We start from the raw sequence: 288,358 nt of genomic DNA on the forward strand, positions 1-288,358 counted from the left end.
GATCCTTTGGTGGAACTTTTGGGTTTGGAGTTGTAGGCCAACAATGGTTCTAGGAACCAATTTTCAGCCATCTGGAAGAGGAGCAAACACTCTTAACTGCTTAGCCATCTCTCCAGTCCCTACTATACACTCTTAGGAAAGTTCTGATTTTTATTTATGCATGCCACTTAAAAATCAGAGCCATCCATTTGAGGTTAAACTAACAGCTTACTGGGATTTTTGTTTTGCATTTTGTAATGATAAATAATTTTGAACATGTTTACTTGTTTTCCTGGGCATTGGAATATTCCTGTTTTTGGAAGCATTTATTCAGTACTTAACATTCAATTTGACTGTTTTTTTTATATTACTGAATTGTAGAAGTTTTATTTTATATCATTTCCTTTTTCCCTTTTCTCTGTTAAAAATAGATTATTTTCCCACACAATAGATCCTGATTATAGTTCTCCTCCCTCTATTCCTTTCAGTTCCTCCTCATGTTCTCTTCCCTATAGATACAGTTGATGTGGGATTCTACTCTGTATGCTGTGAATACCATTGTTTAATAAAGAAACTGTCTTAGGCCTGTGATAGGAGAGAGTAGAACTAGGCAGAGACAACTAAACTGAATGCTGGAATAAAGGAGGCAAAGTCAGAGGAGAAGCCGTGTAGCCTTACCAGAGACAGACAACTGAGCTTTACCATGTAAGGAAAGTATTATCCCAGTAGGAGATTTTAAATAAAATTAGTATATTAATATGTCTTGTAGATAATTTGTGTTTTCTTGCATTCTATGGTTTGTTTTTTTCAATGAAAATAGTAGTTTTAATGTCAAAAGATTTTAATTTTAATAACATCTGATTTACTTATCTTATTTTATGTTGGCTATGTTTTCTACTGTTATATTTTTAGAAATCAAAACCAAAATCAGTGTCATGAAACATAATCTCTTATGGTTTTCAAATAATTGTATGGTTCAGCTTTCATGGTTCTGGTCTTTTCTCTGTTTTGAAGTAATTCAAGTATATTGTTAAAGACAAGGTACTGAAATATTGTTTTGGGTGTTTATGTCTACTTTTCTCATAACTATTGAAAAGCTAGGAATTTCTTAAGGACTAATATATATATATTTCATTATTGGCATAAAACTTAAAAAGTCATCAATCTTGATACAAGTTGATCACCTCTATAAATAAAAAAGTATTTAGACACTGGGATATGGTGATGTACATCTTTAATCCAAGCACTTGGAGGAAGAGGCAGGTGAATTTCTGTGAGTTCAAGGCCAGTCTGGTCTACAGAGAGAGTTCCAAGACAGGCTCCAAAGCAACATGGAGAAACCCTGTCTTGAAAAACTATATGAAAAAAAAAGCACACAGTGGATACATATTTGACAAATTGCAAGACTAGATGTTATATAAGAATATGAGACTTCTGTGGGACAATGGTCTTATACCCTGTAACAATTTGTCACTTGTATTAGTTTAATAAAATTCTGACTGGCCAATGAGTTGTGACTATATTGTTGAGAGTCCTCATAGTAAGCTTATCACTTGAAAATAGATGGCATATATGTTTTGTCAAAGTACAAAAGATACAAATATCATTTTGGGCAAGATCAGGAGAACAAAATAAAAGTTCAACTGACAGAGCTCTCACTTTAGACATTAGCTAACTAGGTAACTAACAAATTAAACAAATAGTGTAGAGACCTCTATATGCCTAAGTAGTAGATTCTGTTACCAAAAAGACACTAAAAATCAAGGTGACTGAGTAGTATATATCCTAAAGCCAGCCAGATGACTCGCACTATGCATATGTATCTAACCCACTGTATATGCTTACAAATGGACAGACAGATACACATGGACATCTTTCTTTGCATTAATTACTATATCTTAATTATTTAGTGTTCTAAAATTCCACATACCTGAAAGTCTTTAGATCTGTGGATCAACCAGTCAGTGTGTAGTTTTGGTTTTGTCATCTTTGGCTTTTAATGTTTATTTTTCTGGTGACTCATACTAATCCTTCAAGACAATCTCACATAATGCTTACTCTTCCTTGTAAACAAAAGTAGACTCCTTAAATTGAACCAAGAGAGTCCCGGTTTTAATTTATACAAACAACACTCCAATGACTGATTGTATTCTCTATGTTTTTTTTCTCTGAGGTAAGCATCTGGAAAGGCAGGAGAGCTCAATGCCTGATCATTCATGTTTATTAAATGAGTGCATGATGATGAACATCATGAGTCTATGACTGAAGGTTAAGGAAAACTTTCAAAATGTTTTTCTAATAAAGTAACAGAAAGTCTACAGTGTTTTCTTTAAAATTAGCCAAGAATGAATAAATTTGCTAGGAATAATTTACTATATTTTTCATTTCAGAAGAAAAAAGGAGGAAGCCTTGATTACACAAGTAAAAGCTTAAGTTCCCAGAATTGATTGCACTGGATTCAATCTTGCTATTCAGGGATGAAATAATAAATTTCCTTGCACAAAGAGAAAATGGTATTCTTATCTAATGCTCCTAGTTCATGGCATGCAATAGCAAGGATGTGTTTATAACTATTCATTATTCAGAAGAGCACTATACAAGGTAAAATAAGTGAGTCCAGGCTTTGGAGGTAGCTATCTCCCGACATAAGGAAATACTCTAAGAAATAGTATGAGGGTCTATTTGTGCCATATAGTGCTACCAATAAAATTCTGTCATTCACAGGAAGTTACTGTGTAATACATTCCCTAAAGCTGGTCAAGTGACTCTTACTCTTAATATGCATACTTTACCTACTAATCTGCATATAAGTTGTTATGACTGTTCTTGGTTGTCAACTTGACTACATGTGGAATTAAGTAACACCTCACAACACCATAAGGATTTTTTTCATAATTAAATCACTTAAAGTGGAAAGACCCACTTTTAGCCCAGATCTTCTGAGATGGGAAGATGCAACAGTGATCAGGGCCACACCTTCTGCTGGCATAGGAAGAAGCTTACTCTATTTGACTGTTTGTTCTCTATCTTACTGCCATGTCTATTCTTTCACTTGTATTAAAATCTAATTCTTTGAGATTCCAGCTTATATTTAACACCACTTTATACATGCAGTAAAGATGCTTCTTATCTTGGAGGTTGACAGCTGAACACTGAGTCACATCTGTAAGGACTGGGTGGAAAATTGGTTTTGCCTGTTTCCCCACAGAAAACCACAGACAACTGACAGCTTTGGTGGCTGTATCTAATATATATTTAGTATATACAACATCATGTACATATCCAGTACAACATGATCAATAATCACTGTTGTCTTGAAGTTTATATTATACTTGCAAATGACTTATTGTTTTCACACCTACCTGTTGAAAAAATAGGCAAATATCATCAACTTAGTGGGAAATCCTCATGATATTACCAAAAAAGAAGAGGGAATTTATTGTAGAAGACAATACTAAATGAGGAAGAAAGTAAAATTCATGGAGAATTTGCAGATTTCACCAGTATGATCAAATCTGTTTATTCTAGCATCTACTCTTTGAGAATGTTTCTACAATGTACAAACCCATTTATCACATCCAAATAAGAATTTTTATGACTTTGTCCAACACATGTCATATATGAATTCACTTTCTGGGGGAAATATTATATAAATACCAAGGTCTGTTTTCATTTTTGCATGAATATTTCCCTAGGGAAGATTTAAACAAATTTCTACTGCCCTCACATCCACTACTAATGGTAGAACAAAGTATGATACCATTGAATTCCAACTTTACAAATCAATATGTTTATTGGACTTAATTATCAAACATGAGTAAAGGGTTACTAACAGAAGAATATGTGGCTCCAAAGCAACTTTATACACAGAAATATAACTCCGGTATAGATGACTACTTCTTCATAGCTATTTCGAGTTTCCAATTCAGTTAATCTTCCATATTCTATAAACTGTAGCATGTGCAAATGAGACAGACTTATGCATTACTTTCTAGGATGTGAAGAAGGGAACAACTTGAATTTGAGGGGACAATCTATTGGCCATACTATCCTACCATTATATGGGGGAAATTTCAATAGTCAAGTTCAAACTTAAGGATTTCTTGCAAGTGTGTACACCTGCTTTGATAAAAAATAATGACTATTATGCTTGAAGGATAGTATTCTACAACACCATCCTTTAGTGATGCTTTTCTTTGGAGGTGTGTGGGGCTTGTGTGTGTGTTTGTGTGTGTGTGTGTATGTGTGTGTGTGTGTGTGTGTGTGTGTGCAGCTTCTGGAATAGTTTCAACATAATGAGATAGGACATGGATTCATTTCCTAGCATGCACTTTGATGTATTGGAAATGATTGTAACTCCAATTGGAATTACTAGAGATCCAATACCCTCTTCCAATTTCTGAGGGCATCAAGATACACATACAAGTGAACATGTATTCTTGGATGCAAACACATATTCACATAAAAATTGTCCTATTATATATTCTTTAGTGACATTTTTAATGCTTCAGAATTCATGGGTAATATTTTTAAAAGATATCTATTAACCTTAAATTATAGTTTAAAACCAAACTGTGTCATACAAGATGAATAATGTCTTCAGTCAATCATTTAAAGGGAAATAAAAGTAAATGCTGCATTCAATATTCTATGAAAAAGTCATATTCTTTCTGGGATTAATGAAATCAACTTGAATAGTTTCCTAAAGGAAAAGCTTTGATGGTAGTATGCCCCCATGCATCAAATCAGAATACAAAAGAAGAGACTTCCAAATCTTTGCAATATTTTTAAACATAGGACTTATATGTAACTATTCTTTTAGGAAAAAGTGATTATGTTTATTCATAAAAACAGATTTTACCTTAAACCAACCTGTTTTAAAATTTCTCTCTGAAGTGTATGAGAAAAAATATTTTAAAAATTGTTCCATATGATCATTTCCATCTACACATTTTTGCCTAAATTATACCAAGGTCAAATGATACAGAATACTTGGCCTAATTATCTAAGTTTTGTGTCACAGATTTTTTGCTAGTGTTCAAACTATTATCCAGAAGGAAATACTTTCCTTCTGCTGGTGCAAGTAGTAAATATTTCAACAGAGTGAGGAGCCCAGACTTCTGAGGATTCCAATCATTAGAAAAGCTTCACCAAGAAACTGGACTTTTCAAGTCTTGGAATAATTAAATCTCTGTTCAGAAAACATTTGAGAATGTTTTACATAAGCAAATATTTGGAATTTTTAAAAACTTTTTCTATATGATGATGATGATGATGAAGTATTATACTGCTGTTTCTCAGATCACTGGATAGCTCACTTTTACCTCAGGATATTCTTTAGGAAAGAGTTAAATGTATCTCAGTCTGTTAACTTAAATGGTCTTTTTGGAATGTCATTACGAAAAGGCAAATTTAGAGTGCTTGAGAACTAAATCATGCCACATCATTTAGCTGAAGGATTTCTGGTGTAGATTGGACATAACTGATTTTAGCAAGCTAAATTTGATGCATTCTGTATATGACTGTCACTTCCCATTAGAACACAAAAATGTCATATACTTTTAAGGGTATAGTTAGCCCCTAGAAGGCAAGGCTATCTCTTATGCTTAAAGAAACACTTATAAACCTAAGTATCCCTTCATTATTTCTGCTCATTTTTTTCAAGTTGATAGGTTTCAAGGACTTCTAAACAGAATTTGCTTCACCCTGGTTTCAGAGTGAAAGTTATAACAAATTTATTTAATTTAAGTATTGGCATCCTTTAACTTATACAGAGGACATGATAACTACATGCAAAATAATATGTTTAGGGCACTTGATATTGTATATCTCATCCGTTTATAGCAGGAAAGAGGGAATTATAAAAGACAAAACATGTTTCTGTGTCCAAATGATCTATCTGTGAATAAAAATATGTAAGCCAGATATTAAAGTCACTTCCTTTTGTATTGTTACCTCTCTAGAATCCAGTTACCTAACTATATCACATCTCATTTTGCATAATTTTCATTCCTTTTTTGTGAGAGAATGTGTGAAGGTAGTTAGTTAATATAAGATGATGGAGATTACTATGTAGAAACAGACCCTAGCAGAAAACTAGGTACTGCTCCCATCATCTGAGGATAGGCTATATCACTGCCTAGCTTTCACCTGGGTATCGGAATAAGCTCTATTTGTGACTACTTTTTCTGAATTGAGTTTCCAATGTAGTCCCTAACATTAATTATCAAAGAATAAAAACTTGATTATGAATTTTGTTCTTTTTTGTTTTGTTTTGTTTTTCTTCTTTTTTTTAATTTTTTATATTTAAAAATTTCCATCTCCTTCCCTCCTCCTACCCCCTCCCTCCCCTCCTCCTCCCCCTTATTTCCCCTCCTTCTCCCCCTTCCCTCCCCTCCCCTCCACCCATACCTTCCCTCCCTCCCTCTCAAGGCCAAGGAGCCATCAGGGTTCCCCACTCTATGCTAAGACCAAGGTCCTCCCAACTCCCCCCAGGTCCAGGAAGGTGATCGACGAAGCTGAGAAGGCTCCCACAGAGCCCGTCCATGCAGAAGAATCAGAGCCCATTGGAGAGCTAAACACAATGTGTTAATAGAGTATTTAGTGGTTGGAAGGATGGCTCAGTAGTCAAGAGTACTTCCTGCTCTTCCAGAGGATTTGAGTTCAGTTCCCAACACATACATCTGGCTCTTGTACCAGATGTATGTATTCTGCTGGCTTCTTTGGGCACCTGTGTCAACATGAGTATGTTCACACGGACACACATAATTAGAAAAATAAGGTAAATATTGAAAATACAGTATTTGATGAAAATAAAATATTTAAGATAAAGCATAAAATAATAATATAAAATTAAAATGAAGCCGGGGTGTGGTGGCGCATGCCTTTAATCCCAGCACTCAGGAGGCAGAGACAGGCAGATCTCTGTGCGTTCGAGCCCAGCCTGGTCTACAAGAGCTAGTTCCAGGACAGGCTCCAAAGCTACAGAGAAACCCTTTCTCGAAAAAACTAAAAAAAAAAAAAAAAAATTAAAATGAAGTCTAACACTGACATCTGCTTCTTCTTTTATGGTTTATCATCATGATGATGTCTAAGTAAAACAGTTACTTCTCTGACCATCCAAGGTATTTATCTTCACAAAGTTAAGATATAGTTTGAACGCATATTTTCTCAAGGAGTTATCACATGAGATAAAATGGTCAACAAGACATGTTTCAATAAGGAATAAAAGGCAAAAGTAAATGTAAAACAATTCTAAATAGAAAATTTTAGTCAGATGTAAGTACTGCATGCTTTGTGATTAGAATCAGGTCACTAATAGAAGATAAATTAATTAAAATAATGTATACTTACTAAGTAATCACGGTAGTAACTAGCCTGTATGGGTTCTGTCTAAGAGCTTTGCATGAGCTTTGCACATAGTGGATAATGAAATTCCTATATCCATATCAATAACAATCACAAATTTTATATCTTCCTAGCAATTTAATGAATAGGACAACTTAATTGACAATTAGAAGCATTCCAACTTGATAAAAACAAAAGAAAAACGAAAATGAGGAATTGATTAGCATTAGAAAGTAAATGTTATCAAGTGGTAGTAGTGCATGCCTGTAATACCAGCACTTGGGAGGCAGAGTTGGGTGGATCTCTGGGATTTTAAGGCCAGCCCGGTCTACAGAGAGAGTTCAAGGATAGCCAAAGATGCACACAGAGAAACCTTGTCTCAAAAGGCCAAACAAAAACAAAGTAAATAATTTTATTGCTTAACTTCAGAGGAAATCAAAACGTCACAAGTAACAAAGTATTAAATGTGGTAATAAAAAAATGTTTTTAAAGTTCCTAGATTGAGATCAATGAATGTTGACTGAGATTTTCTGTCCTGCCCAGTTCCAGCAGTTAAGTCTCAAAGAGTCTCACAGGGGTCTACATTAGTTATAAAATGATTGGCTCATTAGCTCAGGCTTGTTATTAACTCATAATTTATATTAGCCCATAATTCTTGTCTGTGTTAGCCACATGGCTCGGTACCTTTTTTAGTGAGGCAGTCAAATCATGCTTCCTCTGAGGCTGGGTCACAATTGCAGAAAGAACTTTCCTCTTCCCAACATTCTCCTGTTCTCATCACACACCTCTACATCCTACTTGGTTTTCCCGCCTATACTTCTTCCCTGGCTACTGGCCAATAAGTGTTTTATTAAAATATAATTGACAGGGTACAGACCCTTTTCCAACAGCAAATGAAGAGTGTTTAGTTTCAAATTCTGTTCAGTTTCAAGTGGGCTAGAATGCAATTACAAACATGTCTTTACTAGTTTCTACACAAAATTATGATTCTGTCTCTTTTACTGAGCTTGGCACCCATTGGAAAAGTTTAGAATATAGTAGAGTATATGACTTATATTGACACTACTTAAATATGCTTAAGGAAACATTACTATTTACACTAAAGTATAATTTTTTAACTTGAATATGATATAGATGTTTACAGAATATTACTCCATTTTGATAAAAATTTCATGATGAAACCATAAATACAGTAAAATCTAAAATTTCAGATCAATTCTTGGTTCTTAGTAACAGTATCACCAAGTATCTTCATTCTTATCTCTCTTTTTCTCCTTCCTTCCATTGCAGTTTTTCCTCTCCAAGCTCTCAGTGGTGTATTTTCAACACTTCCTGTGTATTTGGGATGATGGGCAACATTGGTCAGATAATTTGATTCTATATAATTCTCATTTCAAGGCCTCTAAAGTTTACTCTTCACAAAATATCTGACATCTTGTTTCTCAGGAAAAAAGTAGAAATGTGATTCTGAGCAAAAGGAAAAGCAGCTGGGTATACCTTTCATTATTTACTAGATTTCATCTTTATGAATATTTGCCAGCATACATGTATGTGTTCCTCATTTGTTGTTTCTGATGTTGGGGGAGGCCAAAGGAGAGTATCAGACACCAGTAACTGAGGTACAGATAATTGGGTGAGCTCCTATGTCAATGGGGGCAACCAAATTTGGTCCCCTGGAAAAACAACAAATGTTCTTAACTGCTGTGTTATCTCTTCAGGACCCATTACTTTATTTTTATTCAGCATTTATTAGTGCACATTAATTATACAAATAAATATAGTTCAGTTTCCATTTCTATAAGTAATATATACTGGTCAAATCTAACCTCTCATCCTACACAACATCTTATAATTGCTATTTTACTTACAAATAAAGGGTAATTTACTAGTTTCTTGATTATCTATATAAATTATAGCTCCTTAACTAGAATGTAATTGTTTTCTAATTTTTAAAGTTTAATTCCATGTAGGGAATCACTATTAAAGATAAAGAAAATGAGAAAAAGTTAAAATAAGTTCTTTATATCAGTTACTAATAAAATATGCATGTAATTTTATACCAGAAATTTAAATATTAAAGAAAAGTCAATCGTAAAGGAAAATAAAAATATGGACAAGGGAAAAATTAATTTTGTTGCTTTGTTTTTCACTACCTTGGCCAACATGATTATTTTACTTCACTTAAAAATAAAATGAATTAATATTTTATGTAATGTCTTAAAATTGTTCTCTGTTCATTGAGTGCCATTTAACTTGCTATTTCAAGTCCCTCAGAAGTACTATAAGTCTGTTACATACCTCTAAGTAGCAATGAGCAGGATAGTGATTATGTAACTTGTCTCCAGGATAAAAAAATCACCATCAAAATGCCAAAACTCAGAGAATTCAAGTCATTTGCTTATGGAAATGTTTGCTTAGAATATATATATATGTGTGTGTGTGTGTGTGTGTGTGTGTGTGTGTGTGTACGTATTTATATACATATAAATATATGTATACATATTTATATATCTACATTACATCAAAATAATTGATTCAGTTGGGAAAAAATATTCACATTTTACAAATGTGAAATGACTGAGTTTGCTATATTTTCATTTTCAACTGATTGGTATGGTGATAGATCAGAAAGTTGAATTTCAGTGGCAGTAAGGAGTTATTGTCCAAAATGACTGTCAGTAATCTGAGAGGTTCCTATCTCTTTTGGGAGTCTACTTAAATAAAGCACAGCCCTTGACTATGTAGCAGAAACTAATTTCATAATCATTCAAATTTAACAAAGTTAATTACTTTAGGTATAAATAGATATGGTATGCTCTTTATGTATCATGAGTCTTGGAATTGGAAAAATGAAATCTATGGCATGAAAACAGGGTTCTCAATAGGCAGAGATGCCCTTAAGTTGTGAAAATAGCAATATGTGTATATATTTTCACTAGCAAGATTTGTTTTACAGTTTTAGATTCTTAAATTGAACATTATGGTACAGAGAAACTCTATAATAAAGTTTAAAATTATTTTAAAATAAAATTTATTTAATTTTCCCCATATCCTAACTAAAACAAAAGTGATCTTATAATTCTGAAAATGGCTAAAAGACACTTAAGGAAATGTTCAACATCCTTAGTCATCAGAGAAATGCAAATCAAAACAACTCTTAGATTCCATCTTACACCTATAAGAATGGCCAAGATCAAAAACACTGATGACAACTTATGGTGGAGAGGTTGTGAGGTAAAAAGAACACTTGGGCATTGCTGGTGGGAATGCAAGCTGGTACAACCACTTTGGATGTCACTGTGGCAATTTCTCATAAAATTAGGCAACAATGTTCCTCAAGACCCAGTAATATGACTTTTGGGTATATATCCAAAGGATGCTCAATTGTGCCACAAGGACATGTGCTCAACTATGTTCATAGCAGCATTGTTTGTTATAGCCAGAACGTGGAAACAACCTAAATGCCCCTTGACCAAAGAATGGATAAGGAAAATGTGGTACATTTACAGAATGGAGCACCACACAGCAGAAAAAAAAAGACATCTTGAATATATCAGGAAAATGGATGGGGCTAGAAAACATCACTTTGATAGAGGTAACACAGACACAGAAAGACAAGTATCACACGTACTCACTTATAGGTGGTTTTTAAACATAAAGCAAAGAAAAACCAGCCCATAAATCACAATCCCAGGGAACTTAGACAACAATGAATACACTAAAAGAGATATACATTGGTATAATCTATATGGGAAGTAAAAAAAAGACCAGATATCCTGAGTAAATTGGGAGCATGGGGACCTTGGAGGAGAGTTGAAGGTGAGGGGAGAGACAGGGAGGGCAACAAAGAAAAATGTAAAGATAAGTAAAAATCAATAAAAATAGGATAGCATTTGTTCACTGTTATAAGTATAAATGTTTAGAAGACAGTTCAATAGAATGTAATTTCAGGAAAATAAAAGTACAATCATGGATTTATTTGGTTTTCTGCACCAGGCATTGAATATGCAGTGATGGTGTGGGAAGTCCTTCCACATATGTGTTGCTTTAATAAATTATAAAGAAGCTGCTTTGGGCCAATAAGCTTAAGACAATATAACCAGGCTGGGATATATATATATATATATATATATATATATATAATATATATATATATATATATATATATATAGAGAGAGAGAGAGAGAGAGAGAGAGAGAGTAGGTAGAGTCAGGGAGAAGCATTGTAGCCCTACCTCAGACAGACACAATGGAACCTTGCTCGTAAGACACAGCCAGGTTATACACCAATTAAGAGAAATGGGTAATCAAAGATATAAGAACTAGCTAGCGATATGCTTAAATGATTGGCCAAGCAGTCATTTAAATAATATAGTTTCTGAGTGAACATTCTTGGTTTTAGAAGCTGGTAATGAATGAGCAGTGTCCCACAACAGACTGATATGCCAACATGTGCTTGCTAAATCCACATAAAACCTGAGAGAGCTTTGAAAGGAATTCTAGTTACTAAAAAATAAAGTTTAACCACATTTCTTGACAGGGCTCTGCTTGCTGGCAGGATGCTGCAGCTCCTTTAAGAAAAAACAATACCCATATGGTTTTGAAACAGCAACTTCCTGCCCCATGCTGCTAGGACAAACTCTGACTCTTTCAGGAGGTGTGGCTATGGAACATTTAAATGAGATTTGTGTGCAGAGTGCTACAACTTGCTTAATGGCAACACAGACCTGCTGTGACCCGACCGTGGTGTGGGAGAATTGTCTGTATTCTGTCAATCATGTGTTAAATAAACTCTGATTGGCCAGGAAGTATAGGCATGTCAACCAGACAGGAAGAAGAGGTGGGGCAATGAGAACAGGAGAATGCTAGGAAGGAGGAATCCCATTCCTCCCATTCCTGCCCAGACCTGCCGGGCTGGAAAAGGTACTGAGTCAAGTGGCTAACATAGATAAGAATAGTGGGTTAATATAAGCTACAAAAGCTAATAAGTAGCCTGAGCTAATGGGCTAATCTGTTTTATAACTTATGGAGATCTCTGTGTGATTTTCTTTGGGGCTTGCTGTCTGTGGGGTATCAGGTGGGACAGAAACCCCAACAAGCAGGCCCCTCATGTTACACGACCCTGGATCTGGGGTGGGGAGAATGGTTATCAGAGTTAGTGAATGGACCTCAACCATGATGGACTGGGAAGAGACAAAAGTCAAAGCAGCCTTAGTTCTAGTAATGCTTCTTAACATCTTAAGGAGTGCTCCTGGACAGAAAAGGATTTCAGATACATGATAAGACAGATTAAGACATAAAAGACCTGTAAAGGAGAGAGAAGAAAAAGAGTAAAGAGACAGTAAATATAAAAGAGTACAGTCAGTCATATATTAAAGGAGTAAAAATAGTAAAATAAATATTAAACTTGTAGAAAAAGTAAAAGAATAAGAAAAATAAGTCACATAAAGATGGAGTATGTATAGAGAGTCAGAATTATGTATATTATTTTGTTTTCTTAATTTTTATTACTGTGAATGAGTCAAATACAGAGACAATTTGTTATATGGGCTACTTAGCTTAACAAACTTATATACTTTAAAGGTATCTTGTTTTCAAAATTTGGGTCTAAGGATATGTTGCTTTGGAAAAGAGGTTCTTCTTTTGCTTCCACAGAGGATGAGAACCTGTGAAATCCTTGCAGACTAATATGGTTTGATGGACCAATATCCTCCAAAAGGTTGTCATGAATACCCTCAAAAATTACTTTGCCCAACAAAAAGCAAAAATCAGTTTGGAGAGAATTACAACCAAATTCCCAAACATTTTTTATAAATGCTTGTTTACATTTAAAGGGAGATGGGCAATAGAGATTTGCATTGGTATGAATCTTGCTTTATTGATACAAAGTTAAGATCAATTTTGTTATGTGTATGTATCTGCTCTTGATTTAAGTATTGAGTTTGTGCAGCTCATTTAAAATGTAATGTATAATTAAGAAATAAAGGTTAAGCCGGGCGATGGTGGCACACGCCTTTAATCCCAGCACTCAGGAGGCAGAGGCAGGCGGATCTCTGTGAGTTCGAGACCAGCCTGGTCTACAAGAGCTAGTTCCAGGACAGGCTCCAAAGCCACAGAGAAACCCTGTCTCGAAAAACCAAAAAAAAAAAAAGAAAAAAAAGAAATAAAGGTTAATAGAGAGTCATCTATAATAGTCAAGTTTGTAGTCATGTTAGTTAGGTTTTCTAGATGTAGAGAGATATATTCCAAATGGATAGATATTCTTCAAATCTTTCAGAGACCTTCAGAATATAGCATTTAAAATAATTTAAGAGCTTAAGATTTTTCATGACATGCAACACGTCTACTCATGGCTGCACCAATCTACTTTAAGAGGATGATGGGCATCCAAGGCAACATGGTCCTTCAGGGTTCATGCTTTATGAAAGTCTCCTAGACATTCTGTAGGAAACAGAAGAAAGTGACTGACAAATTACCAATATAGGTGGCACTGTCTTTGAAATGTCCTGCTACATGGAAAAGTCTGCCAGATACTATGGGCCTGTAGGCTAAAGATTGGATGCCCCCATGTTACAGAAGAACTTTGGATGACTATCCAGGCAAGGAGATGTGTTTTTCAATTCTTAAGTTTTAGAAATTGCTTACAATGCACTTCCTGTTTACATAGGTAATATTATATCCTTCTGGAGTCTTTTATGATTTTGAAGAATAGATAGTTATATTTATAGTTGTTGTTAGCTATAATAAAAGATAAAAAAGATATAAATGTTGTAATTGTAATTCTTGCTTGATACTTGTTTTGTTATATGTAATTTTACTATGTTAAAATTAAAACCTTCCTTTTTATTTAAAGAGAAATGGGGAAATGGTGTGGGACCTCCTTCTGTATATGTTTTGTTTTTATTGGTTAATAAAGATGATGCTTTCAGCCAATAACTTAACAGAATATAGTCAATCTGTTATATATATATATATATATATATATATATATATATATATATATATATATAGAGAGAGAGAGAGAGAGAGAGAGAGAGAGAGAGAGAGAATTGTCAGGGAGAAGCCATGTAGCCCCACCACAGACATATAGACTGGAACCTTGATGGTAAACTATGGCCATGTGGTGATACACAGATTAATGGAAATAGGTTATCCAAAGATATTAGAGCCAGCTAGTAATATGCTTGAGTGGCCAAGTACTCATTTAAAAATATAGTTACTGCCTTGTCAGTTTGGTTGCTCACCTTCCTGGACCTGGGGGGAGTTGGGAGGACCTTGGACTCAACATAGTGTAGAGAACCCTGATGGCTGTGTGGCCTCGAGAGGGAGGGAGTGGGGGTGTGGGTGGAGGGGAGGGGAGGGAAGGGGGAGGAGGAGGGGAGGAGATGGCAATTTTTAATAAAAAATAAATAAACTGGAAACAAAAAAAATATAGTTACTGAATGATTATTTTGGAGCTGAGCAGCTGGGAATGAACTAACAGCTTTCTTCCAACACAAGTCTCAAATTCAAACAGAGGGCAATTGTATGTCCACTATAAAAATTGTGTCACTCTTGCAACAGAACCAATATCTTGCTGGCAAATTTCTATTGTAGTTTATATGCTTCAAATATGAATAAGACTACTAATGCATTTTCTCCTTCAGAGCCTTCTTAGTCCTTTCTGGAATTATGAAATCTTTATAGAAGAGAGGAAGCTTGCTTCTCATTTCTGGCTTGATATTTTTTTTTTAATTTTGTAACCAATGTTTATGACATCATCATCACTAGAGCATTATTATCTAAATATTTTGGGAAACTAAGAGGAATAGCAATATCTCATATTATTTGGGGGCTTTCTAGTCTCTCCTGACTATAACTCATAAGAATTCTATATCTGTATTCTATGTGTGTATAATATATATTCTATATCTGGCACTCAATTTATGTTTAATAACTTATGGCTTCCAGTCATAAAATATCATAACTCTTGCTTTTTTAACTTGTATTTTTGATTTTTTTGCAAAATTAGTGGGATTTCACATGGATATTTCATGTCAGATTTGTTTGTTTAACCTCCTATCCAAGGAATGGCCCTATCCACCCTAACAACTCCTATTTAAGACTTTATACCCTCATTATTCTCTCTTCTACTTTTATAACAGCAATGTTCTACTGTTCCTCCTCCACTAAGATGTCCCTCCACTATATCTTATGTTAAGATCATAATATAAAACATAATATAGCTTTAGATCTCTTTCAGTCTTTAAAAATATAAACCCTTTAAAAGTTCAAAGCTTCTTTAAAATGTAAGTCTCTTAACTGTGGATTCCTTCAAAATAAAAATAATTTAAGTATTTTGTTACTCTTTTGTAGAACAGAATATTTGTTTATCTATATGATCATGCATTGCATTTTTTATGTTGCAGAATAGTTTTGTAACTATGTAAAGATGTTACATTTGTTTATGTACTTGTATAACTATGTTAAGATGTGTTGCTGTTTTTTCTTGCCTGCCAAAGAAATCTGATTGGTCTAATAAACAACTAAATGGCCAATAGCTAGACCAACAAGGGATAGGCAGTGCTGGGGGCAGAGAGAAAAAGAGAACTAGCCAGCTAGCATCCAGTTAGATAGGAGCCAGCCTGCCAGAAACAGAGGAAGCAGAAAAGCAGGATGGATAGAGCATAGATGAGGTAAACTAGCTTTGTGGCAACACATAGAGTGATAGAAATGGATCAATTTAAATTAAAGTTTTAAAAAAAGCTAGCCAAGAAGCAAGCCTAAGCCAAAGTCAAGCATTCACAATTAATAATAATTCTCTGTGTCATGATTTATAGGCTTGTGGTCCAAGAAATCCTGTTACAGTATTCCAAATTGAAAAACCATACACAGAGAGAGAGAGAAAGACACACACACACACACACACACACACACACACACACACACACACCACATCACACCACTCTGAAGCAAAAACAATATCCAGAAGTGTAACTCCAGGTATTCCCCAATGTCTGCCATCTTGAAATCATTCATGATCTTCCACAGCACACATAGAGATTGCTTTATAGATTCAGGCTAGCCACTATATTTAGTGCTCATTCCATGGTCCTGGCATCTCTAATATACTGGGAACTCTACTGCAACTGAATTTTCACCTGTATCAGTAGTCTCCTGGCCTCCCTTCAGAGGCACCAACTCTGTCGCATAGTACCAAGGCTCAGCTTTTCTTCATGACATCTCTAATTCTGGGATCTCCATTGTAACTAAGGCTCTACTTTCATGAATAGACTTTTCTGGCTTCCCAGAATGTGAAGTCTCAGCTATTCTCTGTGACCCCTTTATTCAGATACAAACCTAGGTGTATCTGAAAGGAAAGAATCATATTCAAGAAAACATCTCCATAAGATTGACCTGTAGACATGTCTGTGTGACATTTTATTCATAAATAATTGATATGGAAAGGCCCCACGAACTGTGATTAGAGTCATCCTTGGGAAGGTGGCTCTGAGTAATATAATAAAGAAGGCTGAGCAGTCATGAAGAGAAAAACACTAAAACAGCAGTCCTCCATGGCTTCTTTTTCAGTTTTTATCCCCAGATTTCTGATGTGTTTGAGTTTTCGCCCTGATTCTCCTTAGTGATAGACTATGATAAGAAACTGTAAGTTGATATAAGCCAGATACTTTCCAAGTTGATTTTGTTATGGGGTTTTATCACAGCAATATATACTCTAAATATGACAGCCCTTAACCTCTAATGATGCCAAAACCAGTAAAACATGAGAAGCAGATATTTATTATCAAGTTAATCAGACAGCTTAAGGTACAGAATTGGCCTATTCTGTCCTACAACTATGTGTTCTGAGCCTCAGGAAATGTTTCACAGAGGATTTCTGCTCACTGGTACTGGTACTTTTATTAATTGCTGCTTATTCTTTAAGTCAGCTAACTAGCACCAGTTGTTCTAATTCATTTCTATAACCTTAATCCAAAATATCTTTGCTTCACTTTGAAACCTTGCAGGTTAGGCCTCCATTGTATGTACTTCTCTATACTTTCTTATCATCAAGTGCCTATAAGAGTTCACTAAGGCCTCAATACTCAATACCCATTTCAAGCAGATTCCAAACAATAATCACCCCATCAAACAAAAAACATCATCAGGTTAGTCACAGCAACACCTCTTATTCCTGCTAAGAATTTCTCTTTCATTGTGTTCTCTTGTTTTGATAACACAATGAATAAAGGAAATTGAAGAACAAAAGTTTTATTTCAGCTTACAGGCAACAGTCCTTATAAAGAATAGGTATTTTAAAGTAGGAACTGAAGTGGATACTATGGACCAATGCAATTTACTGTATTGCTCAGCCTGCTTTCTTATACAATCTAAGATCTAAGATGTCCTTCCCAGGAGTGGCACCACCCAGATTGGACTGAGCCCTCCCACATCAATTTTTAAAAAATGGTTCCACAGACATGCTTACAGGCAATTTGATAGGAAAATTTCTCGATTGTGGATCCCTCTTTGTAGGTGACTAGTTTGTGTCAATTAACACAAGCTAATAAGCACAACTGCTAAATAAAATTTTACTGTGCAAATATGCCACATATTCATCAAACAGTCATTAGTGAATGGATATCTAGCCTGATTCTATTTTTTAGATACTATGAATAGGGCAGCAATTAATATAGAATAGTAGACACTTCTACTGACTGATACAGACTCATTTGGTTATATGCCCAGGAGTGGTATAGCTTTGTCATCTAGTAGTTCTCTTTCTAGCTTTTTTGACATTCCACAAGTAGTTTCACATTAGCAGAACATCAGTTTATCCTCTGACAAAATGTGAACAAGGATATCCCACTTTCTCTACACCCACACCAGTATTTGTTGTCATTTGATATTTTTTATACGATACATTCTAACTGATATCAACTTCCAAAGGGTTCAGGGTATATTTTATGGTTGATGCTAAAATTTAGAGTCTCTAGTTTCAAGATTTTCCATTTAGTTGGTACTTTATTGGCAAAATACCTCTACTACAATGAATCTATCCAGTACTCTATGTGAGAGTTCTATCTCATGTTGGAAGATATTTTCTTTCATAAAGGAGGTTTTAAAAATAAATCCTTTCTTCCACTGAAGGGCATCAAGGTTGTTTCCAGGATCTGGCTATTACAAATAATGCTGCTATGAACACAGATGAGCAAATGCTTTTGTAGTATGATTGGGCATCTCTTGGGTATATTCCCAAGAGTGGAATTGCTGTGTCCTGGGGTAGGTTGATCCCGAATTTCCTGAGAAATCGCCACACTGCTTTCCAAAGTGATTGCACAAGTTTGCAATCCCACCAACAATGGATGAGTGTACCCCTTACCCCACAACCTCTTCAGCAAAGGCTATCATTGGTGTTTTTGATTTTACCCAATCTGAAAGGTGTAACATGTTATCTCAAAGTTGTTTTGATTTGCATTTCCCTGATCGCTAAGGAGGTTGAGCATGACCTTAAGTGTCTTTTGGCCATTCGAACTTCTTCTGTTGAGAATTCTCTGTTCAGTTCAGCGCCCCAATTTTTTAAATTGCGTTAATTAACATTTTAAAGTCTAGTCTCTGTGGAATATATACATATTAGAAAACTACTCAGCGATAAAAAAACAATGCCATCTTGAATTTTGCATGCAAATGGATGGAAATAGAAAACACTATTCTGAGTGAGGTAACCCAGACCCAAAAAGATGAACATGGGATGTACTCACTCATAATCGGTTTCTAGCCATAAATAAAGGACATCGAGCCTATAATTTGTGATCCTAGAGAAGATAATAAGAAGCTGAACCCAAAGAAAAACATATAGTTATCCCCCTGGATATTGGAAGTAGACAATATTGGCGGGCAAAAATTGGGAACTTGGGGGCGGGGTGGCATGGGGGCAAGGGGAGATGGGGAGAGAAAAGTGTGAAAGGATGGATGGGGAGAGCTTGGGGTAATGGGATGGTTGGGATATAGGAAGGGTGGATATGGGAGCAGGGAAGCATATATATTAATTAAGGGAGCAATTTTAAGGTTGTCAAGAGACTTGACTCTAGAGTTCCCAGGTATCCAGGGAGATGCCCCCAGCTACTTTCTTGGGCAGATGAGGAGAGGGAGCCAGAAAAGGCCAGACCCTATAGCCATACTGATGAATATCTTGCATATCACCATAGAACCTTCATCTGGTGATGGATGGGCTAGAGACAGAGCCCCACATTGGAGCACCGGACTGAGCTCCCAAGGTCCAAATGAGGAGCAGAAAGAGGCAGAACCTGAGCAAGGAAGTCAGGACCGTGAGGGGTGCACCCACCCACCGAGATGGTGGGGCTGATCTAATCAGAGCTCACCAAGGCCACCTGGACTGGGACTGAAAAAGCACAGGATAAAACAGGACTCCCTGAACATGGTGGACAATGAGGGCTGCTGAGAAGCCAAGGACAATGGCACCGGATTTTTATCCTACTACACATACTGGATTTGGGAGGGGGGCTAGCCTGTTTGGATGCTCACCTTCCTAGACCTGGATGGTGGAGAAAGGAAATTGGACTTCCCACAGGGCAGGGAACACTTACTGCTCTTTCGGCACGAGAGGGACGGCGAGTGGAAGGGGAAGAGGGAAGTAAATGGGAGGCAGGGAGGAGGCAGAAATTTTTAATAATATAAAAATAAATAAAAAAAGAAAAAAATAAATTTTGTAAGAGATAAACACACATAAATTCGCATGCTAGCAATTTTCCATTAGTATTAGGCTTCTCAGGGTCTACAGAAATGAACAAAGCAAAATAGGAGGTAGGATATTCTTGACTAAAACATCACCTTTAACTTTATAGTTTCATTTTCCAGCTTTATTGATTTGGTTATTAATCTACCTTCCATGTCAGTGGTTGCAACCACAGGACTTTAATCCACTATTAAAGAAGCAGCCCTAGTAAATATGCCTACTAAAACATTTTACTTGCTCTCCCTGTCCCTTCCCAGCTTGTACCCAGAATCCTCCCCCCCTCCCCCTGCCTCATCCTCCCGTCTTTGGGGCCACAAAATCCCACAGCTCAGCCTGTTTGGGCTCTGGGGACCTGGAATTGAGTGTACCCAGGCCTGTGGGAAATCCCCTCCTTCAGCTGATTGCCTGGGGCAAGGTAGGCCTTTGTCTGAGAGCTGCTTGGCCTGCAAGGGGACCTGACAGTCTGCCAGAGGATCCATCATTCTTTGGGGTGAGTGAGGAGTGAGTGCCCGAACCGCGGCAGCTGCCCGGAGAGGGACCACAGACACTCCACAACTCCCCCTGCCACCAGCACACTTCCTGCTCTTCCTGCAGGGGTTATTCTCCCCGGATACCGCCTCTCTCTCCCTGTCCCTTCCCAGCTTGCACCCAGAATCCTCCCCCCCTCCCCCTGCCTCATCCTCCTGTCTTTGGGGCCACAAAATCCCACAGCTCAGCCTGTTTGGGCTCTGGGGACCTGGAATTAAGTGCACCCAGGCCGGTGGGAGGTCCCCTCCTTCATTTGACTGCCCGGGGCAGGGTAGGCCTTTGTCTGAGAGCTGCTTGGCCTGCAAGGGGACCTGACAGTCTGCCAGAGGATCCATCATTCTTTGGGGGGTCAGACTCTGGCCTCCAGGCAGGTCTGAGGATTCCTGCGGAGGGGTGCGGGCTCCTTCAGATTGTGCTGCCAGGTTCGCTGTGTGGTATTCCATCCCGCCCTGCCCCCACCTTGGCCCTTTTGTCTGGGCTGCAACCCTGGGCTGCCTGGAATCCCTGATCCTGTGCACTGACATTCCATCTGAACTGGTGAGTGAATGCGGACCCTGGGGCAACCTGCCCTGGAAGAGAGCACAGACCCCCTACCCCCACTTCCCTCTGCAGGCTTGTGTCTGTTTCTCCAGTCCCTGTGTCTCCCAAGCTTTCCCTGGTGTCCTCAGGTGTCCTGCTCCTGTTCTAAGGCCATCCACCCAAAGGGGTCAGACTCTGGCCTCCAGGCAGGTCTGAGGATTCCTGCGGAGGGGTGCGGGCTCCTTCAGATTGTGCTGTCAGGTTCGCTGTGTGGTATTCCACCAGTTCAGTTCCACCTGAACTGGTGTCCAGCTCCTGTTCTAAGGCCATCCACCCAGAGGAATCAGACTCTGGCCTCCAGGCAGGTCTGGGGATTCCTGCAAGGGAGTGCGGGCTTCTTCAGATTGTGACGCAAGGAATAGGTCCTCCTCTGACACAGGGGAGATCCAACTTCAGTCACAGCAAAGATTGGTCTAGGACACCAAACGCCTCCGGGCTCCTTTTGAAGGAAGAGATGGGCAGGCGCCAATGCAGGAGCTCCTCCAACAACATGAAAGGCGACATGACATCACCACAATCCAGACATCCCGAAACAACAAGAATTGAACACCCTACCCCAGAAGATATAGAAGAATCCGACCTTAAACAGTACTTTATGAAAATAATAGAGGACCTTAAACAGGAGATAAAAAACTGCCATAAAGAAATGGAGTTGACAAACAAAAAGGTAGACGAAATAAATAAAGCTCTCAAAGATACCCAAGAAAAACAAGAAAAACAAGAAAAAGCAATCAAACAGGTAAGGGAAACAGTACAAGACCTGATAAATGAAATGGAGGTATTGAAGAAAACACAATCTGAGGGACGACTGGAAATGGAAACTCTGAGTAAACGAACAGAAACTTCAGAGACAAGTATTTCCAACCGAATACAAGAGATGGAAGAAAGAATCTCGGACTCTGAAGATACTATAGAGGAAATAAACTCAGAGATTAAAGAACTAAACAGATCTAAAAAATTCTTAACACAAAACATTCAGGAAATCTGGGACACCATGAAAAGACCAAACCTAAGAATAATTGGGGTAGAAGAAGGAGAAGAATTACAACTCAAAGGCCCAGAAAACATATTCAACAAAATTATAGAAGAAAACTTCCCCAACCTAAAGAAGGAGGTTCCTATGAAGGTATAAGAAGCCTACAGAACACCAAATAGACTGGATCAAAAGAAAGCATCCCCATGCCATATAATAATCAAAACACAAAACATACAGAATAAAGAACAGATATTAAGAGCTGCAAAGGAAAAAGGTCAAATAACATATAAAGGGAAACCTATCAGAATTACACCTGATTTCTCAATGGAAACCATGAAAGCCAGAAGAGCTTGGATAAATGTGCTACAGACACTAAGGGAACATGGATGCAAGCCTAGACTACTATACCCAGCAAAGCTTGCATTCACCATTGATAGAGAAAACAAGATATTCCAGGACAAAAACAGATTTAAACAATACGCAGCCACAAATCCAGCCTTGCAGAAAGTAATAGAAGGAAAATCACAAACCAAGGAGTCCAACAACGCCCACAATAACTCAGTCATCTAGCGACCCTTCACCAGCACAACTAGAAGAAGGGAAACAGACAAACTCTACTACTAAAAATGACTGAAGTTAACAACCACTGGTCATTAATATCACTTAATATCAATGGACACAATTCACCTATAAAACGGCACAGGCTAAGAGACTGGATACGACAACAGAATCCAACATTTTACTGTTTACAAGAAACACACCTCAACCACAAAGACAGACACCTACTCAGAGTAAAGTGTTGGAAAAAGGTTTATCAAGCAAATGGCCCTAAGAAACAAGCGGGTGTGGCCATAATAATTTCCAACAAACTTGACTTCAAACTAAAATCAATCAGAAGAGATGGAAAGGGACACTTTATACTCATAACAGGAAAAATCCATCAGAATGAAGTCTCAATCCTGAATATCTATGCCCCTAATATAAAAACTCCCACTTATGTAAAAGAAACACTTCTAGAACTCAAGGCAGCCATCAAACCACACAAACTAATAATTGGAGACTTCAACACTCCTCTCTCACCAATGGACAGGTAAATCAGACAGAAACCTAACAGAGAATTGAAAGACTTAATGGAGGTAATGAACCAAATGGACTTAGCAGACATCTATAGAACATTCCACCCAAATAGGAAAGAATATACCTTCTTCTCTGCGGCTCATGGAACCTTTTCGAAAATTGACCATATACTTGGTAACAAAGCAAACTTCCACAGTTACAAAAACATATTAGTAACCACCTGTGTCTTATCGGATCACCATGGATTAAAATTAGAATTCAACAACAATGCTACCCCCAGAAAGCCCACAAACTCATGGAAACTCAACAGTCAACTACTGACCCACACCTGGATCAAGGAAGAAATAAAGAAAGAAATTATAGTCTTTCTTGAATTTAATGAAAACAAAGACACAACATACTCAAACCTATGGGACACAATGAAAGCAGTGCTAAGAGGAATGTTCATAGCACTAAGTGCCCACTTAAAGAAAACGGAGAAAGCACTCATTGGTGACTTAACAGCACACCTGAAAGCTCTGGAAAAAAAAGAAGCAGACTCACCTAGGAGAAGTAGAAGACTGGAAATAATCAAACTGAGGGCAGAAATCAACAAAATAGAAACACAGAAAACAATCCAAAGAATCAATGAAACAAGAAGTTGGTTCTTGGAGAAAATCAACAAGATTGACAAACCCCTAGCCAAACTAATCAAACGGCAGAGGGAGAACACGCAAATTATTAAGATCAGAAATGAAAAGGGGGACATAACCACAGACACAGAGGAAATTCAGAGAATCATTAGATCTTACTACAAAAGCCTGTATGCCACAAAATTGGAAAATGTAAAAGAAATGGACACTATTTTAGATAAGTACCATATACCAAAGTTAAACCAGGACCAGGTAAATGCTCTAAATCGTCCTGTTAGTCGCGAAGAATTAGAAACTGTTATCAGAAACCTCCCTACCAAAAAGAGCCCAGGACCAGATGGTTTCAATGCAGAATTCTACCAGAACTTCCAAGAAGACCTAATACCTATACTCCTTAAGGTATTTCATAATATAGAAACACAAGAGTCACTGCCAAAGTCTTTCTATGAAGCTACAGTTACCCTGATACCTAAACCACACAAAGACTCAAATAAGAAAGAGAATTACAGGCCAATCTCACTCATGAACATTGACGCAAAAATTCTCAATAAAATACTGGCAAACCAAATCCAAGAACACATTAGAAAAATTATCCATTACGATTAAGTAGGCTTCATCCCAGAGATGCAGGGCTGGTTCAACATACGAAAATCTATCAATGTAATCCATCACATAAATAAACTGAAGGAAAAAAACCATATGGTCATCTCATTAGATGCTGAAAAAGCATTTGACAAAATTCAGCACCCTTTTATGATAAAAGTTTTGGAGAGATTAGGGATACAAGGGTCATTCCTAAATATAATAAAAGCTATTTACAGCAAGCCGACAGCTAACATCAAATTAAACGGAGAGAAACTCAAGGCTATCCCACTAAATTCAGGAACACGACAAGGCTGTCCATTCTTTCCTTATCTCTTCAATATAGTGCTTGAAGTTCTAGCAATAGCAATAAGACAACATAAGGGAATCAAGGGGATTCAATTTGGAAAGGAAGAAGTTAAACTTTCATTATTTGCAGATGATATGATAGTATACATAAGCGACCCCAAAAACTCCACCAAAGAACTCATACAGCTGATAAACTCCTTCAGTAACGTGGCAGGTTACAAGATGATGGAGGGCTCCCATTGGCTAATAAAGAAACTGCCTGGCCCATTTGATTGGCCAGCCTTTAGGTGGGCGGAGTAGACAGAACAGGAAGAAGGAAGTGAGGTAGATGGCTCAGTCAGATGCCACGCCTCTCCTAAGTTAGACAGACCGCCATGCCTCTCCTCAGGGAGAGACGCAATGAAGCTCCAGCCCAAGATGGATGTAGGCTAGAAACTTCCCGGTAAGGCACCACTTTGTGGTGCTACACAGATTATTAGATATGGGTTAATCAAGATGTGAGTAAGAGGCAGAAAATAATGGGCCAGGCAGTATTTAAAAGAATACAGTTTCCGTGTAATTATTTCTGGGTAAAGCTAGCCGAGTGACCAGGAGCCAAGTGGTGGGATGCAGCCCGCCGCTCCTCACTACAACAAGATCAACTCCAAAAAATCAGTCGCCCTCCTATACACAAAGGATAAGGAAGCAGAGAGGGAAATCAGAGAAGTATCACCTTTCACAATAGCCACAAATAGCATAAGATATCTGGGATTGTCTCTAACCAAGGAAGTGAAGGATTTATTTGACAAGAACTTTAAGTCTTTGAAGAAAGAAATTGAAGAGGATACCAGAAAATGGAAGGATCTCCCCTGCTCGTGGATTGGGACGATCAACATAGTAAAAATGGCAATTCTACCAAAAGCAATCTATAGATTCAATGCAATCCCAATCAAGGTCCCATCAAAATTCTTCACAGAGATTGAGAGGACAATAATCAACTTTATATGGAAAAACAAGAAACCTAGGATAGCCAAAAAAATCTTATACAATAAAGGTACTTCTGGAGGCATTACCATCCCTGACTTCAAACTCTATTACAAAGCTACAGTATTGAAAACAGCTTGGTATTGGCATAAAAACAGAGAAGTTGACCAATGGAATCGTATAGAAGACCCGGATCTTAAACCACAAACCTACGAACACCTGATTTTTGATAAAGAAGCCAAAAGTACACAATGGAAGAAAGAGGACATCTTCAACAAATGGTGCTGGCATAACTGGATGTCAACCTGTAGAAGAATGAAAGTAGATCCATATCTATCACCATGCACAAAACTCAAGTCCAAATGGATTAAAGACCTCAATATTAATCTGAACACATTGAGCTTGATAGAGGAGAAAGTGGGAAGTACTCTACAACAAATGGGCACAGGGAATCGTTTCCTAAGCATAACCCCAGCTGCACAGACATTAGGGGCAACATTGAATAAATGGGACCTCCTGAAGTTGAGCAGCTTCTGTAAAGCAAAGGACATTGTCACTAAGACACAAAGGCAGCCTACTGACTGGGAAAAGATCTTCACCAACCCTGCAACTGACAAAGGTCTGATCTCTAAAATATATAAGGAACTCAAGAGACTAGATGGTAAAATGCCAATTAACCCAATTAAAAAATGGGGCGCTGAACTGAACAGAGAATTCTAAACAGAAGAAGTTCGAATGGCCAAAAGACACTTAAGGGCATGCTCAACCTCCCTAGCTATCAGGGAAATGCAAATCAAAACAACTTTGAGATATCATTTTACACCTGTCAGAATGGCTAAAATCCAAAACACCAATAATAACCTTTGCTGGAGAGGTTGTGGGGTAAGGGGTTCACTCATCCATTGCTGGTGGGAATCCACGCTTGTGCAACCACTTTGGAAAGCAGTGTGGCGGTTTCTCAGGAAATTCGGGATCAAACTACCCCAGGACCCAGCAATTCCACTATTGGGAATCTACCCAAGAGATGCCCAATCATACAACAAAAGCATATGCTCATCTATGTTCACAGCAGCATTATTTGTAATAGCCAGATCCTGGAAACAACCTAGATGCCCTTCAGTGGAAGAATGGATGAAGAAACTGTGGAATATATACATGCTAGAATACTACTCAGCGGTAAAAAACAATGACATCTTGAATTTTGCAGGCAAATGGATGGAAATAGAAAACACTATTCTGAGTGAGGTAACCCAGACCCAAAAAGATGATCATGGGATGTACTCACTCATAATCGGTTTCTAGCCATAATTAAAGGACATCGAGACTATAAATTTGGGATCCTTGAGAAGATAATAAGAAGGTGAACTCCCCAAAAAAGATATAGTAATCCTACTGGATATTGGAAGTAGACACGATCGCCAGGCAAAATTGGGAACTTGAGGGTTGGGCGAGACTGGGCCAAGGGAAGATGGGGAGAGAAAAATGTGAAGGGGAGAACGGGGGGAGCTCGGAGGAATGGGGTGCTTGGGATATAGGAAGGGTGGATATGGGAGCAGGGAAGCATATATCTTTATTTAAGGAGCTACCTGAGGGTTGTCAAGAGACTTGACCCTAGAGGGGTTCCCAGGTTTCCAGGGAGACGCCCCCAGTTAGTTCCTTGGGCAGCTGAGGAGAGGGAGCCTGAAAAGGCCAGTTCCTATAGCCATACTGATGAATTTCTTGCATATCACCATAGAACCTCCACCTGGCGATAGATGAAGAAAATGACAGAGCCCCACATTGGAGCACCGGACTGAGCTCCCAAGGTCCTGATGAGGAGCAGAAGGAGGGAGAACATGAGAAAGAAAGTCAGGACCGTGAGGGAACCTCCAGCTGGCGACAGATGGGGAAGGTGACTGAGCTCCACATTGGAGCACTGGACTGAGCTCCCAAGGTCCTGATGAGGAGCAGAAGGAGCGAGAACATGAGGGAGAAAGTCAGGAACGTGAGGGGTGCGTTCACTCATGGAGACGGTGGGACAGAACTAAAGGGAGATCACCAACTCCAGTTGGAATGGGACTGATGGATCATGCGACCAAATCCGTGTCTCTGAATGTGGCCAACAGAGGGGGCTGACTGAGAAGCAAAGGACATTGGTGCTGGGCTCTGATTCTTCTGCATGGACGGGCTTTGTGGGAGCCTTCTCAGCTTGGTCGATCACCTTCCTGGACCTGGGGGGAGTTGGGAGGACCTTGGACTTAGCATAGAGTGGGGAACCCTGATGGCTCCTTGGCCTTGAGAAGGAGGGTGGGGAGGTATGGGTGGAGGGAAGGGGAGGGAAGGGGGAGAAGGAGGGGAGGGAAGGGGGAGGAGGAGCGGATAGAGGGGGTAGGAGGAGGGAAGGATATGGAAATTTTTAAATAAAAAAAAATAAACCATGAGAAAAAAAAACATTTTACTTGCTGTTTCTCACCTGTCTTTTCTGCAGTACATGCAGTAGAATCCAATGCACAGATTTTTGGCCTCCTCCCTCAGTATTCAAAGGGTTTTTAAAACAAGAGCCAAAAATTATTGTCTGGGCAGATAGTTGGGTTCACTTTGTTTCTGGACCTAGTGCTACACATCTGTCCCCTATTTTGTCTGCAAAGTAATTAAACTCTATATAAACCCCTGATATTCCAGAGGTCTGAAACTTGAACTTTCTTGCCACCTGTCTTCTCTGAGAATTATTGAAAGGCAGATTGTTGTTGGCAGACCTTCTCTGCTCTCCATTCAGGCATTAATCAATTCAATGCTTTCAAAAACTCTCTGCTGAGCAAACATTACAGCCCATTCTGTAGGTTTAGAGGACAGTTTTGATTTCCAAAAACAGGTTCAGATATATTTTGGGAATTGTTTTTAAACACCATTCTGAAAAATCACTCTAAAGGAAAATATGTTCACTTCCCACTCAGTGTCAAGTTATGTTCTGATGTCAGGGTAAGAAGAAACACAATTTGCAATTAGGTTCATCCATGGAGGAAAATATAATGGGAGAGCAATCAAAGGACCTAGACAACCTTGGTCAAGTACATTTATTAAGTTTTTTTTTTCTGATAGATACAGGAGAGCCTGAAAATTTTTTTGTGTGTGATTAAAGTTCAATCAGGGTCCTCAAATTTCACTTCCAGGTTAATAAGAGTGAGCTTACAATCAAATTCCATCTATTAGTTACTGTCTGTCATCTGCTACTCATTGTTAAGTACTCATGAAAAAATTTGTGTCCCTTAGAAATGACATCTCATCACTTTAGCAAGAACCTTAGATGTGCAAAAAGAACACAATGAATTAATACTACTGTCTCAGTTTATGATAATCAGATTTTCTTTTTGTATTGTGATAATTGTTACATGAGTACTTTCAAATTTTCTCTGTTATACTATCAATAATAATCAGTGGAGAATACCTATTTACTGAATTGTCAAAAGCATTTAAGTGAAATCCAATTACCTCTTACAACAATTTTCATGGAATATTAGTAAAATATTTGCTTCTGGTTTCATTTTAATCAAAGTGAGTCACAATATTTGATGCTTAAATGTCTCTAATTTTGAAATAGACTCTAGGTAATATGCTTAGGTGCTTTATATAAATTGTCTTATACTTTATGTATACATTTAAGATAGACATGGTTATTTATATTTAACAAATGAAGCTAGCAAAGTATAGGAGTAATTTTTATAGCTATCATTTGCCAGAGACTGGAGCAGAAACCAGGTTTTACGTCTTCTAAGCCTCATTCATTGTTGTTGTAATAGAAGCCCAAGAATATCTGTACTTATAGAGAATGAGATCAAGTTTGTTAAAATGTATTCATTGTACAATGTCACGACAAGCATTATCTGCATAAACACTTAAGTAATATATCAAGCATTATCTATATAAACACTTAAATAGTACAGCAGTATCACTTTTGTGTATTCAATCTTAAGTGCAACTATAGTAGAAGACTTTACAGTTATCTGATAAGTGAATTTATAGCTTAACTTGGGATGCTGCAGTGCTTTGTTTTTAGTGTTTTATTAAAACACCATGACTATGGGAACTTATAGACAGAATGGTTTATTTGAGTTTATGATTCCAGGGGATAAGTGTCCATTACTACTACAGAGGGGAAGATTCCAGCAGGCAAACACTGCAACTAGAACTTGAAAATAAGAGCTTAATATCTTGAATGGTAAACAGGTGGTGAACCTGGGATACTATAAGACTTTGAAAGTAAGAAACTTTGGTCAGTGATAAACTTTCTTTAAAGTTGATGGGATTGTTTTCTAATATCAAAACCAGGTAAACACACACACAACAAAAGAAGGAAACAAAAACATAAGCAACAACCTAAACAACTGATATGGGATTCCCCTGTGTATGCTGTGAATACCATTGGTTAATAAAGAAACTTCTTTGTACCTATAGCAGGGCAGAACATAGCTAGGTGGGGAAAACTAACCTGAATGCCAGGAGAAAGAAGGCAGAGTCAGGAGATGCCATGTAGCCCTGCCAGAGACAGTTGCTGAACAGAACTTTATCCTGCAAGTTGCAACCACGTGGCAGTACACAGATTAATAGACATGTGTTATTTTAATATGTAAGCGTTAGCCAATAAGAAGTTAGAGCTATTATGTCAAACAGTAATTTAAATTATATAATTTCTGAGTGATTATTTCAGGGCTGAGCAGCTAGGAACAAACAAGTGGCCACTTACAACAGATTGGCACTCTAACATGTGCTAGCTAAATCCACATAAAACATGAGAGAGCTTGGAAAGGACTTCTAGACACCAAACAACAAAATATAACCACATTTTTTTTTAGAATGAGCTCTGCTTGCTGGCAGCATGCTACAGCTCCTTTAAAAGAGGTCTTCTTGATTATGTGGTAGAAAAAAAATTGCACAGTTTCAAAATGGCAGCTTTCTGAGCTGTGCTGCCAGCACTAACTCTGGCTCTATCAGGAGGCCATGTACTTGAATGGGGTTTGTGATCAGCATGATGCAAGTTACCTGGTGGTAGTATGGACCAACTGGTTACAAGAGTTGAGGTGATGAGCATAGCTCTCACCAGGCAGTTTCAAAGGCAGTATACTGACTTCCAGCATGTTGGACTGGGTGGAGCAAGTAGGAAGGGCCATGTTTGCTTTAGCAATGTTGCCACTTAGGATTTTAGGAAGTGCTTAGCATTTTAAGAAGCCTTTCTGATCAGAAAAATAATTACAGATAAAAAATAAAGACATATTCAGATTTTAAAAAAGACCTCTAAATGAGTCGTAGTCTGTTTAAAAAGTGTACATAAGCTCAGGAGAGAGAAAAAAAGAGTAAAGAGACAGTAAAGTAATATAAAATAGTACAGACCATCACAGATTAAAAGAGTATAGAAAATAAAATACATATTAAACTTGTATAAAATGTAATAGAATAAGAAAAATAAGTTACGTAAAGATGGAATATACACAAATAGTCTGGATTATGTATATTATTGTGTTTTATTTGATTTTTTTTTTACTGTAAAGGAGCTAAGTACAGAGAAACATTTCATTGTATGGGCTTCTAAACTAAGCCATCATATATATCTTAAAAGTGTCTTGACTTCAAAATATGGGTCTACAGATATGTTGCTTTGGAAAAGAAGCTCTTCTTTTATTTCCACGGAGGATACAAGCCTGTGGAATCCTTCCAGATTAATGTGGCTTGATGGACCAAGACCCCTGAAAGGTCCCCATGAACACCCATAAAAATTACTTCACCTAACAAAAAGCAGGAATCAATTTCAAGAGAACTATACCCAAATTCCCTAAATGATTATTTATCAATGTTTCTTTACATTTAAAGGGAAATATGCTATAGAGATTTTTATTGGTATGGATCTTGCTCTATTGATACAAATTTTTGGTTAATTTTGTTATATGTATATTTCTGCTCTTGATCAAAGTATTGTGTTTAAAAATGTAAAGTATAATTAAGTAATATAGGTTAATAGAGAGTCATAAATAATAGTCAAATTTCTAGTCATGTTATATTTTCTAGATATATAGAGATATATTTCAGTTAGATATTCTTCAAATCTTTCAGAGACCTTCATAATATGGCATTTAAAATGTTTCAGTGACTTAGGACTTTTTATGACATGACACACATGTGCTTCTGGCAGCACCAATTACTTCAAGAGGAAGAAGGGCATCGAAGATGCTCTTTATGGAGTTTGCATTCCATTTGGGAAAAAAAAAAAAAAAACTCTTCTTGCCTGGACAGCTTTATGCTATGGACATGCAGGACCCACAGATAAATGACTGCTGATCTTGGCTAAAGGTGAGACAATCTTTTGGAGTTCCTGTTTCATGAAAGAGTCTGCTAGACATTATGCAGAACACAGATAAAAGTGACTGAGAAAGTGTCAGTATAGGTGGAGCTGTCTTTGAAATTTTCTGCACCATAAAAAAGTCTGCTAGATACTATGGGCCTGTAGACTGAAGATTTGATGCTCCAACCTTAGAGAAGTACTTTGGGTGACTGTCCAGGCAGCAAGATGTCTCTGTCAGTTCTAGAATTTTAGAAGTTGCTTACAATGCACTTCCTGCTTACTTAGGTAATATTATATCCTTCTGGAGTCTTTGATGGAGGTGAAGGATAGATAGTTATATTTATAGTTTTCCTTAGTTATGATAAAAGATAAAGAAGATATAAATGTTGCAACTGTAATTCTTGCTTGATACCTGTTTTGTTATATGTAGAATATGAATATATTTATAAATATAAAAAATATAATTTATTTTAGAATGAATATAATGTTAATTTTTTGTATTATTTGTATATTATATCCTAATATATAATATTCTAATTTAAGATATAGCAGTGAGTTTCAAAATCAATAATATCTTTGCAAAAGACAATGGGTCTAGTTACTCAAATATCAGGGCTCTTAAGTTTTGTTTGATACTAGGAGTCCCCTCTAATCCTATAATTAAAAGAACATATTTAAAAAAAAAAAGAAGAATCCAAAATAGAGCAAAGGAAGAAATATATGACAGGAAGTTACAAAAAAGACCTTCCAGGATTATCACTTCAACCATGTAGATTTTTTAAAAACTAATCTATACAGTTAAACTCTATTAAAATTCTGTTAAACTCTCAATTACCTGAGGGTTATGAAGACACTTGTAACCTTAAGTTGAACTGAAACTTTCAATACTGCAGGTCAATCATTTGAACAAACTGTATTAAAATGCTATTTGTTTACAAAATATTGCAAAATTTAAAGCATTTGTGGTTTGATTCATTGAGATTAAATTTCCTTCTTGTTTACTAAGGTACTCAGTTCTCATTATTATAATGTCAAGGCAATATAGCAGCAGACACTACTTTTTCATAGTTTTTGTATATATACATAGGTTAGACACACACAATTTTTGCCAACTATACACAAGCTAGTGTCATCTGAGAGATGGGAACCTCAAATAAGTACATGCCTCTATAGGATCAGACTATGAGTAAGTCTATCATAGAGTTGCATAATTAATCATTGATGTAGGAGTGTTCCTGGGCAAATGGTACTCGTATATACAAAAAATCAGGTTGGCCAAGCCACAATGAGCAAGTCAGTAAACAGCATTATTCCATTGTTCCTGCATCTGTGCCTGCCTCCAGGTTCCTGCTTCCATGTTCCTGCTGTGAGTAATATTTCTGGTAGACCTAATGACATTATTGATAATGACCTAGAGATTGTTTATGATATGGTCTCATAAAATTTTCATCTCCATTTTGGTAGTGTCTTAAGACTTTTGTAAAAATAAATTTAGTAAGCATTGGATTAATTAATTTTGTGAAGAAAATTTAGATATTGATTGTAACAAAAAGGGGTCCTGTTTGTTTGGGTTTCTGTCACGCCCGGTACCCCACAACTGTTTAGCCCCAAAGAAAATCACACAAAGATCTCTATAAGTTATAAAGCTGATTGGCCCTTTAGCTCTAGCCTCTCACTGGCTAACTCTCACATCTTGATTAACCCATTTTTCTGATCTATGTTAGCCATGTGGCTCAGTACCTTTTTTCAGTGGTGAGATCATATCCTGCTGCTTTGGTGGTCTGGGCAGGAGTGGGAGGAATCAACTTCCTCCTTCCCAGAGTTCTCCTGTTCTCATTACATCATTTCCACATCCTGTCCGGCTTTCCCACCTATACTTTCTGCCTGGCCAATCAGTGTTTTATTTAAAACATGATTGACAGGTTACAGACAATTCTCTCGCACCAATTGACTGGCACTTAGTCTTTAGCATGGGGGAATACTGGCTAGTTTTAGCCAGATCTCCATTGAAAACTAACAGCAAAGATCAGAGAAGAAGAAAATATAAAAAGAGAGAGATGGAACAGAAAAAAACATTAAAATTGTGGACAAGAAAGATGTGGTCATTGGAAAGATTTACATGAAATCAGAATCAAGTTTTGCAATATAACAATAAAAAGATGAGACGGAATTAGCTAAATCACACTGAACAGGGGCTGCAAGAATAAACTTACCTGAAAGTTTTCTTGGGATGGAAAACAACCAAATTTGTAGATTTCACTTTGCTTGGCCTCCTGAATGCTCAAGTAAATGCAATCATGGTGCAAGGTAAACCAGGCAATTGTTGAAGCAGGAGGCAGAACTTTACTTTGCCCATTAGATGCTGATTTTGCTGACATATAGAATGCAAAAGTTACAAGGTAATAAAGGCCATCAGTCATATTCTGAAGGAAAGCCTTGGAAAACAGGCAATGTTTTATAGCATTAGGATCCTTGTAAGCAGCTTCCAAGAAAGAAATGAATGAAGATGTGTCCGTATAGAAGAATGTAAATAAAGTATCCATACACAAGCTCAGAATTAAGGAAAATAAAGGGTTTTTTATTTGGTGGGGGAGGGACTCTCAGATCACAGTTCTCTGCATGAGTGAGGAACAGGAACCATATCTAGCAGTCAGGTGAGAGAGGAGGATGAGAGACATAGCATGCACATTTTTGGTACCCAAGGCCACACCCAACCTGGGCCAGCATCTCAAAGGCCATTGGCTGAAGGAGATTCCCAAGCACCTCCATCTTTTGACTAAATAAGAAAGTTCTAAACCCAATATAAAATGATATACAGGAAAAACAGATATCAAATATAAAATTTAGAATTAAAACCAGCATAACAATATTAAACAAGAAACATATGCTAAATGTTTCAATGATTATTCTATTCTAAGGATCTAAGTCTTGTATTAGAAATGGCTTAGCTAAGTCATGAAGGAAAAGTAACTATGACTATCTAGTCTTCAACTAGTAGAAGAACTGAAAAAGGCGATAATATTACTTGAGGAGGTAGGAAGTACAATCAAGCAGCTTCCAGAATGTGCAATAAATGACAGAGACAACTGGCTCCCGGGGCCATTACCCAAAGTCTCATTTGCAACATTGGAGCAACCAACTTTGGTTAAGTCCTTGAGTAACTGACAGACCATTTTCAAAGGCAGGAAAAATTTCAAAACTGTCATACCCTTTCGTGGCAAGTTTTGGCAGTCTTTTTCTCTTGTATCCTGCTTGTCCAGTCCAGACATCATGCATTTTGTCAGTGGATGAGGCATGGATGGTTCTTTGTACAAAGGCTAGTTTTGCCAAGAAGAAAACAAGCTCCAAATGGAGTGTCTTTGGTGCTTTACATTCTCTAGGGAATAGATCAGTGTTGCTAGAAACAATCCTGTCTCCCGTCAACAGAGCCCTAAGTTATTTAAATGCTAAAGTCTACAGTTCCCTGAAGTGGTTGAAGATTACCTATACAAGGGGAAATCAATCTCTATGTATTTAAATAACCTACTGACCTATAATACTTAATAGCTGTATAGTTTAAATATTTAGACTTCATATTAGAATATTAAACAATCTTTTAAACAACTGTGCAGCAAATGAAAAAATGACCTCAAAATGTAAACAGTGTATATGTATCTTGAACAGAGGTATAAATGTATAGTGAATATGATAAATATATCCTAAAATTATACCAATATACACAATATCTTAAGTAGAGGTAGAAACATGCATGCATACAATATGACAAAATAACTTTGTATATGTGTATAAATATTGGAAATGGAAATAGGAGCATATTCAATATAACAAATATAATTTGATTTGTATCAATATACAAGAATATATGCCCATGTAAATTGTCTATAAATAATAGTTCAAGTATTTTCTCTATTATTCACTATTATTATGAGTGTGAATAAGCTCACACTAATCTACCTATTATCCCATTCAATTTCACTTTTTTTTTTTTTTTTGGTTTTTCGAGACAGGGTTTCTCTGTGGCTTTGGAGCCTGTCCTGAAACTAGCTCTTGTAGACCAGGCTGGTCTCGAACTCACAGAGATCCGCCTGCCTCTGCCTCCCGAGTGCTGGGATTAAAGGCGTGCGCCACCACCGCCCGGCTTCAATTTCACTTTTTTAAAGTGTCTTCAAGGCATCCCAGTCCCTGTAGGTGTGGGCCTGCTCTCCACATTGGATGGATGTCAGATGTAGAAAAATACTAATAAAGTAGTCCCATAGTAGCTCAGCATTGAGTATAATAAAGGGTTCTTTATTTAACAGAGACTCACAATCACAGTCTTCTGCATGAATGGGGAAGAGGAACTGAATCCAGAAGCCAGGAGAGAGAGAGAGAGAGAGAGAGAGAGAGAGAGAGAGAGAGAGAGAGAGAGAGAGAGAGAGAGAGAGAGAGATAGCAGGCACACAAGTGCACATGTTTTTGTTACACAAGACCTCACCAAACTGGTCCAGCATCTCAAAGGCCATTGGCTGAGGGAGGTTCCCCAGCATGTCCATAAAGCCTATGTTGAACTGAAACTCTAAGAATGTGGTAGTTGACAGTAGTCAGCAACATCTGCTAAAGAAAAATTATAGCCAATCTAAGAGAGATCCATCTTGGTTACAAACAGCTGTAGTGTTCAGGCATGTCTATATAATACCATTGGCACTCAGTGGAGAGTCCCTTTTATTCTTAATGACAGATGTGGAAGTATAGAATTTAGAGTTTTCCCCAATGAGTTTCAAACTTTATTCCACTTCTTTCTTGTATTTTCTCCATTTTTGAAATGAAGCTGGTTTTATATATTATTATAGTTATGAAGAATGAATTTTTAAAATTAATTTTTATAGTAGCATACAAGGAAGAGTTCACTCAGCTCATAGGAGTCTTTGGAGTTGAACTTCAAATAGTAATGATTCTTGAGATCATGGGTATTAATGGATATTGGTTTAATGTGTTTTCTATTATGCAATGGGCATTAGGCTTTTGATTAGCATTGGTTGAATCTTGTAGATTAAAGTATGTTTGGGTGCCATGATGACAAATGTTATTGCTAATTTTGATTGTCAAATTTACTAAACTTAAAAATATATGAGATATTAAAGTACTCTGGTGGGTCTATCTGTATCAGTATTTCCAGAGATGATTAGATTTAGATCATGAGTGCTCTGTTGTAAACAATAGTTTAATTCATTAATAGATTTCAGACATGAAAAGATCATTGTTATATTCCAGAACTGTGCAAGCTCTTTGCTGGAGTTTGTAGTTCACCACAATCTGCCTGTCTTCATGAAACTCTACTTGGCCTTCTCCTGTTATAGTAATCTTCAGTTTGATTCATCCCTATGGCAAAGCAATGATACAAAGAACATTGTGACTTTCACACTCCTGTTCAAATCTATCTTCTGTCTTATAGACCTAAGAGGATGACTCCTTAGAGAATATCTGAGACATATTAGGAGTACCTATCCTATAAGTCATGGGTGAGGAATGTGTTCTGTGGAGCCAGTGCTAATGCCTGGGTTTCTGTGGGAGCTTTACAGTTTTCCTTCTCTTTCTTGTGGAGAAGATATGGGGCTCTATATTGTCATCTTTACATCTCCATTACTTAGTATGATTCTTAATCCTGGCTTACAATGAAAAATGCAAAAATGATTCCCAATGACTGTTCATTAATGAATAAGTAACAGAATGAAAAGTATGGAATAATAGTAAGACATTATATCATACAAGTGATGGCTTCAAGTATGATAAGCAAGCAGTTTTTTATGCCATTAAAGAATACTTGAAAGGAGATAACTCTGTAAAGTGAATTATGATAGTATATTTTAGGTTCCTTCAGGAGGTTTTATGCGTATTGCATTTTCTTGTTGTAAATTATTCTGATAAGAATGTAAAGTTTTACAATAATATGATGTGATCATATTTGAAACTTTTGCTGTAATTGTCTTTCCTTATTGGAATCCTATAAAGTCATTTTCTTGGCCAATATCTTTGATTGTTTTCCCTATAATTTCTTCTAGTAGTTTCATTGGTTCTAGTTTCATGTTAATGCCTTTAATTCATGTTAAGTTTTGTACAAGGTTGGAATCAGTTTTTATGTGTTTTGTTTTTGACATCTTTGTTGAGAATAAACTGTGTATCAATGTATATTTTCTTGTTTCAATGTCCTCTATCTTGCTCTGTTGTCCTTTGGTATCTGCCACTTTATGATTTGTGGGGATGTGTGGACTGTTCCACCTTGACTAAAGGACAGAGAGTTTGAGATTATTTTTACTACTTCAAAGTTGTTGAAAATAGTTGTGGCTACAAACAAGATATCCTGACATAGGGTGTAGTAACTTGGTGTTTTGGACATTAAGATGGCCCATAGAGGTGGATCTGCTCCACCTTGACCAAAGGTCAGAGAATTCGAGTCTATTCCTGCTTCTTCAAGGAGATTGGCAGAAGGTTCCAGGGAGTGACTGCCAGCAAGATACTTTGTCTGTTTCTTACATCATGTTAATGAAGTTTGTTGCCTTCCAGTCCTTTTTTGGAGTGAAGTATATATGCATGTAGAAAATAAACACAGGTGAATTCAGTATTCACTGAATTTCCCACCTGGTGCTGTTCTGGGCTTCTGTCTTTTATTTCTCTCATATCTCTGTTCCTCATGTTCAGACCCTGGGATGTGCGAATTTAGACACTGGACCCAGACAATGACTCAAACAGGACTAGGCTGATACAAATGGGAAGGTGAAATTTTTTAACAGAATAGGATGGGAAGAGTCTTTTGTAAATAGATGCTTACTGAATAATTTCTCACATGTTTAAGATTGTTCTTGAGATGTTGGGTTATGGGAGAATGGGGTAGATAAATGTTGGAGACTGAAGTCTCACCTCAGTACATCAAACAATTTATACTCTGAGGGTTTGGAAGACTCACATGAGTAAAGTGTACAATCATAAGAGCAAGTCACACTTGGCTAGAAAGCCACATGCAGCAAAAGTTATTTCGCTATAGATACATATACAGATACAAATAGCCAGTTGTAATGAATAACCTGAAGTAAACTCATTCCCTTCTGCTACACCTATGTGGTATGAAAGCATAATGCAAGAATAATTTTATAGTTTTGAAGAAATTCAAGTCACAGGAGTATTGTCTTGCTTTCTTAGAGTTTTGTCATAAGCACTCAGAAATCTCATATCATAGGCCATGTTCTGACACTGTGCCAGTATTAATTCAATTACTTTTTTGTATGTGGCTTTATAACATTTTTCAAAAAATACTATGATATGTAATATTTTCTGAGGATTATTTTAGTTACTGAATGCCTTTTGTGATTCTACATGAATTTAAGAAATTTTTCATTACTTGAATGTCAAAAGTATTTTGGCAGCAACTGCACAGTTTGAAAATCACTTTGCATGCTATGACAACTTTAACATTGATTCTCTATGTAAATGAACACTAGAGAAGTTCCATCTTTAAGTCACTTATTCAGTTAACTTTTTCTTTCTTTTTCACCTTTCACTGTAGTGGTTTCTTTCTGAACGAAAAAATAAGACCATGACTTCTAGGTATGTGTTGAGGAGGTTTATTGTAGATATAAGGAAGAGCACAGCCAGAGACATCTGGAAGCATCCAGACTATACCTGGCCTGCAGATAGAATCAGTCCATGAGAGAAGAGTGGGAGATGGGGTAGTGAGTGAGAAAGGAAAGAGAGATAGAGGAGTTAAGAGGCCAGAAGCAAGTCAAAAGACTAACTGCACCAAGAGACCAAGAGGCCATGTGGTCAAAATGACTGATATTATACAGGATTAGAGAAGTTAGCAGAAGGGAACTGATGCTCAGGGCCTGGAGAGTTTCAAGTTTGGGTGCAGGAGTCAGAAGTACTTAGAGGAGCTAGGACTCTGTAGTAGCTACTTGCTGTGCTTAGAGAGCCTGGTGACAAGTGTCTGCCTTAGATTTAATAAACACCTCAGTTAACAATTTGCCATGGGTTTCTTTGAGACATACCACTACCTTCATTATTTTTATTCCTAGATTTTCTTTGAAGGTAGGATGAATGGGATTTCATTTATCAGTTTTTTTTGTATTTCTTGTGTAGAAAAGTTACTGCTTTTCATATGTCAATAACTGTATCCTGCTCCTATGTTTTGTTTTTTAGTTCTATAAGCCCTTGGTGATGTCTTCTAGTTATTTCTTATAATGGAATAACATAAGTAAAAACCATCGTAATCTAACTTCCTCATTTCCTTATTGTATCAAATTTACTTGATTTTATTTTTGCCTAAACACTGATTGAATACTATCACTGTATGATATATGAATGGCAAATATAGTCATTTTCCTGATGTTCTAAATCTTAGAGTTAGACCTTTTAGTTTTATTTAGTTTTTCACATGCAGTATGACATCTACTTTATATAGTATAATACAAACTTTATTATGTTGAAATACAATCCTTCACATAACTATCTAGAATTATGTTTACAGTTTTTTTCTTTTTTTGGTTTTTCGAGACAGGGTTTCTCTGTAGCTTTTTTAGAGCCTGTCCTGGAACTAACTCTTATAGACCAGGCTGGCCTCGAACTCACAGAGATCCGCCTGCCTCTGCCTCCCGAGTGCTGGGATTAAAGGCGTGCGCCACCACTGCCCGGCTGTTTACAGTTTTGCGGCATAGTCTTCATAAGTTTCTTAGATCAGTCTCAAAAGAGTTATGTACCTTAGGCTAGTCTACAATTTATAATCTTCCTGTCTCAACCTCTAAAGTACCGCTAACTTTCATGACTGTTTATGTTGTTTGTTTACATCAGGAGAGATAAAAAGGAAGAACCAGAGAAAGAAAGAAACTTAGAAGGAAGCAAGGAAAGAAGGAAGAAAATAGGAAACTAGACATTGCATGGAGAAGTACAATGTGAGGTATGTAAGAGCAAATAGAAAGACCAAGATTATAGCTCAGTGTTAGAGCTCTGGAGCCACTAAAATAATTATTAGCATTAAAGGGAAAATGAGACAGAGAGAGGAAGAAATAAAATAGGAAATATAATAATATACTGGATATGGATAAACAAGGATAAGTTTTCATTCCTGTCGGTATGATAATAATAGAGGTTATAGAACAAAATATGAACGTAGTAACAAATTTGTAATGACAAACCTTTAGGCAGTTTGTCACAGAGTTTATGTATCATTTGTCTTACTCTGCTTCCCATTTTGCTGTTTAGTAACCAGAAGGTATAGATTTGGGGCAGAGTAAGTAGTTATGAAATTTGATTGCACTTCTGCTTCTCAGGACTGAATGGCAGCAGAATTTAATGTTTTCTAACCTTTGAGTCTTCAACCTCCAATTCTCAAAATTGTAAATCAGCTCCTTCCTCTGCTCTTTCACCTCACAATATTTCTGGAGCTAGCTTTTCTACTTGATAATCAGAGTGAAGTGACGCCTACATACCATGGGGACTCCAAACTGATATTTTTTTTGTGTATTCATGTGTGCATATACATAACATATCATAAACATTGTTTAATTTTTTTGGCAGGTAGCATCTGTATCAACACTTTATTGACAGATTTTCTTTTTTCTACTATGTTACTTTTCTTAGCATTCCTTAAAATTATTTGTGAGTGCCCTCCACCAACTCCTTTTTTTTTTTTTTTTTTTTTTTTTTTTTTTGCCAGTCAGCAGGGTAGGCCTGTGGGTAGGCCTTCTCAAAATCCAACCCATCCAGGGTCTCTTCCAAATGACTAGCCACACCCTGCCCCCAAACTCATCTATCTTCCTGCAACCTTGGTGAAACTCTGAAAAACAGCTTGCTCCAATACTGAGGGGAATTAAGAGGTGGACAACCCAACTTTCTTGAACTGCACAGTGGGACAAAACCCAGGCCCCTCCTCCAACTTCTTAGGCTTTTTTTTAGCCAACCAGAAGGAAATTTCCTGTGGGTAGGGCCTCCCCAAAATCCAACCCCATCCATAGACCCCCTCAAAATGACAAGCCACATCCTGCCCCCAACCCACCTATCTTCTTGCAACCTCCCTGGAACTCTGGAAAACAGCTTGTTTTAATACTGAGGGGACTTAAGTGGTGAGTGAACAGTCACATGGCAAGACACCACACTCTCTAGGATCTCCACAATGGTATAAAACCCCAAGCCTGTCTCCCAACTCCCTTGGCTTTTCTAGACAGCCAGCCAGGAGGTTTCTGTGGATAGGCTTACCCAAAACCTAATTCCATCCACTGAATCTCCCAAGCTACTAGAGATAACTTGCCCAAGATTTGAACACTTGCTATAATACTGAGAGGACCAAGAGCTTGCTCCAATACTAAGGGGACCAAGAGAGAGCACTAAGAGAGTGAAACAGGAGAGAAGACCATGAGAGCAGGTTTATGGAGACCTCAGAGGTTTTTCTGAGACAGACATTGGCAGTACAGAGCAGACCAAGAAAAGCCCCAAACACGTAGACAAACACCTGTGAGGACTGGATAAAGATGCAAAGAGATGGGTAGGCGCCAATGTAAGAATCCTTCCAACAATCTAAAAGAAATATGGTAACACCAGAACCCAGTGGTCACAAAACAGGAAGACTTGATCTTCCTAACCCTGAAGATGAAGAATAATAAAATGACTTTAAATATAACTTTATGAAATTGATGAGATATTTAAAGAGGAAATGAAAATTCTTAAGGAAATTGAAGGAAAAAACAAAAAAAATTGAACAAATTAATAAATCCCTCAAAGAAATCCAAGAACCCCTTCCCCCACACACAAAATCATACAGGTGAAACAAACAGTTCAAGATGGGAAGACTGAAATAGAGGTAATAAAACAATCCAAGAAAATTCTGGATATGAAAAATCTGGGTAGAAAAATAGAAACTACAGAGATAAGTATAAACCAACAGAAACACGACAAGAGATAGAAGAAGTAATCTCAGGTACTGAAGACACTATATAGGAAGTAGACTCATGGGTCAAAGGAAGCATTAAGTCCAACAAATACTTAACATATCCAAATTCTCTGTGTATTTCATATAAATCTGTCTTTACTGTATAATTCTCTCTTTCTGACCACACAAGTTTTTAATCTGCTAAGCAATATGGCTAGGATTTTAAACACTGTTGGCTTTGGTGGCTGCCTCCACCCCATTCCTTAGCTTTTTGAGAGTCTAGCTTTATGGTGGAGGGTACTGGTGGGAATGAGATTGATTGGCACAACATTGTGGACTTGCTAGGTCCATATTACCACCAAAAATATAATACCAGCTGCTCATAAATACCATTTAAGTGTTTGGTGGCAGATTCTCTTAGAAGAGCTGCAAGGTTTTTGTTGCTAAGGCTGTCAGGAAATACACCTTTGATCTCATTCAAGCAAAACAGTTACATGAAACTGTGCTTGACTTTGTTCTTATATGTCTAGAATCCTTTTCTTAAGCTTTCTCAGACTTTATGTGGAAATTCTTGACAAACATTTGGTTGCCATTGGGTAACTGTCAGTGGCCAGCTGTTTCTGTCATTACTCACATTGTTTAGACGTTAACTTGCTTATACTACCTGTTTACTCAGTTGATATTATTTCTTCTTGGGTCTCTGATGAAGTTGAAAAACTAGATAGGTATAGTTTTTCTTGTTTAATTGATACAAGAAGCAAGTTATAATAGAAAGTAAATTATATACAAGACTTTGGACTCAACCAAGATAGAATAGATATGAATATTTTCTCTGAATTAATCAAATGCAAATGGACTAGACATTGTTGATGTACTTATTGCCTGTATTATACGTATCATTATTGTACTCATGGTATATAATTTTCTTAGACTATTTTTTTCTTAGACTATTTATAAGCCTTTTTATTTTAAGCAAAAAGGGGGAAATATAGTAATACTTTATTTTATGTTTTAATAAATAATTTTGCCTGAATATCAGAAGGGCAAAGTTAAACCACTAGAGGTCAGGCAGTGGTGGCACTACCTTTTATCTCGGGATGTGGGATACAGAGGAGGATGATCTCTGTGATTCAAGATTACACTGGGATACACAAGATCAATGCAAGGCAACAAATCAGGTGGTGGTGACTCACACCTTCAATCCCAGTACTAGGGAGTCACATGCCTTAATCCCAGCACTAGAGGGAATAAAAAATGGAAGGAGAAAAAGGCTTAGTCTGTTAAGTCTACTTAGTCTGCATAGTGTGTGGTTGCCAAGTCTTGGAAGAGGCTAAGACTTCACTAGTGGTTTAGCTGCTATCCTTTTCTGATTTTCAAGTTGAACCCCAATATCTGTCTCTGGCATTTAACTTTTTGTATTATGCAGGTCGTAAGAAATTCCCAGGAATATACAAGAATGACCCCAGCAGAAACTCCTAGAAAAAGTGGAGAGAATAACTGAACTGCCTTCTCCTATAATCAGATTAGTGACTACCCTGAAAATTTTCATAGAACCAACATCAAGAAACTGATGGAAGTGAAGTGATCCACAGCCAAGCACTGAGCTATGCTCCTGTAGTTTAGTTGAAAGAGGAAACAAAGATCATATGAGGAAGGCATGGTCAAGATATTACTTTGAAAACCACAGAGACAACTGGCTTAAGCTGGTGGGAGGACTATGGTGTCTGGACTGATAGATAGGGATCTGAGGACTGAACTAAGCTATCTAAATGTGGGTAACAGTTATGGGTTTTACCTGTTGGGGAGGGCTATGAGACCAGGACTTATTTCCTTTGTCCATGAACTAGATTTTGGAGACCATTTGCTATGGCAGGATACCATGTTCAGTCTTGGTACAAGGATTAGGGGCTTGGTCCTGCCTCAACTTGGTATACCAGATATTGTTTACTCATCAAAGGAGGTCCTTCCCATTCTGAAGTGTGGATTGGGGATGTGATGGATAGAGGAGCACAGGAGAAGGGGAGGGAACTGATGCTAGTGTGTAAAATTTAAAATTTTTAAAATAAATTAATAAATAAATGTATAAAAAGAAAAAAGAAAAAGAAAAGTACCTTTTGTTATCTCTGATAATATTTCCTATGAATTCCAGTGTGTCTGGTGTATTAACAGACACCCCAGTCAAATAATTCCTTTTTCGCTAGATTTGTCATCATATAATTTAAGCATTTCTTTAATTTATAGTTTGGCAATTGCTTATTAAAGAATGAATTTTAGTTATTTTTCCAACTTTCTTATCTACATTTAAATCTGTTGTAGCTTTCAATTTAAAGTACATTTTTTGGTGGGAATATACATAGTTCTTTTTTTAGTGAAATTGACAAGTTTTCCTTCTTAAAGCTTATAATGTGTTTATAATGCTATAAAAGTAATTATAGTTATTCATTTATAAATTTTAAGTATTTCTCGATGAATAAGGATCACTGTTTCCACACTAGCAAGCACTCTTCCCTTTCCGCTATATATAATTTCATCACTATATTATGTCAGTGAAATAGAAGCTTTGAGAAACAATAAGCACAAGATAAAAACCAACTCTCATTCAGTAGTGTAATATATGCTACATACATTTTTTTCTATATTTATTCTTCTGAAAAATTTTCCCAAATTAAAAAAAAAGATATTTTCATGAATTCCTTGAGAGTTTTTCTATTTTGATCACATTCACTTTCTCCCAATTCCTCACAGATCCATTCTCACCTTCTTACCTAACCCCTAATTTGTGCCCTCTTTTTTTATCCAATTGAATCCAGTTTGTGCTGATAAAAACCTTTTTGTTATGGGACCATAGCCTGGAATGTACTTTTATTGGGCATGGGTCACATCCTTAGGAAAACTGGCTTTCTCTCTCCCAGCAAGTATTGAAAGCTAATAGTGCCTCAACTAGGGTGGTCCTTCAAGACCTTAACAGTTACATGATCTTCCCAAACAAACAGGTGTTTAAATCTGAGAGCCCTAAGGTATATTTCTCAACCAAAGCATCACACATATCAAAATAATAAATAAAGAAATAAACAGACAGACAGATGCATAGATAGATAGACAGACGATGCATAGATAGACAGACAGGACAGACAGACAGATAGATGGACAGATAGATAAAATGTTGAAAAGAAGAAATTTTGAAAAAATTACTCTGTATAAAAAGAGAAATAAAGAAAATTTAAATATTGTTATCTATTTGTCTCCTCCAAATTTCAGATCTCAACTACATCCCAGAAAATTATCAATTTCTCTACCTATACTTCTGCTAGACTCTCATTATGTTAGACTCACATTGTGCTGTGATATCAAATGTTATTTCTTTCCATATAGTTGCTTTTCTGTTGTTGTTGTTGTGATAAAACACCATAACTAAGGCTATATACAGAAGAAAAAGTTTATTTGAGTAATAGTACAACTCAGCAGGGCACACACCAAATCCTGCTGTTCTCTGCCTTTGCCAATCTAGACTTGCTCCCTGTAGTATATATTTCTCTGTAGCAATGTTTTTTCCTTCAGATAGGCAGCTTTCTTTCACAGATGCTTCAAAACTTTGGTGCCTCAAATAAATTATTGTTGCCACCACAACCTAATCTTTACTTTTACAACTTCATAAATGGCTTTTTGGGAAGTTCTGCCATCTCAGGGCCTTTATGCAGGGATTCCCCTGTCACAAGTTGTGTGGTCTCACAGGCTCTTTGAAACTTCATAGGGAGAATCCACATGCCTTACTCTTGTTTATATCATACCTCAAAATTAAGTTCCATGAAGTGGACACCGACATGTTAGGCTGCCCAGAATATGTGGACCTTGGCCTCATTGAATTACATTAGCAGTAACTGTTTATTCCATTACTTTCTAGGACCAGAAAACACTGCTTTTTATTTTTTGACACTTTGGAATCTTAGTGGCGATAAGGTCTTGTCTTAAAACATCCTTATTTCCAGTACAGAGCAGTCTTCTCCTTAACGGCACTAGTATTGTTAATAATCATAGCCTCTTTGTAGCACATCCCTTGGCTCTAACATAAATATAGTTCATCCTACTTGTTAAATAAACAATAACAATGTCACAGAATCAATGTCATGATGTCTTGAAATTCCTTTTTCAAGCTAATTAGTTTATTACTTTTTAACTTAGTCTCAGCCAAATTCTTATTCAAGGGCAGAACAGAGCCTTTTTTGCCAAAGTACCACAGGAATGGACTCTACAAAGTAAATATTGTCCATCTCAGAAATCTCATGAGCCAGGCCTTTATGATAATCAATCCTTTCATCAGTACTGTATTCCTGAATCCCACTAGAATGATCTGTGATACTTTTCTTATAGGAGTCTGGTTCAAATTTCCAAAGTCTTCCACATTCCTCTGTAATCAATATGTTGTTTCTTTATAGCAACAAATCACTCTGCGGTATTAACTTGTGTATTATCTTTCTGGTTGCTGTGATAAAGCACCATTAGCAAAGTATTAATTATAATCCTCTGACAAGGAATTGTGAAGTGTGACCATGGCTACTTGAATATACAACTTCAAAAAATAACAACAGGAAAATTACATCCTCAAGTGCCACAAAATATCTTGAGCTATGCACTCTTTATTCTAATCTTTTTGAACATGGATGTCCACGAGCAATTTGCTGCAGATAGATTTTGGCATGATGGCACCAAGACAACCTTTGCTAAACAAAGGTGGAGAGACCCTTGCAGTGGATTATGGAAAGTACCAGATCCTGTGTTAATATGGGTTCAAGGTATGTCTGTGTTTTTTCACAGGATGAGAATCAAGCCAGATGGCTTTCAGAACATCTGGTCTGATGTGTCCAGCAGAGAAATGCCAGCTCTGATGACATTGTAGCTGCTGATGACTTCACAGAAAAAATGAAAAAAGTTTCCTAAATCCATAATCCTCACTTCCCTCATACTACCCTATTGCAGGCTGGGGAAACGGGTACCTGAACCAGTGTTTCTGAATTACTACAATCAAGCTGAGCAGGAAAAGAAGGTTGTAGTGATGATGATTCCCAGCCTCTTGATGGAATTTCTGTGCAAACTTCCAGACTTAGTGAGTCCTGTTTGTTTTGGAACACAGGACCAGAAAGACAGACTGAACATTACACTGTTTTATACTTCCACATACAGAACTCAGATTGCCTGTAAGGTATTCTGTTTGCTGTTGAAATGTTGAAAGAACCTGAGAATGAGACATCAGTTTTCACCTCAAGGTACAAAAATTTTACAAGGAGTGAATGAAGCCCTTCTTCAAATATGAGGAGGTGGTTAGACTAAGTATTTTTGTTGTTGTTGTTTTTTTTTTTTTTACTCAGAGACTAGGACAGTTGCTTAAAAGCAGCATTGCTATTGGACTCTCACCCATTACAGAAACATTTTCTTGACTTTTGGTTAGAATGGATTTAAGAGAATTGTGATTAACAAAATGTGTTATGATATTGACTGGTTACATTGTGTAATGTTATTGACCTGTTAATGCTTTAGTGCATTATATGATGTTAATGATTAGAAAAAGAATAGAACTTGTCTAAGGAAAGTTTGACATTTCCAATGAATTCTTGAATTTGACATGTTTGATAAGACAAATTTATATTTTGATACAGCTGAACACTGTTAAGAAATACTCTAGACCAATTCAAAAGGGCAAAAGGGGCATTCCTAACCCTGGTGATCCTCTACCCCTTTAATTAGGAGATACTAGAGCCATAGAAGTATGCACAGCACATTATTATCTGTTGCTTACCATTAGCTAATTGCTGATAAACTCTCTGATAGAATCTTGGCTCAGAGACAGAGCTCAGAGGTACTTTTTTTTTCTTAACTCTATGCTTACATAGATTGGCAGTCAAAAATGGGTTTGAACATTATTACCCCCCAGGCATCTAAGACATGGGCATGTAGGATTGGAATGCATGTACTGAAGATGGGTAAGTATAGGAAATGGGAAAGTGTTCACCTAAGGCAGATGCAATCATCTGTCCTGTTATAGAAGCAGAGGCTTTATTAAAATTAATAAAAAAAGAAGAATTGTGAAGGCCCAAAAATGTGAACCTATTTCTACCTTGACCAAAAGTCAGAGAGTTGGAAATTACCTCTATTCCTTCAAGGTTATTGGGCTTCTACCTCAGACAAAGTTACCACCTAGATTCAGGTCAGAGAGTTCTGCTCTCTCAAAGTTATTATCAACAGGTGTGTGGCTAATATTCAGCCCTTGTATTTTAGGAATAGAGAGGAAGTATGGTTCTATCTCAAACAAAAGTCTAAGGATACAACTAAGGTTCCAGTTCCTTTAAGGAGATAACATTGGATTCCACAGAGTGAGTTGCTTACAGAGTGTTTTGTCAAGAGTATGAGCTTGACTTGCTTTGTTCTAGCAACAGAATGTTTAACTACAGGTGAAGCCTTTGACCTTCAACTGGTATGTTCATTTCTTGTTTAATGCAGATTTTTGTCTTATTCCTACCATTATGAGTCAGGGGTATGTTAAGAAATTGGAAATTATATGCAGGAAATTTCAATATTCAATGGAACTCCCTCCTGATACTATTCTATGTTTTTTCTGTCTTATTAGTTCATGACTTCATATTCTTTACTAATATTTCCAAATCCTCATGCCTGTACCCTAGCGAGTGGTAATTCATTGAGACTGGTCCATGCCAATTTATATAATAAAGAGTTTATTTGGACTTATGATTTCAGAAGGAGAATCCATAATGGGACGATGGGGACTTCATGATAACAGATGCAGTTAACAAAAAGCTAACAGATCACATCTTCAAAATAAGTCCAGCCCTGTCCCCAGTTATATGGTTCCTCTATTGAAACTGTACTTCCTGTTGGTTCCATCATTGCACAAAGAACACCCACTATCTGGGGAGGCAAGTGTTCAAATACTTTAGTATATGGTGGATGTTTCACTTAAACCACCATATTTTCTTATTTCTTTTCAAATATTTTCTATATCAATTATCCTTCTTTGATCTCTATTCTGCCTTTCTCAAAACATCTATATTTTTGCTTTCCATGAAGTCACAGAAATTTCACCAATATAATAATATAATATATATCTTCATAATTTCTATGGCATCAAATTTCAAATGTACCTTTTTCATCTTCAGGATTTTTATACCTCTAATGTTCAAAAATATGTATATGCATAATATTTGTTCTTATGAGTCTATAAAATTTAATTATCATCCACAATTTTTGGATAATTTAGTTTTTTATAAATTGAAGGGCAAACCCCCAAGCAAAGAAAAATACTTGAAGTACCTTACAATCCTGAATCTCTTTAATTTTAATGTTCTTTAGCAAGCTCCATCTTGTTCGTACACAGCCGACAGTGAGTATTGTATTTTTGTCATTAACTAGTATGCTTCTTCACATCTGGTATAGTAATAAATTATACTAATATTATAGAAAATCAAGGGTGAAACAAAGTCATTCAATTGTTTACACAGTGAATCACAGAGGTTAGGGTATTGTTCCATTAGAAGAATGTAAAGTTAAACATTATCAATGATATTGAGATAGATTACAAAGAAAATCATCATTTCACTCTTATTAGAGAATATGTTTATGTATAGAGGCATATATATAATAGAAGTACATAGTGTTAAATTTATACATCATCCTTATGAAAATTAAGTACATGTCATTGTAAAATCTTGTCTGCAGAAAATGAAAATTTAAAGAAAGTTTATGGATAATGAATAATACATAAGGGTTTCTCCACTGCTGCTATAATGAACATAGTAAAAAAAAAAGTACCTTCTAGACATGTAAAAAGAACTTAGTGATGAACCAAACTATACACATGGCTGTACTTGGTAAGCAGAACTCAATGACATAACTGACTCAAGATAACCAGGCACACTACAAGGACCCCATAACGTCCACTGGACATGTCGGCAAAGATCAAGAACAATGATCTGCTCTACAAACCTGGAGATGTCACTTTGATATTCCAAGTGACTAGAGAGTCTCCCAAAGGATTCTGATCCTCAAATCAGAGAGCTGACTTGACCTTCAGACAAGATATGTCACACAGCTGAGCAGCCTTGGGGAGATAGGCTTAGGGACTGTAGTTAGGAAATTTTACTGTATGATGACTCTCAGTTCAATAAAATATACCTTTTGTATGCCAACTATCCATATCTACCTTCTTGCTCATGATACCTTGTTAATGTATTCTCATAGCAATCCTACAGTCCAATTTTGGCAAATAGTCTTAAACTCTGAGAGAGATGAATTAAACAAAAGTTGATAGTTAATTCAAGATACCTTGGTATTTTACACATGTGAATGAAAATTCTTAGTTCCATACTTCCTGCTTGTGAAAAATATTTTAATATAATTTCTGTGTGTAGGATCTTTGAATTCTATACTACCCCCAAAATGAATAGTTGATAATTTCTAGTAAAACTTGAAAAGAAATACATTGTAAATGTTTCAATACATAAATCAAACATTTACTACAGCGCATAATCTTATGCAAAAGTTCTCTTTTCTAGCTAAGATAACTCATTTTAATTGCGCTTAATCCATTTTTATCATCTTCTGCTTAATGACAATTGTTGATCCCATTGCCTCCTGGGGAATCATGGGTAGATATCATCAAAAAGTGTACTTCTTTAAAGCTGTACAATAACCTTTCCAAACTCATACATTCACCCTCTCTCCATCTCTTTCTCTCTTTTATCTCCTCTCTCCCTCCCTTCTTTGTTACTCCCCTCTGTGTGTGTGGTGTTGTGTGCATCTTATGTGAAGTTACACAAGATTGTGCATATGCCTGTGAAGGCCTATATCAATGGTATGTATCTTTCTTTCCTTCTCTTTTTTTTCATAGTAGCAGACTTTTTTAATAAAAAAAGAATGGCAACCTTTAAGAAAGGCTTGCATACTATACTGAAATCATTTAATACATACATATTAGACTTATAAATCATATAGAATGATTCAAACAACATGAATATTGACCATTTCATTTATTAGAATTTCACTTTTTGTATACTGTACTTATACCATCTACATCTCTCTCTCTCTTCAACCCCAAGCCTGTGGTTATGCAAATTCCCTCTCAAATTTGTTTACTTCTTCATTTAATTATCATTGGTATACATACATATCAATATATATTATTCTTAATATATTTAGTGTTGTGTATATGCATATCTGTTTAAGGTTGACGGCATGATATTGGATAATCTATCAAAGAAATCAACTCTGACAAAAGCAGATTTTCCCCTCAGCAACCTTTTGACTTCGTGTAGTGGTGGTGCCCTGTAAGACTTCCCCACTGATGCTGGGATATTATCTTGTTTTAATGTAGGTATTAAGTGGCCACATTGTTGTGATATCAAGAGTTGTATTAATATATTCAATTTTTAAATTTTTATTAAAAATTTCTGCCTCGTCCCCACCTCCCTCCTCTCCTTTCTTTCCTTCTCTTTACCTTATTTTTTGAAATTGTTTCTTACACTGATTCAGGAATTTACCATCTGTTCTGACTAGTAATCTTTGAAGATCCATCTGCCTCTTGCTCAGTGGGATTAAAAATGCACACTACCATATCAGCCCTTTTTATTTGTTGTAACTTGAGTTTTGGAGATTCCAGTCCTCATGCTTGTGCAATAAGTATGCTACCCATTGAGATATTACCCCATCTCTTATACTTTTAACGTATATAGATTAAGTTTTATGGAAAAGTACTTGCATATGTTGATACTGGTTATCAGGTATTGCTCTGAGTCATAGATAAAATAAATAATATCTGAGAATCCTATTGAGGATACAGAGCTCACATGCTAGTTGAAAATTCCAATAAAATATATTTGATGCAATGTCTAGGAGTCAAAACCTTTTAATTTGTCTAAGATAAATAGAAAATCATCTGAACTTCCATCAGTGTTTGTTTCATTTTGTTTTGATTTTATTTTAGGAAGAGATAATTAAATGACAGGAAATTATCTCATATTATGGAAGTTTAAAACTCTAAAACTAACATTTTAATAGACTGAACTCTCCCTGACTCTTCTTTCCTTATCTAGCAGAAAAAAAGAGATACATTCTGTCTGTGTCCCCTCATGGTCATTCTTTCTATGTAAACAGAATTTTCACTTGCATTTTCTGCCTAACCTGGTCCCAAATAATCATACAAAACTATGTTTAATTACAACACTGTTTGGCCAATGATTCAGGCATATTTCTAGCTAACTTCTTACATCATAATTAACCCACTTTAAAAAAAAATTGTACCACCACAAGGCTGTGGCTCACTGGTAAGTGTCTGGTATCTTTCTCCTTCAAACAGCTATATATGACATCGCCCTTACTCTGCCTTCTTTCCTCCTCTGGATCTGTTTGAATTTCATGGCCTGCTATATTCTGCCTTGTCATAGTCGAAAACAGCTTTTTTATTAACCAATAATAATAAAAATTATTCACAACATACAGATGGGAATCCCACATCATCTCCCCTTTTCTGTCTAATTAAAAAGGAAGGTCTTAATACTACCATAGTAAAATTACATATTACAAATAGTATTTAAGCATTATCAATATTATCCATTATCAAGCATTATAAGTATAATGTTTAGTCTATTTACATTTGACAAATTAAGGAAAATACTCTATCATTAATCTTATCTTTGTGATATCTAATTTATTTTTTATTATAACTATGAAGAACTAGAACTTTCTTTCTTAATTCCATCAAAGATTCCAGAAGTATATGATATTATCTAATTAAAAAGAAAGTATATTTTATGTAACTTCCAAAACTTTAGAATTGACAGAGACATCTCACTGTCTGGACAGTCATTAGTCACCCAAAGTTCTTCAGTAACATTGCGAAATTCATCTTCAACCTACAGGCCCATAATGTCCAAAAGACTTTTCCATGAAGCAGGAAATTTGATACTCTTTCACCTATATTGCCAGTTTGTCAGTAACTTTCTTATGTGTCCTGCAAAATGTCTTGCAGACTCTTTCATGAAGCAGTAACCCTGAAGGACTGTCTCACCTTTTTTAGGCAAGTTCAGCAGTTGTTTTTCTATGAGTCCTGCATGTCCAGTTTATACGGCATACCATAAAGCAGTCCTGGCAAGAGCAGTTTATTGCCCAAAGGGCTAGCTTTGTCACTTTGAAGGCAAATTCCATAACGAGTTTCTCCAAAGCACATCAAACTCTCTGACACAGTTGTTACTGCCAGAAGCAGATATTTCTCACTGTCGAGAAAAGTCTAAGCTCTTAAAACCTTTTAAATGTCATATTCTATAGGTCTTTGAAGTGTTGAAGATTATCTGTCTAATGAAATGTCTCTGTATATCAGAAAAACCTAACCCACATCATTAAAAGTTTGATTATTATAGATGAGTATCTATTAATCCATAATTTTAAATTATACATTATAGTTTTAAATGAGCTGTATAAAGCATAATACCTTAAACAAGAGTAAAAATATTCATGTAACAAAATTGACCTTAAATTTATATCAATAAATCAATGTCCAAGCCAATATAGTCATTTTTAGATCATATCCTCCTTATTATTTTTTTAGAAATTGACTGTGACTACTAATCATGTTTAACCAACCCTTTTAAAGTGAAAATAAGCATTTATAAACAATCACTTTGAAAATTTGGGCATTGTTTTCTCCATACAGCTTCCTGCTATTTAATGGGCAAAGTATTTTTAGGGTTCATGGAGACATTTTGGGGGATCTTGTTCCATCAATCCACATTAGCCTAGAAGAAATCCACAGGTTCTGATCTTCTGTGGATATAAAGCAGAACCTTTTTTATCCAAAGTAGCATATCCTTAGACTCAGATTTTGAAGTCAAGAAACCTTTAAAATATATATGTTGGCTTAGCTTTGCAGCTTCCAGTATCAAATGTTTTTCAACAATTAACTCATTAACTGTCAAAAAATAAAAGAAAACACAATTATATACATAATTCAGACTCTCTGTGTATATTCCATCTTTACATGGTTTATTTTTTTACTCTCCTACTTTTTAATGTTTATTGTATTACATTTACTCCCTCAGCCTTTGACTATCTGTAGTCCTTTATCTCTCTCTCTCTACTAAGCCCATGTACATTGATCTAAAACTGAGACCCATTTAGATTTTTTTGTCTGAATCTGTCTTTACTGCGTATTTTGTGTACTTGTAATGTTTTTTTTTTTTCATTAGGATTGCTTTTTAAATTGCTAAGTAGTGTGGCTAGGACTACTGCTGCAGCTTTGCTTTTTTGTTCTACCTCATCCAAAATGGTGGAGGTATGTTTACTGCCTCTGAAAGTCATACTCACCACCACAGCTCTAGGGACACTGTGGGTCTATGTCACCATCATTATCCATTAAGCAACTTGCTGTATGCTGCTCACAATCCACATACCTGCTTCATATTTGAACCTCCTGAAAGATCCAGAGCCATTCCTGCCATAAGCACAAACAGGAAACTATTTCTTAAAGGAGCAGTGTCTCTGCTAGCCACTAGCAAACAGAACATGCTGCAAAAAATGTGGCTACCAAGAAATTCCAATTGAGTCCAATTTCTGTGGGTCTAGAAGCCCCCTTTTAAAGTTTTTTTATGCTTTATGTAGATTATATTGCTGAACCTTGGACACCATTATGTAAATGGAGACTGTGTTTGTGTCTTATGTACACCCTGTCCTAAATAATCACACAAAACTATAATAATTACAACGCTGTTTGGCTAATGGCTCAGGTATATTTTTAGATAGTTCTTACAGTTTAAATTAACCAGTTTCTATTAATCTATGTATCACCATGAGGCTGTGGCTTACTGGTAAGTTTCTGGTGTCTTTCTTCTCAGCAGCTACATGGCATCTCCCTGACTCCACCTTCTTTACTTCTCTATCTCTACTTGAAATTCCTTCCTTGCTATATTCTGCCCTGTCATCATCCAAAGCAGCTTCTTTACTAATCAATGGTAATAAAGCATATAAATAGCATACAGATGGGAATCCCATATCATCTCTTTGTACACACCACTGTTATCTCTTTATGTTCCCCAAATTCCATTTTATAGAAAGATATGTTCATATGAATTGGGGCACTATGGTCATTTCAATCTGTTGGTGTCACTATTAGTTAAATATAAGGTGTTGTGGTCTTCCTATAAAAAGTATATATCCAAAGGATGCTCAATTGTGCCACAAGGACATGTGCTCAACTATGTTCATAGCAGCATTGTTTGTCATAGCCAGAACCTGGAAACAACCCAAATGCTCCTTGACTGAAGAATGTATAAGGAAAATGTGGTACATTTACACAATGAAGTACTACAAAGCAGAAAAAATAACAACATCTTGAATTTTGCAGGAAAATTGATGGAGCTAGAAAACATCATTTTGAATGACGTAACCCAGACACAGAAAGACAATTATCACATGTATTCACTTATAACTGGTTTTTAAACATAAAGCAAAGAAAACCAGCCTACAAATCTTAACCCCAAAGATCTTAGACAACAATGATGACACTAAGAGAAACTTACATAGATCTAATCTACATGGGAAGTAGAAAAAGACAAGATCTCCTAAGTAAATTGGGAGCATGGGGACCTTGGGTGAGGATTGAAGGAGGGGAAGAGGCAGGAAGAGGGTCAGAGAAAAATTTAAAACTCAATAAAAATCAATAGCAAAAGAAGTATGACACTGTAGGAGGGTGTTGGGAGAATAAACTTCACAAACTTTTCATCTTCTTTCTCTGATTCATGCTGGCTGTTGAAGATGTGAGCGCTAAAGCTATTGTTCCTGCCACCATGCTTTATTTTTATTTTCATGCCTCTGCACTACCATGATGTAGTCTCATTCTTCTGGATCTGTGAGACAAAATTAACTCCCTCCTTCTTAAGTTGCATTTGACCATGGTGTTTCTCACAGCATTGCAAAAGTAGTTAATAATGTACACTCTGGAAGTCTTATGCTAGGTTAATATTCTTAAACATACCATGAACAAGAACAGTCACATTATGAGATATATAGAAGTATAATTTCAGAATTCTATTTTTTCAGTGAAAGGATGCAATTAATTCATCCATTGATTCTTTGGTCATTACTGTTTGTCTTCTATGTATTGATTTTGACACTACATTTTCAAGGAAAACTCTCTTCCTCACTACTGGAATATATCCATGCATTGTTGCTTCTAATATTCACACTGTAAATATCATGTTTAATTTGAAAAATGTTTAAATTCCTAAAGAGATATAACCATAAGAATATTTTATAATATTAAATATATAATAGATGAATTAAAGAATGTATTTTAAAAATATAATGGTACACATGAGGTAGATCTTTCATATTACCCCTCCTAGGGAGATGTCTTCAAACAATGTGAATACAATGTCAATATGTATAGTAATAAAATGTGTTATTACATATAATAATAAAATATGATGATATCTTTCAGCTATTATACTATGAGTATCTCCTTTTTCATTTTATCCTCACAAACTCTTATCTATTCAACTTAAAATTAACATTTAAAGTAATTAAAAATTACTGGAAAATAATAACTAGTAAGACAACATAAATACTTTGTTCAGAGTTGAATAGTTATGGTATGGGTTATTGCTGGAGTTTGTTTATACAAAAGAAATGAGAAAGTGTAGTATTGTAAAACATAATCTTAGCCTATTAATTTTACAGGTGTTTGGATCGACGTACAGAAAATCACAAGTAAATCACAATTTAGAACATAAACTTTCAGAAATAGTTCATCTTAGGTATAATGTTGCAACTCTTAGATCATTTCTAGTTTCTATCATTTATTAAAATTAATGTCTTAAAATAGATAAATAAAGCAGAAACTACAAGAGGAAATGAAATGACATTCAGCTGTAGGACTTTAGCTTTCATATGTAAAGATTTTCGAGTAGGACTTCAGCAACACAGGAAATAGCATCAACAACTGACAAATAGGGTGTCATGAAACAAAATCTTTTGTATGCCAAAAACAAAAACAAAGAAACAGAAAGGCTACCTATCAAGCAAGGGAAAATGTGTTTCATACAATGAGAAAAATATTTTTCCAAATATTCATCAAACTGAGAATAAATATTTAAAATATACAAATAACACACAAACTAAATGTTTAGATCATAAACAACACAATAAAATTAGGCTGTGGAGCTATTAATAATTGGTAGCTTTGGGGGGAGTAGGATTAGGATTCAGTTTTTTTTTTATTTAAAAAGTTTCCATCTCCTCCCCTCGTCTTCCCCCTTCCATCCCCTCCCCTCCCCCCATACCCTCCCTCCCTCCCTTTTCAGGCCAAGGAGCCATCGGGGTTCCCTACTCTATGTTAAGACCAAGGTCCTCCCAACTCCCCCCAGGTCCAGGAAGGTGATCAACCAAGCTGACAAGGCTCCCACAGAGACTGTCCATGCAGAAGAGTCAAAGATCAGCGCCTTTGTCCTTGGCTTCTCTTTCAGACTCCACCATCGGCCACATTCAGAGAGTCTGGTTTGGTCTCATGTTCCATCAGTCCCAATCCAACTGGAGTTGGTAAGTTCCCCTTAGTTCTGTCCCACAGTCTCCATGGGTGAACGCACCCCTCATGGTCCTGACTTTCTTTCTCATGTTCTCTCTCCTTCTGCTCCTCATCAGGACCTTGGAAGCTCAGTCCAGTGCTCCAACGTGGGGTTCAGTCATTTTCTTCATCTATCGCCAAGTGGAGGTTCTATGGTGATATGCAAGAAAATCATCAGTATGACTATAGGAAGTGGCCTTTTCAGGCTCCCTCTCTCAGCTGCCCAAGGAACTAACTGGGGGCGTCTCCCTGGAAACCTGGGAACCCCTCTAGGGTCAAGTCTCTTGACAACCCTCAGATGGCTCCTTAAATTAAGATATATGCTTCCCTGCTCCCATATCCACCCTTCCTGTATCCCAAGCATCCCATTCCTCCGACCTCCCCCCATTCTCCCCTTTACTCTTTTCTCTCCCCATCTTCCCTTGGCCGCATCTCACCCCACCCTCAAGTTCCCAATTTTTACCTGGCGATCATGTCTACTTCCAATATCCAGGAGGATTACTATATCTATTTTGGGGGGGTTCACCTTCTTATTATCTTCTCAAGGATCCCAAATTATAGGCTCGATGTCCTTTAATTATGGCTAGAAACCGATTATGAGTGAGTACATCCCATGATCATCTTTTTGGGTCTGAGTTACCTCACTCAGAATAGTGTTTTCTATTTCCATCCATTTGCCTGCAAAATTCAAGATGTCATTGTTTTTTACCGCTGAGTAGTATTCTAATATGTATATATTCCACAGTTTCTTCATTCATTCTTCCACGGAAGGGCATCTAGGTTGTTTCCAGGATCTGGCTATTACAAATAATGCTGCTATGAACAAGGTTGAACAAATGCTTTTGTAGTATGATTGGGCATCTCTTGGGTAGATTCCCAATAGTGGAATTGCTGGGTCCTGGGGTAGACTGATCCCGAATTTCCTGAGAAACCGCCACATTGCTTTCCAAAGTGTTTGCACAAGTGTGCATTCCCACCAGCAATGGATTGGTGTACCCCTTACCCCACAACCTCTCCAGCAAAGGTTTTATTGGTGTTTTGGATTTTAGCCATTCTGACAGGTGTAAGATGATATCTCAAAGTTGTTTTGATTTGCATTTCCCTGATAGCTAGGGAGGTTGAGCATGACCTTAAGTGTCTTTTGGCCATTTGAACTTCTTCTGTTGAGAATTCTCTGTTCAGTTCAGCGCCCCATTTTGTAATTGGGTTAATTAGCATTTTAAAGTCTAGTCTCTTGAGTTCCTTATATATTTTAGAGATCAGACCTTTGTCAGTTGCAGGGTTGGTGAAGATCTTTTCCCAGTCAGTAGGCTGCCTTTGTGTCTTTGTGACAATGTCCTTTGCTTTACAGAAGCTGCTCAGCTTCAGGAGGTCCCATTTATTCAATGTTGCCCTTAATGTTTATGCAGCTGGGGTTATGCGTAGGAAATGGTCTCCTGTGCCCATTTGTTGTAGGGTACTTCCCACTTACTCCTCTATCAAGCTCAGTGTGTTCAGATTAATATTGAGGTCTTTAATCCATTTGGACTTGAGTTTTATGCATGGTGATAGATATGGATCTACTTTCATTCTTCTATAGGTTGACATCCAGTTATGCCAGCACCATTTGTTGAAGATGCACTCTTTCTTCCATTGTGTACTTTTGGCTCCTTTATGAAAAATCAGGTGTTCGTAGGTTTGTGGTTTAAGATCCGGATCTTCTATACGATTCCATTGGTCAACTTCTCTGTTTTTATGCCAATACCAACCTGTTTTCAATATTGTAACTCTGTAATAGAGTTTGAAGTCAGGGATGGTAATGCCTCCAGAAGTACCTTTATTGTATAAGATTTTTTGGCTATCCTGGGTTTCTTGTTTTTCCATATAAAGTTGATTATTGTCCTCTCAATCTCTGTGAAGAATTTTGATGGGACCTTGATGGGGATTGCATTGAATCTATAAATTGCTTTTGGTAGAACTGCCATTTTTACTATGTTTATCCTCCCAATCCACGAGCAGGGGAGATCCTTCCATTTTCTGATATCCTTTTCAATTTCTATCTTCAAAGACTTAATGTTCTTGTCAAATAAATCCTTCACTTCCTTGGATAGAGTTACTCCCAGATATATTATGCTATTTGTGGCTATTGTGAAAGGTGATACTTCTCTGATTTCCCTCTCTGCTTCCTTATCCTTTGTGTATAGGAGGGCAACTGATTTTTTGGAGTTGATCTTGTAGCCTGCCACGTTACTTAAGGAGTTTATCAGTTGTAGGAGTTCTTTGTTGGAGTTTTTGGGGTCGCTTATGTACACTATCATATCATCTGATAATAACAAAAGTTTAACTTCTTCCTTTCCAAATCGAATCCCCTTGATTCACTTATGTTGTCTTATTGCTATTGCTAAAACTTCAAGCACTATATTGAAGAGATGAGAGAGTGGACAGCCTTGTCGTGTTCCTGAATTTAGTGGGATAACCTTGAGTTTCTCTCCGTTTAATTTGATGTTAGCTGTCGGCTTGCTGTAAATAGCTTTTATTATATTTAGGAATGACCTTTGTATCCCCAATCTCTCCAGGACCTTTATCAAAAAAGGGTGCTGACTTTTGTCAAATGCTTTTTCAGCATCTAATGAGATGACCATATGTTTTTTTTTCCTTCAGTTTATTTATATGATGGATTACATTGATAGATTTTCGTATGTTGAACCAGCCCTGCATCTCTGGGATGAAGCCTACTTGATCGTAGGGGATAATTTTTCTAATGTGTTCTTGAATTCGGTTTGCCAGTATTTTATTGAGAATTTTTGCGTCAACGTTCATGAGTGAGATTGGCCTGTAATTCTCTTTCTTGGTTGAGTCTTTGTGTGGTTTTGGTATCAGGGTAACGGTAGCTTCATAGAAGGAATTTGGCAGTGACTCTTGTGTTTCTATATTATGAAATACCTTAAGGAGTATAGGTATTAGGTCTTCTTGGAAGTTCTAGTAGAATTCCGCATTGAAACCATCTGGTCCTGGGCTCTTTTTGATAGGGAGGTTTCTGATAACAGTTTCTAATTCTTCGCGACTAACAGGACTATTTAGAGCATTTATCTGGTCCTGGTTTAACATTGGTATACGTTATTTATCTAAAAAACTGTCCATTTCTTTTACATTTTCCAATTTTGTGGCATACAGGCTTTTGTAGTAAGATCTAATGATTCTCTGAATTTCCTCTGTGTCTGTGGTTATGTCCCCCTTTTCATTTCTAATCTTATTAATTTGTGTGTTCTCTCTCTGCCGTTTGATTAGTTTGGCTAAGGGTTTGTCAATCTTGTTGATTTTCTCCAAGAACCAGCTTTTTGTTTCATTGATTCTTTGGATTGTTTTCTGTGTTTCTATTTTGTTGATTTCTGCCCTCAGTTTGACTATTTCCAGTCTTCTACTTCTCCTAGGTGAGTCTGCTTCTTTTTTTTCCAGAGCTTTCAGGTGTGCTGTTAAGTCTCCAATGAGGGCTTTCTCCGTTTTCTTTAAGTGGGCACTTAGTGCTATGAACTTTCCTCTTAGCACTGCTTTCATTGTGTCCCATAGGTTTGAGTATGTTGTGTCTTTGTTTTCATTAAATTCATGAAAGACTTTAATTTCTTTCTTTATTTCTTCCTTGACCCATGTGTGGTTCAGTAGTTGACTGCTCAGTTTCCATGGAGTTTGTGGGCTTTCTGGAGGTAGCATTGTTTTTGATTTCTAATTTTAATCCATGGTAATCTGATAAGACAGAGGTGGTTACTAATATTTTTGTAACTGTGGAAGTTTGCTTTGTTACCAAGTATATGGTCAATTTTCGAAAAGGTTCCATGAGCTGCAGAGAAGAAGGTATATTCTTTCCTATTTGGGTGGAGTGTTCTATAGATGTCTGTTAAGTCCATTTGGTTCATTACCTCCATTAAGTCTTTCAATTTTCTGTTAGGTTTCTGTCTGATTGACCTGTCCATTGGTGAGAGAGGAGTGTTGAAGTCTCCAACTATTAGTGTGTGTGGTTTGATGGCTGCCTGAGTTCTAGAAGTTTTTCTTTTACATAAGTGGGAGCTTTTATATTAGGGGCATAGATATTCAGGATTGAGACTTCCTTTTGAAGGATTTTTCCTGTTATGAGTATGAAGTGTCCCTTTCCATCTCTTCTGATTGATTTTAGTTTGAAGTCAACTTTGTTGGAAATTAGTATGGCCACACGGGCTTGTTTCTTAGGTCCATTTGCTTGATAAATCTTTTCCCAACCCTTTACTCTGAGTAGGTGTCTGTCTTTGTGGTTGAGATGTATTTCTTGTAAACAGCAGAACGTTGGATCCTGTTTTCGTATCCAATCTCTTAGCCTGTGCCTTTTTATAGGTGAATTGAGTCCATTGATATTAAGTGATATTAATGACCAGTGGTTGTTAACTCCAGTCATTTTTTGTAGTAGAGTTTGTGTGTTTCCCTTCTTCTAGTTGTGCTGGTGAAGGGTCGCTAGATGTCTGAGTTATTGTGGGCATTGTTGGACTCCTTGATTTGTGATTTTCCTTCTATTACTTTCTGCAAGGCTGGATTTGTAGCTACGTATTGTTTAAATCTGTTTTTGTCCTGGAATATCTTGTTTTCTCCATCAATGGTGAATGCAAGCTTTGCTGGGTATAGTAGTCTAGGATTGCATCCATATTCCCTTAGTGTCTGTAGCACATCTATCCAAGCTCTTCTGGCTTTCATGGTTTCCATTGAAAAATCAGGTGTAATTCTGATAGGTTTCCCTTTATATGTTATTTGACCTTTTTCCTTTGCAGCTCTTAATATCTGTTCTTTATTCTGTATGTTTTGTGTTTTGATTATTATATGGCGTGGGGATGCTTTCTTTTGATCCAGTCTATTTGGTGTTCTGTAGGCTTCTTGTACCTTCATAGGAACATCCTTCTTTAGGTTGGGGAAGTTTTCTTCTATAATTTTGTTGAATATGTTTTCTGGGCCTTTGAGTTGTAATTCTTCTCCTTCTTCTACCCCAATTATTCTTAGGTTTGGTCTTTTCATGGTGTCCCAGATTTCCTGAATGTTTTGTGTTAAGAATTTGTTAGATTTGTTTAGTTCTTTAATCTGTGAGTTTATTTCCTCTATAGTATCTTCAGAGTCCGAGATTCTTTCTTCCATCTCTTGTATTCGGTTGGAAATACTTGTCTCTGAAGTTTCTGTTCGTTTACTCAGAGTTTCCATTTCCAGTCGTCCCTCAGATTGTGTTTTCTTCAATACCTCCATTTCATTTTTCAGGTCTTGTACTGTTTCCCTTACCTGTTTGATTGCTTTTTCTTGTTTTTCTTGGATATCTTTGAGAGATTTATTTATTTCGTCTACCTTTTTGTTTGTCAACTCCATTTCTTTATGGAAGTTTTTTACCTCCTGTTTAAGGTCCTCTATTATTTTCATAAAGTACTGTTTAAGGTCGGATTCTTCTATATCTTCTGGGGTAGGGTGTTCAATTTTTGTTGTTTCGGGATGTCTGGATTCTGGTGATGTCATGTTGCCTTTCATGTTGTTGGAGGAGCTCCTGCATTGGCGCCTGCCCATCTCTTCCTTCAAAAGGAGCCGGGAGGCGCTTGGTGTCCTAGACCAATCTTTGCTGTGACTGAAACTGGTTGGATCTCCCCAGTGCCAGAGGAGGACCTATTCCTTGCCTCACAATCTGAAGGAGCCCGCACCCCTCTGCAGGAATCCTCAGACCTGCCTGGAGGCCAGAGTCTGACCCCTTTGGGTGGATGGCCTTAGTACAGGAACAGGACACCTGAAAACACTAGGGAAGGCTTGGGAGAGGCAGGGACTTGAGAAACAAAGACAAGCCTGCAGAGGGAGCTGGGAGGAGTGGGTCTGTGCTCTCTTCCAGGGAAGGTTGTCCCAGGGTCCGCACTCACTCACCAGTCCAGATGGAACTTCAGGGCACAGGATCAGGGATTCCAGGCAGCCCAGGGACGCTGCCTGGACAAAAGGGGAGGATTCAGTTTTTTTAACTGAAATTCATAGATTATAAAGGAGAAAAATAGATGACAAAATTTGAAATTATGAGGAGGTGTAAAATAGATCTGAGATGAAATAGAAGGTGGGGGGAATATCATTAAAATATATTGTATGCATGTATGAAATTCTCAGTTAATAAAAACAGTAAATTTAAAATAATGTGAAGTGAAAAATAAACAGGCTAGGTAACTAGATATCAAATATCTAAAAAAGAAATACAAATGGTTAGTAAATATTTTTCAAAAATATTTAATATACTTAGAAATCAGGATAATATTGCTTAGAATGATTTTAGAATTTCATTTCCCACCAATAGGAGAAAAAGGAAATATTATTACTAATGAAGAAAATACTGACACATCATAAAGGCTGAAGTAAAACTATTTTACTATTGGAACTTTCTGGTTTACCTATAGGGAAATATAAGTTGTCTGTCCAGTGTTTCTTAAACATGGATGAATTTTGTGGCTATCCACAGAGCTTGTTTATTCTGATATAAATGTTCTACCATAGATCAATTACTTCCAAATTTTGGAGCTGAAGACCAGTCATCAATAATTTTCAAAGTTTCTAAGACTCCACTATGCACTTTTCAATAAACAAAATAATGCAACAATGCTTTGTTATATTACTTTCTCATGAATACTCTTATTTGAAAAATGACAACTCAAGAGCCTGAATAAAATGTATCACTATTTTAGTCTATTACAATATTATGCTATTTAAAAAGTCTTATTTATGTTTATGTTCTTCTTTTTGATGAAAATAATATAATTTTACTCTTAGTGTATAAATTATGATTCCTACTGTCATATATGACATTATTTCTCAAGAATTGTGAGAAATTTCACACAATATTTCTTTGAAGATAAGCACATAGAAGAATTTTACTTGCAAGGATAACTACAGAAAGAACTGAAGCCTGAATAAAGAATGTAAAAAACTTGATTTTTTTCACAAGATAACAAAAGTCACTTTTGATCATTTGGGCAGCAAAACACCATTCAACATTACTTTTGTTCTTCATGTGGCAGTACCTCTACTCAATATTGGAGATAATTAATAACAAGTCTTTGCATTATTTTCTAGGAATCAAATTCTACAAAAGACTGATTTTAAAAGCATGTAACAGAAATTTGTACTGGTTCAGACTAAATTGAACAAATTCTCCAATATGTAGATTACTGTTGCAATAATGTTGCCTCTACTGAATTACTTATTACATTTTCCATAGTACCACAAATGTTGTGTGCCTTCTGTCCTATCATAATTTTGCTTCACAGATAAACCCCATAGCTTCTATTACATTTATATCTCACACTGTATTTCACTTTCTGAATTGTTTCATTGAATTTTTATGAACACATAGAAAATATGCATATTCATGTAATTTTATGTGGTTTCCATACACACATATAGCTTGTACAGATCAAATACAACCTCCTTCTATTCAATCACTGCCAAATATATCTATATTAACTTTAATAATCCCTTTTCTACTTCCAGATTGAACTTTGTAAATATTAAATATCTGAGAGAAAACATGAAAGAATTTTCTAACTCTTATATTTTGATTAGTATAGGCATATTATTTTACTTCCTTGAATTTTCATTTCATATATATATATATATATATTCATTCATTCAGTGGAACATGGTTAATAGAATGATGCATGGTAAAACATGCTTTGGGGAACTGTGAGAGAAGCTCCAGAAAGAAAAAGACAGAGGGCCTTTTACTTCAAGTGCACTTTTCTATGTGTTCTTCTTGATTGGGATTTTGTGCCTCCTGTGCAAACATTTGCATTCAATTTATAGGACATGTTTATTCTTGTTGAATGTATAAAAATAGCTACAGAACCCAATTTGTTGAAAGGATATGCTGATTGCTATCCTTGGTGCATCCTTAATCTATACATAGCCTCCTGCCTTGATTTTGTGCTTTTTCAGATATAATCAATAGTATGTGCCAGGCAACTGCATTTAAATTGTCCTGTCCTTAGAAAGTTCTGGGAAAGTATTACTCTGTTAATATTTAGTATGTGCTTACTGGCATTTATTTACACGTTTTTAAGATCACATTTTCTTCAAGACAAAGAGCCATCAAGGTTCCCTTCACTATGTTAAGTCCAAGGTCCTCCCAGCTCCCCCTAAGTCCAGGAAGGTGAGCAACCAAACTGACAAGGCTCACAGTGAGCCCGTCCATGCTGTAGAGTTCATGTTCATTGCCGTTGTCCTTGGTTTCTCAGTCCTCCTCCACCGTCAGCCACATTCAGAGAGTCCGGTTTGGTCCCCTGTTCCATCAGTCCCATTCCAACTGGATTTGGTGGTCTCCCGTTAGATCTGTCCCACCGTCTCAATGGGTAACCGCACACCTCACGGTCCTGGCTTGCTTGCTCATGATCTCCCTCCTTTTGCTCCTCATCGGGACCTCGGGAGCTCAGTCCGGTGCTCCTATGTGGGGCTCTGTCATTTTCTCCATCCAATGCCAGGTGAAGGTTCTATGGTGATATGCAAGATATTCATGAGTATGGCAATAGGATCTGTACATTTCTGGCACCCTCTCCTCAGCTGCCCAAGGACCTAGCTGGGGGCGTCTTCCTGGACACCTGGGAACGTATGGGTGGAAGGGAGGGGAGGGAAGGGGAAGGAGGAGGGAAGGAGATGGAAATCTTTAATAAAAAAATGAGGAAGAAAAAAAAAGAAATAAGCTAAAACTGAGTTTTCACAGTGGAATGTTATTATAAAATAAACAGATGTGGGTGAAAACCCAAAGTGTAAAAAAAAAAAAAAAAGATCACATTTTCTTGAATTCCAACAACCTTAATTGAATCATTGCTTTCTTTGTTACATTCAAGTAAAAAGTACACTGAAACTGAACTAAAGTTTTCCACAGCATTAGACTAATGTCCTGTTCTTGACTCTGAGGGCATCTGCAATGGTGTGATCATGACCCTCCCTCACATAGCACAAGTAAAACTAATATCAATCCTTAAAAATAAAACAAAAAAGAGAAGTTGATGAGTTACAGACTTTATAATTAATGAATTGAGAACATCTCCTTAAAGAAAATACTGATGTTTTGTATAGTGATTTCAATCTTAATGTACAATCAGAAATTTCTTTAGTATGCTCTCTTCTTTTGTGTTACCATTTATATAATAAAGTGGAAAAGTAAGGAGTGAAGTGAAATATACCATATTGAATAATGAAAAATTAAAATTTGGAAGAAAATTGTTCATTCCATTTGAAGCATTAATGGTTTCTTGTAGTTAAAGGAACTATAATTTCTGTTTTCTCAGGCCATCTTAGCCTGTGCTTACCCATAATATTCTTTTTAGTTTGATATTTGTCCTCATTATTTGATCTTTTATCAAAGTACTGGCCTTAGTTAGTACATCAAATTCATTTGACTAGAATAGAAATAGCTTTGTGTTTGTAAGAAGTATATAAAATGGGAGGAAGCAGAGTTACGCCTTGAAAATGCATCTAAATCAAATATATATAAACATTATCCGATACCTTTCCATTATTAAAATGTTTAGGAAATACAGTTAATATCTTACTTCACTGATAAACCAAAGCTTATATAACTAGATTTAATACTTCTACAGTGTCTCAAGACTATGTTGGAGTAACATTCAAAGCTTACTTAATGGAATACTCACTTGCATTACCACCATAATGAAAGCTCAAACACAAAGTTCTTTCTCTGCAAATCCCCCAGAGAACTTTATAAGTGCAGATGCAGGGATTATTAATTATATGGGCATAAGATATATTATGACACACAAAAATTGAGATGTCAGGTTATCAAGTAGAGAGATTATTACAAAGAGAGCGGGCCCATTGTTCTGTCCCACCTGGCTAGCTACACACGCAATAATCACACAAAATTGTATTAATTAAATGACTGTCTGGTCCATTATCTCTAGCCTCTAATTTGCTAACTCTCACATTTTGATTTAGCTCATTTCTAATAATCTGTATATCACCATGAGGTTGTGGCTTACCGGGAAAGATTCAGCATGTCTGACCTGGCAGCTCCAGGCCAGCTCTCTCTGACTCTGCTTCCTTCCTCCCAGAATTCAGTTCTGTATTCTCCACCTACCTAAGTTCTGCCCTATCAGGCCAAACAGTTTCTTTATTAATTAAACAATGAAAGCAACACATAAACAGAAGGACCTCTTACACCATTTCTTCTTTTCTGTTTAAACAAAAAGGAAGGCTTTAACTTTAACATAGTAAAATTACATATAACAAAACAGTTATCAAACAAGAATTACAGTTACAATATTTATATGTATTTTATTTTTTATCATAACAAAGGAAAACTATAACTATCTATCTATTCTCCAACTCCATTGAAGACTTTAGAAGGATATAATATTACCTAAGTAAACAGTAAGTGTATTGTAAGCAAGTTCCAAAATTTTAGAATTGACAGAGATATCTTGATGCCTAGACAGTCACCCAAAGTTCTTCTGTACTGTTGGGGCATCCATCTTCAGCCCACAGGTCCAAAGTATCCAGGAGACTTTTCTGTGAAGCAAGAAAAATTAAAAACAGCTTAGTCACTTTCTTCTGTATCCTGGAGAATGTCTCACAGACTCTTTCATGAATCAGGAACTCTGAAGGATCATCCCACCTTTAGGCAAGTTCAGCAGTCATCTCTCTGTGGGTACTGCATGTCCAGTTTATGCATCAGTCCAGGTAAGAGCAGTTTCTTGCCCAAATGGCTATCAAACTCCATAAGGAGCCTCTTTGATGCCCATCTTCCTCTTGAAGTAGCTGGAGCTGCCAGGAGCAGATGTGTCTCATTGTCATGAAAAACCCTAAGTTATTAAAACATATTAAATGCTATATTCTGTAGTCTTTGAAAGATATAAAGAATTCTTATCTAACTGAAATATATCTCTATATATCTAGAAAATCTAACATGACTACAAGTGTGACTATTAATGATGATTATCTATTAACCTCTATTTTTAATTATACATGCATTTTGAAATGGACTACACAATCACAATACCTTAATCAAGAGCAGAAATATACATATAACAAGAATGACCTTAAATTTATATCAATAAAGCAAAATCCATACCAATATAAATTATGAACAATAAAAGCAACGCATAAACAAAAGGACTTCCTACACCAGAGATAATCATGTGAACTATCTTGCTAAATTGATTTTATTATTACTATAAATACCACAATTTTTCATTTTTATTACATTTTGTTTCATTAAGTATTTAACAAACATGACCATAAAACAAAAAATAATATTTAATAGAAAATTTGTTCCTTAGGGAAACTAAATATGTTCCTTAGTAAAATAGTGTCAAAAGCTAACATATATACTTATCAAAAATTATTGGTCAATATTGGATTGTTTTCATTACTGACCTCATAAGAACCACAAATATAGATATGCTAAAACATAAATATCTATACCATAAGCTAATTATTTTAAGAGAGATAATAATTTAGCACAAGTCAATGAAATAAACAAACACATTAGAATAAGACAAAGCAAACAGACAAACTGGGAGGGGGAAACATAAGAAAAGCATACATATGCTCCCAAAAAAAACCCCTAAAAAGCACAAAATCAAAAACCATAATAGATAAACAAAAGTCAAGTATAGTACAAATATAGTAGAAATTATCAAAACAAAGCACTATGAGACAAAAGTTCTCTGAAAATATCTTTGAGGTTGTTTTGTGTTGGTCATCTAAGGTTGGGCATGTGGCCTCCCTTATGTATGGTTTTTATCCCTGTGAGACTCCATTTGTAGAAAACTGTTTTTTCTTTTGTTAGTGGTTGTCTATTGGAGATAACTTCTATTTTGCGGATGGGGGCCCCTATGCACTTTCTCTCTCAGCACTGGGACCCTAAATAGCTTGGACCTGTACAAGTTATATGTATGTTGCCACTGTCTCTAAGTTAATATGTATGCTGTTCTTATTGTGTCTAGAAGGTACTGTTTCCTTGGTGTCTTTTCTTCTTATTCCATGTCTAGTTATGTGGCAATGTGTCTGCCCTCTTCTTTTCTTGTTTCTTGAGTTTTCCCCTCCCAGATTTCTCCTTCCATTTATTCTTTCTGCTTGCCTGCAGACCCTGCCTATCCTTTCCTGTCAAGCTATTGGCCATTCTGCTCTTTATTATACCAATTAGGTGTTTTACATAGGCACAGTAACACAACTACATAGAGTTAAACAAATGCAACATAAAAGAATGCAACACATCGTTGCATCATGAAAAACCATATTGGAGCACTGAACTGAGCTACCAAGGTCCAAATGAGGAGCAGAATGAGGGAGAACATGAGCAAGGAAGTCAGGACCATGAGGGGTGCGTGTGCCCACCCACTGAGACGGTCGGGCTGATCTAATGGGAGTTAACCAAGGCCAGCTGGACTGGGACTGATGGAACATGTGATCAAACCAGACTCTCTGAAGGTGGCTAACATGGAGGGCTGACTGAGAAGCCAAGGACAATGGCACTGGGTTTTGATTCTACTACATGTACTGGCTTTGTGGGAATCTAGTCTGTTTGGATGCTCACCTTCCTAGACCTGGATGGAGGGGGGAGGACCTTGGACTTCCCACAGGGCAGGGAACCCTGACTGCTCTTTGGACTAGAGAGCGAGGGAGGGAGTGGGGAGTGGGGGGAGGGAGGGGGAGGGAAATGGGAGAAAGGGAGGAAGTAGAAATTATTAATAATAATAAAAATAAATAATGATTTTGATGTAAAAAAAGAAAAAATCATGTTCTAAAGCATATACAAATACAACACATCTTAAAATAATATTCTACAGCAAGGCATGTAAATAGTAATAATAAAATAAATCAAATGAATAAGAAATAAATTGGATTATGATAAAATAACCAAACAAGAAAAGGAGCCCCCCAAAACACAAGAAACTCATAGATGCAGAGATACACATGTATATACATTCAGGAATTCTATTATAACTCAAAACTGGAAGGCATAATATATATGCAAAGACTTATATGGTAGAAAATAATACAAACAAAACAAAGCAAAAATATGCCTATTGAAATACTATGAGACAACAAATCTCTTCCAAAGATGGTGTTGAGTTTGTTTCCTGTTTTCTACTTACTGCTGGACTTGGGGTTTACACTTAAGAGTGGTTTGTTTCCCCAGTGGGACTCCCATGAAGAAAACTAATGCTTCATTTGTAAGCGCCTATCAATTGAAGATAGCTTCAGGGTTATGAATGGGTATGTGTCTCCAGTTCTTTAATCTTCAAGATCCCATCTGGTCCCAACACATGCAGACCCTTTTGGTAACAACTTAATTGGATCAAATCCAATCCTGGTACAGGAAGCTTCATTTGGTGACAAGAAATGTCCAGTTGGGTAGTTGTATCTGTCTCCCTATTATTTAGTGATTTTAATTACATTGTCTTCATATACATATATATCATAGAAAACTTCTACTATATTAGTTTTCCATACTAACCCTCAAATGACCCTTTAGTTGACCTGTCCTTCACCCTATTGCCTTCCTATTCTTTTTTTTTGTTTCCAGTTTATTTATTTTTTTATTAAAAATTGCCATCTCCTTCCCTCCTCCTCCCCCTTCCCTCCCCTCCCCTCCACCCATACCCCCACTCCCTCCCTCTCCAGGCCAAAGAGCCATCAGGGTTCTCTACACTATGTTGAGTCCAAGGTCCTCCCAACTCCCTCCAGGTCCAGGAAGGTGAGCAACCAAACTGACAAGGCTCACACAGAGCCCGTCCATGTCGTAGAGACCAAGCCCATCGCCATTGTCCTTGGCTTCTCGGTCAGCCTCCACCATCAGCCACTTTCAGAGAGTCCGATTTGGTCGCATGTCCCATCAGTCCCATTCCAAGCAGAAGGAGAGAGATCATGAGAAAGAAAGACAGAACCATGAGGGATGCATTCACCCACTGAGACGGCAGGACAGAACTAATGGGAGACCACCAAGTCCAATTGCCTTCCTATTCTAACCTTTACCTTTCTACTTATTATTCCTGTTCAAGCTCTTCCTATTCCATTTATAACTATCTGTTCAATTTTCTTTAATTAGGGAGATCTATTTCCCCACCTCACCAGTCCCTTACTCTATGCCTAACCTCTGTGTTCCTATGAACTAAATCTTGAATATCACTGATTTAACATCAAATAGCCACATTTGTTCAAAAATATATACCATAATTGCCTTCACAGATCTAAGTTAACTCACTCAGAATTATTTTTTTTGGTTGCATCAGAGAATTTTATGATTTTCTTTTTTAATGGCTGAATAACACTTTATTGTATAAATGGACAATATTTTCTTTAGCCATTCTTCTTTTGAAAAACATGTAGGTTGTTTTGTAATTAATGGCTATTATAAAGGAAGAGACAAAGACCATGTCTGGGCAGGTGTCCTTGTCATAGGATAGAGTCCTTTGGATATATGCTTAGAAGTCTTTTAGCTGGGTCATGATGTAGATTGATTCCCAATTTTCTGAGGAATCTCGATATTGATTTCCATAGTGGATGTACAGGTATGCAATAAAAATTGAAATAAATTCATTCTATCAGACCACCATGGATTAAAGTTAAATTTTAGCAAAAATAGAAGCAACAGAAAACCTACAAACTCATGGAAACTGAACAACTCTTTATGAACTGACTACTCTGCCAGGGATTAAATAAAGAAAAAAAATAAATAAAGACTTTCTAGAATTCAATAAAAATGAATGCACAACATACCCAAATTTTTGAGACACAATTAAAGTGGTAGTAAAAAGGAACATTTATAGCAGTAAGTGCCTTGATAAATAACTTGGAGAGATTTTATATTAACAACAATTGTTTACTTTCTTGCTTGTTTTTTATTTTTACTAGTTAAAGTAGTGAATGCACATTCATTTCCTGTCCATGTAGACCTGAATAATAACCCAAAGCTATAGTAATTACTGCACTGTTTGGCCAGTGGCTCAGGTGTATTTCTAGTTATTTCTTACATCTTAAATAAACCTATTACTCTTAATTTATGTCTCACCCTGAGGCTGTGGCATAACACTAAGGTTCTAGTGTCTTTACCTTCAGAGGCTACATAGCATCTGCCTGACTCTGCCTTATTTCAGCCTTTATTTAACTTGGATTTTCTGCCTTGCTATATTCTGCCCTGCCGTGGGTTAAAGCAATTTCTTTATTAATCAATGATAATAAAACATATTAACAGCATACAAAGGGGAATCCCACATCAACCATTTGGTATTGGATAACTATTTTTTTTTCTTCTGTCAGCATTCCTTAATTGCTTATAGTTTCTTCTCTAAGGTTAAGGCTTCATGGGTATTCATGCTTCCACATTAGCATGTATATTAGTGTCATTGTTGTTCAGATCTTGTTTAGACAGCCAGGTTGTTAAAATGTCACAACTATAGTCCCTCATATGTGTCTAGGAGACACAGTCTCACAGAAAACTTCCTATTCATCTGGCCTTTTCAATTTTTTTCTCCTTTTTCTGCAATTATCCATGAGCATTAGGTGAAGGAGTTATGTTGTTGTTATATCAGTGGGGAATGAACTTCACAACTCTGAATTTTGATTGCAATTATTTTTCTGTAATGATCTCCAACTGTTGTGAAGAGAAGCTCATTGATGAGGGGTAAGAAATACTCTTATTGTAGACATAATTACAATATAAATATTTAACCTTTCTTTCATTTCAACATATGTGTTTGTGAAAGTACAAAATGAAATGATCTTCTGGACGCAAGCTTATAGTTCAGTGATAAAAGATAATAGAATTCAAATTTCCAATACCATTATTGAGATAATATTTCCCACATGATATTGTTTCATACAATTAAAATAAATAATAATTTGTATTTTCCTAAACCTACAACTTTAAACATTTCACAGACAACCCACTTCCTTCAGTTTGCATATTGCTATCTTTAGAACAGACTTATTGTAAATAAACTCTTAACTTCTATAATCATTTATTTCACGTGTAGCATTAATTTATTTGTAATGAGTCACATTTCTAGCTGTATTATAAAACACTCAAATTATTATGTCATGTTTCTTAGGAATACTTCTTTGAAAACAACAGTAAACCCATTCAGCATATTAGAACATTGAAAAACTAATAGTCTCAGCTATTTTCTTTTCTTGTTTCTGTGGTGTATATTAGGGATTCATAAATATTCTATTGATTTTTTTAAAATTTAGTGTACCTTAAAGCATTTAGAAGACAATAAAATGATCACACGCACTAAAATATAACTAAAATAGCACGTCAATGACTCTTGACAGATCAGTATCATATGCTGACACATTAACCAGTTTTTAATATAAATACTAAAGTTGTGTTTCTTCTTCTTGTAACTATGTATTGACTATAAAAGTTTGTAACTTGTTTCCTCCATTTTTTCATTGCATTTATGTTTTTGTGTTTGTATGTGTTTGTCTACGTGTTTGTATGTGCTCCTTGGGCACATATACCACATGGTATATAAGTGGAGGTCAGAGTACAGGTTTCAGGAATCTATCTTTCCACCATGTGGGTTCTCAGGCTTTGAATATGGGTCATCTGTCTTGAAGGCAAATGGCTTTTGCCTAAACTACCATAACGCCTCTTACACTTCTTTTTAGAAAAAAATAAAGTAAGAATAAAAGGAAGGAAGATGTAGGGCAAACAAAAGAATACACAATAGTAATTGGAAATAGTCATTTAAACTATAAATGGTGCATATCTTGCTGACATGCACATATATCATCAATATATGAATGCTATAGAATATTTTTTCAAGATATGATAATTTTGTTTTTATTATAACAAATAAAGATATAAAATTCTTAAAGTTCAAATATATCTGAGTTACTAATACTTTAAAATTAAATGTCATGATAAAGAAACCACATATTATTAGATATCTAACACTCAACTATTTATATAGATATAGATAGATATAGATATCTAAAACTCAACTATTTATTTAACATGCCTTGTGCTAGATATTTTTTAGGGATCTGATAGAAGGTAGTCAAGAACCATAAAGCTCATAAAATATGTAATGAAATTAATAAAATTGTAAAAGTAACTGAACTACTTTGGAGGTTGTTTCTCATTAGACAAAAAACTTATGAAGGCTTTTGTCAATAACTTTCAAAGAGAGATAACAAGGAAGTAGGAAAAGCAAAGTCACTATATGGAACAAGCTTGTTATATCTTGGAAATAGTGAAAAAGTCAATGAGACTGCACTGAGGCAATAAAGAGGAGAAAATAATGAGAGTACCCAAGTTTGGTCAGTATTCTTTCTATTTTAAAAGGGGAAGACTATGGAACCATGGCTATTTCCAGGGATAGTCAAAAAAGTAGAATTATTTTTCAACAAGTAGTTAAATACAAAAATATTGGGATATTTTGCAATGTAGCTATAGTAATGAGAACAAAATGATACTGGTTAAAAAGCTGACATGTACATCAGTGAAGCAAAACAGAAGACTCAAACATGAATGCACAGAATTACAGATATCTGATATTTTTACTCTGATTCCAGAAATATATACTTGAACAAAGGAAGCATCTTCAAAAGAGATTTAGTAAAAACTGCGTGTCCACATGTCAAAGAATGAAATTAGATTTACATTTATCCCTCTGAATAGAAATAAACTCCAAATGTATAAAAAACTCAATGTGAAACCTAAAAAATGTTGAAACTGCAAGAATAAAACATATGAAGTATCCTACAAACAGGATTACATTACTTAATTGCTTTGTAATTAAGACAAATAATTGACAAAAAAAGACCTCATAAAGCAAAACAGTTTCTGTACAGCCACAGAAACAATAAGCAGATTGAATGAGAAAGCAGATTGGGGGAGAATTTTTTTCACCTACACATATGACAGAGGATTAATATATCCAGAATATATAAAGAACTCAAAAAGCATTGAACTGAGAAAACAAATGAATCAATTCAAAATCAAGCTATGGATCTGAACAGAGAGCACTTAAAGGAAGAAAAAATGGCTAAGAAATACCTCAAAAAGTTATGAATATTCTTAGAAATTAAGGAAATACAAATTAAAATATATGTGAGATTTTGTCTTAGTCTTTTATTTCTGTGCATAGACACCATGACCAAGGCACCTCTTCTAAAAATAAAAAAAAGCTTTAAATTGGAGCTTGTTTACAGTTTCAGAACCTTGGTCCATCATCATCATTGTGGGGATCATGGTGGCATGTAGGTGCTTGAACAGTACCTAAGAGTTACATCCTGAGTCACAGGCAGAAAAAGATACCGGGATTGGCATGAGATTTTGAAACCTCAAATCCCACCCACATTGACATAATTCCTCCAACAAGGCTATTTTCTAATCTTCCCAATCTTTCAATGAGTTCCATTCCATGGTGACTAAGCATTCAAATATATAATCTGATGGGGGCCATCCTTATACATTTTTCTATGTCTGAATGAGTAAGATCAAGAAAAGGTTTGATAATGAATATTGATAAGGATGTTGGAAAAGAGAATCCCCCATTCAGTGTTGACGGGATTGCAAATTACATTAACTTCTCTGGAAGTTTTTGTGGTCCTTTATCAAAAACCAAAAATAGATATAGCATATAATCCAGATACACCACTCCTTAATATATGACCAAAGTATTTGACATCTTCCTCTATAGATTCTTGCTAAGATATGTCCATTGCCATTCTATTATAGTCAGGAAATGCAAGTAACCTAAATGTATTCTAGCTGATAAATGGAAATTACATAGAGAAAATGAAATTCTCTTTATCTATAATGAAAGTAACTTGAATGTAAATATATGGAACTGAAAAATATACTGAGTGAAATAATCCAGACCTCAAAGGACAAACACTATATACTTTTTGGAAATTTGTGGATTCTATACAAATATTTTAATTTGAACATATAGCCTGAAGTAATAAACAGAAAACAGGAAAATAGGAAGGGATCATAGGAGAAGAGGAATAAGGAACTTTAGAGAGGGTGATAGTAACATGCAGAATATAAGTGATAAGAATTGTTAATTAGAAAAATGGGGGAATTTTAACTGGGGAGAATGGAGACATGGTAAAATAGAGATAAAGGAAAGAATGAGAGATAAATAACAGCAATAATTGAGAAACTTATAGGGAAACATTACTTCATAAGCTTACTTAGAATATGTATATTATGTGTATACACTGATTCATTAGTGGCACTTTTAAGAATAGGGATGAGTAACTGCTGTCAAATTGGGCTTAAGGCTTCTTCGCCATAATCTTAGCCAACTACTAATATCTGGAGAGGTCATGGACCCTAACTAAGTTCATCTGGTTTTGATATTTTGGTTTTTAACTCTGCAAAGTAATAATATTCTTTGTATTTTGTTTACTTATTGCATATGCATGTGTGTGTATTTCCATGATAGTGAATACTTTCTTACATCAAATGAGTTTGAACTCTTTGACTGCTTTCTTATACTTTTAAGGACTTTTATGATTTTATTGTGTTTAGCAGGATAATTCATGATAAATACTTCACTTATTTTAAACTAAGGTGGTTATCAGCCATTACAATATTTTAATTTTAATTCATTTATGAACAGTCATTTTGAAATTTTGTAATGTTAGATAATAAAAAATAGTAGATTTTAATAATTTATAATATATTTTCATAAGTTAAAGGATTATGATCAATTCAGCGGTAGTCATGTTATTGAAACACAATAAAGAAAGTGAACAGTGAAATATTGTAGCCATTTTTTGTCAGAGAAAGACATTCAAGTATCCTTCTCTGTTTTTAATATTTTTCATGAATAAAGAAAGATGTTCAATTAAAAAAATCTCTAAACTCTTTAGCTGCTAACATAATTTTCAGATTTTGGTTTACTTTAATCAATGACAGGTAACAGTATGATGGTTTAACCTTCAAAAAATAGCTCATCCTCTAAAGAAGAAAAAATCTTTTATTGTCTATAACATAATAAAATGTGTGAAAGTACTTAAAAATTTGAATCTGTTACATGCAATGCATCTAGAATGTATCTAGAAAATCCTCTTTCATACATAGGCTCGTAGTCTCCTTTCAAAGTATTTTGATCTGTTTTTTCACCTTCATTTCTCATTTTTATTTGATTCTATCTAAAAGAAAAAAATAGCATGTTTCTAAGAATCTCAATAAAGCCCAAATTATTTTATCAGCCAATTTAAACATCATTGTTTAATACAATTGTATGTCTATTCTCAAATAATTTAATTTTTCTTGTTCATATGAATAAATGGAGGTTCTCAAAATTTGAATGACTTATGTCAAAGATTGTAGAAAAAATTATTCTTGTCTGATACTTTAGTGTATACACCACATAGTTCAAGGTGTTTTCATGAACCAGGAAAACAAATGACTATTTATGATAGGAAGTGGCTTTCCAAAATAAGGAAATTGTAATAGTTCTCTTTTTCTGCATTTGTATGAGTATACTGAGATATATATATATATATATATATATATATATATATATATATATGAGAAAATAGTGCTGAGGTGACATGAGTCTTAATATATAATGATACTAAGTACTGCAAGGTCAGAAAAATGTACAGATGTACTGTGTTTACTTAGGTTTTACTCTTGCTATGATGAGACACCATAACCATGGAAACTCTTATAAAGAGTTAATTGAGAGGGCTTGTTTTATAGTTCAGAGGTTCAGTCTATCATGATGGGCAGCAAGGTAGCATGCAGTCAGGTATGGTACTGAGAAATAACCTAGTGTCCTATATTTTTGTAGGCAACAGGAAGTTGACTGACACACTGGATTTGGTATCCTGAGTATTCAAAATCTCAAAGCCTGCCCCCCATGGTGACACAGTTCATCAACAAGGCCATACCTACTCCAAAAAACCACACCTCCTAATATTGCTACTTTCCTATGAGAATATGGGGATAATGGGATTATGGGGCTATGGGTATCAATTATGTTCAAACTACTGTACACTGAACTTTAAATTCATCAGAAATCATATGAAGTCTCTGGATAAAATGGTGGAAAATAAAAAAGTTGCAAGTGGAAAGAAAAATGTAAAGCCAACCTAATGTCAAATCTCAAATTTAGTTTGAAAATGAAATGAAAATTATGTCCTGGCAATGCTGAAGCAAGCAAGAGCAGCTCGTATATGGCAGTTTTGTTTAACTCGTCCATATTGGGTTTCATTGTCTAAGTTGATGAGGACGACTGACCAGATATCTTCCTCAAGAGGGCAGCAGATCTCATTATGGATAGCTGTGAACCACCATGTGGTTTCTGGCAATTGAACTCAGGACCTTTGGAATTTATTTAACCCTACTGAATATAGAATATAAATAAAGGTTTACTCAATTGTGTTCACTGTGCTGTATATCCTTATAATAGTTTCTAAAAATTCTATATCAACTTGTATATTAGTTGCAATTATATAGGAAAGATACTTGGGGTGTGTTATGACAATAATTGTAAAGAATGACTTTTATGTGGCTGTAAGTTAACACATAACTATGACACAGTTTCCTTGTTGCTTGAAGAAAGAAATTGCTTTGTATCAGATGTAAAAGAACTTAATGAGCTAAATTCAGCAGGCAACATGAGCTCCATTGTTGTGTTGATTCTCTTTATTCTCCAGGTAAAAGAACTTAATGAGCTAAAACTCAGCAGGCAACATGAGCTCCATTGTTGTGCTGATTTTCTCTTTATTCTCCAGGTCTTGTTGGATTTAGATGGAATGCCTCTAGTGGATAGTCCTCCACAACAGTGGGCTTTGTCATCTGAGAAGGCCCAGAACTTAAAAAAGTTTTAATCCTTATCAGATACTACCAATAAACTGTCCAATCTTTTTCCAAAAGAGATCATTTTTGTAATGCTGGAGAGATAATAAATATATCTTCAGTCTAAGGAATGAAAACCTATTCTACAACTTTGGGCATTTGTTTATACAGCCATGACTGCAAAAAGAGTGCAAATTCAAATCCTAACTATCTTTACTGAAAATAAATGTGCAAATTGTTTCACATAGGTGAAGAAAACTTTTCCTAATCAGATCTCTAAAGACTTTTCTTTGTTAAAGAATAGAATGTGACAGATGGGACATGTTTCCAGTCTTCAACAGCTAATAATAACAGATATTATATGTGTTAGTTCATATGGACCTCACAACCCTTTTTAATGAATTGAAAAATATTCATTTGCTTTGTTTCTACAATTCTTCATACTGTACTGAAAAGAATAAGAGTAGAAAAAAAAGACTACTGCATGATATACTTATTATTGTAGTCCAGTGTTTTTTATGGGATTCTGGAGGATTTTTCTGACTTAAAAATGCAAGCTTCTAAGGGAAGGGAGGAACCAACAGTCCTATCCAGCTATAATACTTATAAACCACAACAACTATGCCATGGCATGATAGCCCTAAAGGTGCAGTAGTTGAATATGTACCTTGGTGGCAGCCAGAGATGGATTTCTAATTGGACATAGGACCACTGACTAAGAGGAAAACCATGCCTTGTACTGGAAATCTAGCAAACTATTCAGTGTTATTGAAGTCATGTATCTTTGAGAAGAATCTAAAACTACCACTATACTAAAGCAGCATAATCCCTAACTATACTCTAAATATCTAGCCTTATGCACACAGATAAGTTCAGTCCTCACTCTTCACCTAGGGAAATTCTCTTTGTAGAAGATGTCTGCAATTACAGAAAGCTACAACCAATGAAAATGCAGTCATGAAAGAGTCCCAGTGAATATATCTATAACAGAACTCTCATTCCTAGGGTTTGAACATAAACATGGAAAAGCCAGTGGAAAGATTATATGAACAGGGAGTTTCCCATGAAATTATTTCCCTAAGGAATGTCACAAGCTAAACCCTAACATCTCACCAACAAGACTCCCTAAATATTAGCTGAACCAGGACAATAATAGAAAGGCTGATGTGGATGAGACCAAACCCACGAGACCTCAGCCCTACACAAAGAAATTTAGGCAACTACAGAATATTGAGAGAAGGGTAAATATTATTTCCCAGGAAATAATATATAAACTGGTGTTATCAATACTCAATTTTAAGTCCTAAAAGGATTTTAAGTCCTAAAAAGTTAGAATGTCTTTTATTATAATCTAAAAAATAAAAGAAATATACTTACAAAATGAAGTTTCAGGGTGTCACTTTGAATGATATATTAGCTTTCTGGAGAAAAGAGGGAAATTAACTCAACACTGTGCTCACAACTTTGTCACAAGGCTGGGGTCATGAAGTTCTGTCATTATCAGATCTTTTATATTTTACTATATGGAATTTGATCTTCCCCACTAAAATATTTTTGTTTTCTTTATTATTTTTACAAAGAGATGTTAAAGGAAGTCATTTACTAAGTTGGGTGTCACCCTCAAACTGCAAGAAAAGTGAACCTTCACACCGTAAACATTCAATATTGCAAGCAAATCTAGAGCTGCTAGGAAACTCAAAATTAGAATTGAGTAATCCCTTAGGAGAGTAGTTTCTTAAAGGAATCCACTTTGATTTTCAGTTTCTTCTAGAGAGAGTTTCTTAAATATTTGCTCCCTCCATTGATGACAGTTTGCCAAATTTCCCTACATAATTATTCAGAATTCTTCTTTGAAAATATCTGGCTAATTTAGGGTAGTTTAGCTTTTACATTTTTTGCTTATTATGAATTGACTTAAAATAATAATTTATTTTACAATTGGCATTACAATAAGCAGGCTTATTTCTCTTCCTTCTCTCCTTCATTGTATAAACAGGCCTATAATTTCTGCTTATATATAAAGGATAGGAAAAAGCACTGCTCCATTGGCATGTGAGAAATTAAATCTTCAAAGTGATTCTTTTGCATTTCTTGAAGCCAATTGTTTATTAAAATTATTTTACATTTTAGACATAAACTATGTTATGTCTGATTTGATGAATGTTGTAGAAATCTTACTTTAAAATAACAAATAGAGAATTTTCAAATTTCTTTAACTGATACAGTTGGTGGAGACTACTTGTTCATTTCCAGCAGCTCAAACCTGAAATAATTGCACAGAAACTATGTATTTGCAATACTGTTTGGCCAATATCTTAAATGTATTTCTGGATTACTCTTATATCTTAAATTAACCCATTCCTATTAATCTGTGTATCACCATGTGGCTATGGCTTACCAGGTAAAGTTCCATCTGGCATATGTCTCTGGCAAGGAGAGCTACATGGCTTCTCTGACTCTGCCTTCTTTCTCCCAACATTCAGTTTATTTTTCTTACCTAGTTCTATTCTGATAAGCCACTGGTCAAAACAGCTTTATTCATTAACCAATAAAAGCAACACATATACAGATAAACTTCCCACATCATTCCCCTTTTCTGTTAAATAAAAGGGAAGGTTTTAACTTTAACAAAGTAAAATTACATATAATAGAACAAGTATCAAGCAAAATTACAGTTAAAATATTATCTACTTTATCTTTTGCCATAACTAAGGAAACTATAAACAATTTATTCCTTTGACTCCATGAAAGACTTCAGAAAGATATAAAATTACCTAAGTAAATAGGAAGTACATTGTCAGCAACTTCCAAAACTCTAGAACTGACAGAAACGTATCACTGCTTGAGCAGTCACCGAAGTTCTTCTGTACCTTTGCCGGCATCCATCTTCAGCCCAGTGGCCCATAGTATCTGGCAGAATTCGCATGAAACAGGAAATTTTCAAAGGACAGTTTCACCTATATTGGCAGCTTGTCAGTTTATTTTGTGTCTTGGAGAATGTCTCGCAGACTCTTTCATGAAGCAGAAAACCCAAAGGACTATATTACCTTCTTTAGGCAGCTTCAGCAGTCATTTTTCTGTGGGTCCTGTAAGTGTAGTCAAGCAGTTCAGCAAGAGCAGATTCTTGCCCAAATAAATGGCTACAAACTCCCTAAGGAAACCCTTCAATGTCCATCTTCCTCTTGAAATAATTGGTGCTGCCAGTAAACAGATGTTTCTCATTATCATAAAAAGTCCTAAGTTATTAAAACATTTTATATGCCATATTCTGAAGGTGTCTGAAAGACTTGAAAAATACCTATCTAATGGAAATGTGTCTATCTAGAAACCTAACATGAGTACAAGCTTGAATATTATAGAAAAACTATCTATTAACCTAATTCTTATTTATACATTACATTTTGAAATGAACTGCACACAACAATATCATTAAGAGCAGAAATATACATATAACAAATTGATCTTAAATTTGTATCAACAAAACAAGGTCCATAAAATGCCAAGTATTGATCTCTATATCATATCTCCCTTTAACTGTAAACAAACATTATAAACAATACTTGAGAATTTGGGCATAGTTCTCAACAAAATGCTTCCTGCTTTTGTTGGGTGAAGTAATTTTTGGGGGTGTTCACAATGACTTTCAGGGGATCTTGGTCCATTCAAACCACATAAGTCTTGAAGGAATCCACAGCTTTCTATTCTTTTGTGGAAACAAAAGCAGAAGCTCTTACCAAAGCAACATATTATGTGACCCAAATTTTGAAGTCAAGATACCTTTATGGGGCTGCAATGTAATGTCTCTCTGTATTTAGCTCCTTCATAGTCAAATAATTTAAAGAAAACACAATAATATACACAATCTAGATACTTGTGTATATTCCATCTTTACTTAGTGTTTTTGGCTTATTTTTATCACTTTATTTTTCTATAAGTTCACTCTGTTCTTTAAAGACTTTGTTTTATTTTTTAAATGAATTTTATTCTTTTTATAATTTTCTATCTTCTTCCTCCTCTCTTTTCCAAGCCTACATATATTTCTCTAACACTGGGACCCATTCAGAGGTCTTTTTTTTGTCTGAATTTGTCTTTATTGTGTATTTGTATTTTTTTCTGATCATGAGTGCTTTTTTAAATGCCTAAGCAGGCATTTAAAAGTGTCTATTCAAGTTCAATATGACAAAGGTACCTCCAATGCCTCTGTGAACTATGCTCACAGTCCCATTTTCAGACAAAACAGTGGGTCTATGTTGCCATTAAGCAAGTTTATAGCACTCTGCTCACAAAACCCATTTTAATGCTCCATAGCTGGACATCCCCAAAGAGTCAGAGCTGTTTCTGTTGACAAACCAGGAAGCTTTCCTTTTTAAGGAGCTGTGCAGTTTTTCCTGCTATTGCTGAGACAAGAAGCCTTCTCTTAAAGAATCTTGCCTCTGTTTGCTTCAGAGCCCACCTAAGAAAATTGCTGCTGCTTCCAAAAACATGCTTAACTCTGTTCTTTTATGTCTTGAATTCCTTTTTAAGCTTTGTCAGGTTTTATGTGGATATAGTCAACCATGTTGTGTGCCAATTTGTTGTGGAGGTCACTTGTTAGTTCTCAGCAACTCAGATCTAAAATAATCATACAAAAATTATATTATTTGCAATTCTATTTGACGAATAGCTTAAATGTATTTCTGGCTTACTCATAACTTGAATTAAACCCATTTCTATTAATCTGTGTATTACCATGTGGTTATGGCTTACTGGAAGTTCCATTCAGTGTCTGTCTCTGGCAAGGCTACATTGTTTCTTCATCTCTGCCTTCTTTCTCCCAGCAATCAGTTTAGTTTTCCTGCTTAGCTGTATTCTGCTAAGCCACTAGTCAAAACAGCTTTATTGGTTAACCAATAAAAGCAAAACATATACAGAAGGACTTCCAACAATATGATACATTTCTTGACTTCATAGTAGCATGTTTCTTGCATTAAAATAAGCCTTTCCAGAAGAAAAACTGTCTTCATAGTAAATAAATTACTTGTGTTTAAAATTTGTGTTACTCATAAATGTGGGTTATATATCAATGCTATCAAAGACTAAGTAGAGATAAGGATTTATTGGATTTCAAGTTTTGAACACTTTGGATTGATTATTTGCCATCTCATTTGAAATAAGTTTTGACAACAGATATTGTCAATATTTCATATTATTGTCATATTAGGAAAGAAATTGGAGAAAACTGGATGGAATTATGGTCTCTGTTATTGTTTTTATTGAGTAATAAATTCAATAGTTTGTTGGACTGAAACATATTTTCCTTGTTGTTAGTAAAAATTGCCTGACCTTTTTTTTGTCTCTAAGTATTTGCAGAAACAAAGCTATCAAATTTAAATGAGTCTTGAACTTGGTAATACCTTATTGTCAACTCAAGTTCCAAATGTGCCATGCATTTGTGGAATATTATTGACATCTTATGTGAAACAGTTATCCAATGGCACACACATAGCAGTGATTAATAGATTGGGAGGTCTGTGAGAGAAATACTGCTTTGAGACTACAAAGAATATTCTAAAATAAGGAACTAACACCAAATGATATAATAGAAAGTTTAATGTAATTTAATTTATAGTTCCAAAATGAAATGGTAGAGAATATACTTTTAAAATCTCTTGTCTAATTCACACAGTTTTAACTTTTTATGATTTGTTGATTGATTGTGTGCATACCATAGTTTAATATCCATCCTGTTTTATCTAGTGTAGGATTTGGTTATTTTTCCATAGTAAAGTAAGGCTAATAGTTCTCAATAGCTGTATATTAGGTGTCAGTTGACAATAAGATATGAACAATAGACAAGAATAAAGGAACTAACAAAGGTCTCTGCAGCCATCTACTTTCTGGATACAACTTAGAAAATGCAAACATTAGTGTGCCAGAAACACTCATAACCTAGCTTTTGATGATTTGTTTGCTGCAAATAGAAGGGGGTCTTGGTTCATGAACTTTGGGCACCTTCTCTGTCCAAAGGTCAAAACTTCCTTTGATGTAAAAAGTAAAATTCTTGTCTTGAAGAGAAATCCTGATTACAATGTAAACAAGATTATCAAGATGTAGGTAGAAAAATATGACCGGTCTGAGGACAAAAGGACATGAGAGGATCAGGGTCTTTTTAAAGAGCTATGTGCTATAAACCCCAAATGTCATCACCACTAAATGACAAGCCTACCAATCTTTTGTGTTCTTTTCCTGCAGCACAAGTTTCTAACTTCTTCCACTTTAAACTTGTTCCTCCAGGCAGCTTCCATGATAACAAAGTTCACCTGCTTGCTCCTCAGGGCATGCTTTCTCTTTCTGTCTCTAATTATCTGTCTTCAAAGTTCCCTACTGTGTCTCCTTTAAATTCTTTTAAAGACTTGCCTAAGGACTGTAGTGGGACTCAAAGCCCCTTCATGCCCAACTCATAGCAACATCAAGCCTAAAACTCATGTTTCTTTTCACATTATTGCTTTTTGGAAGTTTAATACTACTTTTATTTAAGCCAAATAAAACAGTGAATGCTAAGGCTTTTTATATATTTATCTCGAAGCATTACTGAAAAAAAATGATTGTAATATCTTGCTATTGTTTGGAGTGTTAGTGATATGGTTAGAGTCACGTGATCAATCCTTGCAAGATTCCATGTTCTTTCCTAGATCTAGCTACCTCTAAACTCTCATTTTATATGTCTCTCTCATCTTCAAAACTTTTATTTATAAATCTTACATTTTAAACATTTTTGGATAATTTACTCTTTTTCTTCTTATTAGCATATGTTGTACCAAAGAATGGATTTTTATGGTATTTTATGCATGTATATTGTATATGTGATGTAGATTGATCATACTGCTCATTCATCATTTTTGTCCCACTAGCTATACATATTGAAGCAAATAACTTATCAACCCAAGTCACTTTCTAATTTACTATGTTCAATTATAAGTTCTCTTCAAGAAAGGTAGTCACAATGTTTCTTGTCAGGGATTCCTACTACATAACTGCCTATATCTCAAGCTGTAATGTTGTAAACATCAACTATTTGCAATGACATTTTAAAGGATAAACAGAAATCATATACCACTTGCATTTCCTTTCTTTACTAAATGGGGAGAATAATGATTAACACAGTGTCATGAATAGGTTTCCCTGAATAGGTACTGAAAGATCCCCCAATACTTGAAGGACCCCCGTGCCCACAAACTATGTTAAACTCTGCTGAAATTTAGCCGCCCCCCCCCTCAGTCGATGCTAAAACTGGTATCTATGGGTTGCAGACTCACTGAATAGGCTAAGGAGAGGGAATACTCCACCCCCAAGGCATTCTATCTAAACTGTCAACTTGCTGCAGGGTGTTTTATCTGTCCTTATGGTTTTTTCGGGGAAATTCGAGAAAAGACATGGGGCCATTCCCAGGGTGAGCTAAGCCCATCCATTTGAGAACCAATGAAACACTTGTTGCCATGCAGCCTCTTATGTAACCCTAAATCCCTATAAATACATGATGTGCCCTCAGCCCGGCATGGGCATGCTCAGTAACTTGCTGTAGCATTCCCAGGCACCTGTGTATCCAATAAACTGCCTCATGCTTTTGCTTCCAGTGTATTGAATTGGTTCTGGTTCTTGGGTGGAGGACTCCTCGATAGACACCTCTCTCCGAGGGTCTTTCAGTACAAAGGTGATTTCATTGACATTTTAAATTGAGAGGCTTGTGTTTAATATTTTTAACATAGTGTCATGAATAGGTTTCCCTGAAATAGGTACAAAGGTGATTTAATCGAAATTTTAAATTGAGAGGTTTGTGGTTGCTACTAACATAAGAATCATTGCATCAGAGTTTGTGTAATATAAATTCAAGTATCTCCATGATTAATTCTTGTTCTTCATTTGGTTTGGAAGTTCAGAAAAAATACTTATATAAGATTCCTGAACCTTTTAACATGAGCATCTCTCTCTGGTAGAACACTGTGTAGTATTCTGTGTCCCTTAATATAGTCCAAAGATTCCTTTGCACTTATGTTTTGGAAAAAGACATCCTATGAAGCTCAACAGCTGGAAGAAAAGCCTGCCCATAGTATATGGCTCTGCTTTCTGTATGGGCTGCTGCCATCAACAAATGCTTTCAAGGGGGAAGAGTTGTTGCCTAGAGACATACCATCTGTTCTGCCCTTCTCTCCAGTGAGTGAGATTTGTTATGAGAACACCACAATGGCTCCTCTCATCTGTTCTTGGATCTTTGCCTGTATCTTATGGAAACAGATTTTTTTCCAGAGATCATGGTTACAAAATGATTGGAGACCATTTAAAACTAGGAAAAACTTTTCCATAATCATTAAATTATAAGTGAAGAATAGGGGTATATAATGATTCTTTTCATTCATTTCTAATGAATCATATTTACATAACATCATTTTGAATGTATTATCTCTAAGAAAAAAATAGGTGGTTGTTAGTCCTTATGTATTTCCCAGTATAAAAACATTAGCTGCAATTTGAATATGAGCGTGTTAGGGAAAATTAGTTCTGCCATATAACATCTTGACTGGATAAAGCCGCTTTCATGTTATAAAAACCATGTTAAACCTGAGTGTACCATTTATATAATCTTTATGAAGTGTTTGTGGGTGGCAAAGGAAGCAGGAGTACCTGCTCTTTCTCAGAAAATAGATTTTAGTCATTTTGTGGTTGATATGTATCCATCAGCAACTTTTTAGAAAAATACTACATTTACAAATCTTAACAATTTACTAGGCATCTTCATGTGTTCTATGTTTAATTCAAACAAGGAAAGGGAGTGACTGGGCACATTTTCTTCTTTTTTTGTACTAAATAAGAGGTTCAATGACTTTACAAAATTCTCAAGACCACCCTATCATTGAGTGGAAAATAAAGCATCAAATCTGTCTTTTTTTAAATCAAGTTACATACATATTGTTTTCACAAAAACAGCATGTGACTTATAGAATTGAGGAGAAGAAAGTCTCACTGTTTTGGACAGGACGCTTCAATGTTCTAAAGTCTTGTTCCTATTGACCTTTGTTAATGGTTTCTCAAGTGATTTGATTCTTAAAATGTGGTCCCTTCAGCAGCAGCAGCATTAGATTATTAGAAATGCAGCATCATAAATTTTTCAGGCTGATGGACAGAGCTCATTGTTTCTAACATCTTAATGGTTATTAAGAAACTATAATTTGAGCAAAGACACTGGATATTAGGACCAGAAGACCCATCTGGGAGCCTGCCTGCAGCAAGGTAGGTCCTCTCTGGAACTCCAAGGCCAGCAAAGACACTGGATATTAGGACCAGAAGACACATCTGGGAGCAAAGACACTGGATATTAGGACCAGAAGACACATCTGGGAGCAAAGACACTGGATAATAGGATGAGAAGACATATCTGGGAGCAAAGACACTGGATAATAGGACAAGAAGACACATCTGGGAGGACCAGAAGACACATCTGGGAGCAAAGACACCGGAAATTAGGACCAGAAGACACATCTAGGAGCAAAGAAACCAGATACTAGTACCAGAAGACTCATCAGGGAGCAAAGACACCAGATCTTAATACCAGAAGACACATCTGGGAGCAAAGACACCAGATCTTAATACCAGAAGAGACAACTGGGAGGCATCCCACAGCTACCAGGAATCCATGAATGAGTGCTGTGGAGTCCCATCTGGATGGCCTTTCCTAGTATATTCAACTGTCCTGACCCTGTACCAAGGCCACCCACCCAGAGGGGTAAGAGGCTGCCCTCCAGGCAGGTCTGAGGAGCCCGGCAAGTGAGTGCGGGCTCCTTCAGATTGTGCTGCAAGAAATAGCTCCTGCTCTGGCACTGAGGAGATCCAACCAGATTTAATCAGAGCAAGGATTGGATCAAGTCACCAAGTCTCTCCTAGCTCCATTTGAAGGAAGAGATGGGCAGGCACCAATGCAAGAACTCCCACAACCCGAAAGGCTACATGACATCACCAGATCCAGGCATCCTGAAACAACAAGAATTGAACACCCTACTCCAGAAGATATAGAAGAAATGGACTTTAAACAGTACTTTATGAAAATAATAGAGGACCTTAAACAGAAGGTAAAAAACCTGCCATAAGAAATGAAGATGAGAAAAAAAAGGTAGACGAAATAAATAAATCTCTCAAAGATACCCAAGTAAAACAAGAAAAAGCAATCAAACAGGTAAGGGAAACAGTACAAGACCTGAAAAATGAAATAGAGGTAATGAAGAAAACACAATCTGAGGGAAGACTGGAAACGGAAATTCTGAGTAAACAAACAGAAACTTCAGAGACAAGTATTTCCAACAGAAAACAAGGGATGGAAGAAAGAATCTCGGACTCTGAAGATACTATAGAAGAAATAATCTCACAGATTAAAGGACAAAACAAATCCAACAAATTCTTAACACAAAACATCCAGGAAATCTGGGACACCATGAAAAGACCAAACCTAAGAATAATTGGGATAGAAGAAGAAGAATTACAACTCAAAGGCCCAGAAAATATATTCAACAAATTATAGAAGAAAAACTTCCCCAACCTAAAGAAGGATGTTCCTATGAAGGTACAAAGAAGCCTACAGAACACCGAATAGACTGGATCAAAAGAAGATTCCCCATGCCATATAATAATCAAAACACAAAACATACAGAATAAAGAACAAGATATTAAGAACTGCAAAGGAAAAAGGTCAAGTAACATATAAAGGGAAACCTATCAGAATTACACCTGACTTCTCAATGGAAACCATGAAAGCCAGAAGGTCTTGGTTAGATGTGCTACAGACACTAAGTGAACATGGATGCAAGCACAGACAACTATACCCAGCAAAGCTTGCATTCACCATGGATAGAGAAAACAAGATATTCCAGGACAAAAACAGATTTAAACAATACATAGCCACAAATCCAGCCTTACAGAAAGCAATAGAAGGAAAATCATATACCAAGGACTCCAAGAATGCCCACAATAACTCAGACATCTAGTGACCCTTCACCAGCACAACTCGAAGAAGGGGAACACATAAACTCTACTACCAAAAAAAAAATGACCGGCGTTAATAACCACTGGTCATTAATATCACTTAATATCAATGGACTCAATTCACCTATAAAAAGGCACAGGCTAAGAGATTAGATACGAAAACAGGATCCAACATTCTGCTGTTTACAAGAAACACACCTCAACAACAAAGACAGACATCTACTCAGAGTAAAGGGTTGGGAAAATTTTTATCTAGCTAATGGTCCTAAGAAACAAGCAGGTATGGCCATACTAATTTCTAACAAAGTTGACATCAAACTAAAATCAATCAGAAGAGATGGAAAGGGACACTTAATACTTATAACAGCAAAAATCCATCAAAATGAAGTCTCAATCCTGAATATATATGCCCCTAATATAAAAGCATCCACTTATGTAAAAGAAAAATTACTAGAACTAAAGGCAGCATTCAAACCACACAGAATAATAGTAGGAGACTTCAACACTCCTCTCTCACCAATGGACAGGTCAATCAGACAGAGAATTAAAAGACTTAATGGAGGTAATTAACCAAATGGACTTAACAGAAATCTATAGAACATTCCACCCAAATAGGAAAGAATATACCTTCTTCTCTGCGGCTCATGGAACCTTTTCAAAAATTGACCATATACTCAGTAACAAAGCAAACTTCCACAGTTACAAAAAAAAATATTAGTAACCACCTGTGTCTTATCAGATCACCATGGATTAAAATTAGAATTCAACAACAATGCTTCCTCCAGAAAGCCTACAAACTCATGGAAACTGAGCAGTCAACTACTGAACCACACCTGGGTCAAGGAAAAAATAAAGAAAGAAATTAAAGTCTTTCTTGAATTTAATGAAAACAAAGACACAACATATTCAAACCTATGGGACACTATGAAAGCAGTGCTAAGAGGAAAGTTCATAGCACTAAGTGCCCACTTAAGGAAAACAGAGAAAACACTCATTGGAGACTTAACAGCTCACCTGAAAGCTCTAGAAAAAAAAAGAAGCAGATTCACCTAGGAGGAGTAGAAGATTGGAAATAATCAAACTGAGGGCAGAAATCAACAAAATAGAAACACAGAAAACAATCCAAAGAATCAATGAAACAAAAAGCTGGTTCTTAGAGAAAATCAACAAAATTGACAAACCCTTGACAAACTAATCAAACGGCAGAGAGAGAACAAGCAAATTAATAAGATCAGAAATGAAAAGGGGGACATAACCACAGACAAAGAAGAAAATCAGAGAATCATTAGATCTTACCACAAAAGCCTGTATGCCACAAAATTGGAAAATGTAAAAGAAATGGACATTTTTTAGATAAGTACCATATACCAAAGTTAAACAAGGACCAGGTGAACAAGCTAAATAGTCCTGTTAGTCGCGAAGAATTAGAAACTGTTATCAAAAACCTCCCTACCAAAAAAAGCCCAGGACCAGATGGTTTCAATGCAGAATTCTACCAGAACATCCAAGAAGACCTAATACCTATACTCCTTAAGGTATTTCATAATATAGAAACACAAGAGTCATTACCGAATTCCTTTTATAAACCTACAGTTACCCTGATACCAAAACCACACAAAGACTCAAATAAGAAAGAGAATTATAGAACAATCTCACTCATGAACATTGATGCAAAAATTCTCAGTAAAATACTGGCAAACCGAATGCAAGAACACATTAGAAAAATTATCCAATACGATCAAGTAGACTTCATCCCAGAGATGCAGGGCTGGTTCAACATAAAAAAAAAATCTATAAATGTAATCCATCATATAAATAAACTGAAGGATAAAAACCATAGTTTCATCTCATTAGATGCTGAAAAAGCATTTGACAAAAATCAACACCCCTTTATGATTAAGGTCTTGGAGAGATTAGGGATACAAGGGGCATTCCTAAATATAATAAAGGCTATCTACAACAAGTTGACAGCTAACATCAAATTAAACGGAGAGAAACTCAAGGCCATCCCACTAAATTCAGGAACACGACAAGGCTGTCCATTCTTTCCTTATCTCTTCAATATAGTGCTTGATATTCTAGCAATAGCAATAAGACAACATAAGGGGATCAAGGGTATGCGAATTGGAAAGGAAGAAGTTAAACTTTTGTTATTTGCAGATGATATGATAGTGTACATAAGCGACCCCAAAAACTCCACCAAAGAACTCCTACAGCTGATAAACTCCTTCAGTAACGTGGCAGGATACAAGATGAACTCTAAAAAATCAGTTGCCCACCTACACACAAAGGATAAGGAAGCAGAGAGGGAAATCAGAGAAGTATCACCTTTCACAATAGCCACAAATAGCATAAAATATCTTGGGGTAACTCTCACCAAGGAAGTGAAGGATTTATTTGACAAGAACTTTAAGTCTTTGAAGAAAGAAATTGAAGAGGATACCAGAAAATGGAAGGATCTCCCTTGCCAGAGGATTGGGAGGATCAACATAGTAAAAATGGCAATTCTACCAAAAGCAATCTATAGATTCAATGCAATCCCCATCAAGGTCCCAACAAAATTCTTCACAGAGATTGAGAGGACAATAATCAACTTTATATGGAAAAACAAGAAACCCAGGATAGCCAAAAAATCTTATACAATAAAGGTACTTCTGGAGGCATTACCATCCCTGACTTCAAACTCTATTACAGAGCTACAGTATTGAAAACATCTTGGTATTGGCATAAAAACAGAGAAGTCGACGAATGGAATCGCATAGAAGACCCGGATCTTAACCCACAAACTTATGAACACCTGATTTTTGATAAAGGAGCCAAAAGTACACCATGGAAGAAAGAGGGCATCTTCAAAAAATGGTGCTGGCATAACTGGATGTCAACCTGTAGAAGAATGAAAGTAGATCCATATCTATCACCATGCACAAAACTCAAGTCCAAATGGATTAAAGACCTCAATATTAATCTGAACACACTGAGCCTGATAGCGGAGAAATTGGGAACTACTCTATAACAAATGGGCACAGGAGTCCATTTCCTACGTATAACCTCAGCAGCACAGACATTAAGGGCAACATTGAATAAATGGGACCTCCTGAAGCTGAGCAGCTTCTGTAAAGCAAAGGACACTGTCACTAAGACACAAAGGCAGTCTACTGACTGGGAAATGATCTTCACTATCCCCGCAACTGACAAAGGTCTGATCTCCAAAATATATAAGGAACTCAAGAGACTAGACTTTAAAATGCTAATTAACCCCATTTAAAAAATGGTGCTCTGACTGAACAGAGAATTCTCAACAGAAGTTCATATGGCCAAAAGACACTTAAGGTCATGCTCAACCTCCTTAGCTATCAGGGAAATGAAAATCAAAACAACTTTGAGATACCATCTTACACCTATCAGATTGTCTAAAATCAAAAACACCAATGACCTTGGGAGCTCAGTCTGGTGCTCCTATGTGGGGCTCTGTCATTTTCTCCATCCAATTCCAGGTGAAGGCCCGGGATTCTTGGGATATAGGAAGGGTGGATATCGGAGCAGGGAAGCATATATCTTAATTAAGGGAGCCATATTAGAGTTGTCAAGAGATTTGACTCTAGAGGCGTTCCCAGTTACCCATGAAGATGCCCCCAGCTACTTCCTTGGGCAGCTGAGGAGAGGGAGCCGGAAAAGGCCAGATCCTATAACCATCCTCATGTATATCTTGCATATCACCATAGAACCTTCACCTGGCGATGGATGGAGATAGAGACAGAGCCCCACATTGGAGAAATGTACTGAGATCCTTAGGTCCTGATGAGGAGTAGAAAGAGAGAGAACACGAGAAAGAAAGTCAGTACCATGAGGGGTGCATTCACCCACTGAGCGGTGGGACAGAAGTAATAGGAGATCACCAAGACCACTTGGAATGGGACTGATGGAACATGCAACCAAACCGGACTGTCTGAATGTGGCTGATGGTGTGGCTGACGGTGGAGGCTGACTGAGAAACCAAGGACAATAGCGATGGGCTTGGACTCTATGGCATGGACGGGCTCTGTGTAAGCCTTGTCAGTTTGGTTGCTCACCTTCCTGGACCTGGGGGGAGTTGGGAGGCACTTGGACTTAACATAGGGTAGGGAACCCTATTGGCTCTTTGGCCTGGAGAGGGAGGGAGTGGGGGTATGTCTGAAAGGGAAGGGAGGGAAGGGGGAAGAGGAGGGGAGGAGATGGAAATTTTCAAAATATTAAATAAAAATATGAAAAAAAAAGAAACTATAAGTGGGATGGTGGTGGCACATGACTTTAATCCCAGCACTTGGGAGGCAGAGGCTGGAGAAACTCTATGAATTTGAGTTTAGCCTGGTCTACGAGATCTAGTTCCAGAACAGGCTCCAAAGCTACAAGAAAGCCTGTCTCAAAAAACGCAAAAGAAAACAAAAGAAACTCTAATTTAAAAGATACAGTCTCATGAATTCTAACCATTCCTTTATATAATCACCCTCAAATATAGACTTTAGTTTAAAATATTTTTTCATACTCTATAATAATTTTCTTATCATTTAGTGTATATGGAATATCTTAGATATGAAATTTGATAAAAATAAAGGAAAATACAGCAAAATTTAATTGGGTGGGAATGATTTTAGTAAAGGTGTTATTGAAGAGATGACACTAGTTTAGGAAGTGGCTGAAGACTAAGTCTTAGTACTCATGACTGAGAAGAAAAAAGCAACACAAGGAAGTAAAGAAATAACTGAATTCTAAATATTCACTTCTTAGTAGTCTCTAAGACCAATTATATCACATCAGTTGTCAGTTATTTTTTCCAAAATGGTGCCCATACATTTGGGAATAACCCGTGTGACCAGCCAAACACTTCAGGTCTGGATGCTTGTATGTCCACTTGAGGTTAAGAGGAAAGTAGCTGAGAGCATGCCTGCTGCTCAGCACTCCTCCCTGTCCAAGCAGCTGGATTGGGTCTGCTAGGCATGCACAGGCATAAAAGCATGGTGGAGTCTGTCACAACACATGGAGACAATTCCAGGATAAGCAGCACACTGCATGGCAGATTTAGCTTTTACTCAGACACAAAGCATTTACGTGCTGCATGGAGCTTCCCAGTGTTGATGTGGTTAGCATGGCTCCCACCTAGCAGTCCCAGAGCTGGTAGTAAATGTACCTCTGCCATATTGAAAGACCAAGAGAGGTGAAGCCAGGATTCAGCGCTACCACAACCACACTGCTTACCATTGTAAAATTCTTCTTGTCAGAAAAGTATATCAGATACACAATAGAACAGATTTGGATATAAAACATCTCTAAACAATATACAATGTGTTAAAAATGTATGTAGGCTTTGGATAGAGAAGAAAAAGAATATAGACAGTTATAAAAAGAAGTGAAGTCTTTAAAGAAACAGTAAAAGTAATATAAAAGAGTACAGAAGACATCAATTAAAGGAATAAAGATAATAAAATAAATATTAAAAAGTAATAGAGTACTAAAAAGTGACATAAGGATGGAAAATACACAGAGAGTCTGAAATATTCATATTATTGTCTTTTCTTTGAATTTTTTGACTGCAGAGAGACACTTGAATCTGGGGGCTGCTAAACAAAGTCAATATGTATATATGTATTTTTATATTGACCTTCCCCCCCAAATAAAGTTCTCCATGGACTCTAAAAATACTTCACCCAACAAACAGCAGAAAGCAGCTTAGAGAAATCAATGCCCAAATTCCCAAAATTATTGTTTATAAATATTTGTTTACATTAAATAGGGATATAATATATAAATGAATATGCTGCATTGATATTGATCTTGTTCTATTGATACAAATTTAAGGTCAATTTTGTTACATTGTATATATGTATTTCTGCTCTTATTTAAGGTATTGTGTTTGTGCAACTAATTTGAAAATGCAATGCATAGTTAAGAAATGTAGATTAATAGGTAGTTATCTGTAACAATCAAACTTTTAATAACATCAGTGAGGGTTTCTAGATGTACAGAGGTATATTTCAGATGGATAGGTTTTCTTCAAACATTTCAATGATGAACAGATTATGACATTAAAAGTGTTTTAAGAACTCACGACCTTTTATGACCATGAGACTCATCTGCTCCTGGCAGCACCTATGTACTTCAAGAGCATGATGGGCGTTGAAGAAGCTCCTTAAGGAGTTTGTAAGCCATTTGAGCAAGAAACTGTTCTTGCCTGGCCTGTTTGATGGTATGGTGTATGAACTTGAAATGCAAGACCTACAGAAAAGTGCCTAATAAACATTCCAAAAGCATGCATGATCCTTCAGTGTTTCTGCTTCACAGAAAAAACTTGCAGACATTCTGAAGGATGCAGAAGAAAGTGACTGAAAAATTGCAAAGACAGGCAAACAGACTTTTAAATTTCCTGCTTCATGGAACAGTCTGCCAGATACTATGGGCCTGTAGCCTGAAAATGGATACCCTAATGTTACAGAAGAACATTGAGTGATTGTCTAGGCAGTGAGATGTCTCTGTCAATTCTAGACATTTTTAAGTTGCTTACAATGTACTTCCTGTTTACTTAGATAATATTATATCCTTCTGGGATCTTTGAAGAGTTGAAGACAGATAGTTATAGTTTTTCTTGGTTATCATAAAGAATAAATTAGATATAAAACTTCAGATTCACAAAGATAGAATAGATGACTAAATACTATAACTATAATTCTTGTTTAATACCTAATTTGTTAAATGTAATTTTACTATGTTAATGTCAAAACCTTCCTTTTTATTTAGACAGAAAAGGGGAGATGGTGTGGGAGTCCCCTCTGTATTCTATGAATATGTTTTATTACCATCGGTTATTAAAGAAGCTGTTTCAGCTAATGGCTATATTAGTAGAGTAAAGCCAGATGTGAAATCTGAACAGAGTTAGAAAGAGAAAGTAGGCAGAGTCAAAGAGACACCATGTAGTTGCTGAAGGAGACAGATGGTGGATCCTTTCCAGTAAGCCTCAGTGTTGTTCCAGTACATGGATTATTAGAAATGGGTTAATTTAAGATGTTAGAGATAGGTAGAAATATGCCTGAGTGATGTAGGAGTGTTTCTATCTATCTGCTGTTTCATTGGTTAATTAATAAGAAACTGCTTGGCCTGATAGGTTAGAACATAGGTGGGTGGAGTAGACAGAACAGGAAGAAGGAAATGAGGCAGATGGCTCAGACAATCACCATGCCTCTCCTCCCTGACATAGATGTGATGGAGCCAGCCGCCAGGTCAGACATGCTGAATCTTTCCCAGTAAGACACCACTTATGGTATTACACAGATTACTAAATATTGGTTAAAGCAAGAGAGAGTTAGCCAAGAGAGTTAGTAAGAGGCTAGAGGTAATGGACTAGGTAGTGTTTAAAAGAATACAGTTTGTGTGTTGTTATTTTGGGGCATAAACTAGCCAGGCTGCCTAGAGCAGGGTGGCGGGGAGTGGCCTGCAGCTCTGCACTAAACCTGAGTCATTGACCAAACACTGTTGTAATGTATACAGTTTTGTGTTATTATTTGGGTCTGGGTGGCTGTGAAATGAATGAGCATTCTCCATCTACAAAAATACTGCTTTTTAAAAGTGATAATTCCATCATTCGGGCTTGCCAAATTAATTAATTCACACTAACAAGACTTCAAACTAAAAGGATAATGAGAAAATTCTAGAGAACATGCCATTTTTGTTAACAATTATATACTGATTTTAGCTGTGTAGAGAAATCAGATGTGACAGGCTGATGGAGGTTATAGTATGTTTGTAAATTAGTTTCTAAGATGTCTACAAAGGTAAAAGTTGAGGGATTTATCTGGGTTTGCAGAAAATAATAGTGGAATATAAAAATTATTTGTTTCTCATGAGCCCAATTTGTACTGAAGCAACCTTCCTTATTATTGTTTTCTAGTCATCTACTGATTTCAGTAGTACTCACCATAAGAGTAATATAATAGCATCTACCAAAAGATTTTTTTTTTCCTCATGGTTTATTTTTTTTTTATATTTAAAAATTTCCATCTCCTTCCCTCCTCCTACTCCCTCCCTCCCCTCCTCCTCCCCCTTCCCTCACCTCTTTCTCCCCCTTCCCTCCCCTCCCCTCCAACCATACCTCCCCTCCCTCCCTCTCAAGGCCAAGGAGCCATCAGGGTTCCCCACTCTATGCTAAGACCAAGGTCCTCCCAACTCCCCCCAGGCCCAGGAAGGCGATCTATCAAGCTGAGAAGGCTCCCACAGAGCCCGTCCATGCAGAAGAATCAGAGCCCAGCGCCATTGTCCTTTGCTTCTCAGTCAGCCCCCGCTGTTGGCCACATTCAGAGAGACGGGCTTGGTCGCATGATCCATCAGTCCCATTCCAACTGGAATTGGTGATCTCCCATTAGTTCTGTCCCACCGTCTCCTTGAGTGAACGCACCCCTCTCGTTCCTGACTTTCTACCTCATGTTCTCGCTCCTTCCGCTCCTCATCAGGACCTTGGGAGCTCAGTCCAGTGCTCCAATGTGGGGCTCAGTCATCTTCCCCATCTGTTGCCAGCTGGAGGTTCCCTCACGGTCCTGACTTTCTTTCTCATGTTCTGTCTCCTTCTGCTCCTCATCAGGACCCTGGGAGCTCAGTCCGGTGCTCCAATGTGGGGCTCTGTCATTTTCTTCATCTATCGTCAGGTGGAGGTTCTATGGTGATATGCAAGAAATTCATCAGTATGTCTATAGGAACTGGCCTTTTCAGGCTCCCTCTCCTCAGCTGCCCAAGGAACTAACTGGGGGCGTCTCCCTGGAAACCTGGGAACCCCTCTAGGGTCAAGTCTCTTGACAACCCTCAGGTAGCTCCTTAAGTTAAGATATATGCTTCCCTGCTCCCATATCCACCCTTCCTATATCCCAAGCACCCCATTCCTCCGAGCTCCCCCCGTTCTCCCCTTCACACTTTTCTCTCCCCATCTTCCCTTGGCCCAGTCTTGCCCAACCCTCAAGTTCCCAATTTTGCCTGGCGATCGTGTCTACTTCCAATATCCAGGAGGATTACTATATCTTTTTTGGGGAGTTCACCTTCTTATTATCTTCTCAAGGATCCCAAATTTATAGGCTCGATGTCCTTTAATTATGGCTAGAAACCGATTATGAGTGAGTACATCCCATATTCATCTTTTGGGTCTGGGTTACCTCACTCAGAATAGTGTTTTCTATTTCCATCCATTTGCCTGCAAAATTCAAGATGTCATTGTTTTTTACCGCTGAGTAGTATTCTAGCATGTATATATTCCACAGTTTCTTCATCCATTCTTCCACTGAAGGGCATCTAGGTTGTTTCCAGGATCTGGCTATTACAAATAATGCTGCTATGAACATAGATGAGCATATGCTTTTGTTGTATGATTGGGCATCTCTTGGGTAGATTCCCAATAGTGGAATTGCTGGGTCCTGGGGTAGGTTGATCCCGAATTTCCTGAGAAGAGGCCACACTGCTTTCCAAAGTGGTTGCACAAGTTTGCATTCCCACCAGCAATGGATGAGTGTACCCCTTACCCCACAACCTCTCTAGCAAAGGTTATTATTGGTGTTTTGGATTTTAGCCAATCTGACAGGTGTAAGATGATATCTCAAAGTTGTTTCGATTTGCATTTCCCTGATAGCTAGGGAGGTTGAGCATGCCCTTAAGTGTCTTTTGGCCATTCGAACTTCTTCTGTTGAGAATTCTCTGTTCAGTTCAGCGCCCCATTTTTTAATTGGGTTAATTGGCATTTTACCGTCTATTCTCTTGAGTTCCTTATATATTTTAGAGATCAGACCTTTGTCAGTTGCAGGGTTGGTGAAGATCTTTTCCCAGTCAGCAGGCTGCCTTTGTGTCTTAGTGACAATGTCCTTTGCTTTACAGAAGCTGCTCAAATTCAGGAGGTCCCATTTATTCAATGTTGCCCTTAAGGTCTGTGCAGCTGGGGTTATGTGTAGGAAACGGTTCCCTGTGCCCATTTGTTGTAGAGTACTTCCCACTTTCTCCTCTATCAAGCTCAATGTGTTCAAATTAATATTGAGGTCTTTAATCCATTTGGACTTGAGTTTTGTGCATGGTGATAGATATGGATCTACTTTCATTCTTCTACAGGTTGACATCCAGTTATGCCAGCACCATTTGTTGAAGATGCCCTCTTTCTTCCATTGTGTACTTTTCACTCCTTTATCAAAAATCAGGTGTTCATAGGTTTGTGGTTTAAGATCCGGATCTTCTATACGATTCCATTGGTCAACTTCTCTGTTTTTATGCCAATACCAAGCTGTTTTCAATACTGTAGCTTTGTAATAGAGTTTGAAGTCAGGGATGGTAATGCTTCCAGAAGAACCTTTATTGTATAAGATTTTTTTGGCTATCCTGGGTTTCTTTTTTTCCATATAAAGTTGATTATTGTCCTCTCAAGATCTGTGAAGAATTTTGTTGGAACCTTGATGGGGATTGCATTGAATCTATAGATTGCTTTTGGTAGAATTGCCATTTTTACTATGTTGATCCTCCCAATCCACGAGCAGGGGAGATCCTTCCATTTTCTGGTATCCTCTTCAATTTCTTTCTTCAAAGACTTAAAGTTCTTGTCAAATAAATCCTTCACTTCCTTGGTTAGAGATACTCCCAGATATCTTATGCTATTTGTGGCTATTGTGAAAGGTGATACTTCTCTGATTTCCCTCTCTGCTTCCTTATCCTTTGTGTATAGGAGGGCGACTGATTTTTTGGAGTTGATCTTGTAACCTGCCACGTTACTGAAGGAGTTTATCAGCTGTAGGAGTTCTTTGGTGGAGTTTTTGGGGTCGCTTATGTATACTATCATATCATCTGCAAATAATGAAAGTTTAACTTCTTCCTTTCCAAATTGAATCCCCTTGATTCCCTTATGTTGTCTTATTGCTATTGCTAGAACTTCAAGCACTATATTGAAGAGATAAGGAGAGAGTGGACAGCCTTGTCGTGTTCCTGAATTTAGTGGGATAGCCTTGAGTTCTCTCCGTTTAATTTGATGTTAGCTGTGGGCTTGCTGTAAATAGCTTTTTTTTATATTTAGGAATGACCCTTGTATCCCTAATCTCTCCAAGACCTTTATCATAAAAGGGTGCTGAATTTTGTCAAATGCTTTTTCAGCATCTAATGAGATGACCATATGGTTTTTTTCCTTCAGTTTATTTATATGATGGATTACATTTATAGATTTTCATATGTTGAACCAGCCCTGCATCTCTGGGATGAAGCCTACTTAATCGTAATGGATAATTTTTCTAATGTGTTCTTGGATTCGGTTTGCCAGTATTTTATTGAGAATTTTTGCATCAATGTTCATGAGTGAGATTGGCCTGTAATTCTCTTTCTTGTTTGAGTCTTTGTGTGGTTTAGGTATTAGGGTAACTGTAGCTTCATAGAAGGAATTTGGCAGTGACTCTTGTGTTTCTATATTATGAAATACCTTAAGGAGTATAGGTATTAGGTCTTCTTGGAAGTTCTGGTAGAACTCCGCATTGAAACCATCTGGTCCTGGGCTCTTTTTGGTAGGGAGGTTTCTGATAACAGTTTCTAATTCTTCGCGACTAACAGGATGATTTAGAGCATTTACCTGGTCCTGGTTTAACTTTGGTATATGGTATTTATCTAAAAAACTGTCCATTTCTTTTACATTTTCCAATTTTGTGGCATACAGGCTTTTGTAGTAAGATCTAATGATTTTCTGAATTTCTTCTGTGTCTGTGGTTATGTCGCCTTTTCATTTCTGATCTTATTAATATGCGTGTTCTCCCTCTGCCGTTTGATTAGTTTGGCTAAGGGTTTGTCAATCTTGTTGATTTTCTCCAAGAACCAGCTTCTTGTTTCATTGATTCTTTGGATTGTTTTCTGTGTTTCTATTTTGTTGATTTCTGCCCTCAGTTTGATTATTTCCAGTCTTCTACTTCTCCTAGGTGAGTCTGCTTCTTTTTTTTCCAGAGCTTTCAGGTGTGCTGTTAAGTCACCAATGAGTGCTTTCTCTGTTTTCTTTAAGTGGGCACTTAGTGCTATGAACTTTCCTCTTAGCACTGCTTTCATTTTGTCCCATAGGTTTGAGTATGTTGTGTCTTTGTTTTCATTAAATTCAAGAAAGACTTTAATTTCTTTCTTTATTTCTTCCTTGACCCAGGTGTGGGTCAGTAGTTAACTGTTGAGTTTCCATGAGTTTGTGGGCTTTCTGGGGGTAGCATTGTTGTTGAATTCTAATTTTAATCCATGGTGATCTGATAAGACACAGGTGGTTACTAATATTTTTTTGTAACTGTGGAAGTTTGCTTTGTTACCAAGTATATGGTCAATTTTCGAAAAGGTTCCATGAGCCGCAGAGAAGAAGGTATATTCTTTCCTATTTGGGTGGAATGTTCTATAGATGTCTGTTAAGTCCATTTGGTTCATTACCTCCATTAAGTCTTTCAATTCTCTGTTAGGTTTCTGTCTGAATGACCTGTCCATTGGTGATAGAGGAGTGTTGAAGTCTCCAACTATTAGTGTGTGTGGTTTGATGGCTGCCTTGAGTTCTAGAAGTGTTTCTTTTACATAAGTGGGAGCTTTTATATTAGGGGCATAGATATTCAGGATTGAGACTTCATTCTGATGGATTTTTCCTGTTATGAGTATAAAGTGTCCCTTTCCGTCTCTTCTGATTGATTTTAGTTTCAAGTCAACTTTGTTGGAAATTAGTATGGCCACACCCGCTTGTTTCTTAGGGCCATTTGCTTGATAAACCTTTTCCCAACCCTTTACTCTGAGTAGGTGTCTGTCTTTGTGGTTGAGGTGTGTTTCTTGTAAACAGCAAAATGTTGGATTCTGTTTTCGTATCCAGTCTCTTAGCCTGTGCCTTTTTATAGGTGAATTGAGTCCATTGATATTAAGTGATATTAATGACCAGTGGTTGTTAACTTCAGTCATTTTTAGTAGTAGAGTTTGTGTGTTTCCCTTCTTCTAGTTGTGCTGGTGGAGGGTCACTAGATGCCTGCGTTATAGTGGGCGTTGTTGGACTCCTTGGTTTGTGATATTCCTTCTATTACTTTCTGCAAGGCTGGATTTGTGGCTGCGTATTGTTTAAATCTGTTTTTGTCCTGGAATATCTTGTTTTCTCCATCAATGGTGAATGCAAGCTTTGCTGGGTATAATAGTCTAGGCTTGCATCCATGTTCCCTTAGTGTCTGTAGCACATCTATCCAAGCTCTTCTGGCTTTCATGGTTTCCATTGAGAAGTTAGGTGTAATTCTGATAGGTTTCCCTTTATATGTTACTTGACCTTTTTCCTTTGCAGCTCTTAATATCTGTTCTTTATTCTGTATGTTTTGTGTTTTGATTATTATATGGCGTGGGGATGCTTTCTTTTGATCCAGTCTATTTGGTGTTCTGTAGGCTTCTTGTACCTTCATAGGAACATCCTTCTTTAGGTTGGGGAAGTTTTCTTCTATAATTTTGTTGAATATGTTTTCTGGGCCTTTGAGTTGTAATTCTTCTCCTTCTTCTACCCCAATTATTCTTAGGTTTGGTCTTTTCATGGTGTCCCAGATTTCCTGAATGTTTTGTGTTAAGAATTTGTTAGATTTGTTTAGTTCTTTAATCTGTGAGTTTATTTCCTCTATAGTATCTTCAGAGTCTGAGATTCTTTCTTCCATCTCTTGTATTCGGTTGGAAATACTTGTCTCTGAAGTTTCTGTTCGTTTACTCAGAGTTTCCATTTCCAGTCGTCCCTCAGATTGTGATTTCTTCACTACCTCCATTTCATTTATCAGGTCTTGTACTGTTTCCCTTACCTTCTTGTTTTTCTTGTTTTTCTTGGGTATCCTTGAGAGATTTATTTCTTCTACCTTTTTGTTTGTCATCTCCATTTCTTTATGGCAGTTTTTTACCTCCTGTTTAAGGTCCTCTATTATTTTCATAAAGTACTGTTTAAGGTCGGTTCCTTCTATATCTTCTGTGGTACGGTGTTCAATTCTTGTTGTTTCGGGATGTCTGGCTTGTGGTGATGTCATGTTGCCTTTCATGTTGTTGGAGGAGCTCCTGCATTGGCGCCTGCCCATCTCTTCCTTCAAAAGGAGCCCGGAGGCATTTGGCGTCCTAGACCAATCTTTGCTGTGACTGAAACTGGTTGGATCTCCCCAGTGCCAGAGGAGGACCTATTCCTTGTGTCACAATCTGAAGAAGCCCTCACTCCCTTGCAGGAATCCTCAGACCTGCCTGGAGGCCAGAGTCTGACTCCTCTGGGTGGATGGCCTTAGAACAGGAGCAGGACACCTGAGAACACTAGGGAAAGCTTGGGAGACACAGGGACACCGAGAAAGCCTGCAGAGGGAAGTGGGGGTAGGGGGTCTGTGCTCTCTTCCAGGGCAGGTTGCCCCAGGGTCCGCATTCACTCACCAGTTCAGATGGAATGTCAGGGCACAGGATCAGGGATTCCAGGCAGCCCAGGGTAGCAGCCCAGACAAAAGGGCCAAGGTGGGGGCAGGGCAGGATGGAATACCATACAGAGAACCTGTCAGCACAATCTGAAGGAGCCTGCACTCCCTTGCAGGAATCCTCAGACCTGCCTGGAGGCCAGAGTCTGACTCTTCTGCGTGTATGGCCTTAGAACAGGAGCAGGACACCTGAGAACACTAGGGAAAGCTTGGGAGACACAGGGACGCCGAGAAATCGACACAAGCCTGCAGAGGGAAGTGGGGGTAGGGGGTCTGTGCTCTCTTCCAGGGCAGGTTGCCCCAGGGTCTGCATTCACTCACCAGTTCAGATGGAATGTCAGGGCACAGGATCAGGGATTCCAGGCAGCCCAGGGTAGCAGCCCAGACAAAAGGGCCAAGGTGGGGGCAGGGTGGGATGGAATACCACACAGGAACCTGGCAGCACAATCTGAAGAAGCCCTCACTCCCTTGCAGGAATCCTCAGACCTGCCTGGAGGCCAGAGTCTGACTCCTCTCCAAAAGTTTTTTTATTATAAAAATATATACCATTATTTGTTTAAATCCAAGAAACAAAATGAGAAACACTGTATTACTGTAAATCTCTGAAAGCCACTTTGCTGTTTACTATAGTTCAACTTTTGGGGAAAGTTTGAGTTTAGCTGCTAGGGGATATTTATGACAGACATAAGGGCTCCATCTGTTACAGATTCTTACTTTTATAATGCTGAAAAGGTGTCATTTAATGAGTAAGTTGTGTCTGATAGTTGTTTGTTCACAAGAAAACTAAATCTTTGTGCTGTTTCCAATTCTAAGTAGATGAATTGAAATATAATTCTGACTCTAACGTCAAGGACTTAGTGACATGGTTTACAGGTTTAAGGGGCTCAGTCCCTCTTATAATATCTCTTATTTAAAACATCAAGAGCAAATGTCAAGGTCTCAGGCCCTTCTCCTCTACTGAGTGACCAATTCTGACATTGAGAATTTCCCTTGGGTAGAATGACTTGTATAGTTCAGGAGAGCTCTGCAGTAACAATTACAACTTTATGTAAAGTAGAAACACAAGACAAGATTTGGAGGCATTCTAATCAACAAAACCTTCTTGAATAGTCAATAGCTATACAGATTCATATATATTAGACTTTGTGTGAATCAGGAAACTCATTGACACTCAATGTCTAGGGGTTTTATTTGAGTTTCATTAATTAATTACAGTTCGTTAAATTATTGGAACATGTCTCAAATTTCTAGCCTCTCCTTTCTATAGATGTCCAGCTGTCTTAAAAGTCCAATATTCTAATCATTTGACTAGTCTTATTTTGATATTATATAGGCATCTACAAAAAATTTGTTTCATCAATAAAAGCAAAAAAGCATCCTGTTAAAGAATTCCAGAGGGTTTGAAGTTCAATTGCAGGAGCTGGGGAGAGAAGCTCAAGCATTTTCTTCCTATAATAGCATTAGGGAAAATGTCTATATTCAAACAATATATGCTTAGAATCATAAACAGACTTCTTTATTGAACAACTTGATATAATTAAAAATACTCAGAATAAAGTTGAGACAATGAGTGACAAGGGCTCTTATTTCATGAAGCTTTACTTTTTTGTTGGAAAGATGTAGAAAATTTGAAAAGTAAACAAAGGTGACACATAAGCTAATTACAGAAGCTAATGATTGCCAAAAAAGAAAATCAATACTATTTGCAAAAAAATGACAAATTGGACTTGAATGTTCACAAATTTTCTGATACTGTTCAAAATATCTTTAAAATATATAATCAATGACTTGTATGCTATGTTTATATAGTATGTAGGTTTTCAGTCAATTGCATAGGATCATTAAAATCATTTGAGGACAACAATCATTATTATACTACTTTATATTTCAGTCTGTATTAAGAAATTGTCTCCCTTCGTATCCTAGTATTATTGTCTTCAACTATTTTTATTTCTGTTCTTGCCTGCAGGGATAGAGAATATCATGCATGACTTCTAATTTGCCATTATAATAAGGACACAGGGAAAGAGTTCAACATTACCTATTTCTATTTGAGGAAACAGCTTAATATTTGGGTATAATCAATTTGATCTTTTGCAGTTGAAAGTACTTTTGAAAGAGATTGGATTAAAAGATAATTATAAATGTATTAAGCAGATTAACACATTAAATTAATTAAATTCTTGTCAACAACATAAAAATAGTGCCCTGTTCAAGAATAAGGTTAATTTGAAAACATGCTGAGTTGTAAATTTCATATTATTAAATTTTCTATACATATTATTCTATGCTGTTATGGAAAGTTCTCTCTGTGTGTTGCTTTTCTTGGTTAGTGAATTAAAAAACTATCATGGCCTGTTGATTGGGCAGAACTTAGGTAGGCTGGGAAGATAGAACTGAATGCTGGGAGGAAGAAGGCAGAGTCAGGGAGATATGGATTTGCAGCCAGAGGTAAATGTGCTGAACTTTGCTGGTAGGCCACGACCTCGTGGTGATATACAGATTACTAGAAATGGGTTAATTAAGGTGTAGGAATTAGCCAATAAGAAGTTATAGCTAATGGGCCAAGAAATGATTTAATTAATACAGTTTCTGTGTGGTTATTTCCATTCTTGGTGGCCCGGACAAACAAGCAGTCTCTTTGCAACACTATGGAGATTTTAAATATAATTAGGTTGAAAGATTTTAAGATAATGGGAAGAGTCATGGTATGCTAAGAATTGTCCTCCCTCTTTTTTTTCCAGTTTATTTATTTTTTATTAAAAATTGCCATCTCCTCCCCTCCTCCTCCCCCTTCCCTCCCCTCCCCTCCACCCACACCCCCACTCCCTCCCTCTCGAGGCCACACAGCCATCAGGGTTCTTGCAAATGGAGGGAAATAGAAAACACCATCCTGAGTGAGAACCTTCACCTGGCATTGGATGGAGAAAATGACAGAGCCCCACATAGGAGCACCGGACTGAGCTTCCAAGGTCCCGATGAGGAGCAAAAGGAGGGAGATCATGAGCAAGGAAGTCAGGACCGTGAGGAGTGCGTTTACCCATTGTCCTCCCTCTTTTGAATTATTATTCTTGTTAAGAACTTCTGGTTTTGATCAAAATTTAGAAACCAGACTGTCATTTTTTTCATTAGTTTTTAGATTTCAGGAACTTAATTTTTTTTCTAATATAATAAATATTTATTTGCAGTACATACAAAGCTACACTTTCAAACAATTACCAGAATTACAGTCAATAAACTGTGAAGTGATTGAAGAGTTCCTACTGGAATGTCATTGCCATAACTGGTACACTATAATCTAGGCACTTGGAGATAGCACATAGGATGAAGTGATTTAGTTAATGTCATGTGCAAATATCCCTCTGTGATTCCATGTTATAAAGAACCTTCTACATAACCAAGTCACGACAAGAAAAAATAGTACAAGTGCAACAATAATAGTTTTATTTACATAGTACACAATTTAGTTGCTTGATTCCTGCTGATACAAAGCTAACTATATGCACCTTAAGAGATCATCCACTAAAAAAAGCAATAGTGCATTCTACTTACTTTTTATGTTAAGAAGAAATTTGTTAACTTTCAGACTTTGAGTTAGGAGGCATTTTTAGTATCATTCTGTATGTAGTATTATTTAAAATAAATAATTTTATTAGAATATTTTGCAAATAGATGAGTATTAAAGTAAAACTTTGGATATATTTAAATTATCATTTATCATTTAGATTCTAAAAAAGTTATTACATTTTAGAAACTGTATAATAAGTAAAAATGGGAATTACTTTACTTACAAGTCATGTTTTCTATTGTATAGTTATCTTTTCTTTTTTTTTTTGGTTATTTCGAGACAGGATTTCTCTGTAGCTTTAGAGACTGTCCTGGAACTAGCTCTTGTAGACCAGGCTGGTCTCGAACTCACAGAGATCTGCCTGTCTCTACCTCCCGAGTGCTGGGATTAAAGGCATGCGCCACCACCGCCCGGCTTAGTTATCTTTTCTTAACATAGAATCATAAAGTTCATATTAATGTAGATTAAAATTCAAAAGCAAAAAAGAAATTATATTTAAGCTTTTCTCCTTTAATATCTTTCTAATTATTACTCCCAGAAAGGATCACATAGCCCTGGCCTGGGAAAAACTGAAGTAAATACTGTTGTTAATGTGTAACATGCTTTAGCCAATGCCTAATCAGAGAAACCTCTCACCAAAATATGATTGATTAAGAAGATATATAGAGAACATAGAGAACAAGTACAAAAGTTAGTGATATGCAAAATATATTTTGTATGGATAAACTTTAAAGGAATTAAAATTATTGACTTTGACCAACAGTGGTTCAAACTAGTTTCTCCTCTTCAAATTTTTTTAAAACAGAATATCATCAGGGTTGCTTTGAAAGTCATAAAGTATGCAATTACTTAAGTTTTAGTTTGTTATAACTCTAAAAGCTGATGAGGTGGGACAGCAGGTGGAGGTGCTTGCTTCATAGCCTGAAAATATGAATTTGATTTCCAAGGAAAGAACTGTTTCCTTAAGCTTCTCTTACAAATTTCAAATAAAAGCCATGGAATACATTTGCACACAAACAGAAAGACACATGCATACACACCCATACTAAGGGACATACATAGACAAAAATAATAAAGGTAATAAATTGTACTTAAAACTTTATAAAATAAACAAGGTAGAATTTTAAACTATCAGAGAATCTTCAAAAGTACTACAAAAGAATCCTCTTTGTACACCTGTGATCCAATTCCTCCAGTGGTATCATCTCATATAAAGATGGTATTCTTATTAAAACTATGAAACTGGTAATGATCTAATATTGACTTTATAAATAAGAAATCTTGTGATATTAGTAAATATTTTGTGTGAGAAAAATTAAGACTGAAAAATATCCTTTTCTGCTTAAAAATTTACCTAACAGTTTTAGCCTTAGCATCTTACTAATATAAATAAATGATGGAATGAATAAAAAATCATGACAATTATTGACTGAGTTTAAGATGTTTCTCATATTTATCAATTTTATTATTTGTGTCAGTGTTTTGTCTGCATGTATATATGTATACTACATATATTTTTGCTATTTGTGCTTGCATAGCTCAAAAGAGGAAACTGGATCTTTTAGAAGAGTACTAAGAATGTGTGTGTGTGTGTGTGTGTGTGTGTGTGTGCATTTGAAGGGTGAGAGGAAGAAATGGGTAGAATGAAGTTCACAGACACACAAACTTCCCAAAACAAACACAGAAGAGAGACAGATACATATAGAGAAAAACAGTGAGTAACAGAGAGAGAGGTTATTAGCCAGATTGGTTCACATGGTTGTAGAGCACCAAAGTTTTCAAGATCTGTAACCAGAGGAGAAAAAAAATTTAGAACAGAAATTTTACAATGAAAACAGCACAAACTAAAAGAGAAATTAAAACATATAATGGTCATTTGAAAGTATGAGAAAAGTAACAAGCTTTTAACTATATTTACCAATAAAAGAGAAGTGCAAATTATTAAATGAAGAATGAAAGTTGTACCTGTATTCCCACCAGTTGTAAAATCTAAATATAATGGATAATTTTCATAATACATATCAGCTATTAAATTAAATCAAGATTAGATGAGCCATTTAATAAGACCTATAACCCCTAGTGAAATAGAAATACTAATTAAAATTCTCACAAACAAACAAGAAAAGCCAAGACCCAGATTGTCAGATTGTGTTGGCAAAGAATTCTACTAGACTTTCAAAGAAGTAATGCCAATACTCCTCAACTTATTCCCCAAAACAGAAACAGAAGGAACATTGCCCAATTAATTTTATGAGGCCATATTTACCTTGATACCAAAACCACATGACTCCTCATCAAGGAGAATTACAGACAAACATCTCTTATGGACATGGATGTAAAATTCTAAATAAAATAATTATAAACAAAATCTAAGGATAATTTAAAAATTCTACCATGACCAAGTAAACTTTATCCTGGAGATGTGGAGATGATTCAAGTATGTGTAAATTGATAAATGTAACCCACCACATAAACAGACAGAAAGGTAAAACTCATATCATCTCATTAGATGAAGAAAAGAATTTTGACAAAATCCAACATTTCTTTCATGATAAACGTCCTGGAGAGATGATGGATATAAAGGACATACCTTGACATAATAAAAGAAGTTTACAATAGGCAAGTATCCAATATCAACTTAAGCTCAAATAATTTCTACCAAAATCAGGAATAAGCATGGTTGTCCACACTCTCCATACCTAGTCAATATGATTCTTAAAGTTTTAACTAGAGCAATATGACAATTATTGAAGATTAAGAAGATACATAGTGAAAAAGAAGAAATCAAAGTATATTTGTTTTTTGATGATATGATAGCATACATAAGTGACTCTAAAATATTCCACCAGGAAACACTTACAACAGATAAACACAAAGTTGGATGCAAAATTAACTAAAAATAACCAGCTTCCCTCCTATATACAAATGGCATGCAGACTGAGAAAGAAATCAAAGAATTAACACCTTTCACAATAGCCTCAAATGATATTAAATATCTTGGAGTGTCTCTAACCAAAAAAGTCAAAGACTTGTATGATAAAAACTTCAAATCAATAAAGAAATACATTGAAGAAAATATCAGAAGATGGAAAGATCTCTCATGCCCAAGGATCTGTAGGATTAATACAGTAGAAAAGCAATCTAGAGATGCAATGCAATTCCCATCAAAATTCCAACAAAATTTTTTCACAGACCTTGAAAGCATGTTTTCTTTTCTTTTTTTTTTCTTTTTTTTTTTTTTTTTTTTTTGGTTTTTCAAGACAGGGTTTCCCTGTAGTTTCTAGAGCCTGTCCCTGGAACTAGCTCTTGTAGACCAGGCTGGCCTCGAACTCAGAGATCCGCCTGCCTCTGCCTCCCGAGTGCTGGGATTAAAGGCGTGCGCCACCACCGCCCGGCCCTGGAGCTAGCTCTTATGGACCAGGCTGTCCTCGAACTCACAAAGATCTGCCTACCTCTGACTCCTAGTGCTGGGATTAAAAGTGTGTGCCACCACCGCCTGGTTGAAAGCATGGTTTTAATATTCTTATGGAAGCACAGAAATCCTAGGAGAGTTAAAACAATCAAGAATAATAAAGTAACTGCAAAAGGTATCACTAGATTTTATGTTATCTGACAATGCTACTGTAATAACAGCAGCATAATATTGGCATAAAAACAGACATGTTCATAGATAGAATTGAAGAGTCAGACATAAATCTTCACACCTTTGGACACCTGAGTTTTTTATAATCAAGCCAACAAAAAGCATCTTCAACAAATTATGATGATTGAATTGGAGGGCTGAAAGTAGAAGATTCCAAATATATCCATATTTATCACTCTGATCAAAAGTCTGTTTCAAATGCATCAAAGACTGCAACATAAATCTAGATATGCTTAATGTAATAGAAGACAAAGTTTGGAATAACATTTTCCTTGGCACATGAGATACTTTCTGAACAGAACCTTAACAACTCAGGCAACATAAACAAAAATTAATGGAGCCTGATGAAACTAAGAAGCTTCTGCATTGCAAAGGACACCATTATTCAGATAAATCAATAGCCTACAGAAAGGAGAAAAGATTTTTTAAATCAACTATGCATTCAATACAGGGTTAATATAAAAAATATATAAAGAACTAAAAAAAAACTAGATATCAAGAAAAAAACTCAATCAAAAATAGTACAAACCTAAAAAGAGAATCCCCAATAGATGAAACTCTAATATTTGAGAAACATTTAAACAAATGCTTAACATTCTTAGCCATTAGAAACATGCAAATCAAAACTACTTTGAGAATTTATCTTATACCCATTAGAATGTTTACAATCACCAAAACAAGTGGTATCTTATGTTAACGAGGATATGGAGAAGGTGAAATTCTCACATATTGTTAGTAGAACTGGAAACTATTACAGCCACTATGCATAAATATGGTAGTTTGTCAGGAAGATGGTTATCCATTTACATCAACATCCCTTTATACCATTCTTGAGCATATACCCAAAAGTCATTTCATCTGACCCCAGAGACTTTTACTTAACCATGTTCATTACTGCTCTATTCATAATAGGCAGCTATTGGAAACAACCTCTATGTTTCTCAACAGAAGAATGTGTACATTTATGCAAAAGAGAGTCATCTCTTCAAAAAATGATACCATGAAATTTACATGTGAATGGATGGAACTAGAAAAAAATTGTCTTGAGTGAAAATGACAAATATGGTATGAATTTGCTTATATATGGGGATTAGCTTTAAGTCAGTAATAATCAGCTACAATCCATCAAACTACAGAGGGCAGGGATAGAGTAAGGTACTAGGGTATCACTATATATCACTAGAAAGGAAAATGAAACAGATAGTTATGGATGAATGGGGTGACCAAAAATTGGAGAATCAAGTTGGGTGGCAGGGGAAAGAAGGGGATGAGGCAGGGAATATGGGGAGAGACAGCTAAAATTAGTGGGCACAACTCAAGGGGTTTTACTGAAATCTAATAGAGTAAATTTTTCCTAAAGTATATAGAGATTTTTAAGTCATCTAAATGAAATTGACAAATGCCAAGGAGACAGAATACCAACTGGCTATCACTTGTCACCAAATGAAGCTTCCATTATAGGGACTGGGTTACATCTAATTGATTTGTTGGCCAAATGGGTTCCAATGAAATCCCAAACTACTCAGTGTTTTGGAAGTTGCTTTCCTAAATTGAAAGCCAGGCCTCATTGCTCAAGACAATATCTGTTGTCAGTGTTTCTGTCTTGCCAGGTTTCTGCAGTCATTAAGTCTCAGAAGTAGACACAGAGGTCTACATTAGTTATAAACTGATTGGCCCATTAGCTCAGGCTTATTAATTTTTATAACTTACATTAGCCCATTATTTTTGTCTATGCTAGCCACGTGGCTTGGTACCTTATTCAGCAAGGCAATCACATCTTGCTTGCTCTGTGACTGGATCAGGACTGCAGACAAAGCTTTCCTCTTATCAGAATTCTCTTGTTCTCTTTTACCTGCCTCTACTTCCTGTCTGGTTGTCCTTCCTATACTTCCTGCCTGGCTACTGGCCAATCAGCATTTACTTAAAATATAATTAATTGAAAGAACACAGACCATTGTCCCACACCACTTCCTCCTCTTTAAAAAAAAAAAAAAACAAGAACTCTGAATCTAATATCCTTCATTTAGCCTTTCTCCTGACCATTATACATAACAACTTATAACCAACATTCTAAACAAAGGAAAATATCTATAGTCCAATTTTGGGGGAATGTGGGCATAGGTTTCCAGGCTACTTACTGCTGGTTGGAAGCGCTGTTAATCTTATGAGGACCTAAAGAAAATTTAGAATTATGATCAAGCCCTGACTGGTGTATCCTGTGAGCCTTGATCATCTCAGGTAGCAGTCTTGAATGTGTTCTGGATGTTGAACTCAGACATCTGGGCCATCTGTTCCTACCAGAGATTTCTCAGGTGGTCTTCCTTGATCAAACCTGAATTTTCTTATCTCAGAATGAATCCACAGCCTTTCGTTTACCGTGGAAAAAAAAAAAAAAAAAAAAAACCCTCTTTTCCAAAGTAACATACCTTTTGACTTCAATTTTGAATTCAAGGTATTTTCAAAGCATTAACTCAGCAGCATTTATAAACAAATATCTTTTAGCAGCTGTTGCTCCTTCCTCAACATTCAAACAATTCAAAGAGAACACAATAGCATACAGTATCCAGACTATGTATTTTCATCTTTATGTTGTTTTATTTTAACCTCTTTTTCTTTTACTTTTAATTTTTGGCTATTTGAGAAAGAATTTCTCTGTGTATACAGAATTTACTCTGTACACCAGGTTGTCCTTGAACTCACAGTGATCTGCCTTGCCTCTGTCTCTCAAGTGCTGGGATTAAAGGTTTGTACTATCACACCTTGGACTCATAGAGATCTGTCTGCCTCTGCCTCTCAAGTGTTGTGATTAAAGGCGTGTGCCACCACACCTTGAATTCACAGAGGTCAGTCTACCTCTGCCATCCAATTGTTGGGATTAAAGGTGTATGCCACCACACTCAACTACTCTCTTTTTTATTTTAAGGACTTTAACCTTTAGCCTACATATATTTTTTAACACACTGTAAACATTTAGAGGTTTACTTCATTTTTGACTTTCTCTTCACTGTATATCTCCATTTCTATGACCACATTAGTCTTTAATTTGCTAAACAATATGGCTAAGGTTAAGGGCTGTGGCTTTGGCAGCTGGATCCAGCCCATTCCTTAGCTTTTTGAGATTCCAGGCTTATGGCAGAGGTACTGGCTGTAGCAGTGTTTATCGCCACAACTCTATGGCATTTCAAGGTCCATGCCAGCAAGCAAACTACAGCTGTCTACTCACAAACCATACTCAAATGCTCTGTAGCTAGAACTCCTGCTTAAAAGAATCAGAGTTTTCTCTGGCAGTACGGCCCAGAAAGCCAGCATTTTAAAACAGCATGGATTTTTTTCCTGCTATGGCTGAAAACCAAAAAGCATGCAATCAGCTTTTCATCAACACTATTTAAGTGTTTCAGTCGCAGGGCCTCTTAAAGGAGCTGCAAGGTTTTACAGCTAAAGCTGAGTCAGGAAGCCTCTCTTAAATGAGATACATTTCCCTCTAGCAAGCAGGGCCCACCTGAGCAAATGCTGCTATCAATAAACTGTGCCTAACTCTATTCTTTTTTGTCTAGAATTCCTTTCCAAGTTCTCTCAGGCTTTTTGTGGATGCAGTTTTCCACATGAGTGCCACTCTGTTGACCGAAGTTTTCTATCTTCCCAACCATTTGTCAGCAAGTATCTACAATACTCATTGACCATAGAGAAGTAGAGGTAGAGCTTATGTAGAGTATTTACCTCTCTGTTCTAGCATTTTTGTCTTGGGAAAGAACTGTACATTCTATCAAAAGTAACATGTTATCACCAAGCCAGCCAAAAATGCTTTGAGCTACAGTGTCCTCTCTGCAAGTGATGCTAATCCAACAGTGGCACAAAGTTTGGGGGATTAACCAACCAACATATTATTTGACCTAACACATACTCCATGATATTGAACCCCCAACTGGCACTGCTTGAGTGACTAAGAACCAGAGACTAGACACATAGTTACCTAGTGTATAACCAAATATTACTGCTATACAAACCAACCAATCAACAATAATTTAAAAAGTATAGCAAATAAATGACTCCTAACAATATTCTGCTTTATTCATAGATCAGTGCTTTGCTCAGAAATCATCAAAGAAGCCTACTGCTGTAGCAAATGGGAAGAAATACAAAGACCGACAGGCAAACAACATGCAAAAAATAAGAGACCGCAGAATGCATAGCCCTAAATTGGATGTCTCCATTAAATCTCTCCCCATTAGGGCACAGAGAACTCCATGTAAGAGGAGGGAGAAGGATTGTAAGAGACAAAGGGCAAAGGGCAAGGGCATTGATGACAACAAGAAAACAAGACTTTCTAAGTCATTATGTTCAAAGCTCATATGAACTCAGAAACTTAAACATTTTGTACAGGGTCTGCATTGGACTGTACCAAGAGGACCTGCATATATATTAGTACTTATACATTGGTTATTTTATAGATTCTTGAGTGTGGAAATTATTGGGTGCCTTCCTTGGGCTCTTTTCCTTATGTTTGTCTTCTGATATTGTTTGGTGCATCTTATTATATTACATTTTATTATATTTTTATTATTATCCCTTATAAGCCTATTTATTTTCTAATGAGAGAGAATTGGGAAGTAACTGTAAGTTGTAGAGGTATGAGAAATTACAATTAGAATATATTTTGTGAGAAAAAAATCTATTTTTGATTACAGGAAAAAAAATAATACACTTTTAACCAATATACCTATTTAACATATATTATAACATACTCTTAAAATATTAAAATATACAAAATAAATATTCAAAATAAATTGTATTCTGACATTTAACCAAATGACAATATAGAAATGGAATTAGAAGAACAAGTCCATCTGCAATATTATAAAAAAGCATAAAATACATGATAACATGATTAAGAAAATTTTCTTGGGGCTAGAGAGATTGTTCAGTGGTTAAGAGCACTGAATGCTTTTCCAGAGGACCAGGGTTTAATTTCCAGCATGCACAAGGCAGCTCACAACTGTCTGTAACTCCATTTTAAGGGGGCCTGACATCTATGATAAAACAGTAATGTACATAAAAAATAAATATTTAAAAGGAGAAAATTTCAAGATTCACATTATGTAACCTATAAAATATTGCAGAAAAAGAACTTAATAATCTTAATAAAAGTACATATCCCAAGCTTATAGATCACAAGTTAATATTGTTAATATGGCAAAAAATTACAAAATTATCGTGATGCATTTATTATAAATCTGTTCAAATACCATTTTATTTTATTGACAGAGTTGATAAAATAATACTAAAATACATATAAAACAGAAATAAAAATAATCTAAACTCAACTATACAAAATGGAAATTAGAAAATTTGTAGGAAAATGCATAGATCTGGAAATTATTCTATTAAATGTGTGAACCAAGTTCAGAAAGGCAAATTGCATGTTCTCTCTCATATCTATATCCTAGTTTTTAATGTAAGGTGTATATGTGCATATAAATAGGAATGTTGTGAGCAAAGACATAAAAGAGTAGAAAGGAGTCCAATTAAGTATAAAATAAAGATGTTGAGCAAAGAATCAGGGTAAGGGTAGGAATGGAGGCAAAATGACACATGAGACTTGAAAACAAAAAAATGGATATTGGATGATGCAAGAGAAACTATGAAATAGGAAAAAATGGATGAGTCAACTAAAATAATTCCTGCAAAATTTCTGTAACAACATGTAGAATATTGTATGATAGATTAAATAAATAATTAAAGATCAAAGATTAATGACTCATTTCTAATTTTCTATACTCCTTACAAATTTGAGTATCAATAGTGTGTCACTAGCATTAAAATAGACAGATACATAAATAGAATAGGAACTCAATAAGTTCAAAATATGTGTTCAATTAATTGTAATATTATGAACAATTGATCTTTTGAAATATTTATGATATAATCTTAACTCTACTGTAGTCTGAAATTGTGATCCTGCCTCCAGAAATCTAAGAATGAGATTGTCTATAAGAATTGTCTACTCCAATCTTATACTCTTCTCTAGGGCTTGGATTAAAGGTGTACAACACTACTACCTGCTGTTATGGCAATCTAGTGTGACGACTGGGACTAAATGTGTGTATCACCACTTCTTTTTCTGTAAGGTTGACCAGTGGGACTGTTTTACTCTCTGATCTTCTGGCAAGCTTTATTTATTAAAATACAAGTAAAATTCCATTACATTTCCCATTTCTGTCTAAAACTAAAAAAGAATATAACTAATATAAAAACTATGTACAATAAGTATAATGACAATATATAGGCAATAAATACATCAACAATGTTAGTCCATTTGCATTTGACAAATTCAGAGAAAATATTCCATATATAACCTATCTTTGTAAGTCCCAAGTCTTGTATATAATTTACTTTCAATCATAACTTGCTTTCTCTATAGGATAAACAAGGGAAACTATAAGTATAGCTATATAGTTTTCAACTCCTTCAGAGACACAAGAAGAAAATATTAACTGAGTAAGATAAAATTGTGAGCAAGTGACTTCCAAAATTTGTGAGAAATGACAGAAATAACTTGCAGCCTGGATTGTCATGCAAAGCTTGTCTTAAACATTGGGGCATCTGTCCTCGACGTTTCTGTGAGGCAGGATATTTTGAAGGGCTGTCCCTCCTTGTCTTGACAATGTTTGGCAGTCACTTTCTTTGTGCCCTGATTGTCTAATTATGACAGCATATTGTCAGCAGTCATGGAAAAGGCATTTTCTTGCCCAGTGATTTACTTTTGCCACAAAGAAATTAAATTCCATGTGAACTTTTTTTTGATGACTGTTATCTTCTCTAAATTAGATTGGTATTACTAGAAGCCAACATGTCTTATTGACATAAAAATTACCTAGGTTATTAAAACATCTTAAGTGCCATATTTTGTTGAAATTTGAAGTTTTTGATGATGACCTGTCTATCTAAAATATATCTTTGATCTTGAAAACATACCTAATGTGACTACAGGTTTGATTGAAATAGGTGACTAATTACTAACCTACATTTCCTTATTATCCTAAACAGTGGTAATAATAACTTTCAAAACAAGAAATTTGAATTACATTGCTATATGAGCTGTATAGGTACAATACCTTGAACAAGATTAGAAATGTATGTACAGTATGTTTTAATAAAATTAATCTCACGTTTGTATCAATATACAAAAATCTCATTGTAAAACATTTAAAACTAGTAGTTTCTTTAAAAGTAGATTCAAATATCAACCTTTTTAATCTTACCATATCTATATCCTCCCACTTTTCTTTTCAGAAGAGATTCAATAATCCTCCTTTTTATCCTATCATATTTACATTAATTTTTTTCAAACCAAGAACCTTGAATCTAATTTCTTTGTTTAGCTTTTTTTCCTGACCATTATAAATAATAACTCATAACCAATACTCCCAAACAATGACAAATATCTGTAATATTTGAATGGCCAAAAACCACCTAGCTCACCTCTTGGGAATGTGAGCATCATATTCTTAAATTTACTTCCTGCTGTCTGGGGGTGACAGTATCTACAGAGGATCCTGAAAAGAAAAAAAAAGGTTAATCGTCAAGTTCTGAGATAAGTAGCTTTATCATTTGTTGTCCAGTCTCTGCATAACAGGAAAGTGAAGGACTTGTCTCAAGTCTTGGTGAAACTAGTCTGTGAAGCTGGATAATCTCAGCTAGCCATCTTGAAATTGTTCTCAGCAGTTTGTAGTCCAAAGACAATCTTTAAGTGCTGCTTTCAACTGAATGACATGTGAAGCTGATGGAATCATTGTTGTAGGGCCCTAGATTTTTAACTTCCTTCTGTATCAACCCAGGTGGCTCTCCTGATATGACACAGAAAGTCTGAATTTTTAAATTTAACAACATACTTGGATTTACAGAAGGGGAACCAAAGTCCATCTCCAAAGCCAGCTTTGACTTTTGAGTCGGGACTACCAGTATATTCAGAAGTAAGGAAATATACATGTTTAGATAGTGAGATTTTATCCTGCAGAAAATGTTGATATCATAAATCAGATTTTTCGGTTCTTTTTAGATATCTTTCTTTTACTTTTTAGACATCTAGATGTCAAAGGTCTCTTGACATCTCAAAGATGTATATTTTCTATTTTCCAGCAAAGAGCAGAAACCTGCCCCAACCCTTGAGATATTTGCCTACAATTTACAGGATTATCACCTCTGAGAATGAACTGTTGTTTCTTTTTATCAAGAAGTTTCTCTTTTTCAAACCAAATCTTTATTAATTTTGATGGTATCTGTAGCTTTTCTTCTCCTGTGGAAACAATAGCTAAACCCCTTCCCCAGTGTAGCACACCTGGTTTCCATTCTGAGTTCAACACCAGCTGATTGAATCCAGAAGTTTTTCTTTTGTCTAGTGTCTCTCTGAAGCTGTTGTTCCTTTCTCATTAACATTAAAAAAATCTCCACGGTTGATAGAACATTATGCAATCTATTTCTGGGGGTATTTCTCCTTCCCTTTCTATTTATTTAACATATTCTCTATAGTTCAATATGATGTATTTATAACTGCTTGACATATAGGATTGTGTGGTATGCCTGTAACATGCCTTATATTATAAGAAGCAAAAAACTAATGCCTCAGAGAAATATGCTGGAAGGCTGTCTATCTTTAGTTTGCAGCTATAACCATGATGGCCATAATTCCCAGTAAATATGTGATTACAAAATCAGACTTTTCTGAGCTCAAAGCAGTTGCCCATTAATAACCTGAATAGATATCAATGGTGTGGTGTACATAATTTAATTTTCCAAATTCTGCAAAATGTAAGACATTCATTTGCCAGATTTTATTCTTTGAGTACCCTTTGGGTTGCTTCCTGCAAGTAGTAGTGTTTGGTTGTACCCAGAACAAGTAGAATATCTCCTTATAATTTATTTGGCATGTTGCCAGGTGGTAGAAAAGTTATTTTTAAATCTTTGCTGTTAAGATGATGTTAGTTTTTATGAATTTCTGAGGCCTTCAATGCATTTTGAATCAAAATTGATCAATTTCTGTATTATCTTGTACTTGGGTAGCTGACACACCCATATGGTATTGAATGGGTGTTTTGTATAAGGGATGATGCCTATTCCTAATTTTATTTTCTATCTAAATAAATAACAAAACCAATTCTGTATTATCTGGCATGAATTTATTGGTTAAAAATATGCAAAACAACTATTTATACATATTGGAAATTGGTATCTATGTTGAGAGGTTCTTTAAAATCCCTTAGTTTCATGAGAATAGCATATAATTCTGACTTTTAGACAGAATCATAAAGGCTTTGTACTATTTTTTCTTAAATTTTTCTGATTTCTCCAGTGTCTTTCCTAATTTATTTGCATCAGTATAGAAAGTAGGGCATATAGTTATTGGTATGTACCAATTAGTGTTCTTTAGAAGTTGAATTATCTCAGTTTTGTGATAGTTGTTAATCTTTCCCCCCAAAATTAGTACAAGCTCTTTGCAAGGGTTCACTTCCTTCCCATAATTTGTTAATTTCATCCTTAGTGAATGGTACTAAAATTTCTCTTGCATCTATTCCTGCTAATTGAGGAAGTCTTACTTTTTCTTTTATAATTAACTCAGAGACCTTTTCCATAAAACCTTTAACTTTTGTACTCAGTTTATGTGGTAAAAAGATCCATTCTTAGATAACATTTTCCCTCTTCATTAAAATTCCTGTATGGGAATGTTTGGAAGGTAATATGACAGGAATGTAGTTAGGATTTGGATTCACATGCTCCACATGTACCTGCTGTAATTTTTCTTCAATCAAAGTCAGTTCCCTCTCAGCTTCAACTGATAACTCTCTGGGACGTTTAATTTATTGTCACCATTTAAGGCTTTCTATAAACTAATCTGGTTAATAGGTTCTAGCCCAATAGTTGGCCATAGGTAGGAAATGTTGCCTAGCTACCTTTGGAAGTGATTAAGAGTCTACAGTCATTTTCTGCTAATTTACACCTTTTGGGGTCTAATTTTTATAAACCTATTTAAAAGCCTGAATAAGTAGTAGAATCTCATCTTTGCATTTTTTTTCAGGAACAATTTATAATCCCCAACAAGGAAAAAACTTTCTTTAATTCTTCAAAAATTCTAAAGTATCTTCATTTGAATCAGTAAAATGCCATCCGTGTAATAGCAAACTTTACATTCAGGAAATTACTTATGTATCATTTCATATACTTACAAAGTATTGACACAGGGTGGGGCTATTTAGCATTTCCTATGTGAGAAATTTCTATTGATGTCTTTAATAAGACTGACAATTATTAAAAGTAAGTCCTGTGAAGGCAAATTTTTCTGTGTCTTTTTGTAATGGAATAGTGAAGAAAAAAATCTTTCAGATTAAATACTGTAAGAGGCCATCCTTTAAGCAATAAGTAATGCAAAGAACCTCCAGGTTATAGAGCACCCATTGGCTGAATAACCTTATTAACAGCTTTTAGATATGTTACCGTTCTCCACTTTTCAGATTTATTTTTAACAACTAATTCAGGAGAATTTCAAGAGCTGGTTGATTCTTCAATATGCTGAACATTTAGTTGCTCATATACCAGCTGATCTAAACCCTGCAGTTTTTCTTTTGTTAAAAGCAATTGCTTAACCTGTATATGTTTCTTGGTTAACCATTTTAAAGGAAGGGCCTTTGGTACCTCTGAGAGTTCACCAAGTATTGCTCTGTGCTTTTGTACAGCCTGAATTGTCAGTGACTGCTTTTATAATACATTCTAGTATTCCTCCTAGAAACATGAGCTATTTTAGGGTCTATTTCTGAGATTTCAGTAATATTAATCTGTGTATTCCATTATTGTAGCACATCATGAATTTTACTCTGTATTAGCCACATATGATATGGCCTCAACCATGTTCTGTTTTTTGGCCTTATACATTTAACCCATTACTTGCATAGTTTTACCTGAGATAGGATTCCAGTGCCTAGGAACTGAACATCTGCCTACTGAAGAGATCAATTCAGATGCCAAGATTCTGGAGTAATAATAGTCACATTTGCACCTATGTGTAATAATCTTTCAATTATAGTGAATATTTATACTCTCAGCTTTGGTCTTTGATCATTTATAGAAATCTGCCAAAATATGTTTTCTATTTTCTAGTGGAATTTTTGATTCATCTTCCATGGTTATTCTATCCAGAGCAGTATAGGCTTTTATAACAAACATTGAGTTTTCTAATTTACCTGTGTGTCCTCCACAGTGACTGGGAACAATTGGACCACATTTGATGTGGGGCCTGCAAGAGATCCCTCCAAAAGTTTCCTGATGGTAATGGTATACCTTTTTGGTATCTTTTAAAATTATATGTATTGGAACAATGTCAGCTTTGCCACATCATCTGCATAATCCAGAAGGTTGGGGCCTTCTATTTGGGTCATTACCAGAAGAAACATTATTTCTATGAATGCCCTGACTACAATACCTTTTTAGATGGCTTTTTCTACAGCAATTAAAACATTCGGCATTTTGAGTATCTCTTCATACTTTTGGAAATCACTTTTCTTACCCAAGCCTCAGTGTTATAGTCCAATGGACTCAACATGGGCCATACATAGGATCCATTTGTCCATTTATGCTGCACTGACTTGCAAGGGTGTAAGTATCATTTTGCATTCTTAATTAGCATTTTTAAAAGTCTGGGATTAAAAGAATACTTGTCTAGCTCTGGATCTGATACCCTTTTTTGTACAGCTTTAATCTTTGCAAAAGTTCACTAAACTGTCCTCTGGAGCCTTGTATAAACTTAGTATATGATTTAATATTTTTTCTTGTTCTTAAATATTATACCAAGCATTCATGGTTGTTTTATGACATAGGGACAAAATGTGTTTATTGTATAATGGACTTGACCAAAAATTTGATCCAGGGAAGCCTCTAAATCTCTGACTCTAGCTTAGTGTTCAAAGGCCTTATCTTCCTCTCTCTGATAACTCTTCCACTGTAGCTATGGACCACGGTCTAATACAGCTGGTGGTATTTGATGCCATTCATGTAGAATGACATTATTTTATTTTATTTTAATTTTATTAAAATTTTCCACCTCTGCCCATTTTCCTCCCCCACTACTTCCCCTCTCCCTTCCTCTCCAGTCAAAAGAGCAGTCAGGGTTCTCTACCCTGTGGGAAGTCCAAGGTCCTCCCCCCTCCATCTAGGTCTAGGAAGGTAAGCATCCAAACAGACTAGGTTCCCACAAAACCAGTACATGGAGTAGAAACAAAACCCAGTGCCATTGTCCTTGGATTCTCAGTCAGCCCTCATTGTCAGCCACATTCAGAGAGTCCAGTTTGACCACATGCTCCATTAGTCCCAGTCCAGCTGGCCTTGGTGAGCTCCCAGTAGATCAACCCCACTGTCTCAGTGGGTGGGCACACGCACCCATCATGGTCCTGACTTCCTTGCTCATGTTCTCCCTCCTTCTGCTCCTCATTTGGACCTTGGGAGCTCAGTCCAGTGCTCCAATGTGGGTCTCTGTCTCTATCTCCATCTATCACCAGATGAAGGTTCTATGGTAATATGCAAGATATTCATCAATGTGGCTATAGGATAGGGCCAGTTCAGTTGCTCTCTCCTCAGCTGCCCAAGGAACAATCTGGGGACATCTCCTTGGACATCTGGGAACCCCTTTAGAGTCAAGTCTCTTGCCAACCACAATTGGCTCCCTTAATTCAGATATTTACTTCCCTGCTCCAATATCTACCCTTCCTCCATCCCAACCATCCCATTCCCCCAAGCTCTCCCAATCCTCTCATTCTTCCTTCTCTCTCCTCATCTCACCTTACCCCATACCACCCCCACTGACAATCTCTTAATTTTTGACTGGCAATCTTGTCTACTTCCAATATCCAGGATGATAACTATATGTTTTTCTCTGAGTTCACCTTCTTATTTAGCTTCTTTAGAATCATGAATTATAGGCTTAATGTTGTTTAATTATGGCTAGAATCCACTTATGAGTGAGTACGTACCATATTCCTCTTTTTGGGTCTGGGTTACCTCACTCAGGACAGTGTTTTCTATTTCCATCCATTTGCATGCAAAATTCAAGATGTCAATGTTTTTTACCACTGAGAAGTACTCTAACATGTATATATTCCACAGTTTCTTCATCCATTCTTCCATTGAAAGGTATCTAGATTGTTTCCATGTTCTGGCTATTACAAATAATGGTGCTATGAACATAGTTGAACAAATGCTTTTGTAGTAGGATATGGCATCTCTTGGGTATATTCCCAAGAGTGGTATTGCTGGATGCTGGGGTAGGTTGATCCTGAATTTCCTGAGAAACCGTCACACTGATTTTCAAAGTGCTTGCACAAGTTTGCATTTCCACCAACAATGAATGAGTGTTCCCCTTATTTCACATCCTCTCCAGCATAGGCTATCATTGGTATTTTTGATTTTGGCATTCTGACAGGTGTAAGATGGTATCTCAAACTTGTTTTGATTTGCATTTCTCTGATTGCTAAGGAGGATGAGCATGACCTTAAGTGTCTTTTGGCCATTTGAAATTCTTCTTTTGAGAATTCTCTGTTCGGTTCAGGGCCCCAATTTTTAATTGGGTTAATTAGCATTTTATTTTATTTTATTTTTTCTCTCATGGTTTATTTTTTTTTATATTTAAAAATTTCCATCACCTTCCCTCCTCCTCCCTCCTCCTTCCCCTTCCCTCCCCTCCTTCTCCCCCTTCCCTCCCCTCCCCTCCACCCATACCTCCCTCCCTCCCTCTCAAGGCCAAGGAGCCATCAGGGCTCCCCACTCTATGCTAAGTCCAAGGTCCTCCCAACTCCCCCCAGGTCCAGGAAGGTGATCGACCAAGCTGAGAAGGCTCCCACAGAGCCCGTCCATGCAGAAGAATCAGAGCCCAGAGCCATTGTCCTTTGCTTCTCAGTCAGCCCCCGCTGTTGGCCACATTCAGAGAGACGGGCTTGGTCGCATGATCCATCAGTCCCATTCCAACTGGAGTTGGTGATCTCCCATTAGTTCTGTCCCACCGTCTCCATGAGTGAACGCACCCCTCTCGTTCCTGACTTTCTCCCTCATGTTCTCGCTCCTTCTGCTCCTCATCAGGACCTTGGGAGCTCAGTCCAGTGCTCCAATGTGGGGCTCAGTCACCTTCCCCATCTGTCGCCAGCTGGAGATTCCCTCACGGTCCTGACTTTCTTTCTCATGTTCTCCCTCCTTCTGCTCCTCATCAGGACCTTGGGAGCTCAGTCCGGTGCTCCAGTGTGGAGCATCTATCGCCAGGTGGAGGTTCTATGGTGATATGCAAGAAATTCATCAGTATGGCTATAGGAACTGGCCTTTTCAGGTTCCCTCTCCTCAGCTGCCCAAGGAACTAACTGGGGGCATCTCCCTGGAAACCTGGGAAACCATCTAGGGTCAAGTCTCTTGACAACCCTCAGGTAGCTCATTAAATTAAGATATATGCTTCCCTGCTCCCATATCCACCCTTCCTATATCCCAAGCACCCCATTCCTCCGAGCTCCCCCTGTTCTCCCCTTCACACTTTTCTCTCCCCATCTTCCCTTGGCCCAGTCTTGCCCAACCCTCAAGTTCCCAATTTTGCCTGGCGATCGTGTCTACTTCTAATATCCAGGAGGATTACTATATCTTTTTTTTGGGAGTTCACCTTCTTATTATCTTCTCAAGGATCCCAAATTTATAGGCTCGATGTCCTTTAATTATGGCTAGAAACCGATTATGAGTGAGTACATACCATGTTCATCTTTTTGGGTCTGGGTTACCTCACTCAGAATAGTGTTTTCTATTTCCATCCATTTGCCTGCAAAATTCAAGATGTCATTGTTTTTTTACCGCTGAGTAGTATTCTAGCATGTATATATTCCACAGTTTCTTCATCCATTCTTCCACTGAAGGGCATCTAGGTTGTTTCCAGGATCTGGCTATTACAAATAATGCTGCTATGAACATAGATGAGCATATGCTTTTGTTGTATGATTGGGCATCTCTTGGGTAGATTCCCAATAGTGGAATTGCTGGGTCCTGGGGTAGGTTGATCCCGAATTTCCTGAGAAACCGCCACACTGCTTTCCAAAGTGGTTGCACAAGTTTGCATTCTCACAAGCAATGGATGAGTGTACCCCTTACCCCACAACCTCTCCAGCAAAGGTTATTATTGGTGTTTTGGATTTTAGCCAATCTGACAGGTGTAAGATGATATCTCAAAGTTGTTTTAAAGTCTAGTTTCTTGAGTTTTTTTTTCTCTATAATTTTTTTATTTATTTATTTTTTATTTAGTAAAAATTTCCGCCTCCTCCCCACCTCCCATTTACCCCCCTCCCTCCTCCACTCTCCCTCCCTCTCCTGCCCAGAGAGCAGTAAGGGTTCCCTGCCCTATGGGAAGTCCATGTTCCTCCCCACTTCATCCAGGTCTAGAAAGGTGAGCACCCCAAAGCCAGTATGTGGAGTAGGGTCCAAATCCCGTGTCATTGTCCTTGGCTTCTCAGCAGCCCTCATTGTCCGCCATGTTCAGAGAGACCGGTTTTATCTCATGCTTTTTCAGTCCCAGTCCAGCTGGGCTTGGAAAGCTCCGAATAGATCAGCCCCACCATCTCAGTGGATGGGAGCACACCTCACAGTCCAGACTTCCTTGCTCATGTTTTCCCTCCTTCTGCTCCTCATTTGGACCTTGGGTGCTCAGTTCGATGTACCAATGTGTGGCTCTGTCTTTATCTCCATCCATCGCCAGATGAAGATTCCCTCACGGTCCTGACTTTCTTTCTCATGTTCTCCCTCCTTCTGCTCCTCATTTGGACCTTGGGAGCTCAGTCCAGTGCTCCAATGTGGGGCTCTGTCTCTAGCTCCATCCATCGCCAGATGAGGGTTCTATGGAGATATGCAAGATAATCATCAGTATGGCTATAGGATCTGGCCTTTTCTGACTCCCTCTCCTCAGCTGCCCATGGAACTAGCTAGGGGCATCTCACCGGATACCTGGGAACCCCTATAGAATCAAGTCTCTTAATAATTCTAAGATGGCTCCCTTAATTAGAATATATGCTTCCCTGCTCCCATATCCACCCTTCCTATATCCCAAGCGTCCCATTCCCTCAAGCTCTCCCTATCCTCCCCTTCACGCTTTGCTCTCCCCATCTCCCCTTGCCCCCAACCCACCTATCCCCAATTTCCCAATTTTTACCTGGCAAAGTTGTCTTCTTCCAATATCCAGGAGGATAACTATATGTTTTTCTTTGGTTTAACCTTCTTATTGTCTTCTCAAGGATCACAAATTATAATCTCGATGTCCTTTATTTATGGCTAAAAACCGATTTATGAGTGAGTACATCACATGTTCATCTTTTTGTGTATGGTTTACCTCACTCAGAATGGTATTTTCTATTTCCATCCATTTGCATGCAAAACTCAAGATGTCATTGTTTTTTACCACTGAGTAGTATACTAATATGTATATATTCCACAGTTTCATAATCCATTCTTCCATTGAAGGGCATCTAGGTTGTTTCTAGGTTCTGGCTATTACAAATAATGCTGCTATGAACATAGTTGAACAAATGTTTTTGTAGTATGATTGGGCATCCCTTGGGTATATTCCCAAGAGGGGAATTGCTGGGCCCTGGGTAGGTTGATCCCGAATTTCCTGGGGAACCGCCACACTGTTTTCCAAAGTGGTTGCACAAGTGTGCATTCCCACCAGCAATAGATGAGTGTACCCCTTACTCCACAACCTCTGAAGCAAAGGCTATCATTGGTGTTTTTGTTTTTTTTCTCATTTTTTTATTAAAGATTTCCATCTCCTCCCCTCCTCCTCCCCCTTCCCTCCCCACCCTTCCACCCATACCCCCACTCCACCCCTCTCAAAGACAAAGAGCCATCAGGGTTCCCTTCACTATGTTAAGTCCAAGGTCCTCCCAGCTCCCCATAAGTCCAGGAAGGTGAGCAACCAAACTGACAAGGCTCACAGTGAGCCCGTCCATGCTGTAGAGTTCACGTTCATTGCCGTTGTCCTTGGATTCTCAGTCCTCCTCCACTGTCAGCCACATTCAGAGAGTCCGGTTTGGTCCCCTGTTCCATCAGTCCCATTCCAACTGGACTTGGTGGTCTCCTGTTAGATCTGTCCCACCGTCTCAATGGGTAAACGCACATGGAGGTGGGGTGGGATGGGGGAGGGGGGATGGGGGAGAAAAGTGTGAAGTGGAGGATGGGAAGAGCTTGGGGGAATAGGATGGTTGGGATATAGGAAGGGTGGATATTGGAACAAGGAATTATATATCTTAGTTAAGGGAGCCATTCTAGGGTTGGCAGATACTTGACTCTAGAGGGGTTCCCAGGTGTCCAGGAAGATGCCCCCAGCTAGGTCCTTGGGCAGCTGAGGAGAGGGTTCCAGAAATATCCAGATCCTATTGCCATACTCATGAATATCTTGCATATCACCATAGAACCTTCACCTGGCATTGGATAAAGAAAATTACAGAGTCCCACATAGGAGCACTGGACTGAACACCCAAGGTCCTGATGAGGAGCAAAAGGAGGGAGATCATGAGCAAGGAAGTCAGGACCGTGAGGGGTGTTTTTGTTTTTATCCAATCTTACAGGTGTAAATTGATATCTCAAAGTTGTTTTGATTTGCATATCCCTGGTAGCTAAGGAGGTTGAGATGACCATAAGTGTCTTTTGGCCATTTGGATTTCTTCTGTTGAGAATTCTCTGTTCAGTTCAGAGTACCATTTTTTTTTAAATGGGTTAATTAGCATTTTAAAATCTAGTCTATTCAGTTCCTTATATATTTTAGAGATCAGACCCTTGTCAGTTACAGGGTTGGTGAAGATCTTTTCCCACTCAGAGGGTTGCCCTTGTGTCTTAGTGACATTGTCCTTTGCTTTACAGAAGCTGCTCAGCTTCAGGAGGTCCCATTTATTCAATGTTGTCCTTAATGTCTGCGCAGCTGGGGTTATGCATAGGAAACGGTTCCCTGTGCCCATTTGTTGTAGAGTACTTCCCACTTTCTCCTCTATCAAGCTCAATGTGTTCAGATTAATATTGAGGTCTTTAATCCATTTGGACTTGAGTTTTGTGCATGGTGATAGATATGGATCTACTTTCATTCTTCTACAGGTTGACATCCAGTTATGCCAGCACCATTTGTTGAAGATGCCCTCTTTCTTCCATTGTGTACTTTTGGCTCCTTTATCAAAAATCAGGTGTTCGTAGGTTTGTGATTTAAGATCCGGGTCTTCTATACGATTCCATTGGTCAACTTCTCTGTTTTTATGCCAATACCAAGCTGTTTTCAATACTGTAGCTTTGTAATAGAGTTTGAAGTCAGGGATGGTAATGCCTCCAGAAGAACCTTTATTGTATAAGATTTTTTTGGCTATACTGGGTTTCTTTTTTTTTTCCATATAAAGTTGATTATTGTCCTCTCAATCTCTGTGAAGAATTTTAATGGGACCTTGATTGGGATTGCATTGAATCTATAGATTGCTTTTGGTAGAATTGCCATTTTTACTATGTTGATCCTCCCAATCCATGAGCAGGGGAGATCCTTCCATTTTCTGGTATCCTCTTCAATTTCTTTCTTCAAAGACTTAAAGTTCTTGTCAAATAAATCCTTCACTTCCTTGGTTAGAGATACTCCCAGATATCTTATGCTATTTGTGGCTATTGTGAAAGGTGATACTTCTCTGATTTCCCTCTCTGCTTCCTTTTCCTTTGTGTATAGGAGGGCGACTGATTTTTTGGAGTTGATCTTGTAACCTGCCATGTTACTGAAGGAGTTTATCAGCTGTAGGAGTTCTTTGGTGGAGTTTTTGGGGTCGCTTATGTATACTATCATATTATTTGCAAATAATGAAAGTTTAACTTCTTCCTTTCCAAATTGAATCCACTTGATTCCCTTATGTTGTCTTATTGCTATTGCTAGAACTTCAAGCACTATATTGAAGAGATAAGGATAGAGTGGACAGCCTTGTCGTGTTCCTGAATTTAGTGGGATAGCCTTGAGTTTCTCTCGGTTTAATTTGATGTTAGCTGTCGGCTTACTGTAAATAGCTTTTATTATATTTAGGAATGACCCTTGTATCCCTAATCTCTCCAAGACCTTTATCATAAATGGGTGCTGAATTTTGTCAAATGCTTTTTCAGCATCTAATGAGATGACCATATGGTTTTTTTCCTTCAGTTTATTTATATGATGGATTACATTGATAGATTTTCGTATGTTGAACCAGCCCTGCATCTCTGGGATGAAGCCTACTTGATCGTAGTGGATAATTTTTCTAATGTGTTCTTGCATTCGGTTTGCCAGTATTTTATTGAGAATTTTTGCATCAATGTTCATGAGTGAGATTGGTCTGCAATTCTCTTTCTTGTTTGAGTCTTTGTGTGGTTTAGGTATCAGGGTAACCGTAGCCTCAAAGAGGTAATTTTGCAATAACTCTTCTGTTTCTATATTATGAAATACCTTAAGGAGTTTAGGTATTAGGTCTTCTTGGGTGTTCTTGTAGAATTCTGCATTGAAACCATCTGGTCCTGGGCTTTTTTTGGTAGGGAGGATTTTTATAACAATTTCTAATTCTTCGCGACTAACAGGACTATTTAGAATGGTCACCTGGTCCTGGTTTAACTTTGGTATATGGTATTTATCTAAAAAACTGTCCATTTCTTTTACATTTTCCAATTTTGTGTCATACAGGCTTTTGTAGTAAGACCTAATGATTCTCTGAATTTTCTCTGGTTCTGTGGTTATGTCCCCCTTTTCATTTCTGATCTTATTAATTTGCTTGTTCTCTCTCTGCCATTTGATTAGTTTGGCTAAGGGTTTGTCAATCTTGTTGATTTCCTCTAAAGACCAGCTTTTGGTTTCATTGATTCTTTGGCTTGTTTTCTGTGTTTCTATTTTGTTGATTTCCCGCTCTCAGTTTGATTATTTCCAGTCTTCTACTCCTCCTAGGTGAATCTGCTTCTTTTATTCTAGAGCTTTCAGGTATGCTGTTAAGTCTCCAACGAGTACTTTCTTTGTTTTCTTTAAGTGGGCACATAGTGCTATGAACTTTCCTCTTAGCACTGCTTTCATTGTGTCCCATAGGTTTGAGTATGTTGTGTCTTTATTTTCATTGAATTCAAGAAAGACTTTAATTTCTTTCTTTATTTCTTCCTTGACCCAGGTCTGGTTCAGTAGTTGACTGTTCAGTTTCCATGGAGTTTGTAGGCTTTCTGGGGGTAGCATTGTTGTTGAATTCTAATTTTAGTCCATGGTGATATGATAAGACACAGGTGGTTACTAATATTGTTTTGTAACTGTGGAAGTTTGCTTTGTTACTGAGTATATGGTCAATTTTCGAAAAGGTTCCATGAGCCAAAGAGAAGAAGGTATAGTCTTTCCTATTTGGGTGGAATATTCTATAGATGTCTGTTAAGTCCATTTGGTTCATTACCTCCATTAAATCTTTCAATTCTCTGTTAGGTTTCTGTCTGATTGACCTGTCCATTGGTGAGAGAGGAGTGTTGAAGTCTCCTACTATTAGTGTGTGTGGTTTGAATGCTGCCTTTAGTTCTAGTAATTTTTCTTTTACATAAGTGGGTGCTTTTATATTATTGGCATAGATATTCAGGATTGAGACTTCATTTTGATGGAGTTTCCCTGTTATGAGTATTAAGTGTCCCTTTCCATCTCTTCTGATTGATTTTAGTTTGATGTCAACTTTGTTAGAAATTAGTATGGCCACACCTGCTTGTTTCTTAGGACCATTAGCTAGATAAAACTTTTTCCAACCCTTTACTCTGAGTAGATGTCTGTCTTTGTGGTTGAGGTGTGTTTCTTGTAAACAGAAGAATGTTGGATCCTGTTTTCGTATCCAATCTCTTAGCCTGTGACTTTTTTTTTTTTTTTTTTTTTTTTGGTTTTTTGAGACAGGGTTTCTCTGTAGCTTTGGAGCCTGTCCTGGAACTAGCTCTTGTAGACCAGGCTGGTCTCGAACTCACAGAGATCCGCCTGCCTCTGCCTCCCGAGTGCTGGGATTAAAGGATTGAGCCACCGCCGCCCGGCAGCGTGTGCCTTTTTATAGGTGAATTGAGTCCGTTGATATTAAGTGATATTAGTGACCAGTGTTTGTTAAGTCTGCTCATATTTTTGTAGTAGAATTTGTGTGTTTCCCTTCTTCTAGTTGTGCTGGTGAAGGGTTGCTAGATGTCTGAGTTATTGTGAGCATTGTTGGACTCCTTGGTTTGTGATTTTCCTTCTATTACTTTCTGCAAGGCTGGATTTATAGCTATGTAATGTTTAAATCTGTTTTTGTCCTGCAATATCTTGTTTTCTCCATAGATGGTGAATGCAAGCTTTGCTGGGAATATTAGGCTAGGCTTTCATCCATGTTCCCTTACTGTCTTTAGCACATCTATCCAAGATCTTCTGGCTTTCATGGTTTCCATTGAGAAGTCAGGTGTAATTCTGATATGTTTCCCTTTATATGTTACTTGACCTTTTTCCTTTGCAACTCTTAATATCTGTTCTTTATTCTGTATGTTTTGTGTTTTGATTATTTTATGGCGTGGGGATGCTTTCTTTTGATCTATTCTTTTTGGTGTTCTGTAGGCTTCTTGTACATTCATAGAAACATCCTTCTTTTGGTTGGGGAAGTTTTCTTCTATAATTTTGTTGAATATGTTTTCTGGGCCTTTGAGTTGTAATTCTTCTCCTTCTTCTACCCCAATTATTCTTAGGTTTGGTCTTTTCATGGTGTCCCAGATTTCCTGGATGTTTTGTGTTATGAATTTGTTTGATTTGTTTTGTTCTTTAATCTGTGAGTTTATTTCCTCTATAGTATCTCCAGAGTCCGAGATTCTTTCTTCCATCTCTTTATTCAGTTGGAAATACTTTTCTCTGAAGTTTCTGTTCGTTTACTCAGAATTTCCATTTCCAGTCTTCCCTCAGATTGTTTACTTCATTACCTCCATTTCATTTTTCAGTTCTTGTACTATTTCCCTTACCTGTTTGATTGCTTTTTCTTGTTTTTCTTGGGTATCTTTGAGAGATTAATTTATTTTGTCTATCTTTTTGTTTGTCATCTCCATTTCTTTATGGCAGGTTTTACCTATTGTTTAAGGTCCTCTATTATTTTCATAAAGTAGTGTTTAAGGTAGGTTTCTTCTGGAGTAGGGCATTCAATTCTTGTTGTTTCAGGATGTCTGGATTCTGGTGATGTCATGTTGCCTTTCATGTTGTTGGAGGAGTTCTTGCATTGGTGCCTGCCCATCTCTTCCTTCAAATGGAGCTGGGAGGCGCTTGGTGTCCTAGACCAATCTTTGCTGTGACTGAATCTGGTTGGATCTCCTCAGTGTTGGAGCAGGAGCTATTCCTTGCCTCACAATCTGAAGGGGCCCGCACTCCCTTGCAGTAATCCTCAGACATGCTTGGAGGCCAGACTCTCACACCTTTGGGTGGATGGCCTTAGTATAGGAGCAGGACACCTGAAAACACTAGAGAAGGCTTGGGAGAGGCAGGGACTTGAGAAACAAAGACAAGCCTTCAGAGGGAGCTGGGGGGAGGGGGTCTGTGCTCTCTTCCAGGGCAGGTTGCCCCAGGGTCACACACACTCACCAGTCCAGATGGAACTTCACTGCACCGGATCATGGATTCCTGGCAGCCCAGGGATGCCACAGGGACCAAAGGTCCAAGTTGGGGGCAGGGCGGGATGGAATATCACACAGCAAACCTCATAGCACAATCTGAAGGAGCCTGACCTCCCTTGGAAGAATCCTCAGACCTGCTTGGTGGCCAGACCCTCACCCCTTTGGGTGGATGACCTTAGTACAGGAGCAGGACACTTGAATACACTAGGGAAGGCTTGTGAGAGGGAGGGACGTGAGAACCAAAGACAAGCCTGCAGCAGGAGCTGGGGAAGGGGTCTGTTCTCTCTTGCAGGGCAGGTTGCCCCAGGGTTGCACACACTCACCTGTCCAGATAGAACTCCACTGCACCGGATCAGGGATTCCAGGCAGGCCAGAGATGCCACTGTCCAGATGGAACTCCACTGCACTGGATCTTGATTCCTGGCAGCCCAGGGATGCCACTGGGACAAAAGGGCCAAGGTGGGGTAAGGGCAGGATGGAATATCCATTTGAGTTCTTTATATATTTTGGAGATCAGATCTTTGTCTGTTGCGGGGTTGGTGAAGATCTTCTCCCAGTCAGTAGGTTGCCTTTTTGTCTTAATGGCAGTGTTCTTTGCTTTACAGAAGTTTCTCAGATTTATCAGGTCACATTTATTCATTGTTACTCTTATTGTCAGTGTTACAGGGGTTCCACATAGGAAGTGGTCTCCTGTGCCCATATGTTGTAGACTACTTCACACTTTCTCTTCTATCAGCTTCAGTGTGTTCAGATTAATATTGAGGTCTTTAATCAATTTGGATTTGAGTTTTGTGCATGGTGATAGAAATGGATCTATTTTCATTCTTCTACAGTTTGACATCCAGTTATGCCAGCACCATTTGTTAAAGATGCTTTCTTTCATTGTATACTTTTAGCTCCTTTGTCAAAAATCAGGTGTTCATAGGTTTTTGGATTAATATCTGGGTCTTTGATTAGATTCCATTTGTCAACATCTCTGTTTTTGTGCCAATACCAAGCTGTTTTCTTTTTTCTTTTTTCTTTTTTTGGTTTTTCGAGACAGGGTTTCTCTGCAGCTTTTTTAGAGCCTGTCCTGGAACTAGCTCTTGTAGACCAGGCTGGCCTCGAACTCACAGAGATCCGCCTGCCTCTGCCTCCCAAGTGCTGGGATTAAAGGCGTGCGCCACCACCGCCCGGCTCCAAGCTGTTTTCTTTATTGTAGCTCTGTAATAGAGATTGAAGTCAGGGATTGTAATGCCTCCAGAAGTACTTTTATTGTATAGGATTGTTTTGGCTATGCTGGGTTTTTTTGTTTTCCCTTATAGAGTTGATTATTGTGCTCTCAAGGTTTGTGAAGAATTTTGTTGGGATTTTGATAGGGAATGCACTGAATCTATAGATTACTTTTGGTAGAATTGCCATTTTTACTATGTTGATCCTCCCAATCCAAGAGCATGGGAGATCTTTCGATTTTCTGGTATCCTCTTCAATTTCTTTCTTCAAATACTTAAAGTTCTTGTCAAATAGATCTTTCACTTCCTTGGTTAGAGTTACCCCAAGATACTTTATGCTACTTCTGGCTATCGTGAAAGGTAAAGTTTCTCTGATTTCCCACTCTGCTTCTTTGTTCTTTGTGTATAGGAGGGCTACTGATTTTTTGGAGTTGATTTTGTATCCTGCCACATTACTAAAGGTGTTTATCACCTGGAGGAGTTCTTTGGTAGAGTTTTGGGGGTCAGTAATATACACTATTATATCATCTGCTAATAACAAAAGTTTGACTTCTTCCTTTCCAATTTGAATCCCCTTGATCTCCTTATTGCTATTGCTAGAACTTCAAGCAATATATTGATGAGGTATGGAGAAAGTGGACAGCCTTGTCTTGTTCCTGATTTTAGTGGGATGGCTTTGAGTTTCTCTCCATTTAATTTAATGTTAGCTGTTGGCTTGCTGTATATTGCTTTTATTATATTTAGGAATGACCCTTGTATCCCTAATCTCTCCAAGACCTTTATCGTAAAGGGGTGTTGAATTTTGTTAAATGCTTTTTCAGCATCTAATGAAATGATCATATTTCTTTCCTTCAGTTTATTTATATGATGGATTACATTGATAGATTTTCATATGTTGAACCAGCCCTGAATCTCTTGGATAAAGCCTACTTGATTGTAATGGATATTTTATAAAATATTTATTTATTTATTTATTTATTTATTTATTTATTATGTATACAATATTCTGTCTGTGTGTATGACCACAGGCAAGAAGAGGGCTCCAGACTCCATTACAGATGGTTGTGAGCCACCATGTGGTTGACTGGGAATTGAACTCAAGACCTTTGGAAGAGCAGGCAAAGCTCTTAACCTCTGAGCTATCTCTCCATCCCCTAATGGATTTTTTAAATGTGTTCTTGGATTCTGTTTGCCAGAATTTTATTGAGATTTTTTGCATTGATGTTCATGATTGAGATTGGTCTGTAATTCTCTTTCTTGTTTGGGTCTTTGTGTGGTTTTGGATTCAGGGTAACTGTAGCTTCATAAAAAGTGGCAATGTCTCTTCGGGTTTTTTATGTGAAACACATTAAGGAGTATAGGTATCAGCTCTTCTTGGAAGTTCTGACAAAATTCTTCATTAAAACCATCAGGGCTTGTTTTTTTTTTTTTTTTTTTTTTTTTTGTTTGAGAGATTTTGCTTTTATGACAGCTTCTATTCCTTTATCTCTTATAGGTGTATTTATATTATTCACCCGGTCTTTATTTAATTTTGGTAAATGGTACTTATCTAAAAATAAGTCCATTTCTTTTACATTTTCCAACTTTATGGCATATAAGATTCTGTAGTAAGACCTAATGATTCACTGAATTTCCTCAGTGTCTGTTGTTATGTCCCCCTTTTCATTTCTGGTCTTGTTAATTTGCATGTTCTCTCTCTTCCTTTTGATTAGTTTGGATAAAGGTTTGTCAATCTTGTTGACTTTTTCAAAGAACCAGCTCTTTGATTCATTGATTCTTTGGATGGTTTTCTGTGTTTCTATTTTGTTGATTTGAGCCCTCAGTTTGATTATTTCCAGTCTTCTACTCCTCCTGGGTGAGTTTGCTTCTTTTTTTCTAGAACTTTCAGCTGTGTTGTTAAGTCTCTAATTTGAGCTTCTCTGTTTTTCTTTGTGGGCACTTAGAGATATGAACTCTTAGCACTGCTTTCATAGTGTCCCATAGATTTGGGTATGTTGTGTCTTTATTTTCATTAAATTTAAAAAAGATTTTAATTTCTTTATTTATTTCTCCTCTGACCCAGGAGTGGTTCAGTAGTTGACTGTTGAGCTTCCATGAGTTTGTAGGTTTTCTGGGGGTAGAGTTATTTTTTTAATTCTAATTTTATTCCATGTTGATCTGATAAGACACAGGTTGTTATTAATATTTTTGTAACTGTGGAAGTTTGCTTTGATACCAAGTATGTGGTCAATTTTCGAGAAGGTTCCATGAGATGCTGAGAAGAAGGTATATTCTTTCCTATTTTGGTGGAATGTTCTATAGATGTCTGTTAAATACATTTGATTCATTTCATAAGTAATTTTCTTATTTTTCTGTTCAGTTTCTGTCTGATTGACCTGTCCATTATTGAGAGAGGAGTGTTGAAGTCTCCTACTATTAGTGTGTGGGGTTTGATGTCTGCCTTGAGTTCTAGTAGTATTTCTTTTACATAAGTGGGTGCTTTTATATCAGGGGCATAGATATTCAGGATTGAGACTTCATTCTGATGGATTTTTCCTGTTATGAGTATAAAATGTCCATCTCCATCTCTTCTCATTGATTTAAGTTTGAAGTCAGTTTTGTTAGAAATTCGTATGGTCATGCTTGCTCTTTTCTTAGGTTCATTTGATTGGAAAACCTGTTCCCAACACTTTGCTCTGAGTAGAATGCCTGTCTTTGTGGATGATGTGTGTTTCTTGTAAGCAGCAGAATGTTGAATCCTGTTTTCACATCCAGTCTCTTAGCCTGTGCCTTATTATTGGTGAATTGAGTCCATTGATATTAAGTGATATCAATGACCAGTTCTTGTTAACGCTGGTTATTTTTTTTTTTTTTTGGTAGAGGAGTTTGTGTGTATTCCTTCTTTGAGTTGTGCTGGTGAAGGTTCGCTAGATGTCTGAAGTATTGTGGGGGTTGTTGGATTCCTTGGGTTGTGATTTTCCTTCTATTACTTTCTGTAATCCTGGTTTTGTGGCTATGTATTGTTTAAATTTGTTTTTATTTTGAATATTTTGTTTTCTCCATTGATAGTGAATGTAACATGCCTGGGTATAGTAGTCTGGGCTTGTGTCCATGGTCTCTTAGTTTCTGCAGCACATCTATCCAGGACCTTCTGGCTTTCATGGTTTCCATTGAGAAGTCAGGTGTAAGTCTGATAGGTTTACCTTTATAAGTTACTTGAACTTTTTCCTTTGCAGCTCTTAATATCTGTTCTTTATTCTGTATGTTTTGTGTTTTGATTAATTTATATGTTGAGGGGATTTTTTTTATCCAGTCTATTCAGTGTTCTGTATGCTTCTTGTACCTTCATAAGAATATCTTTCTTTAGATTGGAAAAGTTTTCTTCTATAATTTCATTAAATATATTTTCCGGGCCATTGAGCTGTAATTCTTCTCCTGCTTCAACCCCTATTATTCTTAGGTTTGGTCTTTTTATTATGTCCCAGATTTCCTGAATGTTTTGTGATGAGAATTTGTTGGATTTGCTATTTTCTGTTATCCGTGTGTTTATTTTCACTATGGTGTCTTAAGCATCTGAGATTTTTTTCTTCTATCTCTTGTATTCTGTTGGTCATGCTTCTCTGTGTCATCTCTGTTCGTTTACCTATATTTTCCATATCCAGCCAGTCCTCGGTTTGTGTTTTCTTCATTGCCTCCATTTCAGTTTTCAAGTCTTGAACTGTTTCCATTATCTGTTTGATTGTTTTTCTTTGGTTTCCTAGGATATCATTTACGGATTTACTCATTTCTTCAAACTTTTTGTTATCTTCTCATCCCTTTCTTTATGGAGTTTTTCACCTCCTGTTTAAGGGCCTCTATCACTTTCAAAAAGTCAAGTTTTTCTACTTCTTCTTGATTGAGGTGTTCAAATCCTCCTGTTGTATGATTGCTGGGTTCTGGTGATTTCATATTGTTTTTCAGATTGTTGGAAGAATTCTTGCATTGGCGCTTGCCCATATCTTCTTCCGAATGCTCCTCTATGGATCTTCTTTTACAGGATCAGGTGTCCTTGCTTGCCTTTTGGATATAACTTCTGGTGCTCCCGGATGTATCTTCTGGTGCTGAGATCAGGTGTCCTTGATTGTTAAGGAGCTCACAGACAAAGGGCCTACATTGCTGCAGGCAGGCTATTGAAACAAAGAAACTCCTGCCTGCCAGTTGCACTCCTTATCACATCCCAGTGCCCCATTAGGCTGAGGGAGATGTTATGAACCTGAAGAGGGGAGGAAGAAGGGAGGGTTTTTCTGGATGCAAGCTGGGTGGAGTAGGAAGAGAGAAGCAGTAGCCAGGGAGAGTGGCCCCAGCCAAAATACCAGGGAAGTGTAGGGTGTTGAGGAGAGGCTGTGTTCTGCACCAGGGCTCCCAGGCTGCTGCAGCAGGGTCAGGAAGTCACTCACCTCCCCTCTCATCCATTTCTTTAATGGAGTTTTTCACATCCTGTTTAAAGGACTCTATCGACTTCATAATGTCATTTTTTTTCTACTTCTTCTGGATTATGGTTTTCATGTCTTCCTATTGTATGTTCGCTGGGTTCTGGTGATATAATGTTGTTTTTCAGGTTGTTGGAGGAATTCTTGCATTGGCGCCTGCCCATCTCTTCCTTAAAATGCTCTCTGATGGATCAGGGCCCCGTGCTGGCCAGGGATCTTGCAGACAAAAGGCCTAGCTTGCTGCCTGCAGGCTTAGTGAAACAAAAGAACTCTGCCCTGTTGCACTCACCACCCCTTCTAGCCCCAAAACAGGCTGAGCTGTGGGATCTTCTGGTCCTGAAGAAGGGAAGGGGTGCCTGGTCGCATGCTGGGATGGGATAGGAAGAGAGAGGCAGTAGCCGGGGAGAGAATCCCCTGCAGAATGAACACAAAGATTAGGGGGTTGAGTAATATCTGTGCTCCCTTTCTGGGGCTTCTGCCATGGGTCAGGAACACACTCACCCCTCCGCTGGATCTTCTGGTACAGGATCAGAGCCCATGTAACTTTATTTCTTAAAGCCCATGTCTTTGCCAACTGCCTCACATATGGTGAATTCATGTCTTAAGATACTATTTCTTGCTTAGTATCTTATAGATCTTTCATAAATATTGAATCCCATTTATATTCTGTATATTCTTTTGGGTATTTACTATTTGCTGGCTTTTCAGAAATAATAACAGAATAGGAAGCAAAAACTTTTGGTAAATTAACCCTGACTCTGAGACATACTGCCAATGTTAAGTTTTTATTATTGTCTTTTGTCTATACTTCATCTCCATGCTTATCAGTTCTGATAAGTTTATTGGTTTCAAATCTATGTATGACTCTTTTTTGTAGAGTTTGAATGTCATGACCTCTTTATATTTCTATTGATTTCATCAAATCAATTAATTTCTGGTTCTCATCATGTACATATGATACCAAGTCTTTAAGTTTTTCCATTAATGATATCTTCTCATCTTTAGAGGTCATTTGGATGGCATGTAGATTCCTTTCCAGGAAGAATGTTTTATCTGCTATATTATCATAAGTTTTTAACATATTTTGAATGTCAATTTCAGCAGTATAAATCCTTTCAGATAATCTCTGAGTATGATTCTGTAAAGTTTTATGACCAGTTGTCATGCAGGGAATTTTCTGTTAAATTATGGTTAACATTTTCAATGTTATGAATCCTTCAGCCAACTTTTCATTACTAGTCTGTAAAGTCTGTATCATTTCTAAAAGTTTCTCAGTCTTGACTCTGTTATCAAAATTTTTTAAATATGAAGTATCAAACTTATAGCAGATATGGCTAAGAATGTATACATCCCAGATAGGTCATATACCTTTTTTAGAATTCCCTCTATAGTATAAACAAAATTAATTTAAATTCTTGGATGGTGATAGTGTCTGCAGTTATCAGATGACTTGCCTCTATTAAAATCCTGATTCAGATGAGAATTTTAAGGTGAAATAGAGATGTGGGCCAGCAAGTGTCTCAGATATATCATTAAAGTAGTCCAGAGATGCTGGAGTTCTAATCTTGTTCCAATATCGCTAACCTCTGGATGTTCTAAGTAAAACTCAAAACCAAACTGAACACATTTTTGTTAAAGTGAAACTGGTCAGGTCAGCTATGCAAAGGGTGTATCTGGGCTTCAGGAACCCCAGGAAGCCATTGTAGCTGTGTGGGAACCACAGGTGGGGTTGGCAGCAATCTGATAGGACAGAGGGAGCCACAGAAAGCTGGGGGGGGGTACAGAGAGGGTTACAGGTGCTGCACAGGGTAACAGCTAACTGCAGGTGCCATAGGAAGCTGCAGGTGGATGGGCAGGGCAGGAGAGGAAGCTTCAGCTGTAGTGGTGCTTTCTTTCTCCAAACCGAGGTGACTAGGTTTGGGTCTACCTATGGCCTGTGCCATTGACTAAAAAGCCTCAGGCAAATAGGTTTTTTTTTTATGAAATTGTACCCCAAATGTTGGGTGCCAAATATAGCACGATTAATAAAAACCCAGAGACAGATAGCAGTACAAATACATTTGGGAATACTTGTCTCAAGCTATATATAAACATTAGCTGAGAATGGTCACAAGACCTAAATATAAGAGTCAGTCCTAAATTGTGTATTACCTATAGAAAAAATATGAATAATATGTGTCATGTGATCTTTCAGACATAATTTCTCTTAGAGATTGTACCAAGAAGAGGTATTAAGGTAAACAATTGTTAATATAAAATACTTACACTTTTAAACAAAACTCTAAAATTTACTCTAAATAAAGGGAGAAGTCATAGTACAGGTCCTCTTTATGCTATTTGTTTAGTTTTCATGAGTTGCGCTTCCCTGAAAATTATAGTTGACACTATCTCACAACAAATGTTCTGTTTCTCTGGCTGTTACAATCATTCTCATACCTCCACTTTTGCTATATTCATTGATAATATCTGTAAAGATTGTGTTAGAAAAATATCAACCCTGGTTTCGGCACACCACCATCGATTCTCTGGATTTTGACCAGACATTGGATTATGTAATATTTTCTGTCATTGCAAATAATTTTTCTGTATGTGTAGAGGAGAGGTACACTTATCTATAGGTATAATGATGAGTATTCAGAATGCAGGTAGAAATTATTATATTTTTTGGTAAAGTGAGAGAAGTAGGTACTCCTGTAAGTTCTATGCCCACACCATCAACAAGTAGTTGGTTGCGTTTGAAGTAATAGGTATAAATTTCTTCCTACTGAGTTAGCTGTAAGCTCAGCAATATGGCCACTGGTCATGCCAAAGATATAAATGGCACATTGGAACCCATGGGAATACTGTGCCAAGATTGTCACTTTTATGTTTTTAAGCACTACAACTAGATTGGGCTAGTGAAGGTTTTTATCCATTGGTAGTTTCTGGCTTAGCAACTTCTCTTGCTGTGAAAAGATACTATAACCAAAGAGAATTATGAAAAAACCACTTAATTGAGGATCTGCTTACGGTTTCAGAGGTTGAGTCCATGGCCCTCATGGTACAGAGCACTACAGCACATAAACAGCCATGGTAGTGGGGCAGTAGCTCAGAGCTTACAACTTGACTGACAATTGGAGATAGAGAGTGAGACTGATCCTAGTGTGGGTTTTGAAACTTCAAAAACTACCCTTAGTGACATAGCTCCTCCAACAGTTCCACACCTCCTAATCTTTCCAAAATAGTTATACCAAGCATTCAAATATAGGAGCCTATGGGGACATTCTCTTTCAAACCACCAGTTTGCACAGCACTTTCAGATACTATGAGAGCTAGAACTCAGGGAGGAGACATTCAGATCAGTTGTATTCCTTCAAGACTTCTGTCTGAAGCAATCGGTTATTACATTCAATTTCTATGAAGCAAACAGAAATTGTTTGGGAAATGACAATAGCATATATTATTTAAGGAATATTTGTATCCCATGACCAATAGTTAGAAGGGAGTTTTCCCATGTTAGGCATTAGGGCTTTTGTTATATAGTCTATGTATGGCTCTATGTAGAACATTATTGTCCTAATGGTTTAGCTTCAATTAGTTTCTGGGTGTGGTTAAGTAAACACAAAGTAATGTATTTCCTTATATGTTTTTCAAGTACCCATAGAGTTATTTGTCCTCCCTGTTCCTCACCCTCTCTATAACCTTCCTTCAGCCTTCCCAGTTAAATAACCCCAGTTTTTCTAGTTTTCCTTTTCATAGTACATGCCTCTTAATATTATTTTCACTTAATCCCCCCACAATCACTCCTCTTTTTATTTTTTTCATTTTAATAATTTCTTCAGGTTTTATTCACACCCCTAAATTTGAAATGCCAAAATGGATGACAGAAATCTCAAAGGCCACATTCTTCAATGAAGAGCTGTAAGTACTTAATGGCTATTGCAAGGAGAATCAGTGTTTTCTAGTAATGAGCCCCTGGTAGTTACTAATCTTTATCTAGCAGGTCAGTAAGTGATGACAGTGATCCTGAGGTCTTCAAGGGTGCTTTTGAGTAAACTGATATGACATTGGTATATCGTTCTTCCCAGAGGCCATCTTGCTTTTATTTATGATGTATAGTGTGGCCATTTTAGAGTGGCCAAGCCTCAGAGAAATCTAGGTATCTTCAATTGGCCCTGGGGTGTTTATGTATTTTTGGCATTAGTCACATCTCAGAGTTCCTAGGAAGGATATTTTCAGCATCAAGAGCTTGTCTGTCTTTGCTAAAAAGCACTTTAGAAAAATGCTGACAAAAGTAAGCATGGCTGTGTTTCATTATTCCAGGAATACATGTGATTCATATGTAAGAACTTCAAGCTGACTGAGGTTATCAATCATGCCTTTCCTCCTACAGAAAACAAAAGTTTCTTTAACAAGATTAAAAAAAAAGCCTGCCACACCAATTTTTTAGATGATTTTTTAAAATTTATGTGTGTGTGCTGGCATGTGCATACATGTTTCACATGTGCCTAATGCCTATATAGGTAAGAAAAGGGCACAGGATATCCTGGAACTAGAATAACAGACATTTTAAAACTATTATGTGGGTTCTTGAATAAAGACATATGTCTTCTGAAAGAGGAGCCTTTTCTCTTAATGACTAAAGTATCTCTTCAGTACCACTGCCCAATTACTTTTATATAGTGGTTGAGATAGAGTCTAACTCTACATCTCAGGCTGGCATAAATTATAGGGATATGTACCCTAAGTTGACCTTAAACTCATGACAATCTTCCTGCTTCAACCTTTCAACTGCTGGGACTGGAAGTATGAAGAATCATATTTTGAGTATTAGTCTGTCTTTAAAATAATCAGACCCTAATTTATCATATAGTGCTTTCAGTTAAGCATACTGCATAAAACAGCAAACACCTTTGTTCAGCATTAATAAAGCTAGGCAACCCCTTTCTAATGGAGCATAACCACATCATAGCATAATGACATGAAGTGTGGAAGAAAAAAAACATACTAGGTAAAAGTACAGAGAATACCTTGAGTTTGATGAAATGAATAGGTGACATCAAGATCTTACATGCAGAGTGCATAGGTCAGTCCCATGTAGGCTTTCTTTCTGGTTGTTGATTCAATTTCTTTGAGCCCTTATGAGCCAAGGTTAGTTGTTTCTTTGAGTTTCCTTGTGATGGCCTTGCCCTCTCTGGCTTCTATATTCTGTTCTCTCACTCGTCTGCAAGATTTCCAAATTTTTATTTAATGTTTGGCTACAGGTCTGTGTTTACTTCCAATAGGTTGTAGATGAAGCCTTTTTGATGACAATTTGTAGGTACCAATATATTAGTATTGCAGAATGTTTTGATGATATCCTCGGGAGATTTGTTCTTTCCTTAACAGAAATGGAGGAGTGAATTGGAGGGTGGGAACACAGGCGGGGTTGTTGGAGAGGGACTGGGAGAATAGGAATAGGAGGGGGAATTTCAGACAAGTTGTAAAACAAACAAAACAAACAAACAAACAAATAAATAATGAAAAAATCTTATAATTCTCAAAAACTGCCTGGAATGCAGCCCTTGCTATACCTATCTAACTCCTGACGTCTGAAATAGATTCCTCCTTTGAACTGAGGTTTCGTGCCATCTAGACAAAGTTGACTGTTTGCTTGAGGTTCTGATACTTTATTGCAATGTTAAAATCCTTCTGCACATCTTCCCATGTGTTGTATCTTAGTCTTCTTGATGTTTACTTTCATACCAAGGTTTTCACTTACTTCCACCACTCTCTTTACCATGGTGTATACTTATTTGTACAGATATCAATCTCAAAGTACAAATACCACCAAGCTCCAATTTCTTGAACCAATGGTGTTTTGGCATTATTTACAAGAATATGGATGAGGGATTACTTACAGGAGCAGAAATGACTTAATGACCACTACTACACTAAAACTCACCACAGCATAGGTACTAGCTCACAAAGCATGGAATTTGGAGCACAATCATAACCTAAATTCAGCTCAGTAGGTTAAAACTTGTCCTTTCCAAGTGACTCAGTTGGTCTTAACTTCTCCCAGGCCCCTCAGCATGTTTTTGCTTTTTCCAGGGCACTGGTCTGGTTTCAAAGTCTTTGAACTTGTCTGAGAGTGACACTCAGAAGATTGTATTGTTTACTTTTGGGAGGAATTGGCCTAATGAATCTGATCAGTTTTAGTGATTTCCTAAAGCTATTTTGAATTCCTTACCTTCTTTCTAGTTTAAGGAGCTTTACTTCAGGATGGAACATTTCAAACTTAAGGAAAACTCCTACACAACAGCAGCAATAATTTGGTTTATTAGATTATAAAAACTTTTTAAAAGAAGTATAAAATATAACAAAGTTATGGATCTGAACAGAGTTTTCAAGAGAAATAAATATGGTTGAGAAATATCATCACTAATATTTAAGGAAATGTAAAGTAAAATATCTTTGAGATTTTATCTTATTTCAGTCAGATTAGCTAAGATCAACAGAAGAACCAACAGCAAATTCTGGAGATGATGTAGGGAAAATGGAATCCTCATTTGTTAATGGCAAACTGGTCTAGCAAATTTTCAGCAATGTGGAGAATTCTCTCAAAGTTAAAAGCAATCTGACATATCCAAAAAATCCTTCTCATGGTGCCTTACTAGTTTCTTGACTTCTACAAATACTAAGTACTTGAATTTAAGTACATATTCCTAAATATTAAAAGCTAGTACCCAAATATGAGAGAAAATATGTGGAATTTTTCTCTGGGCCTACATCACTACACTCTGAATATTTCCAATTCCATCCTTTTACCTAAAATTTTCATAGACTTTTACAGGTGAAAAAAATTACATTGTATATATGTACCACCTTTCCATTATCCATTCACCAACTAATGGATATCAAGGTTGTAACAATTTCCTTGACATTTTAAATAGAACACCAATCAACATGGATTAGGGAGCATCTCTATAATAGGATATAAAAACCTTTTATTATATTCACAGAAGTGATATAGTGGAGACATGTGGGAGTTCTATTTCTATATCTATCTCTACACTCAGTTGACATAGGAGGTGTACCAATATTCACTCAAGACAGTGAATGAGTGTTCCAGTTCCCCCATATCTACAATAGCTGATAAACTATCTATTGGAGAAAGTGGGTTTTTTAATGGTTTGATTTTTGTCTGTGTCCTTAAGGGTAATAGTAAGCTTTACATAAAATTAGGTAATAAGGGTTTAGTGCATATATGTTTTAGACTACAATATATTTTTAGTCAATTTTTCTCTTGAAAAGAATTTTTAGAAATGAAAATATAATTATATATTGTGGACATTTTATAATACAAATTTGGAATATTTAAGTGCATATTTGCTATGGTTTTGTTTTAAAATTAATCCTTTATTAATGTGTTAGTAGAAATAAGCAATAAAATATTTTACTATAGGTTGAAATGCTACAGGAAAGCCAAAGTGTGCTCATCTACATTGTTTATCATATTTCTTGTAGTGCGCAACATAAGAATGAACAAGGTTGTTATTTTCCCAATTACAATATTGTAAGAAAAATGTATTAGGCATTTGTTACACTTAAGTTAATATACTTAACACAAAGGCTACAAAATTATCATTAAGACATTGTCTATTCCATCAAATGTCTTATAATAATACAATTTTTCTATGTATTCACAAGTGTTTAAAATACTAAAAATACTCTGAAATAAAGGCATGAAGGTGTTCTGAAAAATTTCAAATTTCATTTGTTTTATATTGTTTACTGTTTCTATTATATATGGAATTATTTTGCAGGGAAATTGTGTTATTTATGAAAGAGAATATATTCATATACATAAATTTCTATACTATTTTAGCCTAAAAGTTGAGATCCATGTCTTTTTTTAATTTTCTTTTTATTGAGCTATATATTTTTCCCACTGCCCTCCCTTCCTTTCCCCTCCCCTCCTACCCACTCTCTTGGTATCCATGCTCCAAGTTTACTCAGGAACATTTTTCTTTTTCTACAACCCATGTACATTAGATCCATGTATGTCTCTCTTAGGGTCCTATTTGTTTTCTAGGTTCTCTGGGATGTGATTTGTAGGCTGCTTTCTTTTTGCTTTATGTCTATAAGCCCCTGATGAATGAGGACATATGATATTTGTCTTTCTGGACCTGTGTTACCTCACTCAATATGGTGTTTCTGAGATTCATTTGCTTGCAAATTTCAAGATGTCATTATTTTTTTTCTGCTGTGTAGTACTCCATTGTGTAAATATACCACATTTTTCTTATTCATTCTTCAGTCAAGGGGCATTTAGGTTGTTTCCAAGTTCTGATTATGACAAATAATGTTGCTCTGAACATAGCTGAACAAATGTCCTTGTGACCCAATTGAGCATTATTTTGGTATATAACCGAAAGTTGTATTGCTGAGTCTTTAGGTAGGTTGTCTCCTAATTTTCTGAGATATCACTATAGTGAAACCCAAAGCAGCTGTACCAGTCAGTTTGCACTCCCACCAGTACTAGAGGAGTGTTGCTTTTACCCTACATCCTCTCCAGCATAAGTTGTCATAAGTGTTTTTGATCTTGGCTATTCTTGCAGAAGTAAGATGGAATCCCAAGTGTTTTGATTTGCATTTCTCTGATGACTAAGTATGTTGAGCATTTCCTTAAGTGTTTTCCATTCATTTCAGATTACTCTGTTGAGAACTCTCTGTTTAGGTCTGTACTCCATTTTTTATTGGATTATTTGTTCTTTTGATGACCAATTTCTTGAGTTCTTTGTATATTTTAGGATCAGCCTTCTGTCCAATATGGTGTTGGTAAAGATGTTTTTCCATTTTGTAAGCTGTTGTTTTGTCGTTTTGACCATGTCTGCAGTGCACAATGCCTGTCTGTGCTACCATACAGTTCACAAGCTTCGGGCAAGGACCTGGAGATTGAAACACACAAAAACACACAGAGATAGCACAGACAGAGACACAGACCTCTAGTCACTGGTTAATAGCCCTTTATTCAATAGCACCATGGAGGATTATATACACAACACAGTCAGGTGGGCCAACAGGTGAAAACCTTATCCTCTGATCCTCAAGGCAAGGCAACATGTGCTCATGAAGCAGAGCTGGTAAACAACTTTGACACAGCTTTCAGTAACTCAAATTAAAAGGAAAGTAAAGATCTCTAGCAGGGAAGAACATCTGGAGGCTAGGACTCTAAATGTTCCCAACACATGTCCTTTGTCTTACAGAAGGTTCTCAGTTTCAGGATGTCCCATTTATTAATTGTTTATCTCAGTGTTTGTGCTACTGGTGTTATATTTAGGAAGTGGTCTCCTGTACCAATGTGTTCAAGTGTACTTCCCACTTTGCCTTCTATAAGGTTCAGTGTGGTAGTTTAATTTTGATGTCTTTGATCCATTTGTGATGTGGAATTTCCCTCTGTATACTGGGAATACCACTGATCAATAAAGAAACTGCCTTGACCTGTTGATAGGGCAAAACTTATGTAGACAGGGAAAGCTAAACCGAATGCAGGGAGAAAGAAGATGGAGTAAGGGAAAAGCCATGTGGCCCCAACAGAGATAGACACTGGAACTTCAGCCTGTAAGCCACATTCATGTGGTGATACACATATTAATTGAAATGGGTTAAATTAATATGTAAGAGTTAGCTAATAAGAAGCTAGAGCTAATGGGCCAAGCAGTGATTTAAATAATATAGTTTCTGTGTGGTTATTTCAGGGCTGAGCAGCTGGGAACCAACAGGCATCTTAGATCCAATACATTTGGACTTGAGTTTTGTTCATGGTGATAGATATGGATCTATTTGCATTCTTCTACATATTGATATCCAGTTATGCCAGCACCATTTATTGAATATGCTTTCTTTTATTCCCATTTTATATTTTTTGCTTCTTTGTCAAGAATCAGGTATTCATAGATGTGTGGAATGATATCTGGATCTTTGATTCACTTCCATTGGTCCTTCTATTGGTTTTTATGCCAATTACAAGCTGTTTTCAGTACTGTAGCTCTCCAGTAGAGTTTGAAGTCAGGGATTGTGATGCCTCCAGAAGTTCCTTTATTGTAAATGATTGTTTTGGCTAACTTGGATTTTTGACTTTTTATATGTTTTGACTATTGTTTGTTTTAGGTATGTGAAGAATTTTCCTAGCTATGACACTGAATTTGTAAACTGCTTTTGGGAAGATTGTCATTTTTATTATGTTATTTCTACCTACTCAAGAGCATGGGAGAACTTTTTATTTTTTGGTGTCTTCTTCAGTTTCTTTCATCAAAGATTTAAAGTTCTTGTCATACATGTCTTTCACTTGTTTGGTTAGAGTTACTCCAAGGTATTTTATGCTATTTGTGGCTATTATGAAGGATGATGTTTCTCTGATTTGTTTCTCAGCCCATTTATTATCTGTGTAAAGGAGGGTTACTTTTATTTTTAGTTAATCTTATATCCTGCTACATTACTGAAGGTGTTTATGAGTTGTTGGAATTTTTTAAATTCTTTTATGTAAACTATCATATCATCATCAGAGAGTGAGAGTTTGACTTATTTTTGGATTTGTATCCCCTTGATAGCCTTTTGTTGTCTTATTTCTTTAGATAGAACCTCAGGAACTACAGTGAATAGATATGAAAAGATTGGACAATTTTGTCTTGTTCATGATTTCAGTGGGATCGCTTTGAGTTTTTCTCCATTTAGTTTGATGTTGGCTGTTGGCTTGCTGTATACTGTCTTTATTATGTTTAGGTTTTTTCCTTGTATCCCTACTCTCTTAAAGACCTTTATTATGAAGGGATTTTGTATTTCCTTGAAGGCTTTTTCAGGATCTAATGTGCTGTTCAATTGTGGGTTTTTTTGTTGTTTGTTTCTTTTATTTTCAATTTTTTATATGGCAGATAACATTCACAGATTTTCATATGTTGAATCAACCCTGCATTTCAGGGATGAAGCTGACTTGATCATGGTGAATGACTTTTCTGATTTGTTCTTGGATTCAGTTTGCCAGTATTTTATTGAGTATATTTGCATCAATGTTCATGAGTGATATTGGTCTAAATCCCTTTCTTAGTAATGTCTTTCTGTGGTTTGGGTATCAGGGTAATTGTAGCCTCATAAAAAGAGTTTGGTTATATTCCTTCTGTTTCTATTATGTGGAACAATTTGAGAAGTATTGGTATTAATTCTTATCTGAAAATCTTGTAGAATTCTACACTGAAACCATCTGATCCTTGGGGTTTTTTTTTTTTTTTTTTTTTTTTTGGTTGGAGGAATTTTGATTACTGTTTCTAATTTTTTTTAGCAGTTATAGGTCTGGTTAGTTTTCTTACTGGTCTTGATTTAATTTTGGTAAGTGATATTTATCCAGAAAATTGTTTATTTCCTTTAACATTTCCAATTTTGTGGAGTACAGTTTTTCAAAATATGGCCTAATGATTCTCTGGACTTCTTCCATGTCTGTTGTTATGTTCTCATTTTTGTTTCTGATTTTGTTAATTTGGATATTCTCTGTCTGCTTTTTTGTTAGTTTGGATAAAGGTTTGTCTGTTGATTTTCTTGAAGAACCAACTCTTTGTCTCATTGATTAGTTGTATTTGTTTTCTTTGTTTCAATTTTGTTGATTTCAGCTCTCTATTTGATTATTTCCTCCCATCTAGTTTTATTAGGTGAATTTGGTTCTTTTTGTTCTAGAGTTTTCAAATGTTCTGTTACCTCACTAGTGTGGAACTTTTTCCCAGCTCCTTCATATAGGCATTTAGGGTTATAAACTTTCCTCTTAACACTGGTTTCATTGTGTCCTATAAATTTGGGTATGTTGTGTCATAATTTTCATTGAATTTTAGGAAGTCTTTAATTTCTTTTTTGACCCATTGATGATTCAGGTGAGCTTTGTTTAATTTCCATGTTGTTGGTTTGCTTTCTGGAATTAATGTTGCTGTTGAATTCTAATTTTAATCCATGGTGATCTGATCAGGTACATGGAGTTATTCCCATTGTTTTTGTATCTGGTGAGGTTTCATTTGTTACCTAGTTTGTGGTCAGTTTCTGAGAAATTTCGATGAGGTACTGAGAAGGAGGAATATCCTTTTATGTTTGGATGGAATGTTCTATAGATGTCAGTTAACTCCATTTGTTTCATAAAATCTGTTAGTTCTTTTATTTCTTTGTTAATTTTCTTTCTAACAAACTTGTCCAGTGGAGAAAGTAGGATGTTAAAGACTCCCACTATTACTGTGGGGGTTTAATGTGTGATTTAAGCTTTTGTATTGTTTATTTTATATATGAGAGTGCCTTTGTATTTAGGGCATAGATGTATTGAGATTTCCTCTTGATGCATTTTTCCTGTGACTATTATGAAATGTCTTTCTTTTTCTCTTCTGATTGATTTTAGTTTGAAGTCTATTTTGTCAGTTATTAGGATAGCTAAATCAGTGTGTTTTTAGGTCCATTTGATTAGAATTTTTTTTTCCAACCCTTTACTCTGAGGTGATGTCTGTCTCTGAGGTTGAGGAATATATCTTGTATGCAGCAGAAGAATGTATTCTGTTTTTATATCTAATATGTTAGCTTGTGTCTTTTTATAGGTGAGTTGAGTCCATTTATATTAAGGGATATTAGTAACCAGTGATTGCTATCTCCTGTTAATTTGGTTTTTATTGTTGGTATGTTATTGTGGTTTTTTTTTTTTTTTTTTTTTTTTTGCTTCTTTGGAATTTGCTGCTGTGAGATCATCTATTGTCTGTGTTCTTGTTGATGTATCCACCTTCCTTAGTTTGGAGTTTTTCTTCTAATAATTTGCATAGGACTGGGTTTGTGGCTAGCTGTTGGTTAATTCTGGTTTTGTCATGGAATATCTTGTTTTGTCCTTCTATGGTGATTGAAGTTTTTTCTGGGTGTAGTGTCTTTTAATGTCTGTATAACTTTTGATCAGGATCTTCTGACTTTCATTGATTCCATTGAGAAGTCAGGTATAATTCTGATAAGTCTGCCTTTATATGTTACTTTGCCTTTTTTCCTTTGAAGCTCTCAATTTTCTGTCTTTATTCTGTACATTTAGTCTTTTCATTATTATTTTTTTGACCCAGTATATTTTGTGTTCTGTAAGCTTCTTATATCTTTATATGCATATTTTTCTTTAGGTTGGGAAAGTTTTCTCCTATGATTTTGTTGAATATATTTCCTGTATTTTTGAGTTGGACTCCTTATCCTTCTTTTGCCCCTATTATTCTTAATTTTCTTCTTTTCATGGTGTCCCATATTTCCTGGATATTTTGTGCTAAGCTTTTGCTAGATTTAATGATTTCTTTGACCAATGTGTCTATCTCTTCTATTGTATCGTCAGTGATTGAGATTCTCTCTTTCATCTCTACTATTCTGCTGTTTATGCTTGCATTTGTGGTCCCTGATTGTTTTCTCACAATTTATGCTTCTATAATTCCCTTGGTTTGTGTTTTCTCTATTGTCTCTATTTTGGTTTTCAAGTATTGATTTTTTTTTTCTTGGTTTTCTTTAAGGAATTGATTTCTTCCAAATTTTTATTTGTTTTTTCTTCACTTTCTTTGATGTAAATTTTTATATCCTCTTTAAGGGCCTTAAACATTCTTCTGAAGTTACATTTTAGGACATTTTCCTCTGCTTCATGTATCTTTGAGTTTTCATATCTCACTGTTGTAGGGCCACTAGTTTTTGTTGTTGTCATGTTGGGTTTTGTGGTGTTGAGTGTGTTCTTCCCTTTTCTACCCAACTTTTCCTCTGACAGGTATAATTGGGGCTGTGTCTCTGGTGATCAGTCTTCCAGGTCCCAGTGGATCCAAGGCTCAGATGGTTACTCCTCATGGTGCATTTAGGGCCATGTTTCCAGTCACCCTGGAGTTCACTTGGAATTCTGAGGTTCTCAGCATTCCTGGACATCAGTCTGCAATCCTAGGTGCCATGTAGATTGCTTGTTTGGGGTACTCCTGCTGAGGTTGATGCCTCGGACCTGCTTGACAGAAGTTCCTGACTCAGGCCTGCTCCCTCAAGAGGTTGCTGATTTGTATCTGGTACTACATAGGCCTCTGACTTGCACTTGATCACTCAGAGGTTCCTCACATGTGGCTGTTCCCACAGAGGTCTCTGGTTGGGCCTGTTCCCTCAGCAGTCACCCTCCTGTAACTGTTCCTGCTGAAGTTGCTGCCTCAGGCCTGATCCAGCTGAGATTGCTGGCTCAGTCCTGTTCCAAAAGATGTACCTGGCTTGGGCCTGCTCCTGCAAAGGACCCTGTCTTGAGTCCTGTCTACAGAGGTCTCTGGCTCAGGCGTGCTTCCTTGGTGGCTGCTCCCTTGTGCTCCAGGGATGGTTGCTGCCTCAGGTCTGCTCCAGCTAAGGTTGCTGGCTCAGGCCTGCTTCAGCAGAGGTCACTGGCTCCAAGCCATATCTTTACAATAAAGAGAGATAGATTAGTTATTGATCGAATTATTTAATGAATGAATAAATAAATAGAACACTATCCAAACCATTTGCAGCAATAGGTTTCTGACTCAATAAAAATATATCAGCCCTTGGAAGATCCTAAATATGACTTTTGAGGCAATCAGTACAGAATGATAAGAACATGGTTAATGACTGTCCTCCCCCACCTCCTCCCTTTCCAGTCCAAAGAGCAGTCAAGGTTCCCTGCCCTGTGGGAAGTTCAAGGTCCCACCCCCTCCATCCAGGTCTAAGAAGGTGAGCATCCAAACAGACTAGGCTCCCACAAAGGCAATATATGCAGTAGGATCAAAACCTAGAGCCATTGTCATTGGCTTTTCAGTCAGTCAGTCCTCCTTGTCTGCCATGTTCAGAGAGTCCAGTTTGATCACATGCTATATCAGTCAGTCCAGCTGGCCTTGGTGAGGTCCCAGTAGATCAGCCCCACCTTCTTAGTGGGTGGGTGCACCCCTCGTGGTCCTGACTTCCTTGCTCATGTTCTCCCTCCTTCTACTCCTCATTTGGACCTTGGGAGCTCAGTCCAGTGTTCCAATGTGGGTCTCTGTCTCTAGCTTCATCCTTTGCCAGATGAAGGTTCTATGGTGATATGCGAGATATTTATCAGTGTGGCTATATGATAGGGCCATTTAAGGCTCCCTCTCCTCAGCTGCCCAAGAATCTAGCTGGGGACATCTCCATGGACACCTGGGAACCTCTCTAGAGAGAAGACTATTGCCAACCATAAAATGGCTCCCTTAATTCAGATATATACTTCCCTGCTCCGATATCTACCCTTCCTCCATCCCAACTGTCCCATTTCCCCAAGCTCTCCCCATCCTCCCCTTCTTACTTTTTCTCCCCATCTTGCCTTACTGCCACCCCACCCCCATCCCAAGTTTCCAATTTTTCCTGGCAATCTTGTCTCTTTCCAATATCCAGAAGGATAATTATGTTTTTCTTTGGGTTCACCTTCTTATTTAGCTTTTCTAGGATCACGATGTCCATTATTTATGGCTAGAATCCACTTATGAGTGAGTACATACCATATTCATCTTTGTGGGTCTGGGTTACCTCACTCAGGATAGTATTCTCTATTTCCATCCATTTGCATGCAAAATTCAAGATGTCAATTGTTTTTTACCACTGAGTAGTACTCTAATGCGTATATATTCCACACTTTCTTTATCCTTTCTTCCATTGAGAGGCATCTAGGTTGTCTCCAGGTTCTGGCTATTACAAATAATGCCGCTATGAACATAGTTGAACAAATGCTTTTGTAGTATGATGGAGCATCTCTTGAGTATATTCCCAAGAGTGGTATAGCTGGATCCTGGGGTAGGATGATCCCGAATTTCCTGAGAAACTGCCACACTAATTTTCAAAGTGCTTGCACAAGTTTGCATTCCTACCAGCAATGGAAGAGTGTTCACCTTACTCCACATCCTCTCCAACAAAGGCTATCATTGGTGTTTTTGATTTTAGCCATTCTGACAGGTATAAGATGGTATCTCAAACTTGTTTTGATTTGCATTTCTGTGATTGCTAAGGAGTTTGAGCATGACCTTAAGTGTCTTTTGGCCATTTGAAGTTCTTCTTTTGAGAATTCTCTGTTCAGTTTAGTGCCCTAATTTTTAATTGGGTTAATTAGCATTTTAAAGTCTAGTTTCTTGAGTTCTTTATATATTTTGGAGATCAGACTATTGTCTGTTGCAGGGTTGGTGAAGATCTTCTCCTACTCAGTAGGTTGGCTTTTTGTCTTAATGACAGTGTCCTTTGCTTTACAAAACTTTTCAGTTGTAGGAGGTTCCATTTATTCAATGTTGCCCTTATTGTCTGTGCTACTGGCATTCTACATTGGAAGTGGTCTCCTGTGCACATGTGTTCTAGAGTACTTCCCACTTTCTCTTCTATCAGTTTCAGTGTGTTCGGATTGATATTGAGGTCTTTAATCCATTTGGACTTGAGTTTTGTGCATGGTGATAAAATGGATCTATTTTCATTCTTCTACAGGTTGACATCATACTTTCTCACAACTTGCAGGCCAATCAAGAAATTTTAACAAATATTCCATTCCAAATCAGTCATCTCTAACTTTCTCCTTTCAGAACCTCAAGTCAGAGCATGCATGCAGCTTTTCTTTCTCTAAGCTACAAAGTATTTCAACTATTGTTTGTCTTGAGTCTTCAAGTTCAAGTGAAAGTGGCTGATTCCTTCTCTATAGCAGTTACTAAATAATAGTAACCCACTTACTCAACTGTACTAGGTTCCATTTGTTTCTAAACCTCTTTGAGTATTTCTGAAAGATGTAGGTTGAAATTTTCTGTAGTATTCCTATTAAATGCTTCATTTTCATTGGTCAATATCAAAAAGAGATTTTAATGTTCTGTATGACATTGAACTTTTCCTTATTGTTGTTTTGTTTTTTTTATTTCATTTCCTAAGGAAGTCATATAGTGATCTCAAGCTACATAATAAAAAAGCTACATTTCTCATTCCAGAATATAAATTACTAGAGAAGAATAAATGTTGGTTATTTCTTTGGAATTCTTTTTTTTTTTTTTTTTTTTTTTTGGTTTTTCAAGACAGGGTTTCTCTGTGGCTTTGGAGCCTGTCCTGGAACTAGCTCTTGTAGACTAGGCTGGCCTCGAACTCACAGAGATCCATCTGCCTCTGCCTCCCGAGTGCTGGGATTAAAGGCGTGCGCCACCACCGCCCGGCTTCCTTGGAATTCTTATGTAGCTGTTTAAAATATTTTATGCATAAAGCTAAAACTGGATCTTGAGAGAATAAAAGTTGAACTATAAAACCTGATAGTATCACCAGGAATACATTTTGGCATAACAAAATGACACATTTTCAATTGGCTGACAAAACATCTCTTTATGCCACAGACATTCTCTGAGTTAAACTTGGAAGTTTCACAACCTAAGATATCTTTGAGTCTTGACTAAGCCAAATAAACTACTATCTCTAATTTAGAAAAAAACCTGAACAATATAAACAGCATAGTTTCAGTCATGCATTACAGGTTAAATTATGAAGATTTCCTCAGTAAATACCTACTGAAAATTGTAGGTGAATTGACATTTTTAAATAACTCAGTATCTTAATGTATACTGTCAAGACAAATCTGTGTTAGAGAAAATTAAATAGGCAAAGAAATTTTTTACAGGGCTACTGCAACACAACATGAAGACTAAAGCAAGTTCCCTAAAAAAAGATGGAGATGTTTTAACCCTGGAGTAAGCTACTGAAGAAATGAGGGAATATGTTGGGTAAGCAACTGATTAGTGTGGAGCATTATTTGGAGCAGTGTGTGGAGTTAATTATTTGAGTTTCTCATATTTCCCTCTATTTTACTTTTTTATTGAGATTAATGCATTTGTTTCTTTTTCCATTGGTACCCATTAATTATGTTTCTTTGTTCTTATAGAGGTCAGACATTGAGGACTTTATAATATTTGGTGTTTATATTTTAAATGCATAGTTTTCAGATTATTAGAAAGATATTTCCTCAGTTGTGGAACTAGTAAGAGTAAGAGCTTTAGAAAAAAAAATAGTTTTATAAGAAAAAAGAAAGAACTTACAGTTTTAAAGTTCTCTAAAATATACATTCCCAAAGAGTAGCAAAAGCCTAGGGAACAAAATCTGTCTAAAATTTTGGTGAGCTAAAGGGAATTGTAAGAGAGTATTGATCAGTAAGTAATACCAGGATTAGCTTGATTTTCTATTCTCTTCTTGAAAAGAAAAAACTCAGCAGTAGTTGTTTCTGTCTGTTTTGTCTAGCCCACACATAAGAAAATTAAGATAGTTCATTGTCAAGAAGGAGTTCCCTAAGAAATATAGTAAGAACGATATACTGAAGGCAATATATTTTAAAAATCCTGATATTCGTGCAGAAGTATTTATTATGAATGGTAAGTAATGGAGGACTGTCATTGGTTAATAAAGAAACTGCCTTGGCCTTTTGATAGGGCAGGATTTAGATAGGTGGAGTAGACAGAACAGAATGCTGGGAAGAAGGAAAGTTAGTCAATTGCCATGCCTCTCCTCTCTGAGACAGTTGCCATGAAGCCAGCCACCAGGTCAGACATGCTGAATCTTTTGCGGTAACCCACCACCTTGTGGTGCTCCACAGATTACTAAATATGGGTTAAAGCAAGATGTAAGAATTATCTAATAAGAGGCTGAAACTAATGGGCCAGGCAGTGTTTAAAAGAATACAGTTTCCGTGTAATTATTTCAGGGCATAAGCTAGCCAGGCAGCTGGGATCTGGGTGGCAGGAACCCAGCCTGCAACTCTCATTACAGGTAAGTTTAGGAAATTGCTGGCACAAATGACTATCTCTATATTTTATTAGAATAATTTTTTAAATTTAAAATAAAATTACATAATAAATTCCCTTCCCTGTCCCCCATACAATTTCCTATGCTTCCTATACTTGTCCCCTCTCTAATTCTTGACTTCTATTGTTTTGCTTCACACACGCTCTCACACACACACAATTATATACATACATACATATAATATAAATAAATATACATATGACCTGATCAATTCTTTTGTTGTTACTTATATCTGTATTATTATATTATTTCAATACTGACCACTTAGTGTTTGATAACCAATTAGAAATTTTGTTGAGAGGATAGCATGAATGTCTTTTTGCCCACAGATCTCAAGAGAAACCAGGAATGTTGAGCACACGGGATTGTCTTTCCAATAAGGAAGATGAAAAACCTGTTCTTCCATCCAGAAAGTTGAGAATTGGAAATGATTAATAGCCTGATGATTTGCATTATCTGTTGGGCCAGATCATATCAAACTCTTACAACCAAGACCAGAGGTAGCTAGTAATGTAAATGATAATGCTTCACCAAGGTCCCACAACCAGGACCGCAGGTAACTAATATCCCAAAGGACTTTTGTGCTGTCAGTACGAATAAGATCAAGCTAGACCCTTACACCCTTAGTAGTAGAGAAGCTAGTACAGATAACTTATCTTTATAACCCATCATCTTGGAGGAAATGAAATGTGCCCTGAGTAGAATTTCAATGTAATTATGTTTCCTTGTGCAATTGGGATTATATTACACCAGCAAACATTTTCACAAATTGTACTGGGCTTAAAGCCATTGGGAATAAAGTGCCTGTTACTAGACTTCCTGAAGTCTAATGCAGGTTTTTGGAGGCAATCTGCACTACGGTTTTATTCTAATCTCTTTGCAGGGTTCCGTTCCCTGCATGACACCTTCAGGGATCCCCTCAGAGACTTATCTCTGGGGAAGATTATTTTTCCCACACTGAGCATTTGTTAGTTGCATGTAATTCCATTTATGAGTGGGACCTATAAGATTTTTATCCTTCCATGTTAACATGTGTATTTTTGTTATGTTTATTTATATCTTGTTTAAGAAACATTTGTTGAAGAATCATAGGTGAAGCTTCCCTGTCATTTCTAGAAAGTATAGTCACATAGCAGATTTTCTCATACACTGGATCTTAGAGCAACTTTTAGAACATCACAATATAAGCACATCATTTAAAAAGTATCATACATTTCATATTTCATCAAGCACGTAGTGATGGGTGTTTATTCCTTTTAGGTGCCTATATGACCAAATGAATACAGTTCATAAAATATATTGCACAAAGCAAGAGTAAAACCCTGTTTAGTATCTTCAAGCAGGGATTTTGGAATTATTCCAGGATTTATTTACTCTTGTGTTAAAGGAGTTCCTGATTCAGATTATTAATTGCAGCTACACATTACATTTTTGAAATCACATTTTATAACTGTGAAGATTGTAGAGCTCAGTTGAATCTATTCTATTTAAATCTAATAAGTAGTATTTGTCAAAAAATGATCAAACAGTACCTCACCAGAGAACAGATGGATTGTTAGTTTTAAAAAGAATGTATTTGTGTAACTGAAATCAACCAAACAAAAGCTTATATACAAGACGTTTCAAAATATAAGCCTATATCCTGAGGGTACCTGGTACTTGCTAAACATGGCCCAACAGGTATATACAAACTTGTCCTTTGGCAGATGGATATGTTTAGGATATCTTTGAGTACCAGATGGTACCAATCTATGCTCAAGGAACAGGAATAGCTCAATCAGATGTAACTATTTACATATAAATCACATCAAGAAAGAAAAGTTAAAAATAATGTTTCTATTGGAACCTAATTATGAATTGGAATATTTCTAGAAGTTTTATAGTGAAAATTTTTATTGATAAAGAATTTAAAAAATCTAATTCTTTCTATGATAAGTGCCATTGTGCAACATAGTTCTCAAATCGAAAATAATAAGGGATGTTTATTCTTTAGCCAAATAATAGAGAAAAGTGAGAAGGGGAAGATGGGGAGAGCTTGGGGAAATGAGACAGTTGGGATGGAGGAAGGGTGGATATGGGAGCAGGGAAGTATATATCTTAATTAAGGGAGCCATTTTAGGGTTGGCAAGAGACTTGACTCTAGAGGTGTTCCCAGGTGTCCATGGAGATGTCCCCAGCTAGTTCCTTGGGCAGCTGAGGAGAGGGAGCCTGAAATGGTCCTATCCTATAGCCACTCTAATGAATATCTTGCATGTCATCATAGAACCTTCATCTGGCGATGGATGGAGATAAAGACAGAGACCCTCATTGGAGCATTGGACTGAGCTCCCAATGTCCAGATGAGGAGCAGAAGGAGGGAGAACATGAGCAAGGAAGTCAGGACCATGAGCGGTGTGCCCACCCACTGAGACAGTGGGGCTGATCTACTGGGAGCTCACCAAGGCCAGCTGGACTGGGACTGATGGAGCATGTGATCAAACCGGACTCTCTGAACATGGTGGACAATGGGGGCTGACTGAAAAGCCAAGGATAATGGCTCTGGGTTTTGATCCTACTGCATGTATGTGTGTGTGTATGTGTGTGTTTGTGTGTGTGTGTGTGTATTTGTGTGTATATAGTTGTAGAAATTTAGTCAGCTCCTTGACTGCTGGCTTAAGTTTCTCTTCCCCATTCATGCAGATACTGTTGATCTGTGATTCTACCCCTAAAGAAAGAAACATTTATTATAATCTATTCTGAGCTAGTGTGGGACTACTTCATCATAATTGGTAACATTTGGCACCCATGTGGCTCAGAAAGTACATGGTGGAGAAGTTCTACGATGGAGAAGATCTCCCACCCAACCTGCCTGGCTCAATTTCACTTAATAAGCATTTTTTGATGTTGATTGTTGTTTGTTTGTTTTTCTTTGCCAAAACCTGTTCATGGCTGAGCTACCTCTTTGTCAGGCCCACTGTGCTGCAACTTTGCGTTTTCCTTCCATTCTGCACATAGGTAGTTTCTGCCTACTGATCCAGGAGCATAGACTTTTCTGATTTGTACTCATGGCTCACAGCTGGTTCCCTAATATTCTGGAATTGCTCTCAATTTGTAAAGCATATTTGTCTGTATTTATGCCATTGCCAAAGCAGAACCGAGTATGGCCACTGTGGAACTGAGCTGGACTGTTCACACCCAAGAGGTAATTTCTCACTACCGTGTGCCTGCAACTGTAATACCTGCTGGCCAGTAAAGATTTTTACACCTACAACAATTTGCTGAAAACTCATAATGAAGGTAAGTTCATTTGATTAATAAAAATTAAATAAATTTGAAAATTATATAATCGCAGAAAATATCACCACCCAAGAATTTAATAACCTTTTTTTTTCTACTATGGATGGGATTCTGTAAGACATATGTGTTTTTTTTTGGTACATCAATTTTTTTTTTTGTGATAAGGCTACTTAGCTTTGTTCTTCATAGTATAATACTTAAAAACTGGTTTGATAACAGAGTCAAGAATGAGACATTTTTAGAAATGATACAGTCTTACAGAGTAATAGTGAACAGCATGCTGACAGGATTTATACCATTGAAAATCAAAAGTTATCTGAAAAGATTAGTACCACTGAAAATGATATCATTAATTTGAAAGAAAAAAGTAAAATCAGGTCAATGGGTTATGAAATCTTATAAAAGGGTGCTGAGAAATTATCTGAAAGAATTCATACTATTGAAATTAACAACCAAAGTCTGTTAAAAGTTTTGATAAGTTAAAAGATAATGTCTCCAGGAAAGCAATTTTCATACCATCCAAATAATGTCCAATGATGAGAAGTTATCATTAATGGGAAAAATTAATTCATTGGAAACATAAGTACAGAATGAGGACCAGAAGTTATTTGAGCCAATGAAATAATTATAAATAGTCAAGAGAATCAGACTTTACAAAAGACAGTGAAAATAAGATTTGAATAAGACTGAAGAAAGTATCAGAATTGGTAAGCAAGGAGAGAAGGTACAAGGAAAGGATTTAGCATTGCCAGTACTTGTTAGAGTCAGAGATGATTTACCAAGAGTTTTAGTTACTTATCATTTTATCACCTCTGACAAGCCAGCATGTACTCAATACTCAAGAATGCAAATGGAAACATATAGGTATGAGAGGTCTAAAAAAAATAAGCAAGCATTAGTATCTTATGCTTCATATTCACCATTTCTTAGGAAGATGGTAAAGACATAGGCTTCTAGCAACAAGGCTACTTCACATGACTGGCTTCAATCAGTCTCAGTGGTCCTGGAAGAAAGTCTGCAATTGCAATGGAAGTGCTCATAGAGAGAGGAGACTAAATTTTTAGAACAACAGAGAAGTCCAAAGGATTTAAGGCTTTTCAGGATTAAATTCTTGGTGAGGGCTTTTATGCTAATTCATAGGATGACACTCTTTATAATGAACAAATTTTGTCACTATGCCAAACAGCAGTCTTAAACGCTTGAAACAGGATTCAAGAACTAGGAAAAAATTGAATCATATATTAGGATTAAACAAGGCCAAAGAGGACATTTTAGTGACTTTTTTTTACAAAGATTAAATAAAGCTCTATAAATAGGAGTAACAGATAGATGAGTACTTATTAAATCCCTGACTTTTGAAAATATTAACTTAGAATACATAAAGATACTTGGACCTTTAAAGATTAGATCAGTACCAATGGGTGAATAGATCCTGCATACATTTTACTATAATGCTGAGGCTTGGGTAGGAGAAGCAATTTCCAAAGTTATGAAGAGACATTAAAATATCAAATGTTTTAATTGTGGTAGAATAGGATATCTGAGAAGAGATTGTTGACATGACATTCATTGAACTAATGTCTCCTCTGGAAATGAAAAAAAAATTAGATCACAAACTTCTGTATTATGTAGAAGTTGTAACAAAATCCATCATTAGACCAATGAATGTAGACCAACAAGAGACAAACAAGACAAACCATTAGCATCAGGAAACTCCTTCAGGAGGCTTCTCACAGGCCCCCAGGCCAAATGTGATATGGCCATTTCCAATCACTGTGGAGGACATGTCTCCCCAAGAAAATTAAAATATCTAGTGCCTGTTGTAATAAAGCATATTGTTCTGGATGATGGAATAAACATTGAGGATGAATAAAAAATTCCAATAGAAAATATAAAGCATATATTTTGTCAGACTTCTATAAATGATCAAAGAACAAAGCTGACAGTACTAATCAATAACTGAGGGATTACTGGACACAGGTGTAGATTTGACTATCATTACTTCAGAAACTTGGCATCCAAATTGGCCACTTCAAGAGGCATATGCTCAATTTCTAGGAATTGGAACCCTATCTTAAGTGAAATAAAACATGAGATGGGTTGAATGCATAGGGCCAAAATGAGAGGAAGGCTGAGGCCATATGTATCTAATATAGCATTGAATCTCTGGAGTCATGATCTGCTACAGGAATGGGATACCCAGATCAACATCCCTGCAGTCCCAGGAATGGGATATAACCAACTCATGTTTCTGGAAAGGATATTATAAGATACTATAAAAAAGTCATCAGCCATTTAGGTTTTACAAAAACACAAAACAACTAGCAAACCTTCAGAGGTACAAACAGCTGTACCTTTAAAATAGTTAACTGAGGAACCAATATGGATTAAACAATTGCCTTTAACAAAATAGAAACTGTAGGCTTTAGAACAGCTAGTACAGGAGCAGCTAGATGCTCACCATATTGAAGAATCAACCAGCTCTTGTAATTCTCCTGTATTTCTTGTTAAAAATAAATCTGGAAAAATGGAGAATGGTGACATATCTAAGAGCTTTCAATAAGATAATTCAATCTTTAGGCCCTGTACAATCTGGAATTCCTTTGTTTTTCCTATTACCTAAAGGATGGCCTTTTATAGTTATTGATTTAAAAGATTTTTTCTTCACTATATGTTGACAAGAAAAGGACAGGGAAAAATTTGCCTTCACAGTGCCTAGTTATAATAATTCTCAGCCTACTAGGGCTATCAATGAACAGTCCTCCAACAGAGAATACTCAATAGCTATTTTATAAGTCAGCCATTGGAAAAAAATATGTAATCAATTTCCTAAATCTTTAGTTTGCCATTACATGGATGCCATTTTGTTATCTGATTCAAATGTAGCTCTTTTAGAAAGAATGTTTGAAGAATTAAGGAATGTTTTGCCTAAATGGAGATTACAAACTGCTCCTGAAAAAATACAAAAAGGAGATTTTATCTATTACCTAGGTTATAAAATAGATTTACAGATAATAAGACTACAATAAGCACAAACTAGGAGAGACTGATTGTGGACTCTTAATGACTTCAAAGATTGTTAGAAGACATTTCCAGTCTATGACCTGCTGTTGATGTAACACCTGATCTCATAATTCATATAAACAAAACCTTCGATGGTGAAAAAGACTTAAATAGTCACAGGGAATTAACAGCTGAAGCTGAGAAAAAATTAACTTTGAAAAGAAATTAGAGATGATACATGTGTATTGGGTGGATCCAAATCTTAACTGCATTCTAGTCATTGTCTTCCAGAATTTCAACTACAGAAATATTAACACAGAGGGAAAATATTAGAATGAATCATTTTACCATGTAAACTGAGTAAAAAAGGTCTCTAAATTAATTATAAAAGGAAAATTGAGACTTTGTCAACTAGGAGGCATGGACCCAGCAGAGGTTATAATGCCTTTTATTATTGATGAAATTAAAAATATTATGAGACGATGATAAACGCTGAAAAGAGCTAATGCTAATTTTTTAGAAGAGATTAATGGTGATTATCCCAAAAGTGATAGAATTAGCCTTATAGAGAAAACTACTTGGATCCTTCCCTGCATTGTATAGGACACACCAATAACTGGAGCCCGTATATTCTATACTGAAGCAAATAAATCAGGAAAGGAAGTTATAAACCAGAAGATTTAAATAAGATGTAACAAACCCCTTATAATTCTGTCCAAAAGACAGAATTATATGCAACTCACATGGCACTAAGGGATTTTGAAGAACCTCTCCTCTCAATGTAGTTACTGATTCAAAAATATGTAGAAAGAGTTGTCTTACATATTGAAACCACTGGATTTATACCAGGTGATACAGAATTGACTCCATTAGTAATTAAGGTTCAAGATATAATCAGGAATAGGATTTGTCCTATACACATAATCTACATCTAACACCATTTGTGTCTTCCAGGTACTCTAACACAACATAATGTTGAAATTGACGGATTATAGATTGGAAATGTGCTGAAGACCTCAGAATTTTCCAAAAAAAAAAAACCCATTATGTCAATATCAAAGTCTTAAATATTTTTCTATTACATGGCAACAAGCTAAGAAGATTATAAAGAGATGTCATATTTATTCTTTCTATAACCAAACACCAATACCTGGCAAATGTATGTGTTCTACTTTGTAGAATTTGGAAAATTCTACACCACACCATTGACATTTGTTCAGGTTTTCTATGGGCAACTGCTTTGAGATCAGAAAAGCCTGATTCAGGAATCACACATTTATTAGAATTTATGGTCATCATTGGTATACATGCACAAATAAAGACTGATAATGGTCTAGCATATGTCTCTAATAAAACAAAATATTTTTTGCTTGTTATAATGTAACACTAATTACAGGTATACCAAAGAATCCTACAGGTCAGGCAGTTATAGAAAGATCAAATCAAACTGTAAAAGATAGGTTAAACAAACAGAAAGTGATGGAAAATACCCCCAGAAATAGATTGCATAATGCTTTATTAACTTTGATTTTTCTTAATGCTAATGAGAAAGAAACAATGACAACAGAGGAACATTGAATAACAGAAAAGACTTCTGATTTAAACTAACCAGTGTGTTTCAAGGGTGTGTTGACCTCAGAATGGAAACTATGAGATGTGCTACATTGGAGATGGGGTTTCCCTCTTGTTTCCACAGAAAAAGAAAAGCTATGGATAACATTAAAATTAATAAAGATTTGGTTTGAAAAGGAGAAACCTTTTGAGAAAGAGAAATGATAGCTCATCCACAGAGGAGACAAACATACAGAGTGTAAGAAAACTTTATAAGGGTTGGGGGAGGGTTCTGTTCTTGTCTTTGCAGGAAAACACTCATTTTCAAAGAGCCAAGAGATTCTGGACATTTAAATGCCCAAAGAAGAATAAGTACCTATCCAGAAAGGATCACAGAGCAAAGAGAACTATTACTTATGAGGACAAGTCATCTGCAGGGTAAAATTTAATTACCTGAAAATATATATGTATATATATTTAAAAATTAAGCTGACTTTGGAGTTGGACAACTTCTATCCTTCTCTAATTCCAAGCATGTTGTTAAAAAGAAAACTTCATATTTACTATCTCATATCAGGAGCCATCTGATATGGGACAGAAAGAGGAAGGTATTTAGGAAAGGTTTTACTTTTTCCCATAAATATTTTTGTCACTATTGTACCTTTCATTGAATATATTTGTATATGAATAATGTTTAAATTTTCCACAATGAAAACTATTTTTTTCTGTAATATTCTTTGAAGTATCCAGGAAGAAAATGTGACCCCAAAGCAATTCAACCTGATTGATATGACATCATGATGCTGGTAGTGCATCAAACTATAAGGTATACGTTAAACAGACAGTGATGGAAAATACCCCCAGAAATAGATTTCATAATGCTTTTTTAACCTTGAATTTTCTTAATGCTATTGAGAAAGGAACAATGGAAGCAACAAATAAGACCTGTTTTGGGTACCAGCTGTGTTAGTTGATTCCAACTTGGTTAGCTGAAATGGTGGACCTTCATGCAATGTTCTGGCCAGAACTTCAAGTAAGAACTTCAGAAAACCCTTATTGACTATTCAGAAACTATTTGCAATTATAGAAGACAGTAATCTTGAAACTTAACCATCTAATTTTACAGGATCCCATAGAAATAACATTGGCCGTATAACTGCTTGAAGTAATTCTCAAATATAACATCCCCTCTTCCAAAGAGGGGATGTCTGTCCTCAGGGTTAGAGACATCAATTATTTATTATAACTGGTATAAGATTGGTATATTGATATAAATTTAAGATATATTTATTATATTGCATTATAAATTTCTGCCTCTTATCAAGATATGCATTATTTACATTTTGAGGTCATTGTTCTCATTTGCTGTACAGTTGTTTAAAGACTGTCTAATATTCTAATATAAAGCCTTAGTCTTTATGTTATATAGACATTAAGTATCATAGGTCAATAGTCATTCATATTTGTCATACTTATAGTCCAACTAACTAGGTTCTTTAGATACATAGAGATTGTATTGTATTATATTCCATATAGATAGGTAATCTTCAACCACTTCAATAACCTGTAGAATATGGCATTTAAATAACTTAGGGTACTGTTGATGTGAGACATGATTGCTCCTGACAGTACAGATCTTTTCCCAACAGTATGTTGGGAAACAAATACACTCCACTTGGAGCTTGTTTTCTTCTTGGCAAAACATGCCTTTGGGCAAAGAACTGCCCATTCCTCCACCACTAAAAAAAATGCATGGTATCCAGACTAGACAATCAGGAATATGAGTAAAAAGACTGCCAGACCTTGACAAGACAAAGTAAGACAGCTTTGAAAATTTTCCTGCCTCTAAAAAGGGTCTTTCCATTGCTCTAGGCCTTAGCCAAAGTTGATTGCTCCAACATTGAAAATAAGACTTTGGGTGATTTCCCAGGTAGCCAGCTCTCTCTGCCATTTATTGTACCTTTTGGAAGATACTTGATTGTGTTTTCTGTTTACTCAAGTAATATTAACTCAAGTAATAGTATCTCCCTTCTCAGCTCTTCAATGGGGTTGAAGACTATATAGTTGTAGTTGCTTTCCTCTCATGACTTAGCCAAGCCATTTGTAATACAAGACTTAGACTTCTTAGGATAGGATAAGTTTTTGAAACATTTAGCATATGTTTCTTGCTTGATATTGTTTACACTGGTTGTAATTCTAATTTTCATTCTTGATGTTTGTTCTTATTTTATATAGTTTTGTATTAGACATAGCAGTCTTTTATTTAGGCAAAAAGGGGAGGCTCTGTGGGAATTCACTCTGGGCATGGCCACATGTACTATATATACAATTGTAGAAACATGCACAGCCTCTTGGCTGCTGGATTCATTTTCTGTTCCCCACTCATGCAGAGGACTGCTGAACTGTGAATCAACCCCTAAATAAAGAGACCTTCATTATGCTCCATTCTGAGATAGTATGGGACTACTTTATTTTAATCACCTAGAGAGTAAGTATGAAGTTTTTAGGTGAATATAAGTTTGAGTACTTCATGTTCTGTGGCTTAGGGTAGGATGCATTCAGTAATAAGATGCCCATTGAACTTTAATAAAGATTTATAGCCACAGAACAAAATTCATAAATTAATGAGTATTTCAAATATAATTATGTGGACATACAGTAGTTGGAAATTTTCTATTATATATTTTAAATTATATCTCATAACATTACTAGCTTTTGGGTTGGTAGAATTCTGCTAATACATCTTAAAAGGTTTTTATTAATAGTAAGAAGGTTGGAAGATCAGGCAACCAAGATAGGTAGTGACTGGCAGTTAAATAATTCAAGGATACTCTAAGATAATTCAGTTCAGATTCTGTAGCATTACAGTTCTCCAGCTTTCTAATTTGTCTATCAGCTTTATAGAATCTTTTAAATAGATGTGGCTTTTATGAGGGTACATAAGTTCATATGAATATTTATTATTTCTGTATTATGCAACTCATAAAGCCTTGATGTTTGAAAAACAACAAGATATTTTTCAAATGCTGCTGATAATAAAGACAATGATGACAGATATAAATATTTTAGGACTTAAATATAAGACATAAATGCTTACTGTATATTACTATGAAATGGTTATTAATACTACAAATAATAATGATAGAAACATAAAAATTGAAAAATAGAAAATACTAGGTATTGGTAAAAATGTGGAAAAGTCAATCAAGACTCAATTTGACTGAGAATGGGAATGTAATAATTTCAATCTGTTTGGGGAAGTGTTTTCTTAAAATACAATGCATGCATTGTCTATAACCAAGTTGTATTACCTGTTGATACATACCCAAGAGAGTTTTGTTTGGCAAAACACATAAACTATAATACTTGGTTAGCAGTATTTTGTCATTTTTATTTTCCGTAATACATATATTGTACTTGACGTTCCTTTTTAATTTTGTTAATTAGCATGCAAAGTCATCACCTTTTTGTATTTTCTAATTCTATATTGTTTATGTTGGTCCTCTGTTTCTCCTCTATCCAATTCCCTTGCTCTTTTCTCTGTCTTGTAGACTTCCATCTTCAGTAAACTTTTTTACTATTTCCAGGTCACGTGTTCTCATTTATTCATCTATCTGCCACTTCTTATAATAGTTCTTTTCCTCTCTGTGGTTCCCTTTACACTCTAATAGACCATAACCACACTGAATCCGATTAAATTCACATGTAGAAGGAACAGTGCGCTGCATCCCAACCAGCCAGCTCCTGCACGGCTAGCTTTACACCTGAAATAACAACACACAAATTGTATTCATTTAAACACTGCCTGGGCCCATTAGTTTCAGCCTCTTATTGGCTAATTCTCATATCTTGCTTTACCTATATTTAGTAATCTGTGTAGCACCAAGAGGTGGTGTCTTACCGGGAAAGATCTTAGCCTGCCATCCATCTTGGAGAAGCGAGAGCTATGGGCAGCTGCCTGAGGCATCTGCCTGACTCTGCTTTCTTTCTCGCACAAATTCTGTTCTGTCTACTCCACCTACCTAATTTTCTGTCCTATTAAAGGGCCAAGGCAGTTTCTTTGTTAACCAATGAAAGAACACATAGACAGATGACCCCTCCTTCATCATTCATACACCTAGTGAACGTTTTAAAAACATTGGAGAAACCATCAGTAGGTTGGTTGCAAAAAAGCATGGAAACATTTTATACAGGTTATAAGCAATATCAAGTAGCATAATTACCTTCTAGGTTAACAAAAAACTTTTAAGTTAGTATAACCCAAAAGCTTTCACCCTATACTGACAAAACAGATGACATTACATTTTATAGGTGTATTAAAATAATGACCCTGGGAGCCCTCAGGCCACTCCAGACAGGGAAAGCTAACTACAGATCTTCATTGATTCCTCTACTTCTCTTAATACAATCCCTCAGTTTCACCCCAGCTCTGTAGCAGGCTACCTAATTTGGATCCCCCTTTGTCTCTGCCCCCACCTCTAAGAAATCATGTAAAACCTCTCTTCAGAACTTCCCTCCTTCTACTTGTTGCTTTATTCCAGTTCCCAGCTCCATCAGGCTTTTCCTGTATTACAAAGACCTTTCTGACCAGAGAAGAAGATAACCTAACTGCAGATCTTTACCCCCATTCCAATCCTTGAAATCCAGTTTCCCAGTCTCATGTCTAACTTTGTACCAGACCTTCTGCTGTGGTCTCTCCTCATTCTCTAACCCTATCTCTAAGGGAACACATCTTCCCTCTAAACATTCTTGCCCCAGAATCATTATTTTATCCCAGTCCCAAACTCCAGTGTACATTGTCTTGGAATGCCCATGCCACTTTTCCTAATAGGCATGTAGTCTAACAGCTGATTTTCAATTCTTTACCCTCTACTCAAAATCTAACCCACCAGTTTCATCCCCTTTTCTGTAGCAAACTACTTTGTGTAGCCTCATCCTCCTTTCTGTACTCATTCCCAGCTAATTAAGCAAAACTTCTCCTTTAGCCTTCCACCAACTCATCACATTACACAGGCTCCAACTCCAGCAGGCATTCTCTAAAATCTGTAGGACAACCCTTACAGAGAAGCAAGTAGAATTAGTCAAAAACTATAACCTTCAGGACTCCACACTTCCTCCTATCCTCCATATACAATCCCTAGTCTCATCACCAGCTCTGTAAGACTACCTATTGCAGTCTATTCTCATTCTTTATCCCCATTATCTCTAGGGGATTAAGTGGATCCTTGTGGACCACCCTGATTTATCTCCTCTTGTAGACCCACTCAGTTCCCCTTTCCTATTCCATCATCATTCTTAATTGTCAGCTTCTTAAACCTAAAAACATATCTTACCCCAAAATATCTATGGCCACACATATCATGATTCCAAAAATTCCCTACCAGGCAACAGCCAAGACAATCCCTTAAGAACCCAGTCAACAGAAACAAGAACAGATATCAGCACTGGTAATTATAATCTTTCCACTGCCAGATGCCTTGATGCAAGAGAATACAAAACATAATCAAAACAGTCAAGAATATATGTCTCTACCAGAAGACAGAAACCCTACCACAGTAGCTCCTGGGTAGTGCAACATAGTTGAGGCACAAGATAAATACCATAAAACAGTCTTTATTATTTTCTAGAGGTCCTTAAAAGGGAAATTAATAAATACCATAAAGAAATGAATACACAAACAGCAGAAAGAAATGTATAAAACTATTAAAGAGCTAAAAGTGGAAATAGAAGATCATTAAGAAATCCCAAACTGAGGGAAATATGGAAAATGTGTTTTAGAGGTCAAGCTGAAACTTCAGTGGCAAACCTCCCAAAAGAATACAAGAGATGGAAGAGAAAATCATAGGCATTAAAGACACAATAGAAGAAATGAATACCTTGGTCAAAGAAAAAAAAATCTAAAAAGTCCTTGCCACAAAACATCAGAAAAATCTGAGCACTATGAAATAACCAAACTTAAGAAAAATAGGAATTGATGAATAAGAAAAACACAGGCCAATTAATAGGAAGGAAAAGAAATCACAGGAATTATAATTAACAAAATAATAGAAGAAAATGTCCATAACCTAAAGAAAATGGTACCTAGCATGATACAAGAAGCATCAAGAACACTAAACAGAGTATACCAGGAAAAAATTTCCCTTAACATACTGTATTCAAAATGTTAAACACATAGAACAAAAAAAACTATAAAATACTTCAGGGGGAAAACTGAGTACCATATAAATGCACACCTATTAGAATAGCACCTGATTCCACAATGGACATCCTAAGAGCCAGAAAGTCCTGGACAGGTATTCTGAAGACTGATCACAAATGTCAACCCAGACTACTGTACTTAGTAAAGATTTCAATTCCAATAGCTGAAGAAAATAAAATGATATTTACGCAATATGTAACTATATATCCAGAACCACTCAAGGTGCTACAAGGAAAACCAATACCTGCAGATGTTAAGCACACCCAGAAAAACACTATAAATAAATAATCCTGGGCAAACAAACACACAACCACCACTACCACCACCACAACAACAAAATAAAAGGGATCCACAAACAGTGTTTATTGATAATCTCTCAAAATTAATAGTCTCAATTTCCCAATTAAAATAAACAAAATAACAGAATGGATGAAAAAATTATATTCATCCTTCTACCACTTCAAAGAAACACACCTTAACATCAACAATAGACATCACCTCAGGATAAAAGGAATAAAAAAAGGTAACCTAAGCAATTGAATCTAAGAAGCAAGCTGGTACAACCATTTCAATATCTTACACAATAGACTTCAAATCAAACTAATCAGAACAGATAGGAAGGACATACATACTCATCAATGGAAAAATTATCAAGATGATACGTTAATTCTTAACATCTATGCCCTAAACACAAGGGCAACCATGTTTGTCAAATAAGCACTACTGTAGCTTAAACCACATATTGACCCTCAAACATTAATAATTAAGAGGCTTCAATACTCCTTTCTTACCTATAGTTTGCAGTTCACAATAAATAAAAAACAGACACTCATCCTGCTTTTCCTGTTGCACGACACTTGTCCCATATTCTCTGCAGTTATGAGAGTAGCAGTTGGTTGCCATGTGGTTTTTATGTTTTAATATTAGGAGAGTAGAGCCAGTTAGCTTTAGGGAGTTACTCATTTTCATCCTGAGGTGACCAATGTGGGGATGTGAAATTTTTACATTAGTTATATATGTTTGGCATTGTACTTTTTGGCATATTGTGGCTTCAGAAGGGCCAGTATTAAAACTGCTTCCATGTCTAAGCAAAGAAATCTGCCTACATACAAGGTTGTACTGGTGGGGAATAAAAGGGAAATTGTTTACAGTCATGACTGTAGTTGTTGTGTGTACTTTAAGGTTTGGAGTACTTGTGAAGCTGTGGTACAAACAAATATCCCTTGGATACACCTTGGGATCATGTGTCTCTGCACGCGCACTCTTGACCAAAACTCCAGAAGTGGTTCTCAAAGTTATGACCCAATTTTCTCTGATAAGGGCAGAAATGGTTCACATTCTATTATTTGTAAACTTACATGCTTTCATTATTTTTCTACATATTTCACTTGTTTTTAAAGGTTTTAGGTAATCTAAGAACAAAAATAAAAGATGCAGTAAAATGAATTGCTTGGTGTTCAATACTCCATGCGTATAAAGCACAACAGTAAACAGATCCCTTGTATTTAACTTTTTAAAAAGTTTTTTGTTTTGTTTTATGCTTTTGTGATTTTTTTTATTTTTTTGATACTTGCCTAACATGCATGTGCTGTAAAAATAGTTAACAGGGTAATGACTTGAGATGACGGCTAAATTTGTTTTCATGTCTTAGGAGATTCTCATGAACAATCCAAGCACAATTGTTAAAAACATACCTATTAAAGTTTATGTAAGTGGAATAAAAGTTTTATGAACAGAAAAAATAAGACAAGTAACCAGCTGTGTCAAGTTGTGTTAAGATAACCACAGACTTGTATAAACAAGCTTTTACAAACTCCATGTTAAGAATGTACAAATTTTTTATCACAAATTTTACTGACAGTTGTAAAATGTTACCCAAGATGTAAGTTTCTGGGAATGTACCATCACCAAAGACTTAACCTCAAACTTAAGAAAACTCTTTCTTTTATCCCTTCTGATGCCTTTACTTGTGGCTTTTCCTTTAAAAGGGGTTACTCCCTCTTTTCAGAGTCATGGTATCAGAACCTGACCTATCCATGACCTTAACTAATTAGAAATTCTGATACCCTGCAGTGATGGGATAAAGTTGCCTCTACTCATTTAACTATGGGGGCCTTGTCCTCAGTATTTGTGCAACTCCTATATCATGAGTTTTTGCATGACAAAAACTCAACAGTAATGTTTGAGCTAACTGATGTTATAAATCAAATAGACCTATTAGATATTTACAGAACATTTTACCCAAATACAAAATATTATACTTTCCTCTCTCTGCCTCATGGAACTTTCTTCAAAATTGATTATATGCTTGAATATAAAGCAAGTCTTAACAGATACAGAAAACTTGACATAGTTCCCTGCATCTTTTAAGACCATTGAAGAATAAAATTGAATATCAACAACAAAAGCCTAAAAACTCATAGAAACTGAATAACTTACTAATGAATGAAAAATGAATCAAGACAGAAATTTAAAAATTAAAGGCTTTCTAAGAATGATCAAAATTAATAAACATCATGCCCAAACTCATTTTTAGCCCCATAGTCACCTGCAAATGAAAATTTAGTTTCCTACAAGGGAGAATATGTGTGAAAACAAACTACTGTTATATCTTCATTCCCAGAAGTAGATGCCCAACAGAAAGTGAACTCAATGGCATTTTTGGGTTTCTTGTGTCATAATTCTGCTTCTGGCCTTACCTTTTGTGTGTGTGTGGGGGGGGGTGGGTGTGGGTGTGGGTGTGTATGTGTGTGTGTTATATGTATATGTATGGCATATAATATATATTATATTTATATAATGTTTATATATTATACACATTTCTCTCTTTTACCCTACATGTTCTTTTCATATATATTATTGCTCCCAGTTTAGTGTTTTTATTGGATTCTTAAGTATGAAAATCAGTCGGTTTCTATTTCTTGTGACTACTCAGCTTACTTTCCTTCTGTTCATTTGTTTTGCCAATTCCAATGTGTTAGTTTTTGCTTTATATTATCTGCTGTGTAGCACTCCATTGTGTAAATGTACCAAATTTTTGTTACCCATTCTTCAGCCAAAGGGCATTTAGGTTGTTTCCAGGTTCTAACTATGACAAACAACGCTGCTATGAATATAGTTGAGCATATGTCCTTGTGGTACAATTGAACATCCTTTGAATATATAACCAAAAATGGTATTACTGGGTCTTGAGGAAGGCTGTTTCCTAATTTTCTGAGAAATCACCACTCTGATATCCAAAGTGGGTGTTGTAGAAGGAGCTGCAGGCCTGCTTTTCATCCTGCCCAACTCCTGCATGGCCAGCTTTACACCCGAAATAACAACACACAAATTGTATTCATTTAAACACTGCCTGTCCCATTAGTTTCAGCCTCTTATTGGCTAATTCTCATATCTTGCTTTAACCCATATTTAGTAAGCTGTGTAGTACCACATGGTGGTGGCTTACTCGGAAAGATCTTAACCTGCATCCATCTTGGAGAGAAAAGCTATGGCATCTGACTGAGGCATCTGCCTCACTGCCTTCTACCCAGCATCCTTTTCTATTTTCTCCGCCTACCTAATTTTCTGTCTTATTAAAGGGCCAAGGCAGTTTCTTTGTTAACCAATGAAAGTAACACATAGACAGATGACTCTCTCCATCAGACTGTATCAGCTTGCATTCACACCAGCAATACAGGAGTGTTCTCTTTATCCCACAACCTCTCCAGCATAAGTTCTCATCAATGTTTCTGATCTTGGCCATATTTATATCTGTAAGATGGAATCTCAAAATGGTTTTAATTTGAATTTCTCTGATGACAAAAGATGTTGAACATTTCCTTAAGTTTCTTTCAGCCATTTTAGATTCCTTGGCTGAGAGATCTCTGTTTACGTCTGTACTCCATTTTTTATTGGATTATTTGTTCTTTTGATTAACAATTTCTTGAGTTCTTTGTATATTTTGGAGATCAGATCTCTGTCTGATGTGGGGTTAGTAAAGATCTTTTCCCATTTTGTAGGCTGTGGTTTTGTCTTGTTGACCATGTCCTTTGCTTTACAGAAACTTCTCAGTTTCAGGAGGTCCCATTTATTAATAGTTTCTCTCAGTGTCTGTATTACTGTTATTGGTTATATTTAGGAAGTGGTCTCCTGTGCCAAAGTATTCAAGTGTGCTTCTCACTTTCTCTTCTATAATTTTCAGTGTGGCTGGCTTTATATTTAGGTCTTTGATCCATTTGGACTTGAGTTTTGTGCATGATGATAGATATTAGTCTATTTTCATTCTTCTACATGTTGATATCCAGTTATACCAGCACCATTTATTAAATATGCTTTCTTTTTTGTTTGATATTTTTTGCTTCTTTGTCAAAAATCAAGTGTTCGAAGGAGTGTGGATTAATATCTGTGTCTTAGATTCAGTTCCATTGGTCCTCCTGTCTGTTCTTATGCCAATACCAGGCTGTTTTCAATACTGTAGCACTGTAGTAGAGTTTGAAGTCAGAGATTGTGATGCCTCCATATGTTCTTTTATTGTCCAAGATTGTTTGGACTATCCTGTTTTTTTCTGGTTTTTTTTTTTTTTGCTTTTCCATATGAAGTTGAGTACTGTTCTTTCAAGGTCTGTGAAGAATTTTGCTGAGATTTTGCTGAAGATTGCATTGAATCTGTTGATTGCTTTTGGTAAGATTGCCATTTTTATTATGATAATTCGACTACCAAAGGGCATGGGAGATCTTTCCACTTTCTGGTGTCTTCATCAATTTCTTTCTTCAAAGATTTAAAGTTATTTTCATACATGTATTCCACTTGTTTGGTTAGAGTTACTCTGAGATATTTTATAATATTTGTGGCTATTGTGAAAGGTAATGTTTCTATGATTTCTTTCTCAGCCCATTTATCATCTGCATACAGGGGAGCTACTGATTTTTTTGAGTTAATCTTATATCCTGTTACATTACTGAAAGTGTTTATGTGTTGTAAAAGTTCCTTGGTAGAATTTTTTGGGTCGCTTATGTAAACTATCAAATAATCAGCAAATAGTGAGAATTTGATGGTTTTTTTTTCTGATTTGTATCTCTTTGATCTCCTTTTGGTATCTTATTGCCCTAACAAGAACTATATTGAATAGATATGGAGAGAGTGGACAACCTTGTCTTGTTCCCGATGTCAGTGGGTTGCTGGGAGTTTCTCTCCATTTAATTTGATGTTGGCTGTTGGCTTGCTGTATATTGCCTTAATTATGTTTAGGTATGTTCCTTGTATCCCTGCTCTCTCCAAGACCTTTATCATGAAGGGATGTTGTATATTGTTGAAAGCTTTTTCAGCAAATAATTGGATAATCATGTGGTTTTTATTTTTCAGTTTGTTTATAGGGTGGAATACGCTGACAGATTTTTGTATGTTGAACTATCTCTTCATCTGTGGGATGAAGCCAACTTGATCATGGTGGATGATGATTGTTATGTGTTCTTGGATTTGATTTGCCAATAATTTTTGAGTATTTTTTGCATCAATGTTCATGAGTGAGATTGGTCTGTAATTCTCTTTCTTAGTAATTTTTTGTGCGGTTTGGGTGTCAGTAATTGTAGCCTCATAAAAAGATTTTTTCAATGTTCCTTCTGTTTCTATTGTGTGGAATAATTTGAGGAGTATTGGTATTAGTTTTTGAAAATCTTGTAGAATTCTGAGCTAAAGCCATCTCGTCCTGGGCTTTTTTTTTTTTTTTTTTTGGGAGACTTTTAATAATGATTTCTATTTCTTCAGCAGTAATAGGTCTGTTTATCTGTTTAATTTGCTTCTCTAGTCTTGATTTAATTTTGGTAAGTGATATTTATTCAGAAAGTTTTCCATTTCTTTTAAGTTTCCCTTTTTTTTTGGAGTAGGTTTCAAAATATAATTTGAATATTCTCTGTATTTCCTCCATGTCTGTTGTTATATTCCCCCTTTCATTTCTGATTTTGGTAATTTGGATATTCTCTATCTGCCTTTTGGTTAGTTTGGATAAAGGATTGTCTGTTTTGTATTTTATTTGAAGAATCAACTCTTTGTCTCATTGATTCTTTGTGTTATTTTCTTTTTTCTATTTTCTTGATTTCAGCTCTCAATTTGGTTATTTCTTGATGTCTAATTCTATTGGGTGAGTTTATTTCTTTCTGTTATAAAGTTTTCAAATGTTATTTTAATTCACTAGCATGGGATTTTTTCCAGCTTCTTTATATAGGTATTTAGTGCTATAAAATTTCCTCTTAACATTGCTTTCATTGTGTCCCATAAATTTAGGTAAGTAGTTTGGTCATTTTCATTGAATTTTAGGAAGTCTTTAATTTCTCCTTTTATTTCTTCTTTGACCCATTGATGATTCAGGTGAGCATACTTTAATTTCCATGTGTTTGTGGGAGTTCTGGAGTTACTATTTCTGTTGACTTCTAGTTTTAAACTATGGTGATCTGATACAATGTATGGGGTTATTTCTTTTTGGGGTTCTGTTTTGTTACTGAGTTTGTGGTCAATTTTTGAGAAGTTTCCATGAGGTGCTAAGAAAAAGGCATATTCTTTTCTGTTTGAATGAAATATTCTGTAATATGTCTGTATATTCCATTTGTGTCATAACGTCTGTTAGTTCCATTATTTCTCTGTTATTTTTTGTGTGACTGACCTGTCCAGTGGTGAGAATGGAGTGTTGAAGTATCCCACTATTAGTGTGTAGGGTTTAATGCATGGTTTAACCTTTAAAAGTGTTTCTTTTGCATATGAGGGTGCCCTTGTATTTGGGGCATAGATGTTCAGTATTGAGATTTTCTCTTGATGAATTTTCCCTGTGATTAATATGAAATGCCTTGTCTCTTTTGATTGATTTTACTTTGATGTCCATTTTGTTAGATGTTAGGATAGCTACTCCAGCTTGTTTCTTAGGTCCATTTGATTAGAATTTTTTTTCTGACACCTTTACTCTGAGGCAATGTCTTTCTTTGAGGTTGGGATGTGCATCTTGTATGCAGAAGAAGGACGGATTCTGTTTTTGTATCCAATCTCTTAGCCTGTGCCTTTTTATAGGTGAATTGTCCATTTATATTAAGGGATATTAATGACTAGTGATTGCTATGTAGTGTTAATTTAGTTTTCATTGTTGGTAATGTTAATTTGTGCATTTTTCCCTTCTTGGGATTTGCTGATATGAGACCATCAATTGTCTATGTTTTGTTGATATAGCCAACTTCCTTGGATTGGAGTATTCCTTCTAGTATTTTGTGTAGGGCTGGGTTTGTAGTTAAGTATTTGTTAATTATGGTTTTGGTCATGGAATATCTTGTTTTGTCCTTCTATGGTGAATGAAAGTTTTGCTGGGTCTAGCAGTCTGGGCTGGCATTCATGGTCTCTTAAAGTCTACATAACACTTGACTATGACCTTCTGGCTTTCATTGTCTCCAATAAAAGGTTAGGCATAATTCTGATAGGTATGTCTTTATATCTTACTTGGCCTTTTTCCTTTGCAGCTCTTAATATTCTTTATTCTTTATGATTAGTGTTTTGATTATTATGTGGTGAAGAGACTTTTTTTGATCTAGTCTGTATTGTCTTCTGTAATGTTCTTGTATCTTCATATGGATTTCTTTCTTTAGGTTGGGAAAGTTTTCTTCTATGATTTTGTTAAATATATTTTCTGTGCTTTTGAGTTGAACTTCTTTTCCTCCTACACTTATTATTCTTATGTTTTGAATTTTCATAGTGTCCCATATTTCCTGGATATTTTGGGTTAAGCTTTTGTTAGATTTAATGTTTTCTTTGACTGATGAGTCTATTTCCTCTATTGTATTTTCACCACTTGAGATTCTCTTTTCCATCTCTTGTATTCTGCTGTTCATGATTGTGTTTGTAGTTCCTGATTGTTTTCTCAAGATTTCTGTTTCTATAATTCCCTCTGCTTGTGTTTTCTTTATTGTCTCTATTTCAGTTTTCAAGTTTTGAATGGTTTATTTCATATGTTGATTGTTTTTTCTTGGTTTTCTTTATGTGATTTGCTGTTGTCTACCATTTTTTTTTGGTTGTATTTCCTCCATTTCCTTGAGGGAATTTTTCATTTCCTCTTTAAGAGTTTCAAACATTCTTCTGAAATTATTTTTAAGTCATTTTATTCTGCTTCATCTATATTTTGTTGTTCAATTCTTGCTGCTGTAGGGTCTTTAGGTTTTACTGGAGTCCTTTTGCTCTTTGTAGTATTGCATGCTTTCTTACCTTTTCTACTCATCTTTTCCTATAATAGATGTGATTGGGGCTGTCTGAGATTCTGTTGATTAATATTCTAGGTGCCAGTGAATCCAAAGTTCAGATTGTTGTTCCTTGTGGTCCAGTCAGTGCCATGGTTCTATTTACATGGTGGCTCCTATGCTGAGGGGAACCAGAGATGTGAGTAAATGACCACACAGCTGGACAGCCTGAAGTGCCACTATCTGGGACAGTCCAGATGGGGACTGAATCCAGGATCCCTCCAATTCCCGAAGCTTTTCTGGCCATCCAGTGGGGTGTGTTCCCTGCTGTTGGATTTCTTTACCCCATTCCACCCTGCCCCCTAGCCTGCATTTTCATCTGCAAGGTCTTTGGAACCACCAACATAGCCTGCCTTAAGGATGAGGGGTCTGGAGAACCAGTAAGGAGTGTTCCTGCCACTGGGACTTCTTTCTACCATTTTACCCTGTCCCCAAGGCTACCTTTTTGTCTGTGAGGTCCCTAGAACCTTGCAAGAGACAGTGCTCTTATGCTGAGGGGATCCAGAGAGGTAAGTGGACACAGAGCTGGACAGCCTGAAGTGACACTCTCTAGGACAGTCCCCAGGGACTGAATCTAGGCCCCCTCCAATTCCCTAAGCTTTTCTTTTCATCCAGCAGGGTGTGTTTCCTGCTGCTGGCTTTCTTTACTCCCATTCCACCCTGTCCCCAAGCCCACCTTTTCATCTGCAAGGTCCTTGGATCCCCCAAAACAGTCTGCTTCAGGGCAGAGGGGATCTGAGAGACTGTTCCAGTGCTGAGTGGACCTAAGAGAGGGCAGACCAAGAAAAACTCCCAAGTATACAGACAGCCACAGCAAAGATTAGACCAAGACACCAAGACTCTGATAGTCTCATTTGAAGGAAGAGTTGGCCAGGCACCAATACAAGAATTCTTCCAACATCCTGAAAAGCACCATGGTAACACCAGAATCCAGTGAACATGCAACAGGAAGACTTGAACATCCTAACCCAGGAGAAGTAGAAGAAATCAAATTTAAATGTAACCTCATGAAAATGATGGAGACCCTTAAACAGGAAGTGAAAATCTCCATTAAAATGGAAGAGAAGACAAACAAAAAGTTAGAAGAAATTAATAAATCCCTCAAAGATATCCAAGAAAACCAAGGAAAAGCAATCAAACAGGTAAAGGAAAGAGTTCAAAACTTGAAGACTGAAATGGAGGTAATAAAAAAAACACAAATCGAAAGATGGCTGGATATGGAAAATTTGGGTAAATAAACAGGAACTACATAGATAAGTATAACCAACAGAATACAAGAAATTAAAAAGAAATCTCAGGAGCAGAAGATACTATAGAGGAAATATACTAAGTGATCAAAGAAAACAGCAAATCCAACAAATTCTTAACACAAAACATCCAGGAAACCTGGGACACCATGAAAAGACCAAACCTAAAAATAATAGGGAGATTATTACAGAAAGTGCTAGAAGGAAATCCTCAACCCAAGGAGGCCAACAAAACCCACAATAGCAGGCATCTGATAACCCCCCACCAACACAACTCAAAAAAGGGAAAGACACAAACACTACCACCAAAAAGTAACCAGAGTTGACAACCACTGGTCATTAATATTGCTTAATATCAATAGACTGAATACACCTATAAAAAGGCACAGGTTAAGAGAATGGATACAAAAACAGAATCCAACATCCTGCTGTTTACAAGAAATACATCTCAAGCTTAAAGACAGACACTACCTCAGAGGAAAGGGTTGGGAGAAGGATTTCCAAGCAAAAGGACCTAAGAAACAAGCTGGTGGAACTATCCTAATATCTAACAAAATTGATTTCAATCTAAAAGCAATCAGAGGAGATGGAGAAGAATACTTTATACTCATAACAGAAACAATTCATCAAGATGAAGTCTCAGTTCTGAATATCTATGCCCCACATATGTAAAAGAAACATTACTAGAACTCAAATCACATATCAAACCCCACACACATCAAACATCTCTCACCAATGGATAAGTAAACGAGACAGAAACTTAACAGAGAAATAAGAGAACTAACAGATATAATTAATAAAGTGGACTTAACAGACATCTATAGAACATTCCACCCAAAGAGGAAAGAATATACGTTCTTCTCAACATCTCATGGAACCTTTGTAAAAATTGATCACATACTTAGTAACAAAGCAAACATCCACAGATACAAAAAAAGGAGTAACCATCTATGTCTTATCAGATCACCACAGTAAAGTTAAAATATAATAATAATAATACTACCCCTAGAAAGCCTACAACTCATGGAAACTGAACAGTCATCTACTGATCACCCCTGGGTCAAGGAAGAAATAAAGGAATAAATTAAAGTCTTTCTTGAATTCAACAAAAATGAAGACACAACATACCCAAACCTATGGGACACTATTAAAGCAGTGCTAAGAGGAAATTTCATAGCACCAAGTGACCACATAAAGAAAACAGAGAAAGATCACATTAGAGACTTAACAGTATATGTGAAAGCTCTAGAGAAAAAAGAAGCAAACTCACCCAGGAGGAGTAGAAGACTGGAAATAATCAAACTGAGGGCTGAAATCAACGAACTAGAAACACAGAAAACAATCCAAAGTATCAACAAAACAAAGAGCTGGTTCTTTGAGAAAATCAACAACATTGACAAACCCCTATCCAAACTAACTAAAAGGTAGAGAGAGAACACTCAAATTAACACAATCAGAAATGAAAAGGGGGACATAACAACAGACACTGAGGAAATTCACAGAATCATTAGGTTTTACTACAAAAGCCTGTACTCCACAAAATTGGAAAATGTAAAAGAAATACATTTTTAAGATAAATACCATGTACCCAAATTAAATCAAGACCAGATGAACAATTTAAATAGAGCTATAAGTTGCAAGGCAATAGAAGCTGTCAATAAAATACTCCAAACCAAATAAAGCCCAGGGCCAGATGGTTTTAGGTCAGAATTCTACCAGAAATTCCAAAAAAGAGCTAATACCTATACTCCTTAATGTGTTCAACATAATAGAAACAGAAGAATCATTGTCAATCTCTTTATATGAAGCTAAAGTTAATCTGATACTAAAACCACACAAAGACTCAACCAAAAAGAAAATTACAGACCAATCTCACTCATGAATATCAACACAAAGATACTGAATAAAATACTGGCAAACCGAATCCAAGAACACATCAAAAAATCCTCCATTATGATCAAGTAGAATTCATCCCAGAGATGCAAAGCAGGTTCAACATATGAAAATCTATCAATGTAATATATCGTATAAATAAACTGAAAGAAAAAAACATATGATCATTTCCTTAGAAGCTGAAGAAGGATTTGGTAAAATTCAACAGCCCTTTCTTTCTTTTTTTGTAATTCGTGATAGAGAGTTTTATTAGAAAGGATGAGTGTTCTGGAAATAGAGATATGTCCAATCAAGCTATAGCTCTCATCCCAAAGGGAGCAGAGAGTGTATTCATTTTGTGCCAAACACGAATGACCATGCCTTGGGACACATGAATTCACATTGCCTCAAATGGCAGGCTCCCCTCTGCAAGTGATTATAGGAGCTGTTATAGCCACAGGACAAACCACAGTCATAAATCAAGGCATTTTCCAAACACATTTGTTCAAGGAGTTACTACTATGCCCATGTAGCAAGACCACCAAACTTTTACTTTTACTGGGACATTTTCTAGGACTGAGTTCATCTCCTTGTTGGATCATGTCTAAAATAGAGCTCTTTTTTAATAAAAATTTCCGCCTCCACCCCGCCTCTCATTTACCCCCCTCCGCCTCCACTCCCCCTCCCTCTCCTATCCAGAGAGCAGTAAGGGTTCCTTGCCCTATGGGAAGTCCAAGTTCCTCCCCCTCCATCCAGGTCTAGGAAGGTGAGCATCCAAACAGGTCAGCCTCCCCACAAGCCAGTATGCATAGTAGAATCCAAATCCAGTGTCATTGTCCTTGGATTCTCAGCAGCCCTCATTGTCCACCATGTTCAGGGAGTCCAGTTTTATCTCATGCTTTTTCAGTCCCTGTCCAGCTGGACTTGGTAAGCTCCGAATAGATCAGCCCCACCATCTCAGTGGATGGGGGGACCCCTCGCAGTCCAGAATTCCTTGCTCATGTTTTTCCTCCTTCTGTTCCTCATTTGGACCTTGGGAGCTCAGTGCGGTGCTCCAATGTGTGGCTCTCTCTCTATCTCCATCCATCACCAGATGAAGGTTCCCTCACGGTCCTGACTTTCTTTCTCATGTTCTCCCTCTATCTGCTCCTCATCAGGACCTTGAGAGCTCAGTCTGGTGCTCCAATGTGGGGCTCTGTCTCTATCTCCATCCATGGCCAGGTGAAGGTTCTATGGTGATATGCAAGATATTCATCAATATGGCTATAGGATCTGGCCTTTACCGGATCCCTCTCCTCAGCTGCCCACAGAAAGAGCTGGGAGCATCTCCCTGGACACCTGAGAACCCCTCTAGAGTCAAATCTCTTAATAATCCTAAAATAGCTCCATTAATTAGGACATATGCTTCCCTGCTCCCATATCCACTCTTCCTATATCCCAAGCATCCCATTCCCCCAAGCTCTCCCCATCCTCCCCTTCTTGATTTTCTCCCTCATAGCCCCTTGCCCCATCTCACCACACCCCCAAGTTCACAATTTTTGCCAGGCAAACTTGTCTACTTCTAATATCTAGGAGGACAATTATATGTCTTTCTTTGATTTCACCTTCTTATTGTCTTCTCAAGGATAACAAATTATAGGCTCGATGTCCTTTATTTATGGCTAAAAACAGATTGTGAGTGAGTACATCCCATGTTCATCTTTTTGGGTCTGGGTTACCTCATTCAGAATAATGTTTTCTATTTCCATCCATTTGCATGCAAAATTCAAGATGTCATTGTTTTTTTACCACTGAGTAGTACGCTACCATGTATATATTCCATACTTTCTTCATCCATTCTTCCACTAAAGGGCATCTAGGTTGTTTCCAGGTTCTGGCTATTACAAATAATGATGCTATGAACATAGGTGAACAAAAGCTTTTGTAGTATGATTGGGAATCTCTTGGGTAAATTCCCAAAATTCAATACCCCTTTATCATAAAGGTCTTAGAGAGATTAGGGATACAAGGCTCATTCCTAAATATAATAAAGGCTATTTATGGCAAGCTGACAGCTAACATCAAATTAAGTGGAGAGAAACTCAAGGCCTTCCCATTAAATTCAGGAACACAACAAGGCTGTCCACTCTCTCCTTATCTCTTTAATATAGTTCTTGAAGTTCTAGCAATAGCAACAAGACAACATAAGGGGATCAAGGGGATTCGAATTGGAAAGGAAGAAGTTAAACTTTCATTATTTGCAGATGATATGATAGTGTGCATAAGTAACCCCAAAAACTCCACCAAAGAACTCCTACAGCTGATAAACTCCTTCAGTAACATGGCTGGATACAAGATCAACTCCAAAAAATCAGTTGCCCTCCTATACACAAAGGAAAAGGAAGCAGAGAGGGAAATCAGAGAAGTATCACCTTTCACGATAGCCACAAATAGCATAAAATATCTTGGAGTAACTCTAACCAAGGAAGTGAAGGATCTATTTGACAAGAACTTTAAGTCTTTGAAGAAAGAAATTGAAGAGGATACCAGAAAATGGAAGGATCTCCCTTGCTCTTGGATTGGGAGGATCAACATAGTAAAAATGGCAATTCTACCAAAAGCAATCTATAGATTCAATGCAATCCCGATCAAGGTCCCAACAAAATTCTTCACAGATCTTGAGAGGACAATAATCAACTGTATATGGAAAAACAAGAAACCCAGGATAGCCAAAACAATCTTATACAATAAAGGAACTTCTGGAGGCATTACCATCCCGGACTTCAAACTCTATTACAGAGCTACAGTATTGAAAACAGCTTGGTATTGGCATAAAAACAGAGAAGTTGACAAATGGAATTGAATAGAAGACCCGGATCTTAGACCACAAACCTACAAACACCTGATTTTTGATAAAGGAGCCAAAAGTACACAATGGAAGAAAGAGGCCATCTTCAACAAATGGTGCTGGCATAACTGGATGTCAACCTGTAGCAGAATGAAAGTAGATCCATATCTATCACCATGCACAAAACTCAAGTCCAAATGGATTAAAGACCTCAATATTAGTCTGAACACACTAAGCCTGATAGAGGAGAAAGTGGGAAGTACTTTACAACAAATGGGCACAGGAGACCATTTCCTACGTATAACCCCAGCTGCACAGACATTAAGGGCAACATTGAATAAATGGGACCTCCTGAAGCTGAGCAGCTTCTGTAAAGCAAAGGACACTGCCACTAAGACACAAAGGCAGCCTACTGACTGGGAAAAGATCTTCACCAACTCTGCAACTGACAAAGGTCTGATCTCTAAAATATATACAGAATTCAAGAGACTAGACTTTAAAATGCTAATTAACCCATTTAAAAAATGGAGCTCTGAACTGAATAGAGAATTCTCAACAGAAGAAGTTCAAATGGCCAAAAGACTCTGAAGGTCATGTTCAACCTCCTTAGCTATCAGGGAAATGCAAATCAAAACAACTTTGAGATACCATCTTATACTTGTCAGATTGGCTAAAATCAAAAACAGCAATGATAGCCTTTGCTGGAGAGGTTATGGGGTAAGGGGTACACTCATCCATTGCTGGTGGGAATGCACACTTGTGCAACCACTTTGGTAAGCACTGTGGTGGTTTCTCAGGAAATTCGGGATCAACCCACCCCAGGACTCAACACCCCTTTATGATAAATGTCTTGGAGCAATAAGGATACAAAGATGATATCTAAATATGATAAAAGCAATATATAGCAAACCAATAGCCAACATTAAATTAAATGGAGATAAACTCAAAGTGATTCCACTAAAATCAAGATCAAGGCATGGCTGTCCACTCTCTCCATATCTTTTCAACATAGTGCTTGAAGTTCTAGCAATAGCAATATGACAATATAAGGAGATCAATGAAATTCAAATTGGAAAGGAAGTACTCAAACTTTCTTTATTTGCAGATGATATGATTGTGTACATAAGTGACCCAAAAATTCTAACAGATAACTCGTACTGCTGATAAATACCTTCTGTGATGTGGCAAGATGCAAGAACAACTCCAAAAATCAGTAGCCCTCTCATACACAAAGGATAAATAAGTTGAGAGGAAAATCAGAGAAATATCACCTTTCATGATAGCCTCAAATAGCATAAAATATCTTGGGATAACACTAACCAAGGAAGTGAAAGATCTATTTGACAAGAACATTAAGTGTTTGAAGAAAGAAATTAAAGAGCATACCAGAAAATGGAAAGACATCTCATGCTCTTGGATTGGTAGGATCAACATAGTAAAAATTGCACTCCTACCAAAGGCAATCTATAGATTCAATGCAATCCCCATCAAAATCCCAACAAAATTCTTCATAGACCTTGAGAAAACAATAATAAACTTTGTATGAAAACAAACCCCAGGATAGTCAAGCTAATCCTATACGATAAAGGAACTTCCAGAGGCATTACCATCCCTGACATCAAACTCTATTACAGAGATACAGTAATGAGAACAGTTTGGTATTGGCATAAAAACAAGATATTGATCAATGGAATTAAATTGAAGACCCAGATATTAATCCACAAACCTACAAACACCTGATTTTTGACAAAGAAGCTAAAATTACACAATGGAAGAAAGAAAGCATAGTAACAAATAATGCTGTCATAACTGGATGTCAACTTGTGGAAGAATGAAAATAGATCCATATCTATCACCATGCACAAACCTTGAGTCCAAATAGATTAAAGATCTCCATATAAATCTGACCACACTGAACCTGATAACAGAGAATGTTAGAAGTAGCCTGCAATTCACAGGCACAGGAGCCCACTTTCTATGTATAGCCCCTATAGCACAGACAATAAGAGCAACAATGAATAAATGGGACCTCCTGAAACTGAGAAGTTTCTGTAAAGCAAGGGACACAGTCATTAAGACAAAAAGGCCACCTACTGAATGGGAGAAGATCTTCACCAAACCACATCAGACAAAAGGTCTGATCTCTAAAATATATAAAGAACTCGAGTAACTAAACACTAAAATTCTAAATAACCCAATTAAAAATGGGGTACTGAAGTAAACAGGGAATTCTCAACAGAATAATTTCAAATGGCCAAAAGATAGTTAAGGACATGCTTAGCTTCCTTAGCTATCAGGGAAATGCATATCAAAACAACTTTGAGATACCATCTTACACCTGTCAGAATGGCTAAAATAAAAAACACCAATGATAGCCTTTGCTGGAGAAGATGTGGAGTAAGGGTAACATTCATCCATTGCTGGTGAGAATGCAAACTTGTGCAACCACTTTGGAAATCAGTGTGGCAATTTCTCAGGAAATTGGGAGTCAATCTTCCTCAGGATCCAGCAATACCACTCTTGGGAATGTACCCAAGAGATGCTCAATCATACTACGAAAGCATTTGTTCAACTATGTTCATAGCAGCACTATTTGTAATATCCAGAACCTGGAAACAACCTAGATGCCCCTCAATGGAAGAATGGATAAAAAAAAGTGTGCCACATCTACATATTAGAATAATTCTCAATGGTAAAAATACAATGACATCTTGAATTTTGCATGCAAATGTATGGAAGTTGAAAACAATATTCTGATTGAGATAACACAGACCCAAAAAGATGAATATGGTATGTACTCACACATTAGTGGATTCTAGCCATAAACAAAGGACATTGAGCTTATAGTTCTTGATCCTAGAGAAGCTAAGCAATAAGGTGGACCCAAAGAAAAACATATATAGATCCTTTTGGAAATTGGAAGCAGTTAAGATTGTCAGGCAAAAGTTGGGAGCATAAGTGTAATGAGCATGGAAACAGATTCCTCTGAATGAATAAATAAAGGGGAATCTGCAGTGTAGACAGAGCAGGAAATTTATAGAATAAGAATGAATGCAACTTGGTGTAATGTAAAAGCATTTCTTCTTGTGTGTGGTGTGGAAAATTACTAAGGTGAAATATTAGGAGAATATTTGCCTGCTTGAAGGCTGCCACACCCATCTGGCCCTACCAGATGGGGGGCTGCACCCAGCAAACATGGTAATGAAGTAATCTTGCCACACAAGAGGGAACCCCACCTTTCTGTGGCCAGTCAATACTGATAACCCAGGACATCTGGTTATCGGAAGGATCAAATGAGGGGCAGTTTCAAACTGGCATAAAAGAGAAGGCTGAAGAAAGACAGTTATCTCACTTCTCACAATGTCTCTGGCATAAGGCCTCCGTGGAAAGAGAGATCCTCCAAGCCTGCCTCCTGAAAAGCAGAAATATTAAATGCATTACCTAAACATTTAATGCTCTGTCTCCCGAGTATGGAGCTTCATCTCCCGAAAACAGACATTTAATGCCATGCATCCCGAATGTAAAGCCTCATTTCCTGAGAGTGGACATTGAAGGTCTGTCTCCCAAGAACAGACAAAGTACTCTGTCTTTCAGAATGCTTTGCCATCCTGGCAGCAAAGCTTTGTCTTCGAGAGTAGAGAACTAAAAGCCTTGTTTCCTGAGAATCAGTCACCTGAAAAGCTGAGTCCAAAGGCCCTACAGTCTGAGATAGACTGGCCATAGACTTTGTGGTCTTGGATTGATCCAGCACCTGATACCAGCCTGGAACAGGACATCAGAACCTTATCTCCCGAGCGCAGACTACGGGGGTCAAGAGTAGATCCTTGCTATCCAGCCCCAGTGCAGTCATGTGTCCAGCCTGAAGAGATCCAAAAAGTTCTTTTTAAGCTGAAGAATACCAGGTCGTATGATGCCATTTCATGCGTGTATGAGATGTTAAGAGAAGAGCATAGACATGTTAATACATATGTTTAGTGTTTGAAATGTTAAGAGATATTTTATGGATAATTGATAAGATTAGGAAATGTTAATGGATAAGTTAAGGTTAAGAAGTGTTTTATAGATAAGTAATGGATAAGTTGTATTAAGGTTAAGAAATGTTTTATGGATAAGTGATAAGTTAGATTAAGGTTATGAATTGGTTTTATGTATTATGTTTAGTAGGATTAATAATTGTAATATTGAATTGCCTGTGTGTTGCCCATTATCAATCCCCTATGACTATTAAGATTGTAAACCTCATTGATGCATTGAATATTGAAGCTGCTAGTAAAGAATCATTATAAAAACAATTCTCTTGCTTGGTCCATTTACTCATCAATCTCTGGGGAGAAGGGCACAGAGTTCTCATAGATATTACTCGAAAAGAACCTGGAGCTGAAGTCCTCCAGCTCATAACAACAAGGGTGGGGATTGGTGGGGGAAGGGAAGATGGAGAGAGAGAAGGGAGAAGGGGAGGATTGCGGAGAGCTTGGGGGAGTGGGATGGTTGAGATGGAAGAAGTACGTATATGGGAGCAGGGAAGGAGATATGTTAATTGATGGAGACATTTTAGGGTTGGCAAGAGGCTTGGCTCTGAAGGGTTTTCCAGGAGTCCACAGGGATGGCCCCAACTTAGTACCCTGGGCAGTGGAGGAGAGGGTGATGAACTGGCCTTGTCTTATAGCCATACTGATGACTATCTTGAATATCACCATAGAACCTTTGTCCATCAGTGGGTGGAGATAGAGACAGAGACCCACATTGGAGCATTGAACTGAGCACCCAAGGTCCAGTTGAAGAGCAGAACGAGCGAGAAGATAAGCAAGGAAGTCAGGACCATGATGGGTTGGTTCACCCATTGAGACAGTGTGTCTGAGCTAATGGGAGCTCAAAAACTCCAGCTGGACTGGTACTGAACAAGCATGGGATCAAACTGGACCCTCTGAATGTGGCTGATAACTGGGAAGACTGAGGGACCAATGATAATGTCCCTGGGATTTGTCTCTACTGCATGTGCTGGCTTTTTGGGATCCTAGTCTATTTGGATGCATGCCTTCCTAAGCCTGGATGTAGTGGGGAGGTCCTTGAACTTCCCACAGGGCAAGCTACAGTCCTCTCTTAGGACTGGAGGGCATAGTGGGGAGGAGTTGGTAGGAGAGGGAGGGAAGTGGGAGAAGTGGAGGAAGTGGGAATTTTGATTGGTATTATTTATAAAGAAATAAAAAATAAAATAAAATACAAATGAAAAAAGAAAGTAAAAAGAATGGAGAATACAAAGACACTAATAAACAAGAACTGAACTAAGATTGGGCTACAGATTTGTAGCACATTAAATTCCCTTTTTTTCTCAAAGAAGTCGCTCAAAATGTCTAGTTACCATGGAGCCGGAAGATATTTGAAACTGGGTAGCTTCACTTGCTTACTGCTTGTACAATAGGTCAGGCCGGAAATAAATAAAGGATCCTTATTTTTGGAAAAATGCTAGACGCAGCAGCCAAGCTTGTAATTTTAGAAATAACTGAGTGTTGTAAGTACATTTGTCAGCTTTATTTTAAGTCTCTATTTTCTGACCTCAAAATGTTATAAAAGCATTTGTTCCTGTATCTCCAATTACTACCACCAATATTTCTTTCAACTGTTTTCTTTTCTGCATTTGCTCCACCTGAACCACTTCTCTGTGATTGTCACCCTTGGATCCCAATCTTACAGCATGACTCACTTCCTGCCTCAGGCCAACTCACTTAAGAATGCTTAATGCAAAACTGTGAATCAAGTCTTCTCTATTTTCTCTCTCTTCTTCCTCCCCTCCTTTCCTCCTCTAGCCCCAGTAAATAAATATTCCAGATAATGTTCACACTCACTAACAGCACTAAACCCTCTTGACTTGGTACTCACCAGTCAAGAATTCAGCTTCTCTCAGGTAAGATGATGTTAGGAAAACTTTAAGTGGAGACTAAATTCCAATTACTTCAGAATATATTAACACATGATATGGGAGAATGAATACATTTAGCCAAATGTATCTTTTATTCAATTAAAAAGGGTTTTTGCTAATTAATAATTGATTGTCAAATACAAGTATTATCTTACTTTAAAAAAATCACATGGTCATCTTAGTAGAAAAAGAAATAGAACTTTGGGGATGGGTTGGAGGAAGAGGGAGTGGAAAGGAGAGGAGGGAGGGGGAATTAGAATTGGGATATAAAATGAGAAATGATTTTTTTAAAATAAAAAATAAGTTAAAAACCTTTGACAAATCCAACATGGCTTTAGTATAAAAGTCGACACAAATATAGGACTAGAGAAGTGGTTCTCAACCTTTGGTTCATGACCCATTTGGGAATCAAACAACACTTTAACAGGAGTCACCTAAGCCTCTCATAAAACACATATATTTACATTATATTACATAACAGTAACACAATTACTTTTATGAAGAAGCAGCAAAAAAAATGGTTTGGTATCACCATGACATTAGAAACTTTATTTAAGGGTAACAGCATAAGGAAGGTTGAGAACCACTAGGCTAGAATAAATATAGAGAAAGAGAGCATGAGCATACTCTTATTCCAAATAGCCTCAAAGAAAATAATCCGAACCACTTCCTTAAAGGATTTCTATTATGAAAATCTTTAAATATATGAGGGAAAAAGACACCAAGAAATGGAAAGACATCCCATTCTCATGGATGTATAAATAAAAGTTTCTGTCCCACTTGGTTACACAGCCATTCAGTCACAAATAAACAGAGAGAGGTTTATATTAATTATAAACTGTTTGCCTTAATGTTCAGGCTTATTATTAAATAGTTATTACAACTTAAATCAATCCATAATTATTTTTTTGGTTCTCTTTTTTTATTTTTTAATAAATTTCGGTTTATACTAAAAATTTCCATCTCCTCCCCTCTTCCTCCCCCTTCCTTCCCCTCCCCTCCCCTCATACCTCCCCTCCCTTTTCAGTTCAAGGAGCAATCGGAGTTCCCTACTCTATGTAAAGACCAAGGTCCTCCCAACTCCCCCCAGGTCCAGGGAGGTGATCAACCAAGCTGACAAGGCTCCCACAGAGCCTGTCCATGCAGAAGAGTCAAAGATCAGCGCCTTTGTCCTTGGCTTCTATGTCAGTCTCCACCTTCAGCCACATTGAGAGAGTCTGGTTTGGTCTCATGTTCCATCAGTCCCAGTCCAACTGGAGTTGGTGATCTCCCTTTAGTTCTGTCCCACCGTCTCCATGGGTGAACGCACCCCTCATGGTCCTGACATTCTTTCTCATGTTCTCTCTCCTTCTGCTCCTCATCAGGACCTTGGGAGCTCAGTCCGGTGCTCCAATGTGGGGCTCAGTCATTTTCTTCATCTATCGCCAGGTGGAGGTTCTATGGTGATATGCAAGAAATTCATCAGTATGGCTATAGGAACTGGCCTTTTCAGGCTCCCTCTCCTCAGCTGCCCAAGGAACTAACTGGGGTCGTCTCCCTGGAAACCTGGGAACCCCTCTAGGGTCAAGTCTCTTGACAACCCTCAGATGGCTCCCTAAATTATGATACCCTTCCTGTATCCCAAGCATCCCATTCATCCGAGCTCTACCCATTCTCCCCTTCACGCTTTTCTCTCCCCATCTTCCCTTGGCCGCATCTCGCTCCACCCTCAAGTTCCCAATTTTTGCCTGGTGATCGTGTCTACTTCCAATATCCAGGAGGATTACTATAACTTTTTTGGGGGGGAGTTCACCTTCTTATTATCTTCTCTAGGATCCCAAATTATGAGGCTCGATGTCCTTTAATTATGGCTAGAAAACGATTATGAGTGAGTACATCCCATGTTCATCTTTTTGGGTCTGGTTACCTGACTCAGAACAGTGTTTTCTATTAATATCCATTTGCATGCAAAATTCAAGATGTCATTGTTTTTTTACCGCTGAGTAGTATTCTAGAATGTGTATATTCCCCAGTTTCTTCATCCATTCTTCCACTAAAGGGCATCTAGGTTGTTTCCAGGATCTGGCTATTACAAATAATGCTGCTATGAACATAGGTGAGCAAATGTTTTGTAGTATGACTGGGCATCTCTTGGGTAGATTCCCAAAAGTGGATTTCCTGGGTCCTGGGGTAGGTTGATCCCGAATTTCAGGAGAAACCGCCACACTGCTTTCCAAAGTGGTTGCACAAGTATGCATTCCCACCAGCAATGGATGAGTGTACCCCTTCCCCACAACCTCTACAGGAAAGGTTATTATTGGTGTTTTGGATTTTAGCCAATCTGACAGGTGTAAGATGATATCTCAAAGTTGTTTTGATTTGCATTTCCCTGATAGCTAAGGAGGTTGAGCATGACCTTAAGTGTTTTTTGGCCATTTGAACTTCTTCTGTTGAGAATTCTCTGTTCAGTTCAGAGCCCCATTTTTTAATGGGGTTAATTAGCATTTTAAAGTCTAGTCTCTTGAATTCCTTATATATTTTAGAGATCAGGCCTTTGTCAGTTGCAGAGTTGGTGAAGATCTTTTCACAGTCAGTAGGCTGCCTTTGTGTCTTAGTGACAGTGTCCTTTGCTTTACAGAAGCTGCTCAGCTTCAGGAGGTCCCATTTATTCAATGTTGCCCTTAATGTCTGTGCAGCTGGGGTTTTACGTAGGAAACGGTCTCCTGTGCCCATTTGCTGTAAAGTACTTCCCACTTTCTCCTCTATCAGGCTCAGTGTGTTCAAATTAATATTGAGGTCTTTAATCCATTTGGACTTGAGTTTTGTGCATGGTGATAGATATGGATCTACTTTCATTCTGCTACAGGTTGACATCCAGTTATGCCAGCACCATTTGTTGAAGATGCCCTCTTTCTTCCATTGTGTACTTTTGGCTCCTTTATCAAAAATCAGGTGTTTGTAGGTTTGTGGTTTAAGATCCGGGTCTTCTATACGATTCCATTGGTCAACTTCTCTGTTTTTATGCCAATACCAAGCTGTTTTCAATGCTGTAGCTCTGTAATAGAGTTTGAAGTCAGGGATGGTAATGCCTCCAGAAGTACCTTTATTGTATAAGATTTTTTTGGCTATCCTTGGTTTCTTGTTTTTCTATATACAGTTGATTATTGTCCTCTCAATCTCTGTGAAGAATTTTGTTGGGACCTTGATGGGGATTGCATTGAATCTATAGATTGCTTTTGGTAGAAATGCCATTTTTACTATGTTGATCCTCCCAATCCATGAGCAGGGTAGATCCTTCCATTTTCTGGTATCCTCTTCAATTTCTTTCTTCAAAGACTTATAGTTCTTGTCAAATAAATCCTTCACTTCCTTGGTTATAGTTACTCCCAGATATCTTATGCTATTTGTGGCTGTTGTGAAAGGTGATACTTCTCTGATTTCCCTCTCGGCTTCCTTATCCTTTGTGTATAGGAGGGCGACTGATTTTTTTGGAGTTGATCTTGTAGCTTGCCACGTTACTGAAGGAGTTTATCAGCTGTAGGAGTTCTTTGATGGAGTTTTTGGGGTCGTTTATGTACACTATCATATCATCTGCAAATAACGAAAGTTTAACTTCTTCCTTTCCAAATCGAATCCCCTTGATTCCCTTATGTTGTCTTATTGCTATTGCTAGAACTTCAAGCACTATATTGAAGAGATAAGGAGAGAGTGGACAGCCTTGTTGTGTTCCTGAATTTAGTGGGATGGCCTTGAGTTTCTTTCCATTTCATTTGATGTTAGCTGTCGGCTTGCTGTAAATAGCTTTTATTATATTTAGGAATGACGCTTGTATCCCTAATCTCTCCAAGACCTTTATCCATAATTCTTATCTATGTTTAGCCATGTGGCTTTGTACCCTTTCTTTTTAAGGTACTCTAGTCTTGCTTCCTCTGGATCTGACTGGTGACTCTATCTTTGCCTTTCCAGTTCCTAGAATTCTTCTAGTCTGTTAACCCCACCTATACTTCCTGCCAGTTACTGGCAAATCATTTTATTAAGCCAGTAGGAGTGATAAATCTTTATAGTGTACAATATAATTATCCCACAGCATGGATTCATAGAACTAATATTCTAAAAATGACCATTTTGACAAAACCGTTTATAGATGCAATCACAAGAAAAACCCTCATCTTATTCCTCACTGAAATAGAGAGACCAAAAAAATAAACTCTCTTAAAATCCTTAGAGGACCACAAAAGAAGTAATCAAAAGTAATGACAGAAGGATTACCATTCCCTAGTTTTAATACATTACAGAGACATATAAATAAAAAGTCATGGATTTTGGACAAAAATCTACAACTGCCATTTACTAAACCTAACTACATTATTAATATTTGCCCTTATACACAAAGATAAGCATAGTTCCCAAAGCTAATTAAGGAAACTTCAATAAAAGGATATTTTTTAGATTAGACACTTTTAATTTACTAAATTCTTACAATGTACAATTTTTTCAGATTTTTTATTTCTTTTATTAAAAATTTCCATCTCCTCCCCTCCTCCTCCCCCTTCCCTCCCCTCCGCTCTGCCCATACCCCCACTCCCTCCCTCTCCAGGCCAAAGAGCCATCATGGTTCCCTTCACTATGTTAAGTCTAAGGTTCTCCCAACTCCCCCCAGGTCCAGGGAGGTGAGCAACCAGACTGACAAGGCTCACACAGAGCCCGTCCATGCCGTAAAATCCAAGCCCATAGCCATTGTCCTTGGTTTCTCAGTCATCCTCCACCGTCAGCCACATTCAGAGAGTCCAGTTTGGTCGCATGTTCTATCAGTCCCATTCCAGCTGGGTTTGGTGATCTCCCGTTATTTCTGACCCACTGTCTCAGTGGGTGAATGATCCCGTCACAGTCCTGACATTATTTCTCATGTTCTCCCTCCTTCTGTTCCTCATCAGAACCTTGGGAGCTCAGTCTTGTGCTCCAATGTGGGGCTCTGTATCTATCTCCATCCATCACCAGGTGAAGATTCTATGGTGCTATGCAAGATATTCATCAGTATGGCTGTAGGATCTGGCCTTTTCCGCCTCCCTCTCCTCAGCTGCCCAAGGACATAGCTAAGGGGATTCTCCATGGGTAAGTGGGAACCCATCTAGAGTCAAGAATCTTGACAACCCTAATATGGCTCCCTTAATTAAGATATATGCTTCCCTGATCCCATATCCACTCTTCCTATATCCCAAGCCTCCCATTCTCCCAAGCTCTCCCCATCCTCCCCATCTTGCCTTTCTCTCCTCATATTCCCTTTCCCCCATCCCACCCCACCCCCAAGTTCCCAATTTTTGCCTGGCAATCTTGTCTACTTCCAATATTCAGGAGGATAACTATATGTTTTTCTTTGCATTCACCTTCTTTTATGTTTTGAAGGATCACGAATTATAGGCTCTATGTCCTTTAATTATGGCTAGAAAACGATTATGAGTGAGTACATACCATGATGATCTTTTTGGGTCTGAGTTACCTCACTTAGAATAGTGTTCTCTATTTCCATCCACTTGCATGCAAAATTCAAGATGTCATTGTTTTTTATCGCTGAGTAGTATTCTAATATGTAATTATTCCATGGTTTCTTCATACATTCTTCCACTGAAGGGCATCTAGGTTGTTTCCAGGTTCTGGCTATTACAAATAATGCTGCTGTGAACATTGTTGAGCAAACGCTTTGGTAGTATGATTGGGCATCTCTTAGGTAAATTCCCAAAAGTAGAATTTTTGGGTCCTGGGGTAGGTTGATCCTGAATATCCTGAGAAATCACCACACTGCTTTCCAAAGTGGTTGCACAAGTGTGCATTCCCACCAGCAATGGATGAGTGTACCCCTTACCCCACAACCTCTCCAGCAAAGGCTATCATTGCTGTTTTTGATTTTAACCAATCTGACAGGTGTAAGATGATATCACAAAGTTGTTCTAATTTGCATTTCCCTGATAGCTAAAGAGGTTGAGCATGACCTTAAGTGTCTTTTGGCCATTTGAACTTCTTCTATTGAGACGTCTCTGTTTAGTTCAGAGCCCCATTTTTTAAATGGATTAATTAGCATTTTAAGTTCTAGTCTCTTGAGTTCCTTATATATTTTAGAGATCAGACCTTTGTCAATTGCAGGGTTGGTGAAGATCTTTTCCCAGTCAGTAGGCTGCCTTTGTGTCTTAGTGACAGTGTCCTTTGCTTTACAGAAGCTGCTCAGCTTCAGGAGGTCCCATTTATTCAATGTTGCCCTTAATGTCTGTGCTGCTGGTGTTATACGTAGGAAACGGTCTCCTTTGCCCATTTGTTGTAGAGAACTTCCCACTTTCTCCTCTATCAGGCTCAGTGTGTTCAGATTAATATTGAGGTCTTTAATCCATTTGGACTTGAGTTTTGTGCATGGTGATAGATATAGATCTACTTTCATTCTGCTACAGGCTGACATCCAGTTATGGCAGCACCATTTGTTGAAGATGCCCTCTTTCTTCCATTGTGTACATTTGGTTCCTTTATCAAAAATCAGGTGTTCGTAGGTTTGTGGTTTAAGATCCGGGTCTTCTATATGTTTCCATTGGTCAACTTCTCTGTTTTAATGCCAATACCAAGCTGTTTTCAATACTGTAGCTCTGTAATAGAGTTTGAAGTCAGGGATGGTAATGCCTCCAGAAGTACCTTTATTGTATAAGATTTTTTTGGCTATCCTGGGTTTCTTGTTTTTCCATATACAGTTGATTATTGTCCTCTCAAGATCTGTGAAGAATTTTGTTGGGACCTTGATGGGGATTGCATTGAATCTGTAGATTGCTTTTAGGTAGAATTGCCATTTTTACTCTGTTCATCCTCCCAATCCACTAGCAGGGGGATCCTTCCATTTTCTGGTATCCTCTTCAATTTCTTTCTTCAAAGACTTAAAGTTCTTGTAAAATAATCCTTCACTCCCTTGGTTAGAGTTACCCCAAGATATTTTATGCTATTTGTGGCTATCGTGAAAGGTGATACTTCTCTGATTTCCCTCTCAACTTCCTTTTCCTTTATGTATAGGAGGGCAACTGATTTTTTGGAGTTGGTCTTGTATTCTGCCATGTTACTGAAGGAGTTTATCAGCTGTGGGAGTTTTTTTGGTGGAGTTTTTGGGGACGCTTATGTACACTATCCTATCATCTGCAAACAGCAAAAGTTTAACTTCTTCCTTTCCAATTCGAATCCCCTTGATACCCTTATGTTGTCTTATTGCTATTGCTAGAACTTCAAGCACTATATCGAAAAGATAAGGAGAGAGTGGGTATCCTTGTCATGTTCCTGAAATTAGTGGGAAGGCATTGAGTTTCTCTCTGTTTAATTTAAAGTTACCTGTCAGCTTGCTGTAAATAGCATTTATTATATTTTTGAATGAGCTTTGTATCCCTAATCTCTCCAAGACCTTCATCATAATGGGGTGTTCAATTTTGCCAAATGCCTTTTCAGCATCTAATGAGATGATCGTATGTTTTTTTTTTCTTCAGTTTATTTATATGGTGTATTATATTGATAGATGTTCGTATGTTGAATCAGCCCTGCATCTCTGGGATGAAGCCTACTTGATCGTAGTGGATAATTTTTCTAATGTGTTCTTGGATTCGGTTTGTCAGTATTTTATTGAGAATTTTTGTGTCAATATTCATGAGTGAGATTGGCCTGTAATTCTCTTTCTTGGTTGAGTCTTTGTGTGGTTTAGGTATCAGGGCAACTGTAGCTTCATAAAAAGAATTTGGTAATGACTCTACTATCTCTATATTATGAAATACCTTAAGGAGTATAGGTATTAGGTCTTCTTGGAAGTTCTGGTAGAATTCTGCATTAAAACCCTCTGGTCCTGGGCTCTTAGGTAGGGAGGTTTTTGATAACAGTTTCTAATTCTTCATGACTAACAGGACCAGTTAGCTTGTTCACCTGGTCCTGGTTTAACTTTGTTATATGGTACTTATCTAAAAAAATGTCCATTTCTTTTACATTTTCCAATTTTGTGGCATAAAGCCTTTTGTAGTAAGATCCAATGATTCTCTGAATTTCCTCTGTGTCTGTGGTTATGTCCCCCTTTTCATTTCTGATCTTATTAATTTGCATGTCCTCTCTCTACCGTTTGATTAGTTTGGCTAGCGGCTTGTCAATCTTGTTGATTTTCTCCAAGAACCAGCGTTTTGTTTCATTGATTCTTTGGATTGTTTTCTGCGTTTCTATTTTGTTGATTTCAGCCCTCAGTTTGATTATTTCCAGTCTTCTACTCTTCCTAGGTGAGTCTGCTTCTTCTTTTTCTAGAGCTTTCAAGTGTGCTATTAAGTCTCCAATGAGTGCTTTCTCCATTTTCTTTAAGTGGGCACTTAGTGCTATGAGCTTTCTCTCTTAGCTCTGCTTTCATTGTTTCCCATAGGTTTGAGTATGTTGTGTCTTTGTTTTCATTAAATTCAAGAAAGACTTTAATTTCTTTATTTCTTCCTTGACCCAGGTGTGGTTCAGTAGTTGACTGTTCAGTTTCCATGAGTTTGTAGGCTTTCTGGGGGTAGCATTGTTGTTGAATTCTAATTTTAATCCATGGTGATCTGATAAGACACAGGTGGTTACTAATATTTTTTGTAACTGTGGAAGTTTGCTTTGTTACCGAGTGTATTGTCAATTTTTGAAAAGGTTCCATGAGCTGCAGAGAAGAAGGTATATTCGTTCCTATTTGGGTGGAATGTTCTATAGATGTCTGTTAAGTCCATTTGGTTCATTACCTCCATTAAGTCTTTTAATTCTCTGTTAGGTTTCTGTCTGATTGACCTGTCCATTGGTGAGAGAGGAGTGTTGAAGTCTCCTACTATTAATGTGTGTGGTTTGATGGCTGCATTGAGTTCTAGTAATTTTTCTTTTACATAAGTGGTTGCTTTTATATTAGGGCATAGATATTCAAGATTGAGACTTCATTTTGAAGGATTTTTCCTGTTATGAGTATAACGTGTTCCTTTCCATCTCTTCTGATTGATTTTAGCTTGAAGTCAACTTTGTTAGATATTAGTATGGCCACACCCGCTTGTTTCTTAGGTCCATTTGCTTGATAAATCTTTTCCCAACCCTTTACTCTGAGTAGATGTCTGTCTTTGTTGTTGAGGTGTGTTTCTTGTAAACAGCAGAATGTTGGATCCTGTTTTCGTATCCAATCTCTTAGCCTGTGCCTTTTTATAGGTGAATTGAGTCCATTGATATTAAGTGATATTAATGACCAGTGGTTGTTAACTCCGGTCATTTTTTTTTTGTAGTAGAGTTTGTGTGTTTCCCTTCTTCTAGTTGTGTTGGTGAAGGTTCGCTAAATGTCTGAGTTATTGTGGGCATTGTTGGACTCCTGGTTTGTGATTTTCTTTCTATTACTTTATGTAAGGCTGGATTTGTGGCTACATATTGTTTAAATTTGTTTTTATCCTGGAAAATTTTGTTTTCTTTATTTATTGTTAATGAAAGCTTGTCTGGGTGTAGTAGTCTGGGCTTGCATTCATGGTTTCTTAGTTTCTGCAGTACATCTATCCAGGACCTTCTGGCTTTCATGGTTTCCATAGAGAAGTCATGTGTAAGTTGGATAGGTTTACCTTCATAAGTTACTTGACATTTTTTCTTTGCAGCTCTTAATATTCTTTCTTTATTCTGTATGTTTTTTGTTTTGATTATTATATGGCAAGCGGATTTTTTTTTTGATCCAGTCTATTCGGTGTTCTGTATGCTTTTTGAACCTTCATAGGAAAATCTTTCTTTAGATTGGGAAAGTTTTCTTATATAATTTTATCAAATATTTTTTTCTGGACCGTTGAGCTGTACTTCTTCTCCTTCTTCTACCCCTATTATTCTTAGGTTTGGTCTTTTTATTGTGTCCCATTTCCTGAATGTTTTGTGATGAGAATTTGTTTTTATTCCTGATTTCTTTGATCAGTGCATTTATTTTCTCTATGGTATCTTCTGAATCGGAGATTCTTTCTTCTATTTCTTGTATTCTGTTGGTTATGCTTGTTACTCTAGTCTCTATTCATTTACCTAGATTTTCCATGTCTGGCTGGCCCTTGGTTTGTGTTTTCTTCCTTGCCTCCATTTCAGTTTTCAAGTCTTGAACTGTTTCCATTATGTGTTTGATTGTTTTTCCTTGGTTTCCTAGGATATCATTTATGGATTTACTGAATTCTTCAAACTTTCAAACTTTTTGTTATTCTTCTCATCCATTTTTTTTTTTTTTTTTTTTTTTTTTTTTTTTTTTTTGGTTTTTCGAGACAGGGTTTCCCTGTACTTTCTAGAGCCTGTCCTGGAACTAGCTCTTGTAGACCAGGCTGGCCTCGAACTCAGAGATCCGCCTGCCTCTGCCTCCCGAGTGCTGGGATTAAAGGCGTGGACCACCGCTGCCCGGCCTCTCATCCATTTCTTTAAGGGAGTTTTTCACCTCCTGTTTAAGGGCCTCTATCACTTTCAAAAATTCAAGCTTTTCTACTTCTTCTTGATTGAGGTATTCAAATCCTCCTGTTGTAAGATTGCTGGGTTCTGGTGATTTCATGTTGGTTTTCAGATTGTTGGAGGAATTCTTGCTTTGGCCCCTGCCCATCTCTTCTTCAGAATGCTCCTCTATGGATCTTCTTTTACAGGATCAGGTGTCCTTGCTTGCCTCTTGGATATATCTTCTGGTGCTCCCGGATGTATCTTCTGGTGCCGAGATCAGGTGTCCTTGCTTGCCAAGGAGCTCACAGACAAAGGGCCTACCTTGCTGCAGGCAGACTATTGAAACAAAGAAACTCCAGCCCAACGGTTGCACTCCCTATCCTGTCCCAGCACCGCGATCAGGCATCAGGTTGAGCTGGAGATGTTATGAACCCAAAGAGGGGAGGAAGAAGCGAGGGTTTTTCTGGATGCAAGCTGGGTGGGGTAGGAAGAGAGAAGCAGTGGCCAGGGAAAGTGCCCCAGCCAGAAGATCAGGGTTAGTGTAGGGTGTTGGGGAGAGGGTGTGCTCTGCTCCCAGGCTCCCGGGCTGGTGCCGTGGGTTCAGGAACTCACTCACCTCCCGGATGTTCAATAAAAGGATATTTTTATAGGAAATCAAAACCAATAAATATTCAGAGTTGTGGAGCCTGGTCCCAAGGGATACATCTACAATACAATTTTTACACACAATGTTCATGCATCATTGTGGAAGAGGTGGGCAGAAAGGTGATAAGAATCAGAAAAATAAGGAGTTTGTTGTGAGACTGTCTCACAGTAATGTCATTAGCTACATATACAAAGAACTGCCCATACCACTGACAAATTACATGGTATGCAGAAATGAATAAACAAAATTGTCAAATTTTGCCAAGACAAGCGAAGACGGTTTTGAAAATTTTTCTGCCTCTGAAAATGGTTTGTCAGTTACACTAGGCCTTAGCCAAAGTTGTTTGCTTCAACATTGCAAAATGAGACTTTGGGTGATTGGTCAAGTAGTTAATTGTCTCTGTCACATATTGCTCATTTTGAAAGCTACTTGATTGTACTTCCTGCCTCCTCAAGTAATAATATATCCCTTCTCAGGCCTTCAGTGCGGTTGAAGATTAGTCATAGTTACTGTACTCTTATGATCTAGCCAACCATTTCCTGTACAAGACAGACTCCATAAGATAGAATGTTTATTAAAACATTTATCATATGTTCCTTGCTTAATATTGTTTATGCTGGTTATACTTCTAATTATACTTGATATCTGTTCCTAATGTATATAGTTTTGTATTTGGTTTGGAACTCTCTTATTTAAACAATAGGGGGAAGTGCTGTGGGAGCACATTCTGTTCCTTTAGCCAATAGACTTTAAGATAACAGCCCACTTGGGTAAACATGTGCCTGCCTTCTCTTGCTTCCAGCTCCCACTTCTGGATGCTAGACTCTCTTCCTGTTCATACAGAGGACTATTGTCTAGGACAGTGATTTGTAAGTTTTCCCCTTAAATAAATAACCCTTTTGCCTGGTCTACAAGAGCTAGTTCCAGGACAGGCTCCAAAGCCACAGAGAAACCCTGTCTCGAAAAACCAGAAAAAAAATAACCCTTTTATTATACATAATTCTGAACTGGTGTGATATTGTTTTGTGATTTACATCATCACCTTAACTCATATTCTTACCAGTTTTCATAGAGGTCTGTTCATATTTCTTCAGGCTCACTGATTCTTTCCTCCATCCAAGCCTAGGCTACTGATGGACCCAGTGTTGATACAGCTTTAGTTATAATGTACAGTACTTTCTTTTGATTGATTCTTGCTTTTATTCAGCCTACTTACATTACACATTTGTCCTTGTATTAATAAATAAAATTAACTACTAAAGTTGTTCACATTGACTTGTCAGTCAATCATTTATACCTGAAGTGTTTCTGTTGTTACTAGACTAATTTTACAATTTTCCCAAAAAAAAGAAAACTGCTTAGAACTTTTTAGTTCAATGAAAGTAATGTTGAAATTCCTTTCCCATCTTCCCACAATGAAGAGACAGGTGGTGCTCTGTACTCTTTAGTCTCAGATATGAATTCATTAAAAAACATCATTTAAAATATGGACCAAAACTACTCTTTGGACAGTTGTCTCTCTCTGAATAACACATGATTTTAGTCATGGAGCCAAGAAATAGCCTTTCTATGATTTGAGGTTAATGGTAAAAGTAGATAGTAAAGAAGGTATGAATCTTCAGAGCAGTTTAACTGGTTGCATAGAATGCTGAAATTGAAAATCAAAAATTTTTCTATATGTTTTAATTATTACTTAAATATCTTCCAAGTTTCTTTTGGGATATATATGCATATATTCTGGGATATTGCTTATCTATAATTATTACATATTTATAACAGTGACTCTCAAGTATACAGTCCCATAATTGATCCTGTTATAATGTAATCTAGCCTCCTTAGTAATGACATAAATTATAAATTTAAATATAAAGTAATAACAATATTGAAAAGAAAATAAAAACAATACCTTAGGTTTATGCAAATTAAGAGCTCTTGTGTCTAACCTTTCACACAGAATGACCCTTTTTTCCACACTTTCCAGATGCTTTTTTTTGGTCTGGGAAGCTACTCGCCACTAAGCAGATTCAGTGAGTCACCTAAAATGTTCCTCATAGAACGTTGTGGCAAACTAGAGAGTTATCACATATTAGTGTTCTCATTGTTAAGAAAAATACATGAAATTGTTCCTAGGCTAAAATATTTTCTTCAGGGATTTTTTTTACTCAAATCTGAGTTAAACAAGAAATTTGACTAATATTTAGTTAAGATAAAAGTTTTGTTAATATTAACAAGAATGAAAGAAATTACACATAAACTTTATAATAAAATTAATAATCTACATCACCTTATGTAGGTTGAAGAGTAGAAGGAAATTCTGCTACAACTCCATTTTATTTTATTATAGGCACAAATAAATTTAGAAAAAACTCTCTTGGCATTCTCAAAACTTTTGCATCAGTGAACAAGTTATAAAGTGCTACAGCAATGTAAAGACCCAGTTTTTTTAAGCTGAATGAGGTACAGATATAAACAAAATATTAAATTTACCTTTACATACTTTCAGAATTTCATTGAAAAGTCTTCAGGTGTTCTTTCTAGTTCTTTCACTTAACTAAAGGAACTAGCAAGTGGCAAATACACAGATATAATAATGTTTATCATTGTAAAGCAAGGAATCAGGGTGAGAGATAGCTCTGCCTCTGTGTTATAAAATTAATCTGGACCTGTTTTATTAAACTTAAAAACATACATACTTACTAACCTTTGTCATTATAAAGTGATACCAGACATTATAAATACAGGGTTATGACAAAATTATAGATCTATGAAAACTGGCATTTTATAATTTTTAAAAATTTATTTTATATAAAACTGAAAGTGAAATTATTTCTATCTTCTCCTTTGTAAAAACTTTTGATAACTTATTAAATATTTATATGCACTGAATCTATTAATAAACTTTTCTGCAAATATTTTCATGCTTTTCAATATTACAGCATATGTCAGCAAGCATAAAATTACCTGTACAATGAAGTAATGGTTCATGACACTTAACACACAATGCAGTTCAGGTGGTTGAAAGTTGAAAGGACTGAATGTGGAAGATTATGTGTGAAATATTCCTTTACATTATGTGAATATATGTTGCTATGACTAAGTTAATAAAAAGATTACTGACCAATAGATGGACAGGATAAGGTAGGCCAGAAAACCGGACTAAGGACACTGAAAAGAAGAATTTTAGAGTTAGGAGTAATGATCAGAAGCAGAGAAAAGCAAGATGGACATACAGTAGTGAGCAAAAGAACCAAGTCATATGACAATGTGTATATAAGAAATATAGTTCAATTTAAAATGTAAGAGTTAGCTAGTAATAAGCCATAGGCAACTGGCATTGCATTTGTAATTAATATTAAGTCTCTGCATCAGTTATTTCACCTAAAATTATGGATTGAACTTTGTTTCTTTCAATTCTTTTTGGGATTTGAAGTCTTAAAATGAAATAAGTGCATATTATGTGTACTTCTTGCAAAGAAAATTCAGAAAATAAAAATATAAATTTGTTATCTAATCCTTCAAACAACCTTGTCTACCTTTATTTCTTCAAAGAAAAGACCTACAATATTCACTTTTATAAGAGATTGAAGCTCAAGGAAAATTTTCAGTTTAAAGATTGGTCATACATTGGGATGGGCTCTGACATTATATAGTAGTCCTTAACTCCACCAAAAAATCAATAAAAATAATTTTTATTAGCAGCTGTGAAAAATGTCCCCAAATGATCTGCTTTTCATGGTTTTTAGGTAGTTGTGTAATTCCTGTATTTTTGAAGCCTTCTGTATCTAGATCACAGGAAACATTACATTACAAATTCTTCCTTAAACTCTTCATTTGTGTAGTCTTCAGGAAGTCCTTCGTTATGTTATTAAAGCATGTAAGGCAGTATATGGAAAATCCAATGTGAGAAATAATTGAAGCATCCTGCCAATGGCTAGCATCCATTGGTATAAATGTAAATGATCATTTTTGAGCCACTACTGTGAATACTATAGCCCCAGTTAATCAATGCATACAATATCATAAATCACAAAAGCCTGAAAATACACAATTGAAATTTTCAATTAAATCGTTTTGAAATTTGTAATCCTTAGAATCCAAAGGACATAAGAATTTGTAGAAATCTCACATTATCAACTTAACAGTACATCTGAAAGCTCTATAACAAAATGAAGCAAATATACCCAACAGGAGTAGATGGCAGGAAACAAACTAAGGACTAAAATGGTAAAATAGAAATGAAGAGAACAATACTAAACTTATTCACCATGTCAAGTAAGCTTTATCCCAGGGTTTCTAGGATGGTTCTATGGTTCAAACAGATAGATAGATAATGAATCAAACTGAAGATCTGGATGTCAATTTGCACAAAATATAGACACCTGATTTTTTGACAAAGAAGCCAAAATTATACATTGGAAAAAAGAAACCATCTTCAAGCAATGGTGCTGGCATAATTGGATTTCACCATGTAGAATAATGAAATAGATCAATATGTATCACCATGCACAAACTCAAGTCCAATTGGATTAAAGACCTAAACATAAAGCCAGCCACACTGGACCCTATACAAGAGAAAGTGGGAAGTACACTTGAACATATTGGCACAGGATACCGTTTCCTAAATATATCCCCAGCAGCACAGCTACTGAGAGAAACAATTAATGAATGGGACCTCCTAAAACTGAAAGCTTTGGAAAGCAAAAGGACATGGTCAACCAGACAAAACGACAGCCTACAGAATGGTAAAAGATTTTCACTAACCCAACATCAGAGATCTGATCTAAAAAAAAAAGTATGGAAGTTTTAAATATTCATTTCTGCAGGGTTTTGGAACCTACAATTTTGTTATATCAATATGAGATTCCATGAAACTTGTGAACTCCAGTTATGAAGTCTTAAATTTGTGACACCATGAATATATTCCACAAATTGAAGATACTGCATTATTTCTTCAAACAATAACATGCTCACTTTATATTCTACAATGAGCAAAAAATATACAAAAGTTTTATAATAGCAAATAATAATTTTCCTTATCAAAAATTCTAAATAGTTTTTCAACTTTTTCAAAATTGATTCTTATGATTTAAACCTAGTATTCAAAGGCTTTGTATTATGAACAATATTTTTACAGCTCAGTTCCAATGACATGTGTTTTTCCAATGTTGGCAAGATTTCACATTTTTCTATGTCTGTTCGCACCAACACAACTTGTTTCCATTTGTATACTTCTGTTTAACTCATCACAGATGTTTTTAAGTAGTAGTCTTCATATTCTTGATATTTAGAATTATTATTCAGACTCATACTTAACCCAGATACCATCTTGTCACGATTCAGTAGTTATTCCAAAAGGGTGTTATCAATCAAATGATCCTTTTTTTACCTAGGAACATTGATTGCTTTACTTAAAATTGATAAAGCAGCAGTAACTATAATTTTGCTTGAGAATACTCATTCTGTATTAAATCCATAGAAGAGTGATTTGTTGTACTTTCAATGCAAAGAAGAATATCAAAAGAAGTTTCAGAAACAAAGACAATTATACTGAAAAATATAAAACCTTCATGGAGAAAATTGAATAGTATATAAATCATTGTAAACATATCCCATTTCAATAGATTGGAAGATATAACATTTTGATACTCAGAACATTATGTGCTTATACTAATGTTGGTGTAATCAAACCTACTGTCAATTATCAAAACATGCATCACTGAGGCATCAGAGTGGTTCAGCACAAAAGTGTTTAAATTCATACACACATACACACAGACATATACACACACAAATCACTATGCACATAATTAAAAATGTACAGAGACATAATATTTGATAATGAAAATCATAACTTATATTATAGGTTTATATATTTACTATATTATGTTTGATGTTTACAGTTGTTTAAGCATTTTTTTGTATATTTTATAAATAATTTAACAGATAATATTTTATGGGAATCAGTCTCCACATCTTGTGTTTTTCACATTTTTAATTTTATCAGGCACAATTGGTGATTGACATATGACATAAGTTTATCAATTATGTTCATATAACAGTAAAACTATCTTAGAACACATTTCTCCGAACACTTATATACTGTTAAATGTCTATTTGAAACCAAAACAATATACAGAAAAATATAGATCAATTACATTTTATAAAACATTTGAAAGCATACATCAATAATAAAAGGAAATATGAAAAGAATTCCAGAATAGGAGAAAATATTTTCAAATAATGTGGTCAATAGAATTTTAGAAACAAATATATTAGTAATTCCCAGAACTCATAGACAAAAGAAAAACAACCCAGTATCAAATTCGGTACAAAATTGAAAAGATATTTATCCAAAGAGGATATACACCCTGACAAAGAGGACACAAAATTGTAAACATGTCATTAGTGTCCTAGGAAAAGACACAACAGAATACTATTTGACAATCACTAGAATAGCTATAAAATAATTTGAAAGGATAATAACTTGAGTTTTAAAATTTTGAAGGAATTGTATTACTTACACATTCTTTGTGAAAGTCAGAAAGCAATGCTTGATTGTATAATATAGTTTAGAAGCTGCTCAACAAGAAATTTCTTTCAGTTTTGAAATAGTAGTTTTTCTTTTTGAAGGTTTCATACATTAGAATTGCATCAACAGTGTACCCACACACCAATTTATCCCTTCAACCCTTCTGGTGTCCAAAGTCCCAAATCCATGATCTCTTTTTAAATTATTATTTTCACATGTTATATAAGTAATAAACACATGCACACATTTATCTAAAAACCTCCTTAAGCCATTTAGCTATTCATTACTCATATGTGCATATGAGTAATTTTTTCTCTTCGATATTTTTTGCTTCTTTGTAAAATATCAAGTGTTTGAAGGAGTGTGGATTAATATCTGTGTCTTAGATTCAGTTCCATTGGTCCTCCTGTCTGTTCTTATGCCAATTCCAGGGCATTTTCAGTACTATTGTTTTATAGTAGAGTTTAAAGTCAGGATTTGTGATGTCTCCAGATGTTCTTTTATTGTACAGGATTGTTTTGGCTATCCTGGGTTTTTTGCTTTTCCATATGAAGTTGAGTACTGTTCTTTCAAGGTCTGTGGTGAATTTTGCTGGGATTTTGCTGGGCATTGCATTGAATCTGTAAATTGCTTTTGGTAGGATTTCCATTTTTACTACGTTACTTATGTCTACCAAAGAGCATGGGAGATCTTTCCACTTTCTGGTGTCTTCTTTAATATTTTTTTCTTTAAAGATTTAAAGTTCTTTTCATACAAGTCTTCCACTTGTTTGGTTAGAGTTACTCTGTGATATTTTATGCTATTTGTAGCTATTGTAAAGGGTGTTATTTCTCTGATTTCCTCCCTAGCTGTTTATCATCTGCGTACATAAGGGCTACTGATTTTTTTTAATTAATTCTGTATCCTGCTACATTACTGAAAGTGTTTATGAGTTGTAGAATTTCCTTGGTAGAGGTCTGATCTCCAACATACACAAATAACTCAAGAAATTGGTCACCAAATAAACACATAATCCAATAAAAAATGGAGTGCAAACCTAAACAGAGAACTCTCAACAGAGTACTCTAAAATGACTAACAGACACTTAAGGAAATGTTCATCATCCTTTCTCATCAGAGAAATGCAAATCAGAACAACTCTGAGATTCCATTTTACACCTATAAGAATGGCCAGGATAAAAAACACTGAAGACATCTTATGCTGGAGAGATTGTGGTAAAAAGGGAACACTTCCACATTGCTGGTGGGAATGAAAGCTGGTACAATCCCTTTGGATGTCAGTGTGGCAATTTCTCAGAAAATTAGGAAGCAGCCTTCCTCAAGACCCAGTAATACCACTTTTGGGTATATATCCAAAGGATGCTGAATCGTACTGCAAGGACATTTCTCAACTATGTTCATAACAGCATTGTTTTAATAGTCAGAAACTGGAAACAACCTAAATGTTCCTCGACTGAAGAATGGATAAGGAAAATGTGGTACATTTATACAATGGAGTATTACACAGCAGAAAAACACGACTTCTTGAATTTTGGAGGAAAATGGATATAGCTAGAAAACATTATTTTGAGTGAGGTAACCCAGACACAGAAAGACAATTATCACATGTCCTCACTCATAGGTGTTTTTTAAACACAAAGCAAAGAAAATCAACCTACAATCCACAATCCCAGAGAACTTAGACGACAATGAGTACACCAAGAGGCTGACATTGATCAAATCTACATGGGAAGTGGGGAGAGGAGAGGCAGGGAGGGGAGCAGAGAAAAATGTAGAGCTCAATAAAAATCAATAAAAGACTCCTATACATTAATGTTTAATAATATAAAACAAAATAAAGGATGTTCCATACAGTAATAAGCTCTTTTCATCTTTTCAAGGTGGTAAGGAGGTCTCACATTTTTTAATGTCAGGTATGAATTCTTGCTCAAATCAATAATAAACTCATGGTTCTCTAATCTGCTCTCCAAATTCTATTTCTATATACATTTTATTTCTTACAATAATTATTATCTGCCTACCATTAAAAGAGACCACACCAGTGCTCCTATGGGCACTCAGAAAAGGCATTACTAAAAATTTTTAAAAGTATGCAAATCAAACCTTTTGTGTTCAAAGAGGTGCAATGTTTATCTGTGGATATAGTCATCAATTGGCTAAAGCTTCCTTTTAGGGCTTTGTTTTGAGGATATGAGTATATAAATAAATATGATGGGTGTGTATGAGTGCATTTGTATGAGCACACCCATATGTATTTGGATGCTCTAAGAAACTCTGATTTAAATTTGTAAGTATAAATTTGATGTCTATTGAGTATAAATAATGAAAAGTATGGAAAGGACTTGACAATAAACGCCACCTTTATTTTTTCTGCAAATGAAATCAAGGCAACACACAGCAGCAAACCAAGGCTATGATTCACAGACTATAATTCACTGAAATTACCATCTGTCCCTTGAATATTCTAAGTGAATGTGGAAACAGCTAAATCCATTTGCTGCAAGCTCACATAAATTCTCAATCTCATTATTCCATTCCACTTTGAGATAAATACATAAGAAGCAAGAATTCAAGAACCCCGCACCTCCCCCCCTTCATCCTCCCAACTTAGGGGACACAAAATCACACAGCTCAGCCTGTTTGGGCGCCAGGACTGGGAATTGAGTGCACCCAGGCGGGTGGGAGGTCGTCTGTTTCAATAGCCTGCCTACAGCAAGGTAGGCCCTTTGTCAGCGAGCGGCTGGGCCAGCAAGGAGACCTATCTAAGATTCATCATTCATTGGGGTGAGTGAGTGCCTGAACCATGGCAGCTGCCCAGAGAGGGACCACGGATATTCCCCATCACCCCCCACACACTTCCTGCTCTTCCTGCAGGGGTTATTCTCCCCGGATACTGCCTCTCTCTTCCTGTCCCTTCCCAGCTTGCACCCAGAACCCCCCCACCCCCGCTTCATCCTCCAGTCTTCAGGGCCACAAAATCCCACAGCTCAGCCTATTTGGGTGCCAGGACCGGGAATTGAGTGCACCCAGGCGGGTGAGAGGACCTCTGTTGCAGCAACGTAGGCACTTTGCCAGCAAGTTGCTTGGCCAGCAAGGAGACCTGAATGTCTACCAGAAGATCCATCATTCATTGGGGTGAGTGAATTGAATTCATTGGGGTGAATTGAACTTCTAAAAGAAGACCCAAAGGGGATTATTCAGAGGAAGAAATGGGCAGGCGTCAATGCAAGAATTTCTCCAACAATCAGAAAAACAACATGAAAGCACCAGAACCCAGCGAACTTATAACAGGAGGACTTGAACACACTAATCAAGAAGAAGTAGAAAAAAATTACTTTTGAAAGTAATAGAGTCTCTTAAACAGGAGGTGAAAAACTCCCTTAAAGAAATGGATGAGAAGAATAACAAAAAGTTTGAAGATTTGAGTAAATCAGTAAACGATATCCTAGGAAACCAAGAAAAAAATTCAAACATGTAAGGGAAACAGTGTAAGACTTGAAAACTGAAATGGAGGCAAGGAAGAAAACACAACCCGAGGGCCAGCTGGATATGGAAAATCTATGTAAACGAACAGAGACTACAGAAACAAGCATAACCAACAGAATACAAGAGACAGAAGAAAGAATCTCAGATTCTGAAGATACCATAGAGAAAATAAATGTACTGATCAAAGACAACAGCAAATCCAACAAATTTTCATCACCAAACATTCAGGAAATCTGGGACACAATAAAAAGACCAAACTTAAGAATAATAGGGGTAGAAGAAGGAGAAGAATTACAGCTCAATGGTCCAGAAAATATATTTAATAAAATTACAGAAGAAAACTTCCCAAACCTAAAGAAAGATATTCCTATTAAGGTTCAAGAAGCTTACAGAACACCAAATAGGCTAGATCAAAAAAAAAAAAATCCCTTCGCCATATTATAATCAAAACAAAAAAATACAGAATAAAGAAAGAATATTAAAAGCTGCAAAAGAAAAAGGTAAAGAACTTATAAAGGTAAACCTATCCAACTTACACATGATTTCTCTATGGAAACCATGAAAGCCAGAAGGTCCTGGATAGATGTTTTGCAGAAACTAAGAGACCATGGATGCAAGCCCAGATTACTATACCTAGCCAAGCTTTTGTTCACTATAAATGGAGAAAACAAAATATTTCAAGATAAAAACAAATTTAAACAATATGCAGCCACAATTCTAGCCTTACAGAAAGTAATAGAAGGAAAATCACATACCAAGTAGTCCAGCATTTCCCAAAATAACTCAGCATCTAGAAACCGTTCACCAGCACAAGTCAAAGAAAGGAAACACACAATCTCTACTACAAAATAAAAAATGACAACCCGAGTTAACAACCACTGGTCATTAATATCACTTAATATCAATGGACTCAATTCACCTATAAAAAGGTACAGGCTAAGAGATTGGATACGAAAACAGGATCCAAAATTCTGCTGTTTTCAAGAAACACACCTCAACCACAAAGAGAGACATCTACTCAGAGTAAAGGGTTGGGAAAAGGTTTATCAAGCAAATGGACCTCAGAAACAAGCCGGTGTGTCCATACTAATTTCTAACAAAATTGACTTCAAACTAAAATCAATCAGAAGAGATGGAAAGGGATACTTTATACTCATTACAGGAAAAATCCATCAGAATGAAGTCTCAATCCTAAATATTTATGCCCCTAATATAAAAGCACCCACTTATGTAAAAGAAACACTACTAGAACTCAAGGCAGCAATCAAACCACACACTGATAGTGGGAGACTTCAACACTCCTCTCTCACCAATGGACAGGTCAATCTGACAGAAACCTAACAGAGAATTAAGAGACTTAATGGAGGTAATGAAGCAAATGGACTTAACAGACATCTATAGAACATTCTTCCCAAATAGGAAAGAATATACCTTCTTCTCTGCGGCTCATGGAACATTTTTGAAAATTAACCACATACTCGGTAACAAAGCAAACTTCCACAGTTACAAAAACATATTAGTAACCACCTGCATCTTATCGGATCACCATGGATTAAAATTAGAACTCAACAACAATGCTGCCCCCAGAAAGCCTACAAACTCATGGAAACTGAACAGTCAACTACTGAACCACACCTGGGTCAAGGAAGAAATAAAGAAATTAAAGTCTTTCTTGAATTTAATGAAAACAAAGACACAACATACTCAAACCTATGGGACACAATGAAAGCACAGCTAAGCAGAGAGCTCATAGCACTATGTGCCCACTTAAAAAAAAATGAAGAAAAAACACATTGGAGACTTAACAGCACACCTGAAACCTCTAGACAAGAAAAAATCAGACTCACCTAGGAGGAGTAGAAGACTGGAAATAATCAAACTGAGAGCTGAAATCAACAAAATAGAAACACAGAAAACAATCCAAAGAATCAATGAAACAAAAAGCTGGTTCTTGGAGAAAATCAACAAGATTGACAAGCCCCTAGCCAAACTATTCAAATGGCAGAGAGAGAACAAACAAATCAATAAGATTAGAATTGAAAAGGGGGACATAACCACAGACAGAGAGGAAATTCAGAGAATCATTAGATCTCACTACAAAAGTCTGTATGCCACAAAATTAGAGAAATGGACTTTTTTTTTAGATAAGTACCATATACCAAAGTTAAACCAGGACAAGGTGAACTATCTAAATAGTCCTGTTAGTTGCAAGGAATTAGAAAAAAGTTATCAGAAACCTCCCTATCAAAAAAAAACCCAGGATCAGATAGTTTTAATGCAGAATTCTACCAGAACTTCCAAGAAGACCTAATACCTATACTCCTTAATGTATTTCATAATATAGAAACAGAACAGTCATTGCCAAAATCCTTTTATGAAGTTACAATTACCCTGATACCTAAACCACTCAAAGATTCAACCAAGAAAGAGATTTAATGACCAATCTCACTCATGAACATTGATGCAAAAATTCTCAATAAAATACTGGCAAAACGAATCCAAGAACACATTATAAAAATTATCCACTACAAACAAGTAGGCTTCATCCCAGAGATGCAGGGCTGGTTCAATATACAAAAATCTATCAATGTAATCCAACATATAAGTAAACTGAAGGATAAAAACCATATAATCATCTCATTAGATGCTGAAAAAGCATTTGGCAAAATTCAACACACCTTTATGATAAAGGTCTTGGAAGGATCAGGGATACAAGGGTCATTCCTACATATAACAAAGGCTATTTACAGCAAGCCGACAGCTAACATCAAATTAAATGGAGAGAAATTCAAGGCCTTCCCACTAAATTCAGGAACAAGACAAGGCTGTCCACTCTCTCCTTATCTCTTCGATATACTGCTTGAAGTTCTAGCAATAGCAATAAGACAACACAAGGGGAACAAGTGGATTCGAATTGGTAAGGAAGAAGTTAAAGTTTCATTATTTGCCGATGATATGATAGTGTACATAAGCGTCCCCAAAAACTCCACCAAAGAACTCCTACAGCTGCTCAACTCCTTTAGTAACGTGGCTGGATACAAGATCAACTCCAAAAAATCAGTTGCCCTCCTATATACAAAGGATAAGGAAGCAGAGAAAAAAATCAGAGAAGCGTCACCTTTCATGATAGCCACAAATAGCATAAAATATCTTGGGGTGTAGTGTGGAACTGCAGGCGGCTTCCCACCGCCTGGCTCCCGGCCACCGGCTAGCTTATGCCCCAAAATAATTACATGGAAACTGTATTCTTTTAAATACTGCCTGGCCCATTATTTTCAGCCTCTTACTCACATCTTGACTAACCCATATCTAATAATCTGTGTAGCACCATGAGTGGTGTCTTACCGGGGAAGATTCAGCATGTCTGACCTGGTGGCTTGCTCCATCACATCTGGCCTCTCTCTGAGGAGAGGCACAGCGGTCTGCCTCACTTAGGAGAGGCGTGGCAATTGTCTGAGCCATCTACCTCACTTCCTTCTTCCTGTTCTGTCTACTCCACCCACCTAAGGGCTGGCCAAGGCAGTTTCTTTATTAACAAATGAAATCAACAGATAGATAGAAGACACACCTACATTGGGGTAACTCTAACCAAGGAAGTAAAAGATCTGCTTGACAAGAACTTTATATCTTTGAAGAAAGAAATTGAAGAGGATACCAGAAAATGGAAAGATCTCCCTGTTCTTGGATTGAGAGGATCAACATAGTAAAAATGGCAGTTCTACCAAAGGCAATCTATAGATTTAATGCAATCCCCTTGAAGGTCCCATCAAAATTCTTCACAGATCTTGTGAGGACAATAATCAACTTTATATGGAAGAACAAGAAACCCAGGATAGCCAAAAAAATCTTATACAATAAAGGAACTTCTGGAGGCCTTACCATTCCTGACTTTAAACTCTATTACAGAGCTACAGTATTGAAAACAGCTTGGTACTGGCATAAAAACAGAGAAGTCAACCAATGGAATGGAATAGAAGATCCAGATCTTATCCCACAAACCTATGAACACCTCATTTTCGATAAAGGTGCTAAAAGTACACAATGGAAGAAAGAAAGCATCTTCAACAATTGGTGCTGCCATAACTGGATGTCAACCTGTAGAAGAATGAAAGTAGATCCATTTATCACCATGCACAAAACTCAAGTCCAAATGGACTGAAGACCTCAATATCAATCTGAACACACTGATCCTGTTAGAAGAGAAAGTGGGAAGTACTCTACAACATTTGGGCACAGGAGACCGCTTCCTATGTATAGCTAGAGCAGCACAGACATTAAGGGCAACATTGTATAAATGGGATCTCCTGAAGCTGAGCAGCTTCTGTAAAGCAAAGGACACTGTCACTAAGACAAAAAGGCAGCCTACTGACTGGGAAAAGATCTTCACCAACCCAGCAACAGACAAAGGTCTTATCTCCAAAATATATAAGGAACTCAAGAGACTAGAATTTAAAATGCTAATTAATTCAATTAAAAATGGGGCACTAAACTGAACAGAGAATTCTCAACAGAATTTTGAATGGCCAAAAGACACTTAAGGTCATGCTCAACCTTCTTAGTTATCAGGGAAATGCAAATCAAACCTACTTTGAGATACCATCTTATACCCGTCAGATTGGCTAAAATCAAAAACACCAATGATAGCCTTTGCTGGAGAGGTTGTGGAGTAAGAGGTACACTCATCCATTGCTGGTGGGAATGCAAACTTGTGCAACCACTTTGGAAAGCAGTGTGGCGATTTTACAGGAAATTCAGGATCAACCTACTCCAGGACCCAGCAATCGCACTCTTGGAAATTTATCCAAAAGATGCCTAATCATATTACAAAAGCATTTGTTCAACTATGTTTATAGCAGCATTATTTGTAATAGCCAGAACCTGGAAACAACCTAGATGCCCTTCAGTGGAAGAATGGATGAAGAAAGTATGGAATATATTCATATTAGAGTACTACTCAGTGGTAAAAAACAATGACATCTTGAATTTTGCATGCAAATGGATGGAAATAGAAAACACCTTCCTGAGTGAGGTAACCCAGGCCGAAAAAGATGAACATGGGATGTACTCACTCATAATTTGTTTCTAGCCATAAATAAAGGACATTGAGCCTATAATTCTTGATCCTAGAGAAACTAAATAAGAAGGTGAATGCAAAGAAAAACATATAGTTATCCTCATGGATATTGGAAGTAGACAAGATTGCCAGGCAAAAAATGGGAACTTGGGGGTGAGGTGGGATGGGAGATGGGGGATGGGGAGAGAAAAGTGTGAAGTGGAAGATGGGGAGAGCTTGGGGGTATAGGATGGTTGGGATATAGGAAGGATGGATGTGGGAACAGGGAATTATATATTTTAATTAAGGGAGCCATTCTAGGGTTGGCAGAGACTTGACTCTAGAGGGGTTCCCAGGTGTCCAGGGAGTTGCCCCCAGCTAGTTTCTTGGACAGCTGAGCAGAGGGAGCCAGAAATGTCCAGATTCTATTGCTATACTAATGAATATCTTGTATATCACCATAGAACCTTCACCTGGCGATGGATGGAGATGGATAGAGAAAATGACAGAGCCCCACATTGGAGCACCCGACTGATCTCCCAAGTTCCTGATGTGGAGCAAAATGAGGGAGATCATGAGCAAGGAATTCAGGACCGTGAGGGGTGCATTTTCCCATTGAGAAGGTCGGACAGAACTAATGGGAGATCACCTCGTCTAGTTGGAATGGGGCTGATGGAACAACCAACCAAACCGGACTCTCTGAATGTGGCTGACAGTGTAGGAGGACTGAGAAACCAAGGACAATGGCGATGGGCTTGGACTCTACAGCATGGACAGGCTCACTGTGAGCCTTGTCAGTTTGGTTGCTCACCTTCCTGGACTTAGGGGGAGTTGGGAGGACCTTGGATTTAACATAGTTAATGGAACCCTGATGGCTCTTTGGCTTGGAGAGGGAGGGAGTGGTGGTATGGGTGGAAGGGAGGGGAGGGAAGGGGGAGGAGGAGAGGAGGAGATGGAAATTTTTAATAAAAAAGAAGCAAGAATTCCCTGGGTTCGCAAATTCTGTCAGTGCTATGAATTTGAATTAATAGAGATCATGATCAATTTTGAAATAATAAAAAAGATTCTATTTATATGGAAATGACATTACACAAACATTTGTGTATGTGTATATCCACACTCACACTAAATCAGCAAGAGAACAACTTGAAGCATTATATAGGCTTATTTCTATTTTCTTTATTTGACACAGAGTTCAGTTGAACCAGCAGAGTTTACTGAAAATAAAAAAGAAAAAACCTTGTTGTCTAATATTTTGAGAAAATTTAATATATTTTATGCTCACTTAAATTAGTAGGATCACCTATGGCTGCAATTTTCACAACTTATATTCCCAGTTAGTTATAATTTTTTCATATAACTTCTAAGACCTGAATATTTTTTTCTATTCTAGTTTATGCTAACTTTTAAGAAGTATACAACATTATTATGAATAGAGACAAAATATACTCTTGTTTAAGTATATTATTTATTTTTAGAGCAGTGTTGTCTTACAAAGCTTTCATGGGGAAGACCATATGAACATGCTTAATCACCCCAGATATCCCAAAAGTGACAGACCAAAGTACAGACTACTACCAAAGTAAAACTTGGTGGACCAGTCAGTTTTATTGTGCTTACTTAAAGGAGTATGGGTGAGGGGTACTTAAAGAAGCAGAAATGACTGAAGACAGTAACATCATCAATGCCTTCCTCATAAAACTGGGAAGTTGAAGCACAATGTACAGCCTGCAGGCAGCTCAAATGCTGAGGAACGTCTGCTCTAAGGTGCCTCAGTTGATCTAAATGACTTCTAGGAGCCTCTGATGGTTTCTGCTTCTTCCAGGCAGCTAGTCTCATCTTAAGAGTCTTTTTACAGTTAGATTTTTCTGAAAGTCTTTTTTGTAGATAAATATTCTTTGTCTGAGAGGGACTCTCAGTTTTTATTATTTACTCTGCCAGGGAAAGGTCTACTAAATCTGTCCAGTTTCGGGGATTTTTTGAAGCTATCAGAGTTTTTAAACTTTGTTTAGGAGCTTTCCTTAGGATTGAATATTCCAATCTTAAAAAAAATCTGTTATACAACAGATGGCCAAATATTTATAATAATACCCTGACAATTAGATTTGGTTTTGCTTTCTGTAAAGTGGTATAAACCTTGTGTTCTATTCTCAGATAATTGGAGCATAAATGTAAAAGTTATTGTTATTTTCTAATGACGTGAATATAGTATGCTTTTAGTAACTGCGGACTACATTGTCAATGTGGTTCATATGATTCAGATAGCTAGTTCTACTTTAGTGGTTATTGGCAGCACATATTTGAATTCCTAAATGAATGTAATTTGTAACTGCAATCTGAATTCTTACACTTGTATCTTCAGATAACTGTAGCTCTAATCTTTCTTCAAATAAGTTTATTTTAGCAACAGACAGAGGATAACTCAGAGATCCATAACTGGGCAAAATGCAGAGAACATTTGATTGTTGGTTATCCAACTCCAACTGATAAATCTACAATAAAACTTCTTTACCATAGACTAGGTGAACATTATAGAAAGGGGATCAGTAGGATTGTAAGAGCTAGGGGAACCGGGAGCTGGGATGACAGATTCTTCTGTTCATATCAGGGATGCTGCTGTCATGAAATAACAACAGTATGGTTGCCTGAACAATAACTCAATAATAACTACACAATCGACACATTAATGTAAATTGTAAACTTGACAAAGCCCCTGTAGATAAATATCTATAGGTAATCAATTACCACTGAGAGAAGGAAAATCAAAATCTTTATTTATGAACCCTCTGATAGGTAATGATAAGCACTGAACACATGTACATAAAAACAAGACTGAATGAAATCAGCAAGTAGACTTTAACGTGCTTTTTTAAAAACACATTACTTTCATTTTGGATGTATTATTATGAATAGATGCAAGATATCTATTATAGAATGCCAGAAACAAGAATATAGATAACACCTACATAGGTTTCTAATATTGGTTTTGTATAATGACATCAAGGTAGGCAGAACTGAAATTAACTACATAAAATAATTAATGCCAGCAGCTTTTTGTTTTCAATTGATTTTTTTATACAATTTATCATGTGTATATGTGTATGTGTGTGTATAGTTGTGTATGTGTTTGTAATGTAATGATTTGTGCCCATCTGTGTGTACATGTGGAGGCTAGAGATGTAGGTGATGCTGGATACCTTCCCTAAGTAAATCCATCCTCACTTTATTTTTTTTCTTGAGACAGTTTGTTACTTATTCTGAAGATAACTGTTTCTGTTTCCTTTTCTTTTTTAAATAGAACTTTAGTATGTGGTTTTACCCTAATTCTGTAGTCTATCTAGTCTTAGGTTCATGATTACCAAAAAAAGGTGTCAGGTATGGGTTTCATTTAATGGAATTGGCTTTCAAGCAAAACAGATATTGAATACTAAGTCCCCCAAACTTTGTACAATAACATAATTTACAGGCAGGCCCCCATGGCCAAAGGGTTTGTGGCAGGGTTAGCATTAACTTTTCTTTTTTGGTAGTGTGCATAGTACTTTCTTGTACCAAATACAATAGAATATAGGGATAAATTGCCTATGTTGATGCCATATTGACTGCTTCATATTCAATGAGCTATGCAGGTGTTTTCTTCAGTACTGGGGCCTTTCTGGCAGTTTGGAGAGCAACCTATAGTCTTCACAAAAGTCTAAGTTGTTTCAAGTTCTTATGGGATCCCATTGGCCAGCAAATTAACTATGCAAAACCCAATCTTTTACAGGAGGCTTCATTTGGTGACAAGGAATAATTTGTTAGGGTTTGTTTCTCCCACTATGACAATTTTATTTACATCTCCTTTGTTAACTAGTTTTCTGTCCTGCCTGGTTTCTTCAGTCATTAAGACCTGAAGAAATCACACAGAGGTCTACATTAACTATAAAACCAATTGGCCCATTAACTTAGGCTTCTTAGTAACTCTTATAACTTATATTAGCCCATTATTCTTATCTGTGTTAGCCACAAGGCTCAGTGTCTTTTTCAGTGAGGTAGTCACATCTTGCTTCTTCTGTGGCAGGGCCAGGACTGTGGGCCAAGCTTTCCTCTTCCAAGAATTATCCTCTTCTCATTGACCCGAGTCTACTTTCTATCTGGTTGTCCACCTATACTTCCCACCTGGCTACTAAGCAATCAGAGTTTATTTAAAATAAAATTAACTGAATATAGATGATTGTCCCACACCATTCCTTCATATATTTATTTATTATAAGAAGCTTCATGAGGTTTGGCTACGACCCACCAAATTATCCTTAATTTTAGCTTTCCATTTCCCATGCCCTCCTTAGTCTTTTGATTCCATCTTTTTTTGATCCTCCCTTTCGAATCCCCCCATTCTATTCATACCTATCTATTCTGTTTGTCTTTGATAGGGAGATCTATCTGCCCCTCACCAGTCTTTTACACTATACATATCCTCTGTGGTTCTATATACTGTAGGTAGTTTATCATCGACTTAACAGCTAATAACCACATATGAGTAAATCCATATTTGTGTTTACAGTTCTGGGTTACCTCACAGACTTATTTTTTATTTTTATTTTGTTTCTAGTTCCATTGGCTAATTTCAAAATTTTATTTTTTAATAACCAAGTAATATTCCACTATGCAAATATTCATTTTCTTCATTCTTTTGTTGAGGAACATCTAGGTTGTTTTATAATTTCTGATTCTTAAATGAATATGATCAAGCGAGTGTCTTTTTGATATGATGAAGCACCCTTTTTGTATATATATATGCCCAGGAACAATATAGCTAGTTCTGAGGTATATCAGTTCTTATCTTCTTGAGGAATCACCAAAATGATTTCCATAGTAACTATACATTTTTTTTTTATTTTTCGAGACAGGGTTTCTCTGTTGCTCTGAAGCCTGTCCTGGAACTAGCTCTTGTAGAGCAGGCTGGCCTCGAACTCACAGAGATCCACCTGCCTCTGCCTCCCGAGTGCTGGGATTAAAGGCGTGCGCCACCACCGCCCGGCTTAACTATACATGTTTGCATTCCCAGCAGTAATAGATGAGTTTCCTCTTCTCCACAATTTTGTCAGCATGAATTATCATTTGTTCTATTTATTTTGAGCCACTATCACAGGTATAAGATGAGATATCAAAGTATTTTCACGTGCATTTGGGTATGAAAGAACAGAGGGAGTGATAAAGATCTACAATTAGCCTAAGTGCTTCTCTGGCTGAATTGTCTATCAGTTCCTAAGAAATCAGGGATTATTTGTCTTAAAAGGAAAGATTTTGTTTAGAATTTATGAGCCTACAGTAATCTAAACACAAGCAAAAATGAAAATAATTAAATTTCCAATAGGTGTTTTTTTTGCGGGGAGGGGTTGGACAGGTACTAAGCCTTAATGATGAAATACAAGGCAGAAAGTATGTATTTTTCTTGAAAGTCAATTGTTAGATTTCATCCTAAATGCACAAATAAACTATCTTTTTAACTTATATCTGTGAGTCTAAAATATAAAGATCAAAGTACCAGTCATAAAAAAGGAACACACAGAATACTCTTTCTCTTCACTTGAAATTTTATAATAGGAAAAATTAAGTAGTTTAAAAATAGCTTCTGCCTCTTTGATTAAGAAAGTTATTTGAAAAGAAAAAAGAATCTAGAAAAATATATTCTTATCTTAAGATAGTGATATAAATGATGGAGTAGCTCATGTAGGCTATATAGTAGTATCACTTTATAGGGGAGGATATTCTTGAAGTCTTTTTTAGTCTTTCTGCCACTACTTTCAGAATGTTATGATTTCAGACATGCACCATCATACATAGCTTTGATAATTCTTTATAAGCTTTATTTTCCTAAAACTACAGATACTCTTATGAGAAATATGAAGACTCAATTTCAAGATCAATGTCAAGACAACAAAAATATTTTGATTAGTTAATTAATAAGAGAGAAACTTGTTACTTAACATCAAGTAATAAAACGTACTCCTTGTCAATAACAATTCTCACCATAAATGACTTCAAATATATTTAATCTATAACATGATATTAAGAATATTATAAAAATTAACTGATATTTCGTATTTTTCTCTAATTCTTTCACAAATAAATCTAGACTAAAACTCAGTGTCTACAGATAGGTTATATCATAGGCAAATAACAAAAGAGAACAAGAGAGATAATGTTAGAAAAACAGTCACCATCAAAAAGATTCAGAATCTTCTGATCTCTTCTGATTTTGGAACAAAGTCCCCAGAACTCTCAATTGTGAAATGCATTATTTTATTTTCTTCTGCATGCAACCAAAGGGATATTTTCTTTCCTTTTAAGTGAAATTGGAATAACTGAAAATCAAAGAACAAATGACTCTTTTTTGCCTAAACATACTGTTTTGTGTTTTTCTGATTTGTGCTAATGTTATGGCTCTGTTACCTTACTATGTTCTTTGTTTAATTTGTGGATATATCCACCATCCTTGAATCTTATCTTGAGCCTGCCCAATCTTGGAAGTCTCTACAAAACAAACAAACAAACAAAAAAAACAAAAACAAAACAAAAATAAACAGATTGAAATAAGCAACATTATATTTAGGGGTGTTTTATTTAATTATAAATCCTTATTAGCAAAACAATGAAATAGTTATTTTTTCTTATTTTAAACCTTGATAGAATACAAAACCAAATAAGTATTGAAGTAAAAGGCCACATATTAATGAAGAAATGAAGACTTGATTTAGAAAGTTTCCTCAAATAGTGTTTTATAAGAAAGAAAAGTTAAAAGTGACAAAGTACTTGTATGTCTCAATGACATAAAAGATTTAGAGAAAACGGAAACATGGCAAAGAGACAGGTGATTTCACTCAGAAACTTATTTGAACAAATAAACACAGAGAAGACTTTTGTTTTTGGTTTTTGGAGGCAGGATTTCTCTGTAGTTTATGAGCCTGTCCTGGAACTAGCTCCAGTAGACCAGGCAGGCCTAAGAAGACATTTCTTAAACATGATTCAAAATTCTTTTATGAAATAATTTGTCAAAAACTTTTCTTTTTTGATTAAAAAACACATAAAGTTTAGGGCAAATTTTTAAATTATTAGCCATATTTTTTTTTTCATTCTCATGGTTTTTTTTTATATTTAAAAATTTCCATCTCCTTCCCTCCTCCTCCCCCTCCCTCCGCTCCTCCTCCCCCTTCCCGCCCCTCCTTCTCCCCCTTCCCTCCCCTTCCCTCCACCCATACCTCCCCTCCCTCCCTCTCAAGGCCAAGGAGCCATCAGGGTTCCCCACTCTATGCTAAGTCCAAGGTCCTCCCAACTCCCCCCAGGTCCAGGAAGGTGATCGACCAAGCTGAGAAGGCTCCCACAGAGCCCGTCCATGCAGAAGAATCAGAGCCCAGCGCCAATGTCCTTTGCTACTCAGTCAGCCCCCGCTGTTGGCCACATTCAGAGAGACGGGTTTGGTTGCATGATCCATCAGTCCCATTCCAACTGGAGTTGGTGATCTCCCTTTAGTTCTGTCCCACCGTCTCCATGAGTGAACGCACCCCTCACTTTCCTGACTTTCTCCCTCATGTTCTCGCTCCTTCATCAGGACCTTGGGAGCTCAGTCCAGTGCTCCAATGTGGGGCTCAGTCACCTTCCCCATCTGTCGCCAGCTAGAGGTTCCCTCACGGTCCTGACTTTCTTTCTCATGTTCTCCCTCCTTCTGCTCCTCATCAGGACCTTGGGAGCTCAGTCCGGTGCTCCAATGTGGGGCTCTGTCATTTTCTTCATCTATCGTCAGGTGGAGGTTCTATGGTGATATGCAAGAAATTCATCAGTATGGCTATAGGAACTGGCCTTTTCAGGCTCCCTTTCCTCAGCTGCCCAAGGAACTAACTGGGGGCATCTCCCTGGAAACCTGGGAACCCCTCTAGGGTCAAGTCTCTTGACAACCCTCAGGTAGCTCCTTAAATTAAGATATATGCTTCCCTACTCCCATATCCACCCTTCCTATATCCCAAGCATCCCATTCCTCCGAGCTCCCCCCATTCTCCACTTCACATTTTTCTCTCCCCATCTTCCCTTGGCCCAGTCTCGCCCAACCCTCAAGTTCCCAATTTTGCCTGGCGATTGTGTCTACTTCCCATATCCAGGAGGATTACTATATCTTTTTTGGGGAGTTCACCTTCTTATTATCTTCTCAAGGATCCCAAATTTATAGGCTCAATGTCCTTTAATTATGGCTAGAAACCGATTATAAATCATACTTTCTGAGAATAGCAACAACTTTAAGGAATTTGTGGTACTGAATATTAACTCAGCTTTCACATACTTACTCTTCTTCCTTTACAAGAATGATACACATGCTAAGGGAAAAAAACATTAGCCAAAGAACAGAACTGTAGCAAAGATTTTTACTTCAGTTTTGAAACATAACCACTGAAATCATTCAAGCTAAACTTTTCCATATCTCTCTCTCCCCACTATCTGTTCCCTCCTTTGATTTTTAAGAGAAGTTCAAACTGTGAATGACATAGCACACTGAAAGGAATCCTAAGAGAATCTTAATCTTCTAGTCACTTAAAAGCCCTACATCCTTCTATTCTTACCAACCAAGTTACTGCCTAAATATGAGGTGAACAAATAAAATAGCAATAAAGATACCGAAGTGATTGGTTGAATGCCCAGGAGTCCTCTATTCTACACAAAGAACTATAAACTAAGAAATACTGCAATCAGTAGAAATATCTTCCATAAGGAAGACCATACCAATTAGTTATACAATATAAAATGGTCAAGTATAAAAACATATACAATTAAATTTATTTGGTTTTAGCAGATTGTATATAGGTATGTAGAAATGCATACACACATGTATGAATGTATACATTACCTCTCTCTCTCTCTATATATATATATATATGTATATATATATATATGTATATATATATATACACACATATATGTGTGTGTGTGTGATATAATTATTAGTGAACAATGGACATGGATTTGAAAGAGAGCAAGGAGGTTTATATGGAAGAAATGGAGGGAGGAAAGTGAAGGGGTAAATGACATTATATTATAATCTCAAAACATAATAGAAATAATTAAGTAAAATTCCTATTCTAGATATTCCTCCTGTTCAAATCATTTTAAAACTATTTAAGATCTCACTCTGCTTTCTTCAGAAAGTCACATATGAGATCTAAAAAGATTCCTAATTGTGTGTGTATGTATGTATGTGAATATTTACATCTGTATTTTTGTCTTTGACCAACAGCCTTGATGTCCATTGTCTATTTCAAATGGATGGTGAAAGTTTTCTCTAAAGTGTTATCATAACATGAACAAAATCCCAACAAGGAATAGTTCTGGGTTTATGGGTAATTTGAAAAAAAAATGATGGTTTCCCTGATGACTATAAATAATTCTGAGGTAAATGAACAACAATTGTCTTATTTGATTTTTCATAACATTGTGATTTTAGTCCAATAGATTAAATACGTAGGCTTACATAACAAAAACTAAGAAAAATAATTAGGTAGCAAGTAACAGACTCAGAAGCTAGAAATAAGTATTATAAGTAAGAAAATTAATGTAATTGTCACCTGCAATATAAGTGACTGAGACATAATTTAAGGAAAATAAGGTCAAAACATAAAATTTTATTTATGTGAATTCACAGTAGCTGCTTTTAGTTAAATGTCCTAGTCCTGAAATTTGTATTCATAAAATTTGGTAAAACTTAAAGCTTTATGGACGTAAGTGTATAAGGGAAAAAACTGACTTCATCCCCAAGCCCACCCATTCCCACAAACTCAGCAGCTCTCTGGGACACATACTTCAACTGCACAAAGGAGACCAAAAGGTAAGTGAACAGCTTCTGAGCTCGACAGCCCAGTCTCTAGGTTCTAATTCCTGGACCAATATCCTCGGCCCTTCGCCTACCCTCCTCAGCTACACTAGCCTGGCAATGGCAAGCCTCCTGCAGGCAAATGCACCAACACCCCTGCAGTGGACCCTGTAATCTATGAGCCCCACTCTCTCCCCCAAACCACCCATATCCCATGACCTTTGTGGTTTTCTGGGACACAGACTGGGACTACACAGAGTGGACCAAGAGGTGAGTAACAAGCCCCCCCCCTCCAGCTCGACAACTTATTCTCTAGGCCCTAGGACTCTGGGTTAAACCCTGGGATACTCCCCCACTTAACTCAGCTTTACTAGCCAGGCAGCAGACAAGCCTCATTTAGGCAGGTTGCCTAAATACCTATGCAATCTCTCCTTGTCATTGGGAAGTCCCACTCTGCCCCTAAATGCACCTATCTCCTGCATCCTCCGTGGTACTCTGGGACACAGACTGGGACTAAAAAGAGTGGACCAACTGATTAGTGACCAAAGCCTCAGCTGGACAGTCCAGTCTCTAGGCTCCAATCCCCTGGCCAAAACCCTGGAGCACTTCTCCACCTGCCTCAGCTGCACTAGCCAGCCAGTGGGCAAGCCTCCTGCAGGCAGGGTACTCCAACACTCCCACATTGGACCCTGTTTTCTACAAGTCCCACTACACCCCCAAACCCATTCATCCATGGAGACATCAGTGGCTCCCTGAGACATAGATAGTGACTGCACAGAGTAGAACAAGAACAGCTCCCTTAGATACAGACATCAACTACTAGGATTAGACCAAGAGATAAAGGCATTGCCTGCACCAATTGGAGGAAAAGGTGGGTAGGCACCAAAATAAGAATATGTTCAACAACCTAAAGAGGAATATAACAAAAACAGAAACTAGTGGTCCTATTACAGGAAGACCTGAACATACTAAACCAAAAGAAGCAGAAGAAAACAACCTTAAATATAACTTTATGAAGATGATAGAGACCTTTAAAGAGGAAATGAAAAATTCCCTTAAAGAAATGTAGGAAAAGACAAAAATGAAAGAAATCAATAAATCTCTTTTTTTTTTAAAAAAAATGAAGGAAACCAAGAAAAAACAAATTAGTGAAGAAAACAGTTCAAACAGTTCAAGACATGAAAACTAAAATGGAGGCAATAAAGGAAACTGGAAATGGAAAATCTCGGTAAGTAAATATGTACTATAGATACAAGCACAACCACCAAAACAAAATAGATAAAAGAGATAATCTGAGGAGAAGAAGATATAATAGAGGAAATAGATTCATTGATCAAAGAAAATGTTAAATTCAACAAGTTCTTAACATAAAATGTCCAAGAAATCTGGAACACCATGAAAAGACCAAACCAAAGAATAAGAGGGATAGAAGAAAGAGGGGAACTACAACTCAAAGACACAGAAAATATATTCAACAAAATCACAGAAGACAATTTTCTAAACTTTAAAAAGGATATGTCTATGAAGGTACAAGGAGCTGACAGAACACCAAATAGACTGGACCAAAAACAAAGTCCCCTCACCATATAATGATCAAAACACTAAACATGCAGAATAAAGAAAGACTATAAAAGCTTCAAAGGATAAAGTCAAGTAACATATAAAGGCAAATCTATTAGAAATATAACTGTATTCTCAATGGAAACCATGAAAGCCAAAAGGTCCTAGACAGATGTGCTGCAGATAATAAGAGACCACAGATGCAAGCCCACACTACTATACAAAGGAACACTTTCTTTCACCATAGATGGAGAAAATAAGATATTCCATGACAAATCCAGATTTAAATAATACCTATCTTCAAATCCAGGTCAGAGAAAGTACTAGAAGGAAAACTCCCATGCAAAGAAGTTAGCTGCACCCACAAAACCATACACAACAGAATACCTCACATCAGCAAAACCCAAAAAAAGGAAACGCATAAGTACTACCAATGAAAAATTAAAACAAGGAACAATCACTGGTCATTAATATTTCTTAATATCAATGGACTCAATTCACATATAAAAAGACTAATAGAATGGATATGAAAACAGCATCTATCCTTCTGTTGCATGCAAGAAACACACCTCAACTTCATAGAAAGACATTAGCTCTGAGAAAAAGTTTGGTAAAAGATTTTCCAATGAAATATACCTAAGAAAAAAGTGAGTACAGATATCCTAATATCTAAGAAAATTAACTTCAAACTAAAATCAATCAAAAGAGATGAAGAAAGACACTTCATATTCATCACAAGAAAAATCCATCAAGATTAAGTTTCAATTTTGAACATTTTGCCCCAAATAAAAGACTACCCACATTTGTAAAGGAAACATTCCTCAAGGTTCAATTGCACATCAAACCCCACACACTTCAGCACCCAACTCTGACCAGTAAATAGGTCTCCCAGACAGAAACTTAACAAAGAAATAAGAAAATTAAAAGATGACTTGAATCAAATGGACTTTACAGACATGTATAGAACATTTCAACCAAATACAAAGGAATACACCTTCTTCTCAGCACCTCATGGAACCTTCACTAAAATTGACCATATAATCGATAAACAATGCAAACTTCAACATATAAAAAATTGGAATCATATTCCATCACTGTAGTAGGAGGCATGTTGGGCTGTGTCCCACCGCCCCGGCTAGCTTAACCCTCAAAATAACCACATGAAAATTTTATCAATTAAATTACTGCCTGGCCCATTAGTCCTAGCCTCTTATTGGCTAACTCTCACATCTTGATTAACCCTATGCACAAATAATAAAAGGGCTGAGAAAGAAGTCAGAGAAGTATCACCATTTACAACAGTTACAAAATATCTTGGGATAATGCTACCTAAAGGAGCCAAAGACCTATTTAACAAGAACTTTATGTCTCTAAGGAAAGAAATTGAAGAAGATACCAGAAAATAGAAAGATTGCCCATGCTCTTGGGTAGGTAAGATCAACATAATGAAAATGGCAATCTTACCAAAAGCAATCTACAGATTCAATGCAATACTCATCAAAATCCCAACACAATTCTTCACAGACCTTGAAAAAACAATAATCAGCTTTATATGGGAAAACAAAAAACCAAGGAGAGCCAAAACAATCCTGTACAATAAAAGAACTTCTGGAGGCATTTACATCCCTGACTTCAAACTCTAGTATAAACCTACAATATTAAAAAACAGCTTAATATTTTCATAAAAAGAGCCACATGGACAAATGGAATTAAAATGAAGACCCTGACATTAATTCACACACCTAAGAACACCTGATTTTTGACAAGGAAGCTAAAATGATACAATGGAAAGGAAAACATATTCAACAAATGATGCTAGTGATGTCAACATGTAGAAGAATGCAAGTAGATCCATACCTATTGCCATGCACAAAACTAAAGTTCAAATGAAACAAAGACCTCAACATAAATCTAGAACCTGATAGAAGAGGAAGTGGGAAGTATCCTTGAATGCATGGGCACAGGAGACCACTTCCTAAATATAACACATGTAACACAGACACTGAAAGCAACAAAAATTAAATGGGACATCCAGTTGAAGCTTTTGTAAGGCAAAGGACACAGTCAATAAAACAAAATGAAAGCCAAGTAAAAGGGAAAATATCTTCCCCAACCTCACAGTGGTCCAAGGACTGATCTCCAAAAATATATAAGTAACTCAATAAATTAGAAATCAAAATACCAAACAATCCAATTTTAAAAATGGAGTACATTTAGGTTGTTTCTAGCTTCTGACTACTATTCATAATACTAATATGAACATAGTTGAACACATGTCCTTGTGGTGTGATTGAGCCTCCTTTGGGTATATACCCGAAAGTGGTATTGCTGGGTCCTGAGATAGGCTGTTTCCTAATTTTCTGAAAAATTGCCACACTGATTTCTAATACAGCTGTATAACCTAAATGCCCCTCTACCAAAGAATTGATGAAGAAAATGTGTACATTTACACAATGGAGCATTACACAGAGGAAAAAATGGCATCTTGAAATTTTCAGACAAATGGATGGATCTAGAAAACATCATATTGAGTAAGGTAACCCAGACCCAGAAAGACAAATATAATATATACTCACTCAAAAACATTTAAACATAAAACAAAGAAAAACCAGCCTACAATTCACAACCCCAGAGAACATAAATGACAAAGAGGATCCCAAGAGAGACATACATTGATCTAATACACAAATAGAAAAAGACAAAGTCTCCTGGTTAAATTGAGAGCATGGGGAGCTCAGGACAAGGTAGAAGGAGAAGGGAAGGAAGGGAGGGGAACAAAGAAAAATATATAGCTCAATAAAAAAAATAAAAAAGACAAACATAAAAAATGGGGAACAGATTAAAAACTGAGGATTCTTAACAGAAGAATCTCAAATGCCCAAAAGACAAATAATAATTCAACATCTTTAGCCATCAAAGAAATGCAAATTAAAATGACACAGAGATACTATCTTATGAAGATGGACGCTGAAAAGAAATCACACACTAGCTCAGAATTGAGAATAAAAGAGGGCTATTTATTTAGGGGCAGACTCACAAATCAATATTCTCTGCTGGAACAGAGAACAGCAACTGAATCCCTCAGCCAGAAAAGAGGTTGGCTGTGCTTTACATCTGCTTAAATAGTACAAGAGGCTACTGGTTGTAGGATTTCCTACAGCACTTCCCCTTTTTGTTTAAATAAGAGAGGTATAAGCCTAATACAAGATTAAATGCAATAAGAACAACATATATATTCTATAATTATTTTATCCTAATGAGTTTAAGACTTATATAATAAATATATAATAAATAACTTGGCGAAATCATAAGAGGAAAGTAACTACAACTATCTTGTCTTCAACCCCATTGAAGAATCAAGAAGGGAAATAATATTACATGAATAAGCGGGAAGTGCAATCCAGCAACTTCCAAAATGAGCAATATATGACAGAGACAATTAGCTACCTGAGCAATCACCCAAAGTCTCATTTTGCAACACTGAAGCAACCAACTTTGGCTAAGGCCTAATGTAAATGACAGACCATTTTCAGAGGTAGGAAAATTTTCAAAACCATCTTACCCTGTATTGTCAAGATTTGACAGTTTTTTTCCATGTATCCTGCTTATCCATTTCTGGATAACATGTACCTTGACAGTGATTGAGGCATTGCCCAAAAGCCAATTCTACCAAGAAGAAAACAAACTCCAAGTGGAGTGTCTTGGGTGCTCAACATTCTCTCTGACCAGCATCTGTCTCAGGCGGTTGATCCATGGCTTCTCCCTGACTCCACCCTTCTTTCTCCCAGCATTCAACCTAACTTTCCCTGCCTACTGAAGCTTTGCCTTTCTATGGGTCCAAAGCAGTTTTGTTTCTTTATTCATTAACCAATGAAAACAACACATAGACAGAATGACCTCCTACACCAATCTTATACCAGTCAGAACTGCTAATATCAAAATCACTGATGTAAGCTTAAGGGGATGTAGAGTAAGAGGAACACTCCTCCATTGCTGGTGGGAATGCAACCTTGCACAGTCACCTAGGAAATCAGTATGGCAGTTTCTCAGAAGATTGAAAAACAATATACCTCAAAACTGAGCAATACTACTCTTGGCATATACCCAAGGGATGCACAAAACAAGGACATTTGTTCAACTATTTTCATATCAGCATTATTTGTAATAGCCAGAACCTGGAAACAACCTTGCTGTGGGACAATGATCTTGTACCCTGTAAATATTTATCAGTTGAATTGCTTTAATAAAATGCTGATTGGCCAGTAGTCATGGAGGAAGTATATGTAGGATGACCAGGCAGGAAGTAGAGGTAGGGTAACAAGAACAGGAGAATTCTGGGAAGATGAAAGACTCAGTCTGCTGTTGTCACTCAGACACAGAGAATCAAGAGAATGCACCCCTGATAAAAGGTACCAAGCCACGTGGGTAACATTGACAAAAATAATAGGTTAGTGTACAATGTAAGAGTTAGTTAATAAGAAAGCCTGAGCTAATAGGCCAAACATTTTATAATTAATGTAGGTCTCTGTGTGTTTCTTTGTTACTGAACATTTACAGGACTGGGCAGGACAGAAATCTCTGTCAACACAAATTAGATGCCCCTCAACTAAAGAATGGATAAAGAAAATGTGGTACATTTACAAAATGACATCATGAAGCTTCAGGCAAATATATGGAACTACAAAAAGTCATCCTGAATGAGGTAACCCAGACTCAGAAAGACAGAGTATGTACTCAATCATAAGTGGATATTAAATATAATGCAAAAGGTAACCAATCTATAGCTCATGACCCAATAGAAGATAGGTAACAATGAGAAACCTAAGAGAAACATACATGGATTCCCCCTCCCTCTGGGAAGGGGAAATAAACAAGCTTTCCTGAGAAAATTGGAATTGTGAGAGTGGGGGTTGAAGGGAGGGTGAAAGGGGAGGGGGAAGGGAGAAGAGGGGTAGGATGACTTGAGTAATGAGGATGATCCAGATGGAAGGAAAGAGAGGGAGAGCAGAGAATGAGATATGTTTATTGAGGGAGTCATTATAGGTATAGCAAGAAACCTGGAAGTAGGGAAATTCCCAGTAATCCACAAGAATGACCTCAGCTAAGACCTTAAGCTATAGTGGAGAGGATACCTGAACTGTTCTTCCCCTGCAATAACATTGATTATCTTAATTGTCATAGAAACTTTTTCCAGCAACTAATGAAAGCAGAAATCTAGAAATAGCACTGGGATGAGCTCTGAGAGACCAGTCGAAAGGAGGAAGGAACAATAATATGAGCAAAATGGTCAAGGCCATGAAAGGGAAACCCACAGAAACACCTGAACTGTGCTAGTGCGAGCTTGCTGACTCTGGACTGACAGCTGTGGAACCTGCATAGGCCCAAACTGTTTCCTGAATGTGGGTGACAGTTGTGTGGCTGGGGCAGTCTGTGGGGCCACTGGCAGTGGGACTAGGATCTATCCTTAGAGACTGAACTAATCTATTTGGACCCCTATTTCATTGGAGGGATACCATCCCCAGCCTAGATACAGAGTGGTGAGTTTTGGTCCTGCCTCAAAGTGATGTGCCAGACTATGTTAACTCCCCATAAAAAGCATTATCCTCTTTGAGGTGTGGATTGGGGGTGGGGTGGGTAGGAGTTAGGGGAAGCAGTAGGGGAGGGATAGAAAACTGGGATTGGTATGTAAAATGAGAAAAGATTGCTTAAAAATATAGAAAAAAGTGGAAAAAGGGAAAAAGTTTTGGCTTAATAAAATGTAGTACAATATTTAAGCATAATATTATCATAACTGGCTATTTTATAACAACATCAGATGAAATGTATAGGCTCCAAAAAAAAAAAAAACCCTGATACTCTGAAAGGGATACTTTTCATTAAACTGTAAAAATGAAACAGATAATGAACATACAAAGACAATAGATTTCAAAATTATAACTAGACAAGTTAGGAGGTCACTTGCATATGGAAAACCAGGTGAGAAAGCTTAAGGTTTGTCAGCATATGGAAAAATAAGTATCTGCAGCTTATTAGGCTTTTCATGATATAGTATTACTAAGTCAACCCAAAAATTCACTGGAATAATATTGCAGCTTTCAGATAGGCTTCAAATAATCATTTCCTAGCAAAGAATCTATGATTACTGCACAAAAACTGAGAAAAACTATATTCTGTCCTGTTAATAGTCAACTTCACACACCATGATCAGCCAAGAAAGTAATTACCTAGATCAAATTGGCCTGTAGGCATGTCCGGGATGGTGTCTTGCTAGTTGCTTTAAGAGAGCCCAGCCTACTGTGGGCAGTCCTATTCAGTTAGATGGCCTTTATCAAAAAGTTAGCTAGGCCAAAGCCTGAGCAAGGTGTCAACCAGTGTTCCTCCACAGTTTTTGCTTCAAGTTTCTAATTGAGTTTCTGCACTTACAACCTTCAATGATGGATTGCAACCTATACACTAAAATAAACCCATTCCTCCCATAAGTTGCTTTTAGTGAGAGTCAAAGCATCAAAACAAAAGTAGAGCACCATGTATGTCTATTTTTTCTGTCACTGAGGAGACTCAAGTTTGAGTCTCAATGGCAAAGTCAGGGTCTGTGAAGAACAGTGCATAAGAGAGTTCTTCACAGAAATGAGCTTTTGAGCTTCACAACTTCTGTTCATTGGAATTTTATAATTGGGTATATCAAGTACTAAACTGTCTTCGTTTTCCCATTTTCCCTGTTGTATAAGGATGGTTAGTGTTATGATTGTGTTTTGAACCATTAAATGGATGTAGTATGGAAAAAAGAGTAATAATCCTTTTAGAAAATAGATTGATAGAAGCTTCTTTTGTGTTATATTTTTAAGTTTTGTGTTATATTTTTAAGATCATGCATAACCTAATGATTCCATGCTTTGAGGAAGAAAGAATGACTGATGGACCTTGGAGATGATTTCCTTGTGAAAGGGAGATAAGATAAATGGGATAACAATGAAGGTAAACATTACACTCTTTAGAATACATATCTTATCTTTTCAAAGCATTAAGTATGCATTCTTTTTATATTATTATTTTTTTTCATTCAACCACTACCCAGGGTTCCAGGACTCAAGGAGTGCAGGAAACAGCAAACAGTGCCTAAAGTAAACATTTGAGCTATAGGGAACTCACCACAAAACTCACATGAGAAAACTATGAAAATCATAAAAGAAAAGATAAGAAATAATGAACTAAAAGGAAGGGGGTACGTTGTCTATCTGGTGTAATACATGGGGCAAGTAGTTTTAGAATGTAAGTTGTTATATATTAATACTTTGAAAAATATTGTTAGGACAAGTGAAAGCTGAAGATATGCAGTTGTATGTTGATGGTTTGAAAGGATATTTTCCAGAATACATGGAAGGAAGATTAAAGAAAACTTTGGAAAAACAAGGGAGAAAGAAAAAAAAAAAACAAAAGCAAAACAAACCATTGCAACCAGAGGTATGCCCTTAATCTTCAGGACAATGCCCACATGATCTAAGTCAGTAACTGAGCAAGGAGGCCTGAGACTTGCCTAGATGGCTCAGCTATGTTGAGGAGCAGAGACTCAGCACATTGCTCCTACCCAATATCTTGATTTGAGAACCAGATCCTGCAAGTGAAGTGTTTGGGATCCATTAGGGAAATGACAATTTAAAGAGTGGTGGCTGTAGTAGACATAACAAAAACTACATTTCCCTTTATGTGACAGCTGTAGTCTCTCTATATTTCTGCTTATATATCTTACCCCAACAATTCTCTAAATAAAGACCTGCTTATATTAAAATTTTTACATCTCACAGATGATCTCACTGTAGAATATTGGCACTGTGGGTTAAAATTTAACTTGTTATGGAAAGATATAATGGGAAAAGAGTTTGACTCATTTACTGTGCTGATGAGTGATAGAGTGCCTTGTTTATAATGTAGAATTCTTATCTGATAACAGATGACCTTGCTTAGTTGATTAACACAAAAATGAATGTAAATTGAGACCAACTGTCTTTCATTTTTGTCTGTCTGGCTTTGGGCAAACGATATCAGGAAGGAGAGATATGTATTCCTTTAAAGCTGCAACAAGGTCCTCATTTCCAAGCCAATCATTTTGCCCCTACAAAGGATTTAGGGCAGCTTCAGTCCTTGGCAGACAGCTGTTTCCTGTGATAGAGAGGCTGCCTCTCATTGTGTATGTTAATTAACTACAGTTCCAACTTTTGAAGATCATATTCTTGTCTCTTTTTTTTCAATTTGTCTTTTTATTCTGCCTTGAAAATCTAACAACCTAGGTGAAAAGGTATGTTTGTATCATCTCTGGAGAAGAAGAACAAGTACATTGGACCATTGCAAACCATTGTTTCAGGCAAGAAGAGGCCTGGAATTGAGAAATAACAGAGTGACTATATTTCTGAAGTGTTTAGTATTCCTATTTGTGCAGGTAAGTCTGGTCAGGGAAAAAGCCTACAGGGTTGGTTACATTAATAACTCCCGACATTTTGGGTGTTGCTGCTTTAACAACTGAAATGCCAGTGAGATCAATTCAACTATTCTCTACTGGCTACAGCCCTGTGGGTTATATGGCACTTAATATGTCACATGTATTACCAACAAGTTTGTTTGACAACACTTCCTCAAAATGATAGCAGATACAATTGGGAAATGATTGGGATCTGCCTCCAAGGTGCTTGGACATATAATAATAATAGCAATGATTTGGTCCAATTATGGTGTCAAATCTAACAAAAAGTAAGAGGCTTTTGATTAGACTGTTTCTCCTGCTACTACTGCAAAAATAATTTTCAATGATCTTCAAGGTTTTAATTACATTAGCTTGTTAAAACATCCCTTTTGGTTTTTCTAGGCATAGTTTCTGTTAAGATTTTCCATCTTGCCATTACAGTCTGGTGTTGAGCATTGCAGTGAGTTACCCCTTGACTCAGTGCCAAGATTCCTCTTGAATATTTAAGAAATAAGAAATATAAGGTGGAGGGTAAATGGTTAATGACCTAAAAGCCTCAAAAAAAATAGAAATTCCCTGCAGAAAAGCTGACAGGCTAATAACATGTGCAGGTAGTTAGGATCTAAGGAAGTCCATATCCTAAGAACCTCCATTAGAATCCATGAGCAGGAAACCTCTGACAAGGAAATCAATATTCCAAGAACCACCATTAGAATTCAGGTGCAGGGAAACTACTTACAAGAAGTCAACATATTGAAAATAACCTTCTTTAGAATTTATGATCTTAGAAGTGCAGAAGATGAATCTACTGATATAATCTTCTATCCCAAAATTTTCTTTTGCCCTACAAAATCCCCAAGCCCCTGTACTCTTGTGTCTCCAGTTCCACAGAGAGACTGTTGCTCTTCCTTGATCTAAATCAAGGGCCATACGCTTCTGTTGAGTTTGGTTTCCTCTTACTTTTATTTTTACATCACCTCTATCAATACTGTTTTAACATAGGGAGCATAGGAATCTCTGAATGAATGAAGTACTGAATGAATATGTGTCTTGACACATTAATGACCCTATGAGGACTATAAAATAAGCTGGCACATGAGGAAATGGTAAAGCTGTTTCTCAAATTGGATAGACTAAAGAGAGATCACAAAGTTTTCTAAGGATTCCATGTACGAATGTTTATGAAATAGTGATTTCTGTCTCTCTCTGTCTCTCTCTGTCTCTCTGTGTCTCTCTCTGTCTCTCTGTCTCTCTCTATATATATACATATACGTGTGTGTGTGTGTGTGTGTGTGTGTGTGTATGTGAGTGTGCATGCACGCGCATGCACGCCAGACTTTGAGCACTGTGGATCTGTGAATTTTCAAGTTGTTTCAGCATGAGAAAATTGATGTGTGATACGTTATTTTTTGTATCTCCAAAATTAATCAATGCTATGTGCCCAATATTATAAAATTTAAAGAAAATATATCATGTGTGCAATTTTAGTAATAATTTCCTTAGTTCTTCCCCAAATCATCATAAATAAAACTGTAACAAAAAACAACTTTGAAGTGCTATATATTTTCTCCTTATAGCTGTTACTTTATTGTGACAGTGACACACATAAAAATGCATGTACAAAGTCTTAGTGAACTTCTTGCTATCTCTAGAATATCCTCATTTGACAAATAAAGAAGGGATAAGAACATAAGAAAGGAAAAAGTTTCAAAAGTAAGATTATAAAAGTAAGTTCAAATCCATTCTAAAAGATAAATTGCCATCATTCACATATGTTGGTCTAATATGTTCAGTATGTTTACTGCCTTTTGTGTTTTGCATACTGATGAAGAGAAAACTAGTATGATGATGAAAAATGCTGATGAGACAAATCCAGGCAATCCTTGTTAGAGTTATTACTGATGTGATAAAACACCAGAAACAAAATCAACTTGTAAAGCAAAGTTTTTTATTATTGTTTCTTGATTACACTTTTACTCTGTTCATCATTGAAGAAAATCAGGGCAGTTGTCCAAACCGGATAGGGACTTGGAGGCAGGAAATGATGTAGACACTATGACAGAGTGCTAGTTACTGACTTGTTTCTTGTAGATTGCTCACTCTAGATACTTTTAACAATTATGAACACCAGATAAGGGGTGACACCACCAATAATGGGCTAGGCACTTCCAAACCAATTACTAATTAAGAAAATGCACTAGAGGATTGCCTGTAGCTTGTTTGAGGGAGGCATTTTCTTAAGTGAGGTTTCCTCTTGTCAGATGACACTAGCTTATGTCAATTTGAGATAAAATGAATCCACACATGGTCCTTACTCTTGGCCCTATGCTATGATGTTATAACACCTATGAATACTCATTCTATTTAGAATATTGCACTTTTTTAGTATTTAGCTCGTACCTTTTTTGCTTGTTCAAAATTTGTAAACATGTTTGCAATTGTAGAGTCTAAGCTTTCATATCTAGCTCTTGTCACATTTTTAAAATGTTGAAGAATTACAGGACATTCAAAAGCAGCAATGTGAAAATACACAGTAATAAATAGAGACACAAGTAGCAGAGAAGAATGTGGAGTTCAGTGATCTTTTTCTTCATGTTTCCCTTTCTTCATGTTTAAGTTCCATTTAATTGGAGACCTTCAAAAGACTAACAAGCATTGAATATATCAGATTTGACAGTCTAGTCTTGGAAAATATAAATACAATTACAGCATCATGGATCTGGCACTGCTAAAACATGTGGTCTCATGACTTTTTCAATATATGTTATTCTAATAAGTGCAAGTTTCTTTCACTTTTTGTTGCAAGGAGGGGCTTGTTTGTCCTGGCCACCTGGCTAGCTTAACCCTGAAATAATCACACAGACTGTATTAATTAAATCACTGCTTTGCCCATTAGCTCTAACTTGAGAATTAGACAATAAGAGGCTGGAACTAATGGGCCAGGCAATGTTTAAATGAATACAGTTTGTGTGTTGTTATTTCAGGGCATAAGATAGCTATGCAGGAGCCGGGCGGGATGAAAAGCAGGCCTGCCCACAGCTCATCACTACAGAATGGCACCCAGTCATGGATAACTGAATCCACAGAAAGTCTGAGAAAGCTTGGGAAAAAATAGAGTAAAGCATGTTTTCTTGGTAGCAGCAATTTCTTGGATTTGGCTCTGCTTGCTAGAGGCAAGATAGCACTCTCATCTAAGAGAGGCTTCCTGACTCAGCCTTAGCTGCAAAACCCTGCAGCTCTTTTAAGAAGTCCTCCCATGAAACACTTAAACGGTGTTGATGAAAAGCTGACCGCATGCTTCTCGGTTTTCAGCTGTAGCAGGAAATAAGTTGCACTGTTTTAAAATGCCAGCTTTCTGGGCCTTCTTGCCAGGGAAAACTCTGACTCAAGCAGGTGGTCCTGACTATGGAGCTTTTGATTGTTAACACTGTTGCAGCTTGCTTGCTGGCAGGGACCTTGAAACGCCACAGAGTTGTGGCAATAAAAATGGCTACAGCTGGTACCTCTTCCATGAGACTGGAAAACTAAGAATGGGCTGAATCTAGCCGGCAAAGCCATGGCTATAATCCTACCCATATTGCTCAGTAATTTAAAGGTTCAGGTGGTCAGAAAAAGAGAGAGAGATATAGTAATAAGGGGTTCAAAAAGAAAACCTCTAAATGATTTACAGTGTGTTAAAAATATATGCAAGCTAAAAGTTAAAGTTCTTAAAGAAAAAACAAAAACCAAAACAAAGAAAGAGAGTGGTTGGGTATGGTGGTACACACATTTAATCCCAACACTTGGGAGGCAGAAGTAGATTGACCTCTGTGACTTCAAGGTGTGGCAGGACACACCTTTAATCTCAATGCCTTGGAGGCAGAGACAGTGTCCTGAGAGTTCAAGGACAGCCTGGTCTGCAGGGTTATTCCAGGACAAAGATATACAGAGAACCTGTCTCAAAAAGTAAAAGAAAAATAAATGAAATAGAGATTAAAATAAAGCTGCACAAAGATGGAAAATACACACAAAATATTGATACTGTATACTATTATGCTCTCTTTGAATTGTTTAAATGCTAAGGAGGGAGCAACAGCTGCTAAAAGATATTTGTTTACAAATGCTGCTGAACTAATCCAAGATAGATATTTTGAAAAAACCTTGACTTCAGAATTTGGATCTAAGGATAGGATACTTTGGAAAAGAGATGATTCTTTTGTTTTTACAGAAAATGAGACCCTGTGGATTGCTTCCCAATATGGTATGATAGACCACAACCTCCTGTAAGGTTGCTGTGAACACCTTCAGAAAATTACTTCACCCAACTGATGACTGAGATGAACCTGGCACACAGGTTCCACCATGAAAGATCTGAATAACAGTGTCCCCATTCAGCAGGAAGCAGTTTGGAGAGAAATAACTGCTCCCATATTCCCAAAAATTGTTTATAAATGTTCTTTTGCATTTAAAGGGGGATATGATATAAATATAAATAATTTGCATTGATATGGATTTTGCTTTAGTGATTTAAATTTCAGGTCAATTTTGTTACAGGTATATGTATTTTTAATAATGATTAAGGTATTGTGATTGTGTAGTTCATTTAAAAATGTAATGTATAATTAGGAAATATAGGTTGTTAGTGGATAGTCATCAATAATAGTCAAGCTTGTAGTCATGTTAGATTTTCTAGAAATATAGAGATATATTTCAATTAGATAGGTATTCTTAATATCTTTCAAAGACTACAGAATATGGCATTTAAATGTTTTAATAACTTAAGGCTTTTCATGACAATGAGACACGTCTGCTCCTGGCAGCACCAATCTACTTCAAAAGGAAGATGGGCATCGAAGAGGCTCCTTATGGAGTTTGATAGCCATTTGGGCAAGAAACTGCTCTTGCCTGGACTATTGCATAAACTGAACACAGAGACCCCTCAGAGAGAGGACTGCTGAACTTGCCTAAAGGTGAGATGATTTTACTGGGTTCCTGATTCATGAAAGAGTCTGCGAGACATTCTGCAGGACACAGCAGATCGTGACTGAACTGCCTTTGAAATTTCCTGCTTCATGGAAATGTCTGCTGGAAACTTTGGGCCTGTAGGCTGAAGATGGATGCCCCAACGGTACAGAGGAACTTTGGGTAACTGTCCAGGCAGCGAGATTTCTCTGTGATTTCTAGAGTTTTATAAGTTGCTTACTTCTCATTTACTTAGGTAATATTATATCCTTCTGGAGTCTTTGATGGTGTTGAAGAATAGATAGATAGTTATAGTTGTTTTCCTTAGTTATGATAAAAGATAACATCGATATAAATATTGTAACTGTAATTTTTGATTGATAACTGTTTTGTTATATGAAATTTTACTATGTTAAAGTTAAAGCCTTTCCTTTTTGTTTAAACAGAAAAAAGGGAAATGATAGAGGACTCTCATTGGTTAATAAAAAAACTGACTTGGCTTTTTGATAGGGCAGGATTTATATAGGTGGAGTAGACAGAACAGAATGCTGGGAAAGCGGGAATTTAGTCACATGCCTCAGGCAGTCTCCATGACTCTCCTCTCCAAGATGGATGCAGGCTAGAATCTTCCCTGTAAGCTAACCCTCGTGGTGCTACACAGATTACTAAAATTGGGTTAATCAAGATGTGAGAATTAGACAATAAGAGTCTGGAACTAATGGGCCAGGCAGTGTTTAAATGAATACAGTTTGTGTGTTGTTATTTCAGCGCATAAGCTAGCTATGCAGGAGTTGAGCGGGATGAAAAGCAGGCCTGCCCACATCTAATCACTACAGTTATTGGCTAACTCTTACATCTCAGTTTAACCCATTTATTTTAATCTGTGTATCACCACATGGCAGTGGTTTACCAGGAAATATTCAGCACACCTGTCTCTGGCAGCTCCATGATGTCTCTCTGAACTTTTCCTTCTCCCAGTATTCAGTTCTGTCTTCCCTGCCTACCTATGTTCTGTCCTATCAATAGGCCAAAGAGTTTCTTTATTCATTAACCAAGAAAAGCAACACACAGATGGGACTCCCACATCAACTCTTATTGGTTTCAGTAATAGTAACTTTCTAACACCAGTATTTCTTGCCCAATATTTTTACAACACCCACATTGCCTAGAGAAGGGGTAGATGGTTTGGTCATTTAATGAATTATAGACATTTGTCATGGTTTAGAAGGTCATCTACAAGTTATATTGGTAATGCTCAGGAAAAAAAGCTAAGCAGAGGAAATGTTTTGAAAAGAAATAAAGGGAGATATAGGCATGATAGGACGAAAGTGTAGGTTACTGAATCTACTCTGTAAATAAGAAACAGGAGGATATAGATATGATCAAAAGGTAGATTATCAAATCTTATTTTAAAAAGCAACTACTAGTTTTGAATATTTTACATTGCATTGGACTTGTATATATTACATATGAATTTTTATATGGAGATTAGTTTCATTAGAAAATACTGTATATATATATATATATATATATATATATATATATATTTCTACTCTTGTTCAAGGTATTTTACATATATAACTAATTTAACAATGTAATGTGAACTTGTAGTCCTTGAAAATTATTATTACCAGTTGTTTAGGATAATAAGGAAATGCAGGTTAATAGTTAATCACCTAGTATAATCAAACTTGTAGTCACATTACGTATGGTTTTTGAGGTCAAACAAAGATATATTTAGACATGTTATCTTCAAATGCTTCAGAAATCTACAGAATATCACATTTAAGATGTTTTAATAGCAAGTTATTTTCTATGAGAATGAGACTTGTCTGATCCTGGCAGCATCAATCTACTTCAGAGAAGATAATGGGTATAGAAGAATCTTCACATGGAATTTACTTTTTCTGTGGCAAAAGTAAGCCATTGGTCAAGAAAATGCCCTTGCCTCAACTGTTGGCAATATGCTGTCCTAATTGAACAAGCAGGCCATAAAAGGAAGTGACTGCCAAACACTATCAAAAAAAGGAGGGACAGCACTTCAGACTATACTGCTCCACAAAGTGACCTCCAAGAGTGCCAAGAAACCTCCAGGTGCACTGAGCAACCTCTGGGAATTCTGAGCAACTTCCAGGAATACTGAGTGACCTCTGAGATGACTGGAACCTTGGCCCTGATTTTACCAGGAGGAGCAACCATCTGAGCCTTGAATCCACTGGCAATTGGAAAGCATGATCACCAAAGACACAGCCAGACATACACCAATCAGGGGATAAAACAGTTTGACAAGGTAAGAATACACTCAACACCACAAAGAGCAATACAACACCAACAAAAACTAGTGGTTCTAAAACAGCAAGACTTGAATACTGCAATACAGATGAAGCAGAAGAAAATGACCTAAAATAACTTTAGAAGAAGTTTGAGACCCTTAAAGAGTAAATGAAAAAATTCTCTCAAAGAAATGAACAAACGACAAACCAAAAATTTTAAGAAACCAACAAATCCCTTAAAAGAAAACCAAGAAAAAACAATGAAACAGGTGAAAGAAACAATTCAAGAATTGAAAACTGAATTAGGGACAATAAAGAGAACCCAAACTGAGGGAATTCTGGAAATGGAATATATGGAAAAACAATCAGGAACAACAAATGAAAGCATAAACAAAGGAATAAAAGAGGGAAAAGAGAATCTCAAACATTGAAGATATGATAGAGGAAATAGTTTCATCAGCCAAAAAAAAAAAAAAAAACCCAATAAATCTAAGCAAAGTTTAACACAAAATATCCAGGAAATATGGGACACCATGAAAAGACCAAACTTAACAATAATAGGAATAGATGAAGTAGAAGAAGTCCAACTCAAGAGCACAGAAAATATATTCAACAAAATCATAGAAGAAAACTTTTCCAACCTATAGAAAGATATAGAGATACAAGAGGCTAATGGAACACCAAATACACTAACCCCACCAAAAATTCCCTTGTCTCACAATAATCAAAACACTACACACAAGGAATAAATAAAGTATATTTAAGAGCTACAAAAGAAAAAGGCCAAGTAACATATAAAGGCAGACCTATCAGAATTATACCTGACTTCTCAATGGAAACAACGAAAGCCAGAAGATCCTGATCAAGTATCATGCAGACATTAAGAGACTATGAATGCCAGCCCAGACTACTATAACCAGCAAAACTTTCAATCAACATCAATGGAGAAAACAAGATATTCCATGACAGAAGCAGATTTAATCAATACCTAGCGACAAACACAGCCCTATACAAAGTAATAGAAAGAAAACTCCAACACAAGGAAGTTGGCTACATCCTCAGAAACAGAGACAATAGAAGATCTCATGGCAACAAATCCCAAAGAAGGAAAACACACACAATAACATCACCAACAATGAAATCTAAAATAACAGGAACTAGCAATCACTTATCATTAAAATCCCTTAATATAAGTTGACTCAAGTCACCCATAAAATGACACAGGCTAACAGATTGGATACAAAAACAAAATCTATCCTTCTGCTGCAAAGACAGACATCACCTCAAAGTAAAGGGTTGGGAAAAATTTTTCTAATCAGATGGACTTTAGAAACAAGCTGGGGTAGTCTAACAAAATATACTTCAAACCAAAATTCTTCAAAAGGGACAAAGAAGGACATATGAAGAAATTTGTCATCAAAAGAACAAATAATCCAATAAAAATGGACTTCAGACCTAAACGGAGAACTCTCAACAGATGAATCTAATATAGCTGGAAGACACTTAAGGAAATACTCAACATCGTTAGCCATAAGAGAAATGCAAATCAAAACAACATTTAGATTCTATTTTACACCATAAGAATGGCCAAGAACAAAAGTACCAATGACAATACTGGAGAAGATGTGGGGTAAAGGTACCACTCTTCCATTGCTGGTGGAAGTGCAAACTGGTACAGCTCTAGTGGGAGGCAAACTGCATGTTGGTTCTCAGCTGCCCATCTAGATTTAATCAGAAATAATCACACAGGAACTGTATTAATTAAATCATTGCTTGGCCCATTAGCTCTTGCTTCTTATTGGCTAACTCTTACATGTTAATTTAACTGATTTCTATTAATCTGTATATTACTATGTGGCTGTGGCTTACCGGGTAATTTTCAGCATGTCTGACTCTGGTGGTAGCTCCATGGCATCTCTCTAACTTTGCCCTTCTTCCTCCTAGCATTCAGCTTAGTCTTCCCTGCCTAATTAAGTTCTACCCTATCAGGCCAAGGCAGCTTCTTTATTCATTAACCAATAAAGCAACACATGGCAGAAGGACCTCCCACACCATACAGCCACTTTGAAAACCAGTGTGAAGATTTCTCAGCACATTAGGGAAAAACCTACCTCAAGACCCAGCAAAACCAGTTTTGAGTATATACCCAAGGAATGCTCAATCATACCACACGGACCTGTTGTCAACTATGTTCATAGCAACATTATTTTTCATAGCCAGAACCTGGAAACAAACTAAATGCTCCTCAACTGAAGAATGGATAAAGAAGGTGTGGCATATTTACACAATGAATTACTGCAAAGTTGAAGAAAATAATGACATCTGAAATTTGCAGGCAAATGGATGGATCTAGAAAACATGTTGAGTGAGGTAACACAGATCCAGAAAAGCTAATATAATATGTATTCACTCATAAGTGGCTTTCAGACACAAAGCAAAGAAAAACCAGCCTACAATTCACAATTCCAGAGAAGCTAGACAAGAAAGAGTACCCTAAAACATACATGGATCTAATCTATATTAGAAATAGAAATAGATATGATCTCCTGAGTAAATTAGGAGCATGGAGATCTTGTGAGAGGGCAGACAGAAAACTGGGGATGAAGGAAGGGGTGTGGAGAAAACAATAAAAAATAAAAACAATAAAAAATGGACTCTCAACATTTTAAATTCTTATAGATTTTCAGAATCACTCATCTCCAATTTTTTTTGTGTGTGTCTGGAAAAAGTTAGCCCCAAATATATTCAATGGCTATCTGAAGGAGAAAAAAATTATAGTTGATATACTTTTTATTTTAATGAGCTGTAAAAAAATCACAGAATATTTTTCTCAGTTAAAATTCTGTGAAAATTCAATTTCTTTAAATTTATTTTAATTTATGATTATTGTGGAAGTCAGAGGACAATATTATTGAATTGGTTCTCTCCTTCCAATTTTACCTTGCTTCTGAGGATTAAACTAAGTTTCTCAGGCTTGTTTGACAAGCACTTTTATTCACAGATTCAAACAGCCTTCCTGACAATCAACTCTTAAGAAAAGTATTCTTGCTGGGCAGTGGTGGCACACGCCTTTAATCCCAGCACTCGGGAGGCAGAGGCAGGTGGATCTCTGTGAGTTCGAGGGCAGCCTGGTCTACAAGAGCTAGTTCCAGGACAGGCTCTAAAAAAAAAAAAAAGCTGCAGAGACGCCAAACTGTAGTGTGAATCGGCAGGGGCTGCGTCCCCGCCGCCCAGTCGCCGGCTAGCTTTACACCCGAAATAATTACACGGAAACTGTATTCTTTTAAATACTGCCTGGCCCATAGTTTCAGCCTCTTATTGGTTAATTCTCACATCTTCCTTTAACCCATATTTAGTAATCTGGGTAGCACCACGAGGTGTGGCTTACCAGGAGAGATCTTAACCTGCGTCCATCTCGGAGAGCAGCAGCATGGAGACTTACCACGCGACTCCCTGAAGCGTCTCTCCTTCACTCTACTTCCTTGTTCCCACAATTCTGTTCTGTCTACTCCACCTACCTAATTTTCTGTTCTTAAAGGGCCAAGGCAGTTTTCTTTATTAATTAACCAATGAAAGAAACATAGACAGATAACTCTCCTCCATCATTTCCCCTTTTTCTGTTTAAACAAAAAAGAAAGGCTTCAACTTTAACATAGCAAAATTACATATAACAAAACAGTTATCAAGCAAGTATTACAGTTACAATATTTAAATCTATTTTATCTTTTATCATAACTAAGGAAATCTATAACTATCTATTTATTCTTCAACTCCATCAAAGACTCCAGAAGAAATAAGTAACTTATAAAACTCTAGAAATGACAGAGACAACTCGCTGCCTGGACAGTCACCCAAAGTTCCTCTGTACCGTTGGGGCATCCATCTTCGGGCTTCAGGCCCACAGTATCCAGCAGACAATTCCATGAAGCAGAAAAATTCCAAAGACAGTTCAGTCATTTTCTGCTGTGTCCTGCAGAACGTCTCGCAGACTCTTTCACGAATCAGGAACCCCGAAAGACCATCTCACCTTTAGGCAAGTTCAGCAGTCCTCTCTCTGCGGGTTTTTTGTGTCCAGTTTATGGAATAGTCCAGCCAAGAGCAGTTTCTTGCCCAAATGGCTAACAAACTCCATAAGTAGCCTCTTCGATGCCCATCTTCCTCTCGAAGTAGATTGGTGCTGCCAGGAGCAGACGTGTCTCATTGTCATGAAAAACCCTAAATTATTAAAACATTAAATGCCATATTCTGCAGTCTTTGAAAGATATGAAGAATGTCTATCTAACTGAAATATATCTCTACATATCTAGAAAATCTAATAACATGACTACAAGCTTAACTATTATCAATGATTATCCATTAACAACCTATATTTCCTAATTATACATTACAGTTTTTAAAATGAACTACAATCACAATAGCTTAATCAAGATCAGAAATACATATACATATAACAAAATTGACCTTAAAATCTATACCAATGCAAATTCATATCTATATCATCTCCCCCTTTAAATGTAAAAGAACATTTATAAGCAATATTTGGGAAAATGGGCGCAGTTTTTTCTCTCCAAACTGCTTCCTGCTGAATGGGGGCGCTGTTATTAGGTCTTTCATGGTATAACCTGTCTGCTAGGTTCATCCCAGTCGGCAGTTGAGCGAAGTAATTTTTTGAGGGTGTTCACAGCAACCTTTCAGGAGGGCGTGGTCTATCATACCATATTGGGATAGAAGCAATCCACAGAGTCTCGTCCTCTGTGAAAACAAAAGAAGAAACTCTTTTCCAAAGCATCATGTTCTTCAATCCAAATCCTGAAGTCATACCATTAAGATGTCCATTTTGGTCTAGACTGGCAGCCCATATAATGAAATGTCTCTCTGTATTTAGCTCCTTTACAGTCAAAAAAATCAAAGAAAATACAACAAAATACATAATCCAGACTCTCTGTGAATTTTCCATTTTTACGTGGCTTATTTTTACTCTATCACTTTACTTCTTTTAATCTATAACTATCTGTACTCTGTCTCTTTAAAGACTTTACCCTTTTTTTTTTAAAGGCATTAACTTTATTTTCTATATTTTTTCTTCTCTTTCGCTCTCAAGCCTACGTACATTTATCCAACATTGTGACCCAGTTAAAGGCCTTCTATGTCTGAATCTTTCCTATTGTGAATCTGTAATTTTTTTACTATCCAGGAGCACTTTTGTTTTGTGCTTTTAAATCGCTACACACTTAAGAATCTAAGCTGTGACATTCCTAGGTCAAAAACAGGTACTGCAGGCTTGCCACGCCCAGTCCAACATAGCAGAGCCGCTTGTGACTCTGAATCGGTTGCAGCTCTGAGCTGCAGAGCTGCGGGCTGCTCTGGATGTTGGCTCCACCTCTCTCCAATTTCAAAATGGAGGATGTACCATTTTCTACTAGCTCTGGGGCCGCCAGGTAGGAGCCGCACTCAGCACTTTAACTCTGAGACTGAGCGTGCAGCACAAAAACTCTTTTCATCCAAGTTACAGCCAAATCTGACATGCAGAGCACTGCGCAGTCTGAAAACATCTCTCTGTATTGTGGCAGGAATCCGCAAATGCTGTCCCGCTCGCCTAAGCCTGATTCTGCCATCTGCCCAGGTGCAGGAAGGGAGCAGTGAGCCATTGGCATGGTCTCAGAGAACTTTCTTTCCGATCCCAAGCGGGCAAGGTTTTTAAGTGGATTTAGTCACCACGTTGGGCGCCAATCTGTAGTGTGACGCGGCGGGGCTGCGTCCCGCCACCCGCCGCTGGCTAGCTTTACACCCGAAATAATTACACGGAAACTGTATTCTTTTAAATACTGCCTGGCCCATAGTTTCAGCCTCTTATTGGTTAATTCTCACATCTTCCTTTAACCCATATTTAGTAATCTGAGTAGCACCACGAGGTGTGGCTTACCAGGAGAGATCTTAACCTGAGATCTTAACCTGCGTCCATCTCGGAGAGCAGCAGCATGGAGACTTACCACGCGACTCCCTGAAGCGTCTCTCCTTCACTCTACTTCCTTGTTCCCACAATTCTGTTCTGTCTACTCCACCTACCTAATTTTCTGTTCTTAAAGGGCCAAGGCAGTTTTCTTTATTAATTAACCAATGAAAGAAACATAGACAGATAACTCTCCTCCATCAAAAAACCAAAAAAAAAAAAAAAAAAAAAGAGAAAAGAAAAGTATTCTTCCACTCAATTGAGTCTTCTTTCTTTTTCTCTATGGATTTTAATGATGCATTTGATATTTCCTTTTAATAGAGTTATCATTTTAAATAAAAGTGTTAAAAATATTTAACTCATTTCTATATGTGATCTTCCTAAGTATGAAAAATCATGAAGTATGATAATTTTGATTGTTGTTTTATTTAAGCCATCTACAACATGATCTACTTCAAGATGTAAGAGCTGGAAAATCAGATAGGTGTAAATTTGGCCTAAAGTCTCCTTTCTCTCATTTATCCTGCATATCAATATATTTATTTGTAATTATAAATACTGTATCATATTCCCCCTCAAAAACAACTTAGATCTAGGTATAATATACTCTGCTCTAGATGATGGCAGGAGGGCTTCAGGGGCCAAAAAAACATTATAAGCCACTGCCATTGCTCTTGGTTGTCCTTTAAACTTGGTAAGACTTTGCTGCTGCTGATATGATACACTTTGGTCAAAGGACATAGAGAAATTGTGCTGGAACAATTTTATATCAATTTTACAGAAACTAGAGTTGTCTGAAAGGATGAACCTCAGATGAGAAAATGCCTCCATAAAATTCAACTGTATGTCATTTTCTTTTTTAATGATTGATAGATAAAGGACCAAGAAGTCTAAGAAGAACATGGCAAGTATGTCAGTACAGGGCACCTTTCCATGGCCACTGAATTATAGCTTCTGCCTCCAGGTCCTGGTGTGTTTGAGTACCCAGTTCTGGATTCCTTCAATGATAGATTACAATATAGAAAGTGTAAGCTAAATAAACCCTTTCTACCCTAATGTTTTTTTTTTCATTTATTATTAATTAATTGATTGATTTTTCAGCCTGATCAGAGATTTCCCTTACTCTTCTCCTCTCAGTCCTTCCACAATGTCCCCTCTCCACCCCCCATTCACTCCTCCTTTATCTTCAGCAAAGGGCAGGCATCCCATAGATATAAATAAGCCAGCCATGCCATATTGAGTTACAGAGAGACTAGGAACCTCCTGTCCTACTGAGGCTGAAAGAGGAAACCCAGTAGGAAGAATGGTTCCTAAAAGCAGGTAGGAGAGTCAGAGACAGGCCCTGATCCCAGTGTTAGGGATCTCAAAAGAAGCTATACAATTATATGTGCAGAGAGCCTAGATAAGTCCCATTCAAGCTCCATGTTTGGCAGTTCAGTCTCTGTAAGCCCCTGTGATTATAGGGTAGTTGATTCTGTGGGTTTTGTTGTGGTGGCCTTAAGCTCTTTGGCTCCTACAATCCTTACTTCCCATCTTCTTCAGGATTCTCTGAGGTCTTTCTAATGGCTACTGTTTGGTGTAGATCTCTGCATCTGTTTCTGGGTGAAGCTTCTGTTTAAAATTGATATTCTACTACTTTTTTGTAATTGTTTTATTGACCTATATATTTTCTATGCTCCCCTTCCTTCCTCCCCTTCCCATTATACCCTTTCCCATGATCCCCATGCTTCCAGTTTACTCATGAGAGTTTGTCTTTTTATACATCCCATGTAGATGAGATCTGTGTATGTATCTCATAGGGTCCTCTTTGTTGTCTAGGTTCTCTGGAATTGTGAATTGTAGGCTAGTTTTTCTTTGCTTTATGTCTAAAATTCCCTTAAGAGTAAGTACATATTATATTTGCTTTTCTGGGTCTGGGTTACCTCACTCAATAAGGTATTTTCTAGATCCATACATTTGCCTAAAAATTTCAAGATGCCATTAATTTTTCCACTTTATAGTACTCCATTGTGTAAAGATACAATATTTTCCTTATCCATCCTTTAGTCAAGGGGAATTTAGGTTATTTACAGGTCCTGGTTATGACAAATAATGTTTCTATGAACATAGTTAGGCAAGTATCCTTATTGTATAACTGAGTATCCTTTGGGTTTATACCAAAAAGTGGCAGGTTGTTTCTTAATGTTCTGAGAAGTCACCATACTGATATGCAAAGTGGGTATACAGTTTTCACTCTCAACAGAAATGGAGGAGTGTTTACTTTATGCCACATCTTCTCCTGCATAAGTTGTCATCAATGTTTTTAATCTTAACCTTTCTTAAAGTAGTAATATGGAAATTCAGAGGTGTTTTGATCTGCATTTTTCTAATGGCTAAGGATGTTGAATATTTTCTTTAGTGTATTTCAGTCATTTTAGATTCCTCTGTTGAGAGTTCTCTATTTATGTCTGTATTCCATCTTTTGTTGTATAATTTGTTCTTTTGATGAGAATTTTCTTGAGTTGTTTTTGTATTTTGGAGATCAGACCTCTTTCTGGTATGAGGTTGCTGAAGAAATTTTCCCATTCTGTAGGCTGTCATTTTATCTTGTTTACCATTTTCTTTGCTGTACAGAATCTTCTCAGTTTAAAGAGGTCCCATTTAATAATTGTTTCTAGTAGTAGCTGTGCTATTGAGATCATATTTAGAAAGTGATCTCCAGCTCTTTCCCAAACTTTTAAAAATCTGACAGTTTATGTAAGTTTGAAAATTCTGAGATCAACAAAGGCTTCTGTTGTAAGACATCCAAATTCAACTTTTTATTTCTCTAGTTTTGGTTCTATAACTCCTTACAGATATGATTAAATATTCCTTGCTTACAAATACTACATTCCTTTCTTGTTTCACCATCACTCTCTCCTTTTTAAGTTTGTAACATAGGAATGCTATAGTGTTTTCAGTGGCATACTGGCAAAGTTTCAGCATGTCTGACTCTGATGGCAGCTCCAAGGCTTTTCCTTGACTCTGTGTTTTTCCTCCCAGAATTCAGTTTAGTTTTCCCTGCCTACATAAGTTCTTCCCTGCTATAGGTCCAGAGAAGTTTCTTTATTCATTAATGGTAATCACAGCATACAGAGGTGTATCCCACATCACCTTCCATTTTCTGTTTAAATAAAAAAGAAAGACTTTTAACTTTAATATAGTTACAGTTAAAATATTTATATCTACTTTATCTTTTATCATATCTAAGGAAAACTATAATCATAACTATATATTCTTCAACTCCATCAAAAATTTCAGAAGGATATAATATTACCTAAGTAAACAGAAAATGCATTGTAAGCAACTTGCAAAACTCTAGAATTGACAGAGACATTTTGGTGCCTGTACAATTACCCAAAGTTCTTCTGTACCATTGGGACATCCATCTTCAGCCTACAAGCCCATAATATTGAGCAGACTTTCCCATGAAGCAGGAAATTTGAAAGACTATTCTGCCTATTTTGGCAGATTGTCAGTCATTATCTTCTGTGTCCTGCAGAATGTCTAGCAGACTCTTTCATGAATCAGGAACACTGAAAGATTGTCTCACCATCAGGCAACTTCAGCAGTCTATTTTCTACAAGTCCTGCATGTCCAATTAATCTAGCAGTCCAGGAAAAAGCAGTTTCTTGCCCAAATGGCTAACCAACTCCATAAAGAGCCTCTTTGATATACATGTTCCTCTTGAAGTAGGTTGGTGAAGTCAGTAGCAGATGTATCTCACTGTCATGCAAAGTTGCAACTTCTTAAAACATTTTATATGTCACATTATGTAGTATTTGAAAGGTTTAAAGAATGTCTATCCATCTGAAATACATATCTGTTCATCAGGAAAATCTAACATGACCACAAGCTTGACTTTAATCAATGACTCTATATTAACCTATATTTCTTAATTATATATTACACTATTAAATAATGTGCACAAACAAAATACCTTAATCAAGAACAGAAATAAACATATAACAAAATTGACTTTAAATCTGTATCAATAAACTAAGACCCATACCAATGCAAATCTCTATAGCATATCTCCCTTTAAATGTAAATAAACATTTATATACAATATTTGGGAATATGGGCATAGCTCTTCTCCAAACTGCTTCCTGCTTTTTGTTGGGCAAAGTGATATTTTGGGAGGCATTCACAATAACCTTTCAGGGGTTCTTGGTCCATCAAACTACATTAGTCTGGAAGGATTCCACAGGATATCATCCTCTGTGGAAACAAAAGAAGAATGTCTTTTCCAAATCAACATATCCTTAGACTCAAATTCTGAAGTCAAGATACCTTCATGTTGGTTTAACTTAGCAGCACATACAATGAAATGTATCTCTGTATATATCTCCTTCACAGTGAAAAATTCAAACAAAACACAATAATATACATAATTCAGACTATGAATTTTCCATCTTTATGTGACTTATTTTTCCTTACTCCTCTTAATTTATGAATGTCTGTACTCTATCTCTTTGAAGACTTTGTTTTATATATTTTTTCTAAGCCATTTACTCTATATTCATTTTTTTAAACACTGTGTCTCATTTACAGGTCTTTTATGACTGAATCTGTCCTATTGTAATGCTTTACTGACCAGAAGTGCTTCTTAAAATGCTAAGCACTTCCTAAAAACTTAAGATGCACCATTCCTAAGGGAAATACAGCAATCCCTGCTTGCCCTGCTCGGCCCAGCATGGTGGAAGCTACTCACTGCCTTGAAGAGCCATGTACAATGCCCCATCTCTAGGCACACAGCTGGTCCATGTTGACATCAAGCAAGCCGTAGCATATTGCTCACAAACCCCATTCAAACTCTTGGTCTCCTGAAAGAGCCAGAGGTCATATTAATATCATGACCCAAAAAGCTGGCATTTTCAAAATGGCAGGAATTATTATTATTATTATTATTATTATTATTATTATTATTATTATTATTGGCTTTTCTAGACAGGATTTCTTTATAGCTTTGGAGCCTGTCCTGGAACTAGTTCTTGTAGACCAGGTTGGCTTCAGAGTCACAGAGATCTGCCTGCCTCTGCTTCCTGAGTGCTGGGATTAAAGGTCTATATAATACAGCTATTTTTCTGCTGCTGCTGAGTCAGGAAAACCTCTCTTAAAAGAGCTGTGGCACAATGCCAGCAGACAGCAAGAAGCTGTGTTAAACTCTGTATTTTTGTGTCTAGAATTCCTTTTCAAGCCCCCTCAGGTTTTAAGTGAATTTTATTCAGCCACATTGGTGCCAGTTTGTTAGGGGAGGCTGCTTGTTTCATTGCCAAATGCTCAACCCTAAAATAATTACACAGAAACTATATTATTTAAATCACTGCTTGGCCTATTAGTTCTAGCTTCTGATTGGCTAACTAATAAATATTAATTTAACCCATCTCCATTAATCTGTGTATTTCTACATGGCAGTGGCTTAATGGCAAAGTTTCCTCATGTCTGACTCTGGCAGCAGCTTCGTGGCTTCTCCTTGACTTTGTCTCCTTCTTCCCAGCATTCAGTTTAGTTTTCCCCACCTACCTAAGTTCTGCCTTGCTATTGGTCCAAAGCAGCTTCTTTATTAATTAATGGTAATCACAGCATACAGAGGGATATCCCACATTAGTATCTATTTCTTCAGGATGAACTAGTCACTGCTTGTACCAGACATTTAACATGTGGATAAAAAAATGACAGCACTAGACAGTACTAAAGTCTCAGCTTGGCACTATACCACAAAAATTTCAATCAATTGCAATCAATTAAATGAGTACATTGTACAACTTTCAAACTCAGAAAGGACAGCTCTTCATAGTTTTTGCCATGCTTTCAGAATCTTTGTATCATGAAAGCACTACACAAGAAAGGAGATATTCTACTACAAAGGAAAATTGACCCCAATCATCATGAGGTGGAAAAACTATGGTTGTAGAAATTAATTGTGGAATTTTGGGGAATGTGATTTTTTTAAGAAAATCAACCATTTGACTCTTCATATTCCACAGTACAGTTATGAGAATAAATGGGTAAGAGTAATAATCATATCAGTGTTGTATATTAAATATCAGGTTACAAAATCAGAAAACCTGACTTTGAAAATACAGGCAGATTTAATATTTTCCAGAGTTAACAACTTATCCTGTATGAATAAATGGGTTATTATTTATGAAAGCTGACTATATATTCGCCATCCAAGAGGTCAACTCACATTAACTATATACACTAATATGGGAGTCAGTAGGTAAAACTTGCCACATTGAAATTAAGCAATTGTAAATAATTTTTTGAAAGAATGTTTGCCAAAAGTGTGAGAAATTAAGTGTAAGTTTGTAACAGGGGTTGACACATACACCTAAGGAAGCTTTCAAATGGAAATTTCTTTCATAACTAGTACTGGAGTGAAAAGGCATCAGAAAGAATACTAAAACGCAGACATATACGTGGATGAAGAATGAAGTCATACTTGGGAAGAACTGTAGCCTCAGGAAGAAAAATGTTCCTATTGCCAACATGAACTCAAGCTCATATTCTTTATCTCCCAGTGGTCAGTTTAGTTTTCCCTGCCAAGTTCTGTTCTACCCTATCAGGCCAACCCAGTTTCTTTATTAACTAATGGTATTCAGAGCATACAGAGGGGAATTCCACATCATTTCAATGTGAAACATCTGTGTTTATTCTTTCTCAGTATACAGGAACATAAAAGATGATGGTAGCTTCTATGGGAAGTGTAAATACTTTATTAAAACATCATATTTTGTTTACTTAAAATATCCTTTTTGCCACAAAAATAAAGCATGAATTTGACCCAGGAGTGAGACTATTTTTTGCTTGTAAAATAGGTAGATAGTATTCTTGATCATCCTTCGCCATTAGGGAAGTGCAAATCAAAATGGCTCTGAGATATTATCTTACACCAGTCAGAATGACTAAGATCAAAATGACCACTGATAGCTTAGGCTGGAGAGGATATGGTATAAGGGGAATACTCCTCTATTGCTGATATGAATGAAAACTTCTACAACCAATCTGGAAATCGGTATGAGAGTATCTCAAAAAATTGGGACTCAACCTACCTCAGGACCTAGCAACACCACTCTTGGGCATCTACTCAAAAGATGCTCAATCATACTTTAAGGATATTTGTTCAACTATTTTTATAGCAGCATTATTCATAATAGCCAGATCCTGGAAACAACCTAAATGCCCCTATCCAAAGAATGGATAATGAAAATGTGGTACATTTACATAATGGAGTACTACTCAGAGGTTAAAAAAATGACATCTTGAAATTTCCATGCAAGTGGATGGAACTAGAACAAAACATCCTGAGTGAGGTAACCCAGGCCCAGAAAGATGAAAATGGTATTTGCTCACTCATATGTGACTAATAGGTATAAAGCAAAAGATAACAAGCCTATAGTTTATAACCCTAGAGAAGCTAAGTAACAAGGTATATCCTAAGAGAAACATAGATAGATAACCATGTGAAGGGAAAATAGACAAGATCTCCTGACAAATTGGGAGCATTGGTGTAGGAAAAGAAGGGAGAGCAGAAAGGGAGTAGGAGGGTAGAAGGGAAGTAGGAAGGAGAACTTGAGGGAATGGGATAGTCGAGATTGGGAAAGGACAGGGACAGAGAGCAAAGAAAGATATTTTGATTATTGGAGCCATTATGGGGGTAGCAAGAAGCTCAGCACTAGAGAAAAATCCCAGGGATCCACAAGGATAGCCTCAGCTCAGACCCTAAATAAGAATGGAAAGGGTGCCTAAACTTGCCTTGCCCTGTATTCAGAGTGATGACTATCTTAATGTCACCATAGAACCTTCCTCCAGCAACGTATGGGGACAAGGTCAAAGACCTACAGCAGAGCACTTGGCTGGCTCCCAAATTATATTTGAGGTGTGGGAGGAGTGAGAATATGAACATAGAGGTCAAGATCATGATGGGGCAACAACTTTAACAACTTACCTGACCTAATGGAAGCCTTCCAACTTCAGTCAAACAGGGAAGGAAACAACATAGGACTAAACTAGGCCCTCTGAATCTGGATGACAACTGTATGGCTAGGGCAGACAGTGGGGCCATTGGCAGCGGCAGCAATTTTGTTCCTACTGCTTGTACTGGCTTTTTGGGACCCCATTTTCTTTGGATGAATACCTTGCTCAGCCTGGATATAGTGGAGAGGGCCTTAGTCCTTCCTTGGAGCAATGTGCTTTCTCTGGGGAGTGGATCAGGGTTGGGTGAGAAGGAAGGTAGAGGGAATTGGAGGAGAGGAGGAAGTGGGAACTGGGATTGGTATGTAAAATTAAAAAAAAGTTTTTTTTTCTTTTTTAAAAAATAAAATAAAAATAAAAACATAAAAATAGGTGGATAGTTAATGCCAATGCATTTTCAAGTGTGATGGAGGAGGATCATCTGTCTATCTGATGCTTTCATTGGTTAGTTAATAAAGAAACTGCTTGGCCTGATAGGTCAGAACATAGGTGGGTGGAATAGACAAAACAGAATGTTGGGAAGAAGGCAGTGAGGCAGATGCCTCAGACAGATGCCATAGCTCTCCTCTCCAAGATGGATGCAGGTTAAGATCTTTCCCAGTAAGCTACCACCTCGTGGTGCTACACAGATTACTAAACATGGGTTAATCAAGATGTGAGAGTTAGCCAGTAAGAGGCTAAAGCTAATGAGCCAGGCAGTGTTTAAATGAATATAATTTGTGTGTTATTTCACGTGTAAAGCTAGCCATGCGGGAGCCAGGCAGGACAAAAAGCAGGCCTGTCCACAGCTCCTTCTACACAAGTGCGCAATCTTTGATTTCTCCATATTCTGTGCTGATTAAACTGGATTTTTATGTTTGTTTGTTTTGGTTTTTGAAACAGGGTTTCTCTGTAGCTTTTGTGCCTGTCCTGGAACTAGCTCTTGTAGACTAACCTATTCTCAAACTGACAAAGATCTGCCTGCCTATGCCTTTCAAGTGCTGGGATTAAAGGTGTGTGCCACCACTGCCTGACTGTTAACTGCATTCTGATTAACACCATTCATCAGAAAGTCATTTAACCATGTTGAATGAGGTCTTAGCAATCTAGAGGTACTTCTTTTTCATGATCATACTGCAAATTAGTCTCTGCAACAGGAAACTCCTCTTGTTTTCAAAAGCTGTAAATCATTTTGTATTGCTGGTTTTATGGTTTTATTTCCCATGATTTAATATAACCTGGGTAAAGAAAGTCACATGTTTTCTTATGAACCATATGTCCTGGTGATAAGTTTCTTGTGTTAAGAGTTATTTTCCTGGGCGTCCTTCAATCTTTCTATCATTTAATGAGCACCTAATGCTCCATTTTAAGTGGAAACTCATAAAGGTACAAAAATCTGTATGACCGAAAAGAAGAATAATTTCCCTGTAGTTATTTCCTTCCTCCCTCTAAAGTACATTCTAGTGAAGACTTAATCAATTCAACAAGCCAGGTTCTTAGATTACTAAGGACATTCTTTTTCAGTTTTCTTCTTCTACATAAGTAGTGTTTAATACCTATTCTTCTGTCAGCTCATATCTTTGGACTTAAATGCAAGTGACCAATTTAGAACAATCGTCTCACAGAAATTTACTATAGAATTTGGCTACTATTACTTTACTTACCTTAAGGATTTAAATTTGTTTCTAAAAAATTGAAAGTAATAATGAAAATGAGACATAATAGAAGACTACCCTCAAGAGTAAATAAAATTCCCCTTTGATAGGCACTATAATATGGCAAAAAATGATAACCTCATACCTAAAGAAGAGTGTAGTATTTTTTCATTCTTTATGTCTGAAAGGCAAGCTTTTCTCCTATAAACTTTAACCATAAAAAAGTCACAGCTAGATTTTGTTAGTTGGAATCCAGTATCCCTTTAGGAGCAATTACAGCAATCTTACTTCTTTATTAAATTTCTCCTTCTCATTTGATAGTCGCCTCTGACTGCTTCTGATTTTCCTCTACTGTTACTGGAATTAGAAAACCATTTAAAATATACCTCAGCTTAGATTAATTTCATCCTGTAGACATCACAGTATTCTTTATTCTCTTTTAATACATTTCCCTAGACAGCATGGTCTTCAAAAATATGGTTGGGAAAAGAAAATTATTTTCTATACAATGTTAGCAGTAAACCTATATTGATTCACCTATGAAAAGTTTCCCTTGATTATTTCAGGAAAGAAACATTGGCTATTAAAAAAGAAATAGAATGAAATTAGGAGGGAGATGTATTCGAGTATCTGATTATAAATTGAGGGTATAGTGTGCAGAATAGATATGATCATGATACACTGTGTATGTATCATTCATATATATATATATATATATATATATATATATATGAACTTTTTGTAGAATAAATTAAAACTTAAAACAGAAAATACAAAAAAGATGAAAACAAATGCTTTTGGACATTGAATCAACAATCTCAACAAATTTTTCTGTGTTAATGAAATATCTCCCTCGTAGCATGTAACAGGTGATTATAAACAACAAATAAATAAAATTCTGAGTGCTGAGGAGTTCCATTTGGACGGGTGAGTGTGTGCTATCCCTGTCCTCCCCCAGCTCCTGCTGCAGGGGTGTCTTTGCTACACAGGTCCTTGCCTCCCCCAAGCCTGCCCTAGTGTCTGCAAGGTCCTTGGCTGAGGAACAGTTTCCTGCTCCTGCAATATGGCCATCCACACAGAGGGGTGAGAGGCTGCCCACCAGGTAGGCCTGAAGCTTCAGCTTGTGCTGCAAGGTCTGCTGTGTGCTACTGGTCCCCGCCCTGCCCCCACATTCGCCTTTTTGTCTGCAGTGTCCTTGAGCTACCAGGGATCCCTGTTTCAGTGCAGAAGAGTTCCATCCAGGCAGGAACAGTTCCTGCTTCTGCACTGAGGAGATACACCCAGAGTCAGTCTCAGCAAAGATTGGACCAAGACACCAAGACTCTCCTGGCTCCATTTGAAGGAAGAGATGGGAAGGCACCAATGCAAGAACTCCTCCAACAACATGAAAGGCAACATGACATCACCAGAATCCAGGGATCCCGAAACAACAAGAACTGAACACCCTACTCCAGAAGAAATAGAAGAAATTGACTTTAAACAGTACTTTATGAAAATAATAGAGGACTGCCATGGACTGCCTCTCGTGGATACCACCGACCGCGGGAGAAAAGGGGTGAAGGCCAGGAGAAATCAGGAATCGGTGAGGAAATGACAGACAGACACACTCAATAAGGTTGAATATGCTGCTGCAATTTTACTGAATTCATGTTTTCATTATATAGTATTCAAACAAAGAACAAACCAGAAGGTCATGTGTCATCAGTTGGCACAGTATGAGAGCTTCTCTTAGTCACATTGTCAGGGGCAGGTGTTAGATACAAAGCACCCTTGGAAAAAGAAATCCTGTCCTTGGGATCAAAAGAAATCCTTTCCTTGGGAACTAAAGCCTCAGACAAGTGGTTACATCTTATGAATAGAGAATTTCTGTCTCATTATCACTATCATGGCCTTCTCTCTTTCTAACCCTTTCTTCATATCATCTAGTGACCAAATATGCCTAATCAGCTCTCTGCACCTGTGGGGATGTACCTTTTAGTACCTCCTATGCAGGAGACACCATGGGGGTTGGGATCTAGCAAGCCTATTCATAGAGTTCAAAGTAAAACAAAATAGCCTTTGTCCATTAACCCATCTATTCCCATACTGTGCTTCCCTGTCTCAAAACTGTCCCTGAAGAGAATAATCCTTGTCTTGTATATATGAAGACTATCATTATTATAAAAGAAATTGTGCGTCCTATCTAAAATGCACCAGGGTTTTTTCATTCTGGCTAGCCTCTCCATAGATGGTAACTCATGTCACTCCAAACGTCTTCCTTCATCATTTACTCATCTTCTCCTATCATGAGCTTTTTCTGTTCTAAGGTATCCATAAGTTCCCCCAGAGAGCAAGTCAGAGTCCAATATGTCCTCAGTAGTTTGATTATTATCGGTAATGTCTTAAAACATCTTGATCTGCTGGCAAGATAAAAGAACTACACAGAATACAGAAACAAAGACCAGAAAGCTCAATACAGTGCCAGGGCCAGCAAAGGCGAGTTTGCTGATCCGGAATCATGACTGTCTCTGATTGCCAGGGAACCGCCTGGGGCTCAGCTCCTGGGAGCGCAGACCCCAACCCTTCAGCATCGTTTCACCTTAGCAGCATTTTTCTGCTACACAGGCATGACAGCCGTAGGCGTAGCAGAGGACCTTAAACAGGAGGTAAAAAACTGCCATAAAGAAATGGAGATGACAAACGAAAAGGTAGATGAAATGAATAAATCTCTCAAAGATATTCAAGAAAAACATGAAAACAAGAAAAAGCAATCAAACAGGTAAGGGGAAAAGCTCGAGACCTGAAAAATTAAATGGAGGTAATGAAGAAAACACAATCCAAGAAAAGACTAGAAATGGAAATTCTGGGTAAACGAATAGAAACTACAGAGACAAGTATTACCAACAGAATAAAAGAGATAGAAGAAAGACTCTCAGACTATGAAGATACAATAGAGGAAATAAACTCACAGATTAAAGAATAAATCAAATCCAACAAATTCTTAACACAAAACATCCAGGAAATCTGGGACACCATGAAAAGACCAAACCTGAGAATAATAGGAGTAGAAGAAGGAGAAGAATTACAACTCAAAGGCCCAGAAAATATATTCAACAAAATATAGAAGAAAACTTCCCCAACCTAAAAAAGGATATTCCTATGAAGGGACAAGAAGCCTACAGAACACCAAACAGACTGGATCAAAAGAAAGCATCCCCATGCCATATAATAATCAAAACACAAAATATACAGAATAAAGAACAGATATTAAGACCTGCAAAGGAAAAAGGTCAAGTAACATATAAAGGGAAACCTATCAGAATTACACCTGACTTCTCAATGGAAACCATGAAAGCCAGAAGGTCTTGGTTAGATGTGCTACAGACACTAAGTGAACATGGATGCAAGCACAGACAACTATACCCAGCAAAGCTTGCATTCACCATGGATAGAGAAAACAAGATATTCCAGGACAAAAACAGATTTAAACAATACATAGCCACAAATCCAGCCTTACAGAAAGCAATAGAAGGAAAATCATATACCAAGGACTCCAAGAATGCCCACAATAACTCAGACATCTAGTGACCCTTCACCAGCACAACTCGAAGAAGGGGAACACATAAACTCTACTACCAAAAAAAATGACCGGCGTTAATAACCACTGGTCATTAATATCACTTAATATCAATGGACTCAATTCACCTATAAAAAGGCACAGGCTAAGAGATTGGATACAAAAACAGGATATAACATTCTGCTGTTTACAAGAAATACACCTCAACCACAAAGACAGATATCTACTCAGAGTAAAGTGTTGGAAATATTCATCAAGCAAATGGACCTAAGAAACAAGTGGGTGTGGCCATACTAATTTCTAACAAAGTTGACTTCAAACGAAAATCAATCAGAAGTGATGGAGATGGACATTTTATACTCATAACAGGAACAATTCATCAGGATGAAGCCTCAGTCCTGAATATCTATGCCCCTAATATAAAAGCACCCACTTATATAAAAGAAAGATTACTAGAACTCAAGGTAGCCATCAAACCACACACACTAGTAGTAGGAGATTTCAACACTCCTCTCTCACCAATGAACAGGTATATGAGACAGAAACCTAACAGAGAAATAAGAGAATTAATGGAGGAAATGAATCAAATGGACTTAACAGACATCAATAGAACATTCCAAACAAATAGGAAAGAATATACCTTCTTCTCTGCAGCTCATGGAACCTTCTCAAAAAAAATGACCACTTACTCGGTAACAAAGCAACCTTCCACAATTACAAAAAATATTAGTAACCACCTGTGTCTTATCGGATCACCATGGATTAAAATTAGAATTCAAAACAATGCTACCCCCAGAAAGCCTACAAACTCATGGAAACTGAACAGTCAACTACTTAACTACACCTGGGTTAACAAAGAAACAATGAAAGAAATTAAAGTCTTCCTTGAATTTAATGAAAATAAAGACACAACATACTCAAATCTTTGGGACACTATGAAAGCAGTGCTAAGAGGAAAGTTCTTAGCACTAAGTGCCCTCTTAAAGAAAACGTACAAAGCATACATTAGAGACTTAACAGCACACCTGAAAGCTCTAGAAAAAAAAAGAAACAGACTCACCTAGGAGGAGTAGAAGACTGGAAATAATCAAACTGAGGCCTGAAATCAACAAAATAGAAACACAGAAAATAATCCAAAGAATCAATGAAACAAAAAGCTGGTTCTTGGAGAAAATCAACAAGATAGACAACCCTTATGCAAATAATCAAACAGCAGAGAGAGAACACGCAAATTAATAGATCAGAAATGAAAAGGGGGACATAACCACAGACACAGAGGAAATTCAGAGAAATCATGAGATCTTACTACAAAAGGCTTTATGACACAAAATTGGAAAATGTAAAAGAAATGGACATTTTTTTAGATAAGTACCATATACCAAAGTTAAAGCAGGACTAGGTGAACAAGCTAAATGGTCGTGTTAGTCGCGAAGAATTAGAAACTGTTATCAAAAACCTCCCTACCAAAAAAAAAAAAAAAAGCCCAGGACCAGATGGTTTAAAGGCAGAATTCTACCAGGACTTCCAAGAAGTGCTAATACCTTTATTTCTTAATGTATTTCACAATATAGAAACAGAAGAATCATTGCAAAATTCCGTTTATGAAGCTACAGTTACCCTTATGCCAAAACCACACAAAGACTCAACCAAGAAAGAGAATTACAGGCCAATATCACTCATGAACATCGATGCAAAAATTCTCAATAAAATACTGGCAAACCGAATCCAAGAACACATTAGAAAAATTATTCATTACGATCAAGTAGGCTTTATGCCAGAGATGCAAGGCTGGCTCAACATATGATAATCTATCAGTGTAATCCATCATATAATAAAACCATATGATCATCTCATTAGATGCTGAAAAATCATTTGACAAAATTCAACACCCCTTTATGATAATGGTCTTCGATAGATTAGGGATACAAGGGTCATATGTAAATATAATTAAAGCTATGTACAGCAAGCCGACACCTAATATCAAATTAAATGTAGAGAAATTCAAAGCCATCCTACTACATTCAGGAACACGACAAGGCTGTCCACTCTCTCCATATCTCTTCAATATATTACTTGAAGTTCTAGCAATAGCAATAAGGACAATATAAAGGGATCAAGAGGATTCGAATTGGAAAGCAGGATTTAAACTTTTGTTATTTGCAGATGTTATGATAGTATACATAAGGGACCCCACCAAAGAACTCCTACAGCTGATATACACCTTTAGTAATGTGGCAGAATGCAAGATCAACTCCAGAAAATCAGTTGTCCTCCTATACACAAAGGATAAAGAAGCAGAGAGTAAAATCAGAGAAGTAATCACCTTTCAACGATAGCCACAAATAGCATAAAATATCTTGGGGTAACTCTGACCAAGGGAGTAAAAGATCTATTTGACAAGAACTTTAAGTCTTTGAAGAAAGAAATTGAAGAGGGTACCAGAAAATGGAAGGATCTCCCTTGCTCTTGGATTGGGAGGTTCAACATACCAAGAATGGCAATTCTACCAAAGGCAATCTATAGATTCAATGCAATCCCCATCAAGGTTCCATCAAAAGTCTTCACAGATCTTGAAAGAATAACAATCAGCTTTATTAGGAAAAACAAAAAACCCAGGATAGCCCAAACAATCTTATACAATAAAGGAACTTCTGGAGGCATTACCATCCCTGACTTCAAACTCTATTACAGAGCTACAGTATTGAAAACAGCTTGGTATTGGCATAAAAACAGAGAAGTCAACCAATGGAATTGAATAGAAGACCCAGATTTTAACCCACAAACCTATGAATACCTGATTTTCAATAAAGGAGCTAAATGTACACAATGAAAGAAAGAAAGCATCTTCAACAAATGGTGCTGGCATAACTGGATGTCAACCTGTAGAAGAATGAAAGTAGATCCATATCTATCACCATGCACAAAACTTAAGTTCAGATGGATTAAGGACTTCAATATCAATCTGAACACACTTAACCTGATAGAAGAGAAAGTGGGAAGTTCTCTACAACATATAGGCACAGGAGACCGCTTCCTAACTATAACCCCAGCAGCACAACATTGAATAAATGGGACCTCCTGAAACTGAGAAGGTTCTGTAAAGCTTCTTACTTTCACTAAGACAAAAAGGCATCCTACTGACTGGGAAAAGATCTTCACCAACCCTGCAACTGACAAAGGTCTGATCTCCAAAATATATAAAGAACTCAAGAAACTAGACTTTAAAATGCTAATTAACCCAATTAAAAATGGGGCACTGAACTGAACAGAGAATTCTCAACAGAAGAAATTCAAATGGCCAAAAGACACTTAACGTCATGCTCAATGTCCTTAGCGATCAGGGAAATGCAAATCAAAATAACTTTGAGATACCATCTTACACCTGTCACAATGGCTAAAATCCAAAACACCAATGATAGCCTTTGCTGGAGAGGATGTGGAGTAAGGGGTACACTCATCCATTGCTGGTGGGAATGCACACTTTTGCAACCACTTTGGAAAGCAGTGTGGTGGTTTCTCAGGAAATTCAGTATCAACCTACCCCAGGACCCAGCAATACCACTCTTGGGAATATATCCAAGAGATGCCTTACCATATTACAAAAGCATTTGTTCAACTATGTTCATAGAAGCATTATTTTTAATAGCCAGAACTTGGAAACAACCTAGATGTCCTTCCTTGGAAGAATGGATGAAGAAAGTGTGGAATATATACATATTAGAGTACATCTCAGAAGTAAAAAATAATGACATCTTGAATTTTACATGCAAATGGATGAAAATAGAAAACACTATCCTGAGTGAGGCAACCCAGACCCAAAAAGATGAACATGGGATGTACTCACTCATAATTGTTTTCTAGCCATATATAAAGGACATTGAGCCTATAATTCATGATCCTAGAGAAGCTAAATAGGAAGGTGTATCTAAAGAAAAACATATAGTTATCCTCCTGGATATTGGAAAGAGACAAGTTTGCCAGGCAAAACTTGGGAACTTGGGGATGCAATGGCATGGGGCTAAGGGGAGTTGGGGAGAGAAAAGTGTGAAGGGGAGGATGGGGAGAGCTTAGGAGAATAGGATGGTTGGGATAAAAGAAGGGTGGGTATGGGAGCAGGGAAGTATATATCTTAATTAAGGGAGCCATTTTAGGGTGGGCAAGAGACTTGACTCTGGAGGGGTTCCCAGGCATCCATGGAGATATCCCCAGCTAGTTCCTTGTGCAGCTGAGGAGAGGGAGCCTGAAAGGGCCTGATCCTATAGCCACACTGATGAATATCTTGCATATCACCATAGAACCTTCATCTGCCGATGGATGGAAATAGAGACAGAGCTCCACATTGGAGCACCAGACCGAGCTCCCAAGGTCCAAATGAGGAGCAGAAGGAGGGAGAACATGAGCAAGGTACTCAGGACTGCGAGGGGTGCACCCACCCACTGAGATGATGGGGCTGATCTAATGGAAGCTCACCAAGGCCAGCTGGACTGGGACTGAAAAAGCATGGGATAAAACCGGACTCCCTGAACATGGCGGACAATGAGGGCTGTTTAAAAGCCATGGACAATGCACTGGGTTTTGATCCTACTGCATGTACTGGCTTTGGAGGAGCCTAGCCTGTTTGGATGCTCACCTTTTTAGACCTGGATGGAGGGGGGAGGACCGTGGACTTCCCATAGGGCAGGGAATCCTTACTGCTCTATGGACTAGAGAGGGAGGGGGAGGGGAGTGGAGGGAGAGAGAGGGAAATGGGAGGCGAGGATGAGGCAGAAATTTTTAATAAAAAAATTTAAAACGATTAAAAAAAGAAATAAAATTCTAAAATACTATCTATAGTTTTAGCTTTATATGGCTCTATCCTTTCTAAACATTTACAAAGTATAATTTACAGTATAATTATCAAAGTAATTATACAGCTAGGCACAATCACCTTAATTATTCAAGAATTTGAACTTGAATTTCTCAATAACTCATAGAAATAAAGATTTAATTTTTAAGCCACTTCATTTATTGTTTATTTAAAAAATTATTTGCACATTTGTTTTGTGGTACTAGAATTATATTCTAAGGTTTTTTACATGCCAGATGAATGCCTTGACATTAGATTATACCACAGCCCTTCCTTTATACATTACTTTTTCTACAGGTATTTGCTGTCTCTATTCATAATACTCAAAGATATCTTTACTTTGAAAATCAGAATCATCAGAAGCCCTAAATGATATATAGTTACCTTATGAAAAATGAAACAAGATTAATTATAAGACATAATTTCAGAGTTGACTTAACTCATATCAAATGTACTGTCATTGTGTCCTCTTAGTAGTATTATTTAGATATACTTTATATATAACACAGATTATCAATTATCACAGTTGTGTTATTAAATATCTTCCACAGACTCATCTGTGCGACATTTTTCTAGTTCTCGAAACTTTAGGAAGTGGTACCAGACTAGAAAAATACAGTTACTAGGGACCTATATGGAGTGGGAGGTCCTTCAGTCTTTGTGTTGCTTTTCTTGATTAATGAATAAAGAACTGGCTTGGCCTATAGCGTGGAAGGAGGAAAGCAGAGTCAGAGAGATGCTATGGAACTACCACCAGAGTCAGACATGCCTAAACTTTGCCAGTAAGCCACTGTCATGTTGTGATATACAGATGAATAGAAATGGGTTAAATTAATGTAAGAGTTAGCCAATTAGAAGCTAGAACTTATGGGCCTAGCAGTAATTTAATTAATACAGTTTGTGTGTTGTTATTTTTGTTCTGAGCAACCTGGATGAACAACCCTCTCCTTCTTTCTACACCTATACTTAAGGAAAATGCTTTATCATGAGTCTTTTAGTCTCTTTCTCTCTCTTTTACTCATTCCCTCTTTATTTCTTACTATAAAGTTATAGTGTCTGTCATCATGATATTCTTCTGCCTCACCAAAGTTTCAAAAATCAGCATAGCTGATTATTTGGCAGTAATATCTGAAATTATAATCCAGAATAAACTATCCTCTCTTTAAATTGTTCTGTTAAAATTTTGAAAAAATGAAGGAAAAGTTAATAACATATAATTTGACATATATGTAATTCAATGATATGCAATATATTCATGGTGTTATATAAATTTATTTTCTTTAGTTTCTAACTAGTTTAATTACTCTGAAAAGATACACTATAATCAGTAAATAACCATTCACTATTACCTACATCTACCTTGCAAACAGTACCATTTATTTCCTGTTTATATGGGTATACTTATTCTGGTTATTTTGTATAAGTGATATCACATACAATTTTACTGTATATCTGGCTTACCTCCTCAGTAAAGTGTCCTCGGGACTCAAACACATTTTACAATAAAATTTTAATTGCCAAATAATTCATTGTATGCATATAGCACCTTAAATATACATTTATTAAAAATTTAGTTTATTACCATTTTTGACAATTTTAAAAATGCTACATGAACATTCATGTGCAAATATTTGTGCAAATATATATTTAAAATGTCTTGATTATATACTATGGATGCTGTATAATATGTCAAAACTGTTTAATCCTTTGAAATAATATTTTTCTAAGTGACTATACTATTTTACATGCAGATCAGAAATGAATAATGGCTGTAATTTTACTACATTACAAATTTGTTACTTAATCTTTTAACTATAGATACTCCAAGGATTATGAAATACCTCATTTTGATGTGTAGTTTTCTAATGGCAATGATATTGAATATATTACATATTTACATGTGATTATTGGACATATATGTTTTGTTTTCAGTGTATTATTTGAATCTTTTATCCATTTTACATTTGTTAATATGTTAATATTCATTGATCACATCCCAAAGCTCTTTGAGGATCTTTTCATTTTCTCGACTCATTTTGTTTCTCTTCTTCAGACAGAATAACCTCAGTTTAACATATTTTTGGGTTTTCTTATAGTCCTTTTTGTCAAATAAAAGTTGATATTGAGTCCCTTCTTACAAAATATCCATTTTGTTCTCTTTAAAATATCTTATTTTTGAATTTTATTATTTTCAATCTGAATCATGTGTTACAAAATGTGCAGTTGAAATGAATAAGACACCTTCTTCCTGCACATCAAATAATTAATTAATTAGCAGTCTGGTTGCTTGGCATGAAAGCATGAATATGGGTAAATTAAAACATAAAATTTAGTTTGCTAAAAATCTTTATGCCTTTTCTAGAAATTTTCTTGGTAATAAAAACATCCCTTTTCTGCAAAATGGAAGAGTAGATAGTACCATGTTGATTTTAATCATTCTCCATTTCATTTGTTATATCAGCTGAATAAACTCCATTCTGAATAACAGCTCACTAATAATCACTGTCTTCTAGATTCTTGAGATACAGCAAATAACAACAGAGGCAAAAATCTATGTCTGTACAGAGGTAACAGCATTGTTGAGAATATAAAAGAAAACTGACAAAATGAATGAGTAAAGTCATAATAAATGTTGTTAAATGTTTACAAAAATAAAATACCCATTAGTGTTGGGAAATGCCAAAAGGATGTAGGAAGGCAGAGAACAATGGATGTTAATGACTGCTCATTGATGGATAACAGGGCCTGCTGTCTGAAAACGAGATTTATTCTTCTGAAGAAATCTCTGATTATGACAGACCTATCAATTTAGTGTTCCAGAAGTGATTTAAATCACATGTTTCAAGGTCAAGAAAAGCTTAATCAGTTTGTAAAGTTACTAAGTTGTAACTGATTTCATGGCAATCTTTTCAGGACCACAACTGATCAATAGGTATGAACTATTAACGTTGGTTTGAGATTTTCTTAGAAATAGAGCTCTCCTATTTTTCCTGGACCATATAGTTACCTTGAATAATTTTAGCTTAAGCACTACTAGATCATCATTTGGAATAAATATTTTCCAAAAAGGCATCATAGTTAATGAACTGGAGCTTAAAATTATGTCTATGTGTGTTACTCATGGTCATTCTGGAAGAGTGACAACAGGCTAGGTTTTCCAAATTTCAAGATCTATAATAGAATATGAAAAGCAGTGAAGAATAAAAAAAGATTTCTCTAATTATCAAAGCCTAGATAAAAAGAAAAAAGAAGGAATGGGTAGATGGGAAAACTAAGTTTAAGAACAGACTCAATGGAAGGTCCAAAATATTCTGTGGGAAGCTCAGAAGCTCATATAATACTTCACGATTGTCCCAAGTTGGGTCAATATGGGCACATTTTTTTTTCCATTTAACTCAAAGGAACTGTATTTAGTATAGAAAATCAGTATAGCTGGTTTATAAAAACAGGACTGACAGTAACAAAAGGGTAGTAATCATTGGTATAAGTAGAATTTTTCTATGACAATTCTGAATAAAACAAAGGTAGTAAAATAATGAATTTTTAAAAGAAAGGGAGATTTTCCAGATGAAAATTTTACATCAAAATATGAAAGTAGCCATGAATAGCATTTAAACTCTCCTCTGAGGGCATTCAAATATTTTAAATTTTAATTATTCATTGTCTCCCTGACAATATTTTTCTATTTTGAAGTTATAAAATTTGGAAATTATACTGAACTATCAGTTGAATCTTAACTTCCAACTTGTAAAATATTTCTTAATAAACAGAAGAATTAGTGATAAACATTAATTCTAAAATCTGCTGGATTATCCCCTGAAGATGTAGTTATTATTATTACTCTTTCAATCCATCAAATCACAAAGCAGAGAACTGTGATTTTTATTTTTCTTCTATGATTCATAAGAAGTAAAAATGTGGCAAAATATTTAAAAAAGGAACTTTAACATAAAATTAACTATTTTCTTTAAAAACATAGAAATAGAAACATCTTACTCCATATAGAATTCAGTGTTTAATTTAATAACAATATTAATACTTATTTTACACATTATAATAAAATCTGACATTAATACATATATTCTAATATTTTGTTTTTTTTAAATTTAAGCCACAGAGAACCTGACAAATATGTAAAATTGTATTGATCAAGATCTTTGTCAAAAATTCAATATCACCTTTGGTTTACTTAAGCATAATCTGAGTACAAGGCAAAGACATCTCTCATCTCACAGTTTTGACAGACTGTTTAGAATTATGTGCTTAGAAAATTAAAATATTAAGTTTTATATGAACACATTGGTATAAGTTTTTATTCACTTTTACTAAAGTCAGGCACTTATGAAAGAGACTGTCAGGGTTAAGCAAGTAATTGTTACTTTATTTTACCCTTGTAACATTATCTAAATTTCAAATTCTCCAGGTAGAGAGTTTTCTGCTTTTTTGGCATTTATCAAAATTCTTTTCTGTCTTTCACAAAGGTTCTCTCTTCATGTAAAATTTTGTCAAACTGAAGAAGAAAGTCTGAGAGTTAAGTCCTGGGAAGTTACAAGTGACAATATTCACAGTAATGCCATGCTTTTGAAGTTTGGTAGTCAAGAGAGATTAATGGGAGTAAACTAGAGATGTGGAGTGGCTAGCACAAGTTCATTATTACATAATGACATCAATTGAATGATGCTAATCTGGGATAAATAAATATGAATATTTGGTCACCATATATGTATTAGAATTCTGGTTTCTGTACTTCAAGAACAAATTAAAGTTCTCTAGAATTACCAGTCCTGAGATATTTTTATCTATCTGTTTTACCTGTCTGAATGTATGGCCTAAAATCTTAAGGGTATTTCCCCCTGCTATCTGTTTATAAAACTATGGCATCTGAGAAGTAGAGGTGGATATGTAGCACACCTAAAGAAAAATGAGTTTCAGAAGACAAGTTTAAGACACAAGAATATGTTACTTAAGGTAACCATCAGGGTGGGTAAAGTATATTTAAGAAAGAACAGCAAGAAGGAGTAATAAAAATAATCCAATGAAACAAAGAGCTGGTTCTTTTAGAAAATCATCAAGATAGACAAGCCCTTACCCAAACTAACCAAAAGGCAGAGAGAGAATAAACAAATTAACAAAATAAGAAACAAACAGAGGGGGCATAACAGCAGACACTGAAGAAATAAAAAAATCTATTAGGTCATATTTCTAAGGCCTTTACTCCACAAAATTGGGAAATGTAAAAAAAATTGGTGATTTTCATAAAAGATAATACTTACCAAATTTAAACCAAAATCAGGTAAAAATATAAACAGACCTATAATTCTCAAGGAAGTAGAAACATTCATTAAAATTCTCCCAACCAAAAAATACAGGTGCCAGATGGTTTTAGTGTAGAATTCTACAAGACTTTCAAATGAGTTGATGCCAATACTCCTCAAATTATTTCACAAAATACAAACAGGAGAAACATTTTCACATTCATTTTATGAGGACAGTGTCATCCTGATATGCAAACCACATAAAGATTTGATCAAGAGAATTAATAACCTATTTGCTTCATGAACATTGAAGCAAAAGTATTTAATAAAATACTTGGAAATAAAATTTAATAATTCACCAAAAAGATCATCTATTGATGTGAGATTCCCTTCTGGGTTCTGTGAATACCATTGGGAAATAAAGAATCTTCTTTGGGCCAATTGCAGCACAGAATAGGGCAAGTAAAAATTCCAAGCACGTAGGGGAGGAGAGAGTAGGCAGAGTCAGAGACCAGCCATGTAGCTGCCACGGGAGACAGACACAGGACACTGGATAGAAACTTACCAGTAGACCACAACCACATGGTGATACACAGATTAATATAAATGGGTTAATTTAAGATATAAAGGCTATATAGCAATACATTTAAGTTATTGGCCAAGCTGTGTTTTATTTAGCACAGTTTCTGTAAGGTTATTTAGGGATTGGGTTGCTGGAAAAAATCAAGCAGCCTCCAGCTACAGATTGGTGTGTTAACATGGGGCTGACTATATCGATGTAAAATCTGAGAAAGTTTAGAAAGGAATTCTAGACACAAAAGAGCAGAGTTAAGTATGGTTTCTTGGTAGCTGGCATTTTTTTTTTTTGATGGGATGTGCTTGATGGCGGTGAGCAGGGATACTGTAGCTACTTTAAAAGAGATCTTCCTGATTTACCATTAGGAGCAAAAAAACCTATATTTTTTGAAACAGCATCTTCCTGTTCATGCTAGTTGCAGTTACAGCTTTGGCTCTTTCAGGATGCTGAGCACTTAGATGGTGCCAGTGAGCAATTTTTTTTACAAACTGCTTAATGGTGTCACAGACCCACTGCAACCCTGGATTTGTGGCCATGTGCATGGTTCTCAGAGGCAGTGAACATGCCTCTACCATGTTGGTCTTGACAGAGCCAACAGGCAAGACCATTGAGTTGGTCCTAGGCATGTCTGCTTAACATTTTAAAAAAGCACTCCTGGTCAGAAAATTATTACAGATAGGCAATAAAGACAAATTCAGATGGAGAACACCTCTAAATTGGATAAATGTACATAGACTTGAGAAAGAGAGAAAAAGGAATATAGACATTTATAAAAGGAAGTAAATAGTCATAAAAATAAAAAAAAAACAAGTCTTTAAAGAGACAGAATACAAACAGTCATAGATGAAAGGTGTAAATAAAAATAAGTTGTGTAAAGATGGAAAATATACAGAGGTCTGGATTATGTGTTTTCTTTGAATGATTTTTGCTGTGAAGAAGCTGACTACAGAGAGACATTTCATTTTATGCACTGTTAAGCTAAACCAAGATATATATTTTAAAGGTGTCTTGATTTTAAAATTGGGGTCTAAGGCTATGTTGCTTTGGAAAAGAGGTTCTGCTTTTATTTCCACAGAGGATAAGAACCTATGGATTCCTTCCAAACTAATGTGGTTTGATAAACCAAGACCCTCTGAAAGATCTCCATGACCTGCCAAAAAGAAAATACTTTACTCAACAAAAAGCAGGAAGCAGTTTAAAGTATGCCAAAATTTCTAAATATTGCTTATAAATGTTATTTACATTAAAATGGGGGTATGCTATAGATATTTGCATTGGTAAAAATCTTGGTCTATTGATATAAATTTAAGGTCAGTTTTGTAATATGTATATTTATGCTCTTGATTAAGGTATTGTGTTTATGCAGCTCATTTAAAACTGTAATGCATAAGTAAGAAATAAAGGTTAGCAAATAGTTATCTATAATAGTCAAACTTGTAGTCATGTTTGTTAGGTTTTCTAGATGTACAGAAATTTCAGATGGGTAGTTATTTTAAAAACCTTTCAAAGACTAACAGAATATGGCAGTTCATTCTTTAAAAAAAAACCTTAGGGATTTTCATGAAAGTGAGAAACATCTGCCCCTGGCAGTACTAATTACTTCAAGAGGAAGATTGGCATCAAAGAGGTTCCTTATAGAGTTTATTAGCCATTTGGCAAGAAAATGCTTTTGCCTGAACTGCTTGATACTATGCTGTATGAATTGAATATACAGGACCCACAAAAAAAGTGACTGCTGAAATTGCCTTATGGTGAGAGGTTCCTTTGAGGTTCCTACTTCATTAAAGAATTTGTCAGACATTCTGCAAAACAGAGAAGAAAGCCACTGAAAAACTGCCAGTATAGGTGGAAATATTTTTGAAATTTCCTGCTTCATTGAAAAGTCTGCAGGATACTATGGGCCTGTAGGCTGAAGATGGTTACCCCAATGTTACATAATAACTTTGGCTGACTGTCCAGGCATGGAGATGTCTCCGTCAGTTCTAGAGTTTTAGAAGTTGCTTACAATGTACTTTCTGTTAATTTAGGTAATATTATATCTTTCTGGAGTCTTTGATGGAGTTGAAGAATGGGTAATTATAGTTACTTTATTAATACAAATTTAAGGTCAATTTTGTTATATGTATATTTATACTCTTATTTAAGGTGTTTGTGCAGCTCATTTAAAATATAATGTACAGTTAAGAAATATAGGTTAATAGATATTTGTCTATAATAGTCTATCTTGTATTCATGTTAGTTAGGTTTTCTAGATATATAGAGATATATATCAGTTAGACATGTATTCCTCATATCTTTCGGAGACCCTCAGAGTATGTCATTTAAAATGTTTTAAGATGAGACACATCCGCTCCTGGCAGCCCCAATCTACTTGAAAAAAATGATGGTCATGAGATCCCTCCATCTGCTCCTCATTTGGACCTTGGGAGCTCAGCCCAGTGCAACAATGTGTGACTCTGTCTCTATTTCCATCCATCGGCAGATGAAGGTTCTATGGTGATATGCAAGATATTCATCAGTGTGGCTATAGGATGTGCCCATTTCCAGCTCCCTCTCCTCAGCTGCACAAGGAACTAGCTGGGGGCATCTCCCTGGACACCTGGGAACCCCTCTAGATTCAAGTCTCTTGCCAACCCTAAAATGGCTCCCTTGATTAAGATATATACTTCCCTGCTCCCATATCCAACCTTCCTATGTCAGGACCGCAAGGGGTGTGCCTACCTACCGAGATGGTGGGGCTGATCTAATCAGAGCTCGCCAAGGCCAGCTGGACTGGGACTGAAAAAGCACGTGATTAAACCAGACTCCCTGAACATGGCGGACAATGAGGGCTGCTGAGAAGCCAGGGACAATGGAACTGGATTTTGATCCTACTACATATACTGGCTTTGGGGGGGGAAGGGCTAGTCTGTTTGGATGTTCACCTTCTGACACCTGGACAGAGGAGGGAGGAACTTGGATTTCCCACAGGGCTGGGAACCCTTACTGCTCTTTGGACAGGAGAGGGAGGGGGAGTAGAGGAGAGAGGGGGAGGTAAATCAGAGGCAGGGAGGAGGCAGAAATTTTTAATTAAATAAAACAATTAAAGACATCTAAAAAAAATGATGGTCATCAAAGGCGCTCCCCATGGAGTTTGTTAGCCATTTTGGAAAGAAACAGTTTTTGCTTTGACTGCTTGAGTTACTTTGTCATTAAAAGGCAAAACAGATCATCATATTTTTTGCTTCAGCTTGTAGGCTGAAGATGGATGTCCCAAAGGTACAGAAGAACTTTGGGTGACTGTCTAGGTAGCAGGATGTCTTATAGTGATGGGCTGCGGGCTGTGTTCCTGCCTGGCTCCTGGCCACCTGGCTAGCTTATGCCCCGAAATAACAACCCACAAATTGTATTCATTTAAACACTGCCTGCCCCATTAGTTTCAGCCTCTTATTAGCTAATTCTCTCACATCTTAATTAACCCATATTCTGTGTAGCACCACGAGGGGTGGCTTACAGGGAAGATTCTAGCCTGCATCCATCTCAGAGAGGAGAGTCATGGTGACTGCTTGAGGTGGTTGGCTCACTTCCCTTCTTCCCAGCATTCTGTTCTGTCTACTCACCTATCTAAATCCTTCCCTATCAAAAAGCCAAGGCAGTTTCTTTATTAACATATGAGAGGCCTCCATCATTTCCCCTTTTTCTGTTTAAACAAAAAAGAAGGCTTTAACTTTAACATAGTAAAATTACATATAACAAAACAGTTATCAAGTAAGAATTACAGTTACAATATTTATATCTATTTTATCATTTATCATAATAAAGGAAAACAACTATAACTATCTATCTATTCTTCAACTCCATCAACGATTCCAGAAGGATATAATATTACCTAAGTAAATGAGAAGTAAGCAACTTACAAAATTCTAGATATCACAGCGACATCTCGCTGCCTGGACAGTTACCCAAAGTTCCTCTGTACTGTTGAGGCATCCATCTTTAGCCTACAAGCCCATAGTTTCCAGCAGACATTTCAATGAAGCAGGAAATTTCAAAGGCAGTTCAGTCAGTATCTGCTGTGTCCTGCAGAATGTCTCGCAGACTCTTTCATGGATCAGGAACCCTGAAAGACCATCTCATCTTTAAGCAAGTTCAGCAGTCCTCTTTCTGCTGTTTTTTTGTGTCCAGTTCATGCATCAGTCCAGGCAAGAGCAGTTTCTTGCCCAAATGGCTATCAAACTCCATAAAAAGCCTCTTTGAAGCCCATCTCACTCTTGAAGTAGATTGGTGCTGCTAGGAGCATGAAAAGCCCTAAGTTATTTAAATATTTAAAATGTTATATTTTGTAGTCTTTGAAAGATATGAAGAATGCCTATCTAACTGAAATATATCTCTATATATCTAGAAAATCTAACATGACTACAAGCTTGACTATTATTGATGATTATCTATTAACAACCGATATTTACTAATTATACATTACATTTTTAAATGAACTACACAATCAAAATACCTTAATCAAAATCAGACCTTATAACAAAATTGACCTTAAATTTAAATCACTAGAGCAAAATCCATATCAATGCAAATTATTCATATCTATATCATATCCCCCTTTATATGTAAAAGAACAATTGTAAACAATATTTGGGAATATGGGCACAGTTATTTCTCTCCAAACTGCTTCCTGCTGAATGGGGGTGCTGTTAATCAGATCTTTCATGGTGGAACCTGTGTGCTAGATTCATCTCAGTTGGCAGTTGGGCAAAGTAATTTCTTGAGGGTGTTCACAGCAACCTTTCAGCAGGGCGTGGTCTATCATACCATATTGGGACAGAAGCAATCCATGGGGTCTCATTTTCTGTAAAAACAAAAGAAGAATCTCTTTTCCAAAGTATCATATCCTTAGATCCAAATTTTGATGTCAGGTATTTTCAAAATATCTATCTTGGATTAGTTCAGCAGCATTTGTAAACAAATATCTTTTAGCAGCTGTTGTTCCTTACTCAGCACTCAAACAATTCAGAGAGAGCATAATAGTATACAGCATCAAGATTCTCTGTGTATTTTCCATCTTTGTGCAGCTTTATTTTAACCTCTATTTCATTTATTTTTACTTTTATTTTTTTTTGTATGTTATATTTTATTTTTTTTCCTCATGGTTTATTTTTTTATATTTAAAAATTTCCATCTCCTTCCCTCCTCCTCCCCCCTCCCTCCGCTCCTCCTCCCCCTTCCCTCCCCTTCCCTCCACCCATACCTCCCCTCCCTCCCTCTCAAGGCCAAGGAGCCATCAGGGTTCCCCACTCTATGCTAAGTCCAAGGTCCTCCCAACTCCCCCCAGGTCCAGGAAGGTGATCAACCAAGCTGAGAAGGCTCCCACAGAGCCCGTCCATGCAGAAGAATCAGAGCCCAGTGGCACTGTCCTTTGCTTCTCAGTCAGCCCCCGCTGTTGGCCACATTCAGAGAGACGGGTTTGGTCGCATGATCCATCAGTCCCATTCTAACTGGAGTTGGTGATCTCCCTTTAGTTCTGTCCCACCGTCTCCATGAGGTGAACGCACCCCTCAGTTCCTGACTTTCTCCCTCATGTTCTCGCTCTTCTGCTCCTCATCAGGACCTTGGGAGCTCAGTCCAGTGCTCCAATGTGGGGCTCAGTCCACTTCCCCATCTGTCGTCAGCTGGAGGTTCCCTCACAGTCCTGACTTTCTTTCTCATGTTCTCCTCCCTTCTGCTCCTCATCAGGACCTTGGGAACTCAGGCCAGTGCTCCAATGTGGGCTGCTGTCATTTCCTTCATCTATCGTCAGGTGGAGGTTCTATGTGTATGGCAAGAAATTCATCAGTATGGCTATAGGAACTGGCCTTTTCAGGCTCCCTCTCCTCAGCTGCCCAAGGAACTAACTGGGGGCGTCTCCCTGGAAACCTGGGAACCCCTCTAGGGTCAAGTCTCTTGACAACCCTCAGGTAGCTCCTTAAATTAAGATATATGCTTCCCTGCTCCCTATCCACCCTTCCTATTATCCCAAGCACCCCATTCCTCCGAGCTCCCCCCATTCTCCCCTTCACACTTTTCTCTCCCCATCTTCCCTTTGGCCCAGTCTCGCCCAAACCCTCAAGTTCCCAATTTTGCCTGGCGATCGTGTCTACTTCCAATATCCAGGAGGATTACTATATCTTTTTTTGGGAGTTCACCTTCTTATTATCTTCTCAAGGATCCCAAATTATAGGCTCGATTTGTCCTTTAATTATGGCTAGAAACCGATTATGAGTGAGTACATCCATGTTCATCTTTTTGAGTCTGGGTTACCTCACTCAGAATAGTGTTTTCTATTTCCATCCATTTGCCTGCAAAATTCAAGATGTCATTGTTTTTTTACCGCCTGAGTAGTATTCTAGAATGTATATATTCCACAGTTTCTTCATCCATTCTTTCCCCTGAAGGGCAATCTAGGTTGTTTCCAGGATCTGGCTATTACAAATAATGCTGCTATGAACATAGATGAGCATATGCTTTTGTTGTATGATTGGGAATCTCTTGGGTAGATTCCCAATAGTGGAATTGCTGGGTCCTGGGGTAGGTTGATCCCGAATTTCCTGAGAAACCGACACACTGCTTTCCAAAGTGGTTGCACAAGTGTGCATTCCCACCAGCAATGGATGAATGTACCCCTTACCCCACAACCTCTCCAGCAAAGGTTATTATTGGTGTTTTGGATTTTAGCCAATCTGACAGGTGTAAGATGATATCTCAAAGTTGTTTTGATTTGCATTTCCCTGATAGCTAGGGAGGTTGAGCATGACCTTAAGTGTCTTTTGGCCATTCGAAACTTCTTCTGTTGAGAATTCTCTGTTCAGTTCAGCGCCCCATTTTTTAATTGGTTTAATTGGCATTTTACCAGTCTAGTCTCTTGAGTTCCTTATATATTTTAGAGATCAGACCTTTGTCAGTTGCAGGTTGGTGAAGATCTTTTCCCAGTCAGTAGGCTGCCTTTGTGTCTTAGTGACAATGTCCTTTGCTTTACAGAAGCTGCTCAACTTCAGGGAGGTCCCATTTATTCAATGTTGCCCGTAATGTTATGGCAGCTGGGGTTATGCAGCAGGAAACGGTTCCCTGTGCCCAATTTGTTGTAGATACTTCCCACTTTCTCCTCTATCAAGCTCAATGTGTTCAGATTAATATGAGGTCTTTAATCCATTTGGACTTGAGTTTTGTGCATGGTGATAGATATGGATCTACTTTCATTCTTCTACAGGTTGACATCCAGTTATGCCAGCACCATTTGTTGAAGATGCCCTCTTTCTTCCATTGTGTACTTTTGGCTCCTTTATCAAAAATCAGGTGTTCATAGGTTTGTGGTTTAAGATCCGGGTCTTCTATATGCTTCCATTGGTCAACTTCTCTGTTTTTATGCCAATACCAAGCTGTTTTCAATACTGTAGCTTTGTAATAGAGTTTGAAGTCAGGGATGGTAATGCCTCCAGAAGTACCTTTATTGTATAAGATTTTTTTGGCTATCCTGGGTTTCTTTGTTTTCCATATAAAGTTGATTATTGTCCTCTCAATCTCTGTGAAGAATTTTAATGGGACCTTGATTGGGATTGCATTGAATCTATAGATTGCTTTTGGTAGAATTGCCATTTTTACTATGTTGATCCTCCCAATCCACGGCAGGAGGAGATCCTTCCATTTTCTGGGTATCCTCTTCAATTTCTTTCTTCAAAGACTTAAAGTTCTTGTCAAATAAATCCTTCACTTCCTTGGCTAGAGGATACTCCCAGATATCTTATGCTATTTGTGGCTATTGTGAAAGGTTGATAATTCTCTGATTTCCCTCTCTGCATTCCTTATCCTTTGTGTATAGGAGGGCGACTGATTTTTTGGAGTTGATCTTGTAACCTGCCAAGTTACTGAAGGAGTTTATCAGCTGTAGGAGGTTCTTTGGTGGAGTTTTTGGGGTTCGCTTATGTATACTATCATATCATCTGCAAATAATGAAAGTTTAACTTCTTCCTTTCCAAATTGAATCCCCTTGATTCCCTTATGTTGTCTTATTGCTATTGCTAGAACTTCAAGCACTATATTGAAGAGATAAGGAGAGAGTGGACAGCCTTGTAGTGTTCCTGAATTTAGTGGGATAGCCTTGAGTTTCTCTCCGTTTAATTTGATGTTAGCTGTCGGCTTGCTGTAAATAGCTTTTATTATATTTAGGACTGACCCTTGTATCCCTAATCTCTCCAAACCTTTTATCATAAAAGGGTGCTGAATTTTGTCAAATGCTTTTTCAGCATCTAATGAGATGACCATATGGTTTTTTTTCCTTCAGTTTATTTATATGATGGATTACATTGATAGATTTTCGTATGTTGAACCAGCCCTGCATCTCTGGGATGAAGCCTACTTGATCGTAATGGATAATTTTTCTAATGTGTTCTTGGATTCGGTTTGCCAGTATTTTATTGAGAATTTTTGCGTCAATGTTCATGAGTGAGATTGGCCTGTAATTCTCTTTCTTGGTTGAGTCTTTGTGTGGTTTAGGTATCAGGGTAACTGTAGCTTCATAGAAGGAATTTGGCAGTGACTCTTGTGTTTCTATATTATGAAATACCTTAAGGAGTATAGGTATTAGGTCTTCTTGGAAGTTCTGGTAGAATTCCGCATTGAAACCATCTGGTCCTGGGCTCTTTTTGGTAGGGAGGTTTCTGATAACAGTTTCTAATTCTTCGCGACTAACAGGACGATTTAGAGCATTTACCTGGTCCTGGTTTAACTTTGGTATATGGTATTTATCTAAAAAACTGTCCATTTCTTTTACATTTTCCAATTTTGTGGCATACAGGCTTTTGTAGTAAGATCTAATGATTCTCTGAATTTCCTCTGTGTCTGTGGTTATGTCCCCTTTTCATTTCTGATCTTATTAATTTGCGTGTTCTCCCTCTGCCGTTTGATTAGTTTGGCTAAGGGTTTGTCAATCTTGTTGATTTTCTCCAAGAACCAGCTTCTTGTTTCATTGATTCTTTGGATTGTTTTCTGTTTTTCTATTTTGTTGATTTCTGCCCTCAGTTTGATTATTTCCAGTCTTCTACTTCTCCTAGGTGAGTCTGCTTCTTTTTTTTCCAGAGCTTTCAGGTGTGCTGTTAAGTCACCAATGATTGCTTTCTCCATTTTCTTTAAGTGGGCACTAGTGCTATTGAACTTTCCTCTTAGCACTGCTTCATTGTGTCCCATAGGTTTGAGTATGTTGTGTCTTTGTTTTCATTAAATTCAAGAAAGACTTTAATTTCTTTCTTTATTTCTTCCTTGATCCAGGTGTGGGTCAGTAGTTGACTGTTCAGTTTCCATGAGTTTGTGGGCTTTCTGGGGGTAGCATTGTTGTTGAATTCTAATTTTAATCCATGGTGATCCGATAAGACACAGGTGGTTACTAATATTTTTTTGTAACTGTGGAAGGTGCTTTCTTACCAAGTATATGGTCAATTTCGAAAAGGTTCCATGAGCCGCAGAGAAGAAGATTATTCTTTCCTATTTGGGTGGAAGTGTTCTATAGATGTCTGTTAAGTCCATTTGGTTCTTACCTCCAGTAAGTCTTTAAATTCTCTGATTAGGTTTTCTGTCTGATTGACCCTGTCCATTGGTGAGAGAGGAGTGTTGAAGTCTCCTACTATTAGTGTGTGTGGTTTGATGGCTGCCTTGAGTTTCTAGAAGTGTTTTCTTTACATAAGTGGGAGCTTTTATATTAGGGGCATAGATATTCAGGATTGAGACTTCATTCCGATGGATTTTCCTGTTATGAGTATAAAGTGTCCCTTCCAATCTCTTCTGATTGATTTAGTTTGAAGTCAACTTTGTTGGAAATTATATGGCCACACCCGCTTGTTTCTTAGGTCGCATTTTCTTGATAAACCTTTTCCCAACCCTTTAGTCTGAGTAGGTGTCTGTCTTTGTGGTTGAGGTGTGTTTCTTGTAAACAGCAAAATGTGTGGATTCTGTTTTTCGTATCCAGTCTCTTAGCCTGTGCCTTTTTATAGGTGAATTGAGTCCATTGATATTAAGTGATATTAATGACCAGTGGTTGTTAACTTCAGTCATTTTTAGTAGTAGAGTTTGTGTGTTTCCCTTCTTCTTTTTGTGCTGGTGAAGGGTCGCTAGATGCCTGAGTTATTGTGGGCATTGTTGGACTCCTTGGTTTGTGATTTTCCTTCTATTACTTTCTGCAAGGCTGGATATTGTGGCTGCGTATTGTTTAAATCTGTTTTTTGTCCTGGAATATCTTGTTTTCCTCCATCAATGGTGAATGCAAGCTTTGCTGGGTATAGTAGTCTAGGATTGCATCCATGTTCCCTTAGTGTCTGTAGCACATCTATCCTAGCTCTTCTGGCTTTCATGGTTTCCATTGATGAAAATCAGTGTAATTCTGATAGGTTTCCCTTTATATGTTTCTTGACCTTTTTCCTTTGCAGCTCTTAATATCTGTTCTTATTCTGTATGTTTTGTGTTTGATTATTATATGGCATTGGGGATCTTTCTTTTGGTCCAGTCTATTTGGTGTTCTGTAGGCTTCTTGTACCTTCATAGGAACATCCTTCTTTAGTTGGGGAAGTTTTCATCTATAATTTTGTTGAAGTATGTTTCTAGGCCTTTGAGTTGTAATTCTTCTCTTCTCTTCTACCCCAATTATTCTTAGGTTTGGTCTTTTCAGGTGTCCCAGATTTCCTGGATGTTTTGTGGTTAAGAATTTGTTAGATTGTTTAGTTCTTTAATCTGTGAGTTGATTTCCTCTATAGTATCTTCAGAGTCCGAGATTCTTTCTTCCATCTCTTGTATTCGGTTGGAAATACTTGTCTCTGAAGTTTCTGTTTCGTTTACTCAGAGTTTCCATTTCCAGTCATCCCTCCGATTGTGTTTTTCTTCAATACCTCCATTGTATTATCAGGTCTTGTACTGTTTCCCTACCTGTTTGATTGCTTTTTTCCTTGTTTTTCTTGTTTTTCTTGGAATTTCAGAGAGATTTATTTATTTCGTCTACCTTTTTGTTTGTCATCTCCATTTCTTTATGTGCAGTTTTTTACCTCCTGTTTAAGGTCCTCTATTATTTTCATAAAGTACTGTTTAAGGTCGGATTCGTTCTATATCTTCCCTGGGGTAGGGTGTTCAATTCTTGTTGTTTCGG

The sequence above is a fragment of the Arvicola amphibius genome, chromosome X (assembly GCF_903992535.2).
Source record: "Arvicola amphibius chromosome X, mArvAmp1.2, whole genome shotgun sequence".
In the NCBI taxonomy this organism is placed as follows: Eukaryota; Metazoa; Chordata; class Mammalia; order Rodentia; family Cricetidae; genus Arvicola; species Arvicola amphibius.